Source organism: Tachypleus tridentatus, chromosome 5, assembly GCF_004210375.1.
Source record: "Tachypleus tridentatus isolate NWPU-2018 chromosome 5, ASM421037v1, whole genome shotgun sequence".
Taxonomy (NCBI): domain Eukaryota; kingdom Metazoa; phylum Arthropoda; class Merostomata; order Xiphosura; family Limulidae; genus Tachypleus; species Tachypleus tridentatus.
Window position 1 is genome coordinate 2,645,584 of NC_134829.1, and position 288,358 is coordinate 2,933,941.

General features: G+C 32.2%; 2 protein-coding genes and 1 pseudogene across 4 annotated transcripts in view; all 3 read left to right on the plus strand.

The window, feature by feature from the left end:
* The window catches only part of LOC143251258 (glutamate receptor ionotropic, kainate 2-like), a 427,216-nt gene extending 377,872 nt beyond the window's left edge, over nucleotides 1-49,344 (plus strand). The window contains exons 7-14 of the mRNA XM_076502702.1: nucleotides 22,792-22,896; nucleotides 30,977-31,090; nucleotides 31,554-31,757; nucleotides 34,511-34,872; nucleotides 37,211-37,409; nucleotides 39,343-39,565; nucleotides 39,943-40,211; nucleotides 45,176-49,344. Coding sequence (XP_076358817.1) covers nucleotides 22,792-22,896; nucleotides 30,977-31,090; nucleotides 31,554-31,757; nucleotides 34,511-34,872; nucleotides 37,211-37,409; nucleotides 39,343-39,565; nucleotides 39,943-40,211; nucleotides 45,176-45,259 — 1,560 coding nt within the window. The 3' untranslated portion in view covers nucleotides 45,260-49,344. The remainder of the gene's footprint in view (nucleotides 1-22,791; nucleotides 22,897-30,976; nucleotides 31,091-31,553; nucleotides 31,758-34,510; nucleotides 34,873-37,210; nucleotides 37,410-39,342; nucleotides 39,566-39,942; nucleotides 40,212-45,175) is intronic.
* Nucleotides 49,345-66,671: 17,327 nt separating this feature from the next.
* On the plus strand, nucleotides 66,672-197,983 carry LOC143250403 (glutamate receptor ionotropic, kainate 2-like; annotated as a pseudogene). The gene is made up of 15 exons (XR_013028170.1): nucleotides 66,672-66,990; nucleotides 69,970-70,125; nucleotides 126,002-126,253; nucleotides 132,283-132,461; nucleotides 141,970-142,023; nucleotides 143,802-143,966; nucleotides 149,879-150,037; nucleotides 150,872-150,975; nucleotides 158,629-158,736; nucleotides 164,713-164,916; nucleotides 166,204-166,565; nucleotides 171,043-171,241; nucleotides 180,821-181,043; nucleotides 183,150-183,418; nucleotides 193,834-197,983. The product of XR_013028170.1 is annotated as a glutamate receptor ionotropic, kainate 2-like (transcript).
* A 31,995-nt stretch (nucleotides 197,984-229,978) lies between these two features.
* LOC143250404 (glutamate receptor ionotropic, kainate 2-like) overlaps nucleotides 229,979-288,358 on the plus strand; it is a 260,380-nt gene continuing 202,000 nt past the window's right edge. For both annotated transcript variants that reach the window (XM_076500859.1, XM_076500860.1), the window contains exons 1-2: nucleotides 229,979-230,366; nucleotides 284,394-284,555. In XM_076500859.1, the coding sequence (XP_076356974.1) occupies nucleotides 230,273-230,366; nucleotides 284,394-284,555 (256 nt within the window). In that variant the 5' untranslated portion in view covers nucleotides 229,979-230,272. The remainder of the gene's footprint in view (nucleotides 230,367-284,393; nucleotides 284,556-288,358) is intronic.

Below are 288,358 nucleotides of genomic sequence, written 5' to 3' on the forward strand. Positions count from 1 at the left end.
TATAACATTATACTGTGTTTATCAGTGATATACTAGTTTGGAATGTGTTGTTATAACATTATACTGTGTTTATCAGTGATATACTAGTTTGGAATGTGTTGTTATAACATTATACTGTGTTTATCAGTGATATACTAGTTTGGAATGTGTTGTTATAACATTATACTGTGTTTATCAGTGATATACTAGTTTGGAATGTGTTGTTATAACATTATACTGTGTTTATCAGTGATATACTAGTTTGGAATGTGTTGTTATAACATTATACTGTGTTTATCAGTGATATACTAGTTTGGAATGTGTTGTTATAACATTATACTGTGTTTATCAGTGATATACTAGTTTGGAATGTGTTGTTATAACATTATACTGTGTTTATCAGTGATATACTAGTTTGGAATGTGTTGTTATAACATTATACTGTGTTTATCAGTGATATACTAGTTTGGAATGTGTTGTTATAACATTATACTGTGTTTATCAGTGATATACTAGTTTGGAATGTGTTGTTATAACATTATACTGTGTTTATCAGTGATATACTAGTTTGGAATGTGTTGTTATAACATTATACTGTGTTTATCAGTGATATACTAGTTTGGAATGTGTTGTTATAACATTATACTGTGTTTATCAGTGATATACTAGTTTGGAATGTGTTGTTATAACATTATACTGTGTTTATCAGTGATATCAGTGAATGTGTTGTTATACTACAGTGTGTTGTTATAACATTATACTGTGTTTATCAGTGATATACTAGTTTGGAATGTGTTGTTATAACATTATACTGTGTTTATCAGTGATATACTAGTTTGGAATGTGTTGTTATAACATTATACTGTGTTTATCAGTGATATACTAGTTTGGAATGTGTTGTTATAACATTATACTGTGTTTATCAGTGATATACTAGTTTGGAATGTGTTGTTATAACATTATACTGTGTTTATCAGTGATATACTAGTTTGGAATGTGTTGTTATAACATTATACTGTGTTTATCAGTGATATACTAGTTTGGAATGTGTTGTTATAACATTATACTGTGTTTATCAGTGATATACTAGTTTGGAATGTGTTGTTATAACATTATACTGTGTTTATCAGTGATATACTAGTTTGGAATGTGTTGTTATAACATTATACTGTGTTTATCAGTGATATACTAGTTTGGAATGTGTTGTTATAACATTATACTGTGTTTATCAGTGATATACTAGTTTGGAATGTGTTGTTATAACATTATACTGTGTTTATCAGTGATATACTAGTTTGGAATGTGTTGTTATAACATTATACTGTGTTTATCAGTGATATACTAGTTTGGAATGTGTTGTTATAACATTATACTGTGTTTATCAGTGATATACTAGTTTGGAATGTGTTGTTATAACATTATACTGTGTTTATCAGTGATATACTAGTTTGGAATGTGTTGTTATAACATTATACTGTGTTTATCAGTGATATACTAGTTTGGAATGTGTTGTTATAACATTATACTGTGTTTATCAGTGATATACTAGTTTGGAATGTGTTGTTATAACATTATACTGTGTTTATCAGTGATATACTAGTTTGGAATGTGTTGTTATAACATTATACTGTGTTTATCAGTGATATACTAGTTTGGAATGTGTTGTTATAACATTATACTGTGTTTATCAGTGATATACTAGTTTGGAATGTGTTGTTATAACATTATACTGTGTTTATCAGTGATATACTAGTTTGGAATGTGTTGTTATAACATTATACTGTGTTTATCAGTGATATACTAGTTTGGAATGTGTTGTTATAACATTATACTGTGTTTATCAGTGATATACTAGTTTGGAATGTGTTGTTATAACATTATACTGTGTTTATCAGTGATATACTAGTTTGGAATGTGTTGTTATAACATTATACTGTGTTTATCAGTGATATACTAGTTTGGAATGTGTTGTTATAACATTATACTGTGTTTATCAGTGATATACTAGTTTGGAATGTGTTGTTATAACATTATACTGTGTTTATCAGTGATATACTAGTTTGGAATGTGTTGTTATAACATTATACTGTGTTTATCAGTGATATACTAGTTTGGAATGTGTTGTTATAACATTATACTGTGTTTATCAGTGATATACTAGTTTGGAATGTGTTGTTATAACATTATACTGTGTTTATCAGTGATATACTAGTTTGGAATGTGTTGTTATAACATTATACTGTGTTTATCAGTGATATACTAGTTTGGAATGTGTTGTTATAACATTATACTGTGTTTATCAGTGATATACTAGTTTGGAATGTGTTGTTATAACATTATACTGTGTTTATCAGTGATATACTAGTTTGGAATGTGTTGTTATAACATTTTAATGTGTTTATCAGTGATATACTAGTATGGAATGTGTTGTTATAACATTATACTGTGTTTATCAGTGATACTAGTTTGGAATGTGTTGTTATAACATACTGTGTTTATCAGTGATATAGTTTGGAATGTGTTGTTATAACATTATACTGTGTTTATCAGTGATATACTAGTTTGGAATGTGTTGTTATAACATTATACTGTGTTTATCAGTGATATACTAGTTTGGAATGTGTTGTTATAACATTATACTGTGTTTATCAGTGATATACTAGTTTGGAATGTGTTGTTATAACATTATACTGTGTTTATCAGTGATATACTAGTTTGGAATGTGTTGTTATAACATTATACTGTGTTTATCAGTGATATACTAGTTTGGAATGTGTTGTTATAACATTATACTGTGTTTATCAGTGATATACTAGTTTGGAATGTGTTGTTATAACATTATACTGTGTTTATCAGTGATATACTAGTTTGGAATGTGTTGTTATAACATTATACTGTGTTTATCAGTGATATACTAGTTTGGAATGTGTTGTTATAACATTATACTGTGTTTATCAGTGATATACTAGTTTGGAATGTGTTGTTATAACATTATACTGTGTTTATCAGTGATATACTAGTTTGGAATGTGTTGTTATAACATTATACTGTGTTTATCAGTGATATACTAGTTTGGAATGTGTTGTTATAACATTATACTGTGTTTATCAGTGATATACTAGTTTGGAATGTGTTGTTATAACATTATACTGTGTTTATCAGTGATATACTAGTTTGGAATGTGTTGTTATAACATTATACTGTGTTTATCAGTGATATACTAGTTTGGAATGTGTTGTTATAACATTATACTGTGTTTATCAGTGATATACTAGTTTGGAATGTGTTGTTATAACATTATACTGTGTTTATCAGTGATATACTAGTTTGGAATGTGTTGTTATAACATTATACTGTGTTTATCAGTGATATACTAGTTTGGAATGTGTTGTTATAACATTATACTGTGTTTATCAGTGATATACTAGTTTGGAATGTGTTGTTATAACATTATACTGTGTTTATCAGTGATATACTAGTTTGGAATGTGTTGTTATAACATTATACTGTGTTTATCAGTGATATACTAGTTTGGAATGTGTTGTTATAACATTATACTGTGTTTATCAGTGATATACTAGTTTGGAATGTGTTGTTATAACATTATACTGTGTTTATCAGTGATATACTAGTTTGGAATGTGTTGTTATAACATTATACTGTGTTTATCAGTGATATACTAGTTTGGAATGTGTTGTTATAACATTATACTGTGTTTATCAGTGATATACTAGTTTGGAATGTGTTGTTATAACATTTATACTGTGTTTATCAGTGATATACTAGTTTGGAATGTGTTGTTATAACATTATACTGTGTTTATCAGTGATATACTAGTTTGGAATGTGTTGTTATAACATTATACTGTGTTTATCAGTGATATACTAGTTTGGAATGTGTTGTTATAACATTATACTGTGTTTATCAGTGATATACTAGTTTGGAATGTGTTGTTATAACATTATACTGTGTTTATCAGTGATATACTAGTTTGGAATGTGTTGTTATAACATTATACTGTGTTTATCAGTGATATACTAGTTTGGAATGTGTTGTTATAACATTATACTGTGTTTATCAGTGATATACTAGTTTGGGAATGTGTTGTTATAACATTATACTGTGTTTATCAGTGATATACTAGTTTGGAATGTGTTGTTATAACATTATACTGTGTTTATCAGTGATATACTAGTTTGGAATGTGTTGTTATAACATTATACTGTGTTTATCAGTGATATACTAGTTTGGAATGTGTTGTTATAACATTATACTGTGTTTATCAGTGATATACTAGTTTGGAATGTGTTGTTATAACATTATACTGTGTTTATCAGTGATATACTAGTTTGGAATGTGTTGTTATAACATTATACTGTGTTTATCAGTGATATACTAGTTTGGAATGTGTTGTTATAACATTATACTGTGTTTATCAGTGATATACTAGTTTGGAATGTGTTGTTATAACATTATACTGTGTTTATCAGTGATATACTAGTTTGGAATGTGTTGTTATAACATTATACTGTGTTTATCAGTGATATACTAGTTTGGAATGTGTTGTTATAACATTATACTGTGTTTATCAGTGATATACTAGTTTGGAATGTGTTGTTATAACATTATACTGTGTTTATCAGTGATATACTAGTTTGGAATGTGTTGTTATAACATTATACTGTGTTTATCAGTGATATACTAGTTTGGAATGTGTTGTTATAACATTATACTGTGTTTATCAGTGATATACTAGTTTGGAATGTGTTGTTATAACATTATACTGTGTTTATCAGTGATATACTAGTTTGGAATGTGTTGTTATAACATTATACTGTGTTTATCAGTGATATACTAGTTTGGAATGTGTTGTTATAACATTATACTGTGTTTATCAGTGATATACTAGTTTGGAATGTGTTGTTATAACATTATACTGTGTTTATCAGTGATATACTAGTTTGGAATGTGTTGTTATAACATTATACTGTGTTTATCAGTGATATACTAGTTTGGAATGTGTTGTTATAACATTATACTGTGTTTATCAGTGATATACTAGTTTGGAATGTGTTGTTATAACATTATACTGTGTTTATCAGTGATATACTAGTTTGGAATGTGTTGTTATAACATTATACTGTGTTTATCAGTGATATACTAGTTTGGAATGTGTTGTTATAACATTATACTGTGTTTATCAGTGATATACTAGTTTGGAATGTGTTGTTATAACATTATACTGTGTTTATCAGTGATATACTAGTTTGGAATGTGTTGTTATAACATTATACTGTGTTTATCAGTGATATACTAGTTTGGAATGTGTTGTTATAACATTATACTGTGTTTATCAGTGATATACTAGTTTGGAATGTGTTGTTATAACATTATACTGTGTTTATCAGTGATATACTAGTTTGGAATGTGTTGTTATAACATTATACTGTGTTTATCAGTGATATACTAGTTTGGAATGTGTTGTTATAACATTATACTGTGTTTATCAGTGATATACTAGTTTGGAATGTGTTGTTATAACATTATACTGTGTTTATCAGTGATATACTAGTTTGGAATGTGTTGTTATAACATTATACTGTGTTTATCAGTGATATACTAGTTTGGAATGTGTTGTTATAACATTATACTGTGTTTATCAGTGATATACTAGTTTGGAATGTGTTGTTATAACATTATACTGTGTTTATCAGTGATATACTAGTTTGGAATGTGTTGTTATAACATTATACTGTGTTTATCAGTGATATACTAGTTTGGAATGTGTTGTTATAACATTATACTGTGTTTATCAGTGATATACTAGTTTGGAATGTGTTGTTATAACATTATACTGTGTTTATCAGTGATATACTAGTTTGGAATGTGTTGTTATAACATTATACTGTGTTTATCAGTGATATACTAGTTTGGAATGTGTTGTTATAACATTATACTGTGTTTATCAGTGATATACTAGTTTGGAATGTGTTGTTATAACATTATACTGTGTTTATCAGTGATATACTAGTTTGGAATGTGTTGTTATAACATTATACTGTGTTTATCAGTGATATACTAGTTTGGAATGTGTTGTTATAACATTATACTGTGTTTATCAGTGATATACTAGTTTGGAATGTGTTGTTATAACATTATACTGTGTTTATCAGTGATATACTAGTTTGGAATGTGTTGTTATAACATTATACTGTGTTTATCAGTGATATACTAGTTTGGAATGTGTTGTTATAACATTATACTGTGTTTATCAGTGATATACTAGTTTGGAATGTGTTGTTATAACATTATACTGTGTTTATCAGTGATATACTAGTTTGGAATGTGTTGTTATAACATTATACTGTGTTTATCAGTGATATACTAGTTTGGAATGTGTTGTTATAACATTATACTGTGTTTATCAGTGATATACTAGTTTGGAATGTGTTGTTATAACATTATACTGTGTTTATCAGTGATATACTAGTTTGGAATGTGTTGTTATAACATTATACTGTGTTTATCAGTGATATACTAGTTTGGAATGTGTTGTTATAACATTATACTGTGTTTATCAGTGATATACTAGTTTGGAATGTGTTGTTATAACATTATACTGTGTTTATCAGTGATATACTAGTTTGGAATGTGTTGTTATAACATTATAACTGTGTTTATCAGTGATATACTAGTATGGAATTAGTTGATATAACATTACACTGTGTTTATCAGTGATATACTAGTTCGGAAGTTGTTGTTATAACATTATACTGTGTTTATCAGTGACATACTAGTTTGGAATGTGTTGTTACAACATTATACTGTGTTTATCAGTGATATACTAGTTTGGAATGTGTTGTTATAACATTATACTGTGTTTATCAGTGATATACTAGTTTGGAATGTGTTGTTATAACATTATACTGTGTTTATCAGTGATATACTAGTTTGGAATGTGTTGTTATAACATTATAACTGTGTTTATCAGTGATATACTAGTTTGGAATGTGTTGTTATAACATTATACTGTGTTTATCAGTGATATACTAGTTTGGAATGTGTTGTTATAACATTATACTGTGTTTATCAGTGATATACTAGTTTGGAATGTGTTGTTATAACATTATACTGTGTTTATCAGTGATATACTAGTTTGGAATGTGTTGTTATAACATTATACTGTGTTTATCAGTGATATACTAGTTTGGAATGTGTTGTTATAACATTATACTGTGTTTATCAGTGATATACTAGTTTGGAATGTGTTGTTATAACATTATACTGTGTTTATCAGTGATATACTAGTTTGGAATGTGTTGTTATAACATTATACTGTGTTTATCAGTGATATACTAGTTTGGAATGTGTTGTTATAACATTATACTGTGTTTATCAGTGATATACTAGTTTGGAATGTGTTGTTATAACATTATACTGTGTTTATCAGTGATATACTAGTTTGGAATGTGTTGTTATAACATTATACTGTGTTTATCAGTGATATACTAGTTTGGAATGTGTTGTTATAACATTATACTGTGTTTATCAGTGATATACTAGTTTGGAATGTGTGTTGTTATAACATTATACTGTGTTTATCAGTGATATACTAGTTTGGAATGTGTTGTTATAACATTATACTGTGTTTATCAGTGATATACTAGTTTGGAATGTGTTGTTATAACATTATACTGTGTTTATCAGTGATATACTAGTTTGGAATGTGTTGTTATAACATTATACTGTGTTTATCAGTGATATACTAGTTTGGAATGTGTTGTTATAACATTATACTGTGTTTATCAGTGATATACTAGTTTGGAATGTGTTGTTATAACATTATACTGTGTTTATCAGTGATATACTAGTTTGGAATGTGTTGTTATAACATTATACTGTGTTTATCAGTGATATACTAGTTTGGAATGTGTTGTTATAACATTATACTGTGTTTATCAGTGATATACTAGTTTGGAATGTGTTGTTATAACATTATACTGTGTTTATCAGTGATATACTAGTTTGGAATGTGTTGTTATAACATTATACTGTGTTTATCAGTGATATACTAGTTTGGAATGTGTTGTTATAACATTATACTGTGTTTATCAGTGATATACTAGTTTGGAATGTGTTGTTATAACATAACTGTGTTTATTAGTGATATACTAGTTTCAATGTGTTGTTATAACATTTTACTGTGTTTATCAGTGATATACTAGTTTGGAATGTGTTGTTATAACATTATACTGTGTTTATCAGTGATATACTAGTTTGGAATGTGTTGTTATAACATTATACTGTGTTTATCAGTGATATACTAGTTTGGAATGTGTTGTTATAACATTATACTGTGTTTATCAGTGATATACTAGTTTGGAATGTGTTGTTATAACATTATACTGTGTTTATCAGTGATATACTAGTTTGGAATGTGTTGTTATAACATTATAACTGTGTTTATCAGTGATATACTAGTTTGGAATGTGTTGTTATAACATTAACATACTGTGTTTATCAGTGATATAACTAGTTATCAGTGAAGTTTGTGTTGTTATAACATTATACTGTGTTTATCAGTGATATACTAGTTTGGAATGTGTTGTTATAACATTATACTGTGTTTATCAGTGATATACTAGTTTGGAATGTGTTGTTATAACATTATACTGTGTTTATCAGTGATATACTAGTTTAGAATGTGTTGTTATAACATTATACTGTGTTTATCAGTGATATACTAGTTTGGAATGTGTTGTTATAACATTATACTGTGTTTATCAGTGATATACTAGTTTGGAATGTGTTGTTATAACATTATACTGTGTTTATCAGTGATATACTAGTTTGGAATGTGTTGTTATAACATTATACTGTGTTTATCAGTGATATACTAGTTTGGAATGTGTTGTTATAACATTATACTGTGTTTATCAGTGATATACTAGTTTGGAATGTGTTGTTATAACATTATACTGTGTTTATCAGTGATATACTAGTTTGGAATGTGTTGTTATAACATTATACTGTGTTTATCAGTGATATACTAGTTTGGAATGTGTTGTTATTTGTGTTTATCAGTGTGTTTGGAATGTGTTGTTATAACATTATACTGTGTTTATCAGTGATATACTAGTTTGGAATGTGTTGTTATAACATTATACTGTGTTTATCAGTGATATACTAGTTTGGAATGTGTTGTTATAACATTATACTGTGTTTATCAGTGATATACTAGTTTGGAATGTGTGTTGTTATAACATTAATACTGTGTTTATCAGTGATATACTAGTTTGGAATGTGTTGTTATAACATTATACTGTGTTTATCAGTGATATACTAGTTTGGAATGTGTTGTTATAACATGTGTTGTTTTTTACTGTGTTTATCAGTGATATACTAGTTTGGAATGTGTTGTTATAACATTATACTGTGTTTATCTGTGTGTTTTATCAGTGATATACTAGTTTGGAATGTGTTGTTATAACATTATACTGTGTTTATCAGTGATATACTAGTTTGGAATGTGTTGTTATAACATTATACTGTGTTTATCAGTGATATACTAGTTTGGAATGTGTTGTTATAACATTATACTGTGTTTATCAGTGATATACTAGTTTGGAATGTGTTGTTATAACATTATACTGTGTTTATCAGTGATATACTAGTTTGGAATGTGTTGTTATAACATTATACTGTGTTTATCAGTGATATACTAGTTTGGAATGTGTTGTTATAACATTATACTGTGTTTATCAGTGATATACTAGTTTGGAATGTGTTGTTATAACATTATACTGTGTTTATCAGTGATATACTAGTTTGGAATGTGTTGTTATAACATTATACTGTGTTTATCAGTGATATACTAGTTTGGAATGTGTTGTTATAACATTATACTGTGTTTATCAGTGATATACTAGTTTGGAATGTGTTGTTATAACATTATACTGTGTTTATCAGTGATATACTAGTTTGGAATGTGTTGTTATAACATTATACTGTGTTTATCAGTGATATACTAGTTTGGAATGTGTTGTTATAACATTATACTGTGTTTATCAGTGATATACTAGTTTGGAATGTGTTGTTATAACATTATACTGTGTTTATCAGTGATATACTAGTTTGGAAGGTGTTGTTATAAAATGATATACTAGTTTGGAATGTGTTGTTATAACATTATACTGTGTTTATCAGTGATATACTAGTTTGGAATGTGTTGTTATAACATTATACTGTGTTTATCAGTGATATACTAGTTTGGAATGTGTTGTTATAACATTATACTGTGTTTATCAGTGATATACTAGTTTGGAATGTGTTGTTATAACATTATACTGTGTTTATCAGTGATATACTAGTTTGTCTTCTATTTAACTTATGCTAGAACAAGTATTATTATATTTGGCTGTAAGTCATTTTAACCGTTTTAGGTTTAAAAAATTCAAAAACATTTTATGAAGAACGTTTTGATTGTTACAATAGTTATCTTACGTATTTTGTTATTGAACCCTTCAAGATTGGATTCATGTATGTTATACTATTTGATATCGTCATCTTCAATTTACAGTATCCCAGAAGGTTTCATTCATAGAACCTGATTAATCTAACCGTTTGATTAAATAGATTAAACAATAAATGTATTCTCTCTAATGAGTGCAGATATCAACTATAACCATAAATATTCATCATGAATTAACACGTTACTAGAATGGTGAGTGTGGCTAGGATTGTTGATTTCACACTATTCTGTCTTCAGCCCTTGTAAAATAAGGTTCCCTTGTTTAGTGTGTGTGTGTGTAAGTAAGGTTTGATTTAATGTATTTATATAATTACTTCTCACTGTGAACTATACTGTTTAAGTTCATTTCAAAATATCTGCATATAGATTCTTCCGTTTTGAATTTGGTAAAACAAAGAGAAGTTTACGAGATATGATATAAATACCAAGATAACCAAATTGATATGTAAACAATACACAGGATATATTATTTATTCATAGAACACAGATTACAGGATTCCGTTCTTCTAGAACTAAATTTTAGTTTTGCTGTGTACACCAACACTAATGTTTGAGATCTAGTGTTTGAGCCCATGTATTTTGTCAATGGAAAGCTAACACTTACAAAAGGTTATACTATTCTTGGTTAAATAGACTTTTTTTCTAAAGTCCTTCATCTGTTGAATATGAATATTGAAATCCTTACCTAAGTTGATCGAGTGATATAACAGTCGTTCACATGGATGGACATGAAATGATTCATGAGTTTATTAGTGTTGTATATTAAATAAACCTCACTGTCTTTTGTTCTACTTTACTGACCCGGCCTGCCCAGGTGGTTAAGGCGTTCGACTCGTCATCTGAGGGTCGCGGGTTCGAATCCCCTTTGCACCAAACATGTTCGCCCTTTCAGCCGTGGGGACGTTATAATGTGACTGTCAATCCCACTATTCGTTGGTAAAAGAGTAGCTCAAGAGTTGGCGGTTGGTCGTGAATACTAGCTGCCTTCCCTCTAGTCTTACACTGCTAAATTAGGGACGGCTAGTGCAGATAGCCCTCGTGTAGCTTCGCGCGAATATTCAAAACAAAACCAAAACCTGTTTTACTGGGTCTTCTCCATTGCTCAATTTGATCTTTTCCAACATTTCAATTTTGTCAACAATATAATTTCACTTTACAATAGACTGAAATGTAGAAGTTAGTTCGGTCACAAAAATGTATAAAATTTATAAGTTTACCTTATTCTATAATAACGATTAATTACATTTGCTGTGTATAAAATTTTTTTACTCCAGACTTTATCAACCAGATATTTAAATTAAAGATAGGTGTATGTGTAGTTTAATGAATTAAACATTATTTCTGAATATATTGGGTCGGATACAGTGTGGAGAAGAAAGTTTGCAACAACCGGATCGTCTCGTCTGATATTAAGAAATAAAATATTCTATTTAATGTTGACCCACAGATTGAAACGAAATGAATTTCTATACGCTGTATTCTGTTATGCGGATGTATAGAAACATATGTAATTAAATATGTATTTAAACTCTGTATAAAGTCTCTAGAAACATTGTCAATCTTTGTAAAATACATATAATGAGATACATAATATACTGTGAATCTTTGTAAAATACATATAATGAGATACATAATATACTGTGAATCTTTGTAAAATACATGTAATGAGATACATAATATATTGTCAATCTTTGTAAAATACATGTAATGAGATACATAATATGTTGTCAATCTTTGTAAAATACATGTAATGAGATACATAATATATTGTCAATCTTTGTAAAATACATGTAATGAGATACATAATATATTGTCAATCTTTGTAAAATACATGTAATGAGATACATAATATATTGTCAATCTTTGTAAAATACATGTAATGAGATACATAATATGTTGTCAATCTTTGTAAAACACATGTAATGAGATACATAATATATTGTCAATCTTTGTAAAACACATGTAATGAGATACATAATATATTGTCAATCTTTGTAAAACACATGTAATGAGATACATAATATATTGTCAATCTTTGTAAAATACATGTAATGAGATACATGATATATTGTCAATCTTTGTAAAATACATGTAATGAGATACATGATATATTGTCAATCTTTGTAAAATACATGTAATGAGATACATAATATATTGTCAATCTTTGTAAAACACATGTAATGAGATACATGATATATTGTCAATCTTTGTAAAATACATGTAATGAGATACATGATATATTGTCAAACTTTGTAAAATACATGTAATGAGATACATAATATATTGTCAAACTTTGTAAAATACATGTAATGAGATACATAATATATTGTCAATCTTTGTAAACTACATGTAATGAGATACATAATATATTGTCAATCTTTGTAAACTACATGTAATGAGATACATAATATATTGTCAATCTTTGTAAACTACATGTAATGAGATACATAATATATTGTCAATCTTTGTAAAATACATGTAATGAGATACATGATATATTGTCAATCTTTGTAAAATACATGTAATGAGATACATCATATATTGTCAATCTTTGTAAAATACATGTAATGAGATATATAATATATTGTCAATCTTTGTAAAATACATGTAATGAGATACATAATATATTGTCAATCTTTGTAAAATACATGTAATGAGATACATAATATATTGTCAATCTTTGTAAAATACATGTAATGAGATACATGATATATTGTCAATCTTTGTAAAATACATGTAATGAGATACATGATATATTGTCAATCTTTGTAAAACACATGTAATGAGATACATGATATATTGTCAATCTTTGTAAAACACATGTAATGAGATACATAATATATTGTCAATCTTTGTAAAATACATGTAATGAGATACATGATATATTGTCAAACTTTGTAAAATACATGTAATGAGATACATAATATGTTGTCAATCTTTGTAAAAACATGTAATGAGATACATAATATATTGTCAATCTTTGTAAAATACATGTAATGAGATACATAATATATTGTCAATCTTTGTAAAATACATGTAATGAGATACATAATATATTGTCAATCTTTGTAAAATACATGCAATGAGATACATAATATATTGTCAATCTTTGTAAAATACATGTAATGAGATACATGATATATTGTCAATCTTTGTAAAATACATGTAATGAGATACATGATATATTGTCAATCTTTGTAAAATACATGTAATGAGATACATGATATATTGTCAAACTTTGTAAAATACATGTAATGAGATACATAATATATTGTCAATCTTTGTAAAATACATGTAATGAGATACATAATATATTGTCAATCTTTGTAAAATACATGTAATGAGATACATAATATATTGTCAATCTTTGTAAAATACATGTAATGAGATACATAATATATTGTCAATCTTTGTAAAATACATGCAATGAGATACATAATATATTGTCAATCTTTGTAAAATACATGTAATGAGATACATAATATATTGTCAAACTTTGTAAAATACATGTAATATATATATATATATATAATTGAAAACAAAAACGTAAGTCATGATTTCATTCATATAATGAATAAGAGTAGATTTGTTAAAATCCTACATACAGCAAGGTTGTATTAAAAATAACGGTTTTAATATAATTAAAATCTAGATATTGATAATAATATGTGGAAGAGTAGTAACATCCTTTTAAAGCATTGTATAAAATGGAATATTTTGTCAAGCTATATTGATAGCATAAAGTCAAACAAGTGAAAATTTGAACTGTTGCTTGATATTGAAATAAATGTATTTTTCTGGACTATTTACAAATAACTGGTCAGGAAATTTGATTAAATATCGAACTAATGAATTAATGTTTTAAACTGATTCTATTAAATTTAACTTTGTTGAAACGTTCACACATGTCGTGTCATAGCGACCTAGCAACGTACCCTCTGATTCCACTTCATAGAACTATTATGTATTCATCTCTGACGTCATATACGTGTATCATGTTCGCTTAACAACGCATCCTCTTTGACAACATCATTGTCTCTACCCTAACACTCCTCGTACCTTTTGCCTGGCGCTAAACTTAGTTTACTTAATGTACTCGATAAGGGAACTGAGTATATCCCTAAACTTATAATTCATTTAATGTACTAGATAAGTGAACCAAATCGGTCCCTAAACGTATTGTCCATTTAATATATCTGACAAAGGAAGCGATTACTTTCGTAAGCATATAGTGTTTATTAGACAAGTGAACCGAGTACGTATAAAAAATGTCAGCCTTTCTCGGGTAACTGACACTAAATCATAAAATAAGATATTTCTCTTCTCCACTGATGATTCCTCAGCAGCACGAGAGAAAGACCAACAAAATATAATTAGTTTTTAAACAGAATCACGTGCTATAAAGGACGTTCAATAAACTTAACTGTGACATACTTGAAAAAGTAGTTATAACATGAGGTTTACCAATAAAGGAGAAAACAACAACAATAAACATCCTATATTTATGTTCACAACTTTATAATACATTCAATACAATGAAAGAACAAACAGAAGTTTATTTTTTGTTTGTTTTTTGAATTTCGCGCAAAGCTACCCGAGGGCTATCTGCGCTAGCCGTCCCTAATTTAGCAGTGTAAGACAAGAGGGAAGGCAGTTAGTCATCACCACCCACCGCCAACTCTTAGGCTACTCTTTTACCAACGAATAGTGGGATTGATCGCAACATAATAACGCCCCCACGGCTGAAAGGGCGGGAATATTTGGTGCGACCAGGATTCGAACCCGCGACCCTCAGATTAGGAGTCGAACGCTTTAACACGCTTGGCCTTGCCGGGCCCACAAACTTATCAAGCAATGAACACATTGAAAGGGTTGTACAATTACTGTCCGCCACATGCCTTACAGACACTACATGATAACCAAACATTACCCGGTAAACAGACACTACTTGATAACCAAACATTACTGGTAAACAGACACTACTTGATAACCAAAGATTACCTGGTAAACAGACACTACTTGATAACCAAACATTACTGGTAAACAGACACTACTTGATAACCAAACATTACCTGGTAAACAGGCACTATTTGATAACCAAACATTACTGGTAAACAAGCATTACTTGATAACTTAACATTACTTGATAACCAAACATTACCTGGTAAACAGACACTACTTGATAACCAAACATTACCTGGTAAACAGACACTACTTGATAACCAAACATTACCTGGTAAACAGACACTACTTGATAACCGAACATTACTGGTAAACAGACACAACTTGATAACCAAACATTACTGGTAAACAAGCATTACTTGATAACCAAACATTACTGGTAAACAAGCATTACTTGATAACCAAACATTACCTGGTAAACAGACACTACTTGATAACCAAACATTACCTGGTAAACAGACACTACTTGATAACCAAACATTATTGGTAAACAGACACAACTTGATAACCAAACATTACCTGGTAAACAGGCACTATTTGATAACCAAACATTACTGGTAAACAAGCATTACTTGATAACTTAACATTACTTGATAACCAAACATTACCTGGTAAACAGACACTACTTGATAACCAAACATTACCTGGTAAACAGACACTACTTGATAACCAAACATTACCTGGTAAACAGACACTACTTGATAACCGAACATTACTGGTAAACAGACACAACTTGATAACCAAACATTACTGGTAAACAAGCATTACTTGATAACCAAACATTACCTGGTAAACAGACACTACTTGATAACCAAACATTACCTGGTAAACAGACACTACTTGATAACCGAACATTACTGGTAAACAGACACAACTTGATAACCAAACATTACTGGTAAACAAGCATTACTTGATAACCAAACATTACCTGGTAAACAGACACTACTTGATAACCAAACATTACCTGGTAAACAGACACTACTTGATAACCAAACATTATTGGTAAACAGACACAACTTGATAACCAAACATTACTGGTAAACAAGCATTACTTGATAACCAAACATTACTGGTAAACAAGCATTACTTGATAACGTAACATTACTTGATAATCAAACATTACCTGGTAAACAGATACTACTTGATAACTTAACATTACCTGGTAAATAGACATTAATTGATAACCAAACATTACCTGGTAAACAGACACTACTTGATAACCAAACATTACTGGTAAACAAGCATTACTTGATAACGTAACATTACTTGATAACCAAACATTACTGGTAAACAGATACTACTTGATAACCAAACGTTACCTGGTAAACAGACACTACTTGATAACCAAACATTACTGGTAAACAGACACTACTTGATAACCAAACATTACCTGGTAAACAGGCACTACTTGATTACCAAACATTACTGGTAAACAAGCATTACTTGATAACCAAACATTACCTGGTAAACAGACACTACTTGATAACCAAACATTACCTGGTAAACAGACACTACTTGATAACCAAACATTATTGGTAAACAGACACAACTTGATAACCAAACATTACTGGTAAACAAGCATTACTTGATAACGTAACATTACTTGATAACCAAACATTACCTGGTAAACAGATACTACTTGATAACTTAACATTACCTGGTAAATAGACATTAATTGATAACCAAACATTACCTGGTAAACAGACACTACTTGATAACCAAACATTACTGGTAAACAAGCATTACTTGATAACGTAACATTACTTGATAACCAAACATTACTGGTAAACAGATACTACTTGATAACCAAACGTTACCTGGTAAACAGACACTACTTGATAACCAAACATTACTGGTAAACAGACACTACTTGATAACCAAACATTACCTGGTAAACAGGCACTACTTGATTACCAAACATTACTGGTAAACAAGCATTACTTGATAACTTAACATTGCTTGATAACCAAACATTACCTGGTAAACAGACACTACTTGATAACTTAACATTACCTGGTAAACAGATACTACTTGATAACCAAAAATTATCTGGTAAACAGACACTACTTGATAACCAAACATTACTGGTAAACAAGCATTACTTGATAACGTAACATTACTTGATAACCAAACATTACTGGTAAACAGACACTACTTGATAACCAAACATTACCTGGTAAACAGACACTACTTGATAACCAAACATTACTGGTAAACAAGCATTACTTGATAACGTAACATTACTTGATAACCAAACATTACCTGGTAAACAGATACTACTTGATAACTTAACATTACCTGGTAAACAGATACTACTTGATAACCAAAAATTATCTGGTAAACAGACACTACTTGATAACCAAACATTACTGGTAAACAAGCATTACTTGATAACCAAACATTACCTGGTAAACAGACACTACTTGATAACCAAACATTACTGGTAAACAGACACTACTTGATAACCAAACGTTACCTGGTAAACAGACACTACTTGATAACCAAACGTTACCTGGTAAACAGACACTACTTGATAACCAAACATTACTGATAAACAGACACTACTTGATAACCAAACATTACCTGGTAAACAGACACTACTTGATAACCAAACATTACCTGGTAAACAGACACTACTTGATAACCAAACATTACTGGTAAACAAGCATTACTTGATAACTTAACATTACTTGATAACCAAACGTTACCTGGTAAACAGACACTACTTGATAACCAAACATTACTGGTAAACAGACAATACTTGATAACCAAACATTACTGGTAAACAGACACTACTTGATAACCAAACATTACTGGTAAACAAGCATTACTTGATAACGTAACATTACTTGATAACCAAACATTACTCGGTAAACAAGCATTATTGATAAAGAAACATAACTGCAAGAAAAATTACACAAATGCTTTGTTTGTTTGGTGTTATGCACAAATCTGCCCAATCGACTTTCTGTACTCTGCCAGCAATGAATATCGAAACCTAGTTTGTTGTTGTGTGAGTCCACAGACATACTGATGTGCTACTGGGGGCGCAAAAATGCGTATTTACATGTTTCGTTTTCATTACATGAAGTTAAGCACAAAGCTACACAATAGGATATCTATGTTCTTCCCACCACGGGTATCGAAACCTGGTTGGTAGCGTTGTAAGTCCACAGATATATCGCTGTGCCACTGATAGGCTATGGAATTGGTCCTGTCCCGTCAGATCAGTTGTGAGCCTCTCTATATGTGTTTATGATATTATTAATAATCCGGAAACAGAATTTAATGAGTATTAAATGGCCCTTCACATTAAACCTTAAACACAAAATATGAAAACAAAAAAGTACCATTGTTAAAACTAAGTCTCACCTACAGTAACTCATAACACTAAAAACCCGGTTCGAATACTAGGCACAGTGCAGCTAGTGCATGGTGTAACTTTGTGATTAACAACAGACACAAGCGTAACAATTATTTACATGTCTAATTTCTGTCATTTCTAACTTTTAATTAATGAACTAGATGGAAAGCAGCTATCACCGGCGAACACACACCAAATGTTGGAGTTCTCTTTTATGAGCGAATAATGGTATTCAACATTTTCTCATATAACTCTCCAGCGTCTTCACAATTGATATTTTACAATACCAATTTGAACAGCAGTGTTTCTGGGTCTACAGAGGGTCTTATGGATTTATATTGACAAAGCGAGACATGAGAACTTACATCACCTCTGTCAAACACTCGTACAACCTGGTAATCATCTTAACTGTTCGTCTCATAGACTAACAAGAAACGCATCTCGAAGTTCCTTCCTGTGGTATGATTCTTTAGGATTGACAGATGAATGTAAATTGTAAGTTCGATGAAAGGTCACAACCAATCCTAGAGTGATTCACTGGATATAACATGTCACCAACATTTCAGCACGTGGAGAAAACCTCCAATACCTCCAACAATTTAAGCCAGCGACTTTTTTTATCTGGGAACAAACGAGGAGTTAAATCTTTCTCCTCGAGACAGCACATAAAACTTTGCCTTACAGCAGACTTCGCACGAGATCCTGAGTGTTGTGCGGATAAGCCGAATTTGACAGATATATCGGTTCACAAATGAAATGTTGCTTCAAACAACACGATACTAAAAGAGCTGAAAGTGTCGTTATGAGCCCAGCTTCATAGCCCTCTTCAATCAGCCGTGCTATTTTTAACGGGTCTATCCGGGTTGCACTGAAAGGCCATAATTACTGAAGAGACTTTACGGAATGTCTAATACTGCTTTTATACGACGCAGTTTCACAGAAAAGTCAGTTTTATCTAAACACTTATTGTTTCAGTGCTATCTGTTGAGAAATCTTGAATCGTAACTGGCACATGAAGTAAAACCTGTTTATTTATAGTACAGAATATATTATCCTTCATCATTTAAAATTTGTCAGAGTTTAAAATGTGCACAACTGTCAGTAGACACCATTTATAAGAATAACGAAACCATGTCCCACTATCGAGGAAGCTACATTGAGATAGTTATGCGAAAAGCAGTTGTAGGTACGAAACAAAAGAAAGACAAAAATACTTATTGTCACTGAAAACACTGAAGTTCGTGAAATACTACATTTACCCCTCGAAATGTGATCCATTGTAAACCATCTTGTTCATTCGTGATGACGAGAAAACCCACTTGTAGAGAAGACAACCACAGAAGGAAGACAACTTCGACAATTCTATTGACATCCGACAGCCAAACTTTCCAGAAAAAATTAAAAATTTATATTTTCCAGAAACACCTAAAAACAACACCTTAAACAATTTTTTCAAAGAATTTTCTCATAAAACAGAAAACTAAAAAACAACCTTACAAAAAAGAGACATTAATTCCATTAATAACCTAAAACAAGACAAAAACATAAAAATTCTAAAAGCAGATAAAGGAAACGCAAAAGTCATAATGAACATGAATGAATACATCAAAAAAATGAATAACATCCTATCAGACACGAACAAATTTAAACCAATACACACAAATCCAACAAAGACACACGAGACGCAACTGAACAAATTACTACTACAAATGAAAAAAGCGAACACAATTTCACAAACACTTTATTCCTACCTACGTAAAACCGACTCACGGACACCACAAATATACGGCATCTCCAAACCTCATAAACCAGATTGTCCATTACGACAAATAATGTCAACATATGAATCGTTTAATTACAATCTTGGTAAATACATAGCATGGGCATTCTCCAAATATGTAACATCAGCCAGCTCATTCATCAAAGACTCTTTTAATTTCAGTCTAATCTAAATCAACTTAATCATAAAGCCTTAATGGCCAGTTTCGATGTTATATCCCTCTTTACAGAAGTTAAAACCGCTGAAGCCTGCAAGATAGCCTTAGAACTCTATATCCGAGACCCTAACCCATCTATAGACATTCCCTGCAACCAATTAGCAACCCTCATAGAATTCACCAGGATAGAGACAAACTTCATGTTCAACAACCAAAACTATATACAAACAAATGGCCTAAGCATGGGCAACCCAGTATTACCAATTCTAACCAATATTTTTATGACACAAGTTGAAACACAAGCAATTAACACAGCATTACATCCACCATTATACTGGTACAGATATGTAGACGTCACGGTTGCGGGATTCATATCTACAGAACACAAACTTAATTTTGCTATCACATTAACTCTATACATCCCAACATTAACTACACATGTGAACACATAGAAAGCAATCAAATATCATTTCTTAACCTGAAAATAATAAGAGCCGATACATAATATAAAACAGAAATCCACCGAAAAATCACCCATACTGGACTATACATTCATTGGGACTCAGCACACGAAACAAAACAAAAACTCAACGTACTAAGAAACCAAGTAAACACAGCTATAAAACTATGCTCACCAGATATAATTAACGATGAATTAGACAAAAATAAAACAATACTTCATCAAGATCAATAAGTTTCCTCCACAAACCGTAGAAAACATTATACACACACACCGAGACAGAAAGCAAAATCAACTAACAAAAGTAAATATATCTCACGAATCAAAAATTCACGAAACCATATACTGCTGCACACCATATATTCCCGATATCAGCAGACAAATGACCAACATTTGGCAAAAGCTGGTAACAAAATATGACATTCCAGTTAATACCAAGTTTATTCAAAAACCAGGCACAAAACTGAGGTCTCTATTATGTAAGAACTACACTGACAAACACCACACCAACATTATTTATAAAATACAATATGATAACTGCCACGACTTCTATACTGGAGAAACAAGTAGAAAATGAAAACAGATTCAAAGAACACAAAACGTCACCTTCACACGTTTTCGAACACTGCAAATCAAATAAACACAACATAACCATCGAAAACACTCAAATACTAAATAAAGAAACAAACGGAAAATTAAAGAAGCCTTACATATACGACAACTCAAGCCCAAAATAAACCAATACAAAGGAACACCTTTATACCTATATTAATAGATATAATCAAACATCAAGCACGCCCTCTACACTCCTACACTCAGTTACACAACCCCCTTCAAACATGTGGTCAGCTATTGGTCAGTTACCTCTTTCTTTCATTGTGAACCTGACGATGGCCGAATAAAGTCGAAACGTTGTTCTCTCCTCTACATAAAAAAAATTCTCAACCCAAACCAGCCGATTTTACATATACATTTTTCATCTTGTTCATTGTAAAAATGTTATAAGTGGCTTTTAGATAAAACAGGTAACCAACTTGTCCAATGCAATAATTTGAGGGGAATATTTCAGATAGAAACTTTTACAAGGAAGTTTACATTCAAAATTTTATAGGAAGGAAAAAATAATTACCAACGATTCAAATTTTCTTTCAGAAAACTTCAATGAACAATAATAACATTTGTTGACATTAGTTTAAAACCTCAAGTTGAACAATACTTTAATTTTATTGAGAAAAAAGTTTCGAATATATTTCTTGATGAAAAGGTTGAAGGTTATTTTTTGAGTCTTAAATAATGTATGTCGTACGGCAATGACTCAATCAAAAATAAACGTATAACATACTACACTATCGAGGAAACATCAAATAATGATATGCACTATAATATTTTATAGTCTACTCAATATTACTACCAAATTAAATATTGTTTTTAAAAAAGTAACCTCGATGTTAGTGTTAAAAGCTATTCTTATAAACAATAAGAAGAATTTAAGCCTAAAATAAAAATGTTCTTAGTATGAAAGAATGTAAACATAATTTTGGTTTTATCTGAACTGTAGGTGATGTTTCGAGGCCTAACAGGATTAGTGCAGTTCGATCAAAATGGAAGAAGACTGAACATTACTCTGGATGTTCTTGAACTCAGAGAAGATGGGATGAAGACGGTCAGTTGATAGAACCTCTAACTTAACTGTTTGGTAATTTACTGTGCTTCGGTTGGCGGAACCTCTAAGTTAACTGTTTGGTGACTTACAGTGCTTAATTAGGTGGAACATCTAACTTAACTGTTTGGTGACTTACTGTGCTTTAGTTGGTGGAAACTCTAACTTAACTGTTTGGTGACTTATCGTATTCAGTTGTTGAAACCTCTAACTTAACTGTTTGGTGACTTACTGTGCTTCAGTTGATGGACCCTCTTACTTAACTGTTTGGTGACTTACTGTTCTTCATTTGATGGAACCTCTAACTTAACTGTTTGGTGACTTACTGTGCTTCAGTTGGTGAAACCGCTAACTTAACTGTTTGGTGACTTACTGTATTCAGTTGGTGGAACCTCTAACTTAACTGTTTGGTGACTTACTGTGCTTCAGTTGGTGGAAACTTACTGTATTCAGTTGGTGAAACCTCTAACTTAACTGTTTGGTGAATTACTGTATTCAGTTGGTGGAACCTCTAACTTAACTGTTTGGTGACTTACTGTGCTTCAGTTGATGGACCCTCTTACTTAACTGTTTGGTGACTTACTGTGCTTCAGTTGGCGGAACCTCTAACGTAACTGTTTGGTGACTTACTGTGCTTCAGTTGGTGGAACCTCTAACTTAACTGTTTGGTGACTTACTGTGCTTGAAGCACTAGTTAATTATTTTAAACAATGTTCAAATACAAAAGCAAAAGTTTTTTTTAGTTAGAGCGAATTAGACACACAGTAGTACTAGAACTTTATGAATCGATAAACTAAACGAAGTTTCATCTAATGTAACATTACAGTTCGATTCCTGAACCTTGATAACTAGTACTCGGTTCAAGTAATACTTGGAACTTTGATAACTAGTATCCAGTTCACGTAAACACTTGAAATATCAGTAACTAGTGTCTGGTTTACGTAAATATATAGAATATTGATAACCAGTATCCAGTTCACGTAATTATTTGAAAACATACATAAAGTTCGTGTAATTTGTAATTATAATTGTCATGGGTGTCCCGCTCTAAATGTCTACTTGTCATGTTCATGATGGGTCTTCGTTTCGTGATTTAGTGTTGTGATAATTCTAACTTTACTTCAGGATAAATCCATCTACCAAAGGAAGTTGTTCATTAAAAACCCAAAGGTCTGAATGGAGTAGACACTAATTTCACCTACATCAAAACATAATAATAATAAATAAAAATTATGGGTGAAAAATGGTCATAATCCATCATATAGGCGCTAGGGGTACGTATCTCTTCATACTAGTCGATACCATACATAACTACACATACGATACGTATCTCTTCATACTAGTCGATACGATACATAACTACACATACGATACGTATCTCTTCATACTAGTCGATACGATACATAACTATACATACGATACGTATCTCTTCATACTAGTCGATACGATACATAACTATACATACGATACGTATCTCTTCATACTAGTCAATACGATACATAACTATACGATATATCTCTTCATACTAGTCAATACGATACATAACTATACATACGATACGTATCTCTTCATACTAGTCGATACGATACATAACTATACATACGATACGTATCTCTTCATACTAGTCAATACGATACATAACTATACATACGATACGTATTCAGATACAGATGCTTAATCAGTGACAGTCTTTTCTGTAATTTCTAATGATCTATATTAATAGCATTTTCTTATTTCACACTTTACAGTTTTTTTTCATCTTCTCAGGTTTCATCAACTAAATGGGAGCTGGCAAGAGAAGTTAAAAAGTTAACATTTGTTTATTATGTTATTATCAGTTTCTTATATTATTATTAGTGTGTTATGTTATTATCAGTTTGTTATATCAGTTTCTTATATTATTATTAGTGTGTTATGTTATTATCAGTTTGTTATATTATTATTAGTTTGTTATGTTATTATCAGTTTATTGTGATATTATCAGTTTCTTATATTATTATTAGTGTGTTATGTTATTATAAGTTTGTTACGTTATTATCAGTTTATAATGTTATTATCAGTTTGTTATGTTATTATCAGTTTATAATGTTATTATCAGATTGTTATGTTATTATCAGTTTATTATGTTATTATCAGATTGTTATGTTATTATCGGTTTATTATGTTATTATCAGTGTGTTATGTTATTATTAGTTTGTTAGTTTATTAGTGTGTTATGTTATTATCAGTTTATTATGTTATTATCAGTTATTATTATCAGATTGTATCATTATCGTGTTATTATCAGTTTATTATGTTATTATTAGTGTGTTATGTTATTATTTTTTTGTTATTATCAGTTTATTGTGTTATTATCAGTTTGTTATGTTATTATCAGTTTATTGTGTTATTATTAGTGTGTTATGTTATTATTAGTTTGTTATGTTATTATCAGTTTACTATGTTATTATCAGTTTGTTATGTTATTATTAGTTTGTTATGTTATTATCAGTTTGTTATGTTATTATCAGTTTACTATGTTATTATTAGTGTGTTATATTATTATTAGTTTGTTATGTTATTATCAGTTTATTGTTATTATCAGTTTGTTATGTTATTATCAGTTTATTGTGTTATTATCAGTTTGTTATGTTATTATCAGTTTATTGTGTTATTATTAGTGTGTTATGTTATTATTAGTTTGTTATGTTATTATCAGTTTATTGTGTTATTATTAGTGTGTTATGTTATTATTAGTTTGTTATGTTATTATCAGTTTATTGTGTTATTATCAGATTGTTATGTTATTATCAGTTTACTATGTTATTATCAGTTTGTTATGTTATTATTAGGTTGTTATGTTATTATCAGTTTGTTATGTTATTATCAGTTTATTATGTTATTATTAGTGTGTTATGTTATTATTAGTTTGTTATGTTATTATCAGTTTATTGTGTTATTATCAGATTGTTATGTTATTATCAGTTGATTATGTTATTAACAGATTGTTATGTTATTATCAGTTTGTTATGTTATTATCAGTTCATTATGTTATTATTAGTGAGTTATGTTATTATTAGTTTGTTATGTTATTATCAATTTGTTATGTTATTATCAGTTTATTATGTTATTATTAGTGTGTTATGTTATTATTAGTTTGTTATGTTATTATCAGTTTGTTATGTTATTATTAGTTTGTTATTTTATTATCAGTTTGTTATGTTATTTCAGTTTGTTATTTTATTATCAGATTGTTATGTTATTTCAGTTTGTTATGTTATTATTCGTGTGTTATGTTATTATCAGTTTATTATGTTGTTTCAGTTTGTTATGTTATTATTAGTGTGTTATGTTGTTATCAGTTTATTGTTATTATCAGTTTGTTATGTTATTATCAGTTTATTATGTTATTATCAGTTTATTATGTTATTATCAGTGTGTTATGTTATTATCAGTGTGTTATGATAAAAACAACATGTAGTAGTGATATCCATCTTTATTTTTTATTAAAAACACTTTATTAGAAATTCTGATGATTTTGTACAAAATATTGTTTGTTTGTTTTTGAATTTCGCACAAAGCTACTCGAAGGCTATCTGTGCTAGCCGTCTCTAATTTAGCAGTGTAAGAAGGGAAGGCAGATAGTCATCACCACCCACCGCCAACTCTTGGGCTACTCGTTTACCACCGAATAGTGGGATTGACTGTCACATTATATCGCCCCCACGGCTGAAAGGGCGAGCATGTTTGGCGCGACGTGGGATGCGAACCCGCTACCCTCAGATTACGCGTCGCACGCTTTAACACGCTTGGCCATGCCGGGCCCTTGTGCAAAACACTTATCATATTTACTTAAAGTCGAAGATACATAAATCGTAGGGATGACTTATCGATACATTCTTATCACAGCTTTATGATACGATGCTCGTATTATCATTGTTTTGTCACACCTTTAACAGACACTAAGAACTACAGACCTTCATACAAAATGTATCAAGCTACTATATCTGTGGAACCGTTCATGGCATCTTGGCTGCGATTTTAAGTTGTATAGGATTGTTTACAACATTTATATTGTAAAGTTAAAGTTTATAGATTGTTTATTATATCCATATTGTCAAGTTAAATTTTACAGGATTGTTTATAACATTTATATTGTCAAGTTAAATTTTGTAGGAGTATTTATACCTTTTATATTCTTATTTATAACATTCATATTGTCAAGTTAAATTTTGTATGATTATTTATAACATTTATATTGTCAAGTTAAATTTTGTATGATTATTTATAACATTCATATTGTCAAGTTAAATTTTGTATGATTATTTATAACATTTATATTGTCAAGTTAAATGTTATGGGATTTCTTAAAAAGATCCATATGTCAAGCTAGGTTTTATGGGGTTGTTATAATACACTGCTGGCCAAGATCTTAAGGCCAATGAGCATAAAGAAAAAATATGCAATTTGCGTTGTTAGACTCAACCACTTATTTGAGTAGAGCTTCGAAAGATGAAAGTAAGAAAAGGGAAAATAAATAAAAAATTTTAGCATTTAATAGGGAAAATGTGAACACTATGAAATTAGCTTAAATACTAGCTGGTCAAAAGTTTAAGACCATACCAAGATGAAGTCCTAAACGGGGTAGGAAATGCCCAACAAGAGGTCTCAGTAGTGAGTTGCACAGCCGTTATTGCGAATAACTTCAAAAATTCGCTTTGGCATGGTCGATATAAGCGTTTGCAGAAGCCTGTCTGGAATGTTATTCCAAGTGGTGAAGATAGCTTCACGAAGATCATGCACTGTTTAGAATTGTCGTCCATTTCTATTGACTTCCCTTGCCATCTACCCTCAAACATTTTCAATGGGGTTCAGTTCGGGCGAACATGCTGGATGGTCCAAAAGAATCACGTTATTCGCCATGAAAAAGTCCTTTGTCCTGCGGGCATTGTGGATTGCATCGTTGTCCTGCTGAAAGTTCCAGTCATTTCCACACAAGCGAGGGCCTTCAGTCAATAAGGATGCTCTCTCCAACATGCCAATGTAGCCAGCTGCTGTTTGACGCCCCTGTATAAAATGAAGTTCCATTGTTCCATGGAAGGAGAAAGCACCCAGGATCATGATGGAACCTCCTCCACTGTGTCGTGTAGAAAATGTCTCCAGTTGGTTATCCTTACCGTGCCAGTAACGTTGGAAGCCATATGGACCATCCAGGTTAATTTTTTTTTCTCATCAGAGAACAAAACCTTCGTCCACTTTTCTACGTCCCATGTTTGGTGCTTCTCAACAAAGTTTAACCGAGCTGTTTCGTGGTGTGGAAGGAGGCGTGGCCTATGAAGACGTTTACGGTTTTTAAAGCCTTTCTCTCGTAGATGCCGTCGTATTGTTCTTGAGCTGCATTCTGCGTCCGAATAGGCCTTAATCTAGTTCGACGATCGGCTAGTGTCTTGCCGGACAACCCATCGAATACTCATGCTCAACGCCGGCGAGTTTTTCTTGTGCCAACAAGTTGAAATTCTCGTTCCGTATCCCTTAGGGTCTTTTAAGAAATTTCCAACAGCAGTTTTACTACGCTCAATCTCACCAGCGATGGCACGTTGAGAGAGACCTTGCTTTTGCAGCTCTACAATTCTGCCACGTTCAAACTCTGTCAACATTTTAGCCTTTGCCATGTTTTTACCCAATGTAACACAGGAGATGTCAGTGGGAGATGTTGACAACGCTAATCCTTGAACACAAATGACTAAATTTCGTTACTTGTTTACCGATTAACGCTTCGTTTCAGTGTGGTCTTAAACTTTTGACCAGCTAGTATTTAGGCTAATTTCATAGTGTTCACATTTTCCCTATTAAATACTAAAAACGTTTTTTTTTACCTTTTTTTTGTCATCTTACTCAAATAAGTGGTTAATTCTAACAACGCGAAATTCAATTTTTTTTTCTTTATGTTCATTGGCCCGTGTATAAATATTGCCAAGTAATGTTATGTATAGTTGTTTATAATATACATATTGTCATGTAGGGTTGTTTATAATATACATATTGTCATGTTATGTAGGGTTGTTTATAATATACATATTGTCATGTTATGTAGGGTTGTTTATAATATACATATTGTCATGTTATGTATGGTTGTTAATAATATACATATTGTCATGTTATGTAGGGTTGTTTATAATATACATATTGTCATGTTATGTAGGGTTGTTTATAATATACATATGTCATGTTATGTATAGTTGTTTATAATATACATATTGTCATGTTATGTATATTTGTTTATAATATACATATTGTCATGTTATGTAGGGTTCTTTATAATATACATATTGTCATGTTATGTATAGTTGTTTATAATATACATATTGTCATGTTATGTATAGTTGTTTATAATATACATATTGTCATGTTATGTAGGGTTGTTTATAATATACATATTGTCACGTTATGTATAGTTGTTTATAATATACATATTTTCATTTTATGTATGGTTGTTTATAATATACATATTGTCATGTTATGTAGGGTTGTTTATAATATACATATTGTCATGTTATGTATGGTTGTTTATAATATACATATTGTCATGTTATGTATGGTTGTTTATAATATACATATTGTCATGTTATGTAGTGTTGTTTATAATATACATATTGTCATGTTATGTAGGGTTGTTTATAATATACATATTGTCATGTTATGTATAGTTGTTTATAATATACATATTGTCATGTTATGTATAGTTGTTTATAATATACATATTGTCATGTTATGTAGGGTTGTTTATAATATACACATTGTCATGTTATGTATAGTTGTTTATAATATACATATTGTCATGTTATGTAGGGTTGTTTATAATATACATATTGTCATGTTATGTATAGTTGTTTATAATATACATATTTTCATTGTATGTATGGTTGTTTATAATATGTCATTCATGTTATGTAGGGTTGTTTATAATATACATATTGTCATGTTATGTATGGGTTGTTTATAATATACATATTGTCATGTTATGTATGGTTGTTTATAATATACATATTGTCATGTTATGTAGTGTTGTTTATAATATACATATTGTCATGTTATGTAGGGTTGTTTATAATATACATATTGTCATGTTATGTATAGTTGTTTATAATATACATATTGTCATGTTATGTATAGTTGTTTATAATATACATATTGTCATGTTATGTAGGGTTCTTTATAATATACACATTGTCATGTTATGTATAATTGTTTATAATATACATATTGTCATGTTATGTAGGGTTGTTTATAATATACATATTGTCATGTTATGTATGGTTGTTAATAATATACATATTGTCATGTTATGTAGGGTTGTTTATAATATACATATTGTCATGTTATGTAGGGTTGTTTATAATATACATATTGTCATGTTATGTATAGTTGTTTATAATATACATATTGTCATGTTATGTATAGTTGTTTATAATATACATATTGTCATGTTATGTAGGGTTCTTTATAATATACATATTGTCATGTTATGTATAGTTGTTTATAATATACATATTGTCATGTTATGTATAGTTGTTTATAATATACATATTGTCATGTTATGTATAGTTGTTTATAATATACATATTGTCATGTTATGTAGGGTTATTTATAATATACATATTGTCAAGTAAAGATATGTAGGGTTGTTTATAATATACATATTGTCAAGTAAAGGTATGTAGGATTGTTTATAACATTCATATTTCAAAACTAGAAACTGGTGAAAAACATTAAAAATGGATGGTTATCATAAAATATAAGTGATATACAGAAAAAAGTGTTGCTATTCATACTGATTTAAATGTGCACACTATTACATAAGGTAACATGAAGAGGAATATCGAAAATCTGAGATAAGCGCTTTAGAAACGTTATCATTGCTTTGAGTGGTTTTAGAGCACCACATCTCCTGATTGTATATCTTATTCTTAATTCATTGAAATTCAGCGTATAGAAATATTCAGAGTTAAAATTCCCTTAGGTAAGTAAGTAAAAAGGAAATAAAAACGAAAAATTTCTAGCATATGAGATGGATAAGTAATTGCGGAAAACAATGTTCTTCTAGATTGGAACTTGGAACCAAAGATCTGGGGTTCACTTTAATAAAACGTACAAGACCGTCTTACAAGAGGTTATGCGCCAGTTAAAGAATCGAACCTTGAGGGTTGTGTCAATTATTGTAAGTTTGATCTTTAGTTATGCAATAAAAGTAACAAAGACAAGAGTATAGTGATACTAGAAATAAACCATATTGTAAAACAAAATCGCTGTATTTCTCTAAGTAATTGGACACTCAATATATATTATTTTAGGTTTGTTTACAATTCACTATTTATATAATATAATGTTTTCCACTGTCAGTTACAGTTTCTATTTTAGTGGACAGTTCATGACAAAGATGTAAAGCAAAACGTTAAGTGTCCACTGTAAAAACTTGGTGTTAATAGTATGTATATTTCTAGTATTAAAATGTCTTCTCTACACAAGTATGCGCTACTGAACTTAAATAATGTGAATGTTAATATTCTAAAAATTTCGAATTTTAAAAGCAGATAAAGTTGAGACATTACTCATGATTGTTTAAAAAAATTTATTAAATCCATTTGTTATTAAAACAAATCTTTAATCAAATAATCCAACAGAATCCACCATACCTGCTGCTAAAGAATGCTGCTGGAAAGCTTACAGGGAATGACCAGTTTGAAGGTTACTGTGTGGACGTTGTCCGAGAGCTGTCCAAGATTCTGGGCTTTAACTACGCCATTCACTTGGTTCGTGACGGTTCTCATGGTACTAAGAATGAGAATGGAGAATGGAATGGTATGATAAGAGAACTTATTGACAGGGTAAGGAAGCAACACATCATGAACATAAGGATAACTAGTGAAGGATGTGTATGATAATAGAAGTGACTGACAGTGTAAGGAAGCAACACATCATGAACATAAGGATAACTAGTGAAGGATGTGTATGATAATAGAAGTGACTGACAGTGTAAGGAAACAACACATCATGAACACTAGGATATCTAGTGAAGGATGTGTATGATAAGAGAACTTATTGACAGGGTAAGGAAACAACACATCATGAACACTAGGATATCTAGTGAAGGATGTGTATGATAAGAGAACTTATTGACAGGGTAAGGAAACAACACATCATGAACACTAGGATATCTAGTGAAGGATGTGTATGATAAGAGAACTTATTGACAGGGTAAGTAAACAACACATCATGAACACTAGGATATCTAGTGAAGGATGTGTATGATAATAGAAGTGACTGACAGTGTAAGGAAACAACACATCATGAACACTAGGATATCTAGTGAAGGATGTGTATGATAAGAGAACTTATTGACAGGGTAAGTAAACAACACATCATGAACACTAGGATATCTAGTGAAGGATGTGTATGATAAGAGAACTTATTGACAGGGTAAGTAAACAACACATCATGAACACTAGGATATCTAGTGAAGGATGTGTATGATAAGAGAACATATTGACAGGGTAAGTAAACAACACATCATGAACACTAGGATATCTAGTGAAGGATGTGTATGATAAGAGAACTTATTGACAGGGTAAGTAAACAACACATTATGAACACTAGGATATCTAGTGAAGGATGTGTATGATAAGAGAACTTATTGACAGGGTAAGCAAACAACACATCATGAACACTAGGATATCTAGTGAAGGATGTGTATGATAAGAGAACTTATTGACAGGGTAAGTAAACAACACATCATGAACACTAGGATATCTAGTGAAGGATGTGTATGATAAGAGAACTTATTGACAGGGTAAGTAAACAACACATCATGAACACTAGGATATCTAGTGAAGGATGTGTATGATAAGAGAACTTATTGACAGGGTAAGTAAACAACACATCATGAACACTAGGATATCTAGTGAAGGATGTGTATGATAAGAGAACTTATTGACAGGGTAAGTAAACAACACATCATGAACACTAGGATATCTAATGAAGGATGTGTATGATAAGAGAACTTATTGAGAGGGTAAGGAAACAACACATCATGAACACTAGGATATCTAGTGAAGGATGTGTATGATAAGAGAACTTATTGACAGGGTAAGTAAACAACACATCATGAACACTAGGATATCTAGTGAAGGATGTGTATGATAAGAGAACTTATTGACAGGGTAAGTAAACAACACATCATGAATACTAGGATATCTAGTGAAGGATGTGTATGATAAGAGAACTTATTGAGAGGGTAAGGAAACAACACATCATGAACACTAGGATATCTAGTGAAGGATGTGTATGATAAGAGAACTTATTGACAGGGTAAGGAAACAACACATCATGAACACTAGGATATCTAGTGAAGGATGTGTATGATAAGAGAACTTATTGACAGGGTAAGTAAACAACACATCATGAATACTAGGATATCTAGTGAAGGATGTGTATGATAAGAGAACTTATTGACAGGGTAAGTAAACAACACATCGTGAACACTAGGATAACTGGGGTATAGATATTTTAGTATCCTAATTGATAGTTTGTTTTAATGTTTGTAATATCATGTACTAGGATTGATTTATTACACTTTCACAAGTAACAAAACTCCTGAGCTGATTGTAAAAACTTTGATTTAGTAACTTTATAAATTTATCAAAATTAAATATTTCAGACATGAAAGTTACGATTAAATGTAATAAAAAGAAGAAAATTTTCTTCTGAAAAAATAATTACCAAATTTTAGATTCACAGAATTGTGGTTGAAAATTAAAAGCGTAAGGTCTATATCCCGCGATTTTCCTAATGGGTCTTTGGTATAAACAACAACCAGAAGTGTCACCAAATGACTTTGATATTTGACAAACACATAAGTTTAATTGTCTTAGAATTAATTCATTCACTTTGACTAATTTAACAGAATAGAGAATTATCTTGGAGTACTTGATATTTATGAATGTATTCAATCAAAATACCAATATAATTTCGTCATCTTGTGGATTTCTGGATGTCTTACATTGTGCGTGTAGTGTGTGGGAGATAAAGCAGTGTCTTTATTCTCGTATTAGAACGAAATAAGATTGGAAAACATCACATTATGATTATAACACTATGTAACACAAATTTTGTTTGTGGATAGTATGTGTTATTTCTTAACAGAAAACGGCCATTATTCCTGTGAAACTTTGCTTTTGTGACCTGGATAACGAAATTTAGAAATTAACCTATTTTATATGTAAAAACGGGCAAATTTGCATATTTTCATTTACGTAAGGTCTGAATAAAACAACATATGAATCAAGATTTACATGTATTTATACTACAGTGATACAAAATTGTTTAGAAGTAAGTAGTTTTTCGGGATTTGTCATGTAAATCCCTTTCACGTATCAGACCCCAAATATAATCTACCATCACGTTTTTGTTATACGCTCCCAGGTCACAAAAGCAAAGTTTGAAGAAGAAAATAGGTCTTTTCCATTTACTTTAGGCTTAAGCAATTGGGAAATAACACTTTCTGACCAGGAACAATACAAAGTAAACATTTTGTAACATAGTGTAATGTGAAGAGGTTATAAAGAAAGTCCTTTTGTTCTAGGAAGCTGACCTAGCTCTTGCTGACCTCACCATCACCTATGAGCGGGAAGAAGCTGTGGATTTCACAATGCCGTTCATGAACCTTGGAATCAGCATTCTGTTCAGAAAACCCACAAAGAATGTACCGAAGCTGTTTTCCTTTCTGTCACCTCTTTCTCTGGAAGTGTGGATCTACATGGCTACAGCCTATTTGGGTGTCAGTCTCTTGCTGTTCATACTAGCTCGACTCACTCCCCTAGAGTGGGAGGCTCCTCATCCGTGCGATCCAGACGCGGACGTGTTAGAGAACCAGTTTACCTTGCCCAATAGTTTCTGGTTTACAATAGGCTCTTTAATGCAACAAGGAACTGAAGTTGCTCCAAAGTAAGTAACAACTAAGATATCCAAATATAATGTTGCTTAACAGAGGACATATTGCTAAGCAATATAGAGCACGAGTTTGTTTGTGTGTTTTGAATTTCCCGCAAAGCAACTCGAGGGCTATCTGCGCTAGCCGTCCCTAGTTTAGCAATGTAAGACTAGAGGGAAGGCAGCTAGTCATCACCACCCACCGCCAACTCTTTGGCTACGCTTTTACCAACAAATAGTGGGATTGACCGTCACATAATAACGCCCCCACGGCTGAAATGGCGAGCATGTTTGGTACGACCGGGATTCGAACCCGCGACCCTCGGATGACGAGCCTTAACACACTTGGCCATGCAGGGCCACACTAGTTGGTATCATGAGTGTATATATAGTTCATACATCAACCACTAGAAGGTACTGTAGCTCAACCAGGTATCAACTTTATACTAACAACCAAAGTTTAAAATTAATAATTTATCCAATTTACATAATTTTATACTAACAAAAATCTCAAAGACAATTTTGATCCAAAAGTAAAACATCAAATATGCTATTCTAATATTATCAAGTTTATAGATTCTGCTTAGATACTGCATACATTTTACATAGATCGATGGTGTATTTGTAGGTGGTTTGTGTCACTAAGTGTAGTGGTTCAATAGGCGGAATGTGTTACCAGGATTTTATAATCGGATAGTGTTTCTAATCGTAAACAACATATAAGAGTGTGGTGAGACACGTCAATTTGAATTGTAAGCAACATAGTAAAGTATAGTGAGACACGTCAATTTGAATGGTAAACAACATATTAGTGTGGTGAGACACGTCAATTTGAATTGTAAACAACATATTAAAGTGTAGTGAGACACGTCAATTTAAATTGTAAACAGCATATTAGTGTGGTGAGACACGTCAATTTGAATTGTAAACAACATATTAGTGTGGTGAGACACGTCAATTTGAATTGTAAACAACATGTTAAAGTGTGGTGAGAGACGTCAATTTGAATGGTAAACAACATAGTAGAGTGTGGTGAGAGACGTCAATTTAAATTGTAAACAACATATTAGAGTGTGGTGTGGTGAGAGACGTCAATTTAAATTGTAAACAACATATTAGAGTGTGGTGAGAGACATCAATTTGAATTGTAAACATATTAAAGTGTGGTGAGAGACGTCAATTTGAATTGTAAACAACATATTAGAGTGTGGTGTGGTGAGAGACGTCAATTTGAATTGTAAACAACATATTAGAGTGTGGTGTGGTGAGAGACGTCAATTTGAATTTAAACAACATATTAGAGTGTGGTGAGAGACGTCAATTTGAATTGTAAACAACATATTAGAGTGTGGTGAGAGACGTCAATTTGAATTGTAAACAACATATTAGAGTGTGTGAGAGACGTCAATTTAAATTGTAAACAACATATTAGAGTGTGGTGAGAGACGTCAATTTGAATTGTAAACAACATATTAGAGTGTGGTGAGACACGTCAGTTTGAATTGTAAACAACATATTAGAGTGTCAAGTAATTAATTAAGAATATAGAAGTAGCGTCAGGAGGACTAAGAAATATGGAAACAAGGTAGGAATGAGTGGGTTAACATTAGGACACTAAGTGGTTTTTAACCTTGAAGTGGATCTGGTCGTCCTTCTATCCACTCTCACTTGATGTGGTTTTTTATTACATGATAATTGTTAAACTAAATAAATGGGACATGTACTTAAACTATTTTGTTTTAAACTTTGTTTCAGTAAGTAAGTACATCTACATAAATATATATTTGTATAATTGAAATACGTGACCGAATGAAATTTATGAGATCACAAGGAATGTGTTTGATATTGAATATGTAACAGGAAGCTGAAATAGTCATACTTTCATTATGGGGGACATTATATCTTTTTGAATGGTAAGGGATAGGTCAACAATATAGTATCAACACTGTTGATTTTTCAATATTTAAAGTTTTAGAGCATTTAGGAATGGTTAACAACTGATAAAATTCAATCTATAATTAGTTCAAAGTAAATCACGAAATCAAAATGAATGGAATGAGGTCCACACCAATTTTGAGATCACACTGTGCCAAAAACCACCAAGTCCTGTAATGTTTTCTCACCAATTCCTACCTTGTTTATTTTGTTGTGCTCTAATTCCTGCCTCCTAACTATATTGTTTAAATGTTTTTTTGCACTTCACTCATAGCTGTTTTTGATACTAAGTTTCGAGAGTAACTGGGCTATCCTTTCGTAGCTTGTTGACATTTTATTGTAACTAAATCTAATCTTTACCGTTTCGCTCCTGAATATTTATTTTGTAATACCTGTGCCTAATTTTTATCGTTGTTAGAGCTTTGTCAACACGAATTGTTGCAACAATGTGGTGGTTCTTTACTTTGATAATGATTTCATCATACACAGCCAATCTGGCTGCTTTTCTGACTGCAGAAAGGATGAATTCACCAATAGAAAGTGCTGAAGATCTAGGTAAACAAGTGTCGATACAATATGGCTGTCTCAGTTCTGGATCCACGAAAAACTTTTTTAAGGTGAGTGTGTTTCCGTACAGACTAATACGTACTTTCTATGGAACACTCTATCTTTATTTACTTTTATACTTTACCATCAAACATTTGTTCAGAAATTTTTTTATGTTAGAATTTGCCTCTAAGCATTAACATTGACAAACAACAAAATGTCTTTGACACGTACAATGTAGATAAAGATTTTGTTTAAACTACAAGTGTTTACCTCACTTAACCACAGTAAAAGCTCTTGTTTAATAAACGACAAGTGTCTACCTCACTTAACGACAATAAAAGCACTTGTTTAATAAACTACAAGTGTCTGCCTCACCTAACGGCAGTAAAGCTTTTTTTTAATAAACGACAAGTGTCTACCTCACCTAACGGCAGTAAATTTTTTTTTTAATAAACGACAAGTGTCTGCCTCACCTAACGGCAGTATAAGTTTTTTTAATAAACAAGTGTCTACCTCACCTAACGACAGTAAAAGTTTTTTTTAATGAACGACAAGTGTCTACCTCACCTAACGGCAGTAAAGTTTTTTTTAATAAACGAGAAGTGTCTGTCTCACCTAACGGCAGTAAAGTTTTTTTTTAATGAACGACAAGTGTCTACCTCACCTAACGGCAGTAAAAGTTTTTTTTAATGAAAGACAAGTGTCTACCTCACCTAACGGCAGTAAAAGTTTTTTTAATAAACGACAAGTGTCTGCCTCACCTAACGGCAGTATAAGTTTTTTTAATAAACAAGTGTCTACCTCACCTAACGACAGTAAAGTTTTTTTAATGAACGACAAGTGTCTACCTCACCTAACGGCAGTAAAGTTTTTTAATAAACGAGAAGGTCTGTCTCACCTAACGGCAGTAAAAGTGTTTTTTTTTAATGAACGACAAGTGTCTACCTCACCTAACGGCAGTAAAGTTTTTTTAATAAACGACAAGTGTCTGTCTCACCTAACGGCAGTAAAAGGTTTTTTTTAATGAAAGACAAGTGTCTACCTCACCTAACGGCAGTAAAGTTTTTTTAATAAACGACAAGTGTCTACCTCACCTAACGGCAGTAAAAGGTTTTTTTAATAAACGACAAGTGTCTGCCTCACCTAACGGCAGTAAAAATTTTTTTCAATGAACGACAAGTGTCTATCTCACCTAACGGTAGTAAAAGTTTGTTTTTTTTCAATAAACGACAAATGTCTGCCTCACCTAACGGCAGTAAAAGGTTTTTTAATAAACGACAAGTGTCTGCCTCACCTAACGGCAGTAAAAGGTTTTTAATAAACGACAAGTGTCTGCCTCACCTAACGGCAGTAAAAGTTTTTTTAATAAACGACAAGTGTCTGCCTCACCTAACGGCAGTAAAAGTTATTTTTTTTAATGAACGACAAGTGTCTGCCTCACCTAACGGCAGTAAAAATTTTTTTCAATGAACGACAAGTGTCTATCTCACCTAACGGTAGTAAAAGTTTGTTTTTTTTCAATAAACGACAAATGTCTGCCTCACCTAACGGCAGTAAAAGGTTTTTTAATAAACGACAAGTGTCTGCCTCACCTAACGGCAGTAAAAGGTTTTTAATAAACGACAAGTGTCTGCCTCACCTAACGGCAGTAAAAGTTTTTTTAATAAACGACAAGTGTCTGCCTCACCTAACGGCAGTAAAAGTTATTGTTTAATAAACTATAAAATGAGAAAACTGCTTCAGAACACAAGTGTTCACATAAATCTTTTTCTATAAAACATTTGGCCATTAATTTGTATCTTAATGTTTCAGAAAGATCAAACTAATGAATTGTGATAAACTGTAACATCTTTATTCTAAGATAGTCAAATGAATTAACATTCACTGTATTAATTAAGAAAGTATATTAATAACCTTACTACTGCCAGAGCTTAGTTTAATAACCTTATTGTTGTGGAATTTTAGTTAATAACTTGTTGCGAATAATATATGTTTTTACAGGAGTCAAAAATTCCTACTTATAAGAAGATGTGGGCTGTTATGCAAGCTCGGCCATCTGTGTTTACCGAATCGAACCAAGAAGGAGTGGAGAGAGTCCTTGAAGGGAATTATGCTTATTTGATGGAATCAACGTCTATAGAATACATGACGGAGAGAGACTGTGAACTGGAGCAAATAGGCGGATTATTAGATTCTAAGGGCTACGGAATAGCAACCCCAGAAGGTAATTAACAAATAAATGTCTCTTTCTTACATTTCTTGTGTGTCAAAGTAAAAAGCTTACACTTTTATTCTTCTTTTAGTGACGTAAGGCTAGCAGTAAAATATAACACACACATATTTATTATTTATAAATTCTTTGGACAACACAATTGGACCTGTTTCATGATTTATGTTCATATTTTTTGTAATAGAAACATATAAGTCATTAGGTTTGTTCCCGGCATGTTTTACTGACATCTCCTTTCTTTAACAGTTAGTAATGGTAGGAAGTTTTCACATCTGTTTGTCAAAAAATGAAGTCTATAATTTACTACTACGTTCTCCGATAATTGTCTCGGAATAGTGAATTGTACTGAATTACAAGATAATACATTCCAGGATCACCGTACAGAACTCCAATTTCCAACGCCATCTTACGTCTGCAAGAAGATGGAGTTCTTCATCTTCTGAAGGAGAAATGGTGGTCTAACAGAAGCGGGTCAAAGTGTAAGCAAGAAGAAAAGAAAAGCAGCATGTCCACAAACGAGTTAGGCCTAGCTAGTATAGGAGGAGTGTTTGTCGTTTTACTAGCCGGTCTTGGGTTTGCTTGTATAATAGCTCTTGTAGAGTTTATATGGAAGACGAAGAGGTTGTCCGGAAGAGATAGAGTAAGTTTAATTTTTAGAAAGTCATTAAATACGTGGTGGTTCAGATACATTATAGATGGACACTAAATAGCTAGTGGTTCAGATACGTTGGAGATAGACACTAAATAGCTGGTAGTTCAGATTCATAAGAGATAAGACACTAAATAGCTGGTGGTTCAGATACGTTAGAGATGGACACTAAGTAGCTGATGGTTCAAATACCTTAGAAATGGACATTAAATGGCCAATGGTTCAGATACGTTAAATAAATGAATACTAATTAGTTGGTAGTCAAGGTTAGTTATAGATGAAAAGTACATAGCTAGCAGTTAACAGTGTTTATAAATAACTAGATGTTAAATTACATTTTTAGATTGTCTATAAAACTCTTTACTAAAGATGTTCAAAGCTTAGTCCTCATTTTTTCTCTACGCCAAATTTTTATGTTCATCACCACTGTCTTAGAAAGTTTAATCATCCCTCCACTTTTTATGTCCATTTCCACTGTCTTAGAATGTTTAATCATCCCTCCACTTTTTATGTTAATCTCCACTGTCTTAGAATGTTTAATCATCTCTCCACTTTTTATGTTAATCTCCACTGTCTTAGAATGTTTAATCATTTCTCCACTTTTTATGTTAATCTCCACTGTCTTAGAATGTTTAATCATCTCTCCACTTTTTATGTTCATCTCCACTGTCTTAGAATGTTTAATCATCTCTACACTTTTTATGTTCATCTTCACTGTCTCAGAATGTTTAATCATCCCTCCACTTTTTATGTTCATCTCCACTGTCTTAGTATGTTTAATCATCCCTCCACATTTTATGTTCATCTCCACTGTCTTAGAATGTTTAATCATCTCTCCAGTTTTTATGTTCATCTCCACTGTCTTAGAATGTTTAATCATCCCTCCACCTTTTATGTTCATCTCCACTGTCTTAGAAAGTTTAATCATCTCTCCATTTTTTCACTAGCAGTTAGCTGTGTTGTGAATAATAAAACTGTGTAAAGTATAATATCAGGTGATTTCACACTTCCTACAGAAGTTTAACACTTACGATGTTCTCTTGATATCCAATAACTTTGTACAATTACAGAATTAAAATATTTCTTTATTATGAATTTAAACAGATTAGATATTATGTATCTTCAGCTTTTATACCATGAAAAGAACTATAGAAATCTCCATTGATACAATATAAGCTGTTATGATTCCTGAATTATGAAAATAACAATTAATTTTATCTTTATTATTATTATCTGATCAGATATCTATTAATACTCTGTGAAATAAAACCTACGTACACAATAATAACAAGGAAGCGGAAATTACAAGTTGATGTAGAAAGCCTAGAGTAATACCAGCAATTGTGCCAAGGAAATTGTAATTTGATGTAGAGTAACCCTAAAGTTAGGTGGACGGTAATGGTACTAGATTGATAAGTGGATACATTCTACACATAGATTATTTTAGGGTCAAGTGGCTAGTTTACATTAGAATATCTCTTTCTTTTGAAGTAACAGCAGGTTATTGAAGGTTAATTAAGTATAAGTTTACTTGAAATTATAAATGATAGCAGTGAAAAATAGTTCAGTGAAACACCGGTAGGTCGAAATGTTAATGATACGAATACACTTCCTTTCAGTAATTTGATTTTCTTTACATTATAAACCGACCTAGAAGCATATGTTTTAAATACTTGAACCTTCCGATAAGTACATGATTTGCAGATTTTGTCTTGTTTATTTTGGCAGTTTTCACTTGTTTGTGTTAATATAACTATATCATTCATGTCCTCTGTCATAATGACCGTTATTGTAACCACATGTTTTTATTATAAAATGTCGTAACTTGCTGAATAACTTTGTGTATTTTTCTGCTCACAGAGGAGAACCGTTTACTAAAAAGCAGGTGAGCTGTGTTTATAACATTTTGATATAACTTCTTCCAGCTGTGGCTATTAATTTATTTTAAAATAGTTCGCCTAATATATTAGGTTTACGAATATAACACCAAACCATTAACACCATGATAAACATTTGATATCGTGAATCTGATTTTTCGACCTCAGTGGCTTAGCGGACTTACAGTGCTATAGTTGGAGTTTCGATACCTGTGGTAGACAGTGCAGAGACAGCCATTTGTGTCGATCTGTACTTAGTTTCAAACAAACATATCTTCTGATTTTCGTTTTCATCACCAGAGCTAATTTTATGTCAATACTCGTGGTTCTTGTTTTGTGTTAATACTCGGGTTATTGTTTTGTGTTAATACTCGAATTATTGTTTTGTATTAATATTCGGGGTTATTGTTTTGTGTTAATACTCGGGGTTATTGTTTTGTATTAATACTCGTGGTTCTTGTTTTGTGTTAATATTCGGGTTATTGTTTTGTGTTAATACTCGGGTTATTGTTTTGTGTTAATACTCGGGTTATTGTTTTGTATTAATACTCGTGTTATTGTTTTGTATTAATACTCGGGTTATTGTTTTGATTTTCTGATTGTTCTGATTTTCGTTTTCATCACCAGAGCTAATTTTATGTCAATACTCGGGGTTATTGTTTTGTGTTGATATTCGGGTTATTGTTTTGTATTAATAATTGGGTTATTGTTTTGAGTTAATACTCGGGTTATTGTTTTGTATTAATACTCGGATTATTGTTTTGTATTAATACTCGGGGTTATTGTTTTGTGTTAATACTCGGGGTTATTGTTTTGTATTAATACTCGGGTTATTGTTTTGTGTTAATACTCAGGTTATTGTTTTGTGTTAATACTCAGGGTTATTGTTTTGTATTAATACTCGGGTTATTGTTTTGTATTAATACTCGGATTATTGTTTTGTATTAATACTCGGGGTTATTGTTTTGTGTTAATACTCGGGGTTATTGTTTTGTATTAATACTCGGGTTATTGTTTTGTGTTAATACTCGGGTTATTGTTTTGTGTTAATACTCGGGGTTATTGTTTTGTATTAATACTCGGGTTATTGTTTTGTGTTAATACTCGGGGTTATTGTTTTGTGTTAATACTCGGGGTTATTGTTTTGTGTTAATACTCGGGGTTATTGTTTTGTTTTAATACTCGGGTTATTGTTTTGTGTTAATACTCGGGGTTATTGTTTTGTATTAATACTCGCGTTATTGTTTTGTATTAATACTCGGGTTATTGCAATTACATCATTTATATAAATAACTTTGTTCAGCTTCTACGGTCACTGACTGTTTTCGAAAGGTCAAAATATACCAATAACTAAAACAATAAACAAACTTTAGAATCAAGATTTCTATAAACCTTCCATAGAACGAAATGAGACAAATAAAGACAGGAATTACTCTCTAAATCTGGAAGAGTGACCTATAACCTGTTAACTTATGGTAATTAATTTACGGTGAAAAGTTTTATGATTATGGTTCATTAAACGTAATGAATTTCTACAGAATATTGTCTGCTTATCCAACTTGCTTTACGATATATTATTAAAGACACGAATCGTCATATATGACTATCGTAACTTTAACCTTTAAAGGCTGCAATACTTTGCCATTGGGCTCAAATCGATCCAAACCAAAAGTTTCATCAAACTCACGCATACAAGCATTTTTACTTTCGGTGAGATGAATCGAACTTGTTTTTTAGAATTCGTCTCTCGCATTATTTAAATCTAATCTTCTGTCATATTTGTTTATCTTTCTTCCTCATGGACCTAGTGGTCCTCTCTTATGTATTTATTCATCCATATAGATAGTTTTGAATCAATTATATTTGTTCTTTTAGCCTATTCACATATCCAGATTAGTGTGTTTCTACTTTCAGTACTTTTAACTACCTATGTTTTAGAATTGATCCGATAGATTCACATAACCTACTCTAGTTCTTAATTATATATCTCTGACTCGACTTAAATCAACTGCTTCTCTCTTACTTTATTTTTCAGCGTATTGTTTGGGTCTGCTGTTGATGAAGGTAGATTTGGTAAAATACACCCTATTTACATGTTTGATGAAGGTAGATTTGGTAAAATACACCCTATTTACATGTTTGATGAAGGTAGATCTGGTAAAATACACCCTATTTACATGTTTGATGAAGGTAGATCTGGTAAAATACACCCTATTTACATGTTTGATGAAGGTAGATCTGGTAAAATACACCCTATTTACATGTTTGATGAAGATAGATTTGGTAACATACACCCTATTTACATGTTTGATGAAGGTAGATCTGGTAAAATACACCCTATTTACATGTTTGATGAAGATAGATTTGGTAAAATACACCCTATTTACATGTTTGATGAAGGTAGATCTGGTAAAATACACCCTATTTACATGTTTGATGAAGATAGATTTGGTAATATACACCCTATTTACATGTTTGATGAAGGTAGATCTGGTAAAATACACCCTATTTACATGTTTGATGAAGATAGATTTGGTAACATACACCCTATTTACATGTTTGATGAAGGTAGATCTGGTAAAATACACCCTATTTACATGTTTGATGAAGATAGATTTGGTAAAATACACTCTATTTACATGTTTGATGAAGGTAGATCTGGTAAAATACACCCTATTTACATGTTTGATGAATGTAAGTGCGGGGGAGTTCCAAACTTTATTATTCAATATACTTTTGGACACAAACTGTTCTGTCGGCTGTGTATTTGTGATGACAGCACGTTACAGTCAATGTCGCTATTCGGTCAAACGTGGGTGAATACTGTTCACAAGTCAACAGTTCTAAATTATAGCTGACCTGAACAATGGAGTCTCCAACATGACTATTCAATATACAGCACATTCAGTTAGAACATATCAGATATTTTTATCAATTTTCATTTAATAAAATCGACCCAATGAAATAAGCGAAATAAAAATTTATATAAATAATAACTATATGGTCATCGCAAACATTATCTTTAAATAAATCTTATAACTTTTTCGACTTTAATCTCTCGTGTTTTTTTTTCTGTAGGCCTCAATATTTTACGAGTTCATACATGAGATTCGAAGTGTTTTGTGCTGTAGTGAGTCTTGTCAACAAGTTAAAAATCTGTGAAGTGATTGAAGACACGCCTCCCTTTTCAACGAAGATTGCTCGTTCAATGGAATGTTTACATCTTCAACAGAAACTATTCGTTGAATGGTTAAATACATGCCTCCGTTTTCAACAAAGATTGCTCGTTCAATGGAATGTTTACATCTTCAACGAAAAATATTCGTTGAATGGTTAAATCCATGCCTCCCTTTTCAACAAAGATTGCTCGTTCAATGGAATGTTTACATCTTCAACAGAAACTATTCGTCGAATGGTTAAATACATGCTTCCCTTTTCAACAAAGATTGCTCGTTCAATGGAAATGTTTACATCTTCAACAAAACTATTCGTCGAATGGTTAAATACATGCCTCCCTTTTCAACAAAGATTGCTCGCTTAATGGAATGTTAACATCTTCAACAAAACTATTCGTTGAATGGTTGAAGACATGCCTCCCTTTTCAACAAAGATTGCTCGCTTAATGGAATGTTTACATCTTCAACAAAAACTATTCGTTGAATGGTTGAAGACATGATTTCTCTTTCAAATAATACAGTTTTTAATTATTAAATAGATGCTTCTTCCTTCAACAAAGACTGGTAACTGAATCAATACAGATATGCTTCCCTTTTCAACAAAAGTTGTTGATGAACGTTCACAGTGTTGCCATGCTTTTCTCAGATACCACATTTAGATTTGTGAAAGTGTATTTTTATTGTCATGTTTGTTTAAATTTCACTTGATTAATGTAAGATTCCATACAACAACCATCCTATAGTTAAACAGATTCAATATGAGGTTGAATGGAAGTTTGTAGACATAGTCAGTATTCAATATTTCTACTTTTGTTAGAAGGCCTGGCATGGCCAGGTGGTTAAAGCACTCGACTTATAATCCGAGGGTCGGGGGTTCGATTCTCCGATACACCAAACATGCTCGCTCTTTCAGCCATGGGGGTGTTATAATGTGACGGTCAATCCCACTATTCATTGGTAAAAGAGAAGCCCAAGAGCTGGCGGGGTGGGTGGTGATGACTGGTTGCTTTCCTTCTTGTCTAACACTGCTAAATTAGCGACGGCTAGTGCAGATAGCCCTCGTGTAGCTTTGCGCGAAATTCAAAATAAACCAAACCCGTTATTTCAAATTCACATTTTTTTAAATATTGTTGCTAATAATTTAAGTAGCTTATTGCTACCTTCTGCGTCGATTGAAAACAACAATTGAGATGTTGTAGGTTAGTGTCAAACAACAACTGAGGTGTTGTAGGTTAGTAACAGAATCAGGTTTTATACGTATGGATGCGGCTATCTCAAATAAACCGACTTAAAGATTAGCTGAGATTTACAGCTCGCACTGAAGTAACGTAGTTGGTGTGAATGTTATTAATATGTGAAACAAATTTATGATTACGACGTATTACGCAAGCAGAATGGAAAAATTAAATATATAAAACGCTTAATGACTTTTACTTACACACTAAATGTATAGTTACAAGTAATACCAGGGGATTATTTTCATTTTAAATAACATTTTAAGTGGACTGAATAACTGTACAACGAACGCAAGAAGAGTAGAGCAGAAGTTATTAATGAAAATATGGATAACTTACTATTAATAGAAGCAAGCACGTCGGGGATTATCGACTGAGACCGTGACTATTTATATGCTGTAATCGGTACGCAACTTGTTAGAGTTCTGTATATATGAATCTTTCTGTCGTGCAACATCCATTACGTACTCCAATATCAAGTTTTGTAAATGTTTTTATAATATATTATAAAATAAACCGACACTGCAAATAGTTATCTTTTGATTCGATACATTTACTCTTTAAATAATATACGCTAGTGAAACGACTCTATTCTCTGATAAACTTAGAGTAAGGAACAATAAAACCTTGACATAAGACAGCATCGGTTCTTTCTCTTACTGCTCGTCGTGGTAACCCTTACCATTGCCATGGTGTTTTCGATTAACAACTGGAAATACGTTTTAACTGTAGAAACGAAGATTTGAATTATAAGCTACACAAACATAACTTACTGAGTAAAATTTACCATTTGGATAATGAAAATACGATTTTGACAAATTATAAATATTTCGAAAATAAAAATAAAATCTTTTCACCCGCTCTTCTCGTGTGACGTCATTGAACTGAGTTTAGTGCCCTCGTATATTTAAAACAGCTACAATTATTATAATAAATATTTGAAACGACGTATAGCTTATATAAAGCAGGTTTTCCGAGATAAACATAGCTATCAGTAAGTTCTGAATGAGTATGATACATAACAAGGTATTTTGTGTGGTGGTAGTTAGGGTTAAAATACATGGCCAGATATTTTATATGGTGGTAGTTAGGGTTAAGATACATGTCCAGATATTCTATATGATAGGAATTATTTAAGAAACATAACTAGGTATTTGTCACTAAGCAGGGTTAACGTGTATAACTATATATTCTGTTTGTAACTAAGTAAGGTTAAGACGTATAACCAGGCATTCTGCATGTCGGTAATTAGGTTTAAGATGCATAGCCAGATATACTGTATTTCAACATGTAAGTTACACAACTAGGTGTTCCGTACGTGTGTAAGAAAAATTAACGTACCTAACCAGGTATACTGTATAACGGTAAGAAGACTGTTAAGATACATAACCAGGTATTCTGTATGCAAAGCAGGAAAATTATTAAATAACAAAACAATTTTTAACATGGCTCCAAAACTGTCGTTAAGTTACATGTATTCAAAGAGCGCTAATTTAACTATATTTACATATTACTTTGTTTTTATCTAAAATATCTACGTTTCACATTCATAACCTAACACTGTTTGTAATAAGCGAGAGTACTAACATTTTTTTTTTATTTTTCTAATAATAAATAATTTTATATGAAACATACAAGCAGTTAGATGAAAAACTCGATTTTCTAGGTTTCATTATTGCATAAGAAAATCCATACATTATTTTAAACCAGCAGAGACTTACTAAACATCTGCTGTCAAATTAATATATTTAGTTCAGCAGTATGTCTTTATGTAACAGGATTTTCTAAGTAATACAAAGTAATTCCAATCACACACACCGAATTCTACTCGCCCACTTATCTTTGGCCTAACATTAGTTAAGCCTCTAAGTACGGTCTATATTCGATAAAGAAATAAATTACCACTACAACTAGTGCAGGTGTTTGCTTTACTTGACCTTGGGCTAAAATTTACAGTATTAATACTATCAATAGGTAAAATTGTAATGTTATTCTACGACTTAATATTAAACCGATATAAAGAAATTACGGTAACCTTTTGGAACGCTGTTTTTCAAAATGTCTACACTCGGCTTTTCTTTCCATCCGTTCATATGAAGTGTGCGCACGTGCGTATTTAAATCGTTAGATTTGTGCAAAATTTCAGGACAGACAAAACTGAATATTATTATAATAGCTAAGAACGTAAATATATAAAATGTAATTGTATAATTACATAATTGTATTCAAATAAGAGTTCGAATCGATATAAAAATAAGTTACGGCAAAGTTATTCAACCCCATTAACAACAATGGTCATGTTTTACAACATTAAACGTTTTGAGAAAGAAAGAACGTTGGTCAGAAGAAGTCACGTAATTAACGTAGTTCAAATTAGCAGCAGAAAGAAAAGTTTTCAAACGAATTAAATATTTTCGTAAGCCAGTCGTTTCCATTTAATAGCATCTCTCCTAGTAATTCAAGTTTGTAACGATTTTGCCACAATTTCAGTGGAAAAAGCAGACACCATTGTCAGAGCTACTAGGCCTAACTTTTCACATTTTTTAAAAATAAATCCATATCTCTGAATATAACCTTTTTAATTTGTAGGCGAATTTCTTCTGTGCATGTGTAATTTTCACGGACACTGGACATGTCCGAAGTGAGTTCTGATGAATTTGGTAAGAGAAAACGGGAAGTGCCTTAATTATTGTGAGATCTTTACTACGATAGTTACTTAAATAATTCTCTGTTTTCCTTTATTACTATGTTAATATCTCAATCTTAAAGGAAAATAAAAAAAAAAAATATTTTACACAACCCAACACCATGTCTTGATAATATGTTACTTCCCATAATTATAATTACCAATTTGTGTTGTATTTTCAGATGATAATAAATGTATAATTATTTCTTCCTGGACTTCTAGAATTTTCAAAATGTCGCAAATAATAGTATGCCAAATGAAGGAATAACACCACGATGAATAGCACAGAGCTTACATTTTGTTACATTTTACATTTCTTAAAGCAAGAAAAGCACACATTTTCCACAAGTTTATGATAACTATCAGGTATTATAAAGCCCTTCAGTGGCTCGGGATTAAGTTATATAAGCTTATAACGCTAAAATCCGGGTATCTATATGTATCTCAGAACGGCTGGTCTGGGTATTAACACTTTTACTGACAAGGAGAGAACAACGTTTCGACCTTTCTAGGTCATCTTCACGTTAAGAAAGACAGAGATTCGATAACTGTGCCGGCCAGCGTACAGATAGCCAATTGTGTAGCCATGGACTTAAAAAAAAAAAAAAGGTTTAATAAACGTGACATTTCCTGTTTAACACCGCGATAAAATGCTTTAAACGTATTAATAAAAATATGTTTATAAATAATATAACGAACACAAAGATGTAATTGGAAACTTTAGATGAATGTGAACTCAAGGTCGAAAACCTTGTTTTAGAGTTGATATGGACAAATGGATTTTTTAATATATAACAAAATAAACATCTGCAAAATGTTTTAATATAAATGGGCTCCCAGTTGCACCAAACATGTTTGCCCTTTCAGCCGTTGGGGCTACAAATGTGACGGTCAGTCCCGCTATTCGTTGGTAAAATAGTAGCCCAAGAGTTGGCGGTGGGTGGTGATGAGTAGCTGCCTTCCCTCTAGTTTTACACTACTGAATTAGGGACGGCTAGTGCAGATAGCCCTCGTGTAGCTTTGCGCGAAATTCAAAATTTACAAAAAATAATAATAAATGGCCTCTATTAGACTAAGGTAGACTTAATATAAATTAAAATCGGTTTATATTTGCTAATCCAGTGTCTTGTTTCATTTTGTGATCACCAGAGGGCTTCCTAACAAGCAGTTAAGTAACATGGAAAAACATAAACTACAGATGTATAATGTATAACTTATATAATTAATTCATTATCCGACTTACAGAGATTCAATTATCCTTGATCTAGAGACCTCCGGTAAGAATATTCACAACTTGAAACTTAAATTTCGTGGCGCGTTCGAAGTTTCTAAATCAGTATAACGAAGAAATGTGGCTGCAACATGCGATAAACGAATCGTAAGAAGTGGTATTTAAGCAATGCGTTATAAAATCTGCTAGAACCATCAGGCAGTTTCGCTTTTGTTTTAATTTCTTTTAATTATACTAATGTTCTGACGTGTATGTTTTCTAAATTTTGCAGAGTTTCTTGTGTGGCCGCTAAGAACACAACGTTTTTAATGTTTTATATTAAACGATTTTAAACAAGCAAAACAGTAAGTGTAATGTATCAGTGAACATCATAACTGCGTTTTGTTATTGTTAGGTATTACGTAGGTCGTGTGAAGCCTACAAATATTGATTAGTCTTTGGAAGTGTGACCAACATGCTTTCAGACCATCAAAACCTTTTGAAATTGGAAATTTGAAATTTATAAAGACAGATTTATATCCCTTATATATACTTAAAGGCACTGGGAAACAAACAACTAGGGATCAGTTTAAGGACAATTCAGAAATAGATGTACAATAAGTTGTATCTCAGCCGTTGTAAGTGAGAAGCTACTAATACAATTGTCAGTAGCAAAAGTTGTCCATGTGTTCCAAGCAACCTTAACATTATGAAGAAGGGTCTACATCTTAAAACTAGGCCCATGGTGTTAACTAATATAAAGCTTCCAGTCATACCTTCTCTTTCTGTTTCGCATATCTCAGTCAACTGAAGAACGAAACAGATATCATGCTATTCTCTACGTATACATAACAATCACATCGCCGGCAACTGCGCCTATGTATTTTCATGTAATTGGATTGTTGAAACTGGTGCTGAAAAACAGAGTTCTAGTACAGTAGATGGAAACTTGCAGGGAAGAATGATGCGCTTATGACATGACAAACTTATAATAGAACCTTTAGTATTAGAAACTATATTTCAGAGCTATTCTCCCTATCCACTGTAGTGAGTTAGATCATAACAGGACGCAGCGACATGCATTGTAACGACTTGGTGAGTCTCCAGGAACCTTTTAATATCACGTAGTAAACCTCATTTTATAATCCAATCATTAAATCAGCGTACAACATTTAACTGACAAGAGAATTTATGTTTAGCAGAGAGCAGCAACCTTTCCATTGTGGAAAGGGAAGGAAACGAATGTTGTAACAAGTTTAGCGAAGCCTCTCAGGTTACTTGTACATTCATGAAAGCAGTATCATGGACATGAATCAAAAAGACCTGTTCAAATACATCACTCAAGGGTCATAAACATGAAAAATCGTTCAAAAGAACCCAGTAAAATATGATAAACAAAGATATGGTCTCAGATGTATAAGTAAACAGGTTGACTCTTGGTTCTACAGACCGATACGCTAGGTACACCCGGCTTTTCAGTCGTTTCAAGGAAAACCTTTCTGCGCTGCGCAGAAAATTATCTTATTGATTTTCAAAAAGAAAACGTCTTCTTGTAGCGTGTGTGTGTGTTTGCTTATTGCACAGCCACATCAGGGTAACTGCTGAACCACCGAGGGGAATCGAACCACTGATTTTAACGTTGTAAGTCCTTAGACTTACCGCTGTACTAGCGGGGGCGTTCTTATAGTGATTAGAAACTTATGATAGAAACATTTTTAAAGCAAGCCAATCGTTTGTGCACTGCAGATAAAACGTCTTTAGTTAAGCACATATAACGTAATTAATTAATCGTATGTTTCATATAATGTTAAGGTGTGATTTAATATTTTTGTTTCCACTGGCTTGGGTGTAGATGTCGAATTTTAAATGTTCTCATCATGAAGTCATATTAATTTCGGGCCCGGCATGACCAGGTTGGTTAAGGCGTTCGACTCGTAATATGAGGGTCACGGGTTCGAATCCCCGTCGCACCAAACGCACCCTTTCAGCCCTGGGGCGTTATAATGTGACGGTGAATCTCACTATTCGTTGATAAAAGAGTAGCCTAAGAGGTGGCGATGGGTGGTGATTACTAGCTGTTTTCTCTCTAATCTTACACTGCTAAATTAGGGACGGCTAGCGCAGATAGCCCTCGTGTACTTTTGCGCGAAATTCCAAAACAGACAAACATATTCAGTTCATACGGAATAATTAATGCGATGCAGTGCTGCCATCTCTGGACGGCAGGGGTATTTCTTCATCGTGTGAAACAACAAATAGTTTGAAGGTATAATTAATCGTTTTTCTTGTTTTTCTAGTTAAGCAGACAATACACGTTAGTTTGGTAACATACGTTGTTTGTTGAGTATCTAATACAAATTAAAGTATATAAGTTTATGCATCTCGTTTCATGGGAATTCTATTGAGATATATATTTCTAAACTTATTTGATATCTTGGTTAACGTATATTTATTGTATAACATCACGGTTGAACGTTTCTTTACGAGGATAGTTGGAATATCACATTCTAATATCTATTATTGATGTGCTCAAATTTATTAAACAATGTAAACATTACTTAAACAATAAACCTTTAACAATGAACTGAATAAAACTGATCACCGTAATAAACCTGTGTGTTATTGTAATAAAAATCCTTGTCTGTGTTTTGTTCCAAGTGAAACCAAGGTCAGTGGTTTGTAAACAAGAGCAGGGATCAAACACGAACTTTTGAGATCCATGAAAGTAAAACCTTCCACTAACTATTTAACAAGAACTAAAACCGATCTGTTTCACCTAACCCTAAAAATTAATTGTGTCAAAGTAGTATAGATACTGGGTTGGATTATTCAATATTGAATGAAAATATATGGAAACAAATAAGAGTCAAAGTAACGTTTCTTGAACATTGAATGACATTTTGATACAAAACTATTAGCTGCAGAAACTTGTTGTCAAGAAAAGAACTAACAACGTTAGTTTTGGTGTTAACTTAGTTAGTTATCACCATTAGATTCCAGATAGGAACATACGGCCGCAATCGCTTGCGGATTCTTCAACAAGGATTTAAGTGAGTAGGTTGTTAGCCCACTGCTTGGTGTTAACTACAGGAAGTTAAATAAATCGGACTGCTATCCATGAAATTCTGTGTTGACTATAGAAAGTTAAACAAATCGGACTATTATCCATTAGGTTCTGTGTTGACTATAGGAAGTTAAATAAATCGGACTGCTATCCATTAGGTTCTGTTTTGACTATAGAAAGTTAAATAAATCGGACTATTATTCATTATGGTCTGTGTTGACTACAGGATGTTAAATAAATCGGACTGCTATGTATTAGATTATGCGTTGACTACAGGAAGTTAAATAAATCGGTCTGCTATCCATGAGATTCTGTGTTGACTATAGAAAGTTAAATAAACCAGACTACTATCCATTAGGTTCTGTTTGACCACACAAAGTTAAATAAATTAGACTGCTATCCATTAAGTTCTGTTTCACTACTGGAAGTTAAATAAATCGGAGTATTGTCCATTAGGTTCTGTTTGACTACAGAAAGTTAAATAAATCAAACTGCTATCCATTAGGTTCTGTTTTACTACAGGAAGTTAAATGAATCTGACTGCTATCCAGTGATACTTTTCGTACTTTATCAGGGTTAATGTGTATCATCATCCTAGACTTATCTAGGTGATATTGACAAGTTCTTCCCACTTTAAATAATACTTGAAATGAACATAACCAGAAAAACCTTGAATTGGTTATTTATAGTTACGTATACCATATGTTATTATGAAGCTGTGTGTGTTTTCTTATAGGAAGCCACATCGATCTACGTCTTGAGCTTACCGAGGGGAATTGAACCGTTGAATTTAGCATTGTAAATCCGTAGACTTACCGCTGTACTAACGTGCTTCTGTTAAAATGCTTTTTAAAATCATATTTTGCCATTGGAAAGTATTATATTTAGGAGTTAACTTTTTTGATAACAAAATGAAAGCTATTACAAGGTTCTTAACATCACGAGACAGTTAGTGAGTTATTTCTGTTTGTCAGTTGATTTTCTCACCGTTATTAATATTGGAAGGTATTTTTTGATTGATTAATACTTATTACTTTATTACTAATTATTGATTCATTAATATTTATTATTTCATTACTAACTATTGACTCATTAATATTCAATCATTAAAATTTATTGTTTTATATCTAATTATTGATTCATTAATATTTATTATTTCATTATTAATTATTGAGTCATTAATATTTATTATTTCATTATTAATTATAGAGTCATTAATATTTATTATTTTATTATTAATTATTTAATGATTGATATTTGTTATTATGTTATTATTTATTGAGTCATTAATATTTGGTATTTTATTATTAATGTTTATTATTCTATTACTAATTATTGATTGATTAACATTTATTATTTTATTATTAACTATTTATTCATTAATATTTATTATTTCATTATTAATTATTGAGTCATTAATATTTATTATTTCATTATTAATTATAGAGTCATTAATATTTATTACTCTACTATTAATTATTCAGTCATAAATATTTATTATTTTATTATTAATTATTGATTCATTAATATTTAAAATAATGTGTTTACCAATATTGATGTAAAGTTCTCGCCAGCCACTTGTTGTTTCATTGTGTTTTGGTAGTTGTTATTATTGTGAATAAATTGTTTTTTGTTGTTGAACTCTGATTATAACGACGTGTTGATTTTAGGCTCAAAATCCTACAGCTATGAGAGAAACCTAGACACATTTTAAGTAATAGATTTGCTATTATTGATAGTAGACTTGCTATAAATAAGGTTAGACTTGCTGTTATTAAAAATAGACTTAGTATTATTTAAAGTAGACTATAACTGTTTATGATACTCTAAATACCGTACATATAGTTTGATTCACTCTGTTACAGTACAATGAAGTTAAGTTCTTCTAACTTCTGTTATAGTAACTGTTTATGATATCCTAAATACCATACATATAGTTTGATTCACTCTGTTACAGTACAATGAAGTTAAACTCTTCTAACTACTGTTATAGAAACTGTTTATGATACCCTAAATACCATACATATAGTTTGATTTACTCTGTTACAGTACAGTGAAGTTAAGTTCTTCTAACTATTGTTATAGTAACTGTTTATGATACCCTAAATACCATACGTATAGTTTGATTCACTCTGTTACAGTACAATGAAGTTAAGTTCTTCTAACTACTGTTATAGTAACTGTTTATACCATACGTATAGTTTGATTCACTCTGTTACATTACAATGAAGTTAAGTTCTTCTAACTTCTGTTATAGTAACTGTTTATGATATCCTAAATACCATACATATAGTTTGATTCACTCTGTTACAGTACAATGAAGTTAAGCTCTTCTAACTACTGTTATAGTAACTGTTTATGATACCCTAAATACCATACATATAGTTTGATTTACTCTGTTACAGTACAATGAAGTTAAGTTCTTCTAACTATTGTTATAGTAACTGTTTATGATACCCTAAATACCATACGTATAGTTTGATTCACTCTGTTACAGTACAATGAAGTTAAGTTCTTCTAACTACTGTTATAGTAACTGTTTATACCATATGTATAGTTTGATTCACTCTGTTACAGTACAATGAAGTTAAACTCTTCTAACTACTGTTATAGAAACTGTTTATGATACCCTAAATACCATACGTATAGTTTGATTCACTCTGTTACAGTACAATGAAGTTAAGTTCTTCTAACTACTGTTATAGTAACTGTTTATACCATACGTATAGTTTGATTCACTCTGTTACATTACAATGAAGTTAAGTTCTTCTAACTTCTGTTATAGTAACTGTTTATGATATCCTAAATACCATACATATAGTTTGATTCACTCTGTTACAGTACAATGAAGTTAAGCTCTTCTAACTACTGTTATAGTAACTGTTTATGATACCCTAAATACCATACATATAGTTTGATTTACTCTGTTACAGTACAATGAAGTTAAGTTATTCTAACTTCTGTTATAGTAACTGTTTATGATATCCTAAATACCATACATATAGTTTGATTCACTCTGTTACAGTACAATGAAGTTAAACTCTTCTAACTACTGTTATAGAAACTGTTTATGATACTCTAAATACCATACATATAGTTTGCTTTACTCTGTTACAGTACAGTGAAGTGAAGTTCTTCTAACTATTGTTATAGTAACTGTTTATGATACCCTAAATACCATACGTATAGTTTGATTCACTCTGTTACAGTACAATGAAGTTAAGTTCTTCTAACTACTGTTATATTAACTGTTTATACCATACGTATAGTTTGATTCACTCTGTTACATTACAATGAAGTTAAGTTCTTCTAACTTCTGTTATAGTAACTGTTTATGATATCCTAAATACCATACATATAGTTTGATTCACTCTGTTACAGTACAATGAAGTTAAGCTCTTCTAACTACTGTTATAGTAACTGTTTATGATACCCTAAATACCGTACATATAGTTTGATTTACTCTGTTACAGTACAATGAAGTTAAGTTCTTCTAACTATTGTTATAGTAACTGTTTATGATACCCTAAATACCATACGTATAGTTTGATTCACTCTGTTACAGTACAATGAAGTTAAGTTCTTCTAACTACTGTTATAGTAACTGTTTATACCATATGTATAGTTTGATTCACTCTGTTACAGTACAATGAAGTTAGGTTCTTCTAACTTCTGTTATAGTAACTGTTTATGATATCCTAAATACCATACATATAGTTTGATTCACTCTGTTACAGTACAATGAAGTTAAACTCTTCTAACTACTGTTATAGAAACTGTTTATGATATCCTAAATACCATACATATAGTTTGATTCACTCTGTTACAGTACAATGAAGTTAAGTTCTTCTAACTATTGTTATAGTAACTGTTTATGATACCCTAAATACCATACGTATAGTTTGATTCACTCTGTTACAGTACAATGAAGTTAAGTTCTTCTAACTACTGTTATAGTAACTGTTTATACCATACGTATAGTTTGATTCACTCTGTTACAGTACAATGATGTTAAGCTCTTCTAACTACTGTTATAGTAACTGTTTATGATACCCTAAATACCATACACATAGTTTGATTTACTCTGTTAGAGTACAATGAAGTTAAGTGCTTCTAACTATTGTTATAGTAACTGTTTATGATACCCTAAATACCATACGTATAGTTTGATTCACTCTGTTACAGTACAATGAAGTTAAGTTCTTCTAACTACTGTTATAGTAACTGTTTATACCATACGTATAGTTTGATTCACTCTGTTACAGTACAATGAAGTTAAGCTCTTCTAACTACTGTTATAGTAACTGTTTATGATACCCCAAGGACCATATATTACTTACAAGTTTCACCTTATAGTCCCTAAACGTTGTATGATCATGCGTGTCGGAGATGAGAACTGCTGAGCATACGATGTGTTACATATAAATATATAATTTATATATGTAAATATGTAATTGTATCAACTGTTGTATGAAGAAGGCTTAACATGATCAGCTAAGAACCAGCACCTACTGCCCAGTAACATATAAATATACAGTAGGTAATCGGACTCATGTTTATATAGAAAATTAAACTCTATAGATCTCAAACTACAGTAAAAACTACTGCCATATAAAAGCTGAGATACTGGGGCTTTCTTTGAAGACAAAGTTTAACACCAGAATTCTCAAACAAGCATTTGTTTATGTTTATAATCACTAGATGACGCGGTAGTTCATTCTTCTCTTTGTTGGTTTGTTTACTTGTGTTGTTGTTTTTTTATTTCGCTCAAAGCTACACGAGGGCTATCTGCACAAGCCGTCCTTGAATTAGCAATGTAAGACTAGAGGGAAGGCAGCTAGACATCACCACCTACCGCCAAGTCTTGGGCTACTCTTTTACCAACGAATAGTGGGATTGAACTCTTATGTAGTTCAATAAATATTTTTTGTGGTTTATTATTTTTCTGTGCATATATATATTTATTCAGGTTTTTGTATCATTTTTTGTAGTTTCAATACCGCTATTTTCAGTTTAAATATAACTTGTTATTGTTTAAAATATAATTTTTTGTGTTTTTATCGTCTTAGCTCTCTATAGTAATAACTCATTGAAATCTTCATTTCCGCCATGTTTTTGTAACAATAAAGGATTAACACGAACTTTGCTTTTAAGCAGTTAATTTTGTTGAATTTTTGAAAATATTTTCAATGCATGAGTGGAATGTTTTAATATGAGTAGTATAACATAGTAAGAAAATAAATGAAGAGAATTTGATTGAAAATGTTGTTTATGTGTCGTTTAATGGACGTGAAAAACCCCAAAAGGTGAGGTTGAAAACTGAAAGATAAGATTTGAAGTTTGATAGAAATTCAACTGATTTAAAGTATAGACCACGATAAAATAGTGATAGAAGAAACTGCTGAATGTATACCATGACATTTAAATAACATAACTAGTGTTAATGTAAGCTAACACACTGACGAAGAAAACCTGATTTTTCAGAACTTTCAGTATTACTAGAAGCTCGTGGAATCTTGTGATTCCACTGATCAAAACTGATCAAAAGGAAAGCTTCTGATACAACTGATCAAAAGGAAAGCTAATGATACAACTGATCAAAAGGAGAGCTTCTGATACAACTGATCAAAAGGAAAGCTTCTGATACAACTGATCAGAAATTGCTTCTGATACAACTGACCAAAAGGAAAGCTTCCAATACAACTGACCAATAGGAAAACTTCTGATAAAACTGATCAAAAGGAAAGCTTCTGATACAACTGACCATATACTTATCGTATGTGTTGATAATACGCCAAACTTTTAATTTTTCACTCTAAAACAAAGTAAGAAACTTGAGAGACGGCTTTAGGTTTCTTTAACAATATTAGATATGTTGTATCGCAACAGATGTCGCCACAATATTTCATTAGAACTGGCAGTGTCATGCTAATGTGCAGAAACATACACGGGCTTTTCCCTACGTTAAATTGTTTTATAAGCTCCATCTGATATCAGAACTATATTTACAAAATCTCAGGACTAACTAATCCAATCGTTGTTGTGGATGACTGCCATGTTTTGTTTTTTTCTGTAAGTTATTCTACGTGATTAAGCGGCGTTTTGAACCTCTTCCTTTAACAGATGTCACCACCAGTATTACCAAAAACTCAAAACCTCGTTGAACCAAATTTTGTTTTGCGTCTGTTGAATCAGACGAGATCCAGGTCGAACACTAAACAAACAAAAATGTCGTTGAGAACAAAAATAAGAAACAACGTAATGTAACATACAACTGTATTTTCACTTGTTTGTAAGTGACTTGTTTCGTTAATGTGAAACTTCTGGGTAATAAGTGTCGTTTCTTAAAAACTACGATCCCTGGTTTGAATCTTTAATTTTCCACCCCTCTCCATGAGATGTACTACGAAAATTATGTAAAAATGTGTGAACAAAAATAAGAATTTTAATAGATTAATGATTACCTTTCTGAAAATAACTATTTGGCAGTTTTATGTCATCTTAATTATCTAGATGAAACATAGTTTTGTTGGGTGTGTCTGACTTAAAATTTCTCTAAACATCCTTTTGTATTATACATAATACTCTATTTAGATAAATATGTATATATATATACACCTACATTAATCTGTATATATATATATACCTATGTATGTAGATAAATCTGTATATATATATCGGGTCATCCCTTAAGTAATGTCCGATTTTAGATTCAGAAAAAGAGAAAGGATTTGAAACGTGTTTATTGTTATTTAATCAATAATGTATGTTCCATTATTATTAATTATTTCTTGCTAACAATTCACAAGCTTCTGAATGTCACTTCTATAAAATTCTCGGGGTTTGGAAGAAAAGAATGTAGGGAGGGTAGTTTTGACATCTTCCAAGCTCTTTTCCATCAAGATGGTTCTTACCAGAGGGAACAGATGATAATCATATGGGACATGGTGTGGATAATAAGGAGGATGTGGAAGTTTTTCCCTGTCCAGCTGGTCAATCTTTACAGATGTGATCCTTGCTGTTTGGAGCCGAGCATTATCCTGGTGTAACACAACACTTTTATGATTGATCAAAGCAGGCCTCTTATTTTTCAGTGCAACACTAAAGCGTTCTAACTGTTGACAATAGAAGTCTGATGTAATCGTTACACTGATTGGCGGCAACTCAAAGTGGATCAAACTAACAATGTCTCACCAAGACTTTCCTAAGGTGGAGGTCCATTTTGGGCTGTGCTTCAGCCAGTGTACCTGCTCCGAGCCATTGTCTACGGCGCTTAACGTGTTTATAATATATCAATTTTTCATCTACAGTCACTAACCTGTTCAAAAAAGGTGATATACGTTCACGAGAGTTCAGAGAAGTTCAAATGTCAACTCTTGCTATAAGGTTGGCTTCTGTCAACTCATGGGGAACCCATTTTCCAAGTTTTGACACCTTTCCAAGCTGTTGTAAATGAAAGTGAACTGTTATATGGGTTGAATTAAGGTTCTGTGCTAGTTCTTCAACTGTTACAGCACAATCTTCATCAGGTGCAGCCAGCAGCAAGTCATCATTAAACTCAACAGGACGACCTGAATGTGGTACATCATTTAAGCTGTAGTCACCTGATCTGAACTTCTGTAACAACCTTCAACATTTTCTTTCATTGAGAGACTCTGCACCTTGAATGTTTCGTGTAGTTTCTGCTGCACTATTGCCTTTTTTAAACTTATAAATCATTATATGCCTAACGTATTCCTCAGACACATCCATCTTCATAGGGGTTTATTTGATTAATGATATGAAAATTTGGGTTAGTTTTTTATTTGTCTGAACATTTTTATACACATCCAACTACATACTTTAGTCTTTAAAACCTTCTATAAAGACAGAAATGATGATGCACTTTATGTATTAAATTTTCAGATATTACATATGAGATGACCTGATATATAACTAGGTAAATCTATATATATATATACACCTATATAAACCTGCATAGATGTATATAGTAGAAAAATGTGAATATGTATATATATACCTAGATAAATGTGTATATATATATATATGGATAAATCTATATATATACACCGAGATAAATATGTGTATCTATATACCTATATGTCTTTATATATATATACCTAGCTAAAGATATATATATATACCTAGATAAATTTGTATGAATACATAACAAGATAAATCCCTCACTCTATATATATAAACTTAGATAAATCTGTATATATATATATAAATCTAGATATATATATATATATGGATAAATTTCTATCTAAATATCTAGGTAGAAAAATGTCTATATATATAGACCTAGATAAATATATATATATATAACTAAATGAATCTGTACTAGATTTCTCTTTATATGTATATACGTAGATAAATCTGTGTATATATATATATAAATCTAGATATATATATATATAAATCTAGATATATATATACACCTAGATCAATCTGCATACATATATATAACTAGATAAATTTATATATATATATATATATCATACCAAGATAAATATCTTTATATATATATACACGTAGAAAAATATGTGTCTATACCTATACCTAGGTACATTTGTATATTTATATACCTAGATTATATACATTTATATATCTGCAGATATATACATATACATCGATAAATCTGTATATATATTGATAAACCTACATATAACTATCTAGTGAAATTTGCATATGTTACCTAGATAAATCTGTATATATATATATATATATCTGGACAAATCTGTATATATACACCTTGATAACTCTCTAAACATATACACGTAGATATATCTGTGTATATATATATATATATGTAGAAAAATGTATATATATATACACCAAGATAAAAATTCATATACATATACCTAGATAAATATTTATATATATAAATATACCCAGATAAACTTCTATATTTATGTAACTAGATAAATCTTTATATTTATATATTGAGATAAATCTCTGTGTATATATATACCTACAAAAATCTATAGATATTTATATGCGTAGAAATATATATATATATACCAAAATAATATGTATATATATCCCAAGATAAATCATTGTGTATATATATATCTAGATACATCTGTATATATATCTAGATAAATCTATCTATATATATATATGTCTGGATGAATCTGCCCATATATACATAGATGAATCTTCATGTATGTATATATGTACAGTTACGACAGAAAGTTTTCGTACACCTGCATCCCGAGTGGTTTTTTGCTCATAACTTAGAAAGTATCACGATTAGGCTAATAGAACTAAAGTATATTATAAATATTATTACAATGCATGTCTACATAATTTTTTTATGTAAATTAAACAACAAATAAACTGTTTATAAACAAATAACCAAAAATAGGAGGAGCAGAAAGTGTTCGTACAGTTCAGAACATGTGAAAAAACTGATATTCCCGTAAAAAATTTTGTTTAGTTTGGTGAATAAACTACATTATACCATTCCAGAACTAGACACTTGGTTCATAATTATTGGAATTTAGCCAGCAAAAAATATACTTCCGGCAATTTAGCGCCGTCTCCGTCATTATCTGCTTGGTCATCATGGCGAACAGGACACAACTGTCTAGTAATTTAAAAAAAAAAAAACCGAATTATTGTAAAATATAAGTCTCGTGTGTCTCTTTCCAGTATTGCTACACAACTTAATGTGCCGAAATCTACTGTTTAAAGCATAATTACCAAGTTTAAACTTACAGGATCAACTGCTAACATCCCTCGTTCCGGACGCCCCACCAAAATTCCAGAGATAACCAAGAGGAAGGTTCTCAGAGAGTTAGTAGGAACCCTCGTTTAACATGTAATGACATACAGAAACTGGTGAGGGAAACTGGGGTTGAAGTAAGCACCTCCACAGTTACGAACATGTTACGTTCTTCTGGGTTCAAAGCATGCCGTCCTCGTAGAACTCCATATTTAAAGCCTGTTCATTTAGAAGCACAATTGAGGTATGCAAGAAAGCATGTAGATAAACCCTTTACCTATTGGAAGAGTATTCTTTGGTCAGACGAGACTAAAATCGAGCTTTTCGGCCATAATAATGCTCGCTATATGTTCTGTAAGAAGGGGGAACGAAATCTTTCAAAGAACACCGTCTCTACAGTTAAACACGGAGGTGGCTCGATCATGCTATGGGGTTCCTTCAGCTCTTCTGGTGTAGGCAGCCTTCACCGCGTCAACGGAATCATGAAAAAAAGAAGAGTGCGTTGATATATTAGGCACTTATATCAAGAATGATGCTCGAAACTTGCGGCTTGGGCGTCGTTGGATCTTCCAGCACGACAATGACCCTAAGCACACATCGAAATATGTGCAATCCTGGTTGCAGAGGAACCATATAAGCATTCTGGAGTGGCCATCGCAGTCACCCGATCTCAACCCAATTGAAAACGTTTGGCATGAGTTGAAGACCAGGGTTCATCAACGTCATCCGAAAAACTTGCAAGAGTTGGAGGCCTTCGGTGAAGAAGAATGGAGGAAAATACCAGTCGAGTACTGTCAAACGATCATGGAGGGCTGTGAGGAGAGATTGTGCCAAGTAATTCACCTAAAAGGCTACACAACTGACCATTAAAGTAAACGTACGAACACTTTCTGCCCGTCCTATGTTTGGTTATTTGTTTATAAACAGTTTATTTGTTGTTCAATTTACATACAACTTCATGTAGATATGTGTTAGAATGATATGTATAATATACTTTACTTTCATTACCCTACTCTCGATACTTTTTTAGTTATGAGGAAAACTACTCACGACGCAGGGGTACGAACACTTTCTGTCGTAACTGTGTATGTTTGTAGATAAATCTGCATATATATATATCTAGATTAATCTGTATTTGTATATATCTAGATAAATCTTTACATATCTATACCTAAATAATTCAACATATATACAAACCTAGATCATTCTACATATATATATATCTACATATATCATTATATATGTATATATACTTAGATAAATAGCATACATATATATACCTAGATAGTTCTCTCTATATATATAACTAGTTAAAACTGCATATATAAATACTTATATAAAAGTATATATATATATATAGATACAAAGGTAAAGCAGTATATATATATATATGCGTAGAAAAAATGTATAGATATATACCTTAGATAAATGTGTATATATACCTATATAAATTTGTATTTATATATATATTTATATATACCAAGATAAATCTCTCTCTATATGTTTTTATACAGTTAGATAACTCTATATAAATATTCCTAGATAATCCTCTCTACACACACAAATTTATATTTATTAAAATAAATCTTTCTCTCTGTACATATACTTAGATACATCTGTATATATGGATATATACACGATAAATATGCGTATATATATATACCTAGGTAAATCTATATATGTATAGCTAAATAAATCTGCATATATATATAACTAAATAAATCTATATATATATATATATACGTAGAAAAATGTCTATCTATATTTATATACCTAGGTAAATCTATGTATATTTATGTACCTAGGTAAACCTACTCATATATATCTAAATAATTCTGCAAATATACGTACCTATTTATATCATTATATATATATAGACACCTAGAAAAATTTATATATATATATACCTAGACAAATTTCTTGATATATATATATACAAGTAGATAAATTTGTATTTACATATTAAAATAAACCTCGTAAATATATATATATATATATACCTACATAGATCTATATATATACCTAGATAAATATGCATATATATATATACCCAGGTAAAACTATATATATATATATCTAAATATCTCTACATATATATATACCTAGACAAATCTGTTGATATATATATATACACACCTACATAACTCTGTTTATATATATATATTTCAATATATAAATATACCTACATAAATCTCTCTCTATATATAGAGAAAGTCTATATATATACCTAGATAAATCTGTATATATATATATACCTATATATCTCTGCATATTTATATAAACATAAATACATCTGCATACATATATCTAGATACATGTGCATGCATATATATTCCTAGATAAATCTGTTTTTATATATATACGTAGGTAAATCTGTATATATATACAAAGAAAAATGTGCATATATATATACCTAGATAAAATTTATATATACATATACCTAGATAAATCTTTATATATATATATATATATATAGGTAGATAAATATGTATTTCTATACACCTAGTTGAATCTTTATATACATATACCTAGATAAATTTGTATGTATATATAGCAGGTTAAATCTTTCTCCGTATATAAATATATACCGAAATAAATCTGTAGATACGTATATATACCTAGGTAAATCTATATATATATATATACAAGGAGAAAAATGTATATTTATATATACATAACTAGATAAATTTGCATATATATAGATAAATATGGGTATATATATATATATACATCTATATAAAACTGTATATATAACTAAATAAATTTGTTTATAATATATACCTATATAAAATGTATATATATATACACACACTTAAATAAATCTGTATATATATATACCCATATAAATCTGAATATATATATACCTATATAAAATGTATATATATACACCCATATAAAATGTATATATATATATACACCCATATAAATCTGTATATATATATACCTATATAAAATGTATATATATACACACTAAAATAAATCTGTATATATATATATATACCCATATAAATCTGTATATATATATATATATAGAAACAGAGAAAGAAAGATGTAGTTTATCTACGCATCATGATGTCAGAACCCGTGAACAATGGTAGAAGTGTCTGCCTATAGCCGTCCTTTAGTTTAAAGTGTAAGGAGTGCAGGGTCTACCTTCTTGTGTGATTACGGTTATTCTTATTAGTACTGAGTATCTAGCCACTTGTGTGTCATAAATGTATAACGTTGTTAAGACTGAGAACTTCCAGTGAATGCCTCCCAGTCTATTCATCTCTTGTTCAACAAGTGATACAATTTTTTAGTATTTTCAACCGTATTTAATTATCCACGTCACTTCCTTATATATCCTGTGACAAATATCAAGGGTACAATTATTTTTCGGTTGCAGAAGTCAAGAAAACGCAGTTTAAATATGACTCGTCGGTCACTCTTCTTTTGTCTCTCTCCTCGTCTCTCTGGAGTAGCCGGAACACCAGGAACTGCATGGCTTGTTGGGCGCATGAGCAGTATCAGCGATGCCATAACAGGAATACGCTATATTGGATACGATAGGAGAAAGACGAAACCCACGGGTTTGCTCGACTCCATCATAGACGGTTTTTATAGGTGAAGCTTGCTTGCCCAGTATGTGTTTTGATTCGGTCACCACGACTGTGTGGGTAATGTGGCACAAGCTGTAACAACCACGAAACCTAACTTTCATCGCCATGAAAACCACAACGATCTCGTACAGTCTACTAATATCTTCACTCCTTGTCCAAGTCCTGTCTCTCCCCGAGAGGATTCTTCTAGGTAAGCGTTTTGACCCTTCTGTTTCTCAGATTTCTTCACGCAGCCAAATCCTGAAACTTGTAATGTCATTACAATAATGGGTTTATCATGTGGTAGTCAATATTTATATATAACTCCTACCATGCCTGTTAAGAATACAGTGGGACCACAAGTACTGCTGTTACAAGAGTAAAGCAAGTCACTAGGTCGTTTCTTTCTTATCTTGACCACAGGATAGAATCGAGGAAAGTACATTGGTTCTGAAGGTTCTCAAAAACAAATAATGTGTTTCATATTTATAACAACCACGTCGTGCTAGAAATGTTAGTTTACGATAACTTCAGTTTACAATAATAATATTTTCACTTCAGAAGATCGTCTTCCAGTAGAACATTTGTTTCTTGTTAAGCATGAAGATGCACAATAGGATATCTGAGCTCTTTAAACAACAGGTAAATAAAAACCGATATTTAACATTATTGGCCCTCATACTTACTTTTACGCCACCAGGGGGCTTTGTTGAAGGCGAGAGACTGATAGCTGTGACCTGGGCCATCTTTTAACTATTGGTTGAAGACTCGCAAATACATAACCAATTAACTGTTTAAATAACTCGGAGATTTAAAATTAGTTTTGACAGGTGGCGCATCTGTGATTTTAGAGGTGATTTTACAATAACTTTAGGTTTCACAGTTTTAAATTGAGTTTTGATAGGTAGCATCCTCTAAACAGATATAACTGAGTGAGCTATAGTTTCCCGTTTATCTAGTAAATCTCTCTCGATAATATAAAGTAAAACACAAATGTTTGTGTTATTATTTGCTTGGAATAATACAGAGTTTGGTTTAGAGGTGATTTTATAATAACTTTAGGTTTCACAGTTTTAAATTAAGTTTTATACTAATAATACTAGACTTCTATCTTATATAGATTTTATAGTGATAATAGATGACATGGTTTTCATGTAAATGTTATACTGACATGGTCTAGTCCATCACGTATATTTTATACTGACATGGTCTTGTCCATCACGTAGATTTTATACTGACATGGACTAGTCCATCACGTAGATTTTATACTGACATGGACTAGTCCATCACGTAGCTTTTATACTGACATGGTTTAGTCCATCACGTAGATTTTATACTGACATGGTTTAGTCCATCACGTAGATTTTATACTGACATGGTTTAGTCCATCACGTAGATTTTATACTGACATGGTCTAGTCCATCACGTAGATTTTATACTGACATGGTCTAGTCCATCACGTAGATTTTATACTGTCGTGGTTTGGTATTTGTACTGACATGGTTTGGTATATAAAATAGATTTTGTACTCACATGGTTAAGTATTTAACGTAGATTTTATACTGACATGGTTTGGTATCTAACGTAGATTTTGTACTGTCGTGGTTTGGTATTTAACGTAGATTTTGTATTGACATGGTTTGGTATTTAACGTAGATTTTATACTGACATGTTTTGGTATTTAATGTAGATTTCACATGGTATTATTTATCACGTATTTTTTGTACTCACATGGTGTGATAATTCAATTATATTTAATATTCAACCTTTCATGGCTTGGTTTCCTAGTAATGTTTGTGCAGTATTTCTATAGGTAGCTTTCAATTTGATTCAGTTCTGATCTTTGATGACCAGATGTACAAGTAGAGGGGACACTAATGATCCACACCTCTCGATTTTTGGATATACTACTAACAAACTTTAATTTGTGCTTCACAAGATGGCGCTATTTGGATTGTATTTTGCCTGTTGAGGATGACACCTTGAACTCACCAGGTTTGACTTTCACTACTGATCATCCGTTGTGGATATCGAGCGGCGCCTTAGTTGGTAATGAAGCCACGCCTTAACTTCACTTAGAACTAATGGAAACACTGGTTGATTTGGTGTTCGTTGGGAATCTCCATTGAACAAATATAGTTTGATTTCAAGTTAGAACTGGCGGAGACGCTCAGGGGTCAAACGAAGGTTAAAACCTTAAAGATAAATTCATATTTCGAGGAATTTTAAACAAACAAACAAGATGGACAATTTACTTTGAATATAACTTTGTCACTTTTAGTTAATGTTTATACATGACTAATGTTCACACATATGTTAGTTTAAAGCCCACGATCTTCACTCACTGTTAGATACTTGTTCGGAGCTATTACTTTTAGAAATAGAAATTATAACATTAAGTAACGGTACACGTTAAAAATTACAGCTTTCAAAAAGGTGTTTACCTACTGAGAGAAGCGTATCGTGACCTGAACATTCTAAGATAAAATACAACGATTTTTAATTGTCGATTATTGTACAGAATGTACTTTGTCAACGGAATATTTTAGTCGCGTATATACAAACATTAGGTACAAAGCAAAACAAAACAAACCATAAAAACATATGTGAAATTAGTCAGTACAAAGAGTCGAGAATTAAAATGTCTATGATTTGTAAATCTTATATTTCAATGATAGGACGAAATAGACGTTCAGTTTTTCTGGGTTACTACTGCACGTGGGTATTTCTCTTGTTCATGTCACGCTGGTGTTATTACTGTAGTTTAGCTGATTTATATGAAAGTATTTGGATTCTACTCGACAACAGACAACATGTTATTGCAACTTATTTCAGTTTTTAACGTAAAAAGAATTTACTTTATTCGATTGACGTTTAAATGCTTATAATTTGCTTAGGCAGGTTAAAATTTAGTAAAATATTCAGTTAAAATTCTACACATTTCGGTAATAAACAGCGCCATCTTCAGGATATCAGACGAAACACAGTACACTGAGGTATGCCATGTTTTTTCAAGTATCCTGAGGATGGTGCAATTATTTCTACCGAAACATGTAGTTTTAATGGTATATTTAACCTTTAAATTTATACAATAAATTATTGTGCATATTTAAACCTTGAATTTCTTACTTATTTCATATTTTCCTTTCCTTCTTCAGGTATATGACGTATTTTATTTGTTTTTCACCAGGTGGCTTGTTTGATATAGGAGATGACGAGGAGGAGTTTGCTTTCCGATTGGCTGTAGATCGAACTAATGCTGACATAAACATCCTGGCCCGGTCCACTGTAGTCGCCCACATGGAAAGACTTGACCGCTATGACAACTTTCGGGCTACTAAGAAAGGTAACCAGCTTTACCACTGTTTTACCACACCCACCACAGAGATTTTTTCTTTTGCAGGAGCATAGTTAAATAAGCACGTATTTATTTGTAAAGCACGGTCTACAGATACTCAATAATATTATCTGTGTGTCTATGATATATTGAACATTAAACTTCAGAAAGTATGTAGAGCTACAAATAGAACTGGAAAAAAAAAAACACCACACTGTTTTACCACACTGGTCTAGTTTGATACAACCTGCTTTATAAACCTTGGTATTCATTTTTAAAAATTATAATAACATATTAAAAACTTTCTTTCATGTTGCAGAGTGTTACAGTACAAGTTTGATATAAATAATAAAACAAAAGATATTCTAAATATCTTGAAAGTGGGATAAAACAAAACAGCAAAGTTTAAGATATTTGAAACTCTCCACAGGTGTAATAAGACATAACAAAAATACTAAAGACATTTTAAACTCCCCACAAGTGTGGTAAGGCATCAAAACAATACTAACAATATTTGAAACTTCCCACAAGTGTGATAAGACATCAAAATAATACTAAAGACATTTTAAACTCCCCACAAGTGTGGTAAGGCATCACAACAATACTAACAATATTTGAAACTTCCCACAAGTGTGATAAGACATCACAACAAAAGTAAAGATATTTTAAACTCCACTGAAGTGTGACAAGACATCACAACAAAACTAAAGATGTTTTAAACTCTCCACAAGTGTGATAAAACATCACAACAAAACTAAAGGTAATTTAAACTTTCCACAGGTGTGATAAGAAGTCACAACAAAACTAACAATGTTTTAAACACCTTCACAGGTCTGGTAAGACATCACAATAAAACTATAGATATTTTAAACTCTCACAGATGCTATAAGACATCACAACAATACTAAAGATATTTTAAACTCCTCACAAGTGTGATAAGACACCACAACAAAACTAAAGATATTTTAAACTTTCTACAAGTGTGACAAAACATCACAACAAAACTAAAGATATTTTAAACTCACCACACTTGTGATAAGTCATCACAACAAAAGTAAAGATGTTTTAAACTTCCCACCGGCGTGATAAAATATCACAACAAAAGTAAAGATATTGAAACTCCCCTAAAGTGTGACAAGACATCATAACAAAATTATAAGTGTCTTAAGTTCCCCGCAATCTTTACTTTCAAATAATATAAAGTACATAAGGACTAAAATCTCTAAAACTTAAGTGAATAAACTGGAATTAAAGGATTTCTGTTAAACGTGAAAAGTTATTTAAATACATTCACTGAACCAGTTCGGGTTAAAAGGTTATAATGCTAATATTGGTTTTGTATAAAAAGAACATTACTGTAAAACATACGTATTTATATGTTTACAATGGTATTTAAGAATGTCATCAAACTTATACTGGAAAAATTTTAAATGCTATCAGTAGCGACACAAAATAATGTAAAGTTCAAATAATAAAACTAGGCCTAGTTTCCATACACAACTCACACTTGGACTGTACTCAGAAAATATTTACAATATACACTTCCTGTGTAAACCGTCTGAGATTCCAGAGTTTGCCAACACTGAGTAATGTACAAATTGAGAACACTCCAGACGGATAAGTCGAGACTTGGCTGTGGACAAAAAATTACTATTTTTGTCACATTCAGCTAGAAGACTTGGATATGTGACGCCGGAAAAAGAACGTATTGTGAAATGTTAGAACAAGAAAAATAAACGTGTTTTATTTTTTTTACCTTAATGCTAATAAACGTTCGATTTTTTCAATTGTAGTTAAAGGTGACAAGTAAATGTAATGCGCTGTTGATGTCTTTTAATTTCTGTAAGCCATTTAATAAAATACCATCCTACAACTGAACCAAGCTTTATACACGTAACGTAATCCGTACGTTCACATCCAGTGATCGAGCTCTGATCGTTTATCTTGAGATATCCACAGTTTAGTTCTGATCGTTTATCTTTAGATATCCACAGATTAGTTCTGATCGTTTATCTTTAGATATCCACAGATTAGTTCTGATCGTTTATCTTTAGATATCCACAGATTAGTTCTGATCGTTTATCTATAGATATCCACAGATTAGTTCTGATCGTTTATCGTTAGATATCCACAGATTAGGTCTGATCGTTTATCTCCAGATATCCACAGATTAGGTCTGATCGTTTATCCATAGATATCCACAGATTAGTTCTGATCGTTTATCGTTAGATATCCACAGATTAGTTCTGATCGTTTATCTTTAGATATCCACAGATTAGTTCTGATCGTTTATCTCTAGATATCCACAGTTTAGTTCTGATCGTTTATCTCTAGATATCCACAGATTAGTTTTGATCGTTTATCTATAGACATCCACAGATTAGGTCTGATCGTTTATCTTAAGATATCCACAGTTTAGTTCTGATCGTTTATCTATAGATATCCACAGATTAGTTCTGATCGTTTATCGTTAGATATCCACAGATTAGGTCTGATCGTTTATCTCTAGATATCCACAGATTAGGTCTGATCGTTTATCTATAGATATCCACAGATTAGTTCTGATCGTTTATCTATAGATATCCACAGATTAGTTCTGATCGTTTATCTTTAGATATCCACAGATTAGTTCTGATCGTTTATCTTTAGATATCCACAGATTAGTTCTGATCGTTTATCTCTAGATATCCACAGTTTAGTAACACTTGTGAATGTGTTCATATGTAACGTTTAAACAATAAAACTTGTGACTGTATACGTGTTCTTCTGTACTCTGAAGACGATGGAAGGCTTCGTGTTTTATTCTGATAATTTCTAAACACTGATTTCAGATTACTGCTAATACAACCTGAAGATAGTGTATGTATATCCTGTTATTATACAATCTTTTTGTTTTCTCGGTTACACAAGACACACAGTGTGTGTTTGGTTGTTGTGTTGACAGTTTACTGTACAATAAGCATGTGGTCAACAGCTGTTTACCGAAGTTTTCTGATTATAGATTTGTATAATCGACTAGCGTTAGGTTGTTGATGTTGGTTACACTAATAATATTATTATTATTATATTGAAGAATGTGAAAATGTTTTATCGCCTTCCTAATTATGTGTAACTTTCTCTAAAAGAAGAAAGTTAAGTTTTGATGCGTTAGATTAAACATTTCGTGTCCCAGTAGTTTCGCTATGTTACCAGTTCTGTAACTTGTATTGGAATAACCTTTACAGTGTCACGAAAGAGACACTTGGTTTAAAGGTTCATCAGTCTTTAGAGCCTTTCAAACAGTGTACTGATGCTAGTGGTAAAGCAAATAGGAGTTTAGGTTGTATCTACAGATTGATTGAATACAAGTCTTTTCAGCTGTATAAGTTTTTCTTTAAATGCTCCATTAGCTGCAAATATCATGTATTCTTTAGGTACTTTTAGCTTATATGTATCATATTAACCAAAGGTTAAACAGAGAGTTTCCGGTTCTGTGTGTTTGTTTCCTAATAACAAAGCCACATTAGGCTATCTGCTGAGCCCACCGAAGGGAATCGAATCCCTGATTTTAGTGTTGCAAATCCGTAGACTTACCGCTACACTAGCGGGGGGCTTCCAGTTCTGACCTTTATGTTTATTTTCAGAACATCACACTTATTAAAAATGACGTAGGGAATGACGTAGATCTTAGGCCTGAATGTGATGAGATGATAGCTGGTACAGTTATAACATTTCTTTTAATATTTCAAAAGAAAAGGTTCCTTGGAAATTTATTTGTTCACTTTAACTTTGGAGATCTCATAGATTAGAGTTACGTGTATAAAGAAGGTAGAGTTGAGAAATATAAAGTAGGAACTTAGAGGTTTGGTATGGATTTCGCGCAAAGCAATACGAGGGCTATCTGCGCTAGCGTTCCTAGTTTAGCAGCTAATCATCACCACCCACCGCCAACTCTTGGGCTACTCTTTCACCAACAAATAATGGGATTGACACTAACGTTATAACGCCCCCAAGGCTGAAAGGGAGAGAATGTTTGGTGTGACTGAGATTCGAACCCGCTACGTTCAGATTATGAGTCGAGTGTCCAAACCACCGGACCATTCTGGGCTAAGCTGATTTATACCTGTTTTATCACATTTTTCTGATATGCTTATTATGAGTTTTTTAAAAATATTCACTAGTATTATATCACTAATACTAATAGGTATTATCTTGAATTTTATTCGGGTTTCAGTCTATCGTGTAGTATTAAGTTTGTATGTAAGTTTCCCATAAAAAAGAAACGTCCACGTTTCGAAAGTTTATAGGGTTTTTACCGCGTTGTATCAGTACTTTGTGAACCTATGTGTTTTTCTGACGTCAGGTATGTAGTCAAGTCTCACGTGCAATACATAGGGCGTAAGTTGTGTAACGTATAATATTTAGTTTCTGTGCAGTTTGATGTTTAGTATTGAGGATAAGTTGTGAAATATATGGTTTAAGTTTGACAAGACTTCAACATTTCCGATTAAAAACAAAATTAAGGTATAGATACAAGTTATTAACACATTTAGGAATCAGGATGACATATCTTGGGCCATTTATTATGTACCCTTGATCGTAGCTTTATTAAAGTACGTGTCTTAACCTACAACAGATTATTGGTGCATATTAAAGGAATTATTATGAACTGTATTTCAAACATAATATTTGTTGATACTTTGGTTGGTGCCTTTCAGATGATATATTTTTTTATAAAATAGTGATTGGTGCCTTTCAGATGATATATTTTTATAAACTCTCGGTTGCTCTCTTTCAGATAATATTTTTTATAAAATATTGGTTGGTGTCTTTCAGATGATATTTTTTTTATAAAATATTGGTTGGTGTCTTTCAGATGATATTTTTCATAAAATATTGGTTGGTGCCTTTCAGATGATATTTTTTATAAAATATTGGTTGGTGCCTTTCAGATGATATTTTTATAAACTATTGGTTGGTGCCTTTCAGATGATATTTTTATAAACTATCGATTGGTACCTTTCAGATGATATTTTTATAAACTATTGGTTGGTGCCTTTCAGATGATATTTTTATAAACTATTGGTTGGTGCATTTCAGATGATATTTTTATAAACTATTGGTTGGTGCCTTTCAGATGATCCTCTTTATAAACTATAGGTTGGTGTCTTTGAGATGATATTTTTAATAAAATATTGGTTGGTGCCTATCAGATGATATTTTTACAAACTATTGGTTGGTGCCTTTGAGATTATATTTTTTATAAACTATTGCTTGGTGCCTTTCAGATGATATTTTTATAAACTATTGGTTGGTGCCTTTCAGATGATATTTTTATGAACTATTGGTTGGTGCCTTTCAGATGATATTTGTATAAGCTATTGGTTGGTGCCTTCCAGATGATAATTTTTACAAATATTGGTTGCTGCCTTTCAAATGATACTTTTTATAAAATATTGGTTGGTGCCTATCAGATGATATTTTTTACAAACTATTGGTTGGTGCCTTTGAGATTATATTTTTTATAAACTATTGGTTGGTGCCTTTCAGATGATATTTTTATAAACTATTGGTTGCTGCCTTTCAGATGATATTTTTATAAACTATTGGTTGGTGCCTTTCAGATGATATTTGTATAAAATATTGGTTGGTGCCTATCAAATGATATTTTTTCCAAAACTATTGGTTGGTGCCTTTCAGATGATATTTGTATAAGCTATTGGTTGGTGCCTTCCAGATGATAATTTTTAAAAATGTTGGTTGTTGCCTTTCAAATGATACTTTTTATAAAATATTGGTTGGTGCCTATCAGATGATATTTTTTACAAACTATTGGTTGGTGCCTTTGAGATTATATTTTTTATAAACTATTGGTTGTGCCTTTCAGATGATATTTTTTTTATAAACTATTGGTTGCTGCCTATCAGATGATATTTTTTATAAAATATTGTTTGGTGCTTATCAGATGATATTTTTATAAACTATTGATTGATGCCTTTCAGATGATATTTTTTTATAAACTATTGTTGGTGCCTTTCAGATGATATTTTTTTATAAAATATTGGTTGGTGCCTATCAGATGATATTTCATAAGCTATTGGTTGGTGCCTTTCAGATGATATTTTTTATAAACTATTGGTTGGTGTCTTTGAGATGATATTTTTTATAAAATGTTGGTTGGTGCCTTTCAGATGATATTTATTGCCTTTGGATTATTTTTTATGAATTTCATGTTTGTGACCCCACGTGACGTTGTTATTTTTTTTTTTTTCTTATTGAAACTTATTAAATGTCAGATATTTATGTCCAAATGACCACTTTTAAAATGAGATAAGTTTACGGTGAGCGAGCAGCAGCTATTCACAATCTGACATCGGTAATGTTCAGGGTTCGATTCCCAGTAGTGTACAGAACTCAAACGCCGTTTTGTAACTGTACTTTATCAGTGCAACTGTGTAATCTCACAAACTCTTACACTTGATGGAACTAATATGAAAGTGTAGAGTTGGGATAGAATAACCGTAGTGGTACATAAGAAGTGTCTGGTTAATTTAACTTGTAATTAAGACGGTTCTGCAAGTATTACAATATTAGGACGTTTGGTCAGAAAAACGAGCATGTCCTGACTACACCCAGCACTATATCTTCAATTTAAGTTTAGTTGTTTCTTTTAAATTTTATGTTTCAAGATCGGAAGCTACTTTAACATCTATTTTGAGTCATACAACAACTGACCATTAATTTTATTCCAACAACTCTCGATTAACCGGCATGGCCAGGTGGTTAAGGCGTGCGACTCGTACTCAGAGGGTCGTGGGTTCGCATCTCCGTCGCACCAAACATGCTCGCCCTTTCAGCTCTGGGGCGTTATAATGTGACCGTTAATCCCACTATTCGTTAGTAAAAGAGTAGCTAAAGAGTTGGCGGTGGGTGGTGATGACTAGCTGCCTTTACTCTAATCTTACACTGCTAAATTAGGGACGGCTAGCGCAGATAGCCCTCGAGTAGCTTTACGCGAAATTAAAACAAAAATAAACAACTAATCTCGAGTGTATTCAATGTCTTCACTAAAATAGAGAAAACGAAAAGAAAAAGGCCTACGTCGAGAGTCGATGTAAAACAAGTTTCTGTTTTGTTCTCTGAGAGATCGTTCAGCGTGCAAACAGATACGTGCATCTGGACTGACGACACTGATTGCTTCGCTACCTTTCTTCCGGTTTTCGACATCCAACGACAATGTTACAGTAGTGGTGTCTCTTAGAGTTCCACACTCCTTTCGTCGTATCTCAACTGAGAAACTGACGTAAAATATAAACACATACGATTCAAGAGAAAGGCTTACGAATATTTGTGTAAAGAAAAGCGAAACCAACACCTTTCCATATGATGTTTTACCTCTCATGTCGAAATATTTACCGTTCTCTGAGAAAGCTAAATTTTGATAAAAATAACATCGTTCACTCGATAAAGCAATATTATAAGGACAACATCACTAGAGGACGTCCAGTTTAACTGGGAGAATCATCACTAGAGGACGTCCAGTTTAACTGGGAGAATCATCACTAGAGGACGTCAAGTTTAACTGGGAGAATCATCACTAGGGGACGTCCAGTTTAACTGTGAGAATCACCAAATGAGAACATTTCCTGTATACAGAAAATGTTTTCAGCAACTCGTTATATGGTTAAAATTCGTCGGTTTAATATATTAAATTACCACATTAAAGAAATAAACTGGAACCTAACTTGTGGTCTAGGTTTAGAATTGTAAATTAACATAAGAAGTAAACTGGAACCTATCTCGTCGTATAGGTTTAGAATTGTAAATTAACATAAGAAGTAAACTGGAACCTAACTCGTGGTCTAGGTTTAGAATTGTAAATTAACATAAGAAGTAAACTGGAACCTAACTCGTGGTCTAGGTTTAGAATTGTAAATTAACATAAGAAGTAAACTGGAACCTAACTCGTGGTCTAGGTTTATGTGTGTAAATTAACATAAAAAGTAAACTGGAACCTAACTCGTGGTCTAGGTTTAGGTGTTAAATTAACATAAGAAGTAAACTGGAACCTAACTCGTGGTCTAGGTTTAGAATTGTAAATTAACATAAGAAGTAAACTGGAACCTAACTCGTGGTCTAGGTTTAGAATTGTAAATTAACATAAGAAGTAAACTGGAACCCTAACTCGTGGTCTAGGTTTATGTGTAAATTAACATAAGAAGTAAACTGGAACCTAACTCGTGGTCTAGGTTTAGGTGTTAAATTAACATAAGAAGTAAACTGGAACCTAACTCGTGGTCTAGGTTTAGGTGTGTAAATTAACATAAGAAGTAAACTGGAACCTAACTCGTGGTCTAGGTTTAGGTGTGTAAATTAACATAAGAAGTAAACTGGAACCTAACTCGTGGTCTAGGTTTAGAATTGTAAATTACCATAAGAAGTAAACTGGAACCTAACTCGTGGTCTAGGTTTAGGTGTGTAAATTAACATAAGAAGTAAACTGGAACCTAACTCGTGGTCTAGGTTTAGAATTGTAAATTAACATAAGAAGTAAACTGGAACCTAACTCGTGGTCTAGGTTTAGAATTGTAAATTAACATAAGAAGTAAACTGGAACCTAACTCGTTGTCTAGGTTTAGAATTGTAAATTAACATAAGAAATAAACTGGAACCTAACTCGTGGTCTAGGTTTAGGTGTGTAAATTAACATAAGAAGTAAACTGGAACGTAACTCGTGGTCTAGGTTTAGAATTGTAAATTAACATAAGAAGTAAACTGGAACCTAACTCGTGGTCTAGGTTTAGAATTGTAAATTAACATAAGAAGTAAACTGGAACCTAACTCGTGGAACATAAGCAGTCACTTGATGCTGTTCTTAACGTAAACATGTTTGTAGACATTTGCCTGTTTGTCTTGTTTCCTCTAGATCTGAAGAAATCTGCTATAGAAGACGATTTCCTGATTTTATTTTTGTCTTGATTAGTTGTTTTGATTATATCTTTGAAAAGTTGTTTTATTTATTTTTTTACAGTCGCATCATTGAGCTGGTGTCTAAGACTAATATGGAAGACACTACTAGTGTAATAGAACTGAAAACAGTTAATGTACCATTACAACATATTAACTGGTAGAAAATCGTGTTAAATGTCTCAAATGTTTAACACCATCAAAGTGCATTTTATTTTAATTAACTTATAGTGAATTTTTCACTTCTAAATAAAATACGTTTCCTTAGAAATAAGAATCCGCGAAATTAATATCACGCGTTTTCCGTAAAATTATTACGGGTTTTTATAAAACATGTTTTGTTATAGGAATGAATGAAAATACATCTTAAATATTATTCAAATTAACCAGACTTTTTTTAGCTATTTTTCTTGTCTTAAATTTGTAAGCTGTAATAAATAATATCTTATGTTCTTTGCTTATTTAATCAAAACAAGAAATATTAAAAACATGTTGCATTAATAATGTTTACATATTATAATTATTTATCATGTATTTCTATAATTCCTTTAAATTATTACCAGTATATTTTATTAACTAAAATTGACGTATATTTCGCATCCTTCTTAGGATTGAATTTTTTTATATGAAACGATTTTAAACACGTAAATAACCCGACATAAAGTTGATCCCAACAGATGTCGGGAAAAGTATAAGGTAACAGACCCATCCGTCGCAAATACTTGAATTATAAACATATATTCAGATTTGCAATAAGAATTTTCATGGCCTAAATATCAATTGTACTTTAATGGTATTGGAAAACATAGGAATGTGTATCATGTTGGGACTCAGGATCACACACAAAGGCACTTACAACAAGTCGTACCCCAGCCATGATAGGTAAGGTTTGACCAATGAGAATTAAAGATCACATAAGTCAGTAGGAGTAAAAGCTTTTTACGTGAACCATTCAACAGCGCCTAATATAATTAAGAATGATTTCCGACTGGATAAATCATAGAGCTCACGTGCACCGACGTATTCATTCATCTGGTACTGCCGTATACTTCAAACATCTATTCCATACGAAAACAAAGCAGACAAGCCTCAAGAGGCCTGTACTTTTGAATTTATATCCAAGTGGAATATCTGAAGGTGCAATGGGAAACGGTCGCTCTCGTATATTAGATGAATTGTGAAAAGCATGCAGGTGGGTGTGGTGTGCTTTGAACCTGACAGTCTTACGACGGACCCTTTTATAGTGAAAACTTCGCTGTTATTGTCGAAACATCAACGTCATCGTATAGAGCACGAATAGAACGTCATCGTGTAGAGCACGAATAGCAACGACGTGGTTAGGCTTTTAACTCACTTTAATCAAACAAAATCATTTCTGTTACTCAACGTTTATAGAATTATGTTCCATACTCCAACACTTTAAGTGTGTTTGGGCTGATAACATCACGTGCACATGACCGAATGAGTGGTTCGTAGTGCTCGTACATTCATGACTTCAAAAGATGTATGCCTTGTTATCTTAACTTCCTTTCTCAGGAAACTCACGTCCCAATCTCTGTACATGATTAGGCTTGTGACCCACAGTGATACCAATGTTCTTTCTTTCCATCCATTAATCATTGTCCACTCTCTGAAATGTTCAACAAATCGAACGCAGTAGAGAGACATCAAATCTTCGGTTTCTTATTGAAACCAGTCTGTAGATAATAATAAACTGTTCTGTTTAAAATGATGAATTTTTATTTCTATATAGTAACACAATATACCTGAAAATAAATTACAGTTATTAATAGTATTAATACCAATGTCTTATGACTCTCTAACAGTTTTTAATGGTGCTAATACCAACGTCTTATTACATCGTAACAGTTACTGATGGTATTAACACTAATTTCTTATTACATTGTAACAGTGATGGTATTAATATCATGTCTTATGACATTGTAACAGTGATGGTATTAATACCATGTCTTATGACATTGTAACAGTTATTGATGGTATTAATACTAATGTCTTTTATGTGTATGTGCGTTTTCTTACATCAAAGCCACGTGGGGCTATCTTCTATGTTCATCGAATGGAATGGAACCTCTGGTTTTAACGTTGCAAATCTGAAGATTTATCGCTGTCTCAGCGAGGGACTAATGTACTCATTTTTGGTGCCTTGTAACAAACGTACACATCAGTTATTACTGTCTTTGTTTTATATGACACATATACGTTACTATGGAGAATCATACATGGACTTCTCAACGCCAAAATGCTATTCATTTATTTGCGAGCTATCAGCACTCATTACATTGTATGATTCTTTACATTATTAATATTTGTAACCTCGGCCATATAATAATGAACTTTGTAACATGAGTCCACTGGCCCTCTGTTGGTTCTAGTAATTAGATTTCCCTAATGTTTCTTACTTTATTAAATAATCTAACCTATATGAAAATTAGTGTGTGTCACGTAACGCTTAAATTCTCGATATAAGAGGAGCCGCAAAATGCATTTATCCAGATATACAATTTGGATTAGTGCCTGTGAGTCACTATTTTAGTGACCGGGGTGTCGTGAAACATTACATTTTAAACTTAACATGCTCTGAATTCGGCTACTTTCTGTTATACCATCAGCATTGTTAATAAAAAATAAACCGATTTAATCAACGAGGACTCAGCAAATATTTTTCCAAATTTATTTTTAATTTATAGTTTCAGTACATCGAACCTGCACGGCCAGGTGGTTAAGGGGCTCGACTCGTAATCCGAGGGTCCCGTCGCACCAAACATGCCATTTCAGCCGTTGGGGCGTTATAACGTGACGGCCAATCCTACTATTCGTTGGTAAAAGAGTAGCCCAAGAGTTGACGGTGGGTGGCGATGACTAGCTGCCTTCCCTCTAGTCTTACACTGCAAAATTAGGGACGGCTAGCGCAGATATCTCTTGTGTAGCTTTGCGCGAAATTCAAAAACAAACAAACAGTACATCGACTATCAACAATATTAAGTTATGCTTTAGTTGCTTAGCAACGTGACATAAAACCGTTGTTGGAACGTAGCGTTATCAAAATACACTGACTTTTCCATGTATCATGTTTTTACTGTAACCTTTGTACCAATGATTAGTCTATGGATATGCTATGAATTCATTTCATGAATGATATTATTTTTGATTGGCTCATAACGTTAATTATTGACGTTGGACTGCTTAGACCAGTGGTTCTTAACGTTGTTGGAGGTACTGAACCCAAGTTCTGCTGTACCAAGAAACTGTACGTTTCTGTCTCTTGATTTCACAATTGTTTTTGTTTCAGCTAGCTGCGAAATGTGGAGCTAGTGAATATTATGGAGTTGGGTGGGTGTACTTGTCCCGTCATTTTGTACAAGCTACACGCTAGTAGTAAAATAAATACTAGATGAATATATCACACAAATTTTAACATATCCAAGACTGTTCAGCATTGGTAACTTACCAAGTATTAACAGATATATATTTAAATAAAGTCTTTCTTTTAGCAGTGTATAATTTCGCTCCAACACCGTTTCTGAATTTAAAAGTGATATGCAGACACAGTTATTACTATTAGAAACATATATTATTATAAACATAACATAAACCTAAATCTGTTTATAACAAATCGTTTGGTTTAGTCTAAGAATTGTAACGATAAATCGTTCAGAATAGAAATTGCTAGAATTCACTTAGGTTGAGAGGTAATAAAGAAATAGTTAAAAAAAACAAAACAATTATGGATACAGGGCCAAAGAAACAATAGAAATATATTTACTAATTTCACGTGTGAATGCTTGTACCGACCTCTTGGAACTCAAAGTAACAAATTAAACTTAAACAGCGACATCTATCGTCAGTTCTAGTATAACAGGTACCTTCATAACATTATAAAATATGTAGCGACAGAAACGTTTCTTGAAAGATAAGGGTTATATACCTGTATTTGTACGTTTCTTGAAAGATAAGGGTTATATACCTGTATTTGTACGTTTCTTGAAATATAAGGGTTATATACCTGTATTTGTACGTTTCTTGAAATATAAGGGTTATATACCTGTATTTGTACGTTTCTTGAAAGATAAGGGTTATATACCTGTATTTGTACGTTTCTTGAAAGATAAGGGTTATATATCTGTATTTGTACGTTTCTTGAATGATAAGGGTTATATACCTGTATTTGTACGTTTCTTGAAAGATAAGGGTTATATACCTGTATTTGTACGTTTGTTGTATGATAAGGGTTATATACCTGTATTTGTACGTTTCTTGAAAGATAAGGGTTATATGTCTGTATTTGTACGTTTCTTGAAAGATAAGGGTTATATGTCTGTATTTGTACGTTTCTTGAAAGATAAGGGTTATATACCTGTATTTGTACGTTTCTTGAAAGATAAGGGTTATATATCTGTATTTGTACGTTTCTTGAAAGATAAGGGTTATATACCTGAATTTGTACGTTTCTTGAAAGATAAGGGTTATATACCTGTATTTGTACGTTTCTTGAAAGATAAGGGTTATATACCTGTATTTGTACGTTTCTTGAAAGATAAGGGTTATATGTCTGTATTTGTACGTTTCTTGAAAGATAAGGGTTATATACCTGTATTTGTACGTTTCTTGAAAGATAAGGGTTATATACCTGTATTTGTACGTTTCTTGAAAGATAAGGGTTATATATCTGTATTTGTACCTTTCTTGAAAGATAAGGGTTATATACCTGTATTTGTACGTTTGTTGTATGATAAGGGTTATATACCTGTATTTGTACGTTTCTTGAAAGATAAGGGTTATATGTCTGTATTTGTACGTTTCTTGAAAGATAGGTGTTATATACCTGTATTTGTACGTTTCTTGAAAGATAAGGGTTATATACCTGTATTTGTACGTTTCTTGAAAGATAAGGGTTATATATCTGTATTTGTACGTTTCTTGAAAGATAAGGGTTATATACCTGAATTTGTACGTTTCTTGAAAGATAAGGGTTATATACCTGTATTTGTACGTTTCTTGAAAGATAAGGGTTATATACCTGTATTTGTACGTTTCTTGAAAGATAAGGGTTATATGTATGTATTTGTACGTTTCTTGAAAGATAAGGGTTATATACCTGTATTTGTACGTTTCTTGAAAGATAAGGGTTATATACCTGTATTTGTACGTTTCTTGAAAGATAAGGGTTATATATCTGTATTTGTACGTTTCTTGAAAGATAAGGGTTATATACCTGAATTTGTACGTTTCTTGAAAGATAAGGGTTATATACCTGTATTTGTACGTTTCTTGAAAGATAAGGGTTATATACCTGTATTAGTACGTTTCTTGAAAGATAAGGGTTATATATCTGTATTTGTACGTTTCTTGAAAGATAAGGGTTATATACCTGAATTTGTACGTTTCTTGAAAGATAAGGGTTATATACCTGTATTTGTACGTTTCTTGAAAGATAAGGGTTATATACCTGCATTTGTACGTTTCTTGAAAGATAAGGGTTATATACCTGTATTTGTTCTGTAATGGTTTGAACTTGTGCAACGTCTACGGAAAATTCGTTTTTTTTCTTGTGCTCGTTAATAGCATTTCATTAAAGTTTCAAGTCGTGATACCAGATATATTTAATATGAATTATTTAATTAATTTAAAAGTAAGTACGTTTTGCTTGTTGTAATACAATGTTCACAAGCCATAACTACATACACTGTTTACATGTTTTCCTCTCTGTAAAAGTCACTACGAAATACAGTGGCTTATAAAGACGTCATACTGAGCCACTCGAATTTAGTTGGAAGAATTTATGGCTATATTGGTAAATTTATTACACCTAGATGTGAAAATTCGTTGAGTACTGATTTTTCGTATTAAATTTTTTTGTGAAGTTCGATTTCTAATTAGTTTTCTAATGAATCATCTCCTCACCGTGAGAGAACAGAAGCAGTATTTCTGTGACCAACTAGCTGCACACGGAAAATCGATGCAGTTTTTAGGCTAGACGGAGCTGAAGTAGACTTCGAGTCTGAAACGTTCACAATTTAGATAAGGGGATTCCTGGAAGTGGATGATATATGCTGAAATAGCCATCTAAAACAATTCACAAACAAAATCTACCAAGAAAATGTTTTGTGCACACAAAACATTATTTAACAAATGTTACAGTTTTAAGAGTTTGTATTGTTTATTCTATGGATTAATCGCAATATATGGAAGAACATATCTGGTCTCAAGAACGAAATAACAAGTCATAACCATACATTACACTTAAGTAACGCTTAATCTTTCTTGAAAGATTACTCAAAGCGTATTAACCCTCCAACAGGTGCAATGATAAAATGGAATTTCCGCTGCCCCTAATGGGTTTTGTACAAATAAACCATTGTGTAGCTTATTTTCTAACAATAACAACAAAATAACGAGTGGTAAATATTGTTGTATAGATTTATATGAACAGGCTTAACTTTAAATGGTCCACGTTGATGGAACTATTTCAAATATGAAAAGAGAAACGCAACATGGCGTAAACATGGCGTCTAAACAAGCTCTAGAGATACATTCATATCATTTTAAACATGGCGTCCACACAAGCTCTAGAGATACATTCATATCATTTTAAACATGACGTCCAAACAAGCTCTAGAGATACATTCATATCATTTTAAACATGGCGTCCAAAAAGGCTCTAGAGATACATTCATATTATTTTAAACATGGCGTCCAAACAAGCTCTAGAGATACATTCATATCATTTTAAACATGGCATCCACACAAGCTTTAGAGATACATTCATATTATTTTAAACACGGCGTACAAACAAGCTCTTGAGATACATTAATATCATTTTAAACATGGCGTCCAAACAAGCACGAGAGATACATACATGTCATTTTAAACATGGCGTCCAAAAAGGTTCTAGTGGTACATTCATATCATTTTACACATGGCGTCCAAACAAGCTCTAGAGATACATTCATATCATTTTAAACATGGCGTCCAAAAAGATTCTAGAGATACATTCATATCATTTTAAACATGGCGTCCAAACAAGCTCTAGAGATACATTCATATGATTTAAAATATGGCGTCTAAACAAGCTCTAGAGATACATTCATATCATTTTAAACATGGCGTCCAAAAAGGCTCTAGAGATACATTCATATCATTTTAAACATGGCATCCACACAAGCTTTAGAGATACATTCATATTATTTTAAACATGGCATCCAAACAAGCTCTAGAGATACAAAAATATAATTTTAAACATGGCGTCCGAACAAGCTCTAGATATACATTCATATCATTTTAAACATGGCGTCCAAACAAGCACGAGAGATACATACATGTCATTTTAAACATGGCGTCCAAAAAGGCTCTAGAGATACATTCATATCATTTTAAACATGACGTCCAAACAAGCTCTAGAGATACATTCATATCATTTTAAACATGGCGTCCAAACAAGCTCCAGAGATACATTCATATAATTTTAAACATGGCGTCCAAAGAAGTTCTAGTGGTACATTCATATCATTTTAAAATTGACGTCCAAACAAGCACGAGAGATACATACATGTCATTTTAAACATGGCGTCCAAAAAGGTTCTAGTGGTACATTCATATCATTTTAGACATGGCGTCCAAACAAGCTCTAGTGATACATTCATATCATTTTAAACATGGCGTCCAAAAAGATTCTAGAGATACATTCATATAATTTTAAACATGGCGTCCAAAAAGGCTCTAGAGATACATTCATATCATTTTAAACATGGGGTCCACACGAGTTTTAGAGATACATTCATATCATATTAAAAATTGCGTCCAAACAAGCTCTAATGGTACATTCATATCATTTTAAACATGGCGTCCAAACAAGCTCTAGAGATACATTCATATCATTTTAAACATGGCGTCCAAACAAGCTCTAGAGATACATTCATATCATTTTAAACATGGCGTCCACACAAGCTCTAGAGATACATTCATATCATTTTAAACATGGCGTCCACACAAGCTCTAGAGATACATTCATATCATTTTAAACATGGCGTCCACACGAGTTTTAGAGATACATTCATATCATTTTAAACATGGCGTTCAAAGAAGTTCTAGTGGTACATTCATATCATTTTAAACATGACGTCCAAACAAGCTCTAGAGATACATTCATATCATTTTAAACATGGCATCCACACAAGCTTTAGAGATACATTCATATTATTTTAAACATGGCGTCCAAACAAGCTCTAGAGATACATTCATATCATTTTAAACATGGCGTCCAAACAAGCTCTAGAGATACATTCATATGATTTAAAATATGGCGTCTAAACAAGCTCTAGAGATACATTCATATCATTTTAAACATGGCGTCCAAAAAGGCTCTAGAGATACATTCATATTATTTTAAACATCGCGTCCAAACAAGCTCTTGAGATACATTCATATCATTTTAAACATGGCATCCACACAAGCTTTAGAGATACATTCATATTATTTTAAACATGGCATCCAAACAAGCTCTAGAGATACAATAATATAATTTTAAACATGGCGTCCAAACAAGCTCTAGATATACATTCATATCATTTTAAACATGGCGTCCAAACAAGCACGAGAGATACATACATGTCATTTTAAACATGGCGTCCAAAAAGGCTCTAGAGATACATTCATATCATTTTAAACATGGCGTTCAAACAAGTTCTAGTGGTACATTCATATCATTTTAAACATGACGTCCAAACAAGCTCTAGAGATACATTCATATCATTTTAAACATGGCGTCCAAACAAGCTCCAGAGATACATTCATATAATTTTAAACATGGCGTCCAAAGAAGTTCTAGTGGTACATTCATATCATTTTAGACATGGCGTCCAAACAAGCTCTAGTGATACATTCATATCATTTTAAACATGGGGTCCACACGAGTTTTAGAGATACATTCATATCATATTAAAAATTGCGTCCAAACAAGCTCTAATGGTACATTCATATCATTTTAAACATGGCGTCCAAACAAGCTCTAGAGATACATTCATATCATTTTAAACATGGCGTCCAAACAAGCTCTAGAGATACATTCATATCATTTTAAACATGGCGTCCACACAAGCTCTAGAAATACATTCATATCATTTTAAACATGGCGTCCACACAAGCTCTAGAGATACATTCATATCATTTTAAACATGGCGTCCACACGAGTTTTAGAGATACATTCATATCATTTTAAACATGGCTTTCAAACAAGTTCTAGTGGTACATTCATATCATTTTAAACATGACGTCCAAACAAGCTCTAGAGATACATTCATATCATTTTAAACATGGCATCCACACAAGCTTTAGAGATACATTCATATTATTTTAAACATGGCGTCCAAACAAGCTCTAGATATACATTCATATCATTTTAAACATGGCGTCCAAAAAGGTTCTAGTGGTACATTCATATCATTTTAGACATGGCGTCCAAACAAGCTCTAGAGATACATTCATATCATTTTAAACATGGCGTCCAAACAAGCTCTAGATATACATTCATATCATTTTAAACATGGCGTCCACACAAGCTCTAGAGATACATTCATATCATTTTAAACATGGCGTCCACACAAGCTCTAGAGATACATTCATATCATTTTAAACATGGCGTCCACACGAGTTTTAGAGATACATTCATATCATTTTAAACATGGCGTTCAAACAAGTTCTAGTGGTACATTCATATCATTTTAAACATGACGTCCAAACAAGCTCTAGAGATACATTCATATCATTTTAAACATGGCATCCACACAAGCTTTAGAGATACATTCATATTATTTTAAACATGGTGTCCAAACAAGCTCTAGAGATACATTCATATCATTTTAAACATGGCGTCCAAACAAGCTCTAGAGATACATTCATATGATTTAAAATATGGCGTCTAAACAAGCTCTAGAGATACATTCATATCATTTTAAACATGGCGTCCAAAAAGGCTCTAGAGATACATTCATATTATTTTAAACATCGCGTCCAAACAAGCTCTTGAGATACATTCATATCATTTTAAACATGGCATCCACACAAGCTTTAGAGATACATTCATATTATTTTAAACATGGCATCCAAACAAGCTCTAGAGATACAATAATATAATTTTAAACATGGCGTCCAAACAAGCTCTAGATATACATTCATATCATTTTAAACATGGCGTCCAAACAAGCACGAGAGATACATACATGTCATTTTAAACATGGCGTCCAAAAAGGCTCTAGAGATACATTCATATCATTTTAAACATGGCGTTCAAACAAGTTCTAGTGGTACATTCATATCATTTTAAACATGACGTCCAAACAAGCTCTAGAGATACATTCATATCATTTTAAACATGGCGTCCAAACAAGCTCCAGAGATACATTCATATAATTTTAAACATGGCGTCCAAAGAAGTTCTAGTGGTACATTCATATCATTTTAAAATTGACGTCCAAACAAGCACGAGAGATACATACATGTCATTTTAAACATGGCGTCCAAAAAGGTTCTAGTGGTACATTCATATCATTTTAGACATGGCGTCCAAACAAGCTCTAGTGATACATTCATATCATTTTAAATATGGCGTCCAAAAAGATTCTAGAGATACATTCATATAATTTTAAACATGGCGTCCAAAAAGGCTTTAGAGATACATTCATATCATTTTAAACATGGGGTCCACATGAGTTTTAGAGATACATTCATATCATATTAAAAATTGCGTCCAAACAAGCTCTAATGGTACATTCATATCATTTTAAACATGGCGTCCAAACAAGCTCTAGAGATACATTCATATCATTTTAAACATGGCGTCCAAACAAGCTCTAGAGATACATTCATATCATTTTAAACATGGCGTCCACACAAGCTCTAGAGATACATTCATATCATTTTAAACATGGCGTCCACACAAGCTCTAGAGATACATTCATATCATTTTAAACATGGCGTCCACACGAGTTTTAGAGATACATTCATATCATTTTAAACATGGCGTTCAAACAAGTTCTAGTGGTACATTCATATCATTTTAAACATGACGTCCAAACAAGCTCTAGAGATACATTCATATCATTTTAAACATGGCATCCACACAAGCTTTAGAGATACATTCATATTATTTTAAACATGGCGTCCAAACAAGCTCTAGATATACATTCATATCATTTTAAACATGGCGTCCAAACAAGCTCGAGAGATACATACATGTCATTTTAAACATGGCGTCCAAAAAGGTTCTAGTGGTACATTCATATCATTTTAGACATGGCGTCCAAACAAGCTCTAGAGATACATTCATATCATTTTAAACATGGCGTCCAAACAAGCTCTAGATATACATTCATATCATTTTAAACATGGCGTCCAAACAAGCACGAGAGATACATACATGTCATTTTAAACATGGCGACCAATAAGGCTCTAGAGATACATTCATATCATTTTAAACATGGCGTTCAAAAAGGTTCTAGTGGTACATTCATATCATTTTAGACATGGCGTCCAAACAAGCTCTAGAGATACATTCATATCATTTTAAACATGGCGTCGAAACAAGCTCCAGATATACATTCATATCATTTTAAACATGGCGTCCAAACAAGCACGAGAGATACATACATGTCATTTTAAACATGGCGACCAAAAAGGCTCTAGAGATACATTCATATCATTTTAAACATGGCGTTCAAACAAGTTCTAGTGGTACATTCATATCATTTTAAACATGACGTCCAAACAAGCTTTAGAGATACATTCATATTATTTTAAACATGGCATCCAAACAAGCTCTAGAGATACAATAATATAATTTTAAACATGGCGTCCAAACAAGCTCTAGATATACATTCATATCATTTGAAACATGGCGTCCAAACAAGCACGAGAGATACATACATGTCATTTTAAACATGGCGTCCAAAAAGGCTCTAGAGATACATTCATATCATTTTAAACATGGCGTCCAAACCAGCTCTAGATATACATTCATATCATTTTAAGCATGGCGTCCAAACAAGCACGAGAGATACATACATGTCATTTTAAACATGGCGACCAAAAAGGCTCTAGAGATACATTCATATAATTTTAAACATGGCGTCCAAAGAAGTTCTAGTGGTACATTCATATCATTTTAAAATTGACGTCCAAACAAGCACGAGAGATACATACATGTCATTTTAAACATGGCGTCCAAAAAGGTTCTAGTGGTACATTCATATCATTTTAGACATGGCGTCCAAACAAGCTCTAGAGATACATTCATATCATTTTAAACATGGCGTCCAAAAAGATTCTAGAGATACATTCATATAATTTTAAACATGGCGTCCAAAAAGGCTCTAGAGATACATTCATATCATTTTAAACATGGGGTCCACACGAGTTTTAGAGATACATTCATATCATATTAAAAATTGCGTCCAAACAAGCTCTAATGGTACATTCATATCATTTTAAACATGGCGTCCAAACAAGCTCTAGAGATACATTCATATCATTTTAAACATGGCGTCCAAACAAGCTCTAGAGATACATTCATATCATTTTAAACATGGCATCCACACAAGCTTTAGAGATACATTCATATCATTTTAAACATGGCGTCCAAACAAGCTCTAGAGATACATTCATATCATTTTAAACATGGCGTTCAAACAAGTTCTAGTGGTACATTCATATCATTTTAAACATGGCATCCACACAAGCTTTAGAGATACATTCATATTATTTTAAACATGGCGTCCAAACAAGCTCTAGATATACATTCATATCATTTTAAACATGGCGTCCAAACAAGCACGAGAGATACATACATGTCATTTTAAACATGGCGTCCAAAAAGGTTCTAGTGGTACATTCATATCATTTTAGACATGGCGTCCAAACAAGCTCTAGAGATACATTCATATCATTTTAAACATGGCGTCCAGAAAGATTCTAGAGATACATTCATATAATTTTAAACATGGCGTCCAAAAAGGCTCTAGAGATACATTCATATCATTTTAAACATGGGGTCCACACGAGTTTTAGAGATACATTCATATCATATTAAAAATTGCATCCAAACAAGCTCTAATGGTACATTCATATCATTTTAAACATGGCGTCCAAACAAGCTCTAGAGATACATTCATATCATTTTAAACATGGCGTCCAAAGAAGTTCTAGTGGTACATTCATATCATTTTAAAATTGACGTCCAAACAAGCTCTAGAGACACGTTCATATAATTTTAAACATGGCGTCGAAACAAGCTCTAGAGGTATATTCATATCATTTTAAACATGGCGTCCAAACAAGCTCCAGAGATACATACATGTCATTTTAAAATGACGTCCAAACAAGCTCTAGAGATCGATACATAAACCTGTAAACAGTGTCCACACTAGCCCTAGAGATCGATACATAAACCTGTGAACATGGCATCCAAACAAACTCTAGAGATCGATACATAAACCTGTAAACATAATGTCCACAGAAGTCCTTAAAATTGATACATAAATCTGTAAATATGGCATCCAAAGAAGCTCTATAGATTCATTTATATCATTTTAAACATGGCGTTCAAACAAGTTCTAGTAGTACATTCATATCATTTTAAACATGGCATCCACACAAGCTTTAGAGATACATTCATATTATTTTAAACATGGCGTCCAAACAAGCTCTAGATATACATTCATATCATTTTAAACATGGCGTCCAAACAAGCACGAGAGATACATACATGTCATTTTAAACATGGCGTCCAAAAAGGTTCTAGTGGTACATTCATATCATTTTAGACATGGCGTCCAAACAAGCTCTAGAGATACATTCATATCATTTTAAATATGGCGTCCAAACAAGCTCTAAAGATACATTGATATCATTTTAAACGTGGCGTTTTAACAAACACTAGAGATACATCCATATGATTTAAAATATGGCGTCTAAACAAGCTCTAGAGATACATTCATATCATTTTAAACATGACGTCCAAACAAGCACGAGAGATACATACATGTCATTTTAAACATGGCGTCCAAAACGGCTCTATAGATCGATACATAAACCTGTAAACATGGCATCCAAACAAACTCTAGATATCGATACATAAATCTGTAAACATAATGTTCATAGAAGTCCTTGAGATTGATACATAAATCTGTAAATATGGTGTCTACACAAGCTCTAGAGATCGATACATAAACCTGTAAACATGGTATCCAAACAAGCTCTAGAGATTCATTTACATCATTTTAAACATGGCGTCCAAACAAGCTGCAGTAGTACATTCATATCACTTTAAACTTGGTGTCCGAACAAGCTCTAAAGATCGATACATAAACCTGCAAACATAGCATCCGAACAAACTCTAGAGATCGATACATAAACCTGTAAACATGGTGTCCACAGAAGTCCTTGAGATTGATACATAACTCTGTAAATATGGTGTTCACACAAGCTCTAGAGATCGATACATAAATCTGTAAAAATGGCGTCTAAACAAACCCTTGAGATACTTTCATATCATTTTAAACATGGTGTCCAAACAAGTCCTAGAGATCGATATATAAATCTATAAATATGGCATCCACACAAGCTCTGGAGATCGATACATAAACCTGAAAACATGGCATCCAAACAAGCCCTAGAGATCGATACATAAATCTGTAAACATATAATCCAAACAAGCTCTAGAGATCGATTCATAAACCTGAAAGCATGGCGTCCAAACAAGCTCTAGAGATCCATACATAAACCTGTAAACATAGCATCCAAACAAGTTCTAGAGATCGATACATAAACCTGTAAACATGGTGTCCACACAAGCTCTAGAGATCGATACATAAACCTGTAACCATGGCATCCAAACAAGCTCTAGAGATTCATTTATATCATTTTAAACGTGACGTCCTAACAAGCTCTAGTGATACATTCATATCATTTTAAACATGTTGTCCAAACAAGCTCTCGAAATCGATACATAAACCTGTAAACATGGCGTCAAAACAAGCCATTGAGAAAGATACATTTAGTGTTTCGAATAGCCTGATGGAATATTAGTTACGAACCTCACACCATGTAACCTGTCAATCCGCAGAAGCAGTTAGAGGTCATTGTAATCATTAACTGAGCAATCTACTTTAAAATAAGATATTTCAAGTATAGTAGACATCGTTAAGTTTTTGACATAAATAGCTCTGTATTTCCTTACTTAAAGTAGAATGTTTTGTAGAAGTTAATTTCAGTAATAATATGAACTCTTTATACAAACTCCACTCTTTGGAATAGGGTTTTGTGAATCAGCTGCATTTCAAGATCATAAGATCAAAACCAGTTAATTTTCAGTTCCTGTGTTGCTAGGAGAGAACATTTCAAAACGTTTAGTTGCTCCTAACACTAGTCACCTAAATACTGTTGAAAGAGTTCCCCATCACATAAACATATGAAAGATTAAACTATACTGTAGACCACATTTCATGTTTCTTCTACTCGTGATGACAATATTATCTTGATGGTTAGGCATTCTTTCTTTCATAGAAAAACATATTTAAAACGTAATAATTGTCGCTTGTCGCTCCAAAAGACACCTGAAACAGACATCTTGCTTGTCGACTGTGAGCTAGTCTATTTCACATGGTGTGGTCGAATTACATGTGAAGTTTGTTATTTTATAACACGGCGTAATGCTCAGGTCGATTGACTGATTGTCATGTTGCGTACAAACAGTGTAGTATATAACACAAATATAGGCTGTAAATACACACAAATAAAACTAAGTCACCAGGGCATAGCGAGTAAACTATTAAAACTGCTGAAACTTCAAACTAGAATCTGATAAAAGAAGACACGGGGTTAACTGGTACCCATCGTAATTCATTATTTCAGTAAGTAAAACTAACAACGCAAGGTTATGTACGTCATTAAACTATTTACTATGTAGTTATAGTAAAACTAACAACACAAGGTTATGTACGTCATTAAACTATTTACTATGTAGTTATAGTAAAACTAACAACACAAGGTTATGTACGTCATTAAACTATTTACTATGTAGTTATAGTAAAACTAACAACACAAGGTTATGTACGTCATTAAACTATTTACTATGTAGTTATAGTAAAACTAACAACACAAGGTTATGTACGTCATTAAACTATTTACTATGTAGTTATAGTAAAACTAACAACACAAGGTTATGTACGTCATTAAACTATTTACTATGTAGTTATAGTAAAACTAACAACATAAGGTTATGTACGTCATCAAACTATTTACTGTATAGTTATAGTAAAACTTACAACACATTGTGATGTGTAAGTTAATTTGACAAGTTAAGTCACCAAGTTAAGTTGACAGGTTTAATCACCAAGTTAATTAGACAAGTTAAGACACCAAGTTAATTTGACAGGTTAAGTCACCAAGTTAATTTGACAAGTTAAGTCATCTAGTCAATTTGACAAGTTAAGTCATCAAGTTAATTTGACAGGTTAAGTCACCAAGTTAATTTGACAGGTTAGGTCACAAAAGTTATTTAACAAGTTAAGTCACCAAGTTAATTTGACAGGTTAGGTCACCAAGTTCATTTAACAGGTTAAATCACCAAGTTAATTTGGCAAGTTAAGTCATCAAGTTGATTTGACAGGTTAAGTCATCAAGTTAATTTGACAGGTTAAGTCACCAAGTTAATTTGACAAGTTAAGACACCAAGTTAATTTGACAAGTTAAGTCACAAAGTTAATTTGACAAGTTCACTCACTAAGTTAATTTGACAAGTTAAGTCACCAAGTTAATTTGACAGGTTTAGTAACCAAGTTAATTTGACAAGTTAAGTCACCTAGTCAATTTGACAAGTTAAGTCATCAAGTTAATTTGACAGGTTAAGTCACCAAGTTATTTGACAGGTTAGGTCACAAAAGTTATTTGACAAGTTAAGTCACCAAGTTAATTTGACAGGTTAAATCACCAAATTTACTTAATAGGTTAAGTCACCATGTTAATTTGACAAGTTAAGTCACCAAGTTAATTTCACAGGTTTAGTCACCAAGTTAATTTGACAAGTTAAGACACCAAGTTAATTTGACAGGTTCAGTCACCAAGTTAATTTGACGTGTTAAGTGGCCAAGTTAATTTGACAAGTTAAGTCACCAAGTTAATTTAACAGGTTAATTCACCAAGTTAATTTGACAAGTTAAGTCACCAAGTTAATTTGACAAGTTAAGTGACCTAGTCAATTTGACAAGTTAAGACACCAAGTTAATTTGACAAGTTAAGACACCAAGTTAATTTGACAAGTTAAGACACAAAGTTAATTTGACAAGTTCACTCACTAAGTTAATTTGACAAGTTAAGTCACAAAGTTAATTTGACAAGTTCACTCACTAAGTTAATTTAACAAGTTAAGTCACCAAGTTAATTTGACAGGTTTAGTCACCAAGTTAATTTGACAAGTTAAGTCACCTAGTCAATTTGACAAGTTAAGTCATCAAGTTAATTTGACAGGTTAAGTCACCAAGTTATTTGACAGGTTAGGTCACAAAAGTTATTTGACAAGTTAAGTCACCAAGTTAATTTGACAGGTTAAATCACCAAGTTAACTTAATAGGTTAAGTCACCAAGTTAATTTGGCAAGTTAAGTCATCAAGTTGATTTGACAGGTTAAGTCATCAAGTTAATTTGACAGGTTAAGTCACCAAATTAATTTGTCAGGTTAAGTTACCAAATTAATTTGACAATTTAAGTCACCAAGTTAATTTGACAAGTTAAGTCATCAAGTTGATTTGACAGGTTAAGTCATCAAGTTAATTTGACAGGTTAAGCCACCAAATTAATTTGTCAGGTTAAGTTACCAAATTAATTTGACAATTTAAGTCACCAAGTTAATTTGACAAGTTAAGTCACCAAGTTAATTTGACAGGTTTAGTCACCAAGTTAATTTGACAAGTTAAGACACCAAGTTAATTTGACAGGTTCAGTCACCAAGTTAATTTGACGAGTTAAGTGGCCAAGTTAATTTGACAGGTTAAGTCACCAAGTTAAGTTGACAAGTTAAGTGATCTAGTTAATTCGACAAGCTAAGTCACCCAGTTATGTTATCAATGTTTAAGTAGAAGTTAAGAACCACATCTACAGTTGTGCGACTTAATCACGACAGTATTTCTTAGTAACCCTTTACCTGCTTTGTTTGTGTAGGGTAATAGCACTATAGAAGAAATATTCCTGTGTTTTTTACTGGTCGATTGTTCTTTTCGAATATGTTACTAATATCCTTTTTCTTTTATTGAAGGTGTTAACGTAAAAGTTTCATTATAAATTATTATATTTTGATGCCAGATGACCGAATGAATGTCCACCGTTAATCCAGTACATTGATGGTAAATATGCTATTATTGTAGGGGACTACGTTGTTGTTCTATGACAGAATATAAATATATGTTTGTGTTCACTAAATATTAACATAACTTGATACAGTGTATCTCTTTCAAAACATTGTATATTATTTTTTGAAGATAGTAAAGAAAATCACATATTGAGAGTTTAGAGCCATATATGAAATTTTGATGTGGAAGACAACATTATTACACGGGGAAACATGATGGTATATCACATAATGTATAACAACGTATACATATGTAGCTCTTTTTATTACGTTATTATGTTAATCTGTTAAAAGCCACACTTTGTTAACACTTCCGACATCACACAGAATCACGTAACTTTTATAACTGTTCACTGCTACATTGGCATCGTAAACAACGATATGGTTATAAAGTTTACACGGACTTTCAGTTATGATAATCATAACTGGACAGTTATTAGAGTCACAAAGGAAAGTTTCATCATATCCGATGTGATGTACGATCATGTGGTAGCTAAGTAAAGATCTGGTGATGAGTAATATAGAGTTAGGAAAAGATGGTAACAAAACTTTACTGATGTATTATTTACTGTTATTGTTTAAATTAGGAATGTTCGATATATCACTAACTCACAGTTAATATGATATATCGCTATCTCACAGTTAATATGATATATCGCTAACTCACAGTTAATATGATATATCAGTAACTCATAGTTAATATGATATATCGCTGACTCAGTTAATATGATATATCGCTAACTTACAGTTAATATGATATATCACTAATTCACAGTTAATATGATATATCACTAACTTACAGTTAATATGATATATCACTAACTTACAGTTAATATGATATATCACTAACTCACAGTTAATATAATATATTGTTAACTTACAGTTAATATGATATATCACTAACTCACAGTTAATATGATATATCGCTAACTGACAGTTAATATGATATATCACTAACTCACAGTTAATATGATATATCGCTAACTGACAGTTAATATGATATATCACTAACTCACAGTTAATTTGATATATCGCTAACTCACAGTTAATATGATATGTCGCTAACTCACAGTTAATATGATATATCGCTAACTTACATTGCGCTTTGGCTGAGACATTGTTTCTATTTGTTTACATTCAGTGGTTATTGATGGCTGAAGAAACGTTTATAATAAAGTAAAAACACACACGGATCACTGGGTGACATTGGTAAGATATTGACAACAGACCATGATTTATATTAGAAAAACAAGTTCACCTCTTCTGAGCAAAACAATCGCCCAACTCTGATGGATTAAGAAGTTTTTTAAAACTAAAATTTGAGGTTTGAAACAGGTGGTAAGTACAGTACAGATAACGAGCTGTTGTTCAACTTCGTGATTCATTAAATCAACACACGGAGATGCATTGTGCGTCCTTTTAAATTCATGCAAAGATTAAACGGGGGCTATCTCTGATAGCTGTCCCTAATTGAGCAGGGTAAGACCAGAGGGAAGGCAGCTAATTATCACCATTGACCGCCAACTCTTGGGCTACTCTTTCACCAACAAAAAGTGGGATTAACTGTATCAGTATAATGCCTCCACGATATTTCTATGAAAATGCATTAGTGTAATACATGCCTTATAAATGAGTTTTTAGTCATGAAATATGCCTTGCTAATGCTAATTCTCTAGTAGCGTGTTAAATTTCAACTCTGTATGTTTAATTCCTATTTGAAGCTTTAAAGCAGTGTTAAACTTTGTACAGAATAAGTCCTGGTGTTATATTACAATATTCTATTTTATTTTCTATTTTTTTAAAGAATTACGTGTACAACCTTACTTGGTACTCAATACATCAATTACGTGTACAACCTTACATGGTACTCAATACCTCAATTACGTGTACAACCTTACATGGTACTCAACACTTCAATTACGTGTACAACCTTACATGGTACTCAATACTTCAATTACGTGTACAACCTTACATGGTACTCAATACTTCAATTTTTATGCTATGAAATATTTATTATGTGTCTGGCTATTGATACTCACAAAACTGTACGATGATCTATTTGTGTTGTGTCTATTGTTACCCAGAAATAGAAGCCATTAAAACTCACTTCTCTGCCAGCGAGGTGACCACACACTGTAGAGAAACCTCAACACAAGCAGTAGGTAATTCTCAAAACAGGTATTGTATTGGATAACATTTCAGCTGAGACATTTCCAAGAGTCGATCTCGGATGTATAACAATACATATGTATACATATAAATAAAAATCAGAGAGCCTAAAGATGTGATCCATTAAATTGTTAATGTAACCAAGAGTTGAGATCCATCAATGGTCAGTTTTACAATCAGTTGAAATCCATTAAATAGTTAGTTTTACTACTAATAGTTATTACTATGCGTGTGAAATACGGCCAGAGATCTAATTCACGTGCGGCTTAGTATTCATTGAGTTGTAACAGATTTCCTCATACTGCTAGTTGTTTAAAGCACACTTTTCTTTACACCAGTCTGGTTGTCTTTGTCAAAACACCAAGATACACACCCTTTGTATATTTACCTTAACCAGGCCATTTGCCATTGTTAAACTAATGTTTATCCTTGTTTCTTAGATGCATTTATCAGAACACAAAGATCCTTGTACTATCGGAATATACAACATACAATCCACAAGATAACACTACGTAACAAAATGTTTACTGTCTCTTGTTCCTGGTCAGAAAGTGATATTTCCCAGTTGCTTATGTTTAAAGTAAATGGAAAAGACCTATTTTTCTCTTCAAACTTTGCTTTTGTGACCTGGGAGTGTAAAACAAAAATATGATGGGAGACTGTATTTGGGGGCTGATACGTGAAGGTGATTTACATTACGGTCACATATCTCGAAAAACTACTCACTTCTAAACATTTTTCTATAACTTTAGTATAAATACATGTAAATCTTGATTCATATGTTGTTTTATTCAGACCTTATGTAAATGAAAATGTGCAAATTTGCTCGTTTTTACATAGAAAATAGAATAATTTCTAAATTGCATTATCCAGGTCACAAAAGTAAAGTTTGAAGGGAATAATGGTCATTTTCTGTACTTTTACAACATAAGCAATTAAGAAATAACACTTACTGTCCAGTAACAAATTTTGTGTTACATAGTGTTATAAACATTTGCTTACCTTAATTAGTCTAGCTACAAATAGCAAGTTATGCAGTAAGTTTCCTAGAGTCGTTTACTAGTTATAATAACTTTCAATTAGATTGTTCTAGAGTCATGACGTCACTCAGATAACTTTTTCGAATACAACCTTTCCACAACTCAGTAAAATAATTGGTTTAAAAACAGTCACACTCGCTTAAGGCTTCTAATCAATACGCTATTATTCATGCATGGTTATAGCTTCGCCAAATCTATTTTCGTTATTAATGGTTAGACACAAAATTCTGTGTTCCTTTAATTAATGTAATTTGTCGGGTGAGACCATTTTAAACAACAGTTAACGACGAGGTGGGAGGTTCATTATTATGTCACGAGGAGAAGCGAGACGTCAACCCGATAAGGATTTCATCCGCCAAGACGCGAGACTCATGGCGCGTGCCATTCTCTTGTGTCATTAGAAGCACCAAAAAAGAATACGCAAGTAGCGTACAATCAAAGAGAGCATATTTAAGTTTGGAATAGTTTTATTAACTCGTGGAACTGTAAAACCAGAATTTAAAATGTTGAGTTCGTTCTCATTTGTTCTAACTTCTTTTATAATTGGCGTTGTTTTAAGATAATTTAAGTCATTTCAGAATGCTTATATGTTTTAATTATTTTCTAAATACTTTAAAGTAATTCAATTCTAGTTAATTCTTAAATGTCTACCAGGAGGAAAATGGCATTTCTACGAATTCACAACGCGAAAATTCGTGGTTCGATTCCCAGCTATGGACACAGCAGATAGTCCAATGTGACTATACAACAAATCAACAAATTCTCCTCACTAGCTTCACAAGTGTATAAGTACTTTCTTGTCATTTTAAAATATCTTAGGTTATAATTTTTCTAAACATCTTGGAAGACCTCAACCAGGATTTCTTGTTTATCCCAGTTCTTACTATTGGGAAGTCATTTGGGAAGTGAGGGGTGGTAGTCCAAGGGGCTGAAAAATGTTTCGGTTCTTCCGCAGTCTTATTCGAACACAGATTGTGTTAAACACAAAACAATCAGAAACTGTGTTACTGTTACTGATCGAAAACGAAATAATGAAATCCACTCTGTCTGACAGGGGAAGAGTTCATTCATTCACTTCTACATCGTTCGAATCCAGGAAATTTTACGCTTCTTAATGCTTTTATCAATAAATATCACATTTTTGTAAGATGTGTGTTGAGCAATAGATATTTTCTATAAAATTATTCCAAAATTTTCCATTTTCCATTCAATATCACAGTTTATAAAACAATTCACCTCACAACTCCCTTCTGTCATTCATTGCTGAAAAGGCCTTTCAGGCAATACCAGAAATCATCAGTTTGACAGTATGATGAATATAGGTGAAACGTTGTGTTGTTAGAGTATTGTTATATTATTTTCATTTGATATCAGTAAACAATTTGTCATTGTATCTCGTTCTAATTCCGAATACTAAGTCATCAAAGTCGGTAGGTGGCGTTTCGGTTATCCATCCTGTTATTCAATTAGTTACATCAATATGTGTTCCTGCTACTTGCTACATCAGTATTATGAAAAATGTTTCATTTCGAAATATAAATGCAAGAGAAGACCAACCCACACTGACCAACGTGTGTTACTGGGTTAAAATAGATCTGAATAAAGGCCTAAGACATTTTTTCGTCACTTCATATAATCAGGGTATAGGTTTTTCACTTGGTGACATAAGACACGTCCACAACAACAACTTTTGATGTCTATGCACCTACGGGTTGTTACACTAGTATCACTGAGGTCTGTACAGGTTCTAGTTACTACACTAGTATCACTGAGGTCTGTATAGGTTCTAGTTACTACACTAGTATTATTAAAGTCTTTACTGCTACTAGTTACTACACTAGTATCACTGAGGTCTGTACAGGTTCTAGTTACTACACTAGTATTATTAAAGTCTTTACTGCTACTAGTTACTACACAAGTATTATTGAAGTCTGTACTGCTACTAGTTACTACACTAGTATTATTGAAGTCTGTACAGGTACTAGTTACTACACTAGATTATTGAAGTTTGTTCTGCTACTAGTTACTACACTAGTATTATTGAAGTCTGTACAGGTACTAGTTACTACACAAGAATTACTGAAGTCTGTACTGCTACTAGTTACTACACTAGTATCACTGAGGTCTGTACAGGTTCTAGTTACTACACTAGTATTATTAAAGTCTTTACTGCTACTAGTTACTACACTAGTATCACTGAGGTCTGTACAGGTTCTAGTTACTACACTAGTATTATTAAAGTCTTTACTGCTACTAGTTACTACACAAGTATTATTGAAGTCTGTACTGCTACTAGTTACTACACTAGTATTATTGAAGTCTGTACAGGTACTAGTTACTACACTAGATTATTGAAGTTTGTTCTGCTACTAGTTACTACACTAGTATTATTGAAATCTGTACAGGTACTAGTTACTACACTAGTATTATTGAAGTTTGTACTGCGACTAGTTACTACACTAGTATTATTGAAGTCTGTACAGGTACTAGTTACTACACTAGTATTATTGAAGTTTGTACTGCTACTAACTACTACACTAGTATTAGTGAAGTTTGTTCTGCTACTAATTACTACACTAGTATTATTGAAGTCTGTACAGGTACTAATTACTACACTAGTATTATTGAAGTCTTTACAGGTACTAGTTACTACACTAGTATTATTGAAGTCTGTACAGGTACTAGTTACTACACTAGTATTATTGAAGTTTGTACTGCTACTAATTACTACACTAGTATTAATGAAGTTTGTTCTGCTACTAATTACTACACTAGTATTATTGAAGTCTGTACAGGTACTAATTACTACACTAGTATTATTGTAGTCTGTACAGGTACTAGTTACTACACTAGTATTATTGAAGTTTGTACTGCTACTAATTACTACACTAGTATTAGTGAAGTTTGTTCTGCTACTAATTACTACACTAGTATTATTGAAGTCTGTACAGGTACTAATTACTACACTAGTATTATTGAAGTTTGTACAGGTACTAGTTACTACACTAGTATTATTGAAGTTTGTACTGATACTAGTTACTACACTAGTATTATTGAAGTTTGTACTGCTACTAATTACTACACTAGTATTAGTGAAGTTTGTTCTGCTACTAATTACTACACTAGTATTATTGAAGTCTGTACAGGTATTAGTTACGACACTAGTATTAATGAAGTTTGTACTGCTACAAGTTACTACAGTAGTATTATTGAAGTCTGTACAGGTACTAGTTACTACACTAGTATCACTGAGGTCTGTACAGGTTCTGGTTAGTGACTAGTATTATTGAAGTTTTTACTGCTACTAGTTACTACACTAGTATTATTGAAGTCTGTACAGGTACTAGTTACTACACTAGTATTATTGAAATCTGTACAGGAACTAGTTACTACACTAGTATTATTGAAGTTTTTACTGCTACTAGTTACTACACTAGTATTATTGAAGTCTGTACAGGTACTAGTTACTACACTAGTATTATTGAAATCTGTACAGGAACTAGTTACTACACTAGTATTATTGAAGTTTTTACTGCTACTAGTTACTACACTAGTATTATTGAAGTGTGTACAGGTACTAGTTACTACACTAGTATTATTGAAGTGTGTACAGGTACTAGTTACTACACAAGAATTACTGAAGTCTGTACTGCTACTAGTTACAACACAAGAATTACTGAAGTCTGTACTGCTTCTAGTTACAACACAAGAATTACTGAAGTCTGTACTGCTACTAGTTACTAAACTAGTATTATTGAAGTCTGTACAGGTACTAGTTATTACACTTGTATTATTGAAGTCTGTACTGCTACTAGTTACTACACTAGTATTATTGAAGTCTGTACAGGTACTAGTTACTACACTTGTATTGTAGAAGTTTATACAGGTACTAGTTACTACACTAGTATTATTGAAGTCTGTACAGGTACTAGTTACTACACTAGTATTATTGAAGTGTGTAGAGGTACTAGTTACTACACTGTATTATTGAAGTTTGTACAGGTACTAGTTACTACACTTGTATTATTGAAGTCTGTACTGCTACTAGTTACTACAGTAGTATTATTGAAGTCTGTGCAGGTACTAGTTACTACACTAGTAATATTGAAGTCTGTTCAGGTACTAGTTATTACACTAGTAGTATTGAAGTCTGTATAGGTACTAGTTTCTACACTAGTATTATTGAAGTCTGTACAGGTACTAGTTACTACACTAGTATTATTGAAGTTTGTACTGCTACTAGTTACTACGCTAGTATTATTAAAGTCTGTACAGGTACTAGTTACTACACTAGTATTATTGAAGTTTGTACTGATACTAGTTACGACACTAGTATTAATGAAGTTTGTACTGCTACAAGTTATTACACTAGTATTATTGAAGTTTGTACTGCTACTAGTTACTACACTAGTATTATTGAAGTCTGTACAGGTACTAGTTACTACACTAGTATTATTGAAATCTGTACAGGAACTAGTTACTAGACTAGTATTATTGAAGTTTGTACTGCTACAAGTTACTACACTAGTATTATTGAAGTTTGTACTGCTACTAGTTACTACACTAGTATTATTGAAGTCTGTACAGGTACTAGTTACTACACTAGTATTATTGAAATCTGTACAGGAACTAGTTACTAGACTAGTATTATTGAAGTTTGTACTGCTACAAGTTACTACACTAGTATTATTGAAGTCTGTACAGGTACTAGTTACTACACTAGTATCACTGAGGTCTGTACAGGTTCTAGTTAGTGACTAGTATTATTGAAGTTTTACTGCTACTAGTTACTACACTAGTATTATTGAAGTGTGTACAGGTACTAGTTACTACACTAGTATTATTGAAGTGTGTACAGGTACTAGTTACTACACTAGTATTATTGAAGTTTGTATTGCTACTAGTTACTACACAAGAATTACTGAAGTCTGTACTGCTACTAGTTACAACACAAGAATTACTGAAGTCTGTACTGCTACAAGTTACTACACTAGTATTATTAAAGTCTGTACTGCTACTAGTTACTGCACTAGTATTACTGAAGTCTGTACTGCTACGTGTTACAACACAAGAATTACTGAGGTCTGTACTGCTACTAGTTACTACAGTAGTATTACTGAAGTCTGTACTGCTACTAGTTAGAACACAAGAATTACTGAAGTCTGTACTGCTACTAGTTACAACACAAGAATTACTGAAGTCTGTACTGGTACTGGTTACTACACTAGTATTACTGAAGTCTGTATTGCTACTAGTTACAACACTTGTATTACTGAAGTCTGCACTGCTACTAGTTACAACACAAGAATTACTGAAGTCTGTACTGCTACTAGTTACTACACTTGTATTACTGAAGTATGTACTGCTACTAATTACAACACAAAAATTACTGAAGTCTGTACTGGTACTAGTTACTACACTTGTATTACTGAAGTCTGTACTGCTACTAGTTACAACACAAGAATTACTGAAGTCTGTACTGGTACTAGTTACAACACAAGAATTACTGAAGTCTGTACTGCTACTAGTTACTACACTAGTATTACTGAAATATGTACTGCTACTAATTACAACACAAAAATTACTGAAGTCTGTACTGGTACTAGTTACTACACTTGTATTACTGAAGTCTGTACTGCTACTAGTTACAACACAAGAATTACTGAAGTCTGTACTGGTACTAGTTACTACACTTGTATTACTGAAGTCTGTACTGCTACTAGTTACAACACAAGAATGACTGAAGTCTGTACTGCTACTAGTTACAACACAAGAATTACTGAATTCTGTACTGCTACTAGTTACTACACTTGTATTACTGAAATCTGTACTGCTACTAGTTACAACACAAAAATTACTGATGTGTGTACTGCTACTAGTTACTACACTAGTATTATTGAAGTCTGTACAGGTACTAGTTATTACACTTGTATTATTGAAGTCTGTACTGCTACTAGTTACTACACTAGTATTATTGAAGTCTGTACAGGTACTAGTTACTACACTTGTATTATAGAAGTCTATACAGGTACTAGTTACTACACTAGTATTATTGAAGTCTGTACAGGTACTAGTTACTACACTAGTATTATTGAAGTGTGTAGAGGTACTAGTTACTACACTGTATTATTGAAGTTTGTACAGGTACTAGTTACTACACTTGTATTATTGAAGTCTGTACTGCTACTAGTTACTACAGTAGTATTATTGAAGTCTGTGCAGGTACTAGTTACTACACTTGTATTATTGAAGTCTGTACTGGTACTAGTTACTACACTAGTAATATTGAAGTCTGTTCAGGTACTAGTTATTACACTAGTAGTATTGAAGTCTGTATAGGTACTAGTTACTACACTAGTATTATTGAAGTCTGTACAGGTACTAGTTACTACACTAGTATTATTGAAGTCTGTTCAGGTACTAGTTACTACACTTGTATTATTGAAGTCTGTACAGGTACCAGTTACTACTCTTATATTACTGAAGTATATATGTACTGCTACTAGTTACTACACGAGTATTACTGTAAAAAATAAATGGAGAAACAGACGTTACCGATATACCGTCATTTGTGGATAGTTACAGTTCGTTTGTAAGATATACAGTTAATGTATAGAAATTTAAAACATATATGTTTGTTTTCTAATTTAAGTATCACTTTTAGTTTGTTAGAATCTAAGATATTCATTTAATTTTTTACTGATTCTCGTTAAAAATGTAAAGGAATTAGTTTTAACTTCAGTACTAATAGTGTTTATGCGTGATTGTATATGTGTTTGTTAATTTTTCATGGGTAGGTTAAAGAAAACAAAAATATATATGGAAGTCGTCCAGGGTAAAAATGGAACCAATGATATACGTGTACACTGCACGTCGTTGTACATTATACAAACAGTAAAGTATGTCAGCCATTGTTCGATATCGTGAAGTGTATTTTTTGTTTTTACCTACTCTTGTGGGAAGTCTTGAAGGAATTTTCACAACGCCATCTCGGATAAAAAATATCAACTGATTCTTCATCAGAAGATAAGTGTATGTTCGCTGAAATATAATATAAATTGATTAAAATCTCCATACTATAACATACCCGTGGGTTAAGGCGTTCGACTCGTAATCTGAAGGGCGCGGGTTCGAATCCTCGTCGCCTTATAAGGTGACAATCAATCCCACTATTTGGTGAGTGGTGATAACTAGCTGCCTTGCCTCTGGTCCTACACTATTAAATTAGGGACAGCTAGCCCTCGTGGAGCTTTGTGCAAAATTCAAACAAAACTATAATATAAACTGTAACAGGACTGAAGAACAGAGCATGACAATTGGTTATCTAATTATTCAAACGTCTTCAAACCAGTTTACGCCAACAATAGCAAGCTGATGCATTGTAACAAACAATATATTGTTTCACTATAACTTTAAACTGTAATTTGTGTGGAGTGACCAGCATATGTCCTCCGATGGTACAGCGATAAGTTTACGGATTAACATTGCCAAAGTTAGGGATTCGATTCCTCTCGGTGGATCCAGCACATATCCTGAAGTGGCTTTGTTGCAAGATAACACATCCATACTGAAATATATTCTCTTAGGTATGTCTTACATGCTTCAATCTTTAATAGTATTACTAGATACCAATATTTAAATATTTGTTCTCTTCTATGAAAAAAATAACCTTAGTTTTCTTGAAACATTTTATAGGAACCGTATACATTTTTATATACATTTCCTATTGAGTTTTTTTGTAGAAAATTGAAAAAAATCTATTGAAAATAAATAAAGATTGGTTTATATTTTTATATTTCATTTATTCCTTTGAGATATTACTTTAAAAGTACTTCAACCGAAAACAATTTATAAATAATAATGTATATTTTTCTTGTATCTGCATGTTTAGTACAATCAGCATATAAACATTTACAGAAATACAAGGAAGTTAATGCTGCGAACTTCAGCCATTTAGATACATGCATTTTGTTCTGTTACAGTTTTGTAACAATATGTTACTCTACTTCTCACGTGTATATTGTGATAATAATTACCACCAATAAAGTAAACACTGTTTAAAAGAATTGTTTCCGAATATACGAAAAGAAAGGAAATAAATAAAACATATTCCACTGAATACAAGAAGTACTGAAATATACCGATAGATGCCACTAATTGTAAGGATGATTATGTATCCGTAAGACACCACGAAGCTGTACAATATGTTTCTTTAATCGGCGGGGATTGTGCGCAGTTCTTACTGTTATGAATATACTTCAGACTTATCACAGAGCCATGGATAAGGATACGGTTTACCATTAGTGGTGGATAAGGATACGGTTTATTTGTGTCCAAAACACAATGAAATGTTCTAATAAACATTATGTATCAGTATTCACAACCAGGTAAATAAATAAATGTACATATACTAAACCATCAGATATCAGTAGTCTATATCACGTAAATGTACATGTAGTAAACCATCGGATATCAGTAGTCTATATCAGGTAAATAAATGTACACGTAGTAAACCATCAGATATCAGTAGTCTATATCAGGTAAATAAATGTACACGTAGTAAACCATCAGATATCGGTAGTCCATATCAGGTAAATAAATGTACATGTAGTAAACCATCAGATATCAGTAGTCTACATCAGGTAAATAAATGTACATGTAGTAAACCATCAGATATCAGTAGTCTATATCAGGTAAATAAATGTACATGTAGTAAACCATCAGATATCAGTAGTCTACATCAGGTAAATAAAACCATCAAATGTACATGTAGTAGTAAACCATCAGATATCAGTAGTCTATATCAGGTAAATAAATGTACATGTAGTAAACCATCAGATATCAGTAGTCTACATCAGGTAAATAAATGTACATATAGTAAACCATCAGATATCAGTAGTCTATATCAGGTAAATAAATGTACATGTAGTAAACCATCAGATATCAGTAGTCTATATCAGGTAAATAAATGTACATGTAGTAAACCATCAGATATCAGTAGTCTACATCAGGTAAATAAATGTACATGTAGTAAACCATCAGATATCAGAAGTCTACATCAGGTAAATAAATGTACATGTAGTAAACCATCAGATATCAGTAGTCTATATCAGGTAAATAAATGTACATGTAGTAAACCCTCGGATATCAGTGGACTATATCAGGTAAATGTACACATAGTAAACCATCAGATGTCAGTTGTCTTGTTTTGTTACATTAGAGTGAACGTACCTGTTGAATAGCATGGCTTGTGATAAAAATATGTCAGAGTTTTCCAGTGAATCGTTCTTTAAAATAACACCTTTTGTTTCTAATACTAAGGAGGAGCTGAGAACAACTCGTAGTTTATAGCGTTACTGGAAATAAAATAACGAATTTGTTAGTTCGAGCCTTTTGTTATTGGTTGTAGTTATGGTGTGATAATTATTTATAATCACGTAAAATTTAATGTAACTGGTTTACATCAGTTAGACATTTATCACCCTCAGTTTCCTGTTATTTTTAGTCTCTTGTTCTGCAGAAACATAAATTTATGTCTCACGTGCTTCACTTAAAGAATTTGGGATTACCTTATTAATGTTGTTTAATTTGTGGTTTTAATTGTAAAAACTCTGATGCTGAGATTAGCAGTGAATGTTTAAATTATATTCATTGATAATTGTGAAAAATAATCCTAGGAAAATGACGTATGCATTTCCCGGGAAATGTTTGTGTCAAGTTCTAAATAATCTGTTGTATTACTTACATCTTTTGAAACTCAAAACAAAGAAGAAAAAAGAACATTTTGTCATTCTCTAGCTTTTCTTAGTTAAATGCTATTTGTATCCTGCCACCGAAGGGAATAAAACCTTGGATTTTAGAGGTTTAAAGTCCACAAATCCACCAGAAGACAATTCGTTCTTCAACTTCGCTGTTGTAATTTGAAAAAAACAAAACTTTCTTCTTTATTAAAATGAGTAAATGAAAAAAAAAATATTGGTATATGAAATACTATCACAAAATATGTAATAAAATAAACAAATAGAAACTGTCTTTACACAATACCCAATCATATTTATTGACACAATACTATGTCAAACAGATTTATTGTTAATACCCTGTCAAACATCTTTACTGTTACAATATCATGTGAAACAGATATAGTGTAACAATGTCTTGTCAAAAAGACTTATTGTTAATATCATGTCAAATATGTTTAATGCTAAAATACTCCGTCAAACTCCGTCACAATACCATGACAAACAGATATTATTGACACAGTACTCTATCAATGATATTTATTAACATAATACCCTGTCAAACAGATATTATTGACACAGTACCCTATCAATGATATTTATTAACATAATGCCCTGTCAAACAGATATTATTGACACAGTACCCTATCAATGATATTTATTAACATAATACTCTGTCAAACAGATATTATTGACACAGTATCCTATCAATGATATTTATTAACATAATACCCTGTCAAACAGATATTATTGACACAGTACCCTATCAATGATATTTATTAACATAATGCCCTGTCAAACAGATATTATTGACACAGTACCCTATCAATGATATTTATTAACATAATACCCTGTCAAACAGATATTATTGACACAGTACCCTATCAATGATATTTATTAACATAATACCCTGTCAAACAGATATTATTGACACAGTACCCTATCAATGATATTTATTAACATAATGCTCTTTCAAACAGATATTATTGAGACAGTACCCTATCAATGATATTTATTAACATAATACCCTGTCAAACAGATATTATTGACACAGTACCCTATCAATGATATTTATTAACATAATACCCTGTCAAACAGATATTATTGACACAGTACCCTATCAATGATATTTATTAACATAATACCCTGTCAAACAGATATTATTGACACAGTACCCTATCAATGATATTTATTAACATAATGCTCTTTCAAACAGATATTATTGACACAGTACCCTATCAATGATATTTATTAACATAATACCCTGTCAAACAGATATTATTGACACAGTACTCTATCAATGATATTTATTAACATAATACCCTGTCAAACAGATATTATTGACACAGTACCCTATCAATGATATTTATTAACATAATACCCTGTCAAACAGATATTATTGACACAATACCTTATCAGTGATATTTATTTACACAATATCCTGCCCATCATAATTATTTCCATAATACTCTTTCAATAACATTTATTATCCTAACTCCCTGAGTAGTATCTATGTTTGATGTTTATGCACTTTTTGAAGAGAATCAAACCATTTTTCTCTTTTCACTAACGTGGAAAACATCTTTAATAAAAACATCTTTAATAAAAGCATCTTTAATAAAAGTATCTTTAATAAAAACATCTTTAATAAAAGTATCTTTAAAAATATCTTTAATAAAAACATCTTTAATAAAAGTATCTTTAATAAAACATCTTTAATAAAAGCATCTTTAATAAAAACATCTTTAATAAAAGCATCTTTAAAAAACATTATTTTGACTCCCAATGTATATCATACTTATATATAGATAGCTAAACATTACACACGCTACATTGTCAATACCAGTTGTAGTTCCATTACGTCTTTACTTTTTTATTCTGAAAAAATATAGCCACGAGAATATAACATGTTATTGTTGTGTGTATGATTAATGGTGAATATCTAATCAGCCTTCTGTCTTTCATCGATATCTACCTTATCTTTCCGGTTTTGTTTATATTCAAAAGTGTATATAATAACAATTACATATACTTCTTAGATCCAAAATTATTTCCACTTATTATAAATAAAATCTTTTTACTCGTGCTTCATATGGCGGCCCGGCATGGCCAAGGGCGTTAAGGCGACGACTCGTAACCCGCGGGTTCGCGCCCGCGTCGCGCCAAACATTCTCACCCTCCCAGCCGTGGGGGCGTTATAATGTGACGGTCAATCCCACTATTCGTTGGTAAAAGAGTAGCCCAAGAGTTGGCGGTGGGTGGTGATGACTAGCTGCCTTCCTTCTAGTCTTACACTGCTAAATTAGGGACGGCTAGCACAGATAGCCCTCGAGTAGCTTTGTGCAGAATTCAAAAAACAAGCTTCATATGGAGATTCAGGTTTTTTATCTATAAAAGATTTTGTATTTTTATTATTTTTGTATAACGTATATATCTCTATTTACATTTGAAGAATTGTGTAGACCCCACCTAAAACTTTGTGTTTAACCTTGTTTAAAGTATCTTTCCTAAAGTATTTTATACTTTATACAAATAATCGATGTTTATCTTAATTCATTTATTAACCCTTGTAAGTATCCTATAAACACCTTTCTATTTTTCAAGTCTATAATTTTCAGCCTTATTCATTAAAAAAATGTGATATATATATATATATTTAGTGAATATTAATACTAATAGAGTTAAGTATAATATTAATACTGATAGAATTAAGTATAATATTAATACTGATAGAATTAAGTAGAATATTAATATTGATAGAGTTAAGTATAATATTAATACTGATAGAGTTAAGTAGAATATTAATACTAATAGAGTTAAGTATAATATTAATACTGATAGAGTTACGTATAATATTAATACTGATAGAGTTAAGTAGAATATTAATACTGATAGGATTAAGTATAATATTAATACTGATAGAGTTAAGTAGAATATTAATACTGGTATAATTAAGTATAATATTAATACTAATAGAGTTAAGTAGAATATTAATACTGATAGATTTAAGTAGAATATTAATACTGATAGAGTTAAGTAGAATATTAATACTGATAGGATTAAGTATAATAAAACAAAATCAAAAGTAAAGACTGAATTAAAAACAGTAAATCCAAACAAACCTCTGACTAATATATATATATGTTTGTCGTAACCAAAAACAAATCGAAACAAACAAAAAATAAAAACAAACGCTGCACGAATTGAAAGTATCCCACTATACAGGCTGTAATGTGGGATTATAAAATGTACCCTAGGTTTTGGAGGTGGATAAAGAAGTGGAACCCACATTGCGGTGGGGATACACCGTCTATCAGTTTTAACCTCCATTCGCCAGTCTCGCATAAGAAATAAAAGAATAGCAATAGATACAAAAATAGGAATTAGAAGAGCGAGATGTGGGTGCTCAAGCCCACAACGTTCCACATCTATATCATCATTCACTGTTTGTAGACAGTTGTGAAAAGGCGACTGTTCTCCAAAGTAAAGAATAAAATGAAAAAGTAATTGAGAAATAAGAATAAGAAAAATAAGGTACTATACTACCTTTGGGGAGTAAATAAGTTAAATAAACTTAACCCTTGAAGTTAGCATTCCAACCCCATTATGGTAAAAAAGTACTAACTGGTAGCCCAGTAAACGAATTATGCTAGTACAAAAGGTTCCATCCAGTTATCTAATTTAACTAGTACAACTCATAGCCACCATTTATTAAGTCTACCGTAACTGTCATGCTTTAAGCAAGCCTTTATATGCAGCAAAGTGTACATCCGCGCAAAGTAGTGCCAAGTTGTTAAATGACCTTATTTACAACTATATATATATGTATATACATATTGGATTTGTTTGTTCAATTTCAATTGAACTTTAAGCGATTAGAAGAAGTAAATGAATAGAAATTTCATTGTATAAATACGCCATTGAAAACATCACAATGACTGTGAATGTCGTGTACACCTCAGAATAAGTATTGATTCAACTCCTAATAATTCATACCAGGCTATATTACATGTGAATATTATTAAATAATTAAAACAACTCACCTCCATAGAGTATGATTGTTATTTTCAATTGTTATTCCTTCCCTATTATTTCCATCGTAATATTTAAAATTGTTTTATTAAATCACATATTACAACATTCAAAATTAGGTTTCGATATCCGTGATGAGAAGATCACAAGTAACCCATTGTTCAGCTTTGTGCTTAACTACAATCAAACAAACAAATAATATTTGCATCTATGCTGTTCCATGACACTCACATTAAAAAGTTGTTAGTACCAAATAATGATGTCCATTACATATGTCAATAGAAGTTTGAGTTTCATTGTAAATTATGAGTGATATTTCTAATTTAATTACATTTGTCTTCACACATAGTAAAATATAATTATCTTTGAAATAACTCGGTTTTTGGTTATATAACACTTCATTCTTTGTTTTATATATTATATAGAATGATATTTCACTTTTACTTGCACATTTTTTGTAGAAATATCGAAATGTAGCTATTTTTTAATTAATTTTAAATATTCTCCGATTTCTTTCGATTTTATACGATTAAAGGATTACAACCCCAATAGTACCAAATCCTACACTTTTATCAAAGTTATAGTCCAATTTCAAATTATTTTACCTTTTCACATAATAAATCAATAGGATAAATATATAAAAATATTTTTCATTTTTCATTATTTTTTATCTTCATCACACGACACGATAATTTATAATTTAGAATCACTCGTTTTGATGAGTTTTTCTAGCAACCAGATACAATAACTTTATCCATTATATTTTTTCACTGCAAATAACAATCATTGTTAATAAAGAGATGAAAAATGGCAAAACCTCCATTTAATTTTAAGTGTTTTTAAATTGAAATATCTTTCTCTTTCTTATCTGTTTAATTTTTGTTTTTGATAAAAACATTTGATGATTAGGTATTTTGTATTTATCTAGTTGAACAGATTGTTTTATACTGGTTAATGTATCTTTCTGACATATCTTGAATAAATGTTGATTTAAATATAACTGATTTATTATACATTAATAATATTTTATTTTATTCTACGATATCATTATTTGTAAACTCTCCTTCTTTAAGTAATACGTTTATTAAGCCAACGATTTTAATATTTAATTTTGTCTTCTGTTACAAGTTAATTTGTCTAATTCACTACTCAATCCATCTCTACTTATTTTCATTATTCTAAACGTACATCTAAAAATTACTTTATCTGTATATAACTGGATATTTTATTTTTATCTTTTTCTAATATTTATTTCTCTATTTTGAATGATTCTCTTTTTTATATAAATATATTTATTTTTGTTCTATTTGGTAATTTTTATATTTATTTTAGTGTTTTTTTTTACAACCAAGATATTTATTTGTCTTCTTCTTTTCAATATTTCTTCAACTAGATCAGATTTATTAATTCTTTAATTCTCATGGTAATATACATTTTTGATTAAAATCAGCCCTGTGTTACGTTTTTGGTTTTTCGATGGAAGGTACTGTAATATTATGAATTGTATCTTTTATACAATTTTATTCGAGTTGCTTTTGTTTCTCCCCACAGTCGCTCAGCGGCATGTCTGTGGACTTACAACGCTAAAAACCGGGTTTCGATACCCGTGGTGGTCAGAGCACAGATAGCCCGTTGTGTAGCTTTGTGCTTAATTCAAATCAACAACAACTTCTTCCTTCTTAAACTTGTATGGGAGTAGCTTTAGATTACATGTTACTGATTTATGAAACTCAGTTATTAAGTATTCGTATTTTACTTTACCAAAAGCACCTGCTTTTATCTTATTTATTGTTTTTGGTTTCAATAGCGGTTTTGAGAAAACAATTTACCGTTAAAAATATATTGCCAATTAAACTATGATAATCTATACCTTGTACAAAATAATTTAAAATCACAAGATGAGTTTGCAGTCTTTGGTGATATAGATGTCTTACAATTTATTGAATGTAGATTTGTTTCTTTGTTTGTTTTGGAATTTCGCACAAAGTTACTCGAGGGCTATTTGTGTTAGCCGTCCCTAATTTAGCAGTGTAAGACTAGAGGGAAGGCAGCTAGTCATCACCACCCACCGCCAACTCTTGGGCTACTCTTTTACCAACGAATAGTGGGATTGACCGTCACAGTATAACGCCCCCACAGCTGGGAGGGCGAGCATGTTTGGCGCGACTCGGGCGCGAACCCGCGACCCTCAGATTACGAAGTGCACGCCTTAACGCGCTAGGCCATGCCGGGTCCTTGAAGGTAGAAATGACAAAAAGAAATTTATAGAATTAAATAAAAGATATGAAAAAGAAAACTTAGAATATGTTACAAATGTTTATAGCTTAAATCCAGTGAAGAAAATTACTGTTGTTTTTAATTGTTGTATAATTTTGTATTATTGGATTTTGTAGGAAAAAAAAATGCATAAATAATTCATTTATCAGAAATAAGAAATAATTAATCAGAAATAACTATAATTATTTCATCTTTTTTCAAACTTCAGGACAGAGAAATGATAGAGATGATAAAAGACACCGATGGATATAATAGTATTAATAAAGTTACATCAATACACAAACTGAAACACAATATGATTTTTATTATTATATTTAAATCTCGTAAAAAGAACAATGAAAAACGTTCTAAACCATTATAAATAAATGGAGAAGATTTTAGAGAAAAAAACTACTTCTATGATGCACAAGTTAGAAATTATATACTAATATTAATACAGTTATGGAAAGTTTTAAATTTTGTGTTCAATGCTTCAACCTTAGCAGCGATCACTATTGTTACTTTAACAACATTAAGTTTTGGAACGGGTATCATGCAAATTACTAATATGTATATAAATATCTTCCATGGCAGAAAAAAATAATAAGTCATAAGTTTTACAAAGAAATGCTCAGCTAATTTAAATATAGAACTATAACTGAAGATGAAATTAACTTAAAGGATTTTAGTGGTTTTCAAACAAGAAGCACTTTAAACAATCAAAGATGAATGGGTATAAATGAATGAAAATGATCTGGTTGGCTGGATGCAAGATAAATTTAACCCTTCTTGAATGTATTTACCCACACTTCAATACTACTTTACTAAACTTCAGAAACATGTTATGCGATCCTATTAGCAAAAGAGAAGATAAACCAAGTGAGGAATATGATATTTTTCATATTAGACCAAAAGCTACTACTGATAGACATACAGAATATCATGAACAGACCAAAAGCTACTACTGATAGACATATAGAATATCGAGAACAGACCAAAAGCTACTACTGATAGACATATAGAATATCAAGAACAGACCAAAAGCTACTACTGATAGACATATAGAATATCATGAACAGACCAAAAGCTACTACTGATAGACATATAGAATATCATGAACAGACCAAAAGCTACTACTGATAGACATTTAGAATATCATGAACAGACCAAAAGCTACTACTGATAGACATATAGAATATCAAGAACAGACCAAAAGCTACTACTGATAGACATTTAAAATATCATGAACAGACCAAAAGCTACTACTGATAGACATATAGAATATCATGAACAGACCAAAAGCTACTACTGATAGACATATAGACTATCAAGAACAGACCAAACGCTACTATTGATAGACATATAGAATATCATGAACAGACCAAAAGCTACTACTGATAGACATTTAGAATATCATGAACAGACCAAAAGCTACTACTGATAGACATATAGAATATCATGAACAGACCAAGAGCTACTACTGATAGACATATAGAATATCATGAACAGACCAAAAGCTGCTACTGATAGACATATAGAATATCATGAACAGACCAAAAGCTACTACTTATAGATATATAGATTATCAAGAACAGACCAAAAGCTACTACTTATAGATATATAGATTATCAAGAACAGACCAAAAGCTACTACTGATAGACATATAGAATATCATGAACAGACCAAAAGCTACTACTGATAGACATATAGAATATCATGAACAGACCAAAAGCTACTACTGATAGACGTATAGAATATCATGAACAGACCAAAAGCTACTACTGATAGACATACAGAATATCAAGAACAGACCAAAAGCTACTACTGATAGACGTATAGAATATCATGAACAGACCAAAAGCTACAACTGATAGACATATAGAATATCGAGAACAGACCAAAAGCTACAACTGATAGACATACAGAATATCAAGAACAGACCAAACGCTACTACTGATAGACATATAGAATATCATGAACAGACCAAAAGCTACTACTTATAGATATATAGACTATCAAGAACAGACCAAACGCTACTACTGATAGACATATAGAATATCATGAACAGACCAAAAGCTACTACTTATAGAGATATAGATTATCAAGAACAGACCAAACGCTACTACTGATAGACATATAGAATATCATGAACAGACCAAAAGCTACTACTTATAGAGATATAGATTATCAAGAACAGACCAAAAGCTACTACTGATAGACATATAGAATATCATAAACAGACCAAAAGCTACTACTGATAGACATATAGAATATCATGAACAGACCAAAAGCTACTACTGATAGACATATAGAATATCAAGAACAGACCAAAAGCTACTACTGATAGACATATAGAATATCATGAATTGATAGAAGATAGAAATGATTTTCAAGATTTTATTTTACGTGAGAAAATTGCTAGAGAAACCGTAAAATCAGTTATTAAGAAAACATTTGGTCTTGGTGTTTCATTTCTTATGTAATGTTTAAAGTTTGAAATAAAATATGAAACAACCAATATTTTGTTTCCAAAAAAATGAAGAAATATTATTAAAAGAATATGTAAAGTATGTGGTTGGAAAAAAAAGTCTTATTTTAAAAAATTGAAGTTCGTTTATTATCATCCAAAAAAGGGTACAAGTATGAACAAGAAAGATTTGGTTACTTCAAAAAGAAATAATATAATTTTTACGTCAGCAGTATGGATGTAAAAAAACAAAAACTTTAGAGAAGAATCATTTTCATGATATAAAATGATGATCAATGGTAAACAGGTTACTTGATTTGAAACAGTTTAAAACTTACAATAATAACACAAGTTATATTTTAACTGTTTCAGATATTTTAAATTTCCAAATATAAATGAACATTAAAAAAGTATATTTTTCAAACCTTGCCGAAGAGATATTTATCATAATTAAAATTTTACAAACAGATCCTATAATTAATAAAATGATGATATAAATGATGGCAAATTCAAATTTGATTCAAATTCTATGAATCAAAACTAGTTAAACATGATGTGAATTATTATATTCATAAAATAATTACAAAAGAAGATAATAAAATATTTGTAAAATTTATAAGACATCTTAATAAATTTTCTGTTCCTGTGATTAGACGTAAGTCTAAAACAAACAGTTTTAGTCAAGAAGAGCTCCTTTATATTAAAATGGCTCTTTTGTTTGCTATCAATGTATTATATTTTCAATTAATTGCGTTTATAAGTCTAGAAACTAGTTTTTGATACTCAAGGCGGGCAGAGCCTAAATTACTGTGAAGCTTTGTGGTTACTTATAAACAACCAACCAACAATAACCTGCCAATTAATTCATCTAAGTAAAATCATAATATTCTACAGCTTTTAACTCTTCATAACATTCAATAAACTTTCCAACATGTTTTCGTTTTTATTTTATTTCATTTACAACTTGTAAATAATCACATATCTTTTCAGCAAACAATGAATAATTTATGTGTTTACCTTTATAGAATAGAAAGTAAAAAATGATGAAACCTGATATCTCTTATCAATTGTATATTTTTATTATTATTAAAGTATTTCATTCTGTCTTTTATTTTAGTATGAGGTTTCTCAATTACACTATTACTATAGTAACGTGTATTATCAACTATCAGTGTTTGACATATTCAACTTAAGTGTGGTGTTATCTCGTATCCTTTCATTTTTACATGCCTTATAATTACTTCCAAAAAGCTGTTCAAACTTATCCATCCAGTAATAAATTTTGAAATTCATATGTTAAAAACCGTTTCTAAAAATTAATCTAGGAGTTTAAAAAGTGCATTGCCTTTAAATCATTAAAAATTTCTCATAATTTCATGAAAAGTAAACAAACCAAAGATGAAAAATTTCTAGAAGCACATTTGGAAACAAGAAGGAAGTTCATTTCACAGAGATAGATTAAATGAAAGTAAAATCTGTAGTAAGGAAGATAAATAACCTTATAATGCCTAGAAAACGGTGCAATTTAAAATATAAACAGTGTGTTATTGAATATTTTAATAAAACTAGAAACAAAATATATGAAAAAGTAGAATTTCAATGTGGATCAGACTGTTGTCTCATAACTTGAAGAACACAAAAGACGTTCTGCATATATAGAAAGATGGAGATAAACAGTTAGGACTATATTAATAAAACGTTTCGGTCGTAAATTTAATGTATAATAATGGAGCAATAACTGTAGTCTATGACTTTGAAAGAGTTGAAACGTGTCGTTAAAAACAAAATATATTCTGATCCTAGAAACAAATAGATTTAATAAAAATTTTTATGAATAAAAATGAATGATAAATATTTGTTAGAGAATACAAGTTTCATAAAGATTGATTGCTGTACTAAAGAAACCTAGATAGAAACAAATAAAATGTGACGTATACGATGAATATTATAAAGTATCTTATATGAAATATCAAAATTAATAAGCAAAGAAAGGATTATAGGAAAATGACATTACGGAATGAATAAAAACTGCCTACGATGGATGAATGAGTACTTATTTAATAAACAATATTAGTAATTATATTCATGAATTTTTGCTTAATATAAAAAATATAATTCTTCCTAAAAATGATGATTTACGACATGAAATTAATTTAAAAGTTAACGTTGAATTGCTTTATGTTCATGGATGGCAAGAAGAAACATAATTTTTATTTAAAACTAAAATTAATAATTCGAAGGTTGAATACTTTAGAATATTATTATAGAGATGATATTTAAAAAAAAAAGTTTACGAGAAATGACTTTAGAAAGCACAGTCAGTTCAAATCAATATACAAATAAGCCATTAGACGGTTTATTATATATTGAACTACCTAAAGATAAACAAGATAAAAATGCTGTGTTAAATAATAATGAAGACGAACAACGTTTATTCTGTTGTATATTTACATCTCTTTGATGGACAACATCTCCCAAAACGATTTAGTAATTATAATAAGCCACAACAACTGAAATGTATTCTGTAAATGTCCTGTTTCTACAAATGATATTCCAGAGTTGGGGAAGAAGATGAACTTATCAGTGAATGTAATATTTTTTTATTAAATATAACTGAAAAGATACAACAGTGGCATGTTAAACTGTTTATATGTAGCAATTAAATCAAATGCACATTACTATCTTATCAAAGATTTATCTCCATCAGTTAAAAGGCAAATAACAAAGCTAACAAAAATGCATCTATGTGATAGATGTCTTCTGAATAACAGTTAAAAAGACTGTAAGACAATAGAAGCTGTGAACACTATAATGTCTTTCAATTATTTAGCTAAAAACTGATATTGATAACTGAATAAGAAACAATTTGCTCTGAATGATGAATATCTAAATATAAATACTGAAACAATTTGCTCTGAATGATGAATATCTAAATATAAATACTGATGCTTATTATACAAATCTCTCTCGGAATTCAACAACTGTTTATCAAATACATGAATCGATATGTTTTTATTATTATATCAAGAACATTCATAAACATAATAAAGTTTCTATGAATGATGTAACTGCAGCAGTATTTAGATAAAATAATAATATTTATAATTCCTGTAATAGACGATGATAAGAAAGTTTACACGATAATTTAATTTGAAAATAATATTTGTTCATAGTGTTTGTTATCCGTTACATGAAAAATCAGTAAACTGAAGTTCAGATTCATAGCTTCATTTAAGTTTATGGCTAAATCTCTTGGCCAAAATGTTAGCGTATTCTGTAACAAATTATTATTATAGAAAAAATACACATTTCTGCACAGTCGAACAATTTGACTCTGTATAACGTCTGGATTTGACAAAACATGACTGTATACCAAGTTCAGAAACTGTCTGAACAAAGCGTTGTTCTGGTTTTATAAAAAGGTTACAATAAAAACACATCCTTTTATACAAAACAGGTGTATTCTGACGAACATCTTATACAGACTATAATAATAATTGGTACATGTTTGTCCTACGCTACCTACTGTGATACTTACTCGCGTATTTACTCAATAGCTATTCTATACACATATAGATAATAACATCAATATAGAAGTGTATAGAAACACTTTGATGAAGACTGTAGTTTTAATAGACTTTCAAATGATCTAACAAGACATTTCGAAAACACAAAGAAGTTTTCCATAAAATAAATTCGATATTGTAATAAGGATAGGTGTTTATCCTTATGATTATTTGAGCAGTTTTAATAAACGAAACGAAACACAACTATCACGACAACTAACATTTTACAACGTGTTCAATGAACATGATATTTCAGACGAAAACCACAAACTTGTATAAACGATGTGTAGAAAGTTTAAAATCCTCATCTTGAAAAACTTTCTAAAGACTGACATTTTGATATTAGTAGATACTTTTAGAGATATTTGTATAAATTACATCCTGATTGGTACAACACAGCACGGGGCTTATCACGTAATGCAAAATTAAAAATGGCTGATGTTCAATTAGGATAATTGGCTGAAAATGATATAATCTTAATGCTCGAGAAAGATCTCTATGTCATAGTGTTGTAACAGATATATTGAAGCAAGTAGTAAATAAATACATGAGAGCTTGTGATCGTGATAAATAATCCATTTGTTTAGCTTAACTAAGTGCTATTATCAAATATAAATAAATAATGAGTCAATATTTACCCCATGGAGGATTTAAATTACTACCAACTTTATATGATAAGAAACGTACTATAAATATGTGGAACAACGTTCATCATTAAAAACGAAACTAAAGAAAAGCACAGTATTAGGGTTAAAGCAATTTGATTGACTTAAGAAATATGTTGTTCTAAGTAGCATACAAGTGAAACCACTAATGATTCTTATTGGGTAATTCAGTGTTTGGAAAAAAATTGAAAAATGTTATAGAACGAGTTGATATAAGGTTGTGTTCTGTTCCAAACAAAGGTGAAAAGTTAATAGCTGCACAAAACCTAAATTATCGAACAGTATTTATAGTAATAGAATGCACTATTAATATAAATAAAATAAAACTAATAAAAAAATTGCACATCTAATTTGTACATATGTATATATAGTATGTGTGTGTGTGTTGTTTCTGTTTCATTTGAAGGAAAGAAGAAAAAATGTTTTGATTCCACATGAGTGCTGCAGAAACATAATACATGTACTACTACCCTGTCAATTTATCTATTTTCACAATACCCTGTCAATCTTATCTATTTTTACAATACCCTGTAAGACACGTTTATTGCTACAATACCCTGTCAGTAATGTTTATTTTTACGATACCTTGGTAATCACACTTATTACTAAAACACCCGGTCAATCACACTTATTACTAAAACACCCGGTCAGTTACACTTATTACTAAAACACCCGGTCAGTCATACTTATTACTAAAACACCCGGTCAGTCATACTTATTACTAAAACACCCGGTCAGTCACATTTATTACTAAAACACCCGGTCAGTCACACTTATTACTAAAACACCCGGTCAGTCATACTTATTACTAAAACACCCGGTCAGTCAAACTTATTACTAAAACACCCGGTCAGTCATACTTATTACTAAAACACCCGGTCAGTCACACTTATTACTAAAACACCCGGTCAGTCACACTTATTACTAAAACACCCGGTCAGTCACACTTATTACTAAAACACCCGGTCAGTCATACTTATTACTAAAACACCCGGTCAGTCACACTTATTACTAAAACACCCGGTCAGTCACACTTATTACTAAAACACCCGGTCAGTCACACTTATTACTAAAACACCCGGTCAATCACATATATCGCCACACTACCCTGTAAATCATATACATTGCAACAATACCCTGTCAAACAGATTTACTCGTACAATATCCTGTCAAAAACGTTTACTGTTAAAACACCCTGTTCAACAGATTTATTGTTGCAATACCTTGCCAATTATACAGGTTGGCACAACACCCTCTCAAGCAAATTTATTGCCACAATACCCTGCCAATCACATATATTGCCACAATACCCTGCCAATCACATATATTGCCCCAATACCCTGCCAATCACATATATTGCCCCAATACCCTGCCAATCACATATATTGCCACAATACCTTGCCAATCACATATATTGACACAATACCTTGCCAATCACATATATTGCCACAATACCTTGCCAATCACATATATTGCCACAACACCTTGCCAATCACATATATTGCTACATTACCTTGCCAATCACATATATTGCTACATTACTCTGTCAAGCACATAATGTGTTGCCACAATACACGGTCAATAATATTTATTTTTAAAATATCATCTTCTTTCGCCTACACAGCGTTAAATTTAAAAAAAGTTATAACTCAGTAAACTGAGTTTCGATATCCGAAACGGTAAAAGCACAGATATCTCATTCTGTATCTCTATGACAAGAGGATAAAAAGAATACCCCTTACATTACGTTATTTATTTGTTATTATATACTACAAGTGGATAAAGTACTTGTCCCCTTAAAATTTGACATTAATGAAAGGTTATCTTATGACATGAAAAGTTATTTCTTTTATATTTAATTGTAAGAAACGCCCATAAAATTATAAACCTCAAAATATAAAATCGAAAATTTGCATATAGCTTGGCATTGACTTAAAAAAAAAAACCTTTTGTCAAATTTGATAAAGATCCATGTCGGGTAGTGGTGAAAAATGACAAACGGCCACAACATGCAAAACTGAAAAAAAACAGCATGGACGTAATGATCCTACATACCAGTTTTGGTAAAGTTCCATGGACATACAATAAACATATCTATTACATTTATATAGATGCCATGTATATTGTACTTTTGACATTTACAATGTCGTATATATTGTATTTCTAATACTTACCATGCCGTGTATATTGTATTTCTAATACTTGCCATGCCGTGTATATTGTATTTCTAATACTTACCATGCCGTGTATATTGTATTTCTCATATTTACAATGGCATGTATTGTATTTCTTATTTCTCTCATACTGTGCATACTGCATTTAGTTTATTAAGAAAGAACAATGTATTAGGGTAAGTAATATAGCGTCTAATTAATTAAGAATCATTATACACCTTTAGCAAGTCGTATGGAGTTCATTAATAAATGGTCATACATTTTTAAGACTTCGCTTGGTATTTATAAAGAAGATAATATGTATTATGGCTTTATGAAATAACATAACGTTTATTTAAAAAGTGTTATGTAGCTAAAGGATCCAGTAGATTGTTTATTAAACATGAAACAGTGTGATGTCTATTTTCTATTTGTACTCTAGTTTGTTCGCTAATGAAGCTAGGTGTAGCGGGTATATTTGGTACACAGTCTGACGTCACTAGTATGCACGTACAATCCATCTGTGATGCTCTGGATATCCCACATATAGAAGCCCGATGGGACTTCCAACTTCAACGTCAACGTTTATCCATTAACCTTTTCCCTCGTCCAGCCGTGCTCGGTCAAGCCTATGTGGACCTCGTCAAAATCTGGGGATGGACAGACTTTTGTCTTGTGTACGAAGAAAGCGAAGGTCAGATATATGTCTTCACGCGAGTGCAAATATGTTGTATAATGAATAATTAATTGAATACAAGTATTTTAAAATTCTACAAATTATTTTACATTCTATCAGCTGACTGAAATAAACCTGTTGCCAGTCAACATAGACAATAGTTCTAAAATGTTTAAATTAATAACCACCAAAATAGACAATGGTTCTAAAATGTTTAAATTAATAACTACCAACAAAGACAATGGTTCTAAAATGTTTAAATTAATAAACACAAACATAGACAATGGTTCTAAAATGTTTACATTAATAACCACGAATATAGACAATAATTCTAAAATGTCTAAATAAAAACTAATCAACACAGACAATAGCTCAGAAATGTCTAAATAAATACTAATCAATAAAGACAATAGATCAGAAATATTTAAATAAATACTAATCAACACAGACAATAGCTCAGAAATGTTTAAATAAATACTAATCAACACATACAATAGCTCAAAAATGTTTATATAAATAGTAATCAACACATACAATAGCTCAGAAATGTCTAAATAAATACTAATCAACACATACAATAGCTCAGAAATGTCTAAATAAATACTAATCAACAAAGACAATAGCTCAGAAATGTCTAAATAAATACTAATCAATAAAAACAATAGCTTAAAAATATTTAAATAAATACTAATCAACACATACAATACCTCAGAAATGTCTAAATAAATACTAATCAACACAGACAATAGCCCAGAAATGTTTAAATAAATACTAATCAACACATACAATAGCTCAGAAATGTCTAAATAAATACTAATCAACACATACAATAGCTCAGAAATGTCTAAATAAGTACTAATCAACAAAGACAATAGCTCAGAAATGTTTAAATAAATACTAATCAACACATACAATAGCTCAGAAATGTTTAAATAAATACTAATCAACACAGACAATAGCTCAGAAATGTCTAAATAAATACTAATCAATAAAGACAATAGCTCAGAAATATTTAAATAAACACTAATCAATAAAGACAATAGCTCAGAAATGTTTAAATAAATACTAAACAACACATACAATAGCTCAGAAATGTTTAAATAAATACTAATCAACACATACAATAGCTCAGAAATGTCTAAATAAATACTAATCAATAAAGACAATAGCTCAGAAATGTTTAAATAAATACTAATCAACACATACAATAGCTCAGAAATGTTTAAATAAATACTAAACAACACATACAATAGCTCAGAAATGTTTAAATAAATACTAATCAACACAGACAATAGCTCAGAAATGTTTAAATAAATACTAATCAACACAGACAATAGCTCAGAAATGTTTAAATAAATACTAAACAACACATACAATAGCTCAGAAATGTTTAAATAAATACTAATCAACACATACAATAGCTCAGAAATGTCTAAATAAATACTAATCAACACAGACAATAGTTCAGAAATGTTTAAATAAATACTAATCAACACATACAATAGCTCAGAAATGTCTAAATAAATACTAATCAATACAGACAATAGCTCAGAAATATTTAAATAAATACTAATCAACACATACAATAGCTCAGAAATGTCTAAATAAATACTAATCAACACAGACAATAGCTCAGAAATGTTTAAATAAATACTAATCAACACATACAATAGCTCAGAAATGTCTAAATAAATACTAATCAATAAAGACAATAGCTCAGAAATGTTTAAATAAATACTAAACAACACATACAATAGCTCAGAAATGTTTAAATAAATACTAATCAACACATACAATAGCTCAGAAATGTCTAAATAAATACTAATCAACACAGACAATAGTTCAGAAATGTTTAAATAAATACTAATCAACACATACAATAGCTCAGAAATGTCTAAATAAATACTAATCAATACAGACAATAGCTCAGAAATATTTAAATAAATACTAATCAACACATACAATAGCTCAGAAATGTTTAAATAAATACTAATCAACACATACAATAGCTCAGAAATGTCTAAATAAATACTAATCAATAAAGACAATAGCTCAGAAATGTTTAAATAAATACTAATCAACACATACAATAGCTCAGAAATGTCTAAATAAATACTAAACAACACATACAATAGCTCAGAAATGTTTAAATAAATACTAATCAACACATACAATAGCTCAGAAATGTCTAAATAAATACTAATCAACACAGACAATAGTTCAGAAATGTTTAAATAAATACTAATCAATACAGACAATAGCTCAGAAATATTTAAATAAATACTAATCAACACATACAATAGCTCAGAAATGTTTAAATAAATACTAATCAACACATACAATAGCTCAGAAATGTCTAAATAAATACTAATCAACACAGACAATAGCTCAGAAATGTTTAAATAAATACTAATCAACACAGACAATAGCTCAGAAATGTTTAAATAAATACTAAACAACACATACAATAGCTCAGAAATGTTTAAATAAATACTAATCAACACATACAATAGCTCAGAAATGTCTAAATAAATACTAATCAACACAGACAATAGTTCAGAAATGTTTAAATAAATACTAATCAACACATACAATAGCTCAGAAATGTCTAAATAAATACTAATCAATACAGACAATAGCTCAGAAATATTTAAATAAATACTAATCAACACATACAATAGCTCAGAAATGTTTAAATAAATACTAATCAACACAGACAATAGCTCAGAAATGTCTAAATAAATACTAATCAATAAAGACAATAGCTCAGAAATATTTAAATAAACACTAATCAATAAAGACAATAGCTCAGAAATGTTTAAATAAATACTAAACAACACATACAATAGCTCAGAAATGTTTAAATAAATACTAATCAACACATACAATAGCTCAGAAATGTCTAAATAAATACTAATCAACACAGACAATAGTTCAGAAATGTTTAAATAAATACTAATCAACACATACAATAGCTCAGAAATGTCTAAATAAATACTAATCAATACAGACAATAGCTCAGAAATATTTAAATAAATACTAATCAACACATACAATAGCGCAGAAATGTTTAAATAAATACTAATCAACACATACAATAGCTCAGAAATGTCTAAATAAATACTAATCAACACAGACAATAGCTCAGAAATGTTTAAATAAATACTAATCAACACAGACAATAGCTCAGAAATGTCTAAATAAATACTAATCAACACAGACAATAGCTCAGAAATGTTTAAATAAATACTAATCAACACATACAATAGCTCAGAAATGTTTAAATAAATACTAATCAACACAGACAATAGCTCAGAAATGTCTAAATAAATACTAATCAACACAGACAATAGCTCAGAAATGTTTAAATAAATACTAATCAACACATACAATAGCTCAGAAATGTTTAAATAAATACTAATCAACACAGACAATAGCTCATAAATGTCTAAATAAATACTAATCAACACAGACAATAGCTCAGAAATGTTTAAATAAATACTAATCAACACAGACAATAGCTCAGAAATGTTTAAATAAATACTAATCAACACAGACAATAGCTCAGAAATGTTTAAATAAATACTAATCAACACAGACAATAGCTCAGAAATGTTTAAATAAATATTAATCAACACAGACAATAGCTCAGAAATGTCTAAATAAATACTAATCAATACAGACAATAGCTCAGAAATGTTTAAATAAATACTAATCAACACAGACAATAGCTCAGAAATGTCTAAATAAATACTAATCAATACAGACAATAGCTCAGAAATGTCTAAATAAATACTAATCAATACAGACAATAGCTCAGAAATGTTGAAATAAATACTAATCAACACAGACAATAGCTCAGAAATATTTAAATAAATACTAATCAACACAGACAATAGTTCTAAAATTTCTAAATAAATGTTACTATATATAGACAGTAATTCTAAAACATCTTAATAAATACTAATCAATATAGAAATAGTTTTAAAATGTCTAAATAAATACAAATCAACATAGACAATAGTCCTAAGAAATCTAATTAAATACTAATCAATATAGACAGTAATTTTAAAACATCTAAATAAATAATAATCAATACAGAAATAGATCAAACATATTTAAATGAATAATAATCGACATAGACAATAGTTCTAAAATGTCAAAGTAAATACTTATCAATGTAGACAATAGTTCTAAAATGTTTAAATAAATAGAATTATTAACATTTAATTAACTGAATGCCCCTAATCGATATTTAATCCTGTAAAAATATTTAATTACGGTATTAAAATAAGCTAAGTAAAAAAAGTGAGGATAATAAACAAAGTAACACTATATTACATCCTTTACTCAAAAATATTACACTTCATTCTTAAGTGAGAAGGTTCTCACCAAACAAGATTGTTCCTGAGGTAAAGTACAATCTACACGTTCTCATCGAATAAGGTTGTTCCTGAGGTAAAGTACAATCTACACGTTCTCATCCAATAAGGTTGTTCCTGAGGTAAAGTACAATCTACACGTTCTCATCCAATAAGGTTGTTCCTAAGGTAAAGTACAATCTACACGTTCTCATCCAATAAGGTTGTTCCTGAGGTAAAGTACAATCTACACGTTCTCATCCAATAAGGTTGTTTCTCAAGTAAAATATATCCAGGTTATTTCGAGTTAAGGTAATTACAAGTTCTCCTCAAACCGTTGTTCCTCTAATAAAGTATTTACGTTATTTCTAAGTAAGGTACTTACATGTTATTTCTAAGTAAGGTACTTACATGTTATTTCTAAGTAAGGTACTTACAGGTTATTTCTAAGTAAGGTACTTACAGGTTATTTCTAAGTAAGGTACTTACAGGTTATTTCTAAGTAAGGTACTTACAAGTTATTTCTAAGTAAGGCACTTACAAGTTATTTCTAAGTAAGGTACTTACAGGTTATTTCTAAGTAAGGTACTTACAGGTTATTTCTAAGTAAGGTACTTACAGGTTATTTCTAAGTAAGGTACTTACAGGTTGTCATCAATGAAGGTTGTTCTTTAAGTAAATTAATTTCACATATTTGCGACGTAAGAACAGTCACAGTGAATTTTAGTCTGATAGTATCGGTTAGTAATATATTAAATATATTTTCATTTAGCAGTTTAATCCATCACGTGGGAAACTCCACTGTTAAAAAACACACAATTAATAATATATTCCACATTTCTATTTATTTCCCTGCACATTGTGGGTCTCTATAATAAAATTAAACAACAAATTCAGCTCATTGAAAGATAAACAAACATCTTTACAATTGTTTCACTAACAAATGCACTCATCATTGACGAATCGAGCTAACGTTATCAGTAGCCTCGATTACGGTAAATGTTACTGGCATTAGTTGTCTGAAACAGTTAATATAATATTTATCTTAGACCATCACTAGTTGACTTGAATGAGTGGATTTGTACGTGTCCAAGTAAAAACAGTATTGGTTTCTACCACTTGAGAACATTGAGCAGAGCTGGGCGTGTCCAAATAAACAAACTACTGGTTACCAGTAGTTGACTTGACTCAGTATGTCTTGACGTGTACAAGTTAACACACTACTGGTTACTAATGGTTGACTTGACTCAGTGTGTCAAGATGTGTATAAGTTAACACATTACTGGTTACTAGTAGCTCACTTGATTGAGTTGTGATGGGCGTGGTTAAGTGAACACATTTCTGGTTGACTTGATTGAGTGTCGATGGGCGTGGTTAAGTGAACACATTTCTGGTTGACTTGATTGAGTGTGGATGGGCGTGGACAGAGGAAAGATACTCGAAACCTTCAGCAGTGAAGCGATATAACACAAGACGATAAACTCTGTCACAGGTTAATATAAGTTATATATAGTATGGGTTCTATTGATTGATATACCTGACTCCGGTCTAAATATTTACTGGCTGTGTGTTAATCTTGTTTAAATGAAGCATCACGCGAGAAGGTAAACATTAAGTTATCGAAGTGTTTAATATGTCAGACAGTTTCTTCAAGTAGAGTGAACTGAGTATTACATTTTATTATAGGTATCATTAGGCTACAAGACTTCTTCAAAGAAGCTCAAAAATATGGGTGGAGAATGCATCTTTACCAGTTCAAACCAGGAGAAGCGTACCGAGATCTCTTCTGGAAAATCAAAGTGGCTGGAGACAACCGAATCGTACTAGACGTGAAAAGGGAAAACATCTACACAGTTCTTAAGCATGTGAGGAATTTACCAAAGTCCGTTCCTAAGAAAGATTCTCTGTATATTTAATGTTACGTTTTTTGAAGTACCTTTCATAATTATATACTTTCTCGTAGAAAGGGACCGGCATGGCCGGGTGGTTAGGGCACTCGACGCGTAATCTTAGGATCGCAGGCTCGAATCTCCGTCACACCAAAAATGCTCGCCCATTCAGTCGTGGGAACGATATAATGTAACGGTCAATCTCACTGGTCGTTGGCAAAATGAACCCCAGGAAATTGCAGTGGGTGGTGATGACTAGCTGCCTTCCCTCTAGTCTTACACTGCTAAATTAAGGACGGCTAGCGCAGATAGCCCTCGTGTAGCTTTGGGCGAACTTCAAAAGAAACAAAGAAACGTTGTAGAAGGGAAGTAAACCCTCCGAAAGGATAGAAAGAACTATTGTAGTGAAAACAACTCAGTTACTGCAGTTATTTAAGTCCCTAACGTGACTTTTCTATAACAAAAGCAATATGAACCGATATTGAACAGCTTTATTCTGAAGTAATGTTTAAAACGTTTTAGTTTCGATCGTCACATAATGACTGAAACGTTTCTTATGTACCAGTGTCAAAAGCTAACATAACATTGTCATTAGCACGAGGTAAATAAGTTTAGATTGTACAGTTTCATATATCTCTGTATTTAAATGTTCATAAAATGAAAAGTAAAATTTAATGTACAGATGCCTCGTTCTGGAAAGTTAAGTACAAACCTATACAATGAGCTATCATAGTTCTGCCCTGATGAAAGTTAAGTACAAACCTATACAATGAGCTGTCATAGTTCTGCCCACCATGAAAGTTAAGTACAAACCTATACAATGAGCTGTCATAGTTCTGCCCACGATGAAAGTTAAGTACAAACCTATACAATGAGCTGTCATAGTTCTGCCCACCATGAATGTTAAGTACAAACATATACAATGAGCTGTCATAGTTCTGACCACCATGAAAGTTAAGTACAAACCTATACAATGAGCTGTCATAGTTCTGCCTACCATGAAAGTTAAGTACAAACCTATACAATGAGCTATCATAGTTCTGCCCACCATGAAAGTTAAGTACAAACCTATACAATGAGCTATCATAGTTCTGCCCACCATGAATGTTAAGTACAAATCTATATAATGAGCTATCATAGTTCTGCCCACCATGAAAGTTAAGTACACACCTATACAATGAGCTATCATAGTTCTGCCCACCATGAATGTTAAGTACAAACATATACAATGAGCTGTCATAGTTCTGACCACCATGAAAGTTAAGTACAAACCTATACAATGAGCTATCATAGTTCTGTCCACCATGAATGTTAAGTACAAATCTATATAATGAGCTATCATAGTTCTGCCCACCATGAATGTTAAGTACAAACCTATACAATGAGCTATCATAGTTCTGCCCACCATGATTGTTAAGTACAAACCTATACAATGAGCTATCATAGTTCTGCCCACCATGAATGTTAAGTACAAACCTATACAATGAGCTATCATAGTTCTGCCCACCATGAATGTTAAGTACAAACCTATAAAATGAGCTCTCATAGTTCTGCCCACCATGAATGTTAAGTACAAACCTATACAATGAGCTATCATAGTTCTGCCCACCATGAATGTTAAGTACAAACCTATACAATGAGCTATCATAGTTTTGCCCACCATGAAAGCTAAATACAAACATATACAATGAGCTGTCATAGTTCTGCTTACCATGAAAGTTAAGTACAAACCTATATAATGAGCTGTCATAGTTCTGCCCACCATGAAAGTTAAGTACAAACCTATACAATGAGCTGTCATAGTTCTACCACCATGAATGTTAAGTACAAACCTATACAATGAGCTGTAATAGTTCTGCCCACCATGAAAGTTAAGTACACACCTATACAATGAGCTATCATAGTTCTGCCACCATGAAAGTTAAGTACAAACCTATACAATGAGCTGTCATAGTTCTGCCCACCATGAAAGTTAAGTACAAACCTATACAATGAGCTATCATAGTTCTGCCCACCATGAAAGTTAAGTACAAACCTATACAATGAGCTGTCATAGTTCTGCCCACCATGAAAGTTAAGTACAAACATATACAATGAGCTGTCATAGTTCTGACCACCATGAAAGTTAAGTACAAACCTATACAATGAGCTATCATAGTTCTGCCCACGATGAAAGTTAAGTACAAACCTATACAATGAGCTGTCATAGTTCTGCCCACCATGAATGTTAAGTACAAACATATACAATGAGCTGTCATAGTTCTGACCACCATGAAAGTTAAGTACAAACCTATACAATGAGCTGTCATAGTTCTGCCTACCATGAAAGTTAAGTACAAACCTATACAATGAGCTATCATAGTTCTGCCCACCATGAAAGTTAAGTACAAACCTATACAATGAGCTATCATAGTTCTGCCCACCATGAATGTTAAGTACAAATCTATATAATGAGCTATCATAGTTCTGCCCACCATGAAAGTTAAGTACACACCTATACAATGAGCTATCATAGTTCTGCCCACCATGAATGTTAAGTACAAACATATACAATGAGCTGTCATAGTTCTGCCCACCATGAAAGTTAAGTACAAACCTATACAATGAGCTGTCATAGTTTTGCCCACCATGAAAGTTAAGTACAAACCTATACAATGAGCTGTCATAGTTTTGCCCACCATGAAAGTTAAGTACAAACCTATACAATGAGCTATCATAGTTCTGCCCACCATGAATGTTAAGTACAAACCTATACAATGAGCTATCATAGTTCTGCCCACCATGAAAGCTAAGTACAAACCTATACAATGAGCTGTCATAGTTCTGCCCACCATGAATGTTAAGTACAAACCTATACAATGAGCTATCATAGTTCTGCCCACCATGAATGTTAAGTACAAACCTATACAATGAGCTCTCATAGTTCTGCCCACCATGAATGTTAAGTACAAACCTATACAATGAGCCTCATAGTTCTGCCCACCATGAATGTTAAGTACAAACCTATACAATGAGGTATCATAGTTCTGCCCACCATGAATGTTAAGTACAAACCTATACAATGAGCTATCATAGTTTTGCCCACCATGAAAGCTAAATACAAACATATACAATGAGCTGTCATAGTTCTGCTTACCATGAAAGTTAAGTACAAACCTATATAATGAGCTGTCATAGTTCTGCCCACCATGAAAGTTAAGTACAAACCTATACAATGAGCTGTCATAGTTCTACCACCATGAATGTTAAGTACAAACCTATACAATGAGCTGTAATAGTTCTGCCCACCATGAAAGTTAAGTACACACCTATACAATGAGCTGTCATAGTTCTGCCTACCATGAAAGTTAAGTACAAACCTATACAATGAGCTATCATAGTTCTGCCCACCATGAAAGTTAAGTACAAACCTATACAATGAGCTATCATAGTTCTGCCCACCATGAATGTTAAGTACAAATCTATATAATGAGCTATCATAGTTCTGCCCACCATGAAAGTTAAGTACACACCTATACAATGAGCTATCATAGTTCTGCCCACCATGAATGTTAAGTACAAACATATACAATGAGCTGTCATAGTTCTGCCCACCATGAAAGTTAAGTACAAACCTATACAATGAGCTGTCATAGTTTTGCCCACCATGAAAGTTAAGTACAAACCTATACAATGAGCTGTCATAGTTTTGCCCACCATGAAAGTTAAGTATAAACCTATACAATGAGCTGTCATAGTTCTGCCCACCATGAAAGTTAAGTACAAACCTATACAATGAGCTGTCATAGTTCTGCCCACGATGAAAGTTAAGTACAAACCTATACAATGAGCTGTCATAGTTCTGCCCACCATGAATGTTAAGTACAAACATATACAATGAGCTGTCATAGTTCTGACCACCATGAAAGTTAAGTACAAACCTATACAATGAGCTGTCATAGTTCTGCCTACCATGAAAGTTAAGTACAAACCTATACAATGAGCTATCATAGTTCTGCCCACCATGAAAGTTAAGTACAAACCTATACAATGAGCTATCATAGTTCTGCCCACCATGAATGTTAAGTACAAATCTATATAATGAGCTATCATAGTTCTGCCCACCATGAAAGTTAAGTACACACCTATACAATGAGCTATCATAGTTCTGCCCACCATGAATGTTAAGTACAAACATATACAATGAGCTGTCATAGTTCTGACCACCATGAAAGTTAAGTACAAACCTATACAATGAGCTATCATAGTTCTGCCCACCATGAATGTTAAGTACAAATCTATATAATGAGCTATCATAGTTCTGCCCACCATGAATGTTAAGTACAAACCTATACAATGAGCTATCATAGTTCTGCCCACCAAGATTGTTAAGTACAAACTTATACAATGAGCTATCATAGTTCTGCCCACCATGAATGCTAAGTACAAACCTATACAATGAGCTATCATAGTTCTGCCCACCATGAATGTTAAGTACAAACTTATACAATGAGCTATCATAGTTCTGCCCACCATGAATGTTAAGTACAAACCTATACAATGAGCTATCATAGTTCTGTCCACCATGAATGTTAAGTACAAACCTATACAATGAGCTATCATAGTTCTGCCCACCATGAATGTTAAGTACAAACATATACAATGAGCTGTCATAGTTCTGCCCACCATGAATGTTAAGTACAAACCTATACAATGAGCTATCATAGTTCTGCCCACCATGAAAGCTAAGTACAAACCTATACAATGAGCTGTCATAGTTCTGCCCACCATGAATGTTAAGTACAAACCTATACAATGAGCTATCATAGTTCTGCCCACCATGAATGTTAAGTACAAACCTATACAATGAGCTCTCATAGTTCTGCCCACCATGAATGTTAAGTACAAACCTATAAAATGAGCTCTCATAGTTCTGCCCACCATGAATGTTAAGTACAAACCTATACAATGAGCTATCATAGTTCTGCCCACCATGAATGTTAAGTACAAACCTATACAATGAGCTATCATAGTTTTGCCCACCATGAAAGCTAAATACAAACATATACAATGAGCTGTCATAGTTCTGCTTACCATGAAAGTTAAGTACAAACCTATATAATGAGCTGTCATAGTTCTGCCCACCATGAAAGTTAAGTACAAACCTATACAATGAGCTGTCATAGTTCTACCACCATGAATGTTAAGTACAAACCTATACAATGAGCTGTAATAGTTCTGCCCACCATGAAAGTTAAGTACACACCTATACAATGAGCTATCATAGTTCTGCCACCATGAAAGTTAAGTACAAACCTATACAATGAGCTGTCATAGTTCTGCCCACCATGAAAGTTAAGTACAAACCTATACAATGAGCTATCATAGTTCTGCCCACCATGAAAGTTAAGTACAAACCTATACAATGAGCTGTCATAGTTCTGCCCACCATGAAAGTTAAGTACAAACATATACAATGAGCTGTCATAGTTCTGACCACCATGAAAGTTAAGTACAAACCTATACAATGAGCTATCATAGTTCTGCCCACGATGAAAGTTAAGTACAAACCTATACAATGAGCTGTCATAGTTCTGCCCACCATGAATGTTAAGTACAAACATATACAATGAGCTGTCATAGTTCTGACCACCATGAAAGTTAAGTACAAACCTATACAATGAGCTGTCATAGTTCTGCCTACCATGAAAGTTAAGTACAAACCTATACAATGAGTTATCATAGTTCTGCCCACCATGAAAGTTAAGTACAAACCTATACAATGAGCTATCATAGTTCTGCCCACCATGAATGTTAAGTACAAATCTATATAATGAGCTATCATAGTTCTGCCCACCATGAAAGTTAAGTACACACCTATACAATGAGCTATCATAGTTCTGCCCACCATGAATGTTAAGTACAAACATATACAATGAGCTGTCATAGTTCTGCCCACCATGAAAGTTAAGTACAAACCTATACAATGAGCTGTCATAGTTTTGCCCACCATGAAAGTTAAGTACAAACCTATACAATGAGCTGTCATAGTTTTGCCCACCATGAAAGTTAAGTACAAACCTATACAATGAGCTATCATAGTTCTGCCCACCATGAATGTTAAGTACAAACCTATACAATGAGCTATCATAGTTCTGCCCACCATGAAAGCTAAGTACAAACCTATACAATGAGCTGTCATAGTTCTGCCCACCATGAATGTTAAGTACAAACCTATACAATGAGCTATCATAGTTCTGCCCACCATGAATGTTAAGTACAAACCTATACAATGAGCTCTCATAGTTCTGCCCACCATGAATGTTAAGTACAAACCTATACAATGAGCTCTCATAGTTCTGCCCACCATGAATGTTAAGTACAAACCTATACAATGAGCTATCATAGTTCTGCCCACCATGAATGTTAAGTACAAACCTATACAATGAGCTATCATAGTTTTGCCCACCATGAAAGCTAAATACAAACATATACAATGAGCTGTCATAGTTCTGCTTACCATGAAAGTTAAGTACAAACCTATATAATGAGCTGTCATAGTTCTGCCCACCATGAAAGTTAAGTACAAACCTATACAATGAGCTGTCATAGTTCTACCACCATGAATGTTAAGTACAAACCTATACAATGAGCTGTAATAGTTCTGCCCACCATGAAAGTTAAGTACACACCTATACAATGAGCTATCATAGTTCTGCCACCATGAAAGTTAAGTACAAACCTATACAATGAGCTGTCATAGTTCTACCCACCATGAAAGTTAAGTACAAACCTATACAATGAGCTATCATAGTTCTGCCCACCATGAATGTTAAGTACAAACCTATACAATGAGCTATCATAGTTCTGCCACCATGAAAGTTAAGTACAAACCTATACAATGAGCTGTCATAGTTCTGCCCACCATGAAAGTTAAGTACAAACCTATACAATGAGCTGTAATAGTTCTGCCCACCATGAAAGTTAAGTACACACCTATACAATGAGCTATCATAGTTCTGCCACCATGAAAGTTAAGTACAAACCTATACAATGAGCTGTCATAGTTCTGCCCACCATGAAAGTTAAGTACAAACCTATACAATGAGCTATCATAGTTCTGCCCACCATGAAAGTTAAGTACAAACCTATACAATGAGCTGTCATAGTTCTGCCCACCATGAAAGTTAAGTACAAACATATACAATGAGCTGTCATAGTTCTGACCACCATGAAAGTTAAGTACAAACCTATACAATGAGCTATCATAGTTCTGCCCACGATGAAAGTTAAGTACAAACCTATACAATGAGCTGTCATAGTTCTGCCCACCATGAATGTTAAGTACAAACATATACAATGAGCTGTCATAGTTCTGACCACCATGAAAGTTAAGTACAAACCTATACAATGAGCTGTCATAGTTCTGCCTACCATGAAAGTTAAGTACAAACCTATACAATGAGCTATCATAGTTCTGCCCACCATGAAAGTTAAGTACAAACCTATACAATGAGCTATCATAGTTCTGCCCACCATGAATGTTAAGTACAAATCTATATAATGAGCTATCATAGTTCTGCCCACCATGAAAGTTAAGTACACACCTATACAATGAGCTATCATAGTTCTGCCCACCATGAATGTTAAGTACAAACATATACAATGAGCTGTCATAGTTCTGCCCACCATGAAAGTTAAGTACAAACCTATACAATGAGCTGTCATGGTTTTGCCCACCATGAAAGTTAAGTACAAACCTATACAATGAGCTGTCATAGTTTTGCCCACCATGAAAGTTAAGTACAAACCTATACAATGAGCTATCATAGTTCTGCCCACCATGAATGTTAAGTACAAACCTATACAATGAGCTATCATAGTTCTGCCCACCATGAAAGCTAAGTACAAACCTATACAATGAGCTGTCATAGTTCTGCCCACCATGAATGTTAAGTACAAACCTATACAATGAGCTATCATAGTTCTGCCCACCATGAATGTTAAGTACAAACCTATACAATGAGCTCTCATAGTTCTGCCCACCATGAATGTTAAGTACAAACCTATACAATGAGCTCTCATAGTTCTGCCCACCATGAATGTTAAGTACAAACCTATACAATGAGCTATCATAGTTCTGCCCACCATGAATGTTAAGTACAAACCTATACAATGAGCTATCATAGTTTTGCCCACCATGAAAGCTAAATACAAACATATACAATGAGCTGTCATAGTTCTGCTTACCATGAAAGTTAAGTACAAACCTATATAATGAGCTGTCATAGTTCTGCCCACCATGAAAGTTAAGTACAAACCTATACAATGAGCTGTCATAGTTCTACCACCATGAATGTTAAGTACAAACCTATACAATGAGCTGTAATAGTTCTGCCCACCATGAAAGTTAAGTACACACCTATACAATGAGCTATCATAGTTCTGCCACCATGAAAGTTAAGTACAAACCTATACAATGAGCTGTCATAGTTCTGCCCACCATGAAAGTTAAGTACAAACCTATACAATGAGCTATCATAGTTCTGCCCACCATGAATGTTAAGTACAAACCTATACAATGAGCTATCATAGTTCTGCCACCATGAAAGTTAAGTACAAACCTATACAATGGGCTGTCATAGTTCTGCCCACTATGAAAGTTAAGTACAAACCTATACAATGAGCTATCATAGTTCTGCCCACCATGAATGTTAAGTACAAACCTATACAATGAGCTATCATAGTTCTGCCACCATGAAAGTTAAGTACACACCTATACAATGAGCTATCATAGTTCTGCCCACCATGAAAGTTAAGTACAAACCTATACAATGAGCTGTCATAGTTCTGCCCACCATGAAAGTTAAGTACAAACCTATACAATGAGCTATCATAGTTCTGCCCATCATGAATATCTAAACTCGGATTCTAACGTTAAAAGTCCAAAGACATGCCTATGTAATATAATATAATTCTGTGTAAACGAATATAGTTTAATACAGTGTAAAAATATTTTTAGTTGTAATTTCAACCGCTAGACTAGTTATTAAACATTTCTAATTGTACAGGTTAGCAGATATTTTTATATAACATAAAATATATCTATTTTTACAGTCATTTCTCTATAATATTAATATCATATTTATGTTATGTTGCTGCTTATGTTTATGGTTTTTATGTTGTTGTTTATATATATGTCTGTCTATGGTGCTGTTTATATTTATGTTTTTTTAGGTTTTGTTTATATTTGTCTGTTTATTTTACTGCTTATGTTTATGGTGTCTTTTTTGTTTATATTTATGTCTTTTTTATATTGCTGCTTATGTTTGTAGTTTATATGTTTATGTTGCTGTTTATGTTTTTCTTTATATTTATTTTGCTGTTTGTGTCTATACAGTTTTATGGTTTTATTTATATTTATGTTTTATTCTATGTTTCATACAATAAACTACATTTCGTTATAAACTAACATCATTCTCTTGTTTCTTCACCACGTTCTCAGGCCCAGCAGGTCGGTATGATGACCGAGAGCCACAGTTATCTGATTACATCTTTGGTAAGTCGAGCTGAAACACAATAAACTTTGTCTATATTAGTTTTATACAAATATCACAAGGACCTGTATGAATTCTAGATGTCGTCCCGTATCTAATAACATCTTTTAGCTTCGTGTTTTGTAAGTAATTATTCTACAAAATATCATAACGCCATCACTCACATCATTCTGGGAATTTTATCATCACATCTAAAATTTCCTAAATGTTATGCTATTTCTAAAGTTGAAAAAAAACTCCTTCATGAAAATATGTCTCGAACCAGTTTATAGAAAATTTTAGACATGAAAACAAAGACAAGGTCAAGGTCATTATGAGGTCTTATAAAAACTAATTTTATTTAAACTAATGTAAAGTTAAAGTTCACAGATGTTCATAATCAATTAACTATAAGGATATAAACTTGAAATTTCTGTAGTGACAAACAAGTATTCATCTTCTGTTTATTAACATATGCAGAAAACTTAGTAGTGTAGAAATTGCTAATAGAAATAATTCCTTATAGCAGTTATGACATGTAACAATAAATACACAAGAGTAACTTACGACTTCCCAAAACCCAACGTATACATAATTAATAAAGTTTCCTGCAATAATACTAATAACTCATTCAACAACACATACTTACCCTGGACTCTGATGGTCTTACTTCAACGCTTTCTAAACACGTCATTACCTGAGCCTGAGGTTTCTATACAAAATGAAGGTTTACTGATTTCAATCAGTAACATCTCACATCCATAACGAATATCCGAAAATTAAACTGGAAAAATATTAAAAATATTACATATTGGTGCAATCATTTAAACATCTAATAACAATTAGAAGTAAAAATAAATCACAATCAGTTCTTCACAATAGTTTTACAAAGTAAAAAATACAAACATGTTTCACCCAAGACACTATAATAAATCTTTAAAATATTTACATAAAAAATATATCATAAGACCAGAAGGTCAATGACCCAGTAATTATGATTTTATTTGTCTAAAATTCTACAATTTTACTTCTGTTAATGTCACGAGATAATACAATCTTCAGATAATTCTGTTTATGCTTACATACCAAACAATTGTAAGCCACAATTTCACGTCTATCCGATAGCCAGATTATCCTTAAAACCGAATACCGAATTTTACGCTTTGTAAAACGTACATCATGGAAGACGCACCGTAATTTTGGAAAGACAATTCTAAGAAAAATATTTTGACTCAGTGACCAACACCTCGACGTTTTTTTAATCTACTGAGTAAATACAGTCAAATACATGACACTTTCACAGTGTATGGACAATATTAGTTAAATTGAATGTTTTATGCTATTAAAAATACTTGTAATTGGCAAGTAATGAGATTACAATCTGTGTGAGAGGCCGTTCTGAGTAGACCATTAGCTAATCTATTGTTTTAACCCACTACTTTTGTTTTCGAAGACGCATGGCGATTTTTCATGGCATTTTTAAAGAAAAAATGCCTCTTACAAGGCATAAAAATGGTATGTATCGAAATAAGTGTATCGTATATTAAACAAGCAGTGTTTTATTTTATTTACTGACTTAGCTAGACCAGAGATAATATATTAGAGAAACAGTGCTGTTGGTTTATTTACTGACCTAATTATACCAGATGTCATATACTTACACAAACAGTATTGTTGTTTTATTTATTGACTTAAGTATACCAGAGATCTTATACAAACAATATTGTTGTTTGTTACATCTGTCAGGAACTTATTACATTGTAAATGAACCTAAATTTTGCTTGTGGTTATATTTACTCAGGATTTACATACAGTTGACCTCGAAGACTTCAAGTATGGGAAGTCCAACATTACAGCCTTCAGGATCGTAGACATGGAAAGTCCTGAGCTACAGAGCTTGTTTGACGAATGGAGTCAGTTTTCTGTTTTTGGTCGAAAAACTCAGACTCATCAACGTACTATAAAGGTAGGACTGATAGTTAGTTACCTTGGTAAAATATACAATAACGAGTTGTTGTAAAGGTATGACTTTACCTTTCTTATATATACAATAATGAATAAACCAGACAGTATGAAGCAACATTGCTAGCCCGGCATGGCCAGGTGGGTTAAGGTTTTCAACTAGTAATCTGAGGGTCGCGGGTTCGAATACCGGTCGCACCAAACATGCTCACCCTTTTGGGGGCGTTATAATGTGACGGTCAATCCCACTATTCGCTGGTGAAAGAGTAGCCAAACAGTTGGCAGTGGGTGTTGATGACTTAACACTAACTGTAATGGTATGACGTAACACTAACTGTTGTGGTATGACGTAACACTAACTGTTGTGGTATGACTTAACACTAACTGTTGTGGTATGACTTAACACTAACTGTTGTGGTATGACCTAACACTAACTGTTGTGGTATGACTGTACACTAATTGTAGTGGTATGACTTAACACTAAATGTAGTGGTATGACTTAACACAAATTGTAGTGGTATGAGTTAACACTAATTGTAGTGGTATGACTTAACACTAACTGTTGTGGTATGACTTAACACTAACTGTTGTGGTATGACCTAACACTAACTGTTGTGGTATGACTGTACACTAATTGTAGTGGTATGACTTAACACTAATTGTTGTGGTATGACCTAAAACTAACTGTAGTGGTATAACTTAACACTAACTGTTGTGGTATGACCTAACATTAACTGTAGTGGTATGACTTAACACTAACTGTTGTGGTATGACTTAACACTAATTGTTGTGGTATGACTTAACACTAACTGTTGTGGTATGACCTAACACTAACTATTGTGGTATGACTTAACACTAACTGTTGTGGTATGACTTAACACTAACTGTTGTGGTATGATTTAACACTAACTGTTGTGGTATGACTTAACACTAACTGTTGTGGTATGACCTAAAACTAACTGTAGTGGTATAACTTAACACTAACTGTTGTAGTATGACTTAACACTAGCTGTAGTGGTATGACTTAACACTAACTCTAGTGGTATGACTTAACACTAACTGTTGTGGTTTGACTTAACACTAACAGTAGTGGTATGACTTAACACTTATTTTTGTGGTATGACCTAACACTAACTGTAGTGGTATGATTTAACACTAACTATAGTGGTATAATTGTAGATTAATAGTTAGTGTTTTATATAGTGAGATAGACCGTAAAAAACGTAAATGTTTAGTATGACAGAGATTCGAACCACCCGCACTTAGGTTGTGAGTCGAGTGCGTTAACTATCTGGCCATGCCCGAGCCGGATCCTTATTGTATTAGCATTATAATAGCAGATATTACTTGCAGTGAAGACAGAAAATGATTCGTTGGGACTTGGTTGTTCTCAGAAATAGTGATAACTATTTGCTCTAACTGTTCCTACTTTATAAATGATAGACTAGAGGGAAGAACCCTAGTCAATACCACCCACCACCAACTCGTGGGTTCTTTAATCGAATAGTGGTTTGTGACAGTTATTCTTTCAACACCGTCATGGCACCAGAGCGCGGAACTCGATTGTTTACCCAGCGTTAAAATGATTTGAAACCCGGATTCACAGTTCGCCACACTATTCACTATAAATATATTCTCCTCACCGGTGCTGATAAAGAAATACATTTGAATATTTTTATATCGGGGGTAAAGAACAATATATCTAAGTAATTACAGTTATCCTGAGAAGGACAGTTAGTTTTTATCAAAGTCAGTAGCACAATAAAACTAGAAATTAATAGAACAATAACATTAGACAATTGAACTTAATTAAACTAAAGATATAATTATACAATATACCATAATAACTTTAATACAATATACCATAATAACTTTAATACAATATACCATAATAACTTTAATACAATATACCATAATAACTTTAACGGTATGACTTTAGATTGACAAAGGTAGGCAAACAAGTATATGTTGATGGAGATCTTAACACATGTATTGAACATTCTTTACAAGTCATGTTGGTTTAAACTAGACCCGAGTTTGTTCACTGCTTCTCGTCAACATTATAAACACATCGTTTCTTATTATCTAATAAGGCTGTTATGTATGAGTTCTATTATCTAATAAGGCTGTTATGTATGAGTTCTACTATCTAATAAGGCTGTTATGTATGAGTTCTATTATCTAATAAGGCTGTTATGTATGAGTTCTATTATCTAATAAGGCTGTTATGTATGAGTTCTATTATCTAATAAGGTGTTATGTATGAGTTTTATTATCTAATAAGGCTGTTATGTATGAGTTCTATTATCTAATAAGGCTGTTATGTATGAGTTCTATTATCTAATAAGCCTGCTATGTATGAGTTCTATTATCTAATAAGGCTGTTATGTATGAGTTCTATTATCTAATAAGGCTGTTATGTATGAGTTCTATTATCTAATAAGCCTGTTATGTATGAGTTCTATTATCTAATAAGCCTGTTATGTATGAGTTCTATTATCTAACAAGGCTGTTATGTATGAGTTTTATTATCTAATAAGGCTGTTATGTATGAGTTCTATTATCTAATAAGGCTGTTATGTATGAGTTCTATTATCTAATAAGCCTGCTATGTATGAGTTCTATTATCTAACAAGGCTGTTATGTATGAGTTTTATTATCTAATAAGGCTGTTATGTATGAGTTCTATTATCTAATAAGGCTGTTATGTATGAGTTCTATTATCTAATAAGCCTGTTATGTATGAGTTCTATTATCTAATAAGCCTGTTATGTATGAGTTCTATTTTCTAATAAGCCTGCTATGTATGAGTTCTATTATCTAATAAGCCTGTTATGTATGAAATGTATTATCTAACAAGGCTGTTATGTATGAGTTTTATTATCTAATAAGGCTGTTATGTGTGAGTTTTATTATCTAATAAGCCTGTTATGTGTGAGTTCTATTATTTAATAAGGCTGTTATGTATGAGTTCTATTATCTAATAAGCCTGCTATGTATGAGTTCTATTATCTAATAAGCCTGTTATGTATGAGTTCTATTATCTAACAAGGCTGTTATGTATGAGTTTTATTATCTAATAAGGCTGTTATGTATGAGTTTTATTATCTAATAAGGCTGTTATGTATGAGTTCTATTATCTAATAAGGCTGTTATGTATGATTTCTATTATCTAATAAGCCTGTTATGTATGAGTTTTATTATCTAATAAGCCTGTTATGTGTGAGTTTTATTATCTAATAAGCCTGTTATGTATGAGTTCTATTATCTAACAAGGCTGTTATGTATGAGTTTTATTATCTAATAAGCCTGCTATGTATGAGTTCTATTATCTAATAAGCCTGTTATGTATGAGTTCTATTATCTAACAAGGCTGTTATGTATGAGTTCTATTATCTAATAAGCCTGCTATGTATGAGTTCTATTATCTAATAAGCCTGTTATGTATGAGTTCTATTATCTAACAAGGCTGTTATGTATGAGTTCTATTATCTAATAAGGTGTTATGTATGAGTTCTATTATTTAATAAGGCTGTTATGTATGAGTTCTATTTTCTAATAAGCCTGCTATGTATGAGTTTTATTATCTAATAAGCCTGTTATGTATGAGTTCTATTATCTAACAAGGCTGTTATGTATGAGTTTTATTATCTAATAAGCCTGTTATGTATGAGTTCTATTATCTAATAAGGCTGTTATGTATGAGTTCTATTATCTAATAAGGTGTTATGTATGAGTTCTATTATTTAATAAGGCTGTTATGTATGAGTTCTATTTTCTAATAAGCCTGCTATGTATGAGTTCTATTATCTAACAAGGCTGTTATGTATGAGTTTTATTATCTAATAAGGCTGTTATGTGTGAGTTTTATTATCTAATAAGCCTGTTATGTGTGAGTTTTATTATCTAATAAGCCTGTTATGTATGAGTTCTATTATCTAATAAGGCTGTTATGTATGAGTTCTATTATCTAATAAGGCTGTTATGTATGATTTTTATTATCTAATAAGCCTGTTATGTATGAGTTTTATTATCTAATAAGCCTGTTATGTATGAGTTATATTATCTAATAAGCCTGTTATGTATGAGTTATATTATCTAATAAGGCTGTTATGTATGAGTTCTATTTACTTCCGGATTGTATTTATTCCTATCTCTCTGGGTTGTGCGTTCATCTTCAGTGTTAATATAATCAACCATAAAAATTTCGTATGTTTACCCCCATTGTTAACACTACCAACAATAAAAACTTGGAATGTTTATCTCCATTGTTAACACTATCAACCATATGAACTTGGTATGTTGATCTCCATTATTAACACTATCAACAATATGAACTTGGTATGTTGATCTCCAGTGTTAACTGAATCAACCATATAAATTTTGGTTGTAATAACACTAATTAAATGATTTAAGTACAAAAGATATTTGTTGATATGAGGACTAGTTTGTCTACTGAGAGAAACTAACATTTCTAATCTATCTTCTGTCCCTTGATGATGAGAAACCCACTAGAAATAAAAACATATCTCAGAACAGCTGGTATGGGTATTAACACTTTTATCAGAACGACTGGTATGAGTATTTACAGTTTTATCAGAATGGATGGTATGGGTATAAACACTTTATCTAAAAACAGCTGGTATGGGTATTAACACTTTTATCAGAACGACTGGTATGGGTATTAACAGTTTTATCAAAATGGCTGGTATGGGTATTAACACTTCATCTAAGAACAGCTGGTATGATTATTAACACTTTATCTAGGAACAGCTGGTATGGGTATTAACACTTTATCTAAAAACAGCTGGTATGGGTATTAATACTTAATCTCAGAACGATTCGTATGGGTATTAACACTTTATCTCAGAACGGCTGATATGGGTATTAACACAATGTATCAGAACGACTGGTATGGGTATTAACACTTTATCTCAGAACGACTGATATAGGTATTAACACTCTTATCAGAACGGCTGGTATGAGTATTAACACATTATCTCAGAACGGCTGGTGTGGGTATTAACACTTTATCTCAGAACGGCTGATATGGGTATTAACACAATGTATCAGAACGACTGGTATGGGTATTAACACTTTATCTCAGAACGACTGATATAGGTATTAACACTTTTATCAGAACGGCTGGTATGGATATTAACACTTTTATCAGAACGGCTGGTATGGATATTAACACTTTTATCAGAACGGCTGGTATGGGTATTAACACTTTTATCATAACGACTGGTATGGGTATTAACACTTTTATTGATCAGGAGAGAACAACGTTTCTATATTCTTAGGTCATCTTCAGGTTCACCTGAAGGTCGAAACGTTGTATTCTGCTTATTAATAAAAGTGCTAATAGCTATACCAGCCGTTCTGAAAAATATATCTTCCTTCCCCACAAGTCACTGACCAATAAATTTTCACCAATGACAGAACTTCTCACTTAAGCTGAACAATTATAGATAAATATCCTTTTTTTTTTTCTGTTTCACTCTAATATAGGTTGCAAACCTCTTTCATTGGCAGTTAGTTAAAACTACAGAGTAGATTGGATATGGATAAGATGTGTTGCTGAAAGACGAAAAATGGTAAACTTTCGAAACGTCGTCCTCTACACTTGTGTCTCCGCAACAGGCAGTTGCTGTCAATTCTACAAAGTTTCATCATGAATACTATGCCTAAACAATCTGTCAAAGAATGATGTGTTCTATCAAAAATGTAATTGGATGGCATTAACTGATAAATTTAAGTATTTCAAACTTTATTGAGTCAGATGTAAATACACGTAATGTTCTATGTCCTCCACTGGAAGAGACATCTCATACAGATGTTTTTGATTTCATTTCACATCTGTGGTATTCCCAGACGTTCTGTGATTATTTATACATTATTTTGCTTTTCTTTCAGACTCAAACAGCACTGATTTATGACGCAGTGAAATTATTTGCCAAAGCCCTTGCTGACTTTGATACCAGTAAAACAGTCGAGTTTCCTCCAATTTTCTGTGACTCTGGCGAACCATCTGAAGATGCTATTGGCACAAGTCTCCGGAATCTCATGAAACTGGTTCTCGTCCAGTGTTTACTTTAACGTAGAAAATATCTGAATATAAACTTACTTCAGAAAATAAGTTTTGTTTACAAAGAGGAAAGCATATCTATTGTCAGAAATAATTTAATTTGTTATAAAAATTGTAGCAATGGATAAAATTTTTGATTATTTTGTTACCTGAAGTGTGGCCTTAAAAAGATAAAAAAAACTGTTGCAAAGATAAATATTTGAGAATATTAATTCTGTAGCTCTGTTTTCTAATGAGTTCCTTCAAGTGTTCACATACCAAATCAACCTAAACGTTTCTATACAAATAGTCCTAATCATCTTCATAAATATATTTTAATCATACTTTTCATTTCCAAAAAACTATTCATTTCTATTAGTATGAAATCTTCTAGGCCTAGCTTTGGTTTACTAAATGAACAAAACCATTATTATTTTCAGTGTTTGAATTATTTCTAAGCCTAACCAACTTTTTACGATTACGTATTACGTTCAAGCTATTGGTTATTGAAGCTAGTCCTAAACGGTACCTTAAAACTTTGTAAAAATAGAAAAACTGTTCATCAAAATATTTCTACTTTAATTCACTAAGACAGACGTAGAAGGATCACATGAACTTATAATTCTATGTTCTTCTCTCATAACCAGGTTAGTATGGACTAAGGTGTAATTTTTAGGCTTACGTTCTACACTTAAACATTGAGGAAGGTCTGACTTGAACATTTCATATAGGAGTTATTATTAAACCATCGAGTATAACTATTATTTAGAAAAAACATTCCCATCAATAAAGTACTTGAACTATTTATGTTATCTTAAAATTTGATAACATTTTATTTTCAGATAAAAATTCAAGGCTTGACAGGAGAAGTGAAATTTGATCAGCAAGGTTATCGTTCAGACTTCACATTGGATCTCCTTTTCTCTCTCAGGATGGCTTCAAGAAGGTTCGTACTTATGTATTTCTACGTTTTGATAAGCCTTAAAGAGGACCTTAGAATGTTTTCAGGTTTAGCTCAAGTTATAACTTTGAATAGAAACTTTTATTGTTGAAAATGTAGCTTTTAGGGCCACTATCTTACTCGAATTTCATGAAGTTCACACTTTTTGTTTTCTTAACTATACAGAACATATTCCCAATCTATTAGAGCAAGAGATGTGGCAGATATTAAATAAAAGTCTTAATTAAGCAGTTATTAACCTACGTATCTTGTAACAAGGAAAATTGGGTCGGAGATGTTGGATAAGAAATGAATCACAGAAGTTATGATCAGGGGAGTTACGTAGACAACGAGTCAGAAAAGTTGGGATCAAAGGTGTTGCGTAGGCAATGAATCACAAAAGTTGGGATCAGTGGTGTTACGTAGGCAATGAATAACAAAAGTTGGGATCAGTGGTGTTACGTAGGCAATGAATCACAAAAGTTGGGATCAGGGGTGTTTCGTAGGCAATGAATGACAAAAGTTGGCATCAGTTATGTTACGTAGGCAATGAATCACAAAAATTGGGATCAGTGGTGTTACGTAGACAATGAATCACAAAAGTTGGGATCCGGGGTGTTACGTAGGCAATGAATAACAAAGGCCAACTTTAAATACCCAGACAAGTTAAACGAAACGACAGCTAATAAAGAGTTTAAAATACCTCAAGTGTTTAAAGTGTATGTCCCTCCTCTGTAGAACAAGTGGTACGTTTACAATCGGGAGAATGATTCCCCATGTTCAACACAGCAGTTAGCCAAATGAGACTTTTTCTGTCCTTAAAACACAAATCTCACTGTTATACCATCTTCATGTTGACAGAAGTCTGCCCTGGCAGAGTTACTAGGGTTACTTATGACACCAACCCTACAATGAGATTGATAAGTCATATAAAGCCTTTCTTCTCTCAAGACTGTAGAGCCCATTCATTGCTCTTTATAAACGTTCTGATCACTAACGGGTCAACTGTAAATAGACGATACCATTTAGTATACAAATACCCTTAATACGAATAGATCGTCTCTATAGCGTCACATACAAATATGTCATTAATAAACTCAGATAAAACTTGATAAAGTGTCTCAAAAGATCTCAGAAATTACCATGATTTCAACAAGTCACACAGTTAGGTAATGGAACATTGATATATTTTCATGTCACTGGAAGTACAGATATGCTCAACTGATAGAGCGACAAGATATACTGACTCGTCAGGATTGAGACGGAACTTATGGTAAAGCCAACATAACAAACAAGTCAGGTTTACACAGAATGAAATACAAAACCAATAGAACAAACAAGTCAGGTTTACACATAATGAAATACAAAACCAATAGAACAAACAAGTCAGGTTTACACATAATGAAATACAAAACCAATAGAACAAACAAGTCAGGTTTACACAGAATGAAATACAAAACCAATAGAACAAACAAGTCAGGTTTACACAGAATGAAATACAAAACCAATAGAAAAAACAAGTTATATATTTGACAGAACGACTGACAAAACTGACAATCAAACAGGTCAGGTTTTAGACAGAACGACTGACAAAAGTGACAGAACAAACAAGTCAGGTCTTAGACAGAACGACTTACAAAACTGACAGAACAAACAAGTCAGGTTTTAGACAGAACGACTGACAAAACTGACAATCAAACAGGTCAGGTTTTAGACAGAACGACTGACAAAAGTGACAGAACAAACAAGTCAGGTCTTAGACAGAACGACTTACAAAACTGACAGAACAAACAAGTCAGGTTTTAGACAGAACGACTGACAAAACTGACAGAACAAACAAGTCAGGTCTTAGACAGAACGACTGACAAAACTGACAGAACAAACAAGTCAGGTTTTAGACAGAACGACTGACAAAAGTAACAGAACAAACAACAAACAAGTCAGGTTTTAGACAGAACGACTGACAAAACTGGCAGAACAAACAAGTCAGGTTTTAGACAGAACGACTGACAAAACCGACAGAATAAACAACTAAGGTTTTTGACAGAACGAGTGGCAAAACTGACAGAACAAACAACTAAGGTTTTAGACAGAACGAGTGGCAAAACTGACAGAACAAACAACTAAGGTTTTAGACCGAACGAGTGGCAAAACTGACAGAACAAACAAGTCACGTTTTATACAGAACGACTGATAAAAATCGACAGAACAAACAACTGAGGTTTTAGACAGAACGAGTGACAAAACTCACAGAACAAACAATTCAAGTTTTATACAGAACGACTGATAAAAATCGACAAAACAAACAACTAAGGTTTTAGACAGAACGACTGGCAAAACCGACAGAACAAACAAGTGAGGTTTCAGACAAAACGAGTGAAAGAAACCGATAGAACAGATTATTTGTGATGTAGGGCTTGTGTAATAAATACATCCAACTATACTGTTGCAAAGCAACTAGAAATTGTCTTGATAGTGTAAGAAGTCACCTACAAAGGTAGAAATGAAATATAAACCTTATAGCCCGAGCGCTTTCCAACGGTACATCTTTCTTCATCAGGGGCCAACTGGGTGAGGTATTGATATATAGAGGGTGTTTAGTGACATCATGGGGACGTGCGGTTCTCCATGTATTGTTTATTTCTTTGTGTTCTGTTGTGATCGTCTCATATTCGGCGCGAAGTAGTCGGTACCGAGGGTGCGTATGAAAAGGTGTTAGTGATATTTTAATTTGGAAGTGTATGTATGTTTGTAAACAAACATGCTCAGGTGTTTAGGTAAAGTGAAATAAAGATATGTTATATTAACCAATGTTTAAAAAATAAGCTTTGATATTTTTTGATAAAATAAGTGAAGAGTAAAGTGGCTCCATCTAGTAACTCTACAGTAGTTAAGTTAGTTATTAGATAGAGCCACTTACCTTAACTGATACAATACTTCAACAACAGTAGACATCACAGATGTCATCACCCCGTTCTGGCTTTTGGGATATTAATGTATTTCCGACAAATCTAGATTTACCCAATTATTTCCCAAGTTCTTTACCAATAACGAGTTAGAATACCGTATTTCAGATTTTGTGCATATCGTGTGTGTGTTTTTACTGCTTGAATCGCTTCAAATGGCGGATGCGTTAAAACCACAGTTAATCCTACATACTTCATTTAATGTATATTTCGTGAAATTACATTCGTTTTGCGTTTTGTTTGTTTACTCTCCAGACAGTCCAGACCGTTTAACAGTGCAGATTAATTCGCAGTTCACTCAGAGAAAATATATTTACATGACAAGGTTGCTAAGGGTCTAAGGATACAAGATGTTGATAAAACATCCTTTCAGTATCCTCTAGAGACAACAAACACTTAAGGACAAATTCTGAAATCACACTACAAAGCGCACTTCCAAATCGATAGAGAGGAACGCCCTAATCTGAAAATTAAGACTATGATTAGTGAATTACAACTCGTACACAACTAATGATTTAAAACTGATGAAGTTTCAGAAACCAACAGAATTTCTAACGAGGAAGAATTAAATATCAATCACTCTTATTGGACAGCGTAACTGACAGTCTTGTAGTTTAGTCCAATACACATGCATACTTTTAGTATTATTAAATGTCGTCTTGGAATGGATAAACTGGAAAGATGTTTGACATAAAAGTGACTTTGCCATTTTTCACAAAAGACTATTGTAATAAAGACTGCAAGACTTTAGTTATTGTAAAATACAATTATGTCTCATTACTACAAATTAAAGTGTCATGACCATAGTATGTAATCATGGCCGTTAGGCTTAGCATTGCTGAGAAACGAAGACATTGTTTTGAGAGTTGCTTATTTTAACTGCAGTTAACTTGTTATGAGTTTAAGTTAAGATTTTTTTTAAGATTGCCAAATTAAAGAAAACCATACGAGAAAGTGTATACCCTTTGTTGTCGCTTTTCACTCATAAAAAAATGGTCCAACAGATACTAAAGAAATGGCCCGGCATGGCCAACTGGATAAGGCACTTGACTCGTAATCTAAGGGTAGCGGGTTCGAATCCCTATCACACCAAACATGCTCGCCCTTTTAGCCGTAGGTGCGTTATAATATGACGGCCAATCCCTCTATTCGTTGGTAAAAGAGAAGCCCAAGAATTTGGCGGTGGGTGGTGATGACTAGCTGCCTTCCCTCTAGTCTCACACTGCTAAATTAGGGACGGCTAGCACAGATAGCCCTCGAGTAGCTTTGCGCGAAATTCAGAAAACAAACAAGTACACCGCAAAATTAGGGACGGCTAGCACAGATAGCTCGCGTGTAGCTTTGCGTTAAATTTATAACAAAATAAATACTAAAGTAAATACCGTTTGCAATTAGTCTTGCTGCTAAAGCATACATGGAATTGTTAAACTAAGAATTAATGGATAACACTAGTCAACAAAGTTTTTGTTCCATTTATATCAAACACTTGGTATTGCATAATTTCTTGCCCTGATTTCAGATCTGGAGTTAGTTTTTTCCTCAGTGCTTTACCTTTTTTGCAATCAAGGTATTTGTAAATCTCAAAATTTCGTCATCATCACATTGACGTCGTAGTATATCATGAAAAATATGTGATAAAATATGTTATAAAACTCTTTAATATAGCTGGGTAATAAAAAAAGAAAATACAAGATAGTATAAATGTATTCAAGTTATTTATATAAATTCAATTTTATATCAAGTTATAATTCAATTTATTTATATAAAACTAATTAGTAGATAAGACATTTGCTACTATGAGGAGGCAAAGCTCAATTGCAGTCAGGCATGAATTTCCGCTTGTAGCTCTTGCGTTTGTGGACTGTCTCAGGGCATTCTCGTTTAATGCTCCAGGAGTAATCTGCCATCATATGTTTGTCCCATCTCCCTTGGTGACGCTCTTTCATGGTGTTGAGGTCTTGATGGAACCGCTCGCCTTGCTCATCACTTACAGCTCCTGGGTTCTCAGGGAATCTATCAAGATGACTGTACAGGTAATGGAGTTTGACACTCATGTTACATCCAAGATCGCGAAAAGCTGACAACATATTCGCTACAAGGGTTTCATAGTTGTCAGCTTTTTTATTACCGAGAAAGTTTGCCATCACCGCCACAAATGAAAGCCATGCAGTCCTTTCCTTGTCGTTCATCTTTCTGGCAAATTCTTGATCAAGCACAAGTGCACGAATCTGTGGTCCCATCAAAAACACCTGCCTTGATCTTCTCGAAGGACAAACCAGGGAGCACAGAAAATATGTGTTGGAAGCATTCACCGTCAGTATTTAACGCCTTCATAAACTGTTTCATCAAGTCCAGCTTGATATGGAGAGGAGGAAATATGATCTTTTCTCAACTGACAATTGGATCGTTGACAATATTTGGCACACCCGCCTTCAGAGTCTCACGTATGGGCCACTCCTTCTGGTTCCAGTGCTTTTCTCGAGCTCGGCTGTCCCACATGCTGGGGTACTTTGTAAATCCTCTTTGTTGACCAAGAAGGAAAGTGACCATTTTGAGGTCCACACAAATTGTCCAGTTGTGTTCGTGGTATTTTAGTAGGTCAATCACAGTCTTAATGTCATTATATTCTTCTCGTAAATACACAGAGTGTCCAATTGGAACAGCTGCATAGACATTGCTATTATGAAGTAGAACGCACTTAAACTTTGCTTAGAACAATCTAGAAATAATCGCCAGTCATTTGGATGGTATACTGGCATCCCTAATTCCTGGAGAAGACCTGAGATATTATGACAATAAACAAACATTATATATAATTAGAGAATAATGTTCGCCCTATTAAAACAATAGAGTCACGAATTTTAAACCCTTGTCATGTTTTGTCACTAAGTACAAATGATAATTAATTATGTTAGTATTTTGTAATGGGAACACCGATTAGTATGTGTTTTGTAATGAGAACATCGATTAGTATGTATTTTGTAATGAGAACATCGATTAGTATGTATTTTGTAATGGGAACATCGATTAGTATGTATTTTGTAATGAGAACATCGATTAGTATGTATTTTGTAATGGGAACACCGATTAGTATGTATTTTGTAATGAGAACATCGATTAGTATGTATTTTGTAATGGGAACATCGATTAGTATGTGTTTTGTAATGGGAACACCGATTAGTATGTATTTTGTAATGAGAACATCGATTAGTATGTATTTTGTAATGAGAACATCGATTAGTATGTATTTTGTAATGAGAACATCGATTAGTATGTATTTTGTAATAGGAACATCGATTAGTATGTGTTTTGTAATGGGAACACCGATTAGTATGTATTTTGTAATGAGAACATCGATTAGTATGTATTTTGTAATGGGAACATCGATTAGTATGTATTTTGTAATGAGAACATCGATTAGTATGTATTTTGTAATGAGAACATCGATTAGTATGTATTTTGTAATGGGAACACCGATTAGTATGTATTTTGTAATGAGAACATCGATTAGTATGTATTTTGTAATGGGAACATCGATTAGTATGTGTTTTGTAATAGGAACACCGATTAGTATGTATTTTGTAATGAGAACATCGATTAGTATGTATTTTGTAATGGGAACACCGATTAGTATGTATTTTGTAATGAGAACATCGATTGGTATGTATTTTGTAATGGGAACATCGATTAGTATGTGTTTTGTAATGGGAACACCGATTAGTATGTATTTTGTAATGAGAACATCGATTAGTATGTATTTTGTAATGGGAACATCGAAGATAAGACAGGAGTTCTATAATTAATTTGATAGTCTTCAGAGGTGAAATATGAACAGTCTTAGTGCTTATCTGAGGATGTATGTAAAGTTAGATCGAAATAATAATAACCATGAGGTGTCAGGATAATTGAAAAAACAAATCAAATATGTTTTTTATTATGCATTTAATAATGAAAATAAATAAACAGAGGTCGTTATTTAAGGTCCCTCTGTGACACAGCGATATGTCTGTAGATTTAAAATTCTACAAATGGGTTTTTGATACTCGTGGTTGATGGACCACCGAGAGTCCATTGTTTAACATTGTGCTAAACTTTCAACCAACAATAACTTTTATTTATCATGCGTCTAACAATGAAAATAATAAGATAGGAATAGGTTTGATCAATTTAACAATAAAACTAATAAATTAAGTTTCTTAATTATATAGCTAATAATAAAATATGACTCATTATTATACATTTAACAATGAAATTAATGAAGTGTGGCTCATTATTATGTATTTAACAATGAAATTAACGAAATATGACTCATTATTATGTATTTAACAATGAAATTAATAAAATATGCCTCATTATTATGTATTTAACAATAAAATTAATAAAATATGGCTCATTATTATGTATTTAACAATGCAATTAATGAAATATGACTTTTTATTATTATTCAACAATGAAATTAATGAAGTATGGCTCATTATTGTGTATTTAACAATGCAATTAATGAAATATGACTCATTATTATGTATTTAATATTAAAAATGCTTATGTTCCAACGTTTCTTTTTTCGTGAGATCCTATATAAGAGAAATATAAAAAACTTCAAGACAGGATATTTAACTCAATCACATGCAAACCTGTCATGATCACATTATGTTTAAAACTCGTCACTTGATTCTGTACATTTGTATTTCAGATTGGAAAATGGCGCCCCACCTATCGGATAAACATCACACTTAATGCTACGTCTGAATACAATTCTCTCCTTCTTCAGAACAAGAGCTTGATTGTAACTACGGTCATAGTAAGTTCAGTATAATATAATACATTTTGTCCTATTTAACCGTTACACTAATAGTAAGTTTAGTAAAACATGATACATTTTGTTCTATTTAACCACTACACTCATCTTTCTTTCAGTACAACATAAAACACTTTGCCATCTTTAACCACTACACTAATGGTAAGTTCAGAATAACATAATACATTTTACCCTCTTTAACCACTACACAGTATGTAAAGATGAGATCCCGGTTGTTATCACATTAAGAGTAAAGAACAAAATTCAGTTCAACAAGAAAACGAAGATGAAGTTCCAGTTATTACAATGTTAAGAGTAAAGAACGAAGTTCAATAATGAAACAAAGTTAATGTCTCCATATTACTACATAAAGAGTAAAGAACGAAATTCACCAATGAAACAAAACTAAAGTTCTGATTATTACAATGTTAAGAGTAAAGAACGAAGTTCAAAAATTAAACAAGGATGAAGTCACGTTTTTTACAACGTCAAGAGTAAAGAATGAAATTCACCAATGACACAAATATACAGTCTCTGTTATTACAACATTAAGAATAAAGAACAAAATTAAACAATGAAACAAAAACAAAATCATGTTTAGAACAATGTTAAGAGTAAAGAACGATGTTCAAAAAGGAAACAAAGACAAAATCATGGTTAGAACAACGTTAAGAGTAAAGAACGAAGTTCAAAAAGGAAACAAAGACAAAATCATGGTTAGAACAACGTTAAGAGTAAAGAACGAAGTTCAAAAAGGAAACAAAGACAAAATCATGGTTAGAACAACGTTAAGAGTAAAGAACGAAATTCAAAAAGGAAACGAAGACAAAATCATGATTAGAACAGCGTTAAGAGTAAAGAACGAAGTTCAAAAAGGAAACGAAGTGTTAATAATAAAAACATACGTTTTGGATAATTAAAATAATCAACCAATTTTAAAATATCTAAAGATTGTAAGAAAGTAAATAATATTCAAGCATTTGATTTCATCACATTGTACATCACAATTCCATTTAATCTTTGTTTTACATTCATTAATAGATCAGTTCTGTTTTTCTTTTATAGAATTGGTAGAAAGAAAATTTAGCTCCAAAACCATAAAAGATATATTTAGTTTCCGTATTTACAATGATTATATATTTTTCAATAAACAGGTTTTTAAACAAGTAGTAGTAGTTCCAATCAAAGCTAACTATTTCACTTGTATAAAATATTTATATCTTTACTATTATGAAAATATATTTATTAAAAACTATATAAATCCAGATATTTTACCTTAATTTACAGATAGATATATAGATAATTTAATTTGCATAAATAATCCTGAAATACCTAACGTTATTAACACTATTTATCCAGCAGTATTAGAAATTGAAAATAGTTCAATACGTAATACAGAACAACATTACGTAGATTTAGAAGTTAAATAATTGATACCAATGTGAATATTTTTGTTAAAAGAAAATATTTTGCATTTTTAATAGTAATGTTATAAGCATTATTATTTCGCAATTATTTAGATATTGTAAAATTTGTAATAAATTACAATATTTTATCAGTTATGTTGAAGTACTGATAAAATAATTAATAGTTAATGGATTTAAAAAAATTAAATAAAATTATTGAACTATTCTGCAACAAGTATAAAAATGCATTAAATAAATATAAAGAAATAAAAATTAGAGACATTTTACTTAAAATTACTAATAACTACTTTTAGTTATGAATAAGGTCATTTAACAACCTGGCACCATTTTATTCGGATGTATACCTTGCCGGATATAAAGGCAAGGTTTAGGGCATGACTGTCTCAGTAGACTTAATAAATGAGTGGTTGTTGGGAGCTATACTAGTTTATTTATACAAGTATAATTCGTTTACCAACTAGTGCCTTTCTACCATAATGGGCGCTGGAATGCTAGCTTCAAGAGGTTCGTTTATTTAACTTACTTATTCCCTAATGGTAGTATCTTATTTATCAATTATTTTTTCTTTCTCTTCTTTAATTTGGAGAACAGTCACCTTCCCACAACTTTTTGCAGGCAGTGAAGGGTTATGTAGATGAGGGACGTTGTTGGCTTGAGAACCCACATCTCGCTCTCCTAATTTCCATTTCTATATATATTATTTTAATTATTATTTCTATTGCTATTCCTTTACTTTGTTTTATTTCTTTATCTGAGACTAGCAAATGGAAGTTGAGACTGATAGATGATGTGTCCCCATCGCATTGTGGGTCCTACGTCTTCAGTCACCTCTAACACCTAGTGTACATTTTATAATCTCACATTACACCCTGTACAGTGGGATACTTTCAATTCATGCAGCGTTTTTATTTGATTTTTATTTAATCTTGTTTTTCTTTTAAATTATAACAAACTAATATATATATACATATATACAAGTGAGTGGTAAGTAGATACGGAGGTAAATACGTTTGATACTTTCACTGGTTTTTATAACATTGTAGTAGTTGTTGTTGTTTTGAATTAAGCACAAAACTACACAATGGGCTATCTGTACTCTGCCCACCTCGGGTATCAAAACCCGGTTTTTAGCGTTGTAAGTTCGCAGACATGCCGCTGAGCCACATGGGGGCTATTACATTGTACCTGTAATATCTCTAAGTAATCACTACAAACTACCAGATATTTAAAATGAATGATATTTTCATATATTAATTTCTTTTAATTATATTCAATAATCTTAGAAGTAAAATGTTTATTTAATTTTAAATTTTATTAACACCTTCCTGCTATTCTTTTACAAAACTAAATCGCACTATGAACTACTACAATACAAATACCAGTTCTTACTATGACAATACGAACACAATAACATTTATTTATTTTCATGTTCATGTTTTATGTTTATCCATGTCACATATTTCTATATGTTATATTCCTTATAGTAATTGAGGATTATATTCATTCGTAAAATTATTTTCTTTTCTTTTTACTAATTTTCTGTACAAAGTGTTAGTGTCTTGTTCTGATAGCGGTGGTTCTAAACTAGATGTATAACCTGGTTCGTTATTGGTTAACTTTACACTGTTACAAGTTAATTCTGTAGGATCATCAGTGTCTTTAAACTGTATCGCAGTCACTAAACGTTTCGAACGCTCTTATTTTCACTAGTTTCTAATTGTGACAGAAAGATTAACTTTTGTTCTTCCATCTACTTCTTCGTCTGAAACTGTTACTATGTCACTTATCAACAACGAAAAATAAGAACATGGATTTCCTTTATTTAGGGTCACGGGTTCGAATTCCGATGGCACCAGACATGCTCGCCCTCCCAGCCCTGGGGCGTTATAAAATTACTATCAGTCCCACTATTTGTTGGTAAAAGAGTAGCCCAAGAGTCGGCGATGGTGGTGATGACTAGCTGCCTTCCCTCTAGTCTTACACGTTAGGGACGGCTAGCGTAGATAGCCCTCGAGTAGCTTTGCACGGAATTCAAACCAAACAAAACCTTTATTATATAATGAATAATAATTTAACAAAAGAAACTCTTCAAGAGAATAGTTTTAACTCTTCCTTCTTACCAAGGATATAAAACATTCCATCTCATTATAAACCAGAACTATAAAACTTTCCTAACACTCCTTGAGGTCCCACGCGATCCATTAAACGAACTGTAATACTAAAGATCAAAACGTTGATAAGTCCGGTTAAAAATAGCTTTGGTTCTAATTCGATTGGAGGAACTTGATGGTTTACGCAACACACGTTCGAAGCAACGAAATCAAATAATTTGATTAATAATTTATATTTTTACTTCTAATGATAAAAAGGTTAAATTTGTGTGTTTGTTCGTTTATTTTGAATTTCGCACAAAGCTACTCGAGGACTATCTGCTCTAGCCGTCCCTAATTTTGCGGTGTAAGACTAAAGGGAAGGCAGCTTGTTATCACCACCAACAGTCAAATCTTGGGCTACTCTTTTACCAAAAAATAGTGGTATTGACCGTCACATTATAACGCCCCCACGGACGAGCATGTTTGCTGTGAGGGGTATTGGAACCCGCGACCCTCAGATTACGAGTCAAGTGCCTAAATCACCTGGCCACGCCCGGCAAAGAAAGGTTTAAAAGCCTTCCAGACTGTAATAAGTTTATTACATTTCCTCCAGTTTCTCTTAATTCGTACTAAATAACTTCCTAAATACTTTTAATCCTTGATTCCATCATGACTGTCTGTTTTAGTTTATTATCCGTTCGTATTTTCCAAACGCCAGACCACAGACCAAATGATTTCTTTCTTCATTAAGTTTTGATTCCTTGTATAATATAAATAAATGTTCATATCACCAGTAAAAGATGATATAAATAAATGTTCACATCATCAGTAAAACATGATATAAGTATGTGATTATAACTAGATATTGATCTTAAGTTTCTTCCTTAAATTACAAAGTTCTACTGAAATAAACAACCAGTTATCGGATCTCGTTGTTTTACACCTTTCGTAAAAACAGTATGTGAAGTTGAAACCAACCCATAAACAATATGGTACCTCTATATACTGTGTTATAAAGTATGGTATCTCTATACACTGTGTTATAAAATATGGTACTTCTATTCACTGTGTTATAAAATATGGTACCTCTATTCACTGTGTTATAAAATATAGTACCTCTATACACTGTGTTATAAAATATGGTATCTCTATACACTGTGTTATAAAATATGGTACCTCTATACACTGTGTTATAAAATATGGTATCTCTATTCACTGTGTTATAAAATATGGTATCTCTATACACTGTGTTATAAAATATGGTATCTCTATACACTGTGTTATAAAATATGGTACCTCTATACACTGTGTTATAAATATGGTATCTCTATACACTGTGTTATAAAATATGGTACCTCTATACACTGTGTTATAAAATATGGTACCTCTATTCACTGTGTTATAAAATATGGTACCTCTATACACTGTGTTATAAAATATGGTACTTCTATTCACTGTGTCATAAAATATGGTACCTCTCTTTACTGTGTTATAAAATATGGTATCTCTATACACTGTGTTATAAAATATGGTATTTTTGTACACTGTGTTATAAAATATGGTATCTTTGTACACTGTGTTATAAAATATGGTATCTCTATACACTGTGTTATAAAATATGGTATCTCTATACACTGTGTTATAAAATATGGTACCTCTATACACTGTGTTATAAAATATGGTACCTCTATACACTGTGTTATAAAATATGGTACTTCTATACACTGTGTTATAAAATATGGTACTTCTATTCACTGTGTTATAAAATATGGTACCTCTATTTACTGTGTTATAAAATATGGTATCTCTATACATTGTGTTATAAAATATGGTATCTTTGTACACTGTGTTATAAAATATGGTATCTCTATACACTGTGTTATAAAATATGTATCTCTATACACTGTGTTATAAAATATGGTATCTCTATACACTGTGTTATAAAATATGTATCACTATACAGTGTTATAAAATATGGTATCTCTTTTCACTGTGTCAATCACCTTTATCGTATCACTACCAAAACCAAATATTCTAAGTTTGTTTGTTTTTGAATAATTATGATTTATGCAGTCAAAGAACATTTCAAGAACTGACTTCACAACAGCTAAATTTTCGTTTTTTTGACTTATGAGAGTTATTATATCACAATAATACGTATATTGTCATAGATATTTATTATATCACATATAACACGTATATTATCATAAATACTTATTATATCACACATAACAAGTATTTATTATCAATATTTACGAATTTCAAATTTTAACCAAGGTTCGAACCTCATTAAACTCATATCTATGTAAGGTCATGGTGTTCATTCCATCCATTCCTGCGACACTAAATTAAGCTTATTCCAAACAACTTAAAGTAATTAAACGTATTCCAAGCAACCGAAATATTCCTTGTTCAGTTCTTATTCAATATTATTACTCATTCTTTTCCCATCTTACTAGAACCCACCCTACACCATGTTGAAAGATTCAGCGGAGCTGTTGTCAGGAAACGACCGTTACGAAGGTTACTGTGTGGACCTCATTTATGAGCTTTCCAGACAGTTAGGCTTCACGTACCGGTTTAAACTGGTTAATGACAATGCCTATGGTATTAAGAACGACAAGGGAGAATGGAACGGAATGATCGGAGAATTGATTAGAGGAGTATGACATTTTAAAATGGCAATAATAATAATATAATACAATAATAATAATAATGTAATATAATAATAATAGTTCACCAATAATAATAATATAATAAAATAATAATAGTTCACCAATAATAATAATATAATATAATAATAATAGTTCACCAATAATAATAATATAATAAAATAATAATAGTTCACCAATAATAATAATATAATAATAATAATTCACTAATAATAATAATATAATATAATAATAATAATTCACTAATAATAATAATATAATATAATAATAATAATTCACTAATAATAATAATATAATATAATAATAATAATATAATATAATAATAATAATATAATATAATAATAATAATTAACTAATAATAATAATATAATAATAATAATTAACTAATAATAATAATATAATAATAATAATTCACTAATAATAATAATATAATAATAATAATTCACTAATAATACAATGTAATAATAATAATATAATATAATAATAATAGTTCACCAATAATAATAATATAATATAATAATAATAGTTCACCAATAATAATAATATAATAAAATAATAATAGTTCACCAATAATAATAATATAATATAATAATAATAGTTCACCAATAATAATAACATAATATAATAATAATAGTTCACCAATAATAATAATATAATAAAATAATAATAGTTCACCAATAATAATAATAATATAATAATAATAGTTCACCAATAATAATAATATAATATAATAATAATAGTTAATAATAATATAATAAAATAATAATAGTTCACCAATAATAATAATATAATATAATAATAATAGTTCACCAATAATAATAGTATAATAAAATAATAATAGTTCACCAATAATAATAATATAATAATATAATATAATAATAATAATTAACTAATAATAATAATATAATATAATAATAATAATATAATATAATAATAATAATTAACTAATAATAATAATAACAATATAATATAATATGCTTTCAAAAAACTTGTTTGGAATTGTTTGAACCTCAAATATATTGATTTCTTTAAACTACAAATGTATTTAGAATTGTTATTTTCTAATATCTCAAGGCTGTGTGATTATAAGTTTTTGTTATTTTCGAAGGTAGGTTATAATCATGAATCTTTTGTGTGTTCGTGTTATACTGGCCAACTGACATTCTGTAAAGTAATTTTCTAATCTAAAACTACGATATGAAAAATGCTTATAATCTTTTAAAATGTGATCTTTCACAACCATGTTCCACTTCAGGGCTATGTTTGTTTGATATTCAGGAAGCTGACATCGCTATTGTAGACCTCACCATCAGTAGCTCCAGAGAAGAGGCTGTGGATTTCACTATGCCTTTCATGAACACTGGCATCAGCATCCTTTTTAAAAAACCCGTTACCAAGGTGACATCTTTGTTTTCCTTTCTGTCTCCCTTCTCCATGGAAGTCTGGATTTACATGATGGGAGCTTATATTGGAGTGTCTTTGACACTCTTTCTCGTGGGAAGACTTAGCCCGTACGAATGGGGCAACCCTCATCCGTGTCGTCAAGACGATCAGGTACTGGAAAATAGCTTCAGTTTGCTCAATAGCTCATGGTTCACCATCGGATCTCTCATGCAGCAGGGCTCAGACTTGGCACCAAGGTAGGTTTATGTTTGGTTGTAATATCTCAGACGATTTAAAGCTCTACAGTTGTTTCATGAAAATAGGTTATTTCTCGTCTCACGAAAAGCTACTTACTCAGGACAAATTGAAAGTCAACTCAGTAAAGTTAATGTAATATTTTCACTTGATAGTTGAAATGTAAGTGTCAGAAAAAAAAACTGCTTTGGTTAAAAATAAACTGGATTAATTAAAGTTGGACCTTAAACCTTACATATAGGTGTTAATAAATAACAAGTTGGACCTTCAACCTTACATATTGATGATAATAAATAACAAGTTGGACCTTCGACCTTACATATAAGTGATAATAAATAACCTTAAGAATAATATTGAAAATACTGATAATAAACGACAATTAAAAACATAAAACAATCAATACGTCTGTCCTTCAGCATGTTTTTGGAGTTGTGTTTAGTGTTATTACTACCAACAAATTGTAGTTGTGTTTTTAGTATTATCACTACAAACAGATTATAGTTGTGTTTTCAGTGTTATCACTACAAACAGATTATAGTTGTGTTCATAGTGTTATCACTACAAACAAAATATAGTTGTGTTTAGTCTTATCACTACAAACAGATTATAGTTGTGTTTATAGTGTTATCACTACAAACAGATTATAGCTGTGTTTTAAGTGTTATCACTACAAACAGATTATAGTTGTGTTTATAGTGTTATCACTACAAACAGATTATAGTTGTGTTTATAGTGTTATCACTACAAACAGAATATATTTGTGTTTATAGTGTTGTCACTACAAACAGAATATAGTTGTGTTTAGTGTCACCACTACAAAAAGAATATAGTTGTGTTTAGTGTTATCACTACAAACAGAATATAGTTGTGTTTAGTGTTATCACTACAAACAGAATATAGTTGTGTTTAGTGTTATAACTACAAACAGAATATAGTTGTGTTTAGTGTTATCACTACAAACAGATTATAGTTGTGTTTTTAGTTTTATCACTATAAACAGAATATAGTTGTGTTTAGTGTTATCACTACAAACAGAATATAGTTGTGTTTATAGTGTTATCACTACAAACAGAATATAGATGTGTTTAGTGTTATCACTACAAACAGAATATAGTTGTGTTTATAGTGTTATCACTACAAACAGAATATAGATGTGTTTAGTGTTATCACTACAAACAGAATATAGTTGTGTTTATAGTGTTATCACTACAAACAGAATATAGATGTGTTTAGTGTTATCACTACAAACAGAATATAGTTGTGTTTATAGTGTTATCACTACAAACAGAATATAGTTGTGTTTAGTGTTATCACTACAAACAGAATATAGTTGTGCTTTTAGTGTTATCATTACAAACAGATTATAGTTGTGTTTATAGTGTTATCACTACAAACAGAATATAGTTGTCTTTAGTGTTGTTACTACAAACAGATTATAGTTCTGTTTTTAGTTTTATCACTATAAACAGAATATAGTTGTATTTAGTGTTATCACTACAAACAGAATATAGTTGTGTTTATAATGTTATCACTACAAACAGAATATAGTTGTGTTTAGTGTTATCACTACAAACAGAATATAGTTGTGTTTAGTGTTATCACTACAAACAGATTATAGTTGTGTTTATAGTGTTATCACTACAAACATATTATATTTGTGTTTATAGTGTTATCACTACAAACAGAATATATTTGTGTTTATAGTGTTGTCACTACAAACAGAATATAGTTGTGTTTAGTGTCATCACTACAAAAAGAATATAGTTGTGTTTAGTGTTATCACAACAAACAGATTATAGTTGTGTTTAGTGTTATCACTACAAACAGATTATAGTTGTGTTTTTAGTGTTATCACTACAAACAGATTATAGTTGTGTTTATAGTGTTATCACTACAAACAGATTATAGTTGTTTTTATAGTGTTATCACTACAAACAGATTATAGTTGTGTTTACAGTGTTATCACTACAAACAGATTATAGTTTTGTTTATAGTGTTATCACTACAAACAGATTATAGTTGTGTTTATAGTGTTATCACTACAAACAGATTATAGTAGTCTTTGTAGTGTTATCGCTACTAACAGATTAAAGTATTACAGCATGGCCTGAGGAATAACTAATAGTTATAGTTCTTTTTTAGAATACATGTCTACAACTTACAGTTACAGTTCTTTTTAGAATACGCGTTTACAACTAACAGTTACAGTTTTTTTTAGAATACATGTCTACAACTAAGAGTTACAATTTTACTAGAATAAGTGACTACAACTAACAGTTACAGTTTTTTTCTAGAATACATGTTTACAACTAAGAGTTACAGTTTTTACTAGAATAAGTGACTACAACTAACAGTTACAGTTTTTTCTTGAATACATGTTTACAACTAAGAGTTACAGTTTTTACTAGAATAAGTGACTACAACTAACAGTTACAGTTTTTTCTTGAATACATGTTTACAACTAAGAGTTACAGTTTTTACTAGAATAAGTGACTACAACTAACAGTTACAGTTTTTTCTTGAATACATGTTTACAACTAAGAGTTACAGTTTTTACTAGAATAAGTGACTACAACTAACAGTTACAGTTTTTTTTCTAGAATACATGTCTACAACTAACAGTTACAGTTTTTTCTTGAATACATGTTTACAACTAAGAGTTACAGTTTTTACTAGAATAAGTGACTACAACTAACAGTTACAGTTTTTTCTCGAATACGTGACTACAACTAACAGTTACAGTTTTTTCTCGAATTCGTGACTACGACTAACAGTTACAGTTTTTTCTAGAATACATGTCTACAACTAACAGTTACAGTTTTTTCTAGAATACATGTTTACAACTAAGAGTTACAGTTTTTTCTTGAATACATGTTTACAACTAAGAGTTACAGTTTTTTTTAGAATACGTGTCTACAACTAACAGTTACAATTCTTTTTTAGAACACGTGTTTAGAAGTAACAGTTACAGTTCTTTTTTACAATACATGTCTACAACTGACAGTTACAACTCTTTTCTAGAATACGTGACTACAAACAGCATATTAGCTCTTTTTATAAAACATGTGACTACAACTAAAACTAATGTGATTAGAACTCACGTTTATTATTTCCATAATAGAGCCATGTCAACCCGTACCGTAATATATTTTTTTCCACAATTGAGCCACGTCAACCCGTACTGTATATTTTCTTCCACAATAAAGCCATGTCACCTGTAATATAATATTTGTCTTCCACAATAGAACCATGTCAACCCTACTATAACATTTTTTTCTTCCATTAAAGAGCCATATCAGCCCGTACTATAATATTTTTTCTTCCACAATAGAACCATATCAACCCGTACTATAATATATTTTTCTTCCATAATAGAGCCATGTCAACCCTACTATAATATTTTTATTCCACAATAGAGCCATGTCAACCCGTACTGTAATATATTTTTATTTCACAATAGAGCCATGTCAACCCATACTGTAATATTTTTTCTTCCATAATAGAGCAATAATATTTTTTCCACAATAGAGCCATCTGAACCGTACTATAATATTTTTATTCCACAATAGACCCATGTCAACCCTACTATAATATTTTTATTCCACAATAGAGCCATGTCAACCCGTACTGTAATATATTTTTATTTCACAATAGAGCCATGTCAAACCGTACTGTAATATTTTTTCTTCCACAAATCAGACATCTCAACCCAACTATAACATTTTTCCTTCCATAATAAAGCCATGTCAACCCTACTATAATATTTTTCTTCCACAATAGAGCCATGTCAACCCTAATATAATATTTTTATTCCACAATAAAGCCATATCAACCCGTACTGTAATATATTTTTCTTCCACAATAGAGCCATATCAACCCGTACAGTAATATATTTTTCTTCCACAATAGAGACATACAGCCATGTCAACCCTTACTGTAATATATTTTTCTTCCACAATATAGACATGTCAACCTGTACTGTAATATTTTTTCTTCCAAAATAGAGCCATATCAACCCGTACTGTAATATATTTTTCTTCCACAATAGAGCCATATCAACCCGTACAGTAATATATTTTTCTTCCACAATAGAGACATGTCAACCCCACTATAACATTTTTTTTTCATAATACAGCCATGTCAACCCTTACTGTAATATATTTTTCTTCCACAATATAGACATGTCAACCTGTACTGTAACATTTTTTCTTCCAAAATAGAGCCATATCAACCCGTACTGTAATATATATTTCTTCCACAATAGAGCCATATCAACCCGTACTGTAATATATATTTCTTCCACAATAGAGCCATGTCAACCCGTACTATAATATATTTTTATTTCACAATAGAGCCATGTCAACCCGTACTGTAATATTTTTTCTTCCATAATAGAGCAACGTCAACCCTACAATAATATTTTTATTCCACAATAGAGCTATATCAACCCGTACTGTAATATATTTTCTTCAACAATAGAGCCATGTCAACCCGTACTATTGCTGGAATCTGGTATTTTTTCACTTTGATTATGATTTCTTCCTACACTGCCAACCTCGCTGCTTTCCTAACCGTAGAAAAAGTTGTTTATCCAATAGAGAATGCAGAGGACCTGGTGAAACAAACGAAAATTAGATATGGATGTTTAGGCACTGGATCAACCAAAGCGTTCTTTAAGGTATTTATATTTCATTATAACACATGATTTTTACATACCATATTCTGGGGTTCATTTCTTCTTCAGCCGAATTTTATGTAGAAATATATTTTTCTTGATCAGGATTTTGAGTTATGCTGAAACATTATGACTATTTGTCTATATATATATATATGTATATAGTTGTGAAGTAACATAACATAACTTATATTTCATACACGTACATAGTATTAATGCACTGTTAGTTTGAAGTACATTAAACAGGATTTAAAGTGACCTAACGAACATTATAATTTTCCAACTACTCGCGCTAAAACCCTAGACCGTTATGTAATTTCTGTGTATTTAAACAATAACAAAAATCACTATTCGTCATTGCAGAGGTCGCCCAAGTCGTATTAAACGTACGTACATAAAACTGTCATGTTTCAAATGTATATAAGCAAATATATATGTGGTTAGTGTGTACCACAATATGGACCTGATGGACTTTCCTCTCATTTTATCGAAAAATAAAAGAAAATACTGGATTCCCACTTTGTAAAATGGAAACGTTATTAAACAGACGGCCAAATTCCGTTATCTATAGCGACTAATACAACTCAGGATCTTTCACCTAGACTATCAGTTGAAAATTAGGGTTAGGGTAGGTAGACCTTGACTAGCTTTGTTTGTTATGTAAATCTAGTCACATTAAATAAATTGCATTAACAATATATATATACATACACATATATATACACATATATATATATGTATATATATCGGTAAATTTTCAGCACAATATTAATTGTGCCTCCACTAGCATAGCTGTACGTTTGTAAATTTACAAAGCTAGACATCGGATTTCGATACTCGTGGTGAGCAGAGCACAGAGAGCCAGCTGTGCAGTTTTGTACCTAAACTACAAACAAACAAATAGAACGATGGAAAATATAAAACACTGAAATTAAAACTAAACATTTAAACTTCCACTCAAAACAAACTCGAAATAAAATAGATTCATGGAATAAAATCCAAGGATTTGTTTGTTCTTTTAGTTTCGCTCAATACTACACCAGGGGCTATTCGTCCCTAATTTAGTTGTGTCGAGAGAAAGCAGCTAGCCCTAACCATCTATCACTAAATCTTGGACTACTCGTTTTACCAACAAATAGTGGGATTTACAATAACGCACCCACTACTGAAAGGGCGAGCATATTTGGTGTGCGGGGATTCGAACCCACGACTTTGAAATTACAAGTCGAGCACCATAACCACCTGGCCATGCCCGGTTCAGTAACTTATACCTGTTTCTTTCAACTTTCTCTTCAGAAAACCTTTCGTCGTAGCTAGAAAGTGTTAATATTGTACGAAAGGCCTCTTTGTCAAAATAACAGCAGCGGTTTATAATAAAATATAATAATAATAATAAATAAATTTATTAAGCAATAAATTAGACACAAAAAATCAAATATCAATATAAAACCATCAACAAAGAGTTAACTCGTCCTGTGATGGTTAAACACATAATAAAGTAAAATCAAAACTTACAAAATCAATATAAAGTTCCCAGAATATTATCATCAGTATTTAAGATCCATTGTTTTAAGTATTTCTTTTGATTAACACGATTAATAGAAGATCTTATACTATAAGGAATAAAATTATGAATACGAGGTGCCAAATAAAGATATTGATGAAGTGTAACTGTTTTACGTGGTGTGGGTACATTAATTGGAAAAAAAGATTGAAGTCGTGTAAAATATGAAGTGACTTTAAAAGGCCTATTAAAAGAAACATGCAATGTAGATAAAGCTAAAAAAATATAAATAAAGTTTATCATATGAAAGAGGGGAGTTAAATTTACTGAAATCGGTATCAAGCCTATGAGTAAAAATAAGAGAGAAAACACTTTTGCAACTTGTGAATTGGAATTAAAAAAGTCTTATATGTGCCACCCCAAATTGAAATACAATATTGTAAGAAAGATTGAAAGAGAGCATAATATACACTTAACAAAATATGATAAGGAGCACAATGACTAAGTTCAAAAATTAGCATAGAACTATATTTTAATTTATTAACTAAAGAATTAATATGAAATTGCCAATTTAATTTTCGATCTAAAATAATTCCTAAATATTTAACAGAGGAAACTTGAGTCAATTTGGGACACTTACAATTAGGGTAAGTATAACAATCACTAGAATGATAAAAAATAGAAGGAAAAGCTGGAATGACACCATAAAGGTTAAACTGAAGAAGAAAAGATTTAGATATATTTAAGGATAAGTCATTACAGAAAAGCCAATTTTTAATTTTATTAAGATCACTAGAAATAATGGCTTCATTAATTAGATTTGGCTTACTATAAACAACAGCAATATCATCGGCATAGGCTTGGATATCTCCAAAAACTGTTGGTAAAGAATATCATTTATATAAATGAGAAATAATAAAGGGCCCAGAACAGAACCTTGTGGTACTCCAACATTAATTGTAAGCCAATCACTATAATAATTATGGATACAATTTCAGGCTTATTGTTTTATAATACTTAAAACATTATTTCCAATATACAAGAGATGAAGATAAATATTTGATATTAAATTCGGGACGACTAGTGCACATAGTCCTCGTGTAGCTATGCGCGAAACTAAAAATACAAATAAACTGTAGCTTACGTCAATTGTTATCAGTAGGTTTGGGCTAACCTTTAATGTTTAAACTGTAACATGATTTGTAATGTTCTCTTAACTAGTAGGGGATAACCTTATTTAGTAGTGGAGTTCAAAGTGTAACCAATAAATCTTCCTTCAGTTACTTCGACAGATTCCCTTAAGACACTGCCAGTGGTGTATGTTATGTAGGATCTTGATAGCTTCACTATTATGGGGATTCGAACCATGTTTAGATCAAGGAAGTGCAGCTTTGACATGTTCCTTCCTCTCTGGAATTGTTATGTTGTTTTTATTGTTACTGTATCCTGAGTAATAACCTTTCTTACGTTGATGTATTACTCACATTGTGTTAAATGTTCACTGTTACTAGTGTTAACATTACCCTCTTCGTGCCATGTTAATCCAATGTTTACTTGTATATTTTTACTGATGTATGGCTACTCTGTGTTCACAACAGATTTGATGTATTACTTACATTGTGTTAAATGTTCACTGTTACTAGTGTTAACATTACCCTCTTCGTGCCATGTTAATCCAATGTTTACTTGTATATTACTAGTCTGTGTTCACAACAGATTACCACAGTCATACAAGTAATCCTATCTTTTCATACAAAATCTAGAGCTACATTAGTGTGTAAGATTCGGTTAGTCTGGTCCTGTCATTGTTATTACTTATATGTGTAGAGGGTATCTGTTTCATCATGTATTATGTACTCTGGTCATTAGTTCATTTTTAGTAATGTGTTTATTATAATATTAAAGCTAGTTATCCAGCAGTCTGTCTAACTGTGTTGGAAAGCTTGGATAGTTGTGTATAAACTAAGTTTATTGACGGTGGGACTCAATATGCTTTCGTTCAAATATAGTTTTATATTCGCTGTAGTTTGTTGATGTGTGTTTTTGACATATTTATGCATGTTATACAGATATATTCTACGGCTGGCCTTATGTGTGTTCTGTGGAATCTCTTTGTTTGTTACCAGTCAGGCTCCTAAGATAACTCAATCTTTTCCAAATTCTGGTTTTTATTTTATTAATGTGTGGTATCCAGTTTTATTAATGTGTGGTATCCAGTTTAATTAATGTGTGATATCTAGTTTAATTAATGTGTGGCATCCAGTTTAATTAATGTGTGATATCCAGTTTAATTAATGTTGAGTTAAGTGTAAACCCTAATCATTTTACTGATGTTACTAACTGTAAGAGAGCTCCATTTAGATATAACTGTTGTATTAAGTTACGTTTTGCACACATTAATTCCCCACATATTAGGGTATATTTAGTTTAGTACTGACTTAATGTTTTGTTTCTGGTTGGGTTAGGGGCACTTTGCTAGGTCGCGATATAGTCTGGAAACTGTGAGTAAAACGTTCAGATGTATGTCGCTGACATACATTGTAAACAATGTAGGACTATATATTCCTCCAGGAGTGTCCTTCTCACAATAGGTGCCCTCAACGTACACTCTGATGCTCCTATCTTCCAAGTTGGACAGCTTGTATCAGAAAGAGTCCATTGTGCCGAACTTTATAGAACGAATTTTCAACATCTAAGAAGCACGTGACTGTACATTGTTTGTCTATTAGATAAGTTTATAATTTCTTCTGTTTATCTTATGAAATGATTCGTGGTTTGTCTTCCTCTTCGGAAGCTGTTTCATACATTGATTTAATTTAATGTAGTTTATAAAACTATTATTTATTATTTTTAAGTAGTTTTCCCAGATTGCTTGTTAGACAGACATATGGGTTTGTAGTTTTCGTTTTCCCAGATTGCTTGTTAGACAGACATATGGGTTTGTAGTTTTCGTTTTCCCAGATTGCTTGTTAGACAGACTTATGGGTTTGTAGTTTTCGTTTTCCCAGATTGCTTGTTAGACAGACATATGGGTTTGTAGTTTTCGTTTTCCCAGATTGCTTGTTAGACAGACATATGGGTTTGTAGTTTTCGTTTTCCCAGATTGCTTGTTAGACAGACATATGGGTTTGTAGTTTTCGTTTTCCCAGATTGCTTGTTAGACAGACATATGGGTTTGTAGTTTTCGTTTTCCCAGATTGCTTGTTAGACAGACTTATGGGTTTGTAGTTTTCGGAGATATCTGCTGATTGTCCATCCTTCTAGAACATCAGAAACATCGGTCTATTTTCAAACGACCGGCAGGTATCCTGTTTTTAGAGGTGAGTACCTTACTTGTAACAGGAAGTATAAATACAGTTTCACACCTGGCGCCCCCTGGATTCTTAGAGGTGATAGAAACACAGAATTTGATGCCACCCAGAATCGCGGCAATATTATTACATAATCATATCTCTGACGTGTTTTAGCAAATCTTGGTTGTGTAGACAATCCAGGGCTATTATGGCACCAAATATGATTCTAATATAGGATGTGTTCCGAGACAACCAAAGTGTTATTGCAAATAGTATGTTCTTTGAGACGTATAGAGTAAATATTAATAGAAGTAAACGTAATATACATATAATATGTGTATGTATGAAAAATATGTTTATTAAACACAGCGTTGTGTCATGGGCTGTCTGTGCTGTTTTCATCACAGGGATACAACAGCATTAATTTTCCAACAATGCTATATTGGTAAAATATTACTCGAATAATTGCACATTAGAATATTCTTAATTTTCCTACAACACCATATTGGTAAAATATTAGTATTCAAATAGTGGTGTGATAGAACAGGTTACCTTTTTCAACAATACTATATCGATAAAATGCTATCATTTAAATAATGTTATGCTAGAACGTTATTAATTGCATAACAATACTATATTGGAAAAATAATATTATTCAAATAAAGATATCTTAGTACAGTATTACTTTTCTAACAATATTACATTGGTAAAACATTATTAGTCAAATAATATTATGTTAGAACAGTATTAATTCTCCAACAATACCACATTTGTAAAATATTATTATTCAAATAATGACACGTTAGAATAGTATCAATTTTCCAACAATACTATACTGAAAAAATAGAATCATTAAAATAATGGTATGTTAGAACAGTATTAATTTTCCAACAATACTATATTAGTAAAATTTCATAATTCCTATAGTGGTATGTTAGAACATTATTACTTGTCCCATAATTCTTCATTGGTAAAGTATTACTATTCAATTAATGTTATGTCAGAACAGTATCATTTTTCCAATAATACTACATTGGTAAAATATTATTATTCCAAAAATGGTATGTTGGAACGTTGTTAATTTTTCAACAATGCTACATTGGTAAAATATTATTATTCAAATAATGGTATGTTGGAACGTTGTTAATTTTTCAACAATGCTACATTGGTAAAATATTATTATTCAAATAATGGTATGTTGGAACGTTGTTAATTTTTCAACAATGCTACATTGGTAAAATATTATTATTCAAATAATGGTATGTTGGAACGTTGTTAATTTTTCAACAATGCTACATTGGTATTATTACTCTCTCGTTATGTTACCTTTAGTGTTATTAAAGTTTCATACTTTGGATAAATGAAGAGCTATAAAGATATATTTTCAAAACGGGACCAGTACCCGAGTACTTTCGAACTTAATAGTACAGTGTTTAGAAGGTCAACTGTGGTGGCGCCACTGATTGATTTAATTAAAATATGTTATTAATGTAAGAAATATGTTGATGAAGGTACTTAATTGTAAAATCTACAAAAATGACTATATAAGGTAAAGAAGAGGTAGCTCACTTACCTTTAGTAAGTGGTACTTAACAGGAATGCATATTTAATTAGTTAGCACGCAGGATCATCTTCAAAAGTTGTAACATTTTCAAAATGAGACCAGAAACTCAAGTGCTGTGTGTTAACTATTTTACCTCGAGCTATTACTACTCTGTCAAAATTAAGCTTTGGGACACTAGGAAAGTAACTGCACGTTTATTAACCGAATCTTCAATAACAATATTGTTACAACTACTTGCATGTCATAGATTGGGTAAAAGTAGGACTAATAGTACATGGAGTCATCTGTCTGGTACCACCTTCTTTACGGTATTTGTTACAACTACTTGAATGTCATAGATCGATTTAAAGGAGGACTAATAGTACATGGAATCATCAGTCTGGTACCACCTTCTTTACGGTATTTCTTACAATTACTTGAATGTCATACATCGGTTAAAAGGAGAACTAATAGTACATGGAATCAGCAGTCTGGTACCACCTTCTTTACGGTATTTGTTAAAACTACTTGAATGTCATAGATCGGTTAAAAGTAGGACTAATAGTACATGGAGTCATCTGTCTGGTGCCACCTTCTTTACGGTATTTGTTACAATTACTTGAATATCATAGATCGGTTAAAAGTAGGACTAATAGTACATGGAATCATCTGTCTGGTACCACCTTCTTTACGGTATTTGTTACAACTACTTGAATGTCATAGATCGGTTAAAAGTAGGACTAATAGTACATGGAGTCATCTGTCTGGTGCCACCTTCTTTACGGTATTTGTTACAATTACTTGAATATCATAGATCGGTTAAAATGAGGACTAATAGTACATGGAATCATCTGTCTGGTGCCACCTTCTTTACGGTATTTGTTACAATTACTTGAATATCATAGATCGGTTAAAAGTAGGACTAATAGTACATGGAATCATCTGTCTGGTACCACCTTCTTTACGGTATTTGTTACAACTACTTGAATGTCATAGATCGATTTAAAGGAGGACTAATAGTATATGGAATCATCAGTCTGGTACCACCTTCTTTACGGTATTTGTTACAACTACTTGAATGTCATAGATCGGTTAAAAGTAGGACTAATAGTACATGGAGTCATCTGTCTGTTACCACCTTCTTTACGGTATTTGTTACAATTACTTGAATATCATAGATCGGTTAAAAGTAGGACTAACAGTACATGGAATCATCTGTCTGTTACCACCTTCTTTACGGTATTTGTTACAACTACTTGAATGTCAGAGATCGGTTAAAAGTAGTACTAATAGTACATGGAATCATCTGTCTGGTACCACCTTCTTTACGGTATTTGTTACAACTACTTGAATGTCATAGATCGGTTAAAAGTAGGACTAATAGTACATGGAGTCATCTGTCTGGTGCCACCTTCTTTACGGTATTTGTTACAATTACTTGAATATCATAGATCGGTTAAAAGTAGGACCAATAGTACATGGAATCATCTGTCTGTTACCACCTTCTTTACGGTATTTGTTACAACTACTTGAATGTCAGAGATCGGTTAAAAGTAGGACTAATAGTACATGGAGTCATCTGTCTGGTGCCACCTTCTTTACGGTATTTGTTACAATTACTTGAATATCATAGATCGGTTAAAAGTAGGACTAATAGTACATGGAGTCATCTGTCTGGTACCACCTTCTTTACGGTATTTGTTACAACTACTTGAATGTCATAAATCGATTTAAAGGAGGACTAATAGTATATGGAATCATCAGTCTGGTACCACCTTGTTTACGGTATTTGTTACAACTACTTGAATGTCATAGATCGGTTAAAAGTAGGACTAATAGTACATGGAGTCATCTGTCTGGTGCCACCTTCTTTACGGTATTTGTTACAATTACTTGAATATCATAGATCGGTTAAAAGTAGGACTAATAGTACATGGAATCATCTGTCTGTTACCACCTTCTTTACGGTATTTGTTACAATTACTTGAATATCATAGATCGGTTAAAAGTAGGACTAATAGTACATGGAGTCATCTGTCTGGTGCCACCTTCTTTACGGTATTTGTTACAATTACTTGAATATCATAGATCGGTTAAAAGTAGGACTAATAGTACATGGAGTCATCTGTCTGGTACCACCTTCTTTACGGTATTTGTTACAACTACTTGAATGTCATAGATCGATTTAAAGGAGGACTAATAGTATATGGAATCATCAGTCTGGTACCACCTTGTTTACGGTATTTGTTACAACTACTTGAATGTCATAGATCGGTTAAAAGTAGGACTAATAGTACATGGAGTCATCTGTCTGGTGCCACCTTCTTTACGGTATTTGTTACAATTACTTGAATATCATAGATCGGTTAAAAGTAGGACTAATAGTACATGGAGTCATCTGTCTGGTGCCACCGTCTTTACGGTATTTGTTACAATTACTTGAATATCATAGATCGGTTAAAAGTAGGACTAATAGTACATGGAGTCATCTGTCTGGTTTCACCTTCTTTACGGTATTTGTTACAACTACTTGAATGTCATAGATCGATTTAAAGGAGGACTAATAGTACATGGAATCATCAGTCTGGTACCACCTTCTTTACGGTATTTGTTACAACTACTTGAATGTCATAGATCGATTAAAAGGAGGACTAATAGTACATGGAATCATCAGTCTGGTACCACCTTCTTTATGATATTTGTTACAACTACTTGAATGTCATAGATTGATTAAAAGGAGGACTAATTGTACATGGAATTATCTGTCTGGTACCACCTTTTTTACGGAATTTGTTACAATTACTTGAATGTCATAGATCGGTTAAAAGGAGAACTAATAGTACATGGAATCATCTGTCTGGTACCACCTTCTTTACGGTATTTGTTACAATTACTTGAATGTCATGGATCGGTTAAAAGGAGAACTAATAGTACATGGAATCATCTGTCTGGTACCACCTTCTTTACGGTATTTGTTACAACTACTTAAATGTCATAGATCGGTTAAAAGGAGAACTAATAGTACATGGAATCATCTGTCTGGTACCACCTTTTTACGGTATTTGTTACAGTCCTTTTTGTTCAGACATGATTCATTAGACATTCCAATAAAAGCGAAGAATTCAATATTTAGTAATAATATTGCCTTCAGCTATGGTATATAAATCAAAATAGTGACATGCTAAATCATTCTGATCAAGTTTATTAATAGATATTTTAAAGTTAACTCTGTCATTTTACAGGAATCCAAAATTCCAACCTACCAGAAGATGTGGGAAACTATGGCCAAGGTTCCCACCGTTTTTACCAAGTCAAACTCTGAAGGGGTCGAGCGGGTCCTCCTAGGAAACTACGCATTCTTGATGGAGTCAGCCTCTATTGAGTACAGAGTAGAGCGAAACTGTAATCTGACACAGATAGGAGGACTTCTGGATTCCAAGGGATATGGAATAGCAACTCCAAAGGGTAAGATTTACTTATGTAATAAAAGGATAAATGGATTTCAGAAAAAATATGCAATCTTTGTTGAATCAGTTTCCATTCTATCAGAGAAGACAAAACTGTAATGTGACACAGATAGGACTTCTGGATTCCAAGAGTTATTAGAATAGTAAATATAAAAGGTAATCTAAATAAAACTGCAAACAGTTTGTTCAACACCATGAATTATTTCATTATTTAAAAACAATAATGAGTATAGTTATTGTCATATGTAAGTATATTTACATTTAGAAATTAAACTTGCTTTCACAGTTGTTGTGTAAAATACTCTACCTATATATATATATATATATGAACACACATGACGTAATGACGTAAGGATTTGAAAATCAGTATATAACTATTATAGATCGATGTTGACAATATTTGTATGTAGTGTCAGAAGCTATAGAATGAATTCAGTTAGATAGTACTGGTGAAATACTTTCAATTTTAGAGTTTAATAAACTCGAAGGTTGAGTCATTCATTTCATAACTGGTTTTTCACGTTTTAATAATAACGTAACAATTGATGTAAGTTTTAGATATGCAAGTAGGATGTATTGTTTTTATCGACATGAGAATTCATTACATTGTTAATTTAAAGTAAACAACTGTTGAGAACAAGTCTCTGAAAACAGTCTTTTTCTATTTCATAGACGTAATGAGAAGTGAAATAGATTAAAACATTGAATTCAAAAATAAAATTAAAATATTTCAGTTTTTGAGAAAGGTTCAAATAAAAACATGTCGCAAACCAAACTATCATTCCCAGGCCTATTAACTTAAAACATAAACTGTATGTTTCATATATGAATGTAAAATATTAAAACAACAATTATTAGAGAAGACTAGAGTAACATCATCAGTTTACGGTGTAAGAGACATTTTCTCACCACCTTGTGACATCAGTGATTGAACACCACATTAATTGTATATTAATGCATAAGATATAAGTTTTCTTACCACCTTGTGACATCAGTGATTGAAACCCACATTAATTGTATATTAATACATAATATATAGGTTTTATTACCACTGTGTGACATCAGTGATTGAACACCACATTAATTGTATATTATTACATAAGATATAGGTTTTATTACCACTCTGTGACATCAGTGATTGAAACCCACATTAATTGTATATTAATACATAAGATATAGGTTTTATTACCACTTTGTGACATCAGTGATTGAAACCCACATTAATTGTATATTAATGCAAAAGATATAGGTTTTCTTACCACCTTGTGACATCAGTGATTGAAACCCACATTAATTGTATATTAATGCATACGATATAGGTTTTATTACCACTTTGTGACATCAGTGATTGAACATCACATTAATTGTATATTAATACATAAGATATATGTTTTCTTACCACTTTGTGACATCAGTGATTGAAACCCACATTAATTATATCTTAATACATAAGACATAAGTTTTCTCACCACCTTGTGACATTAGTGATTGAACGTCACATTAATTGTATATTAATACATAAGATATAGGTTTTATTACCACTTTGTGACATCAGTGATTGAACACCACATTAATTGTATATTAATGCATAAGATATAGGTTTTCTTACCACCTTGTGACATCAGTGATTGAAACCCACATTAATTATATCTTAATACATAAGACATAAGTTTTCTCACCACCTTGTGACATTAGTGATTGAACGTCACATTAATTGTATATTAATACATAAGATATAGGTTTTATTACCACTTTGTGACATCAGTGATTGAACACCACATTAATTGTATATTAATGCATAAGATATAGGTTTTCTTACCACCTTGTGACATCAGTGATTGAAACCCACATTAATTGTATATTAATACATGAGATTAATATTATATTAATAATATTATTGTATATTAATATTAGGCTTAACGTTTATATCTTATTAAAGTGTTAATAATTGAAGCTATGATTTGCCAACATGAAATGAACGTTTGTAGTATAACGACTGTTGTTATAAATAGTTTATATGTCAGACATATGTCATATGTTTTTCTACAGGTTCTATATATAGAACCCCTTTATCCAATGGTATTCATCTTTAATACTTTTACAGGTTCTATATATAGAACGCCTTTATCCAGTGGTATTCTCAAGCTCCAAGAGAGTGGTATATTGCATGTTCTCAAAGAAAGGTGGTGGAAACAAAAGAAAGGAGGTGGACAGTGTGTTGAGTCTAAGAAAGGCTCCAGTTCTGTTCGAGAGTTAGGCCTAGCCAATGTTGGAGGCGTATTTGTGGTGCTTTTAGGAGGACTTGCGATCGCAACTGTTGTAGCTGTCCTTGAATTTTTTTGGAAGACAAAAAAAATGGCAAGCGAGGACAGAGTAAGAATTTTACATTTAGTAGTTTTAATGTGGCACAGCGGGATAACATCTGTGGTGGGCAGAGTACATATAGCCCTTTGTTTAGCTTTGTGCTCGATTCAAACAAACCAAACCGTTTGACGACAAAAACAACTTTAATTTGTATTTATTATATGACGTTATACGAGAAACATGTATATATATATTATTGTAAGGCGTTGTACAAAAAATTTACAAACACACTATTATAAACACACAAACATGTTTGTTTATTATTGTCAGGCATTGCACAACAATGTTTTATGTGTATTACTGTGAGGCATTTGACGACAAACATGTTTATGTTCTGTTTCATTGCACTAGATGATAAACTTGTGTATGTGTTATTCAACGTTAGACAATAGATTTGTATATAAATTACTATAAGGCCTTTCACGACATGTCTGTTACTATAAGGCGTTTCACGACATGTCTGTTATTATAAGGTGTTTCACGACAGTTTTATGTGTGTTATTATAAGACGTTTCACGACAGTTTTATGTGTGTTATTATAAGGCGTTTCACGACATGTCTGTTATTATAAGACGTTTCACGACAGTTTTATGTGTGTTATTATAAGGCGTTTCACGACAGTTTTATGTGTGTTATTATAAGGTGTTTCACGACAGTTTTATGTGTGTTATTATAAGGTGTTTCACGACAGTTTTATGTGTGTTATTATAAGGCGTTTCACGACAGTTTTATGTGTGTTATTATAAGGCGTTTCACGACAGTTTTATGTGTGTTATTATAAGGCGTTTCACGACAGTTTTATGTGTGTTATTTATAAGGCGTGGCACGAAAAACTTATAATAATAATTTATAATTTTGATAACAACGTTTTCTCAAAGTTTTTCTTTATTTGTTCTTAATCGCAAAGCTACACAATGGAATACTGCTATGAAAACTATAGACAGCTAACGTTATAGGCCTACAGACGTCAGGTTATGCAAGAGGATTTTATAAAAGATCAATTGTAATCTCAAAGGATTCTATTAATCAGACGATAGAACACGATAATCACCAACAATAGATGGAGCCACTGGGTTTATTCCTCAGGTTTTGTTAAAAGAAAAAAAAACAAATAAATAAATATGCTATTATTGTACACAAGATAAAACTGTTATGTCTCATGCTATAAAATAACTTATACCTATGGATTGTAGAAAGTGATTACTATATTTCTTTGGCCACGAACGTCTTCGGTTAATGGTAATAATGCATATGTTAATTTCACAACATAAAACTGAAATCTACATTGATAACGAAAACGAAAACCACATCCGCTAAAAACAACTTGAATCACTCACATGGTATACATAACTAGCTTGAAAACGAACCCATGTAATATCCCAACGTAGTTATTACTAGGTGAAATAAACAACCACTGTATCTCAACATATTATTACTTGCTCAGATGAAGAACCAATATATGCTACAGTAGAGATTATGTTATTACTACTACCTCAGTTAAATAGCTAGTTACACTAGTGTCAGATTGGAATTATTACTAGCCCAGTTATATACCTACAGTAGTGTCAGAATGGTATTGTTACTTGCCCAGTTATATAGCTACCCTAGTGTCAGATTGGTATTGTTACGAGCCCGGTTATATTGCTACACTAGTGTCAGAATAGTATTGTCACTAGACCAGTTATATAGCTACACTGGTGTCAGAATGGTATTGTTACTAGCCCAGTTATATTGCTACACTAATGTCAGAATGGTATTGTCACTAGACCAATTATATAGCTACACTAGTGTCAGATTGGTATTGTTACTAGCCCGGTTTTATAGCTACACTAGTGTCAGATTGGTATTGTTACTAGACCAGTTATATAACTACATTAGTGTCAGATTGGTATTGTTACTAGCCCGGTTTTATAGCTACACTAGTGTCAGAACGGCATTGTTACTAGCCCAGTTATATAACTACATTAGTGTCAGAATAGTATTGTCACTAGACCAGTTATATAGCTACACTAGTGTCAGAATGGTATTGTTACTAGCCCGGTTATATAGCTATACAAATGTCAGAATGGTATTGTCACTAGCCCAGTTATGAAGCTACAATAGTGTCAGAACGGCATTGTTATTAGCCCAGTTATATAGCTACATTATTGTCAGAATGGTATTGTTACTAGCCCGGTTATATAGCTACACTAGTGTCAGAATAGTATTGTTATTAGCCCGATTATATAGCTACAATAATGTCAGAACGGCATTGTTACTAGCCCAGTTATATAGCTACACTATTGTCAAAATGGTATTGTTACTAACCCGGTTATATAGCTACACTAGTGTCAGAATGGTATTGTTATTAGCCCAGTTATATAGCTACACTATTGTCAGAATGGTATTGTTACTAGCCCGGTTATATAGCTACACTAGTGTCAGAATAGTATTGTTACTAGCCCGGTTATATAGCTACACTAGTGTCATAATAGTATTGTTACAAGCCCGGTTATATAGCTACACTAGTGTCAGAATGGAATTGTTACTAGCCCGGTTATATAGCTACAATAGTGTCAGAATGGTATTGTTACTAGCCCGGTTATATAGCTACAATAGTGTCAGAATGGTATTGTTACTAACCCAGTTATATAGCTACAATAGTGTCAGAATGGTATTGTTACTAACCCAGTAATATAGCTACAATAGTGTCAGAATGGTATTGTTACTAACCCAGTTATATAGCTACAATAGTGTCAGAATGGTATTGTTACTAGCCCGGTTATATAGCTACAATAGTGTCAGAATGGTATTGTTACTAACCCAGTTATATAGCTACAATAGTGTCAGAATGGTATTGTTACTAGCCCGGTTATATAGCTACAATAGTGTCAGAATGGTACTGTTACTAACCCAATTATATAGCTACACTAGTGTCAGAATGGTATTACTACTAGCTTAGTTGAATATTGTGTATTTTATTAGCTCACTGCTTATTAGTATGTTTTTCCTTCTGTAATATTAGTTATAACTTCAACCTTGATGCGACCTGACTTAATAGATTAATCACCTTTGTTTGTACTGAAACATGTTAACATCTGTAAAACATTGATTGAATCAGTTTTACTTCATTGTTGTTAACAGTTGTAAATCATGGGCGTCATTAATTTTTACTTTTCTCCAAATAACATGCTTGGAACTGAGACTATTCTAAATGATTTTAGAACACCAGATGTAGCTGAATACTCTTCTAGTTTTATTTTCTTCCTACGTAAATTTATTCCACACAATAGTCATTTTCGTGAAAGGGAACCGTTTCACAACCACTTTCCTTGTAATGTTTCTATTTCCTGTTTGTTTGTGAAGGTTTTGTCTCGTTTTAGTTATTAACCTCACGTATGTTATCTGTGTTTGTTCAAGGTTAGGAAAGTTGTATTTCTTCAATGTATTTTCTGTTTCACTTTCATCAATTCTTCACCTATAAAGAATAATAAAAATAAACATACCATAAGAGGCATGCTATTGTGAGAAACATACAAGTAAGATTATTGTTTTATATCCGTCCTATAAGGAATAATAAAATAAACATACCATAAGAGGCATGCTATAGTGAGAAACATACAAGTAAGATTATTGTTTTATATCCGTCCTATAAGGAATAATAAAAATAAACATACCATAAGAGGCATGCTATAGTGAGAAACATACAAGTAAGATTATTGTTTTATATCCGTCCTATAAGGAATAATAAAAATAAACATACCATAAGAGGCATGCTATAGTGAGAAACATACAAGTAAGATTATTGTTTTATATCCGTCCTATAAGGAATAATAAAAATAAACATACCATAAGAGGCATGCTATAGTGAGAAACATACAAGTAAGATTATTGTTTTATATCCGTCCTGTAAGGAATAATAAAAATAAACATACCATAAGAGGCATGCTATAGTGAGAAACATACAAGTAAGATTATTGTTTTATATCCGTCTTATTAGGAATAACAAAAATAAAGATACCATAAGAGGCATGCTATAGTGAGAAATATACAAGTAAGATATTGTTTTATATGCGTCCTATTAGGAATAATAAAAATAAACATACTATAAGAGGCATGCTATGGTGAGAAACATACAAGTAAGATTATTGTTTTATATCCGTCCTATAAGGAATAATAAAAATAAACATACCATAAGAGGCATGCTATAGTGAGAAACATACAAGTAAGATTATTGTTTTATATCCGTCCTTTTTGGAATAATAAAAATAAACATACTATAAGAAGCATGCTATAGTGAGAAATATACAAGTAAGATATTGTTTTATATGCGTCCTATTAGGAATAAAAAAATATTTATTTGATGACGAGAAACCTAAATGAAATAAAATATATTTCAGACCGGGTGGTATGGGTATTTACATTTGTATTGTTAAGGAGAGAACAATGTTTCGACCTTTCTATGTCATCAAGAGATTAAGAAACCTGAGATGAAAAATACTTATTACAGAGATCTGAACACCTTTTGTCAGTGGTGTTATATACAGTCTATTGTTTGTGGATTTACACAAATTTACCGAAACCTATAAAACTAAAAAATGATTGAATAGTGTAATTCGACATCACACAAAACCAACAAAGAAAACTACACTCTAAAAATAAAGAGTGACCACTGACTTTTGAACTTTTCAAAACTGTTCAGGTTATTGGATTTCTATTGTTTTATACGTTTGGAAACATTGTCAACTTTTTTTCCTTCAGCATTCTCTATGACAGATCTTGTCCAGAAAATTAGTGAAATACGTAAGAACTTCAACCTTTAAAAATTCACAATAATTTATTGCATAAAGTTCAAAGTAAAATATAGAATTAAAACTCTACACGTTTCGGTTGAAAAAATTGTACCATCTTGAGAATACTAAAAGTAACGCAGGTAATTTTAGTTTTCGTACCAGAAAGTTAAACCAAATGCAGCGTCATAGCATTATGTGTTGTTTTCATACCAGAATGCTATACCGAATATAGCGTCATAGCATTATGTGTAGTTTTCATACCAGAAGGATATACCAAATATAGCGTCATAGCATTAAATGTTGTTTTCATACCAGAAGGCTATACCAAATATAGCGTCATAGCATTATGTGTAGTTTTCATACCAGAAGGCTATACCAAATATAGCGTCGTAGCATTAAATTTTGTTTTCATACCAGAATGCTATACCAAATATAGCGTCATAGCATTATGTGTAGTTTTCATACCAGAAGGCTATACCAAATATAGCGTCATAGCATTATGTGTTGTTTTCATACCACAAGGCTATACCAAATATAGCGTCATAGCATTATGTGTAGTTTTCATACCAGAATGCTATACCAAATATAGCGTCATAGCATTAAATGTAGTTTTCATACCAGAAGGCTATACCAAATATAGCGTCATAGCATTATGTGTAGTTTTCATACCAGAAGGCTGTACCAAATATAGCGTCATAGCATTATGTGTAGTTTTCATACCAGAAGGCTATACCAAATATAGCGTCATAGCATTATGTGTAGTTTTCATACCAGAAGGCTATACCAAATATAGCGTCATAGCATTATGTGTAGTTTTCATACCAGAAGGCTATACCAAATATAGCGTCATAGCATTAAATGTAGTTTTCATACCAGAAGGCTATACCAAATATAGCGTCATAGCATTATGTGTAGTTTTCATACCAGAAGGCTATACCAAATATAGCGTCATAGCATTATGTGTAGTTTTCATACCAAAGGCTATACCAAATATACCGTCATAGCATTGTGTGTAGTTTTCATACCAGAAGGCTATACCAAATATAGCGTCATAGCATTATGTGTAGTTTTTATACCAGAAGGCTATACCGAATGTAGCGTCATAGCATTATGTGTAGTTTTCATACCAGAAGGCTGTACCAATTATAGCGTCATAGCATTATGTGTAGTTTTCATACCAGAAGGCTATACCAAATATAGCGTCATAGCATTATGTGTAGTTTTCATACCAGAAGGCTATACCAAATATAGCGTCATAGCATTATGTGTAGTTTTCATACCAGAAGGCTATACCAAATATAGCGTCATAGCATTATGTGTAGTTTTCATACCAGAAGGATATACCAAATATAGCGTCATAGCATTATGTGTAGTTTTCATACCAAAAGGCTATACCAAATATACCGTCATAGCATTGTGTGTAGTTTTCATACCAGAAGGCTATACCAAATATAGCGTCATAGCATTATGTGTAGTTTTCATACCAGAAGGCTATACCAAATATAGCGTCATAGCATTATGTGTAGTTTTTATACCAGAAGGCTATACCGAATGTAGCGTCATAGCATTAAATGTAGTTTTCATACCAGAAGGCTATACCAAATATAGCGTCATAGCATTATGTGTAGTTTTTATACCAGAAGGCTATACCGAATGTAGCGTCATAGCATTATGTGTAGTTTTCATACCAGAAGGCTATACCAAATATAGCGTCATAGCATTATGTGTAGTTTTCATACCAGAAGGCTATACCAAATATAGCGTCATAGCATTATGTGTAGTTTTCATACCAGAAGGCTATACCAAATATAGCGTCATAGCATTATGTGTAGTTTTCATACCAGAAGGCTATACCAAATATAGCGTCATAGCATTATGTGTAGTTTTCATACCAGAAGGCTATACCAAATATAGCGTCATAGCATTATGTGTAGTTTTCATACCAGAAGGATATACCAAATATAGCGTCATAGCATTATGTGTAGTTTTCATACCAGAAGGCTATACCAAATATAGCGTCATAGCATTATGTGTAGTTTTCATACCAAAAGGCTATACCAAATATACCGTCATAGCATTGTGTGTAGTTTTCATACCAGAAGGCTATACCAAATATAGCGTCATAGCATTAAATGTAGTTTTCATACCAGATGGCTATACCAAATATAGCGTCATAGCATTAAATGTAGTTTTCATACCAGAAGGCTATACCAAATATAGCGTCATAGCATTATGTGTAGTTTTCATACCAGAAGGCTATACCAAATATAGCGTCATAGCATTAAATGTAGTTTTCATACCAGAAGGCTATACCAAATATAGCGTCATAGCATTATGTGTAGTTTTCATACCAGAAGGCTATACCAAATATAGCGTCATAGCATTAAATGTAGTTTTCATACCAGAAGGCTATACCAAATATAGCGTCATAGCATTATATGAAACGTGTATTTTGATGTTTCGTATACTGTGTGAGGTAATCCATTACACAATACTAGTATTATCCAATCGGAATAATGCAACTATAATTCTGTTTTTTGTGTCTGTACGAAACTGAAAATTTTCTGCGATTTTCCTGGTGTTTCAGAGATGGTGGAAATTGTTCCAACGAAACCTGTATAGTTTTAATTCTATATGTTACTTTCAACTTTATATAATAGATTATTGCACTGTTTAAACACAGAATTTCTTACCTATTTTTAAATTTTTTTCTTATTCAACTAATTTTTCATATTTATTTTTTATTGGCTATATGTGATGTGATACTCACAGGTATCGAAACCCACTTTTTCTCGATATAAGCTTCCAGAGTCCCCGCTGAGCAATTAAAGGAGGGAAATATGGCATATAAAAGAACACTAAACTTTTTTTCAATTTAGTTTTATCACGCGGTGAGTAAATAGCCTCATATTTGTTTTGTTCTGATTGAGCAGTTTTTGTATATATAATGAATTACTTTCCACTGCTTGTATTCGGTTGAGGAATAATTCGTGAGCGTTTTTCAAGTTAACAAAATATATTCATAAATGAAACGCTTTCGCAAAATATTTCATGTCATTTGGTAGATAATTTTTTGCTCTAATAGATGGTGTGTTTGATTTTTATATGTCTTTAATTTTTGCTTTCATTTTCAGCTCATTAAATGGAATGTCAAGTGGACAAAATCGAGCATTTTCGACACCATCTGCTTTTCGTATTTAATTTCTTGCAATTTCGTTTAAAACAATGCATACTATATACCTAGATATTACATGAAATAAAGTATCATAATAAATGTTTTGGGTGTAATGTGTTCATGCATTGAAGTATTGTATAGTCTTGCATGTAATGCTTGAATGAAACTATTTAAAAACACTCACGAATTATTCCTCAACCTAATATATATTACGAAACAACGAAATTCGTGTCTTAAATTAAAATACAGTGCCAAGTTTGGCATAGCCTGGGAATTAGGGAGCTCGAATAGCAAACTGAGTGTCGTGAATTCGAATCCCCTTCACCGGACATTCTCGTCCTTTCAGACGTGAAGACATATTTTAACGGTCAATCCCAATATTCTCTAGTAATAGAGTAACCCTAAAGTTGGCAGTAAGTAGCATTGAATGACTGCCTTTCTATTAGTCTATTACCACTAAAGTAGACACCTAACATATAGCAACCTCGAGCAGCTATGTACGAAATTCGAAACAAAACAAAGATATGGTGCTCTGGTAAAACTTTGAAATTCTCTTTTTTTCTTTTTATATAACACTGTAGTGATCTAATGAAACGTTGGAAACCACATTTTATATAACACTGTAGTAATCTAGTGAAACGTTGAAAACCACATCTTATATAGCACTTTATTAATCTAATGAAACGTTGAAAACCACATTTTATATAACACTGTATTAATCTAATGAAACGTTGAAAACCACATTTTATATAACACTGTATTAATCTAATGAAACGTTGAAAACCACATTTTATATAACACTGTAGTAATCTAGTGAAACGTTGAAACCACATTCTATATAGTATGTATTAATCTAATAAAAGGTTGAAAACCACATTTTATATAGCACTGTATTAATCTAGTGAAAGGTTGAAAACCACATTTTATATAACACTGTATAATCTAATAAAAGGTTGAAAACCACATTTTATATAGCACTGTAGTAATCTAGTGAAACGTTGAAACCACATTTTATATAGTACTGTAGCAATCTAGTGAAACGTTGAAAACCACATTTTATATAGCACTGTATTAATCTAATGAAACGTTGAAAACCACATTTTATATAACACTGTAGTAATCTAGTGAAACGTTGAAACCACATTTTATATAGTACTGTATTAATCTAATGAGACGTTGAAAACCACATTTTATATAACACTGTAGTAATCTAGTGAAACGTTGAAACCACATTCTATATAGTATGTATTAATCTAATAAAAGGTTGAAAACCACATTTTATATAGCACTGTATTAATCTAGTGAAAGGTTGAAAACCACATTTTATATAACACTGTATTAATCTAATGAAAGGTTGAAAACCACATTTTATATAACACTGTAGTAATCTAGTGAAACGTTGAAACCACATTTTATATAGTACTGTATCTAATGAAACGTTGAAAACCACATTTTATATAACACTGTAGCAATCTAGTGAAACGTTGAAAACCACATTTTATATAACACTGTAGCAATCTAGTGAAACGTTGAAAACCACATCTTATATAGCACTTTATTAATCTAATGAAACGTTGAAAACCACATTTTATATAACACTGTATTAATCTAATGAACGGTTGAAAACCACATTTTATGTAGTACTGTATTAATCTAATGAAAGGTTGAAAGCCACATTTTATATAACACTGTATTAATCTAATGAACGGTTGAAAACCACATTTTATATAACACTGTATTAATCTAATGAACGGTTGAAAACCACATTTTATATAACACTGTATTAATCTAGTGAAAGTTTGAAAACCACATTTTATATAACACTGTATTAATCTAATGAAAGGTTGAAAACCACATTTTATATAATACTGTATTAATCTAATGAACGGTTGAAAACCACATTTTATATAACACTGTATTAATCTAGTGAAAGTTTGAAAACCACATTTTATATAACACTGTATTAATCTAGTGAAAAGTTGAAAACCACATTTTATATAACACTGTATTAATCTAATGAAAGGTTGAAAACCACATTTTATATAACACTGTATTAAGCTAGTGAAAAGTTGAAAACCACATTTTATATAACACTGTATTAATCTAATGAAAGGTTAAAAACCACATTTTATATAACACTGTATTAATCTAATGAAAGGTTGAAAACCACATTTTATATAACACTGTATTAATCTAGTGAAAAGTTGAAAACCACATTTTATATAACACTGTATTAATCTAGTGAAAAGTTGAAAACCACATTTTATATAACACTGTATTAATCTAATGAAAGGTTAAAAACCACATTTTATATAACACTGTATTAATCTAATGAAAGGTTGAAAACCACATTTTATATAACACTGTATTAATCTAGTGAAAAGTTGAAAACCACATTTTATATAACACTGTATTAATCTAGTGAAAAGTTGAAAACCACATTTTATATAACACTGTAGTTATTTCTTCCATTACAGGAACCTATTTGCAAGGAGATGTTAAAGGAAATGAAGTTTGCCTTATCTTGTCGGAGTTCCACGAAAACAGTCGCTCGAAAACCTGAGCTCACAAATAATGGTGATTTCCCACACATATCCTCAGTACCGAACTTCAGTACTGTATATTCTTAAACTGAGTCCCCATAAAGTGTCCCGCTAGTTTTGTCCCTATTTCGCGAATGCTCAAAGTATCATTGACAAGGGCAGTAACTGTGAGGGGGATTTTTACTGTCATGGAATTCATGTTTTAAGACACGTTTTGAGAATGAACACTATATTTCACAATAAAATAAGATTGTCACTTATGTAGACACATGTACACACAAATGTGTGTGTGTGTGTGTTTATAAAGTGTTCGGGGTGTTCACACGTTGGTAAATATCTTAACAGCATTATTGGTAAGGTGTGCTCAGGCTAGTAGGTATCCTGATAGGGTTAATGTCGAGTGCATTTAGTTGTGCTTGAATGGGCAAATATCCTAATATGGTTAATGTTAGTGTATTTGGGTGTGCTCTAGTTGACAGATATTCTGATATGGTTAATGTTAGTGTATTTGGGTGTGCTCTAGTTGACAGATATCCTGATATGGTTAATGTTTAGTGTATTTGGGTGTGGTCGAGTTGACAGATATTCTGATATGGTTAACGTAGAGTGTATTTGGGTGTGCTCTAGTTGACAGATATTCTGATATGGTTAACGCAGAGTGTATTTGGGTGTGTTCTAGTTGACAGATATCCTGATATGGCTAATGTTTAGTGTATTTGGGTGTGCTCTAGTAGACAGATATCCTGATATGGCTAATGTTTAGTGTATTTGGGTGTGGTCGAGTTGACAGATATTTTGATATGGTTAACGTAGAGTGTATTTGGGTGTGCTCTAGTTGACAGATATTCTGATATGGTTAATGTTTAGTGTATTTGGGTGTGCTCTAGTTGACAGATATCCTGATATGGTTAACGTAGAGTGTATTTGGGTGTGCTCTAGTTGACAGATATCCTGATATGGCTAATGTTTAGTGTATTTGGGTGTGCTCTAGTTGACAGATATCCTTGTATGGTTAATGTTGAGGTTTGTTTTTGTGTGAGTAAGTTGAACTCAGAGGTCAAGGAGTGTAAAACAATAAAACCACCAACAAATGTTAACACTAATATTTTAAAATTTATAATAAGATAGAAACCTAAGTGTATCATCAATAACAAACGTTACGTGACGTCATCAATGATTCAGAATTTTGAAAATATTTTTTTTCGGTTCTTGCATGGAAAACAGCGTTCATATTTCTTATTTGTTTGTTATCTTGCTGTCTCGGTTTGGTTTTGAAATCTACTTTAAACTGTTTATGTGTTGTGACAATGACTCTATGTTTGGGGTGAGAATGCCTTGAAACTTGTCTGTACACCACTAAACTAAAATATTGTGAGAGTTACAATATATTTCGGATGAGAACGCCTTGATATCTGACTGTGTACAATTGAACTGAAAGAGTGCTGTGAAAAGTGCAATATACTGGTAAAAGAGAACCTCCAAAGTCTTCAATAATTAAATGTGTTAATGTGATACAATAAACACTTTTCTTCAAACTCCAGGTAATTATAAAAGAACTTATTTATTTTAACAAACTTTTCACCTTTGTGGCTTCTTTAGGGTAAGTACATACAATACAATTGTGGCTTCTTTAGGGTTAGTACATACAATACAATTGTGGCTTCTTTAGGGTTAGTACATATAATAAAATTGTGGCTTCTTTAGGGTTAGTACATACAATACAATTGTTAGTGCTGTAGTTGTCCGTTTGGTTCACGAATGATGATTTCTTGACACCATCTTCTAACATCTACACACCATCATGTTACCTCATTGATACCACCTTACTTGATAACACCTTCACTTCTTGCTACATACAACTTTGACACCACCTTTTTGCAACATTGAACCATCTAGTTATAACTGCGATATTCCCTATCTATATCCCTCACACCTTATTATCGTTTGTTATAGAGACAGATTATTCACAATTTATCATCTTTGCTGAGCATAAAATGGCATCATTACGACATTTATAGAATAAATTTTATTTTTCAATACAATTCACGTGTTTAAGGCTCATCCTTACGACACTTATAGAATTTTTTTTTTCTTTTCAATACAATTCACGTGTTTAAGGCTCATTCTAACGACACCTATAGAATAAATTTTACTTTTCAATACAATTCACGTGTTTAAGGCTCATCCTAACGACACCTAATTTCATCATAAATTTTATCATTTTTAAGATTAGATAATACTTCTTGAAATATTCCCCAAACTCAACTTTCGTTTTAAGTTGTGAAAGATCTGAGTTACGTTTGAATAAAGGTTTCTATAATTATCTATCAAAACACAGCGATCTTCTTAGCCAACTCTGACATCTGTGATATGGTCCAATATGTTTGTTTGTTTGCCCAGTATATGTTAAGGTAGCAGGACTTTCATTTCTGTTCTTTGAGCTTCGATTATGATGTACTTAGTTATCCAAAAGTAAACCACTTTTATCTCTCAAAAGTTTAAAAGAACATTGTGTCTAACTTGAAGAAAACAAGCAGCTTCCAACTGAAACAGTAGTTTAAGAGTAATACATACTGTAATGTAAGGTTGAATTGTACGTTCGTTTAAAAATACAATAAAACTGAAGAAGACTGAAAATTCGTTCTTCAGGATTGTTCATCCGTCCTTTACTTCATGACTATGTGGTATTGAACACTGTTGTTTAAGTTATTGCTCTAAATCGAAATCGATTCATCAAATTCAGACCTGTACCCCTTTATGTAAGAGGAAGAGTACGTTTAATAATCTATAAACAGAGGTGTAAGATTGCTAAGTAACACATTGAGTCTAGAAAATAATGATTCATTGCTGATAAAAAACACGTTTCACGATGGAAACACCAATATAGTTTTAACAGTTGGTACAGGTGCGCATAATCACATGAGAAAGATCATCATAGATGGCGCTGTATGTTGAGCCTGAGACATTATCATGTGGGGTATATGTAATCGTGTTTGGTACTGTCACTTTGATATAAATGCTTATTCAGTGATTCATCCATTGGAAGCGTAAGTATCTAAAGTTAACGCTTGTGATGTAAATTATATTCAATATCACGTGACGCGTCTCAGTGAAGGCATAACATGATTAGTTGCTGTTTGCTACGTCATGAACATAATTAGGATGTGGACTGAGAGCTTATTGAACCTTTGGGGTGACTTTAACTATTCTTGAGATACAGTAAAAGTGGCCTGGGTTTCGAGGTCAACCTGCAGCGCCATCCATGGTCATTTTTCTAACAATTTATCCTGCATATATTTTATTCATCTGTTTATAAACTGGAAAATCCATAAGATTTGTGTTTCTTTCACCACTCAAACTTAACTCGTGCTAGCTCTCTATCTTAAAGGCCCAGCATGGCCAGGTTGTTAAGGTACTCGACTCGTGATCCGAGGGTCGCGGGTTCGAATCACTGTCACACCAAACATGCTCGCCTTTTCAGCTGTTGGGGCATTATAATGTGAGAATCAATCCCACTATTCGTTGGTAAAAGAGTAGCCCAACAAACCCTCTATCTTAATTTTTATAAACTGGTTGCTGTGTCTTTGTTTTTCTTCTTCTTGAAATCAATCAAGAGTTGACAGACACTGTAAATGTATGAACAATTTCCAGTCATTATTCCACAGTGTGGAAGTAACAAGAACTTGTGAATGGGTGCAGACTTTTCACATTCGAACAGTCATATCAAAGTTTTACTTTTGAATCGTTCATCTTTCTTTCTTACTTTGTTTTCCCAATTTTAATGAAACTCAGTTTACATTTATGCGATCCTCGGCCAGCACGTTCGTTTCTCCATGTGCTTAAATTATCTTCTTTAAGTCTGAGGCTGTTACGTAATAATATTTTCAACACAAAATCAGATACTATATACAGACATATTTCAACAATATTTCCATACATTCTTGGTAATATAAATTTAGTAGGTGTTAACCTGGTACATTTTTTTATGTAATAATAACTACTGTCGAGTGTGCACTGTGTTTCAACAACAAATCTTGTGTTGTGTGTTGTAGTTGTACAGAAATAAATTCATAATTTTCCCTAATTCTCCGAGATTTCTTATTGTACAGCACCACAATGATCCACTTTACACGACAATTATTGTAACCGTCTCTTATAGACGTGACTTTACTTTCTTATCAGTACCGTTCAACATCCATTTAATTCTATATTATCAAGTATATATATACAAACGTAAGATAATTAAGTATATATTTATTAACGTAAGATATATCTATTTTATAAACATCGCTACAGAATTTACAATGTTACGTACACTTGTGAACGAAAACATTAACCGTCCTGCGACTGTGTTCACTGTTGAAACACCATATTCGCTGTCGTACGACCATATTTATTGTTGAAAGACTATATTAGTTCTTGTATAACCATACGTACTGTTGAACAACCATCATATTTGAACTTTCGTATTTCAACAGAAACGAAGACATAAATAGAACTAATCAATATCTCACAATACGGCCGAAAATCGTGCGATACCATCTTCCTACATGACAATAAATAAAATACAAGATCTGTAGATGGACACAATAATAAACCTAGATATAACAGCAATATAACACCCACAGGTGGACACTTAAATAACCCCAGAAAAACGACACTACAAGATCTCTAGGTGGACACTTTAATAACCCTAAAAATAACGACACTATAAGACCCACAGGGGGACACATTAATAACACTGGAAATAACGAAACTATGAAACCCACAGGAGGACACTTTAATAACCCCAGAAATAACGAAACTGTAAGACCCACAGGAGGAAACTTTAATAACCCCAGAAATAACTACACTATAAGACCAACAAGTGGACACTTTAATAACCCTAGAAATAACGACACCATAAGACCCATGAGTGTACACTTTAATAACCCTAGAAATAACGACACTATGAAACCCACAGGTGGACACTTTACAACCCTAGAAATAACGACACTATAAGACCCACAGGGGGACACATTAATAACACTGGAAATAACGAAACTATGAAACCCACAGGAAAACACTTTAATAACCCCAGAAATAACGAAACTGTAAGACCCACAGGAGGACACTTTAACAACTCCAGAAATAACTACAGTATAAGACCAACAAGTGGACACTTTAATAACCCTAGATATAATGAAACTATAAGACCAACAGGTGAACACTTTAATAACCCTAGAAATAACGACACTATGAGACCCACAGGTGCACACTTTAATAACCCTAGAAGTAATGAAGCTATAAGGCCCATAGGTGGACACTTTAATAACTTTAGAAATAACAACACTATACGACCCACAGGAGGACACTTTAATAACCCCAGAAGTAATGAAACTATATGACCCGCATATGGACACTTTAATAACCCTAGAAATAACGACACTATAAGACCCACAGGGTGACACATTAATGACACTGGAAATAACGAAACTATAAAACCCACAGGAGGACACTTTAATAACCCCAGAAATAACGAAACTGTAAGACCCACAATGGACCCTTTAATAACCCTAGAAATAACTACACTATAAGACCAACAAGGGGACACTTTAATAACTCTGGAAATAACGAAACTATAACACCCACAGTTGGACACTCTAATAACCCTAGAAATAACGACACTATGAAACCCACAGGTGGACACTTTAACAACCTTAGAAATAATGGAACTATAAGACCCGCGGGTGGACACTTTAATAACCCTAGAAATAACGACACTATAAGACCCCCATGTGGACACTAAAATAACCCTAGAAATAACGAAACTATAAGGCCCACAGATGGACACTTTAATAACCTTAGAATTAACAACACTATAAGACCCACAGTTGGACACTTTAATAACCCTAGAAATAACGACACATATATGAGACCCACAGGTGTACACTGTAAAAACCATAGAAAAAACTACACTATAAGAAAAACAGGTGGATACTTTAATAACCTTAGAAATAACGACACAAAAAGACCCAGAGATGGACACTTTAATAACACAATAAATAACAAAACTATAAGACCCACAGGTGGACACTTTAATAACCCCAGAAATAACGACACTATAAATCCCACAGGTGGACACTTTAATAATTCTAGAAATAACGACACTATAAAACCCACAGGTGTGCACTTTAATAACACTAGAAATAACGGCACTATATGATCCACAGGTGGACACTTTAATAACCCTAAAAATAACGACACTATAAGACCCACAGGGTGACACATTAATGACACTGGAAATAACGAAGCTATAAAACCCACAGGAGGACACTTTAATAACCCCAGAAATAACGAAACTGTAAGACCCACAATGGACCCTTTAATAACCCTAGAAATAACTACACTATAAGACCAACAAGTGGACTTTTTAATAACCCTGGAAATAACGAAACTATAACACCCACAGTTGGACACTCTAATAACTTTAGAAATAACGACACCATAAGATTCATGAGTGTACACTTTAATAACCCTAGAAATAACGACACTATGAAACCCACAGGTGGACACTTTAATAACCCTAGAAGTAATGAAACTATATGACCCGCATATGTTCTCTATAATAACCCTAGAAATAACAAAACTATAAGGCCCATAGGTGGACACTTTAATAACCTTAGAAATAACAACACTATACGACCCACAGGAGGACACTTTAATAACCCCAGAAGTAATGAAACTATATGACCCGCATATGGACCCTTTAATAACCCTAGAAATAACTACACTATAAGACCAACAAGTGGACTTTTTAATAACCCTGGAAATAACGAAACTATAACACCCACAGTTGGACACTCTAATAACTTTAGAAATAACGACACCATAAGATTCATGAGTGTACACTTTAATAACCCTAGAAATAACGACACTATGAAACCCACAGGTGGACACTTTAATAACCCTAGAAGTAATGAAACTATATGACCCGCATATGTTCTCTATAATAACCCTAGAAATAACAAAACTATAAGGCCCATAGGTGGACACTTTAATAACCTTAGAAATAACAACACTATACGACCCACAGGAGGACACTTTAATAACCCCAGAAGTAATGAAACTATATGACCCGCATATGGACACTTTAATAACCCTAGAAATAACGACACTATAAGACCCACAGGGTGACACATTAATGACACTGGAAATAACGAAACTATAAAACCCACAGGAGGACACTTTAATAACCCCAGAAATAACGAAACTGTAAGACCCACAGGAGGACACTTTAATAACTCCAGAAATAACTACAGTATAAGACCAACAAGTGGACACTTTAATAACCCTAGATATAATGAAACTATAAGACCAACAGGTGAACACTTTAATAACCCTAGAAATAACGACACTATGAGACCCACAGGTGCACACTTTAATAACCCTAGAAGTAATGAAACTATATGACCCGCATATGGACACTTTAATAACCCTAGAAATAACGACACTATAAGACCCACAAGGTGACACATTAATGACACTGGAAATAACGAAGCTATAAAACCCACAGGAGGACACTTTAATAACCCCAGAAATAACGAAACTGTAAGACCCACAATGGACCCTTTAATAACCCTAGAAATAACTACACTATAAGACCAACAAGTGGACTTTTAATAACCCTGGAAATAACGAAACTATAACACCCACAGTTGGACACTCTAATAACTTTAGAAATAACGACACCATAAGATTCATGAGTGTACACTTTAATAACCCTAGAAATAACGACACTATGAAACCCACAGGTGGACACTTTAATAACCCTAGAAGTAATGAAACTATATGACCCGCATATGTTCTCTATAATAACCCTAGAAATAACAAAACTATAAGGCCCATAGGTGGACACTTTAATAACCTTAGAAATAACAACACTATACGACCCACAGGAGGACACTTTAATAACCCCAGAAGTAATGAAACTATATGACCCGCATATGGACACTTTAATAACCCTAGAAATAACGACACTATAAGACCCACAGGGTGACACATTAATGACACTGGAAATAACGAAACTATAAAACCCACAGGAGGACACTTTAATAACCCCAGAAATAACGAAACTGTAAGACCCACAGGAGGACACTTTAATAACTCCAGAAATAACTACAGTATAAGACCAACAAGTGGACACTTTAATAACCCTAGATATAATGAAACTATAAGACCAACAGGTGAACACTTTAATAACCCTAGAAATAACGACACTATGAGACCCACAGGTGCACACTTTAATAACCCTAGAAGTAATGAAACTATATGACCCGCATATGGACACTTTAATAACCCTAGAAATAACGACACTATAAAACCCACAGGGTGACACATTAATGACACTGGAAATAACGAAACTATAAAACCCACAGGAGGACACTTTAATAACCCCAGAAATAACGAAACTGTAAGACCCACAATGGACCCTTTAATAACCCTAGAAATAACTACACTATAAGACCAACAAGTGGACTTTTTAATAACCCTGGAAATAACGAAACTATAACACCCACAGTTGGACACTCTAATAACTTTAGAAATAACGACACCATAAGATTCATGAGTGTACACTTTAATAACCCTAGAAATAACGACACTATGAAACCCACAGGTGGACACTTTAATAACCCTAGAAGTAATGAAACTATATGACCCGCATATGTTCTCTATAATAACCCTAGAAATAACAAAACTATAAGGCCCATAGGTGGACACTTTAATAACCTTAGAAATAACAACACTATACGACCCACAGGAGGACACTTTAATAACCCCAGAAGTAATGAAACTATATGACCCGCATATGGACACTTTAATAACCCTAGAAATAACGACACTATAAGACCCACAGGGTGACACATTAATGACACTGGAAATAACGAAACTATAAAACCCACAGGAGGACACTTTAATAACCCCAGAAATAACGAAACTGTAAGACCCACAGGAGGACACTTTAATAACTCCAGAAATAACTACAGTATAAGACCAACAAGTGGACACTTTAATAACCCTAGATATAATGAAACTATAAGACCAACAGGTGAACACTTTAATAACCCTAGAAATAACGACACTATGAGACCCACAGGTGCACACTTTAATAACCCTAGAAGTAATGAAACTATATGACCCGCATATGGACACTTTAATAACCCTAGAAATAACGACACTATAAAACCCACAGGGTGACACATTAATGACACTGGAAATAACGAAACTATAAAACCCACAGGAGGACACATTAATAACCCCAGAAATAACGAAACTGTAAGACCCACAATGGACCCTTTAATAACCCTAGAAATAACTACACTATAAGACCAACAAGTGGACACTTTAATAACCCTGGAAATAACGAAACTATAACACCCACAGTTGGACACTCTAATAACCCTAGAAATAACGACACCATAAGACTCATGAGTGTACACTTTAATAACCCTAGAAATAACGACACTATGAAACCCACAGGTGGACACTTTAATAACCCTAGAAGTAATGAAACTATATGACCCGCATATGTTCACTATAATAACCCTAGAAATAACAAAACTATAAGGCCCATAGGTGGACACTTTAATAACCTTAGAAATAACAACACTATACGACCCACAGGAGGACACTTTAATAACCCCAGAAGTAATGAAACTATATGACCCGCATATGGACACTTTAATAACCCTAGAAATAACGACACTATAAGACCCACAGGGTGACACATGAATGACACTGGAAATAACGAAACTATAAAACCCACAGGAGGACACTTTAATAACCCCAGAAATAACGAAATTGTAAGACCCACAATGGACCCTTTAATAACCCTAGAAATAACTACACTATAAGACCAACAAGGGGACACTTTAATAACCCTGGAAATAACGAAACTATAACACCCACAGTTGGACACTTTAATAACCCTAGAAATAACGACACATATATGAGACTTACAGGTGTACACTGTAAAAACCATAGAAATAACTACACTATAAGAAAAACAGGTGGATACTTTAATAACCTTAGAAATAACGACACAAAAAGACCCAGAGATGGACACTTTAATAACACAATAAATAACAGAACTATAAGACCCACAGGTGGACACTTTAATAACACTAGAAATAACGGCACTATATGATCCACAGGTAGACACTTTAATAACCCTAGAAATAATGATAGCATAAGACCCATAGGTGGACACTTTAATAACCTTAGAAATAACGACACTATAAGACCCACAGGTGGACACTTTAAGAACCCTAGAAATAACGAAACTATAATACCCACAGGTGTGCACTTTAATAACACTAGAAATAACGGCACTATATGATCCACAGGTGGACACTTTAATAACCCTAGAAATAATGAAACTATAAGACCCAAAGGTGGATACTTTAAAAACCCTAGAAATAACGAAACTATAAGACCAGCGGGTGGACAGTTTAATAACCCTAGAAATAACGAAACTATAAGACCCACAGGTGGACACTTTAATAACCCTAGAAATAATGAAACTATAAGACCCAAAGGTGGATACTTTAAAAACCCTAGAAATAACGAAACTATAAGACCCACGGGCGGACATTTTAATAACCCTAGAAATAACGAAACTTTAACACCTACAGGTAGACAATTTAATAATTTTTCACAGGTCCGACTTGAACGCACGTTTTCTCCGTCCATTGTGACAAGAACATGTGTAGTTTTAACTTTATCAATCGCTATTGGATGAATAAAGATTTTTCCTTTCTTGTATTCTGTTCTTCCCATTTCTCTCTATTACAGTTTCTACTTTATCTGAACATTCTCTCCTGTTCAGATTAGTTTTTCAGAACTGTTACCCTTCTATTCACTTGTTTCTGTATTCACCCTTAAGTTAAAGTTCTATATCTCTTATTGTGTCTTTCAACAATATCACACGCGTCTGTATTTATTTTCATACATTGTTGTCTATGCTCAAACTTTACTTTTGATGCCCTATGATTTACTTTTTATGCCCCTTGTTATTTAATAATTATTTGGTCATCCAAACCACACCCTACCTGTTATTTTCTCTACAAATCTAACTCTTCTATTAAAGTCTAACTTGAAACCCTATTAACTTCTGTTTGTTTCCCAAAATGTTGATAAAACTGTTGCAGTCTTTCCACTGTTATTATATTGTCTATTTTATATATCTCTTCCATCTCGTAATCTCTTTATTGCTAGGACTAATCGACCTTGAGATTCAGAGTCCGTTACACTAACTACTATGTCCACGCTAAGCCTTTTCTTTTAACTAAAAACGGAGTACTGAGCATCACCGTTAAATTCCTGGAAGATACGTCTCTTCAAACAATGAAATTAATGTTTAACTTTCACTGTCTCAGTTCAAAGCATACTTTCAGACACACCAATATTTGTGGGTGTTGTATTGCTTCTGCCACGTTGCGATACCGTAAAACTTATTAAAGGTGAATTTTAAAGAAAAAAAAGAAAACTTTGCAGTCAAAAGAACTACTCGTATTGATTAATTTTGCAGGTTCACATTTTTTCATAAAAAATATGTGCTAATAAATGAAACATAGAACTTGATGCAGAAAGAGCCCTTTCCGAGTGGCAATCCGAACGTTTTAGTTTTTACTTTGCCACTAGGAAAAGTACTGTGACATAATAGTTGCCAAACAAATCGCCAACACCAGCACGTTGAATGTAAATAAACATGGCCAGTGCATACGGAGAAACAGAGGCGGAGTCTGTTTTGACTTTGTGTTCTGAACAGTGTCGTGTCGCGCCATATCAATTCAAACCTACTCTGAACGAACCTAGAACAGTTACTTTTGACACAAATCTGACAAGTTCTAGTGATGAGGACAGTTCCACGAGCGAGAGTAGCGGAACTATGAGTGATACTGATAGTGCCCGATCCGGTTGCGAGTCGGTCATACCTCCAGTGGAAGAATGGTAAGCCTAAGTCATGACAACAAATATGGTCTGTATTATTTCACGTGCAATTTTAAGCATATCGAAACCTGTCTAGTGTTTATAAATTATTAGTATCACAGACAGGGTTTTATTTGTTTATAATTTGCCAACTATGATAACTAATACTCGGCCCTTCCACAATCATTGTACCGGGTATCTATAACAAAATGACATTCAATTATACGCCATAATTCTGTCTATAAAATCAAACTAGATGTAGCAGTATGAATAGTTAATTTATCTTGAAATGCTATGTTTGAAAAATGGAATTCTTCAAACTTTTCCATATTTAAAAATGATACAAAAACATCTACAGAATGATCTATCAGTTTTTAAACTTGGAATATACTCTATTTGGGATAGATTTGTCCACTGTCTAGACTAGGAAATCAAGGTTTCACTGACTTTCAGGTGCCACAAATGCAAAACACGCTCATGAATGTGAAATGTATATGTCAAGTTATATTTTTCAAAAACTTGTACTTTTTAAATTATTATATTATACTAGTTATTGTTTATTGCTTTATACTGCACACATACCTTTAATTTTCTTCTTTTCGTGATGACAAGGGATGACTTTAGAGGGGTGGAACCTGTACACTGCAGGCTGAGGTCAGTTCTCAGCTCTACACGAGGAAAGATGGTGGGGACGATCCTGTCTACTGCCGATTGTTTTTACAGTCTCAACCTGCCTGGCTTGAAACCCATGGAATCCAAAAGTGGGATCCGACACAAAACATGAGCGTTCAAAGTGATCTTGACAATGTTTTGCATAGTGTGAAGGAGTCCAGTTCTTCCTATTGACCATCCGCACCCACTGTCGCCACCTTGCCGGTTCATTCTCCTTGCACGGAAACGAAAAGAAGCTTTTGCCCGATTCCAAACCGTTTTTACAACCATAAGCAACGCAGTAAACCATGTTATCATAAAACAAACATCAAGTAGCAATATCAAGACAAAAAAATAGTCTCACAAAGTATGTAATCCGAAAAAAGCACCGAAAGATTTACATAAAACACCAGCACTGAAAGGAACACAATGGTCGGCGAGCAACGAAGCGTGTTTGGCAACTATTACGTCATAGCTGTAAAACGTCACGGAAACAGCCGATCGACCGAGAGGAGCTTGAGTTCGAGGACCTGCATATTTTGTTTCATTTTTTACTCAAAAACTAAAGTGTTTAAAAATATGACAACCACACAGGAATTATATCTAACCAAAGTACAGTTTCTAAGGCAATTATTAAATTTGTTGAAAATTCACCTTTAAAGCTGGTGTTTTTGACGCAATTTTGGTTTGTCCGTAAAGTACCCTAACGTGCTCATTTAAAAATTATTAAACCAAACCAAAACTACTACGCTTTAAAAATTATTTCCAGTAAATATCCAGGTAAGATGGACAGAGCTTATGAATTTTAATGGTTATTTGGAACTATTTCACACGTGAATGAACATTTTCATGTTGACCACATTCATTAGAAGTAGTTGCTTAATTATTAAAACTCCAGATGACAGCACCTGTCTTTCTGTTCGCAGTTATAGATCTGTGTGAAGACTTTATCACTCCTGGGGTGTATCTGATAAGTTACGAAATCTGTTGATATCTGTATTATATGATAAATTATTTTTTTTACTCCTGGGGTGTATCTGATAATCTGTTGATAAATGTATTATATGATAAATTAATTATTAACATGACATAAATTGAATATGTCGAAAGAATAGTGTTCATATGAAGATATCAGGGTAATAGGTTATTTTAAAATTTCTAATTAGTGTTGCCTGAACAAAGACAATTTAGGGACCATTTGATTATTAACGATTCGTGTAAAATATACATTCTGCTGTTTACGATGTCTTCATTCTTTCTACAGGCTAGTGGTCATCTCAAACATCCCTGCATCAATTTTTAGGATATAAAATAATTGATATATCTATCACTGAAATCTGGACGAGAAGCACTGTTATACATTATGTTAATTATTTACATATATGTATACATATATACTGTTACCTATTGCACTTTACCTCGGACGAATCTCCGATTTATTATGTAACGTACGTTACATATTTTGATTTGAAATAATTAGGTATTTGAATTCAGATGATCATTAACTGTCGACATATATCAACTTTATGATATTTGCCAACACGACTGATACACACAATTTTCTTTCTTAACACAAATATATTTTAATATAAAAACAACAATACAATTTATGATAACGGTTACTACAAATGATGGTTTATATACAAAAATGTTACAAACTCACAAACAAATATTCAATCTTCTATTTGGGCTGAAACTCAATATTTTATCGATGGTACAGATCCACGACGAAGAAATTAATTTTATGTTGATACACAGATACATTCACAGTAATGCTAGCTAGCTTGCTCTGTTCTAGTTAGGCCTAACACAGTTTACAAGCTCACTTTTCACAGAAGAAGATAGATATTTAATATCCTTGCAGAAATACTTACGTCTGAATTTGATTTTCTAAAGTTCAACGGTTTGTGATGTTAGGAATATACAAACGTTACTCGTGAGACATCTGTAGTTTCTAATTAATAACAGTTAATCAGAATTCCAAGGCCTATAGCACACTCACTGCAGCTAACCAACAGTATTCTATTACTGCATGTAGGCTTATAAGTTTATAACCCTTTATTCAGAGACTTTCTCGAAAGTTCACTGGACAACAACAATGGCAATAATCACTACTGTTAAATAAATACACACAACTTTCATTGCTGAATCTTACTCCCGATGAACAGGCGGGACATGCGCAGTACACCTCACATGCATTTCTAAATATATATAAACTAAGACAAACAATAAAATATGTACATAATAGTGAATCCGTTTCAATATATACGAATTTTGCACTAAGGTTTACTGCTACCTTCTGTAACACTAATTTACCTAACAGATCACGTAAAAAGTTGAAGTTCATAATCATACACACAGATGGCGCGGACAATTTAAAGTTCATTATTCTGGAGATAAAAAATAAAATGATATTTTACTTTTTTCAACTGAAAAATGAAAATCGAAAATTTTCGATGAAAAATCGAATTTTAGAACACTCTTATACTGTAAAGAGATGCCAGTTTAAAACAAATTTTACGCGTAGACTTGGATGTCTCTAATACCAAGAGAGATGTGTTACATTTAGTAGGTTTTATGCAGTACAGAAAAGAACATTATTTAATCTTTGTTTAAAATGATTTGTTAATATTATATTTACACAATCAATACAGACCATGATGTTGTATTTCGATCAGTTATCACTAGATGACAGCACATATATGTTAAAAATGGAAACTACTTATTTCCTTTGTTTGATTTTCGGTACAATCATACAAGACTATCTGCGGTTAATCCTCCTAATGGTAAAACAATAGTCACTTTCAAATCTCGGGTTATTCTTGAGTAGCTGGAATTGACAGTCACTTGCATAATGCACACACGACCCCAAACTCGTTTTATTTATTATTCTTTTAAGGTAACGGGTTAAGAATCGCGAAAATTCGCTTTCACAGTTTGGGCCCCCCCCGCTAGTACAGCGGTACGGATTTACAACGCTAAAATCAGGGGTTCGATTCCCCTCGGTTGGCCCAGCAGATAGCCCAAGGTGGCTTTGCTATAAGAAAACCACACATTCCACAGTTTGGATCTTGAAATCAGTTAGTCGACGTAATTATTTTACAGTAGCGTCATCTAGATTCTAGAGATATATTTTACCCTAAATAAAACACAGTTTTGAGTTGGTTACGTTATGATGTACAATAAAGTTGCTTATTCGTATAAAATTTATAGTACGACATTTACGTACGGTAGGGCCTGGCATGACCAAGCGCGTAAGGCATGCGACTCGCAATCCGAGGGTCGCGGGTTCGCGCCCGCGTCGCGTTAAACATGCTCGCCCTCCCAGCCGTAGGGGCGTATAATGTGACGGTCAATCCCACTATTCGTTGGTAAAAGAGTAGCCCAAGAGTTGGCGGTGGGTGGTGATGACTAGCTGCCTTCCCTCTAGTCTTACACTGCTAAATTAGGGACGGCTAGCACAGATAGCCCTCGAGTAGCTTTGTGCGAAATTCCAAAAACAAACAAACAAACAAACTATTAGTTCTCCTTTTAACCGATCTATGATATTCAAGTAATTGTAACAAATACCGTAAACAAGGTGGTACCAGACTGATGATTCCATGTACTATTAGTCCTCCTTTTAATCGATCTATGACATTCAAGTAGTTGTAACAAATACCGTAAAGAAGGTGGTAACAGACAGATGATTCCATGTACTATTAGTCCTACTTTTAACCGATCTATGACATTCAAGTAGTTGTAACAAATACCGTAAAGAAGGTGGTACCAGACTGATGATTCCATGTACTATTAGTCCTCCTTTTAACCGATCTATGACATTCAAGTAGTTGTAACAAATACCGTAAAGAAGGTGGTACCAGACTGATGATTCCATGTACTATTAGTCCTCCTTTTAATCGATCTATGACATTCAAGTAGTTGTAACAAATACCGTAAAGAAGGTGGTACCAGACTGATGATTCCATGTACTATTAGTCCTACTTTTAACCGATCTATGATATTCAAGTAATTGTAACAAATACCGTAAAAAAGGTGGTACCAGACTGATGATTCCATGTACTATTAGTCCTCCTTTTAATCGAGTAGCTTTGTGCAAAATTCCAAAAAAAAACAAAAAACAAATTTATGTACGGTATAGTACGGGTAGAAACGAATACATTAAATTTCATAACATGTGAATATTGAATAACGTATTCTGCAGTATACTTCTACGGAACCTGAGGTTTACTTGTAGCTTACTTCCTTAGTGCAGAGCTACAGAATGAGCTATCTTCGGTTTGTCTATTGTGGAGAATTAAACACCGCACTTTAGATTTGCAAATCTGCAAAATTACCTCTTACTTATCGGGGGAATACCAGGTTTAGTTAGTAATTTTCAGAACTTTCAGTGCTAGAATCCTGAGCATAATTTTCAACGGTGGGAGGCCAGGCATGGCCAGGTGGTTAATTAAGGCACTCGACTCGTAATCTGAAGGTCGTTGGTTCGAATCCCCGTCACATCAAAAACGCTCGCTCTTTCAGCTGTGGGGGCGTTTTACCACTATTCGTTGGTAAAAGAGTAACCCAAAATTCAAATCAAACAAACCATAGCAATCCACTTTATGTAAGAAATATTTTCAACGTTTGTTTTTTTTTAAACAGTTTCAGTACTTTGATTTTTGTTAACTGGTTTCGTTTATTTTGAATTTCGCTCAAACCTACACAGTAGTTATTTGCATTCGCAGTTCCTAATTTAGCTGTGTAAGACTAGAGAGAAGGTAGCTAGTCATCACCACCCACCGCCAACTCTTGGGCTACTATTTTACCAACGAATAGTGGGATTGAGGGCACATTATAATGCCCCTACGACTAAAAAGGCAAGGAAATTTAGTGTGATGGGGATGGCTATCACAGATAGCCCTCGAGTAGCTTTGTGCGAAATTCCAAAAAACAAACAAAAAACAATCTTTCTTAATTATACGATGTTCATATAAACGCTCGTACTAAAATGTCATATTATAGTTTTTATTTATTAATTGTTTGAGGTCCTTATAAATGAGCCCGGCATGGCTAGGTTGTTAAGACACACGACTCGTGGAGACGTTATAATGTGACGGTCAATCTCACTATTCATTGGTAAAATAGTAGCCCAATTGTTGACGGTGGGTGGTGATGACTAGCTGCCTTCCCTCTAGTCTTTCACTGCTAAATTAGGGACGGTTAGCGCAGATAGGCCCTGTGTAGCTTTGCGCAAAATTCAAAACAAACCTAACCTTATAAATGTCGTATTATTGTTTTTATTTGTTAACTGTTTGATTTCCTTATAAATGTCGTATTATTGTTTTTTATTTGTTAATTGTTAGATTTCCTTATAAATGTCGTATTATTGTTTTTTATTTGTTAATTGTTTGATTTCCTTATAAACGTTCGTCACAAAATATTGTCTATTCTTTATCTATTACACAATGATTTTTTTATTTGCAAATTATCTGACTTTCTTCTAAACCCGTACAATTGAGTGTAAGAAAGTTGAGTGAGAAATGTAGAGTAATTACTTCGATATTAGTTTTATGTATATTATATTTCATCAGTTTTGAACTTCCATATAGCATTTAATTTGTTCAGAGGAGCCATTAAATATATAAATATTAAGTATATAAATTCTGTCCACCAAATAATGTTCGACAAATGTAACGACATTCCCTAATTCACCCTACTATGACTGACTTTCTCAGAGTTATATAAAACAGTCAATGAGAACTACAAGCATGAGTGAGTTAAATTCATGCTCTCTTCAAAATAACGTGTAAAAAAATATCTTTGGAGTCGTCGTGATCACTAATTCTCCGGGTGTCTCCATGGAGCGTATGATGGATGACCTCGTGAAGTACAAATAAAAAAAAGTCCCGGAGTGAAAGAAACATTAAACCAGAAAGCTACACATCCAGACTAGAAACGATCGCGTCTATTTCTTCTCTTCACGCTTCTTACAGAACAACACCGATTTCGGGAAAGCTTTGGAACCAAAAACAGGACACACGACTGTCCTTTGTGCTCTTGAAGAGTTAAACACTGAAGGAGCTTCCAAACACGAGTTTCTAGAAAATGTTTTTTAACTTCAACATTAAAACCTTGAATAGAAGAGAAAGTGTTTGTTAGGAAGACAATAAATCTGAAGAAATCATTTCGTACAAGATACACGAAAAAGGAAAAATATATGTAAGCAGCAAATAACTTTTTCAATAGGATGTGATGAGTGTGGTGTTAAAACTAAAACCTTTCACACATGTACATAAGTTCAAATACACATACGGTTTTCACACAAACAATTAAGTAGCTCAAAACGCAAACAATCACAACACGAATCTAGGAAACGAGATTTTAGCTGTTCGATCACTAGAAATCTAGTCGATAGAAATCACTATAAACTGTTCTGTTCCCAACAGAAAAACAACCCTCCACTACAGTAATTAAGGTTATATTAAAAAAAAAAAAAACTCTCCACTATAGTAAGTAACGTTATATTAAAGAAAAACAACCCTCCACTATTCTGAATGCCAGTTGATGGATAAACCTTTTATTCGAAGCAAAACTTGGCAATAATATCTTAATTTTACAAATGAAACGAATAATGTTTATTATTTTGTTCAATTTATATAAACATTTACTGACATTATTCAGTGTAAATATAAACATGTTGATCGAACAAAAAATACTCTTACCGTTTCATAGATTTTTAGAGAAAGTTATACTTTGTTTTCATTATCTCAGATGTTTATTTCAGTTTATAAAAATCCCTTACTCTTAGTTCCCAGTGTCTCAGCGGTATGTCTGCAGACTTACACCGCTAACAAACGGGTTTCGATACCTGTGGTAGGCAGAGCACAGATAGCCCATTGTGTAGCTTTGTGCTTAATTCAAAACAACAATTTATTTATTAAGTTTTAAATCATTTTCCAATTTTAAACGCCCCCAAGAATATCAAAAAAAAATTTTCTACTTGAAGTCGTTATCAGAAATGAATAAACCCGTTTTATAATTTCAGTTCTACGTCATCGTATAGATTGCATCTTAATAATCAAATTGTTAGAACCATAGCAGCAAACGTTTCGGAGTATTATGGAAATGAATGATTATTCTAGCTTGAAACCGTCCAGTTTTTGCTCGTTTAAGACGAAATTATTAAAACCTCATTAGAATCTCTCTTCCATTAGTATAATCGTATCTGATATGTCTCTTGGTGACGTCACAAGATACTGCCCTCCGTCTGTTGTCAGACAAATAATATTTTTGTTTTGGTTTTATAAGACATTATTCATATTACATAAATATTATTTATTGTTTGAATATTTTTAAAGTACCACTTAAAAATAGCTCACATGTAAGTTTGCAGACAGCCCTTAAGTCAGGGGTCGACTCCCCTTCATGAACGGAGAACAGATGCGAGACAAACTGATCGAAAATTATGTTTTCATTTTGTTCACAGTTTAAGTAACCATGACGATAATAAAAGGTTTCCCTGTAGGAGCTGTTGGAGGGTAATTTTGGTGTTCTTTTCATGGTCAACCTCACAGAGTTTGTGTATTATTTTGATCGCTGAGCGTCGCCCATGACTCACGTAATTAGTGAGACTCATGAGACATCTACTGTCAGAATGCTGTAAATACACACATTATTACATCGTTCAAATGATCAGATATATCTACAGTCGTGATATACATAACAGAGCGAATAAAACAGTTTTAAACGACTAAGTCATTCTGAGGCTAGCAAGTCGTTAATAACGTCATTTCCGGTAATTTTGATACGAAGTTATCACAGACTTCGTTGATAAATCAAATAAACAAAATTTTTCGTACAGTGAGGCTACTATAACATAGATGGTTCACTTTGTTATGCATTTTGCTCAAAGATAGACGAGGGTTATCTGCACTAGCCGTCATTAATTTAGCGATGAAAGTATAGATGGAAGGCAGTTAGTCATCAGTACCCACCGCCAACTCATGGGTTACTCTTACACCAACGGATAGTAGGATTGATCGTCACGTTATAATACTCCCACGGCTGAAAGGGCGAACATGTTTGGTGCGACGGGGATTCGAACCCGCCACCCTCTGATTGCGAGTCAAGTGTCCTGACCACCTGACCTCAAATTTGGGTGGTAGTTGAAACATTGTAAACCAAGGTGGTTTCTAAGATTTGTTTTTTTAATTTCGCACAAAGCTACACGAGCGCTATCCGCGCTAGCCGTCCCTAATTTAGCAGTGTAAGACTAGAGGGAAGGCAGCTAGTAATCACCACCCACCGCCAACTCTTGGGCTACACTTTTACCAACGAATAGTGGGATTGACCGTTACATTATAACGCCCCAACGGCTAAAAGGGCAAGCGTGATTAGCGCGACGGGGATGCGAACGCGCAACCCTCAGATTAGGAGTCGCACGCCTTAACACGCTTGGCCATGTCGGGCAGTTTCTAAGAACTACAGATATAAGGTATGCTTCTAAAGTTCAAGTGTCTGTTATCTACTTTATTACAGTAGCAGTATAAACGTGTGAAGGTAAGGTATCCATTAACTACTTTTTTACTGTAAACAAAGGCCAGCTGTTTAGTTGGCAGGTTTTCTTTGCATTTTGTTTGAATCAAATAGTTAAAACAAAGTCAATTACGGCAAACGATTCAACTAATATATTTTCTTATTCTGATAAAGCGAACGTGAAAACCAGGAATGGTAGTGAAGGTATTTCTGCTCTATTCACAGAAGGGAACTGTACCTCTGATTTCATCGTTGTAAGTTGAAAAGTTAACGTGTCTCACCGGGGAACGAAAATATTTGCTTAGAACATGTATTTACAATTTCTTTCCATCAGATATTAAAATTAATTTACTGGTTTCATATTATTATTTTCAATATTGCGTTAGGATATTTCCAAATATTATTTGGATCCTCGTTGTTATAATTCAAGCCCAGGATAAAAAAAATGTGATTCGTTTACACGGTATTAATAACGCTACAAGTATATTTAAACTATGTTTATGGTATTAATAACACTTCAAGTATATTTAAACTGTGTTTATAGTGTAAATAACACTTCAAGTATATTTAAACTGTGTTTATAGTGTTAATAACACTTCAAGTATATTTAAACTGTGTTTATAGTGTTAATAACACTTCAAGTATATTTAAACTGTGTTTATGGTGTTAATAACACTTCAAGTATATTTAAACTGTGTTTATAGTGTTAATAACACTTCAAGTATATGTAAACTGTTGTAAGACACAAACGAAAAACTATTTCAATCGATACTACAGTTTGTAATGTCAACCAAAATGTTGTATCCGTATAGAATGATTCGTTTTTAGTTTCTCCTCCAATACTACTCTTTAACATCACACACCCTTACACCTCTCCCTACCCCTAATATTATAGAAAAACAGGGGTCACCAGCTTTAACGTAATACACCCTTACACCTCTCCCTACCCCTAATATTATAGAAAAACACTGGTCACCAGCTTTAACATCATACACCCTTACACCTCTCCCTACCCCTAATATTATAGAAAAACACTGGTCACCAGCTTTAACATCATACACCCTTACAACTCTCCCTACCCCTAATATTATAGAAAAACACGGGTCACCAGCTTTAACATCATACACCCTTACACCTCTCCCTACCCCTAATATTATAGAAAAACACGGGTCACCAGCTTTAACATCATACAACCTTACACCTCTCCCTACCCCTATTATTATAGAAAACACGGGTCACCAGCTTTAACATCATACAACCTTACACCTCTCCTACCCCTAATATTATAGAAAACACGGGTCACCAGCTTTAACATCATACACCCTTACACTCTCCCTACCCCTATTATTATAGAAAACACTGGTCACCAGCTTTAACATCATACACCCTACACCTCTCCCTACCCTAATATTATAGAAAACACTGGTCACCAGCTTTAACATCATACACCCTTACACCTCTCCCTACCCTAATATTATGGAAAACACTGGTTACCAGCTTTAACGTAATACACCCTTACACCTCTCCCCCCCTATTATAGAAAAACACTGGTCACCAGCTTTAACGTAATACACCCTTACACCTCTCCCTACCCCTAATATTATAGAAAACACGGATCACCAGCCTTAACATCATACACCTCTCCTACCCCTAATATTATAGAAAACACGGTAAACCAGGTTTAACATCATACACCCTTAACCTCTCCCTACCCCTAATGTTATGGAAAACACTGGTCACCAGCTTTAACGTAATACACCCTTACACCTCTCCTACCCTAATATTATAGAAAAACACTGGTCACCAGCTTTAACATCATACACCTTACACCTCTCCCTACCCTAATATTATAGAAAACACTGGTCACCAGCTTTTAACATCATACACCCTTACAACTCTCCCTACCCTAATATTATAGAAAACACTGGTCACCAGCTTTAACGTAATACACCCTTACACCTCTCCCTACCCCTAATATTATAGAAAACACGGTTCACCAGCTTTAACATCATACAACCCTACACCTCTCCCTACCCCTAATATTATAGAAAACACGGGTCACCAGCTTTAACATCATACAACCTTACACCTCTCCCTACCCCTAATATTATGGAAAACACGGGTCACCAGCTTTAACATCATACACCCTTACACCTCTCCCTACCCTATTATTATAGAAAACACTGGTCACCAGCTTTAACATCATACACCCTTACACCTCTCCCTACCCTAATATTATAGAAAAACACTGGTCACCAGCTTTAACATCATACACCCTTACACCTCTCCCTACCCCTAATATTATAGAAAAACACTGGTTACCAGCTTTAACGTAATACACCCTTACACCTCTCCCTACCCCTAATATTATAGAAAAACACTGGTCACCAGCTTTAACGTAATACACCCTACACCTCTCCCTACCCTAATATTATAGAAAACACGGATCACATCATACACCAAAACATTACTCTACACACCTCTTACTCGGGAAACACAAGTTTCACTTAATGGAACTCTGTAGAACAATTGTTAATATTAACATGAAAGTTTTTATAAGGAAAGACATAGTGATCACAAATAACCATATCTTTGATGTGCATACAAGTCTGGCACATTCATACATTCTTCTTGAGTAAAAACAGTAATTTTCTTTGAATTACGTAACCTAGTGTTGATAGGTAGCCTTAAAATGCTCTGTTTATAATTCTATAGACGCTTTGAAACGTGTGTTTCGCAACATAAAATATATCCACATGAACAGATCAGTATTAAAGATACTTTAAATACGCTTGTATACTTAAGGACAACGAAAAGAAACGTAAGAGGATATTAGAACAACAAAGCTGTTTGCGTAGCTCGTGCTGTTATTTCGAAATTCATTGTCGGAGTTTTTTTCAAAGCTGAGAATTTCGACTAGGTTAAATCAAAATCTCTCCTTGCTAACGTTGGGAAACAGCTAAACATACTGTCTGTTTTATAAAGCACAAGTGATATACAACTAACAACTAGTTCTTATCTGGTGTACTCACACACTTTTAATTTCCCTGTTAAAAGAGGTCTGGGGCTGCTTCAGTAAACATGTTAACAACACGGATTTATGAGATAAACATAATTAGAAACAAACTTCTGAAGAAATAAGCACTTTCTTTGTTACGAAGGAGAGATAATACTGAAAAGCATTTGTGGAGTGTATATCGAAGAATTAGCTGTTACCGGCTTAGAAATGTCTGTAAGAAAAAAAATAGAAAGTTTTATCTCATAACCAATGTCAGTGAATGTATTTTATATTTTACTAAACTTCAGTCTTAATTGTGTCAGTAATCTAAAAATAAAACCAAAAACGGACACCATTTGTTTTGCAGAGTAATTTAACAAGTAATCTCAAAGGTTTGTTCATTCGCAACTTCTCATATAAGTTTATGATTCTAAGTACAATAGATTTAAAAGGTATTATATTTCTAGACGTTAATAAATTAGAAATAAGACCAAACTATACTTCGATTGTTACATGATCAGACCGTTTTGTCAGTTACTAGTGGTGTTATTTGACTGTCCACATTTGTGACTGTGTTTTACTCACTCAGTATCAAGTTGTGTTTTTTTTTCAATGTATCTGTACATTGGTATAAGTAACACCATGACATGACTAACGCCAGGTGGAAGCAGTAGTCTGCATGTTCACAACTGTAAAATTAACGCTTATATTGGTAGACCCACCACCTCATTACCTGTTACCTATCTTACTACAAGAAGTTAAATAACTCCTTTAATCTTCAGAAAATATTTAAAGTGATATTTGTTGCTATTTTTGTTCAGTGAACCGAAGTTTCCAGTTGCTAATCAAACACTAAGTTTGGAATTTTCTGCCGTCTTCTGCCATGTAGTCTAAACCTAAATCCCTATTTCCTGAGTCAAGCAGTACGTCCATCAGTTGAAGGTAACAGCTAATCAGAACCAAATCAATGTCTTCCAACAAACGGAAGCAAAACGAGTTGTGGGATGTTAGATGTTAGCAGAGGAGATTATAGAAAATCGAACGTTTCAATCAGTTATTTCTTAGCGTGACAAACCTCCGTGTCACAAAAGCATGACTTATGGTTCAGCAATCCAATTTCTAGACAGAATAACCAATATTTTTGTTCTTTTATTGGGTTACCACGACGTATAACCAACTTCACTGGTCGAATAATTTAGCTTTAATCCACTTCCATATTTCAAACGATACCCAGAACTGCTTCTTTGTTTTAGGTAATTGTGTACACGTACAACGTAGCTAAATCCGTTTATCGTCCCTAGATTTAAAGTGATAGACTAGGGAGGAGAGAGCCAGTTAAGAGCGCTCACCGCCAACTTTTTGGTCACTGTAAGTGAATAATTTTATTTGACTGTCACGCTTATAACAAACTTTCGGACATAAGGCGAAACACGGAATTTAAGATTCACAGAAGACACGCTCACTAATAGGTCGCGCTTAACCCACGGAAATTTTCTTTCTTTTTTACTATCATGACGTTAATTACTGAGAACAACTCGTGAAATTTTTGCTATTTTTTAAATGTTTCCTTCCTTATCATAACAACAGCAGTGAATGCCTGTCTAATAACATTATCCTAAGAGGATACGAGACCATCACGTGTAATACATTTAACTTATCACTGATTCTGCTTCATATAAAGGATTCCCATATTAAAAAATTGTAATACGTTTCAAGGCAAACAGAATTGGAGTCCTTCATCAACATCTTAGAAAGACACTTTAATTATAAAGTTATAACATCGAATGTTATCTCGTAATTGGAAAATTTACGGCTTATAGACTTTTAATTATCTTGTAGTAATTGCTTACATACTAATTTATCTTATTTCGGTTTTGATGGAAAGGAACCCACTCTGAGACAGTAAAGTCTGATGACACTTTGGATGGAAAATAGAAACTTTATTTCAAGTTTAACAAAGTAACAAAAGTGTAAGATCTTTACAAGGTTTGGTCATCAACAAAGGACAAATACGCAAAACACTCTCAGCCGAACAAAATATACTAACACCCCAGGGTGCCAACAAAATATCTTTCTACTCTTAAACTAACAACTCGGGGTGCCCAGTGTACCTCTCTACTCTAAACTAAGAGAGGTTACCAATGCACCTTTCTTATCTCAACTAACAACCCGGTGTGCCAGTGTACCTTTCTTATATAAAGTAACAACCCGGTGTGCCAGTGTTCCTTTTATATCAAAACTAACAACCCGGGGTTCCAGTGTATCTTTTATATCAAAACTAACAACCCAGGATTCCAGTGTACCTTTCTTATCTAAACTTGCAACCCGGGTGACTTTGTACCTTTCTTATGTAAACTAACAACCCAGGTTGACAGCGTATCTTCACTAACTCAAATGAATTATTCATTCTATACTGTGTATGTGTATATACATATATATGCATTATATATACATACAGATGTTTTAACGTAGTTCTTAATGTTAAGACATATGTCTTAATGTAGTTCATTATATATACATACATATGTTTTATGTAGTTCAGTATATATACATACATATGTTTTAATGTAGTTCATCATATATACATACATATGTTTTAATGTAGTTCATTATATATACATACATATGTTTTAATGTAGTTCATTATATATACATACATATGTTTTAATGTAGTTCATCATATATACATACATATCTTTTAATGTAGTTCATTATATATACATACATATCTTTTAATGTAGTTCATTATATATACATACATATCTTTTAATGTAGTTCATTATATATACATACACATGTTTTAATGTAGTTCATTATATATACATACATATCTTTTAATGTAGTTCATTATATATACATACATATCTTTTAATGTAGTTCATTATATATACATACACATGTTTTAATGTAGTTCATTATATTTACATACATATGTTTTAATGTAGTTCATTATATATACATACATATGTTTCAATGTATTTCTTATCTAATACAGACGACCAATCAAAAGATAAAGACAGTATGAATAATATGAATGACCTTTTTCCTTACGATTTTCGTTGTTTAAGAACATTGATGGATGTGTTATGTACCTCTAGAAGTCAGAGAGGTTCTTCCTCTTACGATTTCTATTTGATACTAACCATGATATTAAGGTACCTTCTCCATGTATGAAAAAACTAAACACTCAAAATATACATTATGTATATTGAAAGTAGTTTTTGTATATCCAGTTCCTTCACAAAAGGATTACACAACTTACGACAAAATTACATTCTGTAATGTAGTTCTGGGATTCAAAATACATCCTGTTCTATGGTACATTATGCATCGTGTACTGTAATATTAGGGTACATTATGCATCGTGTACTGTAATTTTAGGGTACACAATGCATTCCGTAATGTAGTTTTGGGACACAACATACATCCTGTACAGTTGTTCTAGGGTATATTATATATCCTGTAATGTAGTTATAAGGTACACCATACATTCTGTAAGATAGTTTTAGGGTACATTATACATCCTGTAATGTAGTTATAAGGTACACCATACATTCTGTTAGATAGTTTTAGGGTACATTATACGTCCTGTAATGTAGTTATAAGGTACACCATACATTCTGTAAGATAGTTTTAGGGTACATTATACATCCTGTAATGTAGTTTTAGGCACAATTTACATTCTATAATGTAGTTCTATGTACAATATACATAATGTAATGTAGCTGTTACATTAACATTTAAAATTACATTTTATGACAAAGTTTAACATGATTTACAAAAATCCACAGTTTTCGTTGGTTATATTAATATTACACACTCTCTACACAGCAAGTTGATTTTAGAGCTGTTAATATTTGGTTTGAAATAAGGTTTTATAATACACAACTGTTCATGTTTGTTTCGGATTAGTGTGAATGTTTGAATTATTTTCGAGCCCTGTGTGTGTTATAGAATTGATTGAATATCCGAAGTAATCAAACCTATTACCATGTCGTGCATGTTGAAGAAAATATCTCTAGCGTTTCATTCCTCTATGGAGAAAACTTAAAGCCCGCCTGATTCTCTTATTGAAGTGGATAAAGTCAGAACCGTCCATGCGAAATAAAATACATTTTGCTAAAAAATGGCCAAATTTCCTTTCTGCTGGTTCCAAGCACATCTGATTTGAAGTGCGAGCAGGAAAAAACAACACACTTTACCCTCATCTATATGACGAATTAAACTCGGAACTTCGAGCGGCACGTGCTCAATGCTTTCTGAATATGATATAAATATGAAAAGTTTTGAGTGAATTTATTTATTGTATGCATTAAAAAGAAGTTTAGTTTAGAAAGACGTTTTCTAGTTAACGATTAATGTCCAGTAAATAAATGAATATGTTATTAATTAATACTTGTACTACATAATTGTACAAATTAACAGTGACTCAACATTTTCAAAATTCTAATATTCAACATTTACAATCTTTAGTTTAATGTTTATTTTTTATGTATTGGTTTGTTAATTTAACGAAAGCTAATTTCTCTGCATTTTAGTAAACATCAATGCTTGTTATTGGTTTTACAATGTACAACTCATATTTTATGGTGTATTTTTTTTTAAAGTTTATCGTGTGATGAATAATAAATATTAAAGATTTGTGTAGCTCGTGTAAGTAATAAAATTCCTGACAAATCAACTGGCTATTATCACGCGGTCCTCTCAGTAGGCTTACTTATAAACAACAGTTTATAGTTGTAGCAAACTGTTAAACATTGAAAAATTGAAAACTAACTGATAATTTAATGAATTTCATGTTATGTTTGTGTACAGTTTAAACGAGAAATCCATCCTAATATAAATTTGACGCGGGATGGATATTCCGATAGAACTGTGTTCACAAGGTAAAATATTATTTTGAACCTAATAAATATCGCCTGTATTAACAAGGACTATACAGGCGGTACTGTGTATAGCTGACGGTCTTCAAAATTTAACATCGTTCATACTTCTGTACCGTTGTACCATTGAAACAATAAAACATACGGAAAATATTTTAAACTTGTAACAGGAAAACAGGATAAACCACGTGCTTGTGCTATAACATAATAATAGGATAAACAACGTGCTTGTTCCATAATATAATAAGAGGATAAACCACGTGCTTGTTCTATAACATTTTAATAGGATAAACCACGTGCTTGTTCTATAACATAATAATAGGATAAACCACGTGCTTGTTCTACAACATAATAATGGGATAAACCACGTGCTTGTTCTATAACATAATAATAGGATAAACCACGTGCTTGTTCAATAACATAATAATAGGATAAACCACGTGCTTGTTCTACAACATAATAATGGGATAAACCACGTGCTTGTTCTATAACATAATAATAGGATAAACCACGTGCTTGTTCTATAACATAATAATAGGATAAACCACGTGCTTGTTCTATAATATAATAAGAGGATAAACCACGTGCTTGTTCTACAACATAATAATAGGATAAATCACGTGCTTGTTCTATAACATAATAATAGGATAAACCACGTGCTTGTTCTACAACATAATAATGGGATAAATCACGTGCTTGTTCTATAACATAATAATAGGATAAACCACGTGCTTGTTCTATAACATAATAATAGGATAAACCACGTGCTTGTTCTATAACATAATAATAGGATAAACCACGTGCTTGTTCTACAACATAATAATAGGATAAACCACGTGCTTGTTCTATAACATAATAATAGGATAAACCTATCAGTGATAAACTGTGTCAGTGAGAGAAATTATATAAAGTAAAACGATTGACAGATAAAAATTATTTGTGCCACTTGCTATTATTCAAGTAATGAGTTCACGTAATTATCAGTATATGTGGTGATAACACATCTTTTATACAGAATCTTACGAGAAGTTAATTCACCAACAGAAGTAAAAACGAAAGTCAAATAAAACAATTCACTAGTTGAAGTTGCTGACGCATATAGATCTTTGTGTGTTTCGTCGTTCAAATTTATAATAGAAGCTTATCTCACGTTGTAGCTGATAGTTTTCAGTTTCAAATGCAGACGGAAGTTGAGACCTTTCCTGGAGAGACACCTATACCAGAAGTGACGGAAAACATGAATTGTGTCGACTCGAAAGTTTTCTGCTTCCGTTCTTTGATATTCAGGCACGTTTCCAAGGAGATATAAATAATTTATAATATTAATAATTTTCGTTGGTTTCGTCTCAGCAGCGATTTGCATTTGTATGTTAAAAACTGTTACTTAAGTCGTAAAGCAGGGGTTCGTAATGTGAATCATATATATGACGAAAACCCAGGTTTTATTAAGCTGTCTACATCGTAAGATACGGTGCTGCTTGGATCCCATATGAATCGTGTAAAAGTAGATTTTAAAGAGCTGTCTACATAGTAAAGCAGGGAGTTGCCTGGGTCCTCATGTGAATAAAATATACTTCACGATAAAGGGAGGCTTTAAAGAGCTGTCTACATAGTAAAGCAGGGAGTTGCCTGGGTCCTCATGCGAATCATATACTTCACGATAAAGGAAGGTTTCAAAGAGCTGTCTACATAGTAAAGCAGGGAGTTGCCTGGGTCCTCATGTGAATCATATACTTCACGATAAAGGGAGGTTTTAAAGAGCTGTCTACATAGTAAAGCAGGGAATTGCCTGGGTCCTCATGTGAATCATATACTTCACGATAAAGGGAGGTTTTAAAGAGCTGTTTACATGGTAAAGCGGGGTGTTGATTAGGTCCTCACGTGAATCATATATTTGACGATAAAGGAAGGTTTCAAAGACCTTTACATGGTAAAGCGGGGTGTTGCTTGGGTCCTCATGTGAATCATATATCTGACGATAAAGGAAGGTTTCAAAGACCTTTCTACATGATAAAGCGGGGTGTTGCTTGGGTCCTCATGTGAATCATATATCTGACGATAAAGGAAGGTTTCAAAGACCTTTCTACATGATAAAGCGGGGTGTTGCTTGGGTCCTCATGTGAATCATATATCTGACGATAAAGGAAGGTTTCAAAGACCTTTCTACATGGTAAAGCGGGGTGTTGCTTGGGTCCTCATGTGAATCATATATCTGACGATAAAGGAAGGTTTCAAAGACCTTTCTACATGGTAAAGCGGGGTGTTGCTTGGGTCCTCATGTGAATTAATGTATCTGACGAAACAAGCAGGTTTTAAATCACACAAGAAACAATGTAGTGGTTAAAATCGAACAAATGTTCTCAGATTTACTTCACCTATATAATTATAATAAATAAAGAATTATATGTCAACAAATTTCAATACTGTCTTTGAGCGAAAGAAAGGTCAATTATGAAAGTTTTCTTTAATGGTCTGGAGAAATATTTTAATTGTTTTCAACCAGTGTTGTATAAAGCATTTTTATCAATGTAATATAGACATAATAATATAATAATATAAACATAATAATATAATAACATAGACATAATAATATAATAATATAATAATATAAACATAATAATATAATAACATAGACATAATAATATAATAATATAGACATAATAATACAATGACATAGACATAATAATATAATAATATAGACATTCGTAACTTATTGGTACGAAATAACCTCAGAAATTTAAATCATGAGAGAGGAACCACGGTATACCGTACACATTAAACACCACTACACTGTATACTGTACAGATTAAACACTAATACGCTGTATACTATACACTAAAGAGTTTACATTAAACACCACTACTCTGTATAATGAACACTAAAGGGTTTACATTAAACACCACTACGCTGTATACTGAACACATTAAACACAACTACGCTGTATACTATACACTAAAGAGTTTACATTAAACACCACTACGCTGTATAATGAACACTAAAGAGTTTACATTAAACACCACTGCACCCTATATATTTTACATTAACCACAACGACACTGTATACTGTACTGTTTATATTAATAACCACTAAACTGTATACTGAACAGTTCACATTAACCACCACTACACTCTATGCTGAACAGTTTACATTAAACATTACATTAAATACACAGTATACTGTACAGTTTATATTAACCACCACTACACTTGTTAGTTCAAAGAGTACCTGATAGATGTCAGAATATTTCTTACATTTTTTCTATGGATATTCTGAATGATTTGCATTTCCGTACAAACTTATATTGATGTATTACTGACGGAGAATCCTCATTAATCGGTCCTTTAACAGGCATGGGTTTTTCATATGGGGCAATTGTTATTTTCAAAATTGAAATTCGTTTCTTATCTTGTTAATAATGGGATAATACTTTGTTTTAGTTCAATGTAAAAAAAATATTTTCTTGGATCTAGCTAGAACCAAAACAGTGGTACATGTGTAACTACTGTGTTTATGAAAAAATAAATATGAAGAGGTAATAAAATGTTCAATGTTTCATAGTTTCTTAGCTTATTTGTAATTAGTTATAATTGTTAGTTTGAACAAATATATATAGAACATTATAACAGTCAGAATGTTGACAAAACTGACATCACTGTTATGAAACAAGGTTAAGGTCAGGTTCAGTTATAAAGATTGGTATCTCTAATACGACAACAGATATCTAGAATTTAACATTCTTTACAAGGTTCAAATGAAATCTTTAGTCGTATTCTTAAACATAGTCGTGTTACAACTACGTTAGGTCGATAAATAGAACGAAGTGTCTTTCGTCATAATAAAGAACCTTGTTTACGTTCTATGTCACTTTTACAAATACGTCCTGTTTGGGTAACACGGTTGTTACTTTAATAAATACACCCTGTTTGAGTAAGGCGGATGTTACTTTAACAAATACGCCCTGTTTGGAAAATACGGGTGTCACTTTAACAAATACACCCTGTTTGGGTAACACGAATGTTACTTCAATAAATACACCCTGTTTGAGTAAGACGGATGTTACTTTAATAAATACACCCTATTTGGGTAACACGGATGTCACTTTTACAAACACGCCCTGTTTGGATAATACGGATGTTACTTTTACAAATACGCCCTGTTTGGATAATACGGGTGTCACTTTAACAAATACACCCTGTTTGGGTAACACGGATGTTACTTTAATAAAAACACCCTGTTTGGGTAATACGGACGTTACTTTAACAAATACACCCTGTTTGTGTAACACGGATGTCACTTTAACAAATACACACTGTTTGGATAATACGGGTGTCACTTTAACAAATACACCCTGTTTGGATAATACGGACGTTACTTTAATAAAAACACCCTGTTTGGGTAACACGGATGTTACTTTAATAAAAACACCCTGTTTGAGTAAGACGGATGTTACTTTAACAAATACACCCTGTTTGGATAACACGAATGTTACTTCAATAAATACACCCTGTTTGAGTAAGACGGATGTTACTTTAACAAATACACCCTGTTTGAGTAAGGCGGATGTTACTTATATAAATCTTACAATTTATTACTATTTCAGTGTTATTTTCTCATTTACACAAATTTGATATCAACCAAAATAAACAAGAATAATATTCAGCTTCTGGTGAAAAAACTCTTGAGCCGAACGTTTGTATATATTAAGAAACAAAACAGAAGAAGGCTTGGCATGGCCAGGTGGTTAAGGTATTCGACTCAAAATATGAAGATTGCGGGTTTGAATCCCTCTCACACCAAACATGTTCGCCCTTCCAGCCATAGGGACGTTATAATGTGACTGTCAACCCCAGTATTCGTTGGTAAAAGAGGAGTCCAAGAGTTGGCGGTGGGTGGTGATGACTAGCCTTTCTTCTAGTCTCAAACTTGTAAATTAGGGACGGGTGGCGCAGATAGCTCTCGTGTAGCTTTGCGCGAAGTTCAAACAGCAGGAAAAATCGACATCTTTTAATTCTATTGGACTTTTATCACAAACAGACATATATAATGAAAACAGTTGTTTTTGATAATATTATCCCAATATGAATACTGTGTCATTCAATGAATATTAATAAGTTTGTCTATGAACACCAGTTAATAACCAATTTTCTAACATTTTAATTACTGTTTTAACGCCCTGTTTGGATAATACGAGTATTATCTCAATGTATATTTGTATGAATTACACGGATACTAATTTTACAAGTATAGGTAAGAAATTGCATTAAATAAATATATTAAATATCTGGATAAAGAGATAAGATAAGATAAGACTTCTCAATATTCCGTGTAATATTCTATTACCCTTTAAACGTGTTATATTTCTATAATTATCAAAGCTCCATGTCCAGGATCTGATGTTTCCTTGTTTTTAGCACAAAGCTACACAATGGGCTATCCGCACTTATTACTACCAGGAAAAGTACCCTGGATTTTAACATTTTATGTTTTTAAATTTACAGATGAACCGAAATAATGGCTGAGGTCCATTCAGTGAAACAATATCTAGAAGTTACATCTTTCATATACGACAGGAACTATAGATTAGAGAAGAAGTCATTTGTTAAGCAAGAAACCAATAGCACGAGCCTGCAAAGATGTTATTGTCCTGACGTAATTCCTGTATGCTGAGTCCAAAATAGATATCCATATTTTTTCCATCACGTGCAGAATTTTCACAAAACATCATATGTATTTTTACATAAGTATATTATTTTCATTGAAAACTGGTCACATTTTCTTATGCTGAAAATGTTGACAACCACTGGCTATAGATTTCTCTGGACCAATCGCAACGTATATCTTATCGATCGTTCTAAAACCCACGACAGAAACACCGCTAGTATATAACAGGTTAACAGGCCGCATGACGTGTCGTTTCTGTATAGTAGTTGTTTGTATGTGAAGTTTAATAATATTTGTTTCTTTTCAATGTTATTCACTCGTCGCTATAGCAACAAGAGATTGTGTACATTATCTAAACGTACTATGTTGTATGTGTGATAAAACCTCGTCGCTATAGCAACAAGAGATTGCTTACATGATCTAAACGTACTATGTTGTATGTGTGATAAAACCTCGTCGCTATAGCAACAAGAGATTGCTTACATGATCTAAACGTACAATGTTGTATGTGTGATAAACTGAATTAACGTGGGAGTTTCTGTTTTCTTCCCAATATGTAAAAATAAAAAAATCCGTCATTAAAACCAAAACAGCTTTTATGAGGTTCAAATTCGCAGGCTTCTGTTGTTTTAATATTTATATTAGAAAGAATAAGAACATACTAACTTAGCCCGACATGGTCAGGTGGTTAAAGCGGATTCGAATCCCCGTCGCACCAAACATGCTCACCCTTTCAATCGTAGGGGCGTTATAACGTGACGAACAATCTTACTATTCGTTGGTAAAAGAGTAGCCCAAGAGTTGGCGGTGGGTGTTGATAACTAGCTGCCTTACTTCTAGTCTTACATTACTAAATTAGGGACGGCTAGCGCAGATAACATTTGTGTAGCTTTGCGCGAAATTAAAAGAAAACAAAACAAAAACAAGTACTTGTTTTTTAAAATTTAACCATAACATTAACTTAGTTTTCTAATGTTTGTTTTTTTGTTGGATGATTTATTTTTTATAAATCAACATAACGGAAAGTCCACTCCATGTGAAGAACAAATCAGTTTATTTCTCTGAACTTCCTGACTGTACTCTGTTTTAGGCTTATATATAAATAAAGTTAGCAGTAGTGTATTAACATAAGAAATGAATTTAGCTCTCTTCAATTTTCAGATTCGTCACAAGTTAAATATTTGAAAACTTACTAATTATCAAGATAAAAATATTCTGATGCGATTATAATTATCGAATGTAATAAACGAAAAATACACCTTTGAATGTTGAACACCCGATAACAAACCAAATTATGGGAAGTGTGCAAAACACAGAAAAAAATCGTTGTCTAAAGATGTTGCAGCCCTCTGGCGGCAGGAGTCATTACGTCAGAGCCAGTAACGACGAACTAAGGTCTCACTAGTTTCATTTACGTGTTGTAAGTGGCGAGAGACTTAGGATGGGCTACTCGTGACAATGGTATCATTACATTGTGGTTATGTTAAAGACAAGGGTTGCTTGTTGTTGAGTTCTGTGCAGACTGGCTCGCGGTATTTCTTACGAAGTTTTAATTCAAAGTTAGGTACTATATCTTGATTGGAGAGTAGGAATACTGACCCTCCAATAATCGTCACACTTCAAATTGTGACTTTATTTCATAGAGATTTACTCACCCACAATCAGTTGTAGTTCGTTTCATATTTATAAAGATATGATAACCTTTAACTTTTATCAAGCAGTTTCTAGTGTACTGCTACTGTCAACAACACAAGTCGTGAATATCAGTGGGGTTTCATTTAAGATCGGTAAGTAGCGTATATTACTAATGGGTTTCATTTAAGATCGGTAAGTAGCGTATATTACTAATTTACAAAGTCAGAATTATATTAAATATAATAATACGTATATTACTAATTTACAAAGTCAGAATTATATTAAATAGAAGACGTTCTATTATTATTCTAAAGTTCAAATAATCTTCATAAATAGAATTATAGTTTTATTTCACAATATTATTGGCACATTAGTTGCACTGTATATTATTATGTGTCTTAAGTGCAGTATAAACATTTTTTTCTATATTATTAACAATTTAACTGCACTATATAAGTAACCATTTAACTGCGTTATATCACAAAGGTTAACTGTGTTTTCATACTAACAGTTCAACTACTGTATTACCAGCAAGTTAACTGTATTATATTACTAACAGTTTAACTGTATTATATTAGTAACAGTGTAACTGTGTTATATTACTAACAGCTTAACTGTATTATATTACTAACAGTTTAACTGTATTATATTAGTAACAGTGTAACTGTGTTATATTACTAACAGCTTAACTGTATTATATTACTAACAGTTTAACTGTATTATATTAGTAACAGTGTAACTGTGTTATATTACTAACAGCTTAACTGTATTATATTACTAACAGTTTAACTGTATTATATTAGTAACAGTGTAACTGTGTTATATTACTAACAGCTTAACTGTATTATATTACTAACAGTTTAACTGTATTATATTAGTAACAGTTTAACTGTGTTATATTACTAACAGCTTAACTGTATTATATTACTAACAGTTTAACTGTATTATATTAGTAACAGTGTAACTGTGTTATATTACTAACAGCTTAACTGTATTATATTACTAACAGTTTAACTGTATTATATTACTAACAGTTTAACTGTGTTATTCACTAACAGTTTAACTGTATTATATTACTAACGATTTAACTGCAGTATAATACTAACAGTTTAACTGTGTTATATTACTAACAGCTTAACTGTATTATATTACTATCGGTTTAACTCTATTATATTACTAACAGTTTAACTGTATTATATTACTAACAGTTTAACTGTGTTATTCACTAACAGTTTAACTGTATTATATTACTAACGGTTTAACTACAGTATAATACTAACAGTTTAACTGTGTTATATTACTATCGGTTTAACTCTATTATATTACTAACAGCTTAACTGCATTATATTTCTAACAGTTTTACTGTGTTATATTGTTAATAGTTTAAATGTATTATATTACAAATAGTTTAACTGTATTATATTACTAACAGTTTAACTGTGTTATATTGCTAACAGTTTAACTGTGTTACATTGCTAATAGTTTAAATGTATTATATTACTAACAGTTTAACTGTATTATATTACTAACAGTTTAACTGTGTTATTCACTAACAGTTTAACTGTATTATATTACTAACGGTTTAACTGCAGTATAATACTAACAGTTTAACTGTGTTATATTACTAACAGTTTAACTGTATTATATTACTAACAGTTTAACTGTGTTATATTACTAACAGTTTAACTGTATTATATTACTAACAGTTTAACTGTATTATATTACTAACAGTTTAACTATGTTATATTGCTAACAGTTTAACTGTATTATATTACTAACAGCTTAACTGTATTATATTATTAACAGCTTAACTGTATTATATTAATAACAGTTTAACTGTGTTATTCACTAACAGTTTAACTGTGTTATTCACTAACAGTTTAACTGTATTATATTACTAACGATTTAACTGTATTATTATTAGTAACAGTGTAACTATGTTATATTATTAATAGTTTAACTGTAGTATATTGCTAACAGTTTACCTGTGTTATATTACTAACAGCTTAAGTGTATTATATTACTAATAGCTTAACTGTGTTATTTACTAACAACTTAACTGTGTTATTTACTAACAGCTTAATTATATTGCTAATAGTTAAATGTGTCATATTATTAACAGGTTAACTGTATTATATTGCTAACAGTTTAACTGTGTTGTATCACTATAAGTTTAACTGTGTTGTATCATTGTTAGTTTAACTGTAATATAATACTATCAGTTTAACTGTATTATACTACTAACAGAGTAAACGTTAGTCTGTGCTATCGGTGCTCTCAATTGGCTGAATATTATTACAAGCTCAGATATAGTGATCTGCTGAACTTTTAAATGTTTTTGTTTAGTAAAGAAATGTATTATTCAAATCTTGGGTTTAGTCCTCTCGAGAGTTTCTAAATGTTCATCTCTAAAATATTATTAGAACAGTTAACATACCGTCCTCTTTTTACTGTTATCTCCGCAACCTGTGACCTTACAAACATTTGATTGATATCTTATAAAAATAAGCATGTTACGTGAAATAAACATTAACTATTAGTGTGTCATGTTTAAAACGAATATACTGACAATATTCCTTTACATTTTAAATAAAGGAACTCGTAGTTCAAGGTTCAGGAACTATCAGTTTAGTAAATTAGGTTTCAACGTTTTGATTGGTAAACTGAAAAGTATGCAAGCTCACGAGTTTATTGGCTATCGACCAATAAATTTGTATTTGCCAAGGTATTCATTGATAAGAGAATGATTTAAAAATTTTGAATAGCAATCTCTTTCGTTTACCGACTGCGAAAGCTCTTTTTTTAGAAACATTTACTTTGACTGGTGATAAAAAAACTCATTACGTTTTGCTGACTATACAACATTGTTGGATAACAGTTTCTTACCAAAATAGTCTCTATTGTAGAATAGTTTTACCGTTATATTTTAACTACAGACCTGTCTTACATTGACTTACAAGTTTGTTATTAAAACAAACGTAAAATCAGTGTGTTTAGTTAACTGTATTTGTTACTGAGTTAATTAATACCTTATCAATTCTATATAGTTAACATTGAAAGATATTTACACACGTACATGGTAATCAAACTCGTGTACTGCCACGTGTTACGTATTCATAGTTAAATATACACACAAATACGTGTACTACTAACACAAATATACATCCTAATTTAAGGTGTTCATGAACAAATATACACTCTTCAAAAAAAGAAACGCAAAAGGCAAAATATGAGACAAATTGTTAACAAGTTTATTCCGGGTAGTTCTGTATGACATGTGTGAAACTTTGCACATTCGCTGCTGAACATCCAAAGTTGCAAAGGCGAAGTCCACGCTCACTAGGTGAAGTTTAATGTCACTCAACGTCAATAACGAGTATGCCCCCCGTGAGCATCAGTAACTGCTTGGCATCTCCTGCTCATGGAAGCGATGAGATGACAAATCACATCCTGTGGAGTGGCTGTCCACTCAGCCTGCAAAGCTGCTGCAAGCTGAGGTAGAGTCTGCGGTTGAGGTTGTCGCCGTCGCAGACGTCGGTCCAACTCGTCCCGAAGATGTTCGATGGGGTTTAAATCTGGTGATCTGGAGGGCCAGGGAAGAGCGTTGATGTTGTGGTGTCTCAAGAAGACAGTGGTGAGTCGGGCTGTGTGAGGACGGGCGTTGTCATGTTGAAAAACGTCGTTGACGTTCACCATGATGGGTTGCACATGGGGCCTGAGAATCTCGTCGACGGTTGCGTACGGTCTGATCAAAAATCCTACGCATCCCTGGTATGGTTGAGGCAGTAGATGTCGCAGTGGTGGTCCTATCTCGAAGGTGACGTAACCGGATGTAGCGATCTTGTGCGGGCGTGGTCACACGAGGTCTGCCAGATCGTGGACGGTCACGAGTTGATCCATGTTGTTGGTGACGATTCCATAGCCTTGTGATGGTGCTTGGGTGGACATTCACAGCTCTGGCAACATCTGATCGAGATTCGCCTGCTTCCAAGCGACCAATGGCGTTGTTGCGTTGTGCTTCAGTCAGTCTTAGCGTAACTGTCGGTGGCTTAACACTGAGCTATGGAAACCGAGAACCCGTCACTTTTACAGGGATTTTGCACATGTTGCACTTGCAGAACATGCAGATCTCTCAAACAAATTTATTGGACACGCATGCGTTTTGGCGAAAAATCCGATGTTTTCCTCCGTTTTCAAAGTGCACAACTTTTATTGTCATTTTGGTCTGACAATCAGTGCCTTAACACGTGTAACATCACAAACTCTGAGCTTGTAACGTTATTACATATATTTCTCTTTAAAATAACAAAATATCTTTTTTGCGTGTTTTTTAAGAGTATATATACACGTATATATGTTACTCATTCCTGTAAACATACATACGTTTCATATATTAGTTGATAAATACATACCTACGTATGGCACACTCTTCTATACATCATGTGTGTGTACCTTATTTTCAAGTGTTCATATACATATACATTCGTATATATAATACTCACATGTATAGACTTTTCACATATTAATAGATAAATATATACACACTTACATATATAGTTCTGTTGCATATGTACATATAATTATTCGTAGATAAATATGTACACACGTGCATACAGTTCTGGTGTTTATGTGCGTACATATATACGTTTCAGCTACTCACATACATGCATACATATACTTTGCTACATACACACTTCTCAGGTATTTATGAATACATCTATAAACATTTACATACTAGTACTATAAGTATCAGTGTATACATTTATCCATGAATATCCGAACATTTGTATGTACGTATGTAACTATGAGTAATACATGTGAGTGTGTGTGTGTATGCAAGTAAATACATACACTTGCTCATATTACCCATTTATATGCGTACACACTTCTCAGGTATTCACGGATAAATATACATATAGTACTCATATAGGTTCTATCTTTTCACATATTCATGAAGAAAATGTATACTTGAGTTGGAAAAGATCGAATAGGAATAAATCTACACATTTTCATTGTCCTATACGACCAACAAGTAGCGGGTTCGAATCCCCATTGTACCGAACATGCTCGCCCTTTTAGCCGGGGGGAGGCGTTATAATATTACGGTCAATCCTACTATTCGTTGGTAAGAGAGTAGCCCAAGAGTTTGTGGTGTGCGATGATGACTAGCTGCCTTCCTCCTAGTCTTATACTGCTATATTAAGGACAACTAACGCCCTCGTGTAGCTTTGCTCTAAATTCAAAAATCAAGCAAACAAGCAAGGGATGACCAAGAAATTCTTTAACATTACAATTATCCCCAAGTATTTCACCCTTCAGTTGTTTGTTATCTATATTTAACTGTTTTATAAACACATCAGTTTGGTTTTTAAATAAACCTCTTAATGGATATCTTACAAAATCTGTTAAATATCATTGCTAAACAGACGGTGTTCTTACACAGCTACACTTTGCCATCCATAAATAATATAACCCTCGACTTTGTAAATCCGTAAATATACCGATGGTCCATCTCTCAACCTGTTAAACAGGGTTTTTAAAACTTGTCTTACAGACAATAGAATACTATTATTGAATTTTCTATATTTACTTACGAAACTTTGTCTCTTAAATACATTGCGTATTTTAGAATTATCCAAGGTATCGATGCATATAACAATTTTTAAATGTCCATCTCAGCCTAAATATTACTAACTAAATTATATAAACTATAAAACTCGTTAATGTTTTTACGTGCTTCATAATTTACTCAATTTCGATTTAAAAATTCAGAGTCGTGTGCAAATATCATTTCAAATCTATATCTCACGAACCACAAACCAATAATCTTTTAGTTCAGTACCGGAAGTGATCATCTGGACTGGGTGCTAAGTAGGAAAGATTCCATGAAGCGCCATCTATATATAACATGTCAGACGACACTTTAAAACCAGGAATAAGATGAACCATTAGAAACCAATAGAGGCCTAAGAGGTGCTAAATATCACGCAAATTACTGAGTTATTGTTTCTTTGTTTCGCGTATCTTTAGTCGATTTCTGATTCATATCAAGGTAAATTTAAACATATCCAAATATATGAATTTGGTTATTTAAAAAATCTATTTGTAGCCTGTTGTGAATGTAAAAATATCCAAATATATGAATTTGGTTGTTTAAAAAATGTATCTGCAACGTGTTGTAAATGCTGTCTTAACACTGGTGCTCTATAAGTTCCTTCTATATTTTCTTTCACATATATAAAGTACGAAGTAACTAATATCTCTCATATGAATCTTAATAATATGTTAATCAAAGATTTTCCAACCATCTCGTGTCTCATCAGTCAACTTGAGGTATTGTAACGAAGACCGATCCCTGTGGTAAGCATAACAAAGTTAATCACTTGTGTTTCTTTATGTTTAAGAACAGATAATTTTAAATTAATTTATGTAAGAAACAGTTGCATAACTCGCTGTTTAACAAGGAACACACATGATCCATGATTAGTGGTAGCCTTGGTTAATTCATGCAAGAAGCAATCAGCTCAACACTGAAGCAAACCATTGTGGTATTCTATTATAAGTTATCACCAGTATTTACAAGCATTTTAATGTGTTTGTCATTCTCAGTGCTGAAATCAATACGTTGTATCGAACTGTGTGTTTATCTGAAGTGCGTGTATTTTCCCTCCGGTGCATCGTAAAGATTGATGAATGTTTTACAATAAATATTTATTATTTTCTCTTTGTATTTTATTACAAGAATATAAAACTGCTTAACCCAGGGTTATTAGGTTATGTTTTAATGTAAAGTGTTTATTATCTGATCAGCGACAGTTTTAAGGGTGTTAGATCGCTATAAGTGAGAGTTAATATTAAGTACACTTTACAACACTACCAGCAGGGATAAAACAATTTCAGTATGAACCAGGTTGGCCAATCCGTTAGGTAATCCGGATGTTTGTGGCTCGCCTCCCTCTTAGTGTTTTAGGTGTTTTATAAGAGTTTCAAGAATATTATAACATACAATAGCAGAGTCTGAATGAAACTAGTGGACATATGGAGTTATGATAAATTTTAGTTACGTTCACTGAATGCACTAACTCTAAATTTACTGTTTATTATCTTACAACTGAAGAACTTTGGACAGAAAAGAGGATTTAAGTTATTTTAAACTTCAATAATTAGCGTAAAAATACACATAACATTCCTCTGTGTATTAAACACATGTTACTCTTTGTGTGTATTAAATACGTGTTACCTTTTTCTGTGTATTAAATACATGTTCCCTTTTTCTGTGTATTAAATACATGTCACCTTTTTCTGTGTATTAAATACATGTCACCTTTTGCTGTGTATTAAATACATGTAACTTTTTCTGTGTATTAAATACATGTAACTTTTTCTGTGTATTAAATACATGTTACCTTTTTCTGTGTATTAAATACATGTTACTTTTTGTGTGTATTAAACACATGTTACCTTTTTGTGTGTATTAAATATATGTTACCTTTTTGTGTGTATTAAATGCATGTTACCTTTTTCTGTGTATTAAATACATGTTGCCTTTTTTTGTATTATTAAATACATGTTACCTTTTTTTGTATGTATTAAATACATGTTACCTTTTGCTGTGTATTACATACATGTTACTTTTTGCTGTGTATTAAATACATGTCACCTTTTTCTGTGTATTAAATACATGTCACCTTTTTCTGTGTATTAAACACATGTCGCCTTTTTGTGTATATTAAATACATCTCACCTTTTCTGTGTATTAAATACAAGTTATTTTTTGCTGTGTATTAAATACATGTTACCTTTTTGTGTATATTAAATACATGTTATTTTTTTCTGTTTATTAAATACATGTCACCTTTTTGTGTGTATTAAATACATGTCACCTTTTTCTGTTATTAAATACGTTACCTTTTTCTGTGTATTAAATACATGTTACTTTTTGTGTGTATTAAATACATGTCACCTTTTAGTGTGTATTAAATACATGTTACCTTTTTGTGTGTATTAAATACATGTCACCTTTTAGTGTGTATTAAATACATGTTACCTTTTTGTGTGTATTAAATACGTGTCACCTTTTTCTGTTTATTAAATACATGTCACTTTATTCTGTTTATTAAATACATGTCACTTTTTTCTGTTTATTAAATACATGTCCCTTTTTTCTGTGTACTGAATACATGTCACTTTTTTCTGTGTACTGAATACATGTCACCTTTTTCTGTGTGTTAAATACATGCCACCTTCTTCTGTGTGTTATATAATTTTAACCTTTTTGTGTATATTAAATACATGTTACTTTTTTGTGTGTATTAAATAAATTTACCTTTTTCTGTGTATTAAATACATGTTACCTTTTACGGTGTATTAAATACTTGTTACTTTTTTGGGTGTATTAAATACATGTTCTCTCTTTCTGTGTATTAAATACATGTCACTTTTTTCTGTGTATTAAATACATGTCACTTTTTTCTGTTTATTAAATGCATGTCACCTTTTTCTGTTTATTAAATTCATGTCACCTTTTCCTGTGTATTAAATACGTTACTTTTTGTGTGTATTAAATACATGTTACTTTTTGTGTGTATTAAATAAATTTACCTTTTTCTGTGTATTAAATACATGTCATCTTTTTCTGTGTATTGAACACATGTTACCTTTTTCTGTTTATTAAATACATGTCACCTTTTTATGTGTATTAAACACATGTCGCCTTTTTGTGTATATTAAATACATCTCACCTTTTCTGTGTATTAAATACAAGTTATTTTTTGCTGTGTATTAAATACATGTTTTTTTTGCTGTGTATTAAATACGTTACTTTTTGTGTGTATTAAATACATGTTACTTTTTGTGTGTATTAAATAAATTTACCTTTTTCTGTGTATTAAATACATGTCATCTTTTTCTGTGTATTGAACACATGTTACCTTTTTCTGTTTATTAAATACATGTCACCTTTTTATGTGTATTAAACACATGTCGCCTTTTTGTGTATATTAAATACATCTCACCTTTTCTGTGTATTAAATACAAGTTATTTTTGCTGTGTATTAAATACATGTTTTTTTTGCTGTGTATTAAATACATGTTAACTTTTTGTGTATATTAAATACATGTTACTTTTTTCTGTTTATTAAATACATGTCACCTTTTTGTGTGTATTAAATACATGTCACCTTTTTCTGTGTATTAAATGCATGTCACCTTTTTCTGTGTATTAAATACATGTCATCTTTTTCTGTGTATTGAACACATGTTACCTTTTTCTGTTTATTAAATACATGTCACCTTTTTGTGTGTATTAAATACATGTCACCTTTTTCTGTGTATTAAATACATGTCACATTTTTCTGTGTATTAAATACATGTCACTTTTTCTGTGTATTAAATACATGTCACCTTTTTCTGTTATTAAATACGTTACCTTTTTCTGTGTATTAAATACATGTTACTTTTTGTGTGTATTAAATACATGTCACCTTTTAGTGTGTATTAAATACATGTTACCTTTTTGTGTGTATTAAATACGTGTCACCTTTTTCTGTTTATTAAATACATGTCACTTTATTCTGTTTATTAAATACATGTCACTTTTTTCTGTTTATTAAATACATGTCACTTTTTTCTGTGTACTGAATACATGTCACTTTTTTCTGTGTACTGAATACATGTCACCTTTTTCTGTGTGTTAAATACATGCCACCTTCTTCTGTGTGTTATATACATTTTACCTTTTTGTGTATATTAAATACATGTTACTTTTTTGTGTGTATTAAATAAATTTACCTTTTTCTGTGTATTAAATACATGTTACCTTTTACGGTGTATTAAATACTTGTTACTTTTTTGGGTGTATTAAATACATGTTCTCTCTTTCTGTGTATTAAATACATGTCACTTTTTTCTGTGTATTAAATACATGTTATTTTTTGCTGTGTATTAAATACATGTGACCTTTTTGTGTGTATTAAATACATGTCACCTTTTAGTGTGTATTAAATACATGTTACCTTTTTGTGTGTATTAAATACGTGTCACCTTTTTCTGTTTATTGAATTCATGTCACCTTTTCCTGTTTATTAAATACGTTACCTTTTTCTGTGTATTAAATACATGTTCCCTCTTTCTGTGTATTAAATACATGTTCCCTTTTTCTGTGTATTAAATACATGTTCCCTTTTTCTGTGTATTAAATACATGTCATCTTTTCTGTGTATTGAACACGTCACCTTTTTCTGTTTAGTAAATAAATGTCACCTTTTTTTGTGTATTAAATACATATCACCTTTTTCTGTGTATTAAATACCTTTCACCTTTTTCTGTGTATTAAGTACATGTTACCTTTTTGTGTGTATTAAACACGTTACCTTTTTCTGTTTATTAGATACATATTACCTTTTTGTATGTATTAAATACATGTCATCTTCCTCTGTGTATTAAATACATGTCACTTTTTCTGTGTATTAAATACATGTCACCTTTTTCTGTTATTAAATACGTTACCTTTTTCTGTGTATTAAATACATTTTCCCTTTTTCTGTGTATTAAATACATTTTCCCTTTTTCTGTGTATTAAATACATGTTACCTTTTGCTGTGTATAATATGTGTGTTACCTTTTTGTGTGTATTAAATACATGTTAGTTTTTTGTGTATTAAATAAGTTTTTCTATGTGTATTTAATTATGTACTTTCTGGAACTGAATATATTTTACGTATTAAGTATCATTACAATATTTATTTATTTTCTCTTGGTATTAAAGTGAGTTATATTTTCGTGTTGAATCAGAACGTGTATTTGATGTTTTCTCAACATTGAAATGCGACTTATTTACCTCTCATGCTGGAATGTGTTATTAAGCTTTCAACATCAAATATGAGATTTACTTTTCTGGTGTAGAAATTCGATTCAATTTCTCAGGTTTGTAATGCGTCAGAGTCCAAATGCTCGACGGTTTCTTAGGTATAAAAGGGCTTACATTTACCGTATTAGATACCTCAAGTTTCTACCTCAAGAAAGACAGTTTTCAAAATTTCTTTTTTTAGAATTGAAATTTGTGTTACTCCGTTATAACTGTTCTATTGAAGGTTATTTTTGTCAACATTAAAACGGGACTTACTTCCTGACTGTCGCTGTACAAGTTCGTTTCTGGCAATTAAAGTGAATATAAATTTCTCAACATTAGATTACACGTTCGTTTCTCACCCTTAATATACACGTTAGATTCTCAGTAATGAAATGCGTGCTCTTTTACCAAGGTTGAGTTGCTATGATTCCAGTACCAAGTATTATTTAGTATGAGAAACACAAATAAAAAATGAATGATTCAATCAGTAATACTGTGTGTATCAGTATATGCTGTATTGATATAAGAAACGAGCAGTGTTGTCAAACAGAGTTGTTGTTACATATCAAAATATTTCATTTATCTTTTAACTGTTTCAGTCGCAAGAAATCAGATTTCATCTGTGAAAGTCGAGTTTTTAAGAAACAATGAATCAATGGAACCGTCTGAAGCTCGTGCATACAAACCTTTTTCTCAGTTACACGTTAAAAGTATTTTCTTAGGGAGAAAAACTGAGTGTGAAACATCGATATTTCAATACGATAAGCTGAAAGTAGCGGTCGAACAAATGTATCGAAATGACAGTCTTTAAAAGACATCAATAAAAATCTCCAACGTCGTTTTTTGACTCAGAAACCGTCACCAGAAAACTGTGATGATGAGGACACGGTTCTTGTGAAAAAACAGTATAGGTGTTTGTAGGTGGTTTTTGGACTTTCCTGGATTCTGTTCATCACGTTGGACTAGGATAAATGTGATATCTGTTTGTTTGTTTTTTTAATTTCGCGTAAAACTGCACGAGGGCTATCTGCGCTAGCCATCTATAACTTAGTAATGTAAGACTAGAGAAAAGGCAGCTAGTCATCACCACCCACCGCCAACTCTTGGGTTACTCTTTTACCAAAGAATAGTTGGATTGACCGTCACATTATAACAACCCAACGGCTGAAAGAGCGAGCATGCTTGGTGTGATGGGGATTCGAACTCGCGCCCCTCAGATTATGAGTCGAACGCCTTAATCCACCTGGCCATGCCGGGGCTATTTTTCTGAAACATGAGTTACATATTGATGATTTAAAAAATAAATTAGTACGATGTTGTAGTACAGAGGCCATATAATAATATCCTGAGATATTATTTGGTTTATGGCCGAAAACATCTTTAACAGCCATCAAATGTTTAAACAATGCACAGTAATTTTATGACTATGAACATAATAAAAGTGTATTTATTATCGTAATGTTTTTTACATTTGATATAAGTTGTTTGTTACCTTTGATTTGGAGATAATATTGATCTATAAACTAATCTAAAAATTAGTATTACAATATTTGACAAAATATAAAAATTGGTTTGATAAATTTTATACAGAACTAACAACCTCTCGAATCAGTCATCTACAACATGGCTGTCACAGTGAAGCTACCGTACTGAAAAAATAAACAAAACAGTTTTATATTACACGTCCAATAAAAACAACGTTTTAAAAATAAGTTCCAAATCCAGTTTCACAACCACATCAATAGAAAGCGGGAAGACTTACGATATAACGTTGTAACAACAGCACTACTTAAGTTCACAACACACGATAATATTCAAAACTGGCTTCTCTAATTACACATCTAATTACCAATTTATCACAGACTTCCATACTCATCTATGTAATAAATGTAGGCTTTTATTACTGGGTAAAAATTATTGTGTCCGTCATAAAAATATCCCGGATGAAGGTTTTTAAAAAAATAATTCTAAATACTCATGTAAGAAAATTAATATATAATGTTTGTAAACAGACAAACTGAAAAACATTACCTTATTCATTTTCCACACCGACAGTTTTACAATATGCTTAACGTTACGTATAGTTAATAATAAGGTTTTGTACTGTTCAATTATAGTTAATATTAAGGTTTTGTATTGTTCAATTATAGTTAATATTAAGGTTTTGTATTGATCAATTATAGTTAATATTAAGGTTTGGTAGTGTTCAATTATACTTAATATTAAGGTTTTGTATTATTCAATTATAGTTAATATTAAGGTTTGGTAGTGTTCAATTATACTTAATATTAAGGTTTTGTATTATTCAATTATAGTTAATATTAAGGTTTTGTATTGTTCAATTATAGTTAATATTAAGGTTTTGTATTGTTCAATTGCAGTTAATGTTAAGGTTTTGTATTGTTCAATTATAGTTAATATTAAGGTTTGGTAGTGTTCAATTATAGTTAATATTAAGGTTTTGTATTGATCAATTATAGTTAATATTAAGGTTTGGTAGTGTTCAATTATACTTAATATTAAGGTTTTGTATTATTCAATTATAGTTAATATTAAGGTTTTGTATTGTTCAATTATAGTTAATATTAAGGTTTTGTATTGTTCAATTATATTTAATATTAAGGTTTTGTATTGTTCAATTACAGTTAATATTAAGGTTTGGTATTGTTCAATTATAGTTAATAATAAGGTTTTATATTGTTCAATTATAGTTAATATTAAGGTTTCGTATTGTTCAATTACAGTTAATATTTAGGTTTTGTATTGTTCAATTATATTTAATATCAAGGTTTTGTATTGTTTAATTATAGTTAATATTAAGGTTTTGTATTGTTTAATTATAGTTAATATTAAGGTTTGGTATTGTTCAATTATACTTAATAATAAGGTTTTGTATTGTTTAATTATAGTTAATATTAAGGTTTGGTATTTGTTCAATTATAGTTAATATTAAAGTTTTGTATTGTTAATTATAGTTAATAATAAGGTTTTGTATTGTTCAATTATAGTTAATATTAAGGTTTGGTATTGTTCAATTATATTTAATGTTAAGTTTTTGTATTATTTAATTATAGTTAATATTAAGGTTTTGTATTGTTCAATTATAGTTAATATTAAGGTTTGGTATTGTTCAATTATAGTTAATAATAAGGTTTTATATTGTTCAATTATAGTTAATATTAAGGTTTCGTATTGTTCAATTACAGTTAATATTTAGGTTTTGTATTGTTCAATTATATTTAATATCAAGGTTTTGTATTGTTTAATTATAGTTAATATTAAGGTTTTGTATTGTTTAATTATAGTTAATATTAAGGTTTGGTATTGTTCAATTATACTTAATAATAAGGTTTTGTATTGTTTAATTATAGTTAATATTAAGGTTTGGTATTTGTTCAATTATAGTTAATATTAAAGTTTTGTATTGTTAATTATAGTTAATAATAAGGTTTTGTATTGTTCAATTATAGTTAATATTAAGGTTTGGTATTGTTCAATTATATTTAATGTTAAGTTTTTGTATTATTTAATTATAGTTAATATTAAGGTTTTGTATTGTTCAATTATAGTTAATATTAAGGTTTGGTATTGTTCAATTATACTTAATAATAAGGTTTTGTATTGTTCAATTATAGTAAATATTAAGGTTTTGTATTGTTCAATTGTAGTTAATATTAAGGTTTTGTATTGTTCAATTATAGTTAATATTAAGGTTTTGTATTGTTCAATTATAGTTAATATTAAGGTTTTGTATTGTTCAGTTATAGTTAATATTAAGGTTTTGTATTGTTCAATTATAGTTAATTTTAAGGTTTTGTATTGTTCAATTATAGTTAATATTAAGGTTTTGTATTGTTCAGTTATAGTTAATATTAAGGTTTGGTTTTGTATTGTTCAATTATAGTTAAATTTAAGGTTTGGTTTTGTTTCATATCATTATAGTTAATGTTAAGGTTTTTCTTCTGTTAAATATCATTATAGTTAATATTAAGTTTTTTTCTTCTGTTAAATATGATTACAGTTAATATTAGGGTTTTACTTCTGTTAAATATGATTATAGTTAATATTAGGGTTTTTCTTCTGTTAAATATGATTATAGTGAATATTAGGGTTTTTCTTCTGTTAAATATGATTACAGTTAATATTAGGGTTTTACTTCTGTTAAATATGATTATAGTTAATATTAGGGTTTTCTTCTGTTAAATATGATTACAGTTAATATTAGGGTTTTTCTTCTGTTAAATATGATTACAGTTAATATTAGGGTTTTTCTTCTGTTAAATATGATTATAGTGAATATTAGGGTTTTTCTTCTGTTAAATATGATTATAGTGAATATTAGGGTTTTTCTTCTGTTAAATATGATTACAGTTAATATTAGGGTTTTACTTCTGTTAAATATGATTATAGTTAATATTAGGGTTTTTCTTCTGTTAAATATGATTACAGTTAATATTAGGGTTTTTTTCTGTTAAATATGATTATAGTTAATATTAGGGATTTTCTTCTGTTAAATATCATTATAGTTAATATTAGGGGTTTTTTCTGTTAAATATCATTATAGTTAATATTGGGGATTTTCTTCTGTTAAATATCATTATAGTTAATATTAGGGTTTTTCTTCTGCTAAATACGATTATAGTTAATATTATGGTTTTTCTTCTGTTAAATATGATTATAGTTAATATTAAGGTTTTTCTTCTGTTAAATATGATTACAGTTAATATTAGTGTTTTCCTTCTGTTAAATATGATTATAGTTAATATTAGGGTTTTTCTTCTGTTAAATATGATTATAGTTAATATTAGTGTTTTTCTTCTGTTAAATATGATTACAGTTAATATTAGGGGTTTTTTCTGTTAAATATCATTATAGTTAATATTGGGGATTTTCTTCTGTTAAATATGATTACAGTTAATATTAGGGGTTTTTTCTGTTAAATATGATTATAGTTAATATTAGGGATTTTCTTCTGTTAAATATCATTATAGTTAATATTAGGGGGTTTTTCTGTTAAATATCATTATAGTTAATATTGGGGATTTTCTTCTGTTAAATATCATTATAGTTAATATTAGGGTTTTTCTTCTGCTAAATACGATTATAGTTAATATTAAGGTTTTTCTTCTGTTAAATATGATTACAGTTAATATTAGTGTTTTCCTTCTGTTAAATATGATTATAGTTAATATTAGGGTTTTTCTTCTGTTAAATATGATTATAGTTAATATTAAGGTTTTTCTTCTGTTAAATATGATTATAGTTAATATTAAGGTTTTTCTTCTGTTAAATATGATTACAGTTAATATTAGGGTTTTTCTTCTGTTAAATATGATTATAGTTAATATTAGGGTTTTTCTTCTGTTAAATATGATTATAGTTAATATTAAGGTTTTTCTTCTGTTAAATATGATTATAGTTAATATTAAGGTTTTCTTCTGTTAAATATGATTACAGTTAATATTAGTGTTTTCCTTCTGTTAAATATGATTATAGTTAATATTAGGGTTTTTCTTCTGTTAAATATGATTATAGTTAATATTAAGGTTTTTCTTCTGTTAAATATGATTATAGTTAATATTAAGGTTTTTCTTCTGTTAAATATGATTACAGTTAATATTAGTGTTTTCCTTCTGTTAAATATGATTATAGTTAATATTAGGGTTTTTCTTCTGTTAAATATGATTATAGTTAATATTAGGGTTTTTCTTCTGTTAAATATGATTACAGTTAATATTAGGGTTTTTCTTCTGTTAAATATGATTACAGTTAATATTAGGGGTTTTCTTCTGTTAAATATGATTATAGTTAACATTAAGTTGTTTCTTTTGTTAAATATGACTATAGTTAATATTATGGTTTTTTATGTTAAATATGATTACAGTTAATATTAGGGTTTCTTCTTCTGTTAAATATGATTACAGTTAATATTAAGGTATTTCTTCTGTTAAATATGGTTGTAGTTAATATTAGGGTTTTTTCTTCTGTTAAATATGATTGTAGATAATATTAAGGTTTCGTAAGTTTAAGAGGATTATGGTTAATATTTGTGTTTTGTATGTTCAACATGATTATGGTTAATATTTGTGTTTTGTATGTTCAACATGATTATGGTTACTATTTGTGTTTTGTATGTTCAACATGATTATGGTTAATATTTGTGTTTTGTATGTTCAACATGATTTATGTTGCTATTCATATTTATGAAAGACTATTCTATGGTCCAGATTTCTTTCGAATATTTTGTCGTCAGATTCTGATGAACATGGTTTCTGTGTTACACTGACCACACTAATATTATTTTAAATCAGTTATTTTAGTTTGTGTTTACGGATGTTATCACATTGTTTGTTTCTGCACATGTTGTATTACTTACGAGTTACTACACTAAAAGCAGATATTAAAAGATAGATACATATCTATTTTCATTCTTTCCCTAGTGTATTATTTTGTATGTATTACTGTTATCACACTCGTAAGTAATTCGTTATTGTAAGAGGTTTAAGAATGTCAGTGATGCACATGATGTACAGTTAATGTGTGTTACTCATGAGATGTAGCTGGCACGTGTAAAGAATGGTTATACGTTTGATGTGTGAAGATAACCGTGTTATGATATATTCAATAACGAGCCGTGTAAGTAAACAGAAAGAAGGTTTAGTGTGTCACTGTAACCGATTGCACAGGTGGAAACTGTAATAACCCAAACATTATCCGCTTCGGTTGCGTTAATTCAGTGACCCATTTCTTGTCATTACCATGTATTAAATGTTTCTGTAGACGTACTGCATATTGATCTAACACGGTATGACGTCAAATACACCTTTATTTTAAGTTCTATATCACCAGTGATGAAGTGATTCTCTCCCGATATTTACTTAATAAAATATGTGGGATAAATGTATGGTTCATATTTGTTAGAACTGCCAGGTTATCCATGTGAGCACACTGCGATTACCCATCATGCGGCACTCTCACATGTGACAATAGTGATAAATGTTCCATTTTGAAGTTTATGATACGTAAGTTTACTGAAATATTGTTCATGTATTTCTTACAAATGTATTCTGTCGCAGAATATGTTGGGACAAACTTTTAGCAGAAATCAGACGGTTTTAACAGAAGAGTGCACATACACACTTAACCATCAGTTTTAAAATAACTCGAAACAACACATTACGTTTGTGTTACAAACAACACATTACGTTTGTATATCTGTGTTACAACAATACATTACGTTTGATATACCTGTGTTACAAACAGTACTATCAGTATTGTCTCAGAATGTTATAATCTCAGAGTGGATTTCAAACTAAGCTTTCTAAAGAACGATCCTGATAAATAAAACATATCTGATAAATTATGTGCAGCACCTACTACAACTTTCTATTTTGTAGGTCGGTTTAAAATAATGGTTTTAGGTCGTAAATACTCATTTTCAAATCACTTGTTTCCTATAATAAAACCTTCGTCACATAGATGGACCTACTGACAGTGTTGTACATAGATGGACCTACTCACAGTGTTGTACGTAGATGGACCTACTGACAGCGTTGTACGTAGATGGACCTACTGACAGTGTTGTACTTAGCTGGACCTACTGACAGTGTTGTACACAAATGGACCTACTGACAGCCCTTTTTTCGTATTCACAAGCTTGTGAATGACTCATTGAACTGTTTATTAATCAAGAATGTTCTTCTTGATGACATTTAGTGTCTCTAGTCGCAGCTGTTAATAGATCATTTCAAACCTAATTATGTCGTTATCTATATGTCAGTGTTTATTTATAACACAAGAAAATAGTCCAGCTTAGTAAACTGAATTAATTAACATTAACCAATTTATGATATAATATATATGAAATTCTTGAAATAGTCCTGCTTGATATATTAGGCTTAGCCTTAAACCTGAAGCTAGTCTTCCATTACGGAAATAGTTATCATAGAACCTACAAGTTTGACATTATGGAAATAGTTATCATAGAACTACAAGTTTGACATTATGGAAATAGTTATCATAGAACCTACAAGTTTGACATTATGGAAATAGTTATCATAGAACCTACAAGTTTGACATTATGGAAATAGTTATCATGGAACCTAATAGTTTAAATATCGTTTTAAACTATTTGGTTCCATGATAATTAATTACTGGTAGGCAAACATTAGCTTTTCTAATACGGTGTAGGTGTACGTTGATATATAGTTCGGTTGACATATCTTACATTCATCTTTAATGATAAATAATAAGTAACCGTATTATAAACGTTATGGCGTAAGTTAGAACTTTATCTCTCGTAATTCTGACTCTTTGTGATGTCTATATGTCTTCCCGAATTCTTCTATGGACTCTCTGTCAGTTAAGAACAAACTGGACTCCTCGAATCATTGCTCGAAACTTTGCATGAACAATGGTATATACATATAGGCCACCCTTTACCTGCCACACTCACAACAAACAAGTTAAATATGTTACATTAAATAATTTTGACATTTTAAACAAATCAAACACCGCTAAACCTATTTTTCAAAGTTCCTCTATAATATCATGATACCAGCATTGGTGACAGTAACCTTAAAACACGCATCTCAACAGACCCATGTTTTATTGCAAGTAGCTTATTCCAGTAATAGTAATAGTAATAGTAATAGTAATAGTAATATTCCATGGAATATGCTGTGACTTAGATTCACTGGATAACACCCGTAGAGTTGTAAATCTATTCACTGGATAACACCCGTAGAGTTGTAAATCTATTCACTGGATAACACCAATCTAGTTTTCATATTAAAGGTAAACATAACTGCACATTTTGAGTTCAAAATTATTTGCAAAAGGTACCGAATACCTTCTTAGAGTTATAATAAATTGTAACTCAGATAAACCGATGGCCCGACACATTAATTTGTATTACTACACCCTTGACCGTTTCCGAATACTTGTTTTGAAGAAGTCCATCTACAAATAAAAATAACCGTAAACTGCAGTAAAACAAATAGTTTTTATCTTGGTAACCACCACCACCACCTATGTGCTAAATGAATATTTGAGTTTATCGTGCGTGTGTTTTTCTTATAGCGAAACTACAACGGGCTATCTGCTGTGTCCACCGACGAGAACTGAACCCTGGATTTTAGCTTTGTAAATCCAAAACTTGCCGCAGTTCCAGCGGAGGACTAGTTTCTTGTAATATTTCTCGCTTTTGTGTTTTCCTAGACTTAAAATGTTTTACATAATCAATTGTGTGTCTGTCTATTCACATTTTGAAACTATAACATTTTATCCTACGCGTGTGCACGTGAACGGGTGGTGGTGGTTGGGGGTTATACTTGTTTGATGGACAGCTGGATGAGACTCTTCACGCTGGTATAGATCGTTTTCTGTGCTATCAATTATTGCCTTTCTACCATATTGGATGCTGGAATGATAACTTCAAGAATTTTTATCTTACTTACCCCCAAATGGTAGTGACTCATTTCCTTATTTTTATTTCAATGAATTATTTTGTCTTCTTTACTTTGGAGATCACTTATCTTCCTACAACTGTCTGCAAGCAGTGAAGGGTGATATAGATGTGGGACGTTGTGGGCCTGAGCACCCACATCTCACTCTCTAATTTATATTTCTATATCTGTTTCTACTATTTTATTTCTGATGTGAGACTGGCGAATGGAGGTTAGGACTGATAGACGGTGTATCCCCACCGTAATGTGGATCCTACCTACATAGTCACCTCCAAAACCTGGAGTACATTTTATAATCCCACATTATAGTTTGTATCCTGGGATCTTTTCAATTAGTGCACCGTACCTGGATGTTTCTATGTATATCTATATACATGTTTTGTTTGGTTTGTTTTGAATTTCGCGGGCCGTATATGTATATAAAGAGGTACGTGTGTTTATATATACAACTTCCTGTTGTTTCAAGTATATGTAAGCATTGTTACACACGTTTAGTTGTTGCATTGTTACACACGTTTAGTTGTTACATTGTCACACGACCTTCAGTTTAGAATGTTTTTGTTTACGGATTTACTGTTCAGTTAGTGATACCAGAAGGGCATTACCCGAAGCGTTATATCAACAGTATTATAGATAATTATATAGAATGTATATTTGAAATGACTGTCTCAGTCCTACACTGTTTCCACGATATCGCTACTGTCCTGGTATCTTTAGATTTTATGATATAAAATAATTATATAATATAACTAAAAGTTTGTGACCTAACTTGACTTCAAATTATTTCTAATTACATTCGGAAATTTTTCTATTGGATAATCATTACATTTAGTGGCATTAAAATGATATACAATTAGAGTTGGATATTATATAGTAAGTGTTCAAGAAATGTGGCTAATTCTGGAATTTTGAACAATATGTATATGGAACAAAATGTTTCTATTATCATTAATGTTAGTTAGGATACCTAATTAATTAAAAGATTTCATTTTAGTGTAACAGCTTAATTAAGCGCCCGTTAAATAAACCAATAATATTAACTATAGAAGATATGGCCAGGTGGTTAAGGCGCTCGACCCTTAATCCTAGGGTCGCGGGTTCGAATCCCTGTCGTACTAAACATGCTCGCGCTTTCAGCCGTGGGGGCGTTATAATGTGACGGTCAATCCCACTATTCGTTGGTAAAAGAGTAGCCCAAGAGTTGGTGGTGGGTGGTGATGACTAGCTGCCTTCCCTCTAGTCTTACACTGCTAAATTAGGGACGGCTAGCGCAGATAGCCCTCGTGTAACTTTGCGCGAAATTCAAAGATGCGGCTTGGGGATCAGTATGCTTGAAATATAAAGTGTAAGTCATTTCATAATGTCGAGCTAAGAAAATGTTTCTTTCCAACTAATTATTTGACAGCTCGTGCATTCAGGCGGTTAAATATTAAAATTTCGTTTGGTTTAAATGACATACTGCCAAAATAATAAACTAGAAGCCAAAAATGCTGTAAATATTACATAGATAGTCTATATATTTCTCCATAGACGACTTAATTGTTTTAAATATATGCCATCAGTGCATGTATCATAAATAATGTAAGGTTACTTTGGTGTTAAATGTGTCCTCGTCTTATGGAGCTTATTAAGAATTCGAGATGCTTCTTGTACAAAGATAATTTATTACATTATTGGGGACTCTTAAAGTTTGTTGAACCTTTTCAAGGAGTTATTGTCATAATTTTTAACTCTGCTGTAGAAGCGAATATCGTTAATGATAATATATAACTTAAGTAAAAGTTTCCGAAACAGCACCGGTAAAACGATACGATAATTGGCAACCAGATTTATATATTGACCAGATTTATATATTGCATTGAAAAACGACAGTAAAATTACTTTTAACAACGTTATGATACATTGTCATAACGAGGAAATAAAAAAAAGTAATGGGACATTTTAAATAACTTAATGAATAAATAAAACCGTTGTATTGAAACTAAGAAATAAGGTTCGCTAAAGTATGAAGAACTTTGGTGTACTTTTAACATTCAACTAACAAAAACATGTAAGAAATTTGTGACCTTTCTCTTCTCGACATTAATTATACAACATGACGTCTTCTACTCACACTTCAGTTAATCAAATCTCTATCATTTAAGAGTAAGCCAGTTTTTATTACTGATGACATACAGCTTTCATTAGATGTGAACTTTATTTCAGGTAGAAAAAACGTCTCAGGTATTTTAGGTATTTCGTTTTAATGTCTCACGAAATTTCCCTTACACATCCCATGTGCATATCATCTGTTTCCCTTACACATCCCATGTGCATATCATCTGTTTCCCTTACACATCCCATGTGCACATCATCTGTGTCCCTTACACATCCTATGTGCACATCATCTGTGTCCCTTACACATAACATGTGCACATCATCTGTGTCCCTTACACATTCCATGTGCACATCATGTGTTTCCCTTACACATCCCATGTGCACATCATCTCTGTCCCTTACACATTCTATGTGCACATCATCTGTGTCCATTACACATCCCATGTGCACGTCATCTCTGTCCCTTACACATTCTATGTGCACGTCATCTGTTTCCCTTTTACATCCCATGTGCACATCATCATGTTTCCCTTGCACATCCCATGTGCACATATTCTCTGTCCCTTACACATCACATGTGCACATCATCTGTTTCCCTTATACATCCCATGTGCACATCATCTGTTTCCCTTACACATCCCATGTGCACATCATCTCTGTCTCTTACACATTTCATGTGAACATAATCTGTGTCCCTCACACATCCCATGTGCACATCATCTGTTTTCCTTACACATCCCAATTGCACATCCTATGTGTCCCTTACACATTCCATGTGAACATAATCTGTGTTCCTTACACATCCCATGTGCACATAATCTGTGTTCCTTACACATCCCATGTGCACATAATCTGTGTTCCTTACACATCCCATGTGCACATCATCTATTTAGATGTCGATCAAAGCTCTTTTTTTTTATTTTAACTGTTATTCATTCTCAATATTCTACTTAGCTCGTTTTGTGGCACTTAAAGATATCATAATCAGTTGAAAGAACAAAACAAACTGTATACATAATAGTTTAGTCTTAGCACCAGGTCTCTTACGAGCCAGATACCTGTACATGGTGAAGGGACCTCCCAGAGAAGATTCTGTACTTTCAGTTTACCACCTCTGAAATCTAAACACGTGTTCATTGTTTGGCACATTGTGCTAAGATACTCACATTGGATAGAGTGTAGGTAGTATATTGTGTTGTTTAAAAACAAACAACTGTTTCTAATAGAGTCTTTCAGTTTCTAATTTATTGACAATATTATATTGTAGTGATACAAATACTTTCTATTCTTAACACTGTATTTTAAAGGAATACATATTAGTGTGTATTTGGTTCAATACATTATTATTCCCAAGCTGTTATCGTCTATTTATGTTTATTTCATTCTATTAATTATTTAACGTAACTTTGTCCTTTTATTCACCGTTGATCTAAAGTTTATTATCAGTAAATGTATTGGTATGTTTTCCACGGTTCTCTTTCCAGTCAAACGAGATATAATAATATGTTTGTCATGGAGTCACCCACGTGACACAGTCAAACGAGATATAATAATATGTTTGTCATGGAGTCACCCACGAGACACTTTGCAAACAGAACGTCTTTTCCGTCTGCTATTTCATTTTTTTTTCTCAAATAATACGTTCGATATCTACATTGAAAATATTCCAAATTAATTCATAAGTAAGAAAAAAACAGATGTGGATCTGAGAAACGTGTTTCACACCAAATTCTATAAAAATAGTAAATTCAATTACAGTAAGAAGAAACATACAGATCAAAGAAACGTGTTTCAAAATCATGGAATATAAAATAAGTAAGTTAATCAAATTAAGAACGTATACGAGAACATATATGTTTTCATACAGACAAGATATCTATTCTATAATGTTTGTGTTTTCCTATAGACAAACTTTCTTATTCTATATTGTTCTTGGTTTCCAGAAACAACCTCACTATTCTATATTTTTTGTCATTTCCTAGAGACAAGCTGTCTATTTTATATTATATATGATTTTCTAGACGCTAACTCTCTATTCTATATTGCTCATAATTTCCGAGTGACAAGCCCTCTATTCTATATTCTTCATGTTTTCCTAGAGACAAGCTCTATTATTCTATATTGTTCAAGATGTCCTAGAGACAAGCTGTCTATTCTGCATTTTTCGAGATTTCCTAGAGACAAACTGTCTATTCTATGTTGTTCATGATTTCCCAAAGACAAGCTCTCTATTCTTTGTTGTTTGTATTTTCCCACAGAGAAACTCTCTTTTCTATATTGTTGATAATTTCCTAGATACAAGCTGTCTGTTCTGCATTTTCGTGATTTCCATGTGCAAACTGTCTATTCTACGTTGTTTATGATTTGCTAGAGACAAACTGTGTATTCTACGTTGTTTATGATTTGCTAGAGACAAACTGTCTATTCTATATTGTTAATTATTTTCTAATGACAAGCCGTATATTCTATATTGTTCAATATTTCCATGTGACAAACTGTCTATTCTATATTGTTGATAATTTCCTAGAGACAAACTCTTTATTCCATGTTGTATATAATTTCCAAAAAAAAAGCTGACTGTTCTATATTGTTCATGTTATCCTAGTGACAAGCCGTGTATTCTGTATTGTTCATTTTATACTAGTGACAAGTCGTGTATTCTATACTGTTTATGTTATCCTAGTGACAAGCCGTGTATTCTGTATTGTTCATGTTATCTTAGTGACAAGCCGTGTGTTCTATATTGTTCATGTTATCCTAGTGACAAGCCGTGTATTCTGTATTGTTCATGTTATCCTAGCGACAAGCCGTGTATTCTGTATTGTTCATGTTATCCTAGCGACAAGCCGTGTATTCTGTATTGTTCATGTTATCCTAGTGACAAGCCGTGTATTCTGTATTGTTCTTGTTATCTTAGTGACAAGCCGTGTGTTCTATATTGTTCATGTTATCCTAGTGACAAGCCGTGTGTTCTATATTGTTCATGTTATCCTAGTGACAAGCCGTGTGTTCTATATTGTTCATGTTATCCTAGTGACAAGCCGTGTGTTCTATATTGTTCATGTTATCCTAGTGACAAGCCGTGTGTATTTTTCTTGACTTCCAAGAGACAAGTGATCTGTTGCTGAAAACGGAATGGTAAGAATAAATATAATGGCCACGAATATTCGAATATTCTGATAAAATGTGTTTTTTTTTTTACCAAACGTTTGGCTTTTCTTTGCCCTAAAGACTCTTCGCGGAAATGAAATTTGTGAGGGCTCCAAATGTGATTCTGTGACTAGCATTTGATTTACACTTTCCATTATTAAATGCACGTCAGTGTTCTTACAGGGTGAATGGTTTTATCTGAATCATCAGTTTCAATTTTCAGGTGTGGTGTCCTTACTCCTATACGGTTCATAAGTTAACCAACGTCAAGAAACAACCAATTAGTAAACGTCAGAGAACAGACGTAGGCTCAATACTGTTGTTTTTTACAAGTTCTTATCATATGAACTGTTTAATATCTAATTAATAAAACCGAACAAAAAATAATACACTATAAACATAACTGTACAAACAATAGCGTAGTATAAACATATCCATATAAACAATAGTGTGGTATAAACATAACCTTACAAACGACAGTGTATTATTAATATAACCTTTCAAACGACAGTGTATTATAAACATAAACATATAAATATAAGTGTAATATAAACATGCCTATATAAACACTAGTGTAGTGTAAACATGACCATACAAACAATAGTGTAATATAAACATAACTGAACAGACAATAGTGTAGTATAAACATAACTGAACAGACAATAGTGTAATATAAACATAACTGAACAGACAATAGTGTAATATAAACATAACCGAACAGACAATAGTGTTGTATAAACATAACCATATAAACAACAATAGTGTGGCATAAACATAACTAAACAAACAATAGTGTAGTATAAATATAACTAAACAAACAATAGTGTAGTATAAACATAACTGAACAAACAATAGTGTTGTATAAACATAACTGAACAAACAATAGTGTAGTATAAACATAACCGAACAGACAATAGTGTTGTATAAACATAACTAAACAAACAATAGTGTAGTATAAAGATAACTGAACAAACAATAGTGTGGCATAAACATAACTAAACAAACAATAGTGTAGTATAAACATAACTGAACAAACAATAGTGTAGTATAAACATAACTAAACAAACAATAGTGTAGTATAAACATAACCGAACAGACAATAGTGTTGTATAAACATAACTAAACAAACAATAGTGTAGTATAAAGATAACTGAACAAACAATAGTGTGGCATAAACATAACTAAACAAACAATAGTGTAGTATAAATATAACTAAACAAACAATAGTGTAGTATAAACATAACTGAACGAACAATAGTGTAGTATAAACATAACTAAACAAACAATAGTGTAGTATAAACATAACTGAACAAACAATAGTGTAGTATAAACATAACTAAACAAACAATAGTGTAGTATAAACATAACTAAACAAACAATAGTGTAGTATAAACATAACTAAACAAACAATAGTGTAGTATAAACATAACTGAACAAAGTAGTATAAACATAACTGAACAAACAGTAGTGTAGTATAAACATAACCGAGTACAAACAGTAGTGTAGTATAAACATAACTGAGCAAACAGTAGTGTAGTATAAACATAACCGTACAAACAATAGTGTTGTATAAACATAACTGAACAAACAATAGTGTAGTATAAACATAACCGAACAGACAATAGTGTTGTATAAACATAACTAAACAAACAATAGTGTAGTATAAAGATAACTGAACAAACAATAGTGTGGCATAAACATAACTAAACAAACAATAGTGTAGTATAAACATAACTGAACAAACAATAGTGTAGTATAAACATAACTAAACAAACAATAGTGTAGTATAAACATAACCGAACAGACAATAGTGTTGTATAAACATAACTAAACAAACAATAGTGTAGTATAAAGATAACTGAACAAACAATAGTGTGGCATAAACATAACTAAACAAACAATAGTGTAGTATAAATATAACTAAACAAACAATAGTGTAGTATAAACATAACTGAACGAACAATAGTGTAGTATAAACATAACTAAACAAACAATAGTGTAGTATAAACATAACTGAACAAACAATAGTGTAGTATAAACATAACTAAACAAACAATAGTGTAGTATAAACATAACTAAACAAACAATAGTGTAGTATAAACATAACTGAACAAAGTAGTATAAACATAACTGAACAAACAGTAGTGTAGTATAAACATAACCGTACAAACAGTAGTGTAGTATAAACATAACTGAGCAAACAGTAATGTAGTATAAACATAACTGTAGAAACAATAGTGTAGTATAAACATAACTGAACAAACAGTAGTGTAGTATAAACATAACTGAACAAACAATAGTGTAGTATAAATATAACTGTAGAAACAATAGTGTAGTATAAACATAACTGAACAAACAATAGTGTTGTATAAACATAACCGTACAAACAATTGTGTAGTATAAACATAACTGAACAAACAATAGTGTAGTATAAACATAACTGAACAAACAGTAGTGTAGTATAAACATAACTGTAGAAACAAATGTGCAGTATAAACATAACTGTAGAAACAATAGTGTAGTATAAACATAATCGTACAAACAGTAGTGTAGTATAAACATAACCGTACAAACAATAATGCAGTATAGACATAATTTTACAAACAATAGTGTAGTGTAAACATAATTATATAAACTATACTGTAGTGTAAACTGAACTATACAAACGATAGTGTAATATAAACGTAACCGTTCAAACAACAGTGGAGGGTCTATTAGTTTAAAATTACTGATTTATCACACATGTGTATTCAAAGATCTAAGTGTTGTAAATTTAAAACCATTTAAGCCTGTAGATACCGGTTAAATTGAAAAAAAAATGAAATGTAACATGTATCTAGATACTGTACGCTTAAGATAACTTGTTAAACCAACCTGGTGTTTTATTTCAACATGACTTGTTTTTAGGCTACATGAACGTACGAAAGGTTAGATTCGTTCATTTTGTTTTTAAGATAATCAATTATATTTCTGGAATCGATTATTGGAAAATAAATCAAGTGGGGTGTGATTTTTTGAAATTTATTTTATCGTATGTCTCGTGATTTAGGCTGATACCGTGTTGCTAAGTGGTAGAATACATTTGTTATAGCTTTAAACTGATGATACATGTTCCATCAAACATGTCTGACACACTATGGTGGACTTTCAACACGCGTATTACATACTACGTACGTTATAGAGATTGAAATATTAATATTAGTGTAGATTCTACAGGCTCGAACTAAACAGTTAGCGCAAAGTATCAAGATAAAAACCACCCTGGTTTTTGGACGGGTTTACTCAGTGTACCCAACAGTGTTCCAGACTCCCGATATTTAACGAGTTTTATATAAAAAAAAAATATTAAAATCACGGTTATACCAAAAAACATATTCATTTCAGAATTTCTTCTAATTTTTACATCTGCACTGAAACCTAAAACTGTTTGGTTAATACCAGTCCGTCTACTAAAAACAAAAATAGCTATTGCGTAAGTTTTCTTATTCAGTCGAGCGTATGAGTGTTTTCTTATAGCAAAGTCACATCGAGCTATATGCTACATCCAGTAATCACCAAGAGGAGTCTAACCCCTTATTTTAATGTTGTAAGTCCGAGGACCTAATGCTGTTCCACCATGGGAGTGTATTTAATCGAAAGTTTACTTTGTTTCGAATTTCGCGCAAAGCTACACAAGGGCTATCTGCGCTAGCTGTCCCTATTTTAGCAATGTAAGACTAGAGAGAAGGCAGCTTGTCCTCACCGCCAACTCTTGGGCTACTTTTTTACCAACGAATAGTGGGATTGACCGACACATTATAACGCCCTCAGGGCTGAAAAGGCGAGCATGTTTGGTCTAAGGGAAATTCGAACCCTCGACCCTCAGATTACGAGTCAAGTGACTTAACCACCTGGCCATGATGGGCCTCGACAGTTTATAAAGAACAGATTTGTCCTCGAAATTTGAGAGTTTCTGGTTCGAATCTCCGTCCCATCACATACGTGCTCTTCCTTTCAGGCGTGGGGCGTTACAAAGTTACTGTCAATCTTACTATTCGTTGGTAAAAGAGTAGCCCAAGAGTTGGTGGTGGGTGGTGACGACTAGGTGTGTTTTCTCTAGTCTTTTACCGATAAATTAGGGACTGGCTTGTGCAGATAGCTCTCGTGTAGATTTACGCGAATTTCAAACCAAACGAAACCGAAAGAACAGATTTAAACTGTAACAGTATAATGGAATGTATGATAAAACGTGTAGCGTGCACATGTGTAATTAATACTGTTTAAGGTAAAATGTTATAAAAAATGCTTAAATATAAGTGTGATTACTTTAAAATAATAAATACCAAATAAAATCACTGAGACCTTGAAATTGATTAAATTAATAACAACAAAGAGGTGTTAATGATAACTGACTTTCTTTAATAATTGTTCAGTAATCTGTGGTTCTGGAGTCAAGAATTTTACTGTCTTCTAGAAATGTGGGGGGCTTGTTATTGTCCAAAAGGATACAATACTTGGGTTGATTGATTAACTTATATTTGCTTCTTAATGTGATGACGAGAAACCCCACTTGTGGAGAAAAATATATATGTAGAAACGGCTGGTATGAATAGAGAAAACTTTTCGACCAACTTCGGTCATCGTCAGTTTCACAAAGAAAGAAAGAGGCAACTGACCAATGGCTGACCACATGTTTGAAGGGGGTTGTGTAACTGAGTGTCGGAATGTAGAGGGCGTAATTAGATGTTTGAATATATAATTTTATATTTATTTTATTATTATTATTTATTATATTATTTTTAATATAGGTATAAAGGTGTTCCTTTGTATTGGTTTATTTTGGGTTTAAATTGTTGTATAAGTAAGGCTTCTTTAATTCTGCGTTTGTTTATGTTTGTTTCTTTATTTAGTATTTGAGTGATTTCTATGGTTGTGTTGTGTTTATTTGACTTGCAGTGTTCGAAAATGTGTGAAGGTGACTTTTTATGTTCTTTGAATCTGGTTTCCATTTTTCTACTTGTTTCTTAAATATAGAAGTCGTGGCAGTTATCACAATGTATTTTATAAATAATTTTGGTGTTGTGTTTGTCAGTGTAGTTTTTACATTGTATGGACTTTAGTTTTGTGCTTGGTTTTTGAATAAATTTGGTATTAACTGGAATGTCATATTTTGTTACTAGTTTTTTCCAAATGTTGGTTATTTGTCTGCTGATGTCAGGAATATATGGTATGCAGCAGTATATGGTTTCGTGATTTTTTGATTCGTGAGATATATTTACTTTAGTTGGTTGATTTTGCTTTTTGTCTAGATGTGTACGTATAATGTTTTCTTCGGTTTGTGGAGGAAACTTATTGATGTTGATGAAGTATTGTTTTATTTTGTCTAATTCATCATTAATTTTATCTGGTTAACATAGTTTTATGGCTTTGTTTATTTGGTTTCTTAGTATGTTGAGTTTTTGTTTTGTTTCATGTGCTGAGTCCCAAGGAATGTATAGTCCAGTATGGGTGATTTTTCGGTGGATTTCTGTTTTAAGTTATGCATCGGTTCTTGTAATTTTTAGGTTTAGAAATGATATTTGATTGCCTTCGTGTTCATATGTGAAGTTGATGTTGGAAATAGAGTTAATGTGATTGAAAAAATTAAGTGTGTGTTCTGCAGATGTGAATCCCGCAACCGTGACGTCTACATATCTGTACCAGTATAATGGTGGATGTAATGCTGTGTTAACTGCTTGTGTTTCAACTTGTGTCATAAAACTAGTGGCTAGAAGTGGTGATACTTTGTTGTCCATGCTTAGGCCATTTGTTTGTATATAGTACACAACATACTTCAAACATGTGGTCAGCTATTGGTCAGTTACCTCTTTCTTTGTGAACTTAACGATGGCCGAAGAAGGTTGAAACGTTGTTCACTCATCTACATAAAAAGTTTTCTCAATCCAAACCAGTCGTTTTTACATATATATTTTGTTTCTTACTGAAATTCCCTTATGCTCGTGTGCACGTGTTTGTAGGTGACGTGTAGTTCTACCAATAAAAGGTAGCTTTACACCTGTTACGAGTGTATTTACATATTACCAATAAGCACATAGAAATCAGTAGAGGGTCTTTGGTTTTAAAGATATTTTTCTAAATTTTTACGTAAATTCTAAAGGTAGCTTAATTTGTGGGTAATATGTTTTCATATTTCAGTTTAAAATTTCACAGCTAAAAGAGTGATAAATATTAGTGGTTGTTTTGTGAAAGTGTGTGACGTTTTGGTAGATTTTGTTTTATTTGCTGAAAGGTTTCATGTGAGAAAGTATAATAAGTTAAGAGGTAACTATTACTTTGTAATATGTCATGAATTGTTTAAACTTGTGAGTGGAGACGTAATTAGAACAGTTATTACATCATCTGTTCAGGAGCTTTAGATCAAAGATATGTTTCAGGGATCTGATATCAGACTATGGAAACGAGTGTATAAGCCAGTAAATGTTTTCTTGTGGTAAACAGATAGGGCAGAGAGGTTGTTTATTTTGTTTGCTCGACCATATGTAAAAGGTGACTGAATATTCTTAACTCTGTTACATGTTTTCCCATAAACAGAAAACTCACTAACACATTTAACTTACTGCTAATAAGTTTTTATAACACCTACGGTTTTGTTATTATGAATGTTGAACAAGGCAGAAGATTGTGATTTTATCATTTAGCACACATCTCATGTAAAATCCTTTTATATCTCTAGAAATTGGGTTTTGATACCCTTGGTGCGCACAGCACAGATATCCCATTGTGTAGTTTGCTGCTTAAACTACAAATAAACAAAATAATCAGTTGTTTCTTAACTAGGTATCTTTCTACGACTATAATTGTCAACTCGTCTTCGATTATGAAACAGATAAACTATTAACTTCTACAATAATTATTGCATGATTTTTAGAGATTTAAATAAACACCCTTTTCAGGATAATTGTAAAAAAAGTGTTACTTAAATCAATTACAGAAGCAAAAACTATACCACAATACGTTAATTGTGTATTAAGTTTTTAAAATAGAATTGGCTGTCTCATTCAATATTTTAAAAACAAAACATTAGGTATGATAAAAACTTTTCAGCATGGATTCAATATGGTAGTAACACGATCCAGGTCATAAAACAACTAAAAGTGTGACTGGCAAATTAAGTGTAAAAGAAACGAATTTCGGTCTAACGAATTGGTGAAGTGTTGTACACAAAAACAACTGTAAAAACAATGCATCAGGTAATATACTATTGATTAATCAATAAGTTTACGAATTATGCTAAGACTGTCCTTAATGACGTCATCCACCTACGGGTCTTTAGTAACACTATCCTTTTATGTAGTGAATACTCTTAAATATATGAATAAAAACATCAACATAAGTTCAGACAAGTTTAGGTCTGTGTGCAGTCCTACAGAGGTATAGTTACAATGCTTCTTATGGAAACACCATCCGCCTTTGTAAAACACACAATGTGCCTAATAAGACCATCCGCCTAGGGAACTTGGTAACACCATCTCTCTATAGGTAACAAAGTCTACCTATATTCCTCCTTTATAAAAATAGTATTTAATGTTTTATTTATGAAGGGAAATTGCATGCACAAATTTAGGCAAGTTAGATAAAATTATTAATTTTATGACTTTGATTGTTTCTCTAAAGTTAATGTCATGTTCATTTTACTGCTTTCTCACCATACCAGTGCTCACTCTGGTGTCATTCCATGGTTCTAGGAAACGTTTCATGTTATGTAACACTATAACTATTATACCAAGCCATGAAACATGCTGTGTAACAGCACAAAACTTCCATTGTCACGGAGGCATGACAACTTCCGCCTGTCAGTAACTCACCCTCTAAATTTTAGTGCACGTCACCATTATGTTCTCTGTGGCTATATTAGTGTCAGTATATGTCCTTTGTAGTTATTAGTGTCACTATATGTCCTCTGAAGTTATCAGTGTTAATTTATATCCTCTGTAGTTATTAGTGCTACTATATATCCTCTATAGTTGTTAGTGTTACTATATGTCCTCTGTAGTTATTAGTGTTACTATATGTCCTCTGTAGTTATATTACTGTTACTATATGTCCTCTGTAATTATTAATATTACTATATGTCCTGTGTAGTTATCAGTGTTAATTTATATCCTCTATATTTGTTTGTGTTATTATATGTCCTCTGTAGTTATTAGGGTTACTATATGTCCTCTGTAGTTATTAGTGTTATTATATGTTCTCTGTAGTTATTAGTGTTACTATATGTTCTCTGTAGTTATTAATATTACAATGTCCTCTGTAGTTATCAGTGTTAATTTATATCCTCTATATTTGTTTGTGTTCTTATATGTCCTCTGTAATTATTAATATTACTATATGTCCTCTGAAGTTATTAGTGTTAATTTATATCCTCTGTAGTTATTAGTGCTACTATATATCCTCTATAGTTGTTAGTGTTACTATATGTCCTCTGTAGTTATCAGTGTTAATTTATATCCTATGTGGTTATTTGTGTTACTGTATGTCCTTTGTAGTTATTAGTGTTACTCTATATTCTTTGTAGTTATTAGTGTTACTGTATGTCCTATGTAGTTATTAGTGTTACTTTATATTCTTTGTAGTTATTAGTGTTACTGTATCAGTGATGTCGAGAAACCCACTTGTTGAGAAATTTATATGCAAAAACGGCTCGTTTGGGTTGAGAAAATATTTTATATAAAATATTTTCTCAACCAAATCCTTTCACTATAAAATGTTACTGTATGTTCTGTGTCAAAGAAACGATGAACCTAAAGCTTATTTTGCATTAAAAATGCATAAGTTAATGTCTCATTCCACATCCTGTCACTATTGTTCACTACTTCATTTAAAATGCACGTGCTGATTAGTGAAATTATTTCTTCATTTCCGGCGTCTTTAGTTCGGATGTTCCAGAGTTGGTTGATGACGTAACGGATTATTGAGCTTACAAAATTTCACGTATAGAAATGTGTAAACTTAAGTCATACATTAACAGATACTGACTATACAAAATATCATGTATAGAAATGTGTAAACTTAAGTCATACAGTAACAGATCCTGACTATACAAAATTTCATGTATAGAAATGTGTAAACTTAAGTCATACAGTAACAGATACTGACTATACAAAATATCATGTATAGAAATGTTTAAACGTAAGTCATATAGTAACAGATCCTGATTAAAAAGATGTAATTAAATCAAAAGGTAAAAACCAATTAGTTTGTTTTTAAACACTGCAGTTTTAGTTTTCTTCATGCTTATGTTTTAAATCGTGTATAAAGATACATAACCTTTACATATTTTAAATCGTGTATAAAGATACATAACCTTTACATGTTTTAAATTTGTGACTTCTCTTCTAACTAAAACACTGCCGCTAAAATACATTCTTCAAGCTAAGATCACGAGTACGTTGGAAAAGTAGCAATTACAGCCTGTTATCTGTACAGAGAAAATGTATTTAAAAATTTAAAGATTGCGTGTGTTTTAACTAGCTGCATTCCCTCTAGTTCTACATTACATTTAGGGACTTATGTATGCAGATAAACCTCGTGTAGTTTAAGGTTCTTTCATAAATCATTGTTTTTTCAGGTATACAAATGGTTGTTTTCGAAATATAAGCAAAAAATATGTTACAACAATACACGGTTATATGTATCTACTACTTACATTTTCTTCACATCTAAAGTCTTTTTCATTAGGTATTATGGCTTTTTGTTGACACACAAGAACAAACCACAGAATTTAAGAAAGTGTCACTCAATAGTAACGCTATGGAAGCTACATTAACAGCTTCTTGTCATCAACCGCATGCATTCGGTACAGCCGAATTAATAGTCATTATTTACACTAATATCGTGTGCGTTAAACACTTTTTAATGAGTAGAATTTCATAAATTAGTATTTGAAAGTTGGCATTGAGTAATAACTGTCCGTCCGTAATTAGGAACTGCTAATTTATTTCGCTTGACTTTCCCTATATATGTATATGGATGTCCTTTCATTCTATAGATTTGCTGTTCTAATGCAACTGTCTTTAATCCGAATGACAAAGTTCTAAACCCGGTCTAGCCTTCCTCTTAAATAAAGCTATTACGAATTAAATTAAACCGATAAATCACGTGACATTTTGCGTAAACGTCCACAACAATTACGGTCAAAATTGAGCGTTTGTTGTGGAATAACTTTGCTTGTGCAATTTACACGTAGACTAAATTTCACACCTTTTTGTCGGTTTTGAAGATCTATTAGTGTACCAAATGTGAAAACGAACTATAAAAATCAAATATATTTTATATCAATTAAAACAGCATAGATGTACCCTACAGGTTCTAATTAAAACAGCATAGATGTACCCTACAGGTTCTAATTAAAACAGCATAGATGTACCCTACAGGTTCTAATTAAAACAGCATAGATGTACCCTACAGGTTCTAATTAAAAAAGCATAGATGTACCCTACAGGTTCTTTATGGCCGCACGATGTACTGCAGTGTGTCTTGATGTAGGTATTACCAATGGGTTTCCTTGTAATAAGCACGCGTCTAACAACTATTTACTTTGTGTACATCTAACTGATTATACATACACAAAAGAAGGATTAGTGACCAACCTTTACGCGTGATTTGATAGGATATATCTTCCCCGAATACTACAATACTATTGAATTAGTGAATAGTCCTCACGCGTGATTTGATTGGATATATCTTCCCCGAATTCTACAATACTATTGAATTAGTGACTAGTCCTCACGCGTGATTTGATTGGATATATCTTCCCCGAATTCTACAATACTATTGAATTAGTGACTCGCTCTCACGTGTGATTTGATTGGATATATCTTCCCCAAATTCTACAATACTATTTTAACACAGATAATACATTCTCATCATTGAAAAATGCTAGAGTTTTAGTAGTTAAGTTACTAGAAGATTGACTGTATATAAATATAAGATAAAACTACACGTTCATGTACATGCAATCATATTAAAATTTCTGGAATGAAAGTGTTGGTAACAAAACAGAATTTATTGCGAGGAAACAGTTGAAACACAATAATGTAAAGTCTGGATGACTGTTCTAAATAATACATTACACACAACACAATAATGTAAAGTCTGGATTAATTCCAAGTAGTACAGTTTTAAATGAAGAATCTGAAATTATTGTTAACAAAAGCACACAAGATTTTGTCAGAACAGTTTTTTATTACGTTTTATAGGATACAGATATGAAAACATGAAAACCAACCTAACCGACCATATACTGGGCCCGACATGGCCAGGCGGGTTAAGGCGTGCGACTCGTAATCTGAGGGTCGCGATTTCGCATCCCCGTTGCAACAAACATGCTCGCTCTTTCAGCCGTTGGGGGCGTTATAATGTTCCCGTCAAAACCACTATTTGTTGGTAAAAGAGTAGCCTAAGAGTTGGCAGTGGGTGGTGATGACTAGCTGCCTTTCTTCTAGTCTTACACTACTAAATTAGGGACGGCTAGCGCAAGTAACACTCGAGTAGCTTTGCGCGAAATTCAAAAACAAACAAACTCTATACTGATACCTTTTAACACGATGTGAAAACCAAGTCCTCATATAGTGGTAACACACAAACATGATAACCCATATGTAAAACCTAGTCCTCATATAGTGGTAACACACAAACATGATAACCCATATGTAAAACCTAGTCCTCATATAGTGGTAACACACAGACATGATAACCCACATGTAAAACCTAGTCCTCATATAGTGGTAACACACAGACATGATAACCCACATGTATAATCTAGTTCTCATATAGTGGTAACACACAGACATGATAACCCATATGTAAAACCTAGTCCTCATATAGTGGTAACACACAGACATGATAACCCACATGTAAAACCTAGTCCTCATATAGTGGTAACACACAGACATGATAACCCACATGTAAAATCTAGTCCTCATATAGTGGTAACACACAGACATGATAACCCATATGTAAAACCTAGTCCTCATATAGTGGTAACACACAGACATGATAACCCACATGTAAAACCTAGTCCTCATATAGTGGTAACACACAGACATGATAACTCATATGTAAAATCTAGTTCTCATATAGTGGTAGCACACAGACATGATAACCCACATGTATAATCTAGTTCTCATATAGTGGTAGCACACAGACATGATAACCCATGTGTAAAACCTAGTCCTCATATAGTGGTAACACACAGATATGATAACCCATATGTAAAACCTAGTTCTCATATAGTGATAACACACAGACATGATAACCCATATGTAAAACCTAGTCCTCATATAGTGGTAACACACAGACATGATAACCCATATGTAAAATCTAGTCCTCATATAGTGGTAACCCACAGACATGATAACCCATATGTAAAACCTAGTCCTCATATAGTGGTAACACACAAACATGATAACCCATATGTAAAACCTACTCCTCATATAGTGGTAACACACAAGCATGATAACCCATATGTAAAATCTAGTCCTCATATAGTGGTAACACACAGACATGATAACCCATATATAAAACCTAGTCCTCATATAGTGGTAACACACAGACATGATAACCCATATGTAAAGCCTAGTCCTCATATAGTGGTAACACACAAACATGATAATCCATATGTAAAATCTAGTCCTCATATAGTGGTAACACACAGACATGATAACCCATATGTAAAACCTAGTCCTCATATAGTGGTAACACACAGACATGATAATCCATATGTAAAATCTAGTCTTCATATAGTGGTAACACACAGACATGATAACCCATATATAAAACCTAGTCCTCATATAGTGGTAACACACAGACATGATAACCCACATGTGTAATCTAGTCCTCATATAGTGGTAACACACAGACATGATAACCCATATGTAAAACCTAGTCCTCATATTGTGGTAACACACAGACATGATAACCCATATGTAAAACCTAGTCCTCATATAGGGGTAACACACAGACATGATAACCCATATGTATAATCTAGTCCTCATATAGTGGTAACACACAAACATGATAACCCATATGTAAAACCTAGTCCTCATATAGTGGTAACACACAGACACGATAACCCATATGTATAATCTAGTCCTCATATAGTGGTAACACACAGACATGATAACCCATATGTAAAACCTAGTCCTCATATAGTGGTAACACACAGATATGAGAAACCTCCCGGACTTACTTTTATCAGATATGAAAATCTATACGAACGACAGTCTTATTACATTGCTATGGTATCAAGCAGAAAGATTAACTCATCTGAATGACATAATACTGTTATACACACAATTATAAAACATCACCTAATATCTATAGAAATTATCGGTTTGGAAGAACACTTTCACTTTAATAATAGAACACAAGAGTATATACGCTAAAGACCGGGTTATGATTCTCGTTTGTGGGCATAGCACACACAGATAGCCCATTGCTAAATTTTGTGCTTACGAAGAAACAAATAAACACAAGATTATAACCAACGTTTCAAAACCTCAAATATGATTTTTGAAGCTTTCATGCGATGATTAATAACCACCAACAAACCCATTGTATTTAAACGATCTTCAACAAAGAGAATCAATCAATCAAATATCTCAGAAACTGTAGTGTCCTTCATCAGGGGTATCTGTTTTTTGTCTATGTTCTATTTATGGTTGGTGAAAGAATAAAACATTTTCTGGAAGTGCTCGGGATTTTATTTTGATGAAAACCTACATATTAAGCTTAAACTGAGGAGTATACAAGTAAGCACAGGTCAGAAAACAGTTTGTTATTATTTTCGGGGGTATAAACATAAGCCAAGTGAATTTACCAAGGAGGTAGAACAGAAATAATAACACTCATACTTTTAGAGGACAAAGACTGCAATGCGATCACCAGATGACTGTTAATATATTCTGATTTAAAGATACAGGAATCTCGTTTTTTCGCGGTGTTCTCTCCTCCATTCCATAGACAACAAACATGCTCGCCCGTTCAGCTGTAGGCGCATTACAATGTGATGGTCAGTCCTACTATTTGTTGGTTAAAGAGTAGCCCAATAGTTGGCGGTGGGTGGTGATGACTAGCTGCCTTCCCTCTAGTCTTACACTGTTAAATTAGGGACGGCTAGTGCTCATAGCTCTCGTGTAGCTTTGCGCGAAATTCAAACCAATCCTACCTCTCCTCTGTATAAACCATCTCACAGAGCAAAGGGCTTTGGTGGTGACTAATTATTCACACAACCTTAACTGAACTGAAAACAGTTTATAGCAGTTTGTATGGGTTGTTTGTCACCATTCCAATTAGTTCACTGTACACAAAGGAACATTAATGTTGGTGTACGTTACCATTCCATTCTGTTTACTGTACACAGAGGAACATTAATGTTGGTGTACGTCACCATTCCATTCTGTTTACTGTACACAGAGGAACATTAATGTTGGTGTACCTCACCATTCCATTCTGTTTACTGTACACAGAGGAACATTAATGTTGGTGTACGTCACCATTCCATTCTGTTTACTGTACACAGAGGAACATTAATGTTGGTGTACGTCACCATTCCATTCTGTTTACTGTACACAGAGGAACTATATGTTGGTGTACGTCACCATTCCATACTGTTTACTGTACACAGAGGAACATTAATGTTGGTGTACGTTACCATTCCATTCTGTTTACTTACTGTACACAGAGGAACATTAATGTTGGTGTACGTCACCATTCCATTCTGTTCACTGTATATAGAGAAACATTAATGTTGGTGTACGTTACCATTCCATTCTGTTTACTGTAAACATAGGAACATTACTGTTGGTGTACGTCACCATTCCATTCAGCTTACTGTACACAGAGGAACATTAATGTTGGTGTACGTCACCATTCCATTCTGTTTACTGTACACAGAGGAACATTAATGTTGGTGTACGTCACAATTCCATACTGTTCATGTACACAGAGGAACATTACTGTTGGTGTACGTCACCATTCCATTCTGTTTACTGTACACAGAGAAACATTAATGTTGGTGTACGTCACCATTCCATTCTGTTTACTGTACACAGAGGAACATTACTGTTGGTGTACGTCACCATTCCATTCTGTTTACTGTACACAGAGGAACATTAATGTTGGTGTACGTCACCATTCCATTCTGTTTACTGTACACAGAGGAACATTAATGTTGGTGTACGTCACCATTCCATTCTGTTTGCTGTACACAGAGGAACATTAATGTTGGTGTACGTCACCATTCCATTCTGTTTACTGTACACAGATGAACATTACTGTTGGTGTACGTCACCATTCCATTCTGTTCACTGTAGACATAGGAACATTACTGTTGGTATTAATATTAACTATAATTGAACAATACCAAACCTTAATATTAACTATACTTGAACAATACCAAACCTTAATATTAACTATAATTGATCAATACAAAACCTTAATATTAACTATAATTGAACAATACAAAACCTTAATATTAACTGTAATTGAGCAATACCAAACCTTAATATTAACTATAATTGAACAATACAAAACCTTAATATTAACTATAATTGAACAATACAAAACCTTAATATTAACTATAATTGAACAATACAAAACCTTATTATTAACTATAATTGAACAATACAAGACCTTAATATTAACTGTAATTGAACAATACCAAACCTTAATATTAACTATAATCGATCAATACAAAACCTTAATATTAACTATAATTGAACAATACAAAACCTTAATATTAACTGTAATTGAGCAATACCAAACCTTAATATTAACTACAATTGAACAATACAAAACCTTAATATTAACTATAATTGAACAATACCAAACCTTAATATTAACTATAATTAAACAATACCAAACCTTAATATTAACTATAATTAAACAATACAAAACCTTAATATTAAATATAATTGAGCAATACAAAACCTAAATATTAACTATAATTAAACAATACAAAACCTTAATATTAACTATAATTGAACAATACAAAACCTTAATATTAACTATAATTGAACAATACCAAACCTTAATATTAACTATAATCGATCAATACAAAACCTTAATATTAACTATAATTGAACAATGCAAAACCTTAATATTAACTATAATTGAACAATACAAAACCTTGTTATTAACTATACGTAACATTAAGCATATTGCAAAACTGTCGGAGTGTAAAATGAATAAGGTAATGTTTTTCAGTTTGTCTGTTTACAAACATTATATATTTATTTTTTTAAATGAGTATTTAGAATGATTTTTTTTAAAAACATTCATCCAGGATATTTTTATGACGGACACAATATTTTTTACAAAGTAATAGAAGCCTACATTTATTACATGGATAAGTATGGAAGTCTGTGATAAATTGGTAATTAGATGTGTAATTAGAGAAGCCAGTTTTGAATATTACCGTGTGTTGTGAACTTAAGTAGTGCTGTTGTTACAACGTTATTATTGTTTGTTGTGAACTTTACTGTTGAATGAATGAGATATCATGATGTCACTGAACACTACAAGTTTTAGATGACCTCATCTTTGCTGTTGAATGGATGAGATATCATAATGTCACTAAACACCACAAGTTTTAGATGTATCTCATCTATACTGTTCAATGAATGAGATATCATGATGTCACTAAACATCACAAGTTTTGGATGTACCTCATCTTTACTGTTGAATAGATGAGATATCATGATGTCACTAAAACACAAGTTTCAGATGTATCTCATCATTACTGTTGAATGGATGAGATATCATGATCCCATTAAACATTACAAGTTTTAACTGTACCTTATCTTTGCTGTTCAATGGCTAAGGTACCATGAGTCACTGATCTCCACAAGTTTCAGATGTACGTCATTTTACTGTTGAATGGATGAGATATCATGATGTCGCTAAACACCACAAGTTTCAGATGTATCTCATCTTCACTGTTCAATGGATGAGATATCATGATGCCACTGAACACCACAAGATTTAGATGTACCTCAACTTTACTCTTGAATGCATGATATATCATGATGTCATTCAACACCACAAGATTCAGATGTATCTCATCTTTACTGTTGAATGAATGAGATATCATAATGTCACTAAACATCACAAGTTTTAGATGTATCTCATCTTTACTGTTAAATGAATGAGATATCATGATGTCACTAATCATCACAAGATTTAGATGTACGTCATCTTTACTGTTGAATAGATGAGATATCATGATTTTGCTAAACACCACATGTTTCAAATGTATCTCATCTTTACTGTTGAATACATGAGATATAATGATGTCACTAAACACCACAAGTTGCAGTTGTACCTCATCTTTACTGTTCAATGCATGAGATATCATGATGTAACTAAACACCACAAGTATCAGATGTATCTCATCTTTACTATTGAATGGATGAGATATCATGATGCCACTAAACACTACAAGTTTTAGATGTACCTCATCTTTGCTGTTGAATGGATGAGGTACCATGAGTTACTAATCTCCACAAATTTCAGATGTACGTCATCTTTATTGTTGAATGGAGGAGATATCATGATGTCGCTAAACACCACAAGTTTCAGATGTATTTCATCTTTGCTGTTGAATGGATTAGGTACCATGAGTCACTGAACTCCACAAGTTTCAGATGTACGTCATCTTTGCTGTTGAATGGATGAGGTACCATGAGTTACTAATCTCCACAAATTTCAGATGTACGTCATCTTTATTGTTGAATGGATGAGATATCATGATGTCGCTAAACACCACAAGTTTCAGATGTATTTCATCTTTGCTGTTGAATGGATTAGGTACCATGAGTCACTGAACTCCACAAGTTTCAGATGTACGTCATCTTTGCTGTTGAATGGATGAGGTACCATGAGTCACTGAACTCCACAAGTTTCAGTTGTACGTCATTTTTGCTGTTGAATGTATGAGATATCATGATGTCACAAAACACCACAAATTTCAGAAAATGTACCTCATCATCATTGTTAAATAGATGATATTGCAAGATATCACAAAATACCACAAATTTCAGAAGTACATTGCCGTCATTATAGAATGGATTTGGTTTACAGATGTCAGTGAAAATTAGAACTTCCCAAGAAGGAGTTTATCATCAAAGAAGCAAAGGATTAGCTTCGTTTATACCACTATATATGACAAGTTATGAAACTGAACCTCTTTTTTGTTACGGGTGGAATTAGTTAGGTATCGATAAAGTTTGCTTGTCTTCAGATAACACAATGTTTTGTCATTATCATATACTACAAGGTTCTGTCATCATCAGATACTACAAGGTTTGGTCATCATCAGATACTACAAGGTTCTGTCATCATCAGATATTACAAGGTTTGGTTATCATTATATACTACAAGGTTCTGTCATCATCAGATACTACAAGGTTTGGTCATCATCAGATACTACAAGGTTTGGTCATCATTATATACTACAAGGTTCTGTCATCATCAGATACTACAAGGTTTGGTCATCATCAGATACTACAAGGTTTGGTCATCATCAGATACTACAAGGTTAGGTCATCATCAGACACTACAAGGTTTGGTCATCATCAGATACTACAAGGTTTGGTAATCATCAGATACTACAGGGTTCTGTCATTATCAGATACTACAAGGTTTGGTCATCATCAGACACTACAAGGTTTGGTCATCATCAGATACTACAAGGTTCTGTCATCATCAGATACTACAAGGTTCTGTCATCATCAGATACTACAAGGTTTGGTCATCATCATACACTACAAGGTTTGGTCATCATCAGATACTACAAGGTTTGTTCATCATTAGATACTACAAGGTTTGGTCATCATTTAATACTACAAGGTTTGGTCATCATTTAATACTACAAGGTTTGGTCATCATCAGATACTACAGGGTTCTGTCATCATCAGATACTACAGGGTTCTGTCATCATCAGATACTACAGGGTTCTGTCATTATCAGATACTACAAGGTTTGGTCATCATTAGATACTACAAGGTTTGGTCATCATTATATACTACAAGGTTTGGTCATCATCAGATACTACAGGGTTCTGTCATCATCAGATACTACAAGGTTTGGTCATCATCAGATACTACAAGGTTTGGTCATCATTAGATACTACAAGGTTTGGTCATCATTATATACTACAAGGTTCTGTCATCATCAGATACTACAAGGATTGGTCATCATCAGATACTACAAGGTTTGTTCATCATTAGACACTACAAGGTTTGGTCATCATCAGACACTACAAGGATTGGTCATCATCAGATACTACAAGGTTTGGTCATCATCAGATACTACAAGGTTTGGTCATCATCAGACACTACAAGGTTTGGTCATCATCAGACACTACAAGGTTTGGTCATCATCAGATACTACAGGGTTCTGTCATTATCAGATACTACAAGGTTTGGTCATCATCAGATACTACAGGGTTCTGTCATTATCAGATACTACAAGGTTTGGTCATCATCAGATACTACAAGGTTCTGTCATCATCAGATACTACAAGGTTCTGTCATCATCAGATACTACAAGGTTTGGTCATCATCATACACTACAAGGTTTGGTCATCATCAGACACTACAAGGTTTGGTCATCATTTAATACTACAAGGTTTGGTCATCATCAGATACTACAGGGTTCTGTCATCATCAGATACTACAGGGTTCTGTCATCATCAGACACTACAAGGTTTGGTCATCATCATACACTACAAGGTTTGGTCATCATCAGACACTACAAGGTTTGGTCATCATTTAATACTACAAGGTTTGGTCATCATCAGATACTACAGGGTTCTGTCATCATCAGATACTACAGGGTTCTGTCATCATCAGATACTACAAGGTTTGGTCATCATCATACACTACAAGGTTTGGTCATCATCAGACACTACAAGGTTTGGTCATCATTTAATACTACAAGGTTTGGTCATCATCAGATACTACAGGGTTCTGTCATCATCAGATACTACAGGGTTCTGTCATCATCAGACACTACAAGGTTCTGTCATCATCAGATACTACAAGGTTTGGTCATCATCATACACTACAAGGTTTGGTCATCATCAGACACTACAAGGTTTGGTCATCATTTAATACTACAAGGTTTGGTCATCATCAGATACTACAGGGTTCTGTCATCATCAGATACTACAGGGTTCTGTCATCATCAGACACTACAAGGTTTGGTCATCATCAGATACTACAAGGTTCTGTCATCATCAGATACTACAAGGTTTGGTCATCATCATACACTACAAGGTTTGGTCATCATCAGACACTACAAGGTTTGGTCATCATTTAATACTACAAGGTTTGGTCATCATCAGATACTACAGGGTTCTGTCATCATCAGATACTACAGGGTTCTGTCATCATCAGACACTACAAGGTTTGGTCATCATCAGATACTACAAGGTTCTGTCATCATCAGATACTACAGGGTTCTGTCATCATCAGATACTACAAGGTTTGGTCATCATCAGACACTACAAGGTTTGGTCATCATCAGATACTACAAGGTTTGGTCATCATCAGATACTACAAGGTTTGGTCATCATGAGACACTATAAGGTTTGGTCATCATTAGATACTACAAGGTTTGGTCATCATCAGACACTACAAGGTTTGGTCATCATCAGATACTACAAGGTTCTGTCATCATCAGATACTACAAGGTTCTGTCATCATCAGATACTACAAGGTTTGGTCATCATCAGATACTACAAGGTTTGTTCATCATCAGACACTACAAGGTTTGTTCATCATCAGATACTACAAGGTTAGGTCATTATCAGACACTACAAGGTTTGGTCATCATTTAATACTACAAGGTTTGGTCATCATCAGATACTACAAGGTTCTGTCATCATCAGATACTACAAGGTTTGGTCATCATCAGATACTACAAGGTTTGTTCATCATCAGATACTACAAGGTTTGGTCATTATTGAAATAGAATTCCCGTCTTCAAAGCAATGTTTCTAAAATAATTATTTAAAAACAGTTTTAGCCACAACTTGTGTTATTTTAGTTTACACAACTTATGATAATAAAATATCGTTTTTAATAAACTGCTCGTCTCATATTATTCCTTAGCTGCTCAAACTTCACAAAATTACATTTGATAACATGAAAGTTGTATGTTTTCTTGGAGTTTTTATGCATCTCGATGTACCATGAGCAAGGAGAGAAATAGAGAGACCTTGACTGTCGGTCCGTCAAGGTAAATAGGTTTAAGTAACTTAGCGAAAAAAGAAAGAACAGTTTGAGGCACTAGACACGTCATGCTGTTGTTTCTTTGTCCTTCGTGCACGTCCATTACAATCCATTAAGGCCTGGGCCTTAAAACTGATTTCTCTTTCTGTGATAAATGGACTTACCGTGTTCCCCACACTTCCGCCCCCAGTTTGAAACTCGTGACGTCTATATTACAAAATCTACGAGCATGAACACCATTCTCTGAATATAGCATCATGACAAACAGTATCTATAAACTTTAAGGAAAACTGGAGTTGAAATTATAAATAATATTTTGTTACTGCGAATTAAGTAACGTCTGGACTGCAAATTGTATTTTGAATGACTCAAAATACTCATTGAATATCAATCTGTTATGTCATTAACAATGTTAACTTTCTTTCAACGACAGGAACTTCCTCCTACATTACAAACAAGGAACTTCCTCCTACATTACAAACTTCATTAATAATGTTAACTTTCTTTTAGAGACAGGAACTTCCTCCTACATTACAAACTTCATTAAGAATGTTAACTTTCTTTTAGAGACAGGAACTTCCTCCTACATTACAAACAAGGAACTTCCTCCTACATTACAAACTTCATTGAAAATGTTAACTTTTTTTTAGAGACAGGAACTTCCTCCTACATTACAAACTTCATTAAGAATGTTAACTTTCTTTTAGAGACAGGAACTTCCTCCTACATTATAAACAAGGAACTTCCTCCTACATTACAAACTTCATTAAGAATGTTAACTTTCTTTTAGAGACAGGAACTTCCTCCTACATTACAAACTTCATTAAGAATGTTAACTTTCTTTTTAGAGACAGGAACTTCCTCCTACATTACAAACTTCATTAACAATGTTAACTTTCTTTTAGAGACAGGAACTTCTTCCTACATTACAAACAAGGAACTTCCTCCTACATTACAAACTTCATTGAAAATGTTAACTTTTTTTTAGAGACAGGAACTTCCTCCTACATTACAAACTTCATTAAGAATGTTAACTTTCTTTTAGAGACAGGAACTTCCTCCTACATTACAAACTTCATTAAGAATGTTAACTTTCTTTTAGAGACAGGAACTTCCTCCTACATTACAAACTTCATTGAAAATGTTAACTTTTTTTTAGAGACAGGAACTTCCTCCTACATTACAAACTTCAAAATTATTTTAATACTTTAATTAGATAAATTAAATGTTGAAATGCGTAAATCAAATAATACCAGCTGTAAATAGATTAAATAATACCAGCTGTAAATAGATTAAATAATACCAGCTGTAAATAGTTTTAATAATACCAGCTGTAAATAGTTTTTATAATACCAACTGAAAATAGTTTTAATAATACCAGCTGTAAATAGAAAGTGAGGTAGTAAACTAATAACTTTTGGTGTGTGATACATGTGTTAATAACCCTGAATGAAGTGGGGAAGTAAACTAATAACTTTAGGTGTGTGGTACATGTGTTAATAACCCTGTATGAAGTGGGGAAGTAAACTAATAACTTTAGGTGTGTGGTACATGTGTTAATAATTCAGTATGAAGTGAGGTAGTAAACTAATAACTTTAGGTGTGTGATACATGTGTTAATAACCCTGTATGAAGTGGGGAAGTAAACTAATAACTTTAGGTGTGTGGTACATGTGTTAATAACCCTGTATGAAGTGGGAAGTAAACTAATAACTTTAGGTGTGTGGTACATGTGTTAATAACCCTGTATGAAGTGGGAAGTAAACTAATAACTTTAGGTGTGTGATACATGTGTTAATAACCCTGTATGAAGTGGGGAAGTAAACTAATAACTTTAGGTGTGTGGTACATGTGTTAATAACCCTGTATGAAGTGGGGAAGTAAACTAATAACTTTAGGTGTGTGGTACATGTGTTAATAACCCTGTATGAAGTGGGGAAGTAAACTAATAACTTTAGGTGTGTGATACATGTGTTAATAACCCAGTATGAAGTGAGGTAGTAAACTAATAACTTTAGGTGTGTGGTACATGTGTTAATAACCCAGTATGAAGTGGGAAAGTAAACTAATCACTTTAGATGTGTGGTACATGTGTTAATAACCCAATATGAAGTGTGGTAGTAAACTAATAACTTTAGGTGTGTGATACGTGTGTTAATAACCCAGGATGAAGTGAGGTAGTAAACGAATCACTTTAGGTGTGTGATACATGTGTTAATAACCCAGTATGAAGTGAGGTAATAAACTAATAACTGTAGGTGTGTGGTACATATACTAATAACACAGTATGAAGTGAGGTAATAAACTAATAACCTTATCAACCAGTCTATATGTACAAATAAATGGGGTTTATAAACCCAACATACTTATGATATGCAAGTTATGTTGTTGTTTTTAGATAAGCTCACATATCACCTGATTCAGTATAAACGTTATCCTCTGATACACTTCATCCATAGTGTGTCTGGTAGAGTCATGATATAGGTGTAATGTAGGTGTAGTTAGATATGATCCATCAACACTATCATTCTATTTACTGTTTAATATGATCCATCAACACTATCATTCTCTTTACTGTTTAATATGATCGATCAACACTATCATTCTCTTTACTGTTTAATATGATCCATCAACACTATCATTCTCTTTACTGTTTAATATGGTGCATCAACACTATCATTCTCTTTACTGTTTAATATGATCCACCAACACTATCATTCTCTTTACTGTTTAATATGGTGCATCAACACTATCATTCTCTTTACTGTTTAATATGGTGCATCAACATTATCGTTCTCTTTACTGTTTAATATGGTGCATCAACACTATCATTCTCTTTACTGTTTAATATGATGCATCAACACTATCATTCTCTTTACTGTTTAATATGGTGCATCAACACTATCATTCTCTTTACTGTTTAATATGGTGCATCAACACTATCATTCTCTTTACTGTTTAATATGGTGCATCAACACTATCATTCTCTTTACTGTTTAATATGGTGCATCAACACTATCATTCTCTTTACTGTTTAATATGGTGCATCAACACTATCATTTTCTTTACTGTTTAATATGGTGCATCAACACTATCATTCTCATTACTGTTTAATATAGTGCATCAACACTATCATTCTCTTTACTGTTTAATATGGTGCATCAAGACTATCATTCTCCTCACTGTTAAATATGATCCATCTCACTGTCATTCTCTTTACCATCTCTTACATCTCATTCGCTTCTCAAGTTAAAACTGTATAAGAGATTTACGTCTCTCCCCATATGACAACCTCTCTATCCAAGGAGCCATTCATGTAACCTTTCTCTGAATAGTATCCAACAAAGCAATGTCTTTACTGAAGTAAGGAGCCCAAGACTGAACATAATTCTCCAAACGTGGCCTTACCAGTGACCTGTACAATGAAATTAGTATCTTTATTGACTTGTATTCAATATTGCTGTGTATATAACCTACAATCCTATTTTATCTGCCTGTATGAACAGCCCGGTGCTTGTGTGTCATTAGATACTGATTGACTATTACACCAATATATCTCTTTCTTTTAGACACCGTTAAAGTTATTCCTGTCTAAAGTGTATTTATAATTCAAATTATAAACCATGTGCACTATCTTCCATTTGTTATAGTTAAAACCATCTCCTTTTTATTTATCCAACTCAATACACTATTTAAATAATTTTTTTTAGTCAACAGTATCCTGTTTATAGCTTGCAACACCCAAGGACGTAACATCGCCAGCAGCTTTCAATAATTATAGAACATTCTTTCATTTATGTTATTAACGTAAACCAAAAAGAGCATAGGTTCAAAGATAGAACCCTAAGGTACTCCACTTGTAACATTAATCCAGTTTGATTGAACTCCATTTGTAACAACCATATACTTTCTTCTCTCAAGCCACTCATCTGTCCAATAAATTAACGTATCCCACACACCTAATGATATATAGTTAACAAGTCTTTTATGTGCCACCTTGTCATATGTTTTCTAAAAATCCAGTTACATCAAATTTACACCCTTACCATCATCTACATAAACAATGACATTTGCGAAGAATGTAAAAGATTTGTAAGGAAGGATTTTCCCTAAGTGAAACCACCGTTGACTATCCGATAAGATTCTCAACTTTGTTAAATGACTTTTGAATCTCCTGTCACCCAAGTCAATACAAATTTCTTAAATCTGTGATGCTTTTCATTAAATTTATGTTTTAATTTATTTCTGAGCCAACCTGGTTTTCTGATTTACAAAAATCAAGTGTTTATGATGATTGTTGTCATAGCATAGATGTGTAACTTTGTGCTCACCAATAACCGTCAAACAGTAACGTTCACAGAATGATGACACACACTCTTAGCTCTCACGTTTCAAAACGAACAGTTGAATTCATTGTTCTGCTTTGTCAATTTATTCAGGCTAGTTCGGATTTCATGGTCTTAACAAAAACGCACCAATTTTAGACAAATACGAAATTCTTAATGAAATAATAATCATCGTTTCCTGGTCTTAAAGTAAGACTTATTATTACACAGTGTCTTTTGTTTGTTTGTTTTGGAATAAAGCTACTCGAGGGCTATCTGTGCTAGCCGTCCCTAATTTAGCAGTGTAAGACTAGGGGGAAGGCACCTAGTCATCACCACCCACCGCCAACTCTTGGGCTACTATTTTACCAAAGAATAGTGGGATTGACCGTAACATTATAACGCCCCCACGGCTAAAAGGGGCGAGCATGTTTGGCGCGACGGGGATGCGAACCCGCGACCCTCGGATTGCGAGTCGCACGCCTTAACACGCTTGGCCATGCCGGGCCGAACACAGTGTCAGATTTAATCGTTTTTCTTGGCCTGGCATGGCCAGGTGGGTTAAGGCGTTCGACTCATAATCTCAGGGTCGTGGGTTCGAATCCCCGTCATACCAAACATGCTCGCCCTTTCAGCCGTAGGGGCGTTATAATGTCACGGTCAATCCCACTATTCGTTGGTAAAAGAGTAACCCAAGAGTTGGCGGTGGGTGGTGATGACTAGCTGCCTTCCCTCTAGTCTTACACTGCTAAATTAGGGACGACTAGCACAGATAGCCCTCATTTAGCTTTGGGCGAGATTCAAAACAAATCAAACTTGTTCGTTTTTCATGTTTTTTCCTCTGGCTTACATTTTTGGTGAAACTTCTTTCTCAGATGTAACAGTTCGGGTCGAAATATGGGGATACATACTATACGTTAACTGTGTTGTTATAAAGTATTATATTATTAGGAGGGTTCTCATGGATTATTTGTTAAAAGATTATCTAAGGTATAGTTCCCAGCACGATATTTGTTCAACAACGTTTGCTAAAATACAGGCTACGTTGTAAACCTAACTCATTAAACAATATCTTAACGTATGCCTGTCTTATAAACTTTCATGCAGAATTCTGTCGCTGTCCTATGGATAACAAGCACTCTGACTGATTAACTAAAAACAGTATTAACTCACTATTCCATCTCAACCGAATATTTCATTGATGCAATCGTTCACTTCACTGGTATAAATATCTTTCGTTACTTGTTTTAGACTCATTACAGGTAACAACCAGATTATGACGTAATGATTAGCTCCCTCTACCAAACAAATGTTTAGATTAAAACAGCTTACCAAAGCAGGTAATAAAATAACAGAACTAGATGTGTTACCCTATACTGTTTAGTCTGTTATCATGAAATGGTAGTGTAATTTTTTTCACAATTCATATCACACTTGTAATTTATTGAATTTATTTTGTCATGCAGTTCAACTGAAGTTATTAAAAAAACATTGATTGAAATATAACTCTAATTACTAAGAAATAACTATAAATTTTGTTTGGTGGTTATGGATATAAAGGACTAATGTAATAAGTATGTATGTTATTAAAACACGTATTTAGAAAGATGCAGGATGTCTGTCGATTAGAGGAGATAAAGTCCTATTATTATCTTTATCTTAATAGTAAGAAATATATATAAAGTGTAAATAATAAATCTATCGCTTCTCTAGTCTTACACTGCTAAATTGGTTATGGGTAGTGCAAAAAGTTCTCGTGTGGCTTTATGCGAAATTCTAAACAAACAAACTCTAAGCTACCAGACTTCATTTACTAGCTATATAATTAATTCTCTTCTTGTTTAAAGTCCATAAGTGCTAGTTAAGTTACTACCATAGAACCAAACTGACTAGAGGAATAATTTCTCCTTTATTTCTGTTATTACAATACAAACTAAATTTTCACTTGAGAAATTACGCAAAACGACCTGTTAATCATGTAGTTTACCTTTACTGTCTCAAACTTACTTCAATTTCTTACTTGCACTCTATGTCATTCTGACATGATTTACATATCTGAACCAGCGATACATCAATATCTTAAGTTACAATTCATTCATGAAAATAGTACCTACTGACTTATTCTTACATTGTTATATATATCTAGCGATTTATTCTTACATCGTTGTAAGTACCTACTGATTTATTCTTACATTGTTGTAAGTATCTACTGATTTATTCTTACATTGTTATATATATCTAGCGATTTATTCTTACATTGTTGTAAGTACCTACTGATTTATTCGTACATTGTTGTAAGTACCTAGTGGTTTATTCATACATTGTTGTTAAGTACCTAGTGGTTTATTCTTACATTGCTGTTAAGTACCAATTGATTTATTCTTACATTGTTGTATGAACATTGTGATTTATTGTTACATTGTTGTTAAATACCTAGTGAGTTATTATTACACTGTTGTAAGTACCTACTGATTTATTCTTACATTGTTATATATATCTAGCGATTTATTCTTACATTGTTGTAAGTACCTACTGATTTATTCTTACATTGTTGTAAGTACCTACTGATTTATTCTTACATTGCTGTTAAGTACCAATTGATTTATTCTTACATTGTTGTATGAACATTGTGATTTATTGTTACATTGTTGTTAAATACCTAGTGAGTTATTATTACATTGTTGTATGAACATTGTGATTTATTGTTACATTGTTGTTAAATACCTAGTGAGTTATTATTACATTGTTGTAAGTACCTAGTGATTTATTCTTACATTGCTGTTAACTACCAATTGATTTATACATTGTTGTGTGAACATTGTGATTTATTGTTACATTGTTGTAAGTACCTGGTGATATATTCATACATTGTTGTTAACTACCTAGTGGTTTATTCTTACATTGTTATATGTACTTAGCGATTTATTCTTACATTGTTGTTAAGTACCAATTGATTTATTCTTATATTGTTGTATGTACCTACCAACTTATTGTGTTGTTTTTTTCATCTTTGCAGGTGCTTTATTTCTTGACAGTCAGAAGAACAGTCCAATAGAACTAGCTTTCAAGTATGCTGTTTATCGAATCAACAAGGATCGAACAATTCTACCAAATACAAGCTTAGTTTATGACATTAAGTACATTCCTAAACAGGACAGTTTTCGAGCGTCGAAGAAAGGTAAAAGGAATAACTTGTTTAACTCAACTCCTTATCTGTGTTTTTTTTATTTCTTATAATTTCACTTTTGGTGGAGTTTGTGATAGATCATCAGAATAATAAAATATATTTTTGTACATTTCGGATAAAAAAATAATTTTCTTTTTGCTAATTATGAGGTTAATAAATCGTTCTATGACGTTTTAATTAAAGAAGTTTTGTCATTATGTAATACTAGAATCACCATCGGATTCAGGAACAGTTCTTTCCTTTTACCTTGTACTTTTAATAGGGTTTCAGACAACACATAAACCATATTAAAAACGATAAACTAAATATTCTATTACAATTTGTAATCCATCCCATTATTTGTCGCTGGAGTACCCTCTGTGTTCACTTAGGCAATCAGTTATTAAATATAATATTTCTGGCCACTTGCTCGTTCTGAGTGTTGCAACAAACAAAACATAAAGTTATGATTTTATAAGTTAAAATATGTGCACACTATCAGTAACGAATGTTGTAAAAACAAGTCAAATTAAGTCTTCTCAACACAATATATTTTATATGTACACTACCAGTAACGAATGGTGTGAAAACAAGTCGAAATAAGTCCACTCAACACAATGTATTTTATGTACACTACCAGTAACGAATGGTGTGAAAACAAGTCAAATTTAGTCTACTCAACACAATGTAATATGTGTACACTACCAGTAACGAATGGTGTGAAAACAAGTCGAAATAAGTCCACTCAACACATTCTATTTTATGTACACTACCAGTAAGGAATGGTGTGAAAACAAGTCAAATTTAGTCTACTCAACACAATGTAATATGTGTACACTACCAGTAACGAATGTTGTAACATAAGTAGTGAATTTGATAATTAAGAAAGTGTGTAAGCTTGTAGTCATTACTTTTGTGTAATTACAAAGAATATAAATATGATCACCAGACTTGTGTCAAGTAAGTCTGGTTTGTGTTGTCTGTTGAATTACATGTATATAAACATGATCACCAGACTTGTTTCAAGTAAGTCTGGTTTGTGTTGTCTATTGAATTACATGTATATAAACATGATCACCAGACTTGTGTCAAGTAAGTCTGGTTTGTGTTGTCTGTTGAATTACATGTATATAAACATGATCACCAGACTTGTTTCAAGTAAGTCTGGTTTGTGTTGTCTATTGAATTACATGTATATAAACATGATCACCAGACTTGTGTCAAGTAAGTCTGGTTTGTGTTGTCTGTTGAATTACATGTATATAAACATGATCACCAGACTTGTGTAAAGTAAGTCTGGTTTGTGTTGTCTATTGAATTACATGTATATAAACATGATCACCAGACTTGTGTCAAGTAAGTCTGGTTTGTGTTGTCTGTTGAATTACATGTATATAAACATGATCACCAGACTTGTGTCATGTAAATCTGGTTTGTGTTGTCTGTTGAATTACATGTATATAAACATGATCACCAGACTTGTGTCAAGTAAGTCTGGTTTGTGTTGTCTATTGAATTACATGTATATAAACATGATCACCAGACTTGTGTCAAGTAAGTCTGGTTTGTGCTGTCTGTTGAATTACATGTATATAAACATGATCACCAGACTTGTGTCATGTAAATCTGGTTTGTGTTGAATTACATGTATATAAACATGATCACCAGACTTGTGTCATGTAAATCTGGTTTGTGTTGAATTACATATATATAAACATGATCACCAGACTTGTGTCAAGTAAGTCTGGTTTGTGTTGTCTGTTGAATTACATATATATATAAACATGATCACCAGACTTGTGTCATGTAAGTCTGGTTTGTGTTGAATTACATATATATAAACATGATCACCAGACTTATGTCATGTAAATCTGGTTTGTGTTGAATTACATATATCACCATTTTATTGTCTGGTTTCTTCATACCACATAGCAAAACTGGCAGTTATAGAGTCAGTTAGTTACTTATAATTAGCAGTTAGAAAGTTAGTTACTTGGGGTATAAATTGTGGTATGGATGAAGAAGATAGAAATACGTGACTTAAAACATATGTAGGTTTGAAATAAGGCAGGCAACGACAGGCTTTGTATTCCCAAGATGCTACGAGTGAAGGAACTTGGAGAGGAATATATGTGACCCATTCAGAATGGGATACAAAACGTTCTGTACATTCATCTGTAAGTGCGTCATAGAAATCACAATCAGTCCTGCTATTCGGTTTAAAGTTTTGACGAAAACCTTGTTATTGTGTCATGTGCTTCTAGCTGGCTCTCCTCTGGTCTCTAACAAAACCATTGTCGTGTTATGTGCTAATGACTGTCTCTCCTTTTATCACAAACACAACCATTGTCGTTTTGTGTACTACTGATTGTGTCTCCTTTTGTCACTAACTCAACCCTTGTCGTGTCATGTGCTACTGACTGTCACTCCTCTAGTCAATAACAAAAGAACAGGACCATCTACAAATGGGAGGTATTACATTTCTAGTTATTTCATGTTTTAGTGAATTTATTTATAGGATCTGTCTACGGATTACTCTGAACAGAATAAGATATAATCCAGATAATAATCTTTGTGAATGTACAAGTTGGATCATATGTAGGTGTGTGAGTGTAACAAAATGGATAACAAAATGAAAATGTTGGTCAGTATTGTAATACCAGATTTGATATTTTATTAGTTCGATCTGAACAACAAATAAAACAGATTAACGAACCTCAGACCCAGACATGCTGACCACAGACATCAACCAAGTAACAGTCACGGTTAGTTTTAACAGGAAAACAAATACAATGTCTCATCAATAACGGTGTGTTAAGTGTGTGTGAACCTTGGATCCATCAATTTACAAACAGACATGCTAACTACGTTACCAGAAAAACAAATACAATGTCTCATCTATAACGGTGTGTTAAGTGTGAGTGAACCTTGGATCCATCAATTTACAAACAGGCATGCTAACTACGTTAACAGGAAAACAAATACAATGTCTCATCTATAACGGTGTGTTAAGTGTGTGTGAACCTGAGATCCATCAATTTACAAACAGGCATGCTAACTACGTTAACAGAAAAAACAAATACAATGTCTCATCTATAACGGTGTGTTAAGTGTGTGTGAACCTTGGATCCATCAATTTACAAACAGACATGCTAACTACGTTAACAGGAAAACAAATACAATGTCTCATCTATAACGGTGTGTTAAGTGTGTGTGAACCTGAGATCCATCAATTTACAAACAGGCATGCTAACTACGTTAACAGGAAAACAAATACAATGTCTCATCTAAACGGTGTGTTAAGTGTGTGTGAACCTTGGATCCATCAATTTACAAACAGGCATGCTAACTACATTAACAGGAAAACAAATACAATGTCTCATCTATAACGGTGTGTTAAGTGTGTGTGAACCTTGGATCCATCAATTTACAAACAGGCATGCTAACTACGTTAACAGGAAAACAAATACAATGTCTCATCTATAACGGTGTGTTAAGTGTGTATGAACCTTGGATCCATCAATTTACAAACAGGCATGCTAACTACGTTAACAGAAAAAACAAATACAATGTCTCATCTATAACGGTGTGTTAAGTGTGTGTGAACCTTGGATCCATCAATTTACAAACAGGCATGCTTACTACGTTCAAGTATATTTCGCTTTATACAAGTTTTAATTCAACGTTTAAAACAAAGATTTCCTGTTCAAAACTCTTTTGTTTAAAGAATCTCTAACTCATATTTAAACGAGTTTTTATTTTAACAGTAAGGGCCTGCCATGGTTCATCGTTAGAGCGTTGTGTTCGCAGTATGC